The sequence below is a fragment of the Mus caroli genome, unplaced genomic scaffold (assembly GCF_978045245.1).
Source record: "Mus caroli unplaced genomic scaffold, Mus_caroli_1 scaffold_1, whole genome shotgun sequence".
Taxonomy (NCBI): domain Eukaryota; kingdom Metazoa; phylum Chordata; class Mammalia; order Rodentia; family Muridae; genus Mus; species Mus caroli.
In genome coordinates, this window is record NW_028227256.1 from 57,982,856 (window position 1) to 58,271,213 (window position 288,358).

Consider the following 288,358-nt stretch of genomic DNA (forward strand, 5'->3'; position numbering starts at 1 on the left):
AATTGTGTACGTTCTGAAATACAGACAAATCCCATGAGTAGTTTTCAGTATAGAGCTATTTATCTAGAAGAGAGATGCTACATGAGTGACTGTTTCTTAGGCTTTCCTTTAACTGTGACTGACATTCTATTTCCCGGGAACTGTGTTACCCTGGAATAGAAGGCAAAGCTGGCAGGAACCACTAGGTCCTTTCAGCCCAGAGCACACTCCTGTCACAGATGAGAAAACTGAGGCCAGATGTGACAGGACTGGCCAGCAATCTATTCAGACCCCCTAAACCATAGCCCTGAAATGCTGAGAACATATGGAGACTATCTCTTGATTAAAAGTTGGGCCTTGGAAAAATGTCTTGTTCTAATTCTTCCTCTGTCAATCCCTGCCGCAAGTGCTTTCTCCACGGCACTTCTGAGCATCATTACCACCTTCAGCTGCTGAAATTGTGGAGCTTTCAGAAGCTGCTGGCAATTTTGCTCTATTCCAAATGGGTAATTCATACAGAGATGGAAAAGCTCCATCGTGTTCTACTTTCTCTCTGACCCAATCATGTGGACTTGAGCATCCCCATTCCTGAGAATATTCAGATGGGCCTCTCTCCCAATACATTGATTCATTATGTCATAAGTATTTAGAAGCTCAACTCCATTTCAGTCCAGCAAGGGTTTATGTTCTGAGAGAGAGAGTGTCAGATCATTTCTTCCCTGTTACACTTAATGTTAAAAAAAAAAGTGCCAGTGGAAATAAAAGAGCTCATACATCTAAATGATTTAAATTAAGTAAAATAAAAATTTCCACTCTTTTGAATTAGGCCATTAAAACTATAGCTTGCTCTAAGTACAGTATTAATGAACAATATCTCAAGGAGAGTATTAATTTTGCATTTCCTGACATAAAAATTTAAAACATTCAATTTTAGCTTTGCTTTAGGTAATATTTTGTGTTCCCTTGACACTTATTTGGAGACCCTAGGAATTAGGGTAAAAGAAAAAGGAAGACGTTCACAAGTGGATGCGGTGCCTTCTCACATGGGTGTGTGCTACCCTCTCATCTGAGGGTTCGCCTGCAGACTTAGAGTAAATCACGTGACATTTTACATCATCAAAGCCTAAGGGGTAAAAGTTCGAGTGAAACCGATCTCTTAGCTCTATTGGTTTAGCATGTCAACACTGCTCAAGTTAAGACAAGATGGTGTGATAGTTACTTTTCTCGTTGTTGGGACCAAGTAACATGGAAGGGAAGAAGTGTCCGGGTTTGGGGGTTAGTTGGTTTGTGGGTTTTTTTTTTGTAGTTCTAGAGGGTCATTCCATCAGGGTTGAGAAGATCCAGCAGCAGGTGAGGAAGGCATGGTAACAGCTGAATGCTAGCTGCTCACCTCGTATCTACAGTCGGGAAGCAGGAAGACAGGGATGCTGGCGCTCACCTCATTGTCTCCTTATTGTTCAGTCCAGAGACCCCAGCCCATGGAACACGACACCCATATTTAGGGTAGGTCTTCCTACCTTAATTAGCCCAATTTAGATAGTCGCTTACAGGTATGTCCAGAGACTTGTCCCCTAGATGACTCTACAGTCCGTGATGTTGATAATCATTACTAACCAGCACAGATAGTATCATAAAGATAGGCAAATGTACATTACTGGTACCTGACTGAGTGATTGAGTCACTGAATGGAGAATCTATTAGAGTTCACTGCTATCAGAGCACTCCTGTTTGTACAGTAAGGTGTCCAGGCACCTGGAATGCAGATCCTAAACCAAAGGTAAGACTCAGGATATAGCCTCTGAAGAGTCATAGAGGACCCTGAAGCCTGTGGGAGCCTGTGGATTCCTTACCAGTACCCTGTTCTGAGAGGTCTTGTGACTTCCCTCTAGTGTGCACACCACTACTCTCATCAAGTTAGAGGTGTAGGGTTTCATACCAGAGGCCCTTTCAGCCACCAGAGCACCCCAGTCCAGCAACTGCTACCTTGAAATGCCGGCTATGTCCTTTAATCAGGCAATCCAATTAGCCACACACAAATTACAAAGTCTATATACCTAAAGCAATTTGTCTGAAAAAAAAAATCCAAAACCTCCCTGGTGAATTTGCAATCAAGAAAAAAAACCTCTTTCCCCTTCACTTTTTTTTTTTTTTTAATTTGGAAGTTGGACACAGGACAGAGTAAGGCAAACAATTTCAATGTTGAATGCTGCTTAAGAGATTCTAAAGTATCAGCCAACACTGTTTGAATAAGTTGTGAGTAGGGGAGAGGAAGACGGAGGTAAGATTGGTGGTTTAATTGTATCATGTTCCCTAACAAGAGATGGCAAACATTGTATTTGATAAAAAGTAGAAGATGTCTTATTTCCATTGTTATCTAGCCGAGCAATGAAAGATTTCTTGTCATAGCCCGCAGCACTGTCAATCACTAAGGAGTAAAGTTAACTCTATTTTCCCCAATCTTTGCAGTGTGTAATATCCCAGAGAGCTGAGAGGATGAATGAGAGAGGGGGAGAGAAAGAGGGAAGAGAACCCTCGGAGCCTGGATGGTGCTGTGCGCATGCTCATTTATTAACTATTTAGTTGTTGCATTGTTTCATTCTCTCCATAGGATGGCCCTTTATCCATAGCTCTTTAGCATAAGCAACTCACCTTGGGGTTAAATATGTCTGAGGACTCTCCCATTCCCCAACTCCTTGACACAGAGGAGATTCTACTGCCTGTCCTACATGGTTTGCTTGCTAGGTTCAAATGATTATAGAGATAGCAGAGTCCTTACAGTTAAATCTAAACCTTGTTTTTATAGTTGAAGAGTCTAAAACCAAGTTGCTAAAATGATGCATTTAAGACTGCTGACCTGGGACCAGGGTCTGGGGAGATGACCAATGCCTATTACACATGTATGCAGACCAGAGTTCAAATCTCCACTTCCCATGTAAAAGTTAGACGTAGCCATGCACATCTCTAGCCCCAGGCTGCATCCACTGACTAGCCAGTCTAGTGCAGATAGCAAGATCCATGTTCAGTCATAGATCCTGAGCCAACAGCTAATATTGGCATCTGGCTTCCACACATGCAAGCATGAATGAGCACACCTGCAAACACATGTGTGCCCACATGCATACAATGCTCACAAACAAACACACTCAGGTTCCATATTATTTATTAGAAGACTGGGGATTAATTTTCAAGGTACCTGGCTCTGTACTTTAGCACCACTAAGAACCAAATTGGACAGGAAAATAGGTGAGAGATGAGGGCACAACTTCCAGGACCCTGTATCTGTGGACATGTGTGCATTGAAATAAAAGCATTTCTATTTATGTCTTCCTTCTGCTGAGCATTTTCAGGCTCTCAGCAACAAAATTCTTTTGAGAATTTTTAGATTTATTTTACAGTCAGATAAAGAACATAAATACAAGATTTTTATGGGTCAAACACAGATTAATAAAGTCCAGCATTCTCTTCTCTCTCTCTCTCTTTGTAATATACTATAAATTATCAATGGTTTCTCTTAATCCATTTATGGACCTTTTATTCATGCGATGTTTTTAAAAAGACTCTGCTCTTGTTATACACAGTGCAATACTCTTGTTATTCCTAAATGTGCCCCCTTGAAAAATTCTGTCACATAGTGCCCTGGGATTTAGTGAACAAACTGGTGTTCAATATATCTATATCATATTTACAGACTGATGATACTAATATTTAATATCTTGAACCACTACCTTCTCATTGCTGAATCACTGTGGCTGCTCTATTCTGAGCCATTTGTAGTTCTTCTTCACAAAGAAGCAAGAAAAAAGTCAAAACCAATGAAATGAAAGCTTTCTTAAGTTTGGCTGGAAGTCTCTGGATGTGTGTGTGTGTGTGTGTGTGTGTTTTAATGTATTGGGCAATTTGCTGTTAGAGGAATCCTCTAATCCTCTAATGTATTGGGCAATTTGCTGTTAGAGGAATCCAAATTTGCAAAGTCCAAATATAAAATGTCTTAGTGTTTAAATGGTAGAGCAGCGCATTCAAGAATGTTTGGAAATTCACTATGGGATATTTTGGTAGGAAGCATGGTGAGGCAGGGATGATGTCTACTGGTGATGAATGCATGTGGTTAAATCCAAAGAAAATTGTCAACCTTACATAGTTATTTTCCTGTTGTTCTGGGTGATATTTATATGGACAGTAATGAGAGGCCTCAATTTTATGTGAAGACACATTTTGAATTTTTCTCAGTGTGTTGACACAGACTCCTTTGGTGACTAAGAAAGTTGAATATTCTACAAATGATGTTGAGATAAAAAAAAAAACAACAATATCATTGTTGATAAGGACATTTAAACATTAATCCAACTTCATGTGTGTTTAATGAGTGACTATTATGTACAAGTTACTAAATTAGGCTCTATGGAAAGAAATGGGAGAGAGAGGGCTTGAGAAAGAGTAAGGGGGGAGTAAATTCATTATGTTCATCTATGAAAATGTCAAAGAATAAATGTGAGTAAATAGAACATAGGCTTTGCCCATATTAGATAGACTCAGTCACAAGTAGTCTAGCATCCACTGCAGATTGGCATAAGCAAAAAATGTAATTTAGTAGTTCATATAACGTAAAGTTTAGGGCATTGCTTTTCTAGATTCAGATGATGTCACCAGGTCCTGGCTTCTCTCTTCCCTTCTACATCTTAGTTTTGCCTTCTATTATGTTGACTGTTTTAAAAGGAGAGGGGCTGATGTCTATGATGGTTTATATTAACTGTCCACTTGACAAGGTCTAGAATCATCTAGAAAACAACTCTCTGGACATAGCTAAGAGGGATTCTTTAGGTTTGGTTAATTAAGATGGGAAGACCCACCCTAATTGTGGATAGTGTCATTCCATAGGCTTAGGCTCCTGGGCTGGGTAAAAAAGGAGAACATTAGCTGAGTTCAGCACCAGCATTCATCTCTCTGTTACCTGACTGCAGGTAAACTAAGACCAGTTGCTTCAAATATCTGCTACAAAGATTTGTCATGATAGATTGCACCTTCAAACTGTGAGCCAAAATGTAGGGATTTAGCTCAGGGGTAGAGTGCTTGCCTGACAAGTATAGGGTCCCAAGTTCTATTCCCAGCACTGGAAAAAATAGAGAAAGAAAAAAAATATGAATGAATGCATGTGTGGTACAAGTTGCTTACCAAAGATGCAGCACAGACTACTGGCAAAGTACAGAATTTCATGCAATCTCATTAGCTGAGATTGCATGAAATTCTGTATTAGCTACTTTTCTTGTTGCTATGACCAAATACCTGAAAAGAAACAATGTAAAGGACGAAGGGTTTATTTCAGCTCATAGTTTGGGGGTACAGTTCATCATGAAGGAGGTAAGGTGACAAGAGACTACAGGGTGGTGGCATTGTGCAACTGATGTCTCACCTTACATCCTGGTGAGACAGGAAGCAGAGACCAGGAGGTAGGGCCGGGTGACAAGCCTCACTGCTACCCCTTGTGTCCTACTCCCCACTTACCTTCTAAAGGTATCACAACTGGATAAAACACTGCCACCAGCTGGGGACTAAATGCTCAAACATCTGAGCCTATGTGACACCATTGACAATCAAACCATGGTAGTTACCATTGGGTCACATGCTTACTGTGGATTCTGCAATGCTTTGGTTAGCTGCTTTCCCATCCCACCTAACCAATGTGGACTGTACAGGAGAGGGTAGTTCTTTAAAAAAGAAATTGGTGTAATCTTTGGGTGGTGAGTGTATACTGACTATCAGCATTCTCTTCTCCTTGGGGAGCATATTTGCCAGGAAACATTAGATAGCTGTTCTTGTAGGAACCTAGAGTCATGGGGCTTAATGACATTTAGATTCATCAATGGATTGCCACTTTCTGTCTAGATACTCTTCACAGTGGACATACAACAAGGGTCACAGTAATTTCTAAGTGTCTTAATTGTTCCATGAAAATCAGCATTGCAACTAAGCACTGTCTAGACCCTACATCTTTTTTTGTTTTTAATCTGCTATTGCCACCTTCCTTTTCTTTAAGAAAATATTTTCATCTTATTTATCCTTTCTCTTCCGTCCCCTCTTGTCCCATGCTGCATCCCTAAGTTTTACAAAGTAGAATTGTCAACAAGTTAGAGGACATTGTTTGCTCTCCTGTTTTGATTCTTGAGAACATTCTCGGAGACAGGTTGCACAAAAGATCTGATATGCCTGAAAGCTATAATATATTATCGGGTTTGAGATGCTAATAAGAGTTTATGGAATGAATAGTTAGTTAAAAAGGTATCATGAGCTTAAGTGGAGAAAAAAGATCAGAAGTTTTGAAGAGCTGTGAAAAGTGTTCTCAAAGAAAAACATAAGTTACTGTTTAATAATCCTGGGCTAGTTCATCCATGGGTGCACAGTGGAAAGAGAAGCAGTTAAGATTCAGTAGGAGAAGCTAGAACCAACATTATTACCTGCAATCAAAACCCTCACAGGGCTGTTAAACTAACCTCATAGAGAGGCGGCAGTGGCTTGAATTATAAAATCAAGCAGAAATATGAATTCACTGCCCACTTCAGTGGGGCAGTCATGACAGCTGTGAATCCAGTGACCACCTCAGTGGGGCAGTCATGGTGCTGGAGGGCACTGAGAACATTAGGAAGCATGCCAGGGTCTAGAGTGTGATTCATTTTGGGGGTTACCATAAACTGTTTTCTTTAATCACCTTGTCCTCATGGGTGCTTTATGGCAGACAGTTTCACATGTGGCTCATTAGGACAAATGGAATGTCAGGATCTATTGGATAATTCTTGAGTTGAAATCTCTCCTAGGAAAACGTTGTGATTTTCCCAGAAAGATGGGACTTCTATAAGAAAAAGAGTATTGCCTTGTTCCAGCATCTTCCTCCCTGACAATACTATTTCCTTGACTTAAGTTACTCCTTTTTCTTCCTAGGAGCTCAAATTAAGTTTTCTGTGGGCTGCTATTTCTTTTTATCATCATGAAATCCCAAGGGCAAATAAAGAGATTAATATAATGATTTCTGTAGTAACATGGGGGGAGCAGAAGCTTGGGGAATTACCAATTGATTTAACATGTAGCTTTAACATGCAGCTACATACAAGTTTAAATATTCATGATCAATCTGAAAAAGCTAAACCAGCCCTCAGAAGCCATCTGATGGCAAAGAAGTTGATCTAAGTTATAGGAGACTCACAACTCTTCCTTGTTTTAGACCGTGAATAACAAATGTGTGCTATTGTCTTTCACTGCTGGAGTCAAAGACTTCACATTCATGTTCAGTTTCTTTCTTGTTCGTCTGTGATTCACTCCAGTACTCTCAAGTCTGTGATCTCCCATCTCTCCTTCAGACACAAGAGCACCTTTAGGAAGTACTTAAGGAGCCAAGTGTTCCCTTCAATTTGCTTCCATCCGCATCTCTCAACTCTTAGGAGCCTTGCTACCTTGCTTTCTGATATGTCACTGAGCACTTACCAGCCTAGAGTGAGGATCAAGGTAAAATAATTGTACAGTACTCCACCCAGAACTGTACGGCCACACAGTCTTAGCAGAGTTTGCCTGTGAACCAGCCCAGTAGTTGGCAGTCTGACAGCAGCTGGTTATTATTAGTTCTTAAGCCACAAGCAGCAAAGTTCATGAATCACCTGTTCTTGGTCTTGATTGCCCTTGACAGTCACCTGCAGAGCTTTAAAAATGTATATCAAAGTTTAGGTCCCTCTCTCTGGTAATTCCAATTTAACTGGTTTGGAGCAGAGTGCAGCTCCTAGCACATTTTTAAACACCCACCTAGGTTTAAGGGATGCTAGCCTGGCTCCTGAACATGCGTCTGTGCCTTCATCTTCTTTAATAGCCCTCAAGCTCTGTGAAAGGGAAATCACAAAATACAAAACAGCTTGGGGATGGTTCTGTGCAGTTTCTCCATGCAAATTCTTTTCCTGAATCTCACAAGAGACCCGGTAGTTACACCAATCATTATTATCTTACAGGTGACAATATAGGGTTGCAAACCTCTCAAAGATTACTCCTCCAAAAATGAACTGGCTTTAAGGTTGCTATACAATGACCTCTGCACTACAAACTGTTGCCACGCAAGTTCTGTATCTATAAATTCAAATATGTGCTTTGAATATGCTTGTTTTAGTCGTAGAGTATCCTTTAAGTCTAAGAAAGAACACCAAGAAGATACTAATATGCCATTTAGATACCAAAGGATTTTATATATATATATATATATATATATATATATATATAAAATCATAAAAGAGAAACTACAAATGTTGTCAAACATTTTCAAATAGGGGCAGAAAGATCCAAGCTTATGTGGGAAATTCCTTTTCCATGGTAGTAGTGCACAATGCACCTCCAGTTCCAAATCCCTTCAATTTTATTGGATACAAGGACATTAATGGGTACAAATTCAATCTCTAATTTATTAATGATTAAAAAATTAATCATTAATAAATTCAAGTTTTATTAGTTTTCTGAGTACATTTGTTCTGGTGGCTATAGCATCTACCCAGAGCCTTGAAGAGTTTTCAGCTGAATCCTGACTTCCACTGTGTGACCTAAGACACCTTTACTGTCCTGCTCGCTAGACATGGAACTGTGAGGTGGCAGTGGGCTGAGTCATTGCCCACTTAAGCATACCAAGTGTAAGGGAATCTTAACCTGAGAGCTTTGATCCCATCTTTCTACCTACCTGTTCCCTGTTCATTATCAACGATTGTATGCCATGATCTGTGCAGGACAAAGCCCCAGGGTCACTATAAGGTACCACTGCCACTATCTAGATGTGGAAATTAAAATGGGTAATGAAATTGGGCTTATGGAAGGAAAGTGTCACTGATACCAAAAGAAAGGGTAGAGGGACTGCTACTTTGCCTGGGATAAGGAGAGACAAGAAGGTATAGGTTACTAGGACAATTTGAGGTGAGAGTATTTAAATATGATTATTTACATACCTGAGTGGTACCTTTTTATCCTCCTAAAATATTTCTTCTGGCCAGTTTCCTTACTTTACCAGGGAAATTTTTTGACTAATTCTTTGCCAGAAACACAAAATCAAAGATCTTGGACTATCCTTATTTTCAACAGAAGATTGGGTTTGTGTTTAAGTAACGATAACTCAGTGATGCCCCGAATACTTACAATTGGAAGTAGACAATTCTTGTCAAATGTCTAATGGACAGTTGTCCTGGTTCCCTGGAGACCATTAGTTTTCCTGACATTTCCTGCTTCTAGGACCACCTCAGTCCCAGGCAGACTAAGAGAGGCTGCAGCTGGCCTGATGTTCACCTCCCGCATTGTATCATGGGACTCTACAACACAGGAGGAAACCTGCAATCACATATTTTGAAATGTCCTTTCTAAGTCATTATAAAAATGCTCATTGGAGCTTTCTCTAGTCCCAGAGAGACTGGAAGGGCCAGGCCCCTCTGGGACTGGCTGTGGTTTAAGGGAGGAGTGGGCTTCTTAGCTAGTTTCAAGTTGTGGCTACTTTTCAAGAACATGTGCCGTCTCATCTCCTGAGACATATGTGGCCATCTCAAGGGTACATTTGTGTGAGTTAGGTCCTATGATCATTTTCAGTTCCTGGAGAGCAGGAATTTTCCTAGGCGATCGTGAAAATCCTTAGCTGCACTGGGACTGCAGGGGACTGTGTTGGTGCTTCATCTCTTCCGGACGGAATATGGAAGTTTCTATTGAGGTTTAATGGTAAGACACTTACGGGGAAGAATGGATAATCAGAAATTCAGTTTTCCTCCCCTCTGCCCTGCTTCTCCTTTCCTTTCAGAATATGTCATCCACAAAGTTACCAGCCAGTCTCTCTCTCTCTCTCTCTCTCTCTCTCTCTCTCTCTTTCTCTCTCTCTCAGTCTGTGTGTGTGTGTGTGCTCTGAAACAAAGAGCATGATTTCATCTCAGAGTCAGAACATAAACCATAGAAATCCAATATTTTCTCCTCAGAGGGGGAAAAAAAAACCCTATGGATTGGCCTAGAACTTAAAATTGCATTTTAATGAAAATGTGTGTCAAAGAAAAATCAATACCATTAAAGGTAATTACTGGGCATATTTTAATTTAATGTGAATTATTTTATTCATAGCTAATTTCCTTTTCTGTGTTTTGGGTGTAAGGTGCAATCAGTATTTATTACTTACTCTTTTTGCTATGGGTCTAGACCAAGCAACACTTTCAAGAAAGGCCACTCAAGTGTCAACCACCTGATCCTTGGTGCTCAAATTTCTCATTATGAGTGTATCTGAATGTTAAAAACAGATATAATAGCACTAAGAATGTGTGATGCAGAGGACTGATACAATCGAGCCATTCATTTTAATAGGTTGCTGAGAATTTACATGGTTTGGTATACCGTTCAGGAGAGTAGAGTGTAGACCATTGTGTTCTTCCATGTTCCTATAGTGTGGGCATAGAAATAATGCAGCACCTTGGCTAGGAAACAAAAGGCAACTTGTTTTGTGAGGTAAGGTGTGTGTGTGTGTGTGCCCGCCCTTACACACACATATATGTGTTTGCACATATGGAGGTCAGATGTCTTTTTTTTTTTATGTTTCTCTCCACTTTAGTTTTTGAAATAGCATCTTTTCCTGGATGTGGAGCCCACCAGTTCACTAGACTGGCAGGCTAGTAACCTTCTACTAAGGTAGTGGTTCTCAACTTTCCTAGTGCTGCAACCCTTTAACACAGTTCCTCAGGTTGTGGTGCTGTCAACCATATGACTGTTCCATTGCTACTACACAACTGTAATTTTGTTTCTGTTAGGAATCATACTGCTAATATCTGATATGCAAGAAATCTGGTATGTGACACCCCAGCCCCAAAGGAGCTTCGACCGGCAGGTTGAGAACCTCTGCTTTAGGCTCTTCCTGTGATAGGATTACAGGTGTGTACCACCACACCCCGCTTCCGGTTTGCATGCAGGGACTGGGAACTCAGGTCTGCATGTTTATATGGCAAGCACTTTATGCACTGAGCCATGTTCAAAGCCCAGAAAGGCAAGCTCTTATGCATTTTTTAATGTTTATATTCTTTAATTTTACTACTGGAGACTTTCAAATTTTAAGTCATGTTTTAATTAAAAGTAAATAAAAATCAAATGTCTTACAAGGACCCTCCGCTGTGTGGACAGGCTTGGGTGGGGTTGCTGGGATGAGGAATGAGGGAGGGATCCAGGGTCTAGGGGGATGCTGGTATATCACCTCACTCTAACTTCCATCCTATTAGCTATCTGTTCCACATTATCTGAGGATCCAATTTACTTTTACATTTTAAAGTTGTAAATTGCAGAATTATTTTTTTCACTTCCTAATTATGAGTGATAAAATTTAAAAGAATATAAAGTTTAACTTGTCTGTTAATGGAGGGGAAAGAGCTGTGCTAAATCAGTCAAAAACTGAATGGTCATCTAAGAAACACAGAAGAAACTGCCTGAGAGGATTCCATTTGCTATTTTAATTAGCATCTGTCAATTAGGATGACAGGAGAGAAGGACTCCTGATTAATGAAATCATCATCCCAAATTGAAAGGGAGGGTCACCAAGAACATGATGTCTCATTTGACATTGTTGTGAGGGCGTTCTATACCTAAATTTCTGGAATCTTCTCTGAGACCTCCTGAGACCAGACTGTTAATCTGACCACTCAATTAACTCTGGGTATAATTAACTGCCTGCACAGCCCTGCCTAGGACCAAAGCTCTGTCAGCAAGATTAGTGCCTCTGGCTCACATGAGGACTTGATGACAAGGTTTCCTCTCCTGCAGAATGATGGAGAGGATCAGGAAGGTGACATTTCTAGTCACTCACTGCCTCTTCTGTCTGTTGAACATGGCTGTTTTCCCACCATTTGTCCAGAGCATGCAGGAACCCTGGGCGTATGTTACCTCTTAGTTGAACAAATCTCATACTGTGCGGGGCCAGTCTCAGCTGCTAGTGCTGTTCGGTTGCTGACAACTAACCTGAAACTCCTGGAAAGTGAGTAAGCTGGGGCATCCTAACAAGTATGGCCCAGAGGCCAGTCAGCAGTGCTCCTTCCATGGCCGGGCAGCCACTACTGCTAGGGTCCTGCCTTCCAAGCTCAGCACAGAATACAATCTGAATTTTCTGGCAAAACTTAAATTCTATTCATCCAAATGTCTGCTATGGAAACCGGGCTCTAGTTGGGGAAGTAAATGATGCCCCCCACACAGCGTTTTAGGGTTGCTATTTTTCTCTACCCTTAAGTACCCCAACTTCAGCACAAGGAGAGACTCGGCAGCACTAAAGAAGCACTAGAAGGCTGTATGCAGATAAGTGATGAACATGTGAGGGACAGAGGTTTAAAAAAAAGAAGGGTGCGTCCTACCTCCTGAGTAAGAGGGGGAGGGGAGGAGGGAGGAAGGAAGGGGTGGGGGTGGGGGAGAAAGCACTGGCAATTAAACAGTGGAGAAGTCTACCTCGAAATGAGGAGAGTAGACCCAGCTCATTAGAGTAGCAACTGATATGGGAAATGTACATCATCTGCGAAAATATCACATACCCCACAGAATGCCAGAGAGATGGAGGGCTGAGGGGATACTGTTAATCCCAAAGATGCAAAGAGAAGACCATCAACCCAAATCATCGTGGCCAAATTAATTAAAACAGATAATTAATTAAAGCAAGTTTTTTTTTATTCATGTACACAGGCAGACTTCCCCTCAGGCGGGGTTCAAGAGGTCAGCATTGGACACGAAGAAGACAAGGTTTTAATAGCTCCTGGGGAGGGGGTTTCCGAATGGGAGATTTGGCTGGTAAAATAAGCTGGGTTCCAGGAGCAGAGCATACGCACAACAAGGCAGTCTTAACAACCTCCTGAAACAAAGGCATGCAAGTTGGAAGCAAGATAGCCATAACAAGGTAGTCATAGCAACTTCCTGAAACACAGGTACAGTTGCAAGGTGGTTACAACAACTTTTGAAACGAAGACTTGACTGTTGTTTCCTGGAATAGGCAGTAGAGAACCATTTGTAGTTAAGGTTACAGGTGTGTGTGTGTGTGTGTGTGTGTGTGTGTGTGTGGTGGGGAACAGGGGGATAGCCCAGTTCTTCAGGAACAGATTTAATCATAGACAGGAGTGAACCTAGTTTGTCTTTACCGTAAGACAGTTTTCAAGCCTAAGATGGAGGCAGACTCACTCATCAATACATCTGCGAGTGAGGAGGTAAAAACCTAGGAACGCACATCAAGTCTCTGAGGCTAAGCACATCCTCAGCCCCTGAAGCCAGACAAGGCAGCCCAGTGACAAGAACAAATCTCAGGTACAGGCAATAGCTTTTGGGAGAGCCTCCACTCCAGTTGTTTGGGACCCATATGAAGACCAAGCTGCACATCTGCTATGTATGTGTGGAGGCCTGTGTATGGAGAGGGGGAGTGGGGGGAAGGATTGTAGGAGGGGGTAACTAGGAGGTGGACAGTGAGTGGGATAGAAAGTGAATAAGTAAAATAATAATATTAATAATAATAATAAATTATTTTAAAAAGACTAGAAATGCTACTCTTTATTGGAAGTGTCCTTGGTGTCACAGAAAAGTTCAGTTGACTAATACATATAAAATGTGGCAGAATTCAAGTGACCCGAGAAATGCAATGAGGAGACCAAAGGTTGAAAGCAAGGTAGCTAGAGCCCAGGCCTTGTTCCTGGAGTGTCAGCTATAAGTTTATGTTTTGTTGTTCTGTTTGCCTACTTGGGGAAGGCAGGTAAGCATCCATCTGTAGGGTTTCCATGATTCTACAGAAACAGCCGTGCTACACACTCCATAAATGGATTTTGTTATTTTATAGGTGGATTTTGTTATTACTTCAGTCATGGATGGATAAACCACTGTGTGTCCTGAAATTTAAAACAATTATGTGCGTGAATACAAGCACACACACACACACACACACACACACACACACACACGGGTACATATACATGCCACAACAGTTATATAGAGGTCAGAAGACAACTTGTGGGAATCAGTTCCCTCCTTCTGTGATACACACACACACACACAGATATATATACATATATACATACATATATATACAATATATATACATATATATATTATTCATTCCGATATTATGGGCAGAAAAGAGGCAGGGTGACAACGAGCTTTACCTGTTTCTGTTGGGTTTTCCTCATTGTTTAATATGAACAAAGTACAATATTGCAGTTCTGTTCCTTTGTAAAACAGATGTAATTTTTTCTAAATCTGGTGTTCATTATTTCCTTCAGCTGTGAGAGTTGACCAAGATTCAAGTATTTTAAACCACCAGCATTTTCATTTGTAAAGATAAACAAACAAACGAATAAATAACCAAGAGAGTGAAATGGCTTCATGATTAAAGACACTTTCCATCAAGCCTGACATCACAGAAAGAGGGAACTGATGCCCACAAAAATGTCCTCTGATGTCTATATACCTGTTATGGCATGTATATGCACCCATGCATACATGTGCATACACATATATACAGAGAATAAATTAAATATAAAATAAATACATAATTAAATAAACTGTAGAAGTAAGGGAGATAGGGGGAGAGAGAGAGGGAGGGAAACACTCAGAGCAAACACTTATCTAGAGCTCATAACAAGGGAATTAGACACCATCAGCTATGTGTTGGCAGAGTCTCAAAAGCTGTCTGGGGACTAAGACCTCACAGAAAGCTTTAGATATTGATTAGCTTCGGGATAAGCTACCTCTATATATGGCATCTAAGATTTTGAGAAAAATGTAGAAGAGGTCACTCACTTCCCTGTCCTTCACCCCTGAAGCAGGTAAAAGCACACTCATTCTAAAGCTAGACTTCCTGTGCCTATTGGACAGGTCCATCTTTTGACTGAAGACTGAGGCATACCAAGAAGAACCTGAATAGCCACACCTTGCCAAGCCCTCCCTGTCTAGTTCACTGCCATTGGGTCCTAGCTACTTGGTTCAGTCTTACTTTCCTAGACTCCTCCTTCTTCATGAGACTCAAACATTAAAAGTATACATTTCCCTGTGCCTTTGACTTTGAGTCTTCATGTCATTATGAAAGTTCCCATGCCAAAAAGAAAGGTACACTTTTATCTTGTTCATTTATTTCTATTGTGTGCCTTGACAACATACTTAACTAATAGGGAAATATAAAAGATATTTCTCTGCTCCTACAGTCTGGTCTAGAGGAGCTCTTTGGCACGGGGAAGCTTAATTCAAAGTGTGTATTAATTTACTTAGTTTAGGCAGAACTCTTGGCTTTCTCTGTTGATCTTGAGTTGAAGGATGGGAAAATAGAGTAGCTGGCAACTATTGGCCAGCCCTGCTTCTGTGGGGCCAGTCGCTGGTGGAGGCTGGGGTTTGGCATCTTGCTCTATGTCTGCAGAAGTTATGGTTGAGAGTTCTGACATGTGTGTTCAAATGACTGTTTACATATCCACTGTCCCTTAATAGGTCACAAGGATGAGGATTCTTCCTAAGGAAGATGGGATCTCTTACCTGAGTTCTTCTGTCTGTGATAATAAGAGTTATGAAAGGTACTGATAGAATAAAATAAGTAGGGGCCATAAACACATACATAGTTTTAAAAAATTGTCTGAGTTGTAATAGAAGATTTTAAAAGCAGGTACAAGAATATTATTGTAAAACAAAAAGCTTGAGCATTAGACACTCTTTAAAACCAACTTCAAATTGCTCCAGGTGGCCCTAACTCTACCATCTTCCCACACTGATTTTGGACTTTCAGGCTGATATCCAAAGAAGCCTTCAAATGGATTTGATGGTCTTTGAGGATGTGGTTTTGAAATTGACTTCGAAGGAATAGGATTTGCTGGCTTCTTCTCAAAGGAGCGCTGTAGTAAGCGGATGTAATGAGGGGGAGAAAATGCTGTAGGAATCTGGTTACAGTAGATTGTGGGGCTCACTTTAAAACCTACTGAGTTGATTGCTCAGCAGAATATACATAGAGAAAAAAATATCAATGAACAGAAAATAGAGCATTAAGTAATGACACTTGGTTGGTCCTCCCGTTTAGGAGAAAATTGGGAATAACATATCATTAAAGTTCAGCACAAAACAAAGAGACAATTAGAAAGTCTTGAATTGTAGCATCTCTGTAAAAGTAATGAGTGTAACTAGCTATTTCCCAAATGTTACTGTGCTAAGAACCCCCGCTGCTGTAGGGTTCCATTGCAGCAATGTGAAGAAAAAAGCCTTTATGGGTCTTTCATCTCTTAAGAATCGTGTCAGATCTTACCTAAACGCACATTTCTGACTGTAAGGAATGTGGTGGGCCTGCTATTGTTCCTTGTATTTAAAAGTAGAAGTAGACACAATAGAGAGAAATGTTGTAAATGCAAGGAATGTGGGAAAGTCCCTTCTTGTTCCACATCCTCAGGGCACATGTCAGAGGTCACATGGGAAATTTTTAACATGTATATGAAGAAAGAAAGTGGGGAGGTCTTTAGTAATTCTTATGTGACAGATCAGAGGGACCCGTTGCTCACTACATTGTATTTGCCTAGGGGCTAAACATTGTTAACCTTTGTTAAGAATGTTAATTTCCCAAGTCTTTATTGTACTCTTTGATTTTTTCCCCCTTCTTCTGTGACTGAGTAAAGCTGTCTAGAGTGGGTGTTGGGCCCTTTGAATGACAGCTGACAGACTTTTTTATTTTGTATTTTTTTTTTTTAACTCCTGACTGCCTTGAGTGGCAGCTGTCAGCCAAGTAGCCCCTGCCTTGGCAACCAGCTGCTCTGTCATCATGGCAGCCCAGCTGCTTGGAATACTGCCTCATCACTGCAAAGAGATTCCCCTCTAGCTTAAAGAATGTCAAAACTATGATTGCTGCTGAAGCTACATTCTCTTCTGGGGCCGTTGCTCTTGCTCACCATTCAGGACAAACTGTGTGTGCTCCAGGAGACGTTATGTGGGCTACAAGATAATTCTGTGTGTATTAACTGACTACACTCATCCTATAGAAGCAGGGGGAGGGAGGATGCGATAGGGGGTTTTCGGGAGGGAGGGAGGGAAACTGGGAAAGGGGATAACATTTGAAATGTAAATAAAGAAAATATCCAATAAAAAAAAAGAAAAAGAAAAGATAAAAAAAAATGTAGGTGAACCACGTGAAGGAAGAGAAATTGAGTCTGTCTACGTGCCCTTTTAAAACATTAGGTAATGTGTAAGAACTCAGGCTATGGAAAGACCCTATGCAACTGAAAAGTGTAGAAATTGTGTTTCTCATTATCAGTCACTAGCATAAAAATCCCTTAGAAACTGTTAGCCAAGAAGCATTGACTCCTCGATAAGGATTGCAAAGCAACTCAACTCATGATAAAAATCTAGCTTCTCTACTTACATTCTCCATCCTGTACCCCGGAGCCCTGCTTCCCCATCACTAATCACTCAAGGATCATCTCTAGAAACCAGTGGTACCTGGCTCGTTGCTCTTAAAGACTAAAGGTACAAAGGAAAGAGTAACATGGACGGCTTCCTGTCAGCAGTTTTTTTACAGCAATCTGTTCCAGACTCCCCCAAAGTGTTAAAAGGTCTCTGTTAGTTCTCTTAAACCTGCAGAATCAAGAGAACACAGGACAAATGAAGGCCCACGGGAAGTTAGCTCCAGAGGAGCAGGTGATCCTGTCAAGCGGTAAGGACTTCCTCAGACTACAGTGAGGATCCCGGAGGAGGCAGTGATGGGCCAGACCACACCTTCACCAGGGCTGCTTAGTTATGGATACCTCTTGCTCCCCAAATCTTCCCTCCATTTCTCTCTTTCCTTAAATACTAAGCTGTCAGTGCTGGAAAGAAGGATGTAGGGGAGCTGGAGAGATGGCTCAGAGGTTAAGAGCACTGACTGCTCTTCCAGAGGTCCTGAGTTCAATTCCCAGCAACCACAAGGTGGCTCACAACCATCTGTAATGGGATGCCCTCTTCTGGTGTGTCTGAAGAGAGCAACAGTGTACTCATATACATAAAATAAATAAATCTTAAAAAAAAAAGGTGAACTTAAGATCACTGGGTCCCGTTATCTGTTCATCCTTCCAGCATACATTCATTACATTTCCTTTCTCTGCTCTCTGCCATTGTCTGTCTCTTGAGATGTGTATTGCCATGGCTGGCTAAGCTACGGCCACTGGAGCTGCTCAAATGCAAGTTACAGTAGGACATGCAAGGGAACTCCACCACAGGGAAACCTTTGTGGCCACCATTTTACCTGTTGTGCACAGGAAATGCCAGGAGAAGTATCTCTCTAAAACATATCTTTAAATATGTTTCATCAATAACTCATCTTTAAAAGAAAAGATTGCTAAGTTAATCACTTTCATTTTTTGTATTCTGGTATGATGATTAAGGTAAGAAATATCCCTTCAAGAACCATTTCAGCTTTATCATGTAAATTTTGCTATGTGGTGTTCTGACTCTATTTGAGATTTTTATTTCTGGGAGAAAGTCATTTAAATCCATGGAGAGTATATTTTTAAAAGTATGTTTTTAAAAAGTATATTTTAAAAAATATATCTGCTTTTCATATTATGAATGAGCTGCACATTTATGGCAGAAAATTTATATTTCACAGGGAAGCATAAAAATGAAGTTCACTTTTGGTGTTGCCCACTGTTAGAAATTTGGATTTTTTTTCAGCTTTCTTCCTGCACAGAAAGAAAAAAAATGAAGGAGAAAATAGTAGGTACAGAGAGAGGTGAGGGAATGGGGGACGCTGTCTCTTCTCAGTGGACGACTTCTTGTAGATGGTAGAAAATGGGAGTAGAGGGCACAGGTGGGTATGTACCACGAGGCACACAGATGACACTTTCAGAGTCCAAAAACAAACTGGCACCCCACAGTTCTTAGTCACTTTCCACGCTGTGACAGCAGCATTGCATTGTATTTTACAACTTATTTTCAGGCCTACTTGGAACCTCTGTATTGTTTTTCTTTCCCATTGCTGCAGTTTCAGGATCAGGACAAACAATTTACTCTTGCTTAGCTCTTCAGAAGCCATCATCTTTAGGTCTAGGAGGATAAAGTCAGAACCACAGGTGGGACAAATATCTGTTGTATTTCCTTGGCCAGGTTAGGGCCCCACTTTCCGTTCACAGTTCCCTCCATGCTTTATAACTTAAAAATAGATTCTTTGCTTTTCCAATTACAGTAATAACAGAAAAATGCCAGTCTGTTGGCAGTTACCATAGTAACCAGGAACAACTCCTTTTAACTGGGAGATGGACACTTAACTCTAAGTTTTGCTTTATTTTTGGAAGTCAGGATACAGTCGTATGCTTTGTGAAGACTACCTGTGAATTGCATACCATAAACTGTGTGTCTGTTTGTGAGTGTGGATAATTTGTGCATGCGTATGAACACATGAATATTAATACAAATCCATGAGAGACACCAGTCATAGCTCAATTTTGAACTAAATTGCTTTCTGACAAAGACATGTGAAATTAATTGAATTGCAATCAATATCCAAAAGATAGATTTAGCACATGGCTACTTTTTACTATGTTTTTTATAAGAAAAAGAATAAAGCCTTTTCCTTCCCTAAAGGACTAAAGAATGCTTGAGGCCTCTGACTCCTGCAAATGTGTTTCTTTCAGAGGAGAAGAATGGGTTGTCATTAGTGAAACCACTGCTAATATTAACATTATTTTGGGTAGCCTGAATGGGAGGGTGGGGGTGAGAGAAGTCACCTATGGTTAACCAGGAACGAATAAACATAGAGAGCCAGTCTGAAATGTAGCTGAATCTGATAGCCCCATGTGTCTACCCTGGACCTGCAGATGCAAAGGTTGAGTTTGGTGAAGTAATTTGGTGCTTGCAAAATGCACTTTGAAATTGACAGCTTTATAATGTAGAATGATTGAAAGATTTTGAAATTTCAAGCAAAGTCATAAAAAAAATATTCCTACTTTAAAATATTATATATATGTATATATATATATATATATATATATATATATATTCCTGCTCAAATCTATCATGGCATTTTAAGGAGTGCTGACTCCATAAATTCTGACTTTTATCAACAGCACTTCAATAATGTTCAGAAAATAAACTCACAGGAAAACCTCGGGTGTTCAATTAGTGTTAAACGTTTTAGGGCAGAAACGAAGATAATGAAATTATGAGGACAGCGGCAGCTTAACGTTTTGTGGCTCACAAGAGATTTATGTGTTCCAATATCACCTCCAGCTATGCAGATGGCATCATAAAAAAGAATGGATTCCTGACAGGGGAGCACAGGGCAGGGAATTGGACTGTACTTATCTTAATACTAGTTCTTTGTCTTAACTGAAATACTAAGAAAGAAAGGAAGAAAGAAAGAAAGAAAGAAAAAAAACAAAAGAAAGAAAGAAAGAAAGAAAGAAAGAAAGAAAGAAAGAAAGAAAGAAAGAAAGGGAAATGCAGGCTTCTTCCCAAACCCCACCATTATTAGTTGAACGTTTGAATGTTTGAATAGAATACAGCTTCTTTCACAAGAGTCATTTCTTCTGTATGGAGAATTGCATCAGGTTCATAGGGACTCCTGTGGGAACCGCTGTTCTGAAGAAGTCACCAGTGAAACACCTGGCCTCTGAACTAAATAAGACCCTGAGCCTCTATACAGGTTCTCCAGGATTTCAGCAGGAGGCAGGAGCTGAATCAATGGAGGCACCAGTCTCTCTGCCAGAGGCATCTGGCTGGCCTCTCATCCTGCTAGCAAGCCCTGGCATGCGCACAGTCTTTTGAGAGTGGGGGATGGAATGAAGATATCTTGTGGGTCTTTCAGGATTCCTGTAGGGCTCCTTGGCTTGGGGGCTTGCTAGGAAAACTGGAAAGACCTCCGATCCTTTCCCACATCTGTATTTCATGGCATGCTCCTGCCTCTGGCAGTCTGCAGAAATTAAAGGAGAGGGAGACTATAAGTCAGCTCATTGTTAGTGGGCACTTCAGACAATATATAGGTTCTAAATGAATGTTTGGAAATACTAAACAGCTTTTCTTTATAAGGCTGGGTTACTTACTTCTAAAAAGGGGGGTGGGGTGGGTTGAGGATGCTAAGCTAAGGCATTTCATGATTTTAGAAGCTTAATACTGGAGTGAAGTGATCTTTTTATTTTAGTAACCTTCTTGGATTTCTCATTTCTCCTCTGAATAACTGAAGCTACTTAGGCTGGGTACCTAATTGTACATTGATGCATGTATTTCTTCATCCCAGGATAAAAATCTTACTGTTAGTGGAGGAATCAAAATTCTCAGAAGACAGCCGGGTGTGGTGGTGCACGCCTTTAATCCCAGCACTTGGGAGGCAGAGGCAGGCAAATTTCTGAGTTCGAGGTCAACCTGGTCTACAGAGTGAGTTCCAGGACAGCCAGGGCTACACAGAGAGACCCTGTCTCGAAAAACAAAACAAAACAAAACAAAACAAAACAAAACAAAACAAAACAAAACATTCTCAGAAGACATAGTCTCTGCATGGAATGGAGTATGGTGGTAGTGGTGATGGTGGTGGTGGTGGTGATGGTGGTGGTGGTGGTGGTAGTGGTGGTGATGGTGGTGGTGGTGGTGGTGGTGCAATAGGTGCAAATGGTAGCAATTGGAGACATGGAGACTTGGGTCTAGATCCTGCCTCAGTTTCTTGATCTTAAAGCTGCTAACTTTTCTGAGACTTGGTGTCCCCTGCAGATTAGGATACTGGATACTTGAAGTAATTATTGTGAAGATTAAATATACCTGGGAATATAGGGTACTAAGCATAGTGTTTAACACATAAGAGAAGCTCAGTTAAATAACATGATTATGTGACATGTCACTGAGAGACTAATAGTCTCTAGAACCAGTACATGGTGACTGCGCGTAGTGATTACACATGTTCATCCTCCTAGGATTGGGTGGTGGTGCGTCCTGGCTTCCTCTCTGTGGTGTTTCCATGCTTGGTGCCGAGGCACCCAGAATCCTACTTCTAGTATCAGACCTTTGGTAGGAAGGGACCTACAGTTACAACCCTGAGAAGTACCTCAGGGTCCATTTGACTTATTAAGCAGTGAAAGTTGACGTTAGGGCCTACCATCTATGGAGCCCTGGCTCTTCTGCATCGGGGAAGTTAGATGTAGATCACGTTGGTGTCACAGCAGCCGAAGTTGCTTTCATTTCACTCAGGTTTTACAGAATAGGAAACGGAGGTAGAGAGGTTACTGGGCAAAACCTGAACAAACTCAGCTCTATGAGAAAACTAACATCATTATTTCAATTGTCGCTGATAATTAGACCATTTTGAAGCACCTGGGTAGCTGTCTATTTTTTTTCAAACATCTCTAAGAATTCAAAAGGCACTTTCAGTATTTAACCATCTTTATAATTTAGAAACATTTGTTATAGTTAGTTGTGGTTTTTACCCTGTGTGGCTCCTCTGTTTTAATTGGTAATCCATAGAGATCAAAATGAGAAAACTTAGTGTTTATGTTCATACAAAGATTTTCAAAGACATGAACTTTAGCCCACCTGTCTGTCCTTTTAACTAGTAATATTATGCCTAATAATTCACTTTTATATTCAGAGAGCATAGTAACTTTTAAATAACAAGGGGACAGTATCTAAGCATCGCACAGGATAATCTTTGCTCTGTCCAGCAGGTGGGGCTGTAGAGTCTAAGAGGGTCATACCGAGTGAGTCCTGAACAGAGAAAAGCAAGCTCATATTTATGCCTCCAGAGCTGTCAGTTATTGCCCCCAGGGGTCCATAAATTCCCAAGCACTCTGAGCTGTCCGTGTGCACAGAACAGGCTCCTGCAGCCTAAGGACAGCCCTCTGACAGAGAGATGCAGGTGTTGGCAATTTGTGAGCTGGTATGCTTAAAAATGGAAAGAGACCCAAGGGGCTTTGCTGGGGAGTGTGGACAGCACCTGGCATGCTGACTTATGCTGGTAGAGTGAAAGAATTTCTCGTTGGCATGGGCATTTCACATCCTTTTAGTACCTCACTGGGGTCCCACGCTTCTCTTAAACAAGGAGAAAGATGAGTCTCTCATTTGAGAAGCTGGGAAGGTTGAGAATCCATTAGTTTTATTGCATATCACAATCTGCCATACTCCCTGTCTGTGTGGTCTTGGGCAACTTGGTGCAAGATCTTACCCCCTTATGTTAATAATGGGTGTCACCCCCATCAAGGTTTGCTGTAAGGGTTGATGAGATAAAGCTTTGAGGTAGTAGTACCCAGTAGAGTGCCAATCAAGGAAACTGTTATCAGTTATAATACTCCTCTTTCTTTCTCCCCAAAGTACCACAAAGGAAAGCAGATAAGATGCTTGCTTCAAATAATCTCTTGCACCATCAGATTAGAGAACTCTGACATTCAGAGAAGGGCTAGGCGTATCCATATCAGAAACACATCAACACCCTAGATGCAAACAGGAAGTCATCAATTAGTACACCTTTTTTTTCTTGAGTTGTGTCAAAAATGATCATTGATCTAGGCTCAAAAACATTTCTGAAAGGTTATCAACATCCCTCAGTGCTTCACAATGCGTCTATTCTCGTGTGCACTAATTCTAGAACTCAGCTACAGACCGTAAAGAGTCTGTCATTAGTTAAGAAGCCTTTTGCTGCCACGTGCCAGAGCCTCTGGTAATAGCAGGCTGCACTTGTCAAAGCAAGAGCCGTATTCCCCTGTTCTTGACAGAGCATGAATGTCAAGACTGCTCATGATCTGTTTTCTAATTAGAAACTAGCAGCAAGACCTCCTAAGGATCAGTAGCCTTATCTGTTAGCATCATGTAGAGAAGACAAAAGTGAGAATGTTACTACATAGTGCTTGCCATGGTCAAATGCAAGAAGGGAGGGGCGCTGCAGACATGGCAATGGCTGGTACCCACTGGATCAAATTATGCCCAGAGGATCCATGGGCTCAGCTTCGATGGAATCTTAAGAGTATCCTGGGTCTTTCAGAAAGTACATTCTTTCTGAAATAGACAAGAGGGATTTTCAAGTATTGAAGTCTCAGTTTTGGTCAAGTCCAGGATATTTGAGGTTTGAGTATACTAATTTCTGTCTTTGCATTTTAGAAAGCAACATATAATTCTGGATTACATTACACACACACACACACACAAAGTCCTCATTTCCTTATTTTACATTCATTTTGTATTCTCTGTTTTCATTCATCTCTCCCTTGGCACTTGTTATGGAAGCAATGCACATACCTATACCTATACCTACACCTACACCTACATAGATATGTGTGTGTGCATCTCCTACAAAGTGATCTTCCTATCATTTCCTGTAAGCAGAGTCACCAAAGTTCTCCCATGCTCTCATCTCAGAAGCTGCCAAAAGTCTTGTCCTCTTATGCTTTACCGTTTCCCTGGAGTTTCCCTCTATGCACACATGTACCTCTCACTGAGGCTAATGGAAGTCATGCGTGCATGTTATGGGGAGAAAGAACGCTGTGAGTGCTCTCTTCCAAGCACAGATCGACAGGCTGGATCGAGAACCAAACTATCACTTTACTGTTTATTTTTATCACACCAGTTTTTATTAACCGGCCCACATATGATGACATGCAGGCATCTCACCAGCGTGATTATGTTGATGGAGAACATGTGTAGCTAATCTCCCACGCTCTACTCCATCAGCTGGGCTTGGGAAGCCGTTGCGCCGGCAAAACTTCTAAGCTCTCCACACCCATGGTGGATGTGGAATTGCACAAATCAGTTTTAGATTATTTGGCCCACACTAAGATTTACTCTATAAATGATGAAGATCGTAAGAGACGTTTGGCTAGAAGACTCTGGATGTCCTCAAAAACCCTTTTGCTAATGTCATTGTGAGAGGAGGAAACCATTAAACACATTCATTAACCTTCCCCTCTGGTTATGTTGTTAAAATTTTTTTTCTCACCCCTTCTCTATCCCTCCAGAAAAGCTCAAGTTAATAAGAATGGTCTTATGTAGCAAAAGAAAAAAAAATCTCAACATGCTTTCAAGGATATAGATTATTAGATAATTTACCTAGTTCAGGAAAGTCAATAACTCTAAACACTTACATCCCATAATTCCACTACTCTTCAAAAGTTGCCAAAGACACTTTGCATGCTGCTTTTTGAGAGGACTGTTAAAGGGCTACACGTAATATGGAAAGAGATCCCATTGTAGTCAGATGGGAGTTGTTTGTATTTCCATCTCAATGTATGATTAAATATGATTAAAGATACCATATTATAATAAGGAAACACTGGAAAGTCACCCTGGGGGAAACCATAGATGATGGATTCATTAGCTTGAACATGGGAAGTGCGTGCAGCTGCTAAGATGAAGTCAAGGAGGAGAAAATGAGAACACTAGCCACTTGGGCATTTTCTGAGGCAAGCTCCTAATTTGTAACCGAGCCTGCAGACAGGGCGATATGGAGCCACTTCAGTAGAGAAACCAGAGTGCATCAATGGCATATACCTAGAAATGGACCTGGGACCATTAGCAGAGCAGGGTGGGGGGAGGGTATAGGGGACTTTCAGAGAGGAAACTAGGAAATGGGATAGCATTTGAAATGTAAATGAAGAAAATCGCTAACAAACAAACAAAGAAACAAAAAAGAACAGCTTAAAATCAGTGCTCCAGGACTCAGAGAAGACAGAGACCATGCACTAGTGGATGTACACACTAGTTGTACAGCAACCATTTGTTTACATGAGGCATATTACCCAGGTGTTTTACACCAACCTATTTAATAACTCTCAGGTAGATACAGTTAGCTAAAAGCCCTTTGTTCTAGGTGAGAGAACTGAGGCTTGGAGAAGATACAAAACACTGGTCCAAAGTCGCAAAGTGAAGAATTGCCATGGCATAGCTGACTCAAGCACAGCTTAGTTGACTTTAGGACTCTTTATACGAAAGAATGAAAAATTGAGTCAAAATGGTGAAAGAGCAGGACTAACTTGGGCATACCAAAGAAATATATTATATTAAGAAATAAACTCTACAAAGAACTATAAACAGTAACAGAAAGGCAGCAATATCTGAATCTCTTAGAATCCTTTGGCACATCTGTGTGCAAGAGGCTGGTGCCTCGTAACTAAGAGTTAAGCCAGGTGCATTCAGCTGACCTGGCTCAGTGTCTGGCACGGCAGTAGCTTCACTGGACACTTTGCTATCTGCATGAAGGTTAGGAAGAGGCAGAGCCAGAATCCAAGAGCTCTCAGACTTTGACTAGGGGGCTTTGCATACAATTCCAAAGGGAATATCTTGGGATATGGAGCCAGCAGCCAGAGTAAACAGCAGAGTTGAGACCATATGAATGTTCTAGAAAGGAAATTACTCTTCTTTGTCTTCTTGCCAAGGGATCAAGGCACGGTTAGGAGGATCTTCCGACTCAGATGACAGGTGATTCCAAATGGCAAATCCTCCGAACAGTCTTTTTTGCTCAGGCCACCCTCACTTGCGTCCTGGCTCCCTCTTTTCCCAACGCTTTTATGCTATCTCTACAATGATGTCTCAAAGAGTTATCTCTTTAGATGTCTTGATTCTTTTTTTGCCTGTATAATGTCAACCTACATAAAGTATATAATATAAATCATCTAGCTAACATATCAAAATTTCCACATGCAAAACTGGACTCCCGATTCTGGCACCTTCCACCTCAAGCCCCTCCCCTGTCTAGAGCCTCCCAGTTCCAGTAAATTGGATTAATGTCCATGCAGTTTGCTCATATCATAAGTTCAGGCAGCATCATTACTTTCTTTCCTCTACCTCCCCATGCTCTGGACTCAGTAAGGCCTGTGAGACATCTTCTAAACACTTCACATCAATCCTTCCCAACCTTATTTCTCATTGAAATCAATCAACCAAGGAAAACATTTTCAAGGCTATGCTGTGTCCTATCCTCTGTGGTGATCTAATTGATCTGAATTTTAAGATGTCTCATCTCCAGTGCTTGTAGCTGCAGGCGAGTTTGAGGACCATTGACATATAGCTTGAGTCACATTGCCATACCTCTCCATCAACCCTACTTGGATGACTGCAGTTTCTCTTAAATGATTGCTGACATGTTTTTCTTTCCCTCCACCATCCATTTTCTACACAGTTGATAAAGTGATCTATTCCAAATGTAGGTCATGGCAAGCAGGCACCTCCCTCCTGTGTAGAATACTCCAGGCCTTGGTACATTCTATAGATGTAACTTTGTTGTTTCTTTTTTCACATTTCTCTTCAATCCTCTCTAATTCCTGCTGTGCTGCAGCCACACCAGCCTCCTATGTGGGCCAAGATGATTCCCATCTCAGAGCTTTGGTATCTGTTGTCCTTTTTGCAGGAAGCCTCTTCCTACTGCAGTCTCCTGATTCTTTAGGTATCAGCTTGAATGTCATTTCTTCAAGGCAGTCTTAGATAAAATAATGTATGGCTCTCCCTTACTCACTGTCAGATTTTCCAATTTGTTTTCACTATCTTACTGAGTTATGTATTTGTTTGGTATATAATTTCTCTTGCTAGATCAAAATATTGATAGAAGAACTCTTGTTTCTTTTGCTTATTTCTGTACTGTCAGGATATAGAATGGTTCCTGCCCTAAGTGGTTTCTTGTTAAATCCATGTTGACTATCTGACCATTTGAATGATCAAATGCATTATTCAGAAACATAGCTTTTTCAAGGAGTCTTTGGAATATTCAATATGTGTAATTCACACACTGGTAATAGGATGTGTGTCCTATACATAGGAGAAGGCCAAGGCAAAAACCTAAAGTTCACATCTGGTTGCTATGTTTTCTTTGTATTGAGGAAAATATAGGATCATGAGTTGATTTAGTAGGTAGCACAATAACCAAAATGTAGGGTGCATTAATCAGAATACCCTAATCCCTGTTGGGATAGCAAACCACATCAGAACCTACAGTGCCTTACAACAAGCAAGAGCTTACTTATTCATACAATGAAGGTTGGGGGTCTGGGAAACTCCAATGTTGTCTTTCTTTATATAAGAGTTCAGCATTCTCTTCTGTCCATGTGGCCACAAAGGAGAAGGCAGACAGAAGATCGGCAATTCTTATATATTTTTGTATATAACTGGCCAAAAAAGTCACATGATTCCTAGAAGATAGAAAGGAATAATAAATCTTGAGCAAATATGAGTGTTGCTACAGAAGGTTCTGGTCAAAATGGGACAAGGAGAAAAGAATTCATAACATTTTTAGTTTACAAATGTGGTGAAGTGTTGTGGTCCCCACTTCTGGTCAATATTTGAGATATAGGTCTGAAACTATATTAGTGAAGTCAGATGTACATGACAGAAACAAGAATCTCCTGGAGAAATCAGATTTGACAGTAGTCATCCTGTACACTTTCTGTTTAGTTTTCATAGTCTTGTGTCAATAGCTATTAAGGCACCAAGCCTATAAATGCTCAATCCTTCTGAGACAGTCTCCAAGTCGGCCTTCCTGAGGGAAGACATTAGAACTCTCCAAATCTAGAGATCCATTTTGTATGTGTAGGTTAAATGCTAAAAGCTTTTAACATTTGTACATAAGGTACATTTGTATATCTAAAACAACAAAATCCAAATAGACCTTGTCTGTCTTCTCAAAAATAGTTCCAGACCTTAGAGCCTTGAAATAGAGTTAGTGTAGTGTCCTTTAATCAGGGTCTCCTTGGAGGCATCAGTTGGTAACACCAGGAACAGCTGAGCAGTCACCTAAGAGTGGTGTGCCACATATTGGGTTTTTAAATCTTTGTTTGAAGACTGAACTTTCTGTCATCCTGTACCCGGTACAATTCAGCTCAATAACTTTGATCTTTCACCCCATTCAAGCAATTTCATAGGTTGCTTTCTGCCTCAGTTGATAGTTAAATATTGAAATTAACAAAAAAAAATCTCTTGGCTCCAAATATTAACCCTGAAAACCTTGGGTTATGGTTTAATCCAAGTATATGGCTTGGAGTAACAAATCTTGAAAAGAAATTTATGTTTTCTGATGTTCAGAATGGCTGTGTGTGAAGTCTTTCTGTGTTGCTAAACCCACACAATGAAAATATCAGAGAGAAAAAAACTTTAGAGGTACTTTAAAGATAAATCAAATGGATTCTTGTCAGGCTTCTCCAAGAAAAAAAAAATCTGAGATCTTCATGGGTAAAAAAGAGAAGAAAATAATGGCTGCGATAGTTTCAGGCTTATCAACTGCTGTGTGAGGACCATGAGCACTTTTGGTCACCGGAATGTCACTGTGTGGGTTATTTCAGTTGCTCACTCGCTGCGGCCTGGAAAAGGAACAGTTTCAAGTGTCCAACCTTCATCCCAGGGACATGTCTCTCATCCAATAAGATGTGTTCTCCTGGGCCACTCAACCTTTATTTTGAACCTTTCAATAGTTAGGTTGAGCTGTGATGCTAAGACTATTCTGGGATTGCCTCTATATCTTTCCTAGTTAGGTTGAGCTGTGATGCTAAGACTATTCTGGGATGCCTCTGTATCTTTCCTAGGTCTTCCACAGATCATCAAACCCTGCAGGATGCTCCTTCTGGCATAGAGCCTATAAAGTTCCTATCTTTTATCACAGTGAGCTGTGACCCATTGCTCTCACGAGCTCTCCTCTAGTACATTGTTTAATTCAAGCTTACAGAACCAATGGATGAATGAATTCAGATTTTGATAATATTGGACTTCTCAATATGACATGTCTATTTATTTTGGGATTATCAACAGGACTGTTACTGTCACATTCAGGCTGGTAGATCATCTGAATTACTTTCCTTGTTCTCAGTAGCTCCGTTCTCAGTAGCATCTTAATGCTTATGTATTTTTACATGCAATTATTTGTGTGGCTTTGTAAATTATAGTATGCATGCATTCTTATGTCTCTTTTATGAGACTGTTATGAGGGGGGCTAACTGTATTTTATGTAAAATAGATTTTAAAAAAATATTGGTGCTGCATGGCTTCAAACACAACAAGCATGGGTTCGCACTGTGTCATATTTTTGTTAAAATGAAACAAGTATAATCTGAAAAGAATGAATGTGAGTACATGCTACCATATAGTTTCTGGGCACATATTTACTTTCTAATAGCTAATTCATTTCTAGAAAAACATAAGGCCTTTGTACATGTTCATTTGTTTTATGATACATAATTCAATTAAAAATGAATAGTTGAGAAAATAAGAGTAAGAGAAAATAGAGCCCATTTGGTCTGGAGTGGGAATAATACTATTATACAGGCTGGGACACAAAAACTGAATTCCTGGGGGCCTACTTATGTGCTTCAAGTTCTTTAATAGGCAATGCATAAAGCAGAATTCAGTGTTCTTACTCCTTATAAGATAAAACGGATGCTCAGGGGTGGCCCAGCCCTTTCTGTAATAGAAATTTATTATATAGGTTTTTATAGCCATGTCACATTGTAACGTAGTGGGTAAAACCTTGAACAACATCTTTACAGAAAGCAAAATGAGCTTTTCAGGACTGCTTCTGACAATGTCCCTTAGTGTATGCAGATGACATTGAACTCAATGTAAAAGCAATTCAACAGGACCAGGGTGTTGAGGTCAGAGGGACATAACTGCCATGTATCCTAATCTTAGGATAAGTTTTTAGAGAGTCAGAAGCATGGGTGGACATTGGGATACCTCTAGATCCCTTTCAATTAAGCTTTGGAGAACTATTGCCTGACACCAAGTTCAAAACCTTGCTGTCATTGATACAGAGCATGCCCTCAGGAGCCATCTTCAGCATCCCTGGAAGTGTAAAAAATACAGAAGTCTCAGACTGGGAGGTTCTAGGAAACTTACTGGCCATAGGATGTTCTCTGGTATCAAATATATCACATGACTCAATATGATTTCTGGCTGAATAAAGAAAATTCAATACACAAAACAAAATATAGTAGAGTATCCACTGGAAACCTTTAAAACTTTTTATTGTTCGAAGATATGTACTGAAAATTATAACTACAGTAGATTATTTTTTAAAAATATATAAATTGTGGGCCCTCAGAAGCCAATGAATGAAAGCATGATGGAGCAGGGGGAAAGATGGAAGAGTGGAGTAGTGAGTGTGTGGAGGAGAGCGGCAGAACTGGAGATGTGTTGGCAGAGACAAGTGTGAGAGAGGGCTGAGGTCAACAGTGGAACAGATGGTTGCCCAGTAGGGTCCACGGAGTGGTGTGCCTAGAGCTTACGTAGATGTAGACTCAACCCTCACTCCCACCCCCAACACATTGCTGGCTCTGGGCAATGAGATGGGAATCACTTCCTAGATTGGACCTTCTTGATGGGTCAACTGTGTGTTGGTCAGTGATCATAATGTGGCTGGGGGTAGGGGGACTAAATGGCCATGGGCCATGCTATTCCTGGGAGCCATAGTGATGTGATCTGAGTGGCCTGTGCAGCTATGCCATGAAGTCTGGGCAGGTGCTGCCGCCGAGGGCCATATCTGGATCCAAGGTCCTCCTGTTACCAGCATCTGGGTTGATATCTGTGGCCCATGTTACCACCGAAGGCCAAGCAGATGTCCATAATCAATGTTGGGTCTATGGTTCTACCGCAGTCAGGGACTGTGTTCATAGTCTGTGTTGTCGCCAGAAACCATGAGGAAGAGGAGGATCTGAGCTCCGGCTGATTGTAGAGAGCAAAGAACCTACTTTGACATAATATCTAAGGCAGCAGACACACAATTGAGGAAGATGGTCATGAAAGGCTTCTGTGACAACCCCTATCCCCACCCCCTACCCTGCAGAAAAGGTAACAAACTATAAAGGAAACAATCAAAGAGCACTCTTTAAATTATAAGGATGCTGAAGTGTAGCTCTCCACAATTGATGGCTTCTGGTCCGGATGCAGGTGAAGGACTAAGTTTTCTTTGGGGGCAGACCAATAGGAGTTTGACCAGGCTTCAGTAAGTATATGGACAACACAAATTGGACCTACTACTATTGCTGCTGCTGCTGCTGCTGCTGCTGCTGCTGCTGCTGCTACTTTTTTGTTGAGGAGGTATCACAAGGGCAGGTGGGTCTGACATTGAAGGACAGAGTATATGATGTGAAATTCCCAAAGAATCAATAAAAATATTATTTTGGAAAAAAATGCATATTGAAAAAAACCTGAAAAATGCTTGCAAGTAAATGACTAAAGTCTATAAACAAACGCTGACATCAGAATGACTTCACTGAAAGATGAGTTCAGAGTCAGTAGATTCACAATAGAAACCCGAAGATTCATAATTAATTACATGATCTAATCTCAGAAACAGTGACCTGGAAGGAAACAGTGTTCTATTATTCTCAGGGTTGGGGAGCACTTGGAGTGGACTTCACAATAGCAGTGCTCCTGCTAACATAAAAGAGAGACCTGGGATAAGTATGGGAGGTGTTTGGACGCTACATAAAGAATTTGGCCACTGGTAGCACACTGGTTTTGTAACCAACATGCCAGGAAGCAGACTGAGCCGGCCAGTAGGCTCCATGACAGTAGGAAGAACCCTGGTGTCATTTACACCAGGGTTTCCCCAATCTTTCCCCAATCTACAAATTCCTTCCATTGTACTTAGAGTTTGCATTTTTTTGTCTGATGGCACCACAGCGAGCTAATATGGTGGCATGTTCTGTAGGCGTTCATTTTTTTTCCTTCCTCTGCTCAAGAGTGGAGAAAGTGGATTTTTGTAATTAATAGGCACTTACCCTTCTTTCGTCATGTTGTCAGCTTCAGTTGGTTTCGCTCTTGCCATTAACATGTCTAATGCATATGTCAAGTGGAAGCCTGACACGCTAGTGGCAAACAGAATATTATGTGAAGGCGGCAATGTGTTAAAACAATTGAGCGAGCGAGCACTAAAGTTTGCTGCTCAGGCCATATGCTGCAGTGTTTAATTTCCCATAGTGGAGAAACATGGTTGTCAGAGAAAAAGATGACGAATACATTTACTTTGGGCAACTTATTACAATGAAGAATGACTTTCCAGAGGAAGGGAACATGAGAATTAGGCTTGCATGCAGAGCATATGGGAAGCACTCAGACACAGGCAGGAAGGCAGGACTGTGTGCTTTCGAATGAAAGACATTTAATCAACGCATGTGGCTCGTGTTGACATATGGAAGTGAGAAATGGGTTTTGATTTGGAAGACAGGAAGAAGGTTAACGCTAGTACAGGTGGTTACGGAATGATTGATACCTGCAGTAACTAACAGAGAAAGAAAATGTAACTCTTTCAGCTGAGCAACAGACTCCAGAGAACAATGTAATTTAGAAAAATACAGACCATAAAATGATCTAGGGGAGGTCATCTGCACAAGAAGAGATGACAGGCAGAACGAGCTGACGATCCAGTAGCATGATCTAATGATCTAATGATGGTGAATGCCAGGGGAGGAGCTGTGAGTGGAGACCATGTGGGCGAGCGCCCTGGGGGCAAGTCAGAAAGAGCTTTGGCTGGGGACATACAGGATACACATGACGGGGGCGGGGAGGAAGGCAGCTAATGATTTTCCCAGGCTGATGTTGATTCAACTTCTACTTGTTCCCTGGAAGCAAATGTTGAGCACCCAAATTCCGCATGGAACTAGACAAATATGTTGTCATTTGAGGATATCAAAGTTCTACAAGAGACAGGAAACACAAGCTAAATGTTTGTGAACTTTCTTCCCTGTAGCCATGATGGTCTAGGTAGGTCTGTATAACCATATAATCATTTTCTTTCTTTTTTTTTTCTTGATTCCCTAATCACATAGGATAGAGATCTATAAATTACCTTTGTCTGATGGCATTTAATCTTACCCTTTCAGGGGTAAAAGGTCACTGAACCCACTTGTGATTGAGTATTTCTTGCCTTTTCTACTTGTTTTCAATTAGCTGGTCAGGGAGATGTCATGAGAGGTGAGATTGATCATTACAAAGAAGAAGTGACAGCCAGGTCATACTCAAAATGCCAAAAAGGCCTACACTCAAGAAATCCTATGTTCATGAGGATGGCATGCTTAATGGGGGCCCTGGAACGGTTTGCTTGTACTATGATTAGGTTAATGGGTTTAACAGTTGAAGACAGAATATTGTTTTTTTCTGAACTAAAAGCACATGCTGGATACTTGAAGTGTTGACTTAGCTAAAAGATCTACTTTTAAAAACAGTGAACTTTCCATGGGTCAAAGAAGTTAAGAACTCTTTCTCCAAATGGGGCAAGTATGGTGCACTGGAGTAAATTCTGAACACAGGTGCTCACTTAATGCTATTATTAATTGGTGGAGGAAATGTGCAGAGGAGAGAGAGGACAGTGAGGGGCTACTGACAATGGAATGCAAGCACTTTGAAGTTCAGGTGTTGGCCTGAGCATGGTGGTGCACAATACCCAAGAGGCAAGAGGCAGGCAGATCTTTGAGTTCAAGGCCAGCCTGGTCTTCATAAGACCCAGAACACACAGGGCTACATAGAAAGACTGTATCTCGAGAAACAATAAATAAATAATAAAAGGTAAACAAATAAATTCAGGTATTTGTCTACAAGGCAGAGAGGCCTGTCTGCTTTTACATTTTACCTCTTTGTGTGCTTTAGCACTTGTATTTTTCTGAAGCTTAAGATTTCTCTGAGGGGAGTTGGGAGTTACAGGTGGTATTGATTCAATTCTGGGAGTGAGTTAAATTGATCTAACATAAATCACTTTGAAACCAAGAGGAAGAGTGAGCGAGGGAGGGAGAGGTCGAAAGGAGGATAATTAAATTTAATTACCAAGCCTCTTGTAGAGGGGGCCTCACTAGCATGAACAGATAGAGCCTCAGTTTACTCTGTCGGACAATGAGGAAAACCGCCGCCATTCTCATCAAAGGCTGTGAAACTCGATTGCTGTTTGATATCTACTTGACAATCTTCACACCAGAGGTACAATGGATGTGCCGTGAAGTGCTAACATCCAATATCTTGCAGGTGCCACAATCTCTCCTGTTTCAAGTGCCTATCTCTTCTGCCTTCAACAAGCAAGCCTCTTGACCTGCTGCCCTGATCTCCTTGATTAACCTAATATCTAAAAGATCACACTTGCAGACTTAGTGACAATGGACCTGAATCTGCTATCACACTCTTTTAACAGGATTTAAATCTTATTTATATCTGGACATGGGCTGTACTCTCAGGATTTGGGTGAACGGTAAAGGGGGGGGGGAAAAAGCAGGCCGAAATCATAACCATTAAAGTAATCAGAATCAGTATGTATTGAAGACGGGCAATACAAGCTTCATAAGTGCACAGGTAAATCATTGTCATTGTCCAGAGTGCACAGACTTTGCTCATATCTGATGTGTGTACAGAAAACTAACGTTAGCTCAGTGCTTACAGAGAACAAAGCAGGGATTGTGGAGAGCTGGCAAATCGCCTGAGAGAAATAACTGGCCAGTAGGTTGTATCTGATTTTGTGCTTTTCAAGAAAATCTGGAAACAGAAATCTTTATATGAACTTCCCTAAACTTAAGTATTAGTGTCATCTGAAAACGATATTGTATATGAGACAGAACATATATGCATATGGCACGTCACTGCTGAGAGAGTCCCCTTCTCCTGAATCATCACTGAAATTCTTCTGTTGGATACAGCAATCTTTCCTTTGTTTCAGTAGTGAAAGTTCTAGGAGACTGACTGTGTGCTCACACAGTCAGGGGTAGAGAATATGAACAGCACAGGTCCCATCCGTGAGCTTGTTACAAGCTGGGAGGCCAGTCCAGAGAAAGTCATTGATGCTACAAAATAAGAAAGAAGGTCATGTGACAAAACACACACGAACCAAGTTTCATAGGTCTCTGAGGAAGGGGGAACATGCATGGCTGTGGGTCTCAGGGAAGATGGCTTCAGAGGGCACATACCCCAAATCAGCCACAAGGTGTGTGTGTGTGTGTGCACATGAGTGCGTGCACACACACGTGAAAGGGTGTTGATTGAGAAGGAAGCTAAAGTGTAGCATTTTTGGTGATAGCCTGAGTACAGGAACAGCTGTGGGCATGCTCAGAAAGTATGCACGCTCAGGTAAGTTTGGCTGTGGTGTTAAGGCTGAGCAGAGCAGGGAGCTCTGGACGGTACAGTGGGGGGCTGTGCACCTGGTAGTTTAAGAAATGAGGACCTTAAGGAGGGTACACCAGTCAGACACGGAGCTTCCCTACTCTGTTCTATCTGAGCCTTTCTCCCCGTTGATAATGAAGATGTCATTCACAAGTGCAACTGTGTAGGCAGGTCACGAGCTAACCTGCATGGTCGTGGAGGTCTGCGCAGTAGGATTTCATTTCTACCCTTGAGTGAGGTCTAGAATTAGGATTGTCTTCTTAAGCCTTGCATCCCTGATGCCCTGAACTTGTGCTCCATCCATGAGATGCTACATTCTCCTTTGTTCTTGATACATACTCAATGATGGGAAGGAATTTAGCTTTGAACCCCAAAGAGACTGCTTAGAGCTCTAATGACTTTCTAATGCTCATTGACTTTCAGGATAGAGTGTGGGATGGAGTTCAGAAGCTAGCTGACAACTGTTCAGTCCTTATGCCCAGGGATGGAGCTTTCAGTACCTAGGGTACCCGAGGCTCTGAGATTTGAAGACTGCGATCTTCTCACTCTTACAGCCTGTGTGTCAGTGGCAAGCTATTCCCTTCGAAGTTATATACTTTAGCTCAACGTATTTTCCTCTTTCTGCTAGCTTTTAAAGTTTAAATTCATTGAAAAAATATGAAAATATAATTCTGTAGTTCCATGGGGTGTATTTGAAGTGTTTAGTAGCTACAGTGGTTAACAGGTGCCCTCAGGAGCCTTATTGGACAACACAGCTACAAACATTTCATTGTGGAAGGTTTTATAGGACAATCATGAAAGCATTGAGTGTTTGTATGTTAGTTTGTTTGTTTTTGAGTGGGTTAAGCCTTGAAATATTCTGTCTTTGCTGGCACACGCCTTTGATCCTAGCAATAAGGAGGCAGAGGCAGGCAGATCTCTGAGTTCAAGGCCAGCCTGGTCTACAGAGTGAGTTCCAGGTCAGCCAGGGCTACACTGAGAAATCCTGTCTCAAAAACCTATAAAAGAAAGAAAGAACAAGAAAAGAAAAAGAAAGAAATATACTGTTTTAGTTACAGATAGGCACATATCCATCACAAAATCACAAACACAGGTTGAGCTGATATGACTTCTCCATAGAGTTCCGCCTGCTTGGTACCAGGAAGGAGAGAAAAGGAGGAAGAGAATGCTAGTCAAGGTGTTAGGATGACCATGGAACAGACATTTGATTTGAATCTAGGGGGAAAACAGGAAAGAATAAAAAGTGGTGTGCCGCACAATCCTAGAGCATTGATGAAGGGCATCAGAAACAACCACAAGAAAGTACTGCACCCCTGGATAAGCACAAGCATATCTGGAGCATACCTGGAGGAGAGTTTCACATTACATTGAATTGTGCACAGTAAAAGATACTGTGGAATTTCACAAAACTGTGTCATTGAGAAAGACCAAAAATGCCTCCAGTCTCTCTGTATCTTGGCTCACAAAAAATCATGCCTATTTAATTCTTGAACTCTTTGCCAATGTAGCTTGAATGTTCTCACACTTAAAATGCTGATGAAATAAAATTAAGATGGTTAGTATGGGTCCTAAAGACCTTGCGTACGATGGGATACCTCACACCTCACATTAGAAAAGGCCTTGGACTAGAAATTAGATTCTCGGAGTGGAAAGCTAGTTGGCCTCTGTCCCCATGCAGCTCAAGAACTTAACAGAGCACATATTATACAGAAAATTTTAAATAAATTTATTGAAGGAGGGAAAGAAAAATAAAATGTGTCAAGACTCTGGCAAGTAGTATGTTAATTTAGACTCTTATCCTTCTTCCTTATATAAACTAGTTGACCTTTTCAGAGTTAAACAGAGAATTCATTATTTTTGAATTTAAAAATGTAATTTTAAGTTCATATATTTGTATATTTCTTTTTATGTAAATACTGCATTATGTATGTGTGCATGTCTGTAACATCGGTGTAAACAGTAAAATAATATATAAAATCTTGTTAATTGGGTACCACACATCCTGAATTCCCTTACTCTGTTCCTTTGTGTAGTGATGTGTGTGTGTGGTGTGTGCATTGGAACATGTAGGTACAGGTGGAAGACAGAGCAAGGTGCTGGGCGTTATCCTTTACCACTCCCCAGTTCATCCTCCCTGACCTGGAAGCACCTTTTCAGCCACAGGGGTCACAACCCTGGGGTCACAGACAGACACAGCTATGCCTGGTTTGGGGGCTTTTAATTAGAGTATTGGGGATCGGGATAGGAACTCAGGTCTTTCTGCTTGTTGAGCAAGAACTCTTTATCCAATGAACAATCGCCACCCTTAACGACTCTCACTAACAGTTATTTAGTTCCTTGTAAATTCTTCCAGTTTTTCAGTGTCTATTAGAAGAATATAAATCTGTATTATTATTATTCTCTTACAGTTTTCCCCATCCCTGAATGTAACACTTCTCTGGTTACACTATCTTTTCTTAGCCCCGCCCCCAATGCCTCTCTTTTCCGCCTGTAGAAACCCTTCTTCCCACCTAGTCTCTCTCCTACTCACGCACTCCCTCCCCTTACCTGACTCCTCCTCGGACTCATTGAGTTTAATTGGAATTGCAATCCTTTCAAAGCTAGTGGCAACGCCACGACGAAAATGATACCCTTCCCCAGCAAACATTAAGTCCCAATAGTTCCATAACGAGGGGTGGGGCCTCATAGACCCCCTCCCACCCGTGGTGAGCTGTGAAGGGCCTCCAGCTGCTGTGAGTTCACGAGTGCAACAGTCACGTGACTTTAAGAAGCATGACCTGTTTTCTTCTATGGCAGAGCAGGCAGCTTACTTTCATGCTGTTCTGCATTTTGCTTCATTTTTCTTTTTTCCTTCATTTTTCAAGATCTCTTGGACACTCTACCATATTACTACAGTCTGGTCACAGTTCTTATTTTTCAACTTGTATAGTATTGTGTTGTTTGAATGTATCCATTTTTTAATCTGTGTCTTTTAGCAACTTACTAAATTTAACAATTTAGGCTATTTCCAAAAAAATAAAATAAAAAATAAAAAAAATTTGTTGCTGTTGTTCTTACTACAACACTGTGATGAATACCTTCAGTGTCGTATGCCCATTCATTTATTTGCTAGTAAAACTGCCGGGGCAAAAGATAAATGCATTTGTAATTTTGATAGATTTTGTTAAATTGCTCTCCATATGGGGTTATGCTAACATAAACTCCCACAAGCGATGTGTAAGAGGGCTCCTATCCTACAGCCTTTCCAGTGGAGTGTATTATCAAAGCTTTTGGATCCTTGCCAACCTGATAGGCGAAAAATGGTATCTCAATATAGTTCTAATTTGCATTTCTTTTATTATGAGTGAGGCTGAGCATCTCTCCAAATGCTTGAGAGCCTTTTGTGTTTCATCTTGTATGAATTGTGTGTTTAAATCTTTTGTCCACTTTAAAATTTTTTTTTCTGTTAGCTTGTTGAATTCTTATTTCTCTACGTGTGGGAGCTTTACCTCATTTTTCATGTAAGTTGCAATGCTTTTTAACTTGTACAAATCCTATATTTGACTTCTGTTCTATGGCTTGTGCACGGGTGTGAACACACCTGTGTATGTGCATTTGTGTGTGATGTATGTATGTGTTTGCTACATAAAAGCTTTTATTGTCATGAACTCGTGATTCTTAACTCATGATTTCCTTTGATGGTTCCTAAATTTTGAATGAGGGTTAAAAAAAAATCTTCTCAAGGATTAAAGCTGTATCATGTTCTTTTCATGCTTTATCGTTTATATTTCTATTATCTAGATTTTCGATCCACTTAAAATCGATCATCACATGGGATGGGAAATATAGAGCCAATTTATTTTTTTCCCCAGATGTCTACCCTTTTGTCCCAACACCATTTGTCAAATAGCTCTGCTTTCCTTCTCTGGCTTGAAGGGCTCATTTTAGCATGTGTGGCTTTCAGGGATTCATACTACTGAATAGAGTCTGATGAGCATTTTATTTTGGTTGTTTACTTTATATTTTATTTATTTATTTTTTAACATATTGAGGCTGATTGTGAGCCAGAGAAGATCTGGGTCTTCTAGCTTGGCCAAAGATCCCAGACTAACGATCCTTCTATGGCTCCAAAAGGCTAGAGAAGAAAGGCAGTGTTCCTCCCACGTACAAACAGGAAGGTTTAAGGTCTCTGGAGTCAATGGTTCTCAGACTCCAGATTGTGGTAGGAGCAGAGGTTATGTGTGTCCATAAAGGCATACATTGCAGAAGAGAACGGTAATGGTTCAAACATGTGTCCCTGTCTCCAAATTCCTGTCTTGGAAACCTACCCCTCACTGCAACACTGCTGATAGACATTGCTTGAATGAAGGAACACTGGAGTGGGGTCCTTGCAAAAACATAAATTTAGCCTGCCTCCTCCATCTGCTACCTTCTGCCGTGGAGCAACTGAGCAAGAGGGTCCTTGACAGATGCAGCTCCTTCTATCTTGACTTCCTACCCACCCAGAACCATCAGGCAGATAGATTTCTGCTCCGTATTCATTGCCTAGTCTGAGGCATTGCGTTATGACAGCACAACAGGGATTGAGAAAAGCAAGGAAAAAACAAAGTTTTGTTATTTTTTTGTTGTTGTTTTTGTTATTGTTTAATGCATAACCCTCAGGTAAACTGGTTTCCTAGGTTCTCATTTTATCTGTGAAAGGAAGGGACTGAAGTAGGTTCCCTCCAAGGAAGCACTGATATCCTGTGAATGCTAAACAGGAGCCGTCTAAACAGAGCAGTTTAGACTCTAGTCACCAGGACTAGATTACATTTCATACTTGGTCCGTCTCCACTACATAAATCGCGTCCTTTGGTGAGGTCAGTGCCGGGGCTCTGTGTGTAAATCTGAATCTCAAGACTGACCACTTATGTAGTTATTAGAAGATAGGGCCCAGACACAAGAAGATTTATGACGTAGCAAGAAGATTTTCAAGAGAGAAGGCAGGCGTGTTCACTCTCTTTCTAAGCCTGTACTAATCCATCTATCTGCAAACTTTTGAACCTGTCCTATTGCCCTCCTAGAACTTAAATAGTCTGCCATTTCAAATGTAGATTAAAGTAGCCATACTCACTGCAAGGACAAATTTCAAGATGTCAGGATCAAAGATGGCGGAAGGACCAATGTTGGGAATGGTTATTTACAATCATCCTGGATAAAGAGCCCCCTGGGGTAGCATATCAAAGGCTTTGCTTGCGACATTCAAAAAAAAAAAAAATTCTAGCCAACTAGCAGCAGGAGGTGTTGGATCGATTGGCAAACCTTTGTTTTTTTTGTTTTCTTTTTTCTTATGTAGATTATTAAAGCATTGAAGATTCAAAGCATAGATCAGGACAACATATCTAAAAATGTCTGGAAGGTAAACATATTTGAGTTTAAACAATATGCATTAAAAATACCAATAACCATCTTCTTGTATTAATCACATCACATGATTTTGTTTTTTCTACAGTATGCAGATGTCTCTCTCTAAGCAAAATAACACATTTCTATTTCAGGGCTATTAACAGTGGAACAGCTGTACACTAACAGAATTTTTAGAAACCGTAATGAAATTAAACAACAGATAGAAAAAGGGAAGGAGAAAAAAAGATGCCTTCTTTTGAGCTATGTTGGTTGGTGGCATTGCCACATTAAACATATTTTAAGGACATGACATATTTCTGTGGAGTCACGCTAAATCTGTATATTGTAACTAATTGGAACAAAGCCTTCGGATTTTAAATGGAGTCACCACATTAAGAAAACAAAATGTTTTCTCCAAAGGCTCAAGACAACCTTTCATTCATGTGCTATTACTCCCGCTTAAATGTGTAAATGGTGCTGCTCACAGTACCCGGTGAGGGGTTAGAACCATCATCAGGTCACCAACCTTTGCTGAATAACTCTTGCTGACAATGTTCAGTCAGTTAACTCTGCCAATGAGCTCTTTACATTTCACCCTTTATTGCCAATAAAGGACTTTAGTTCTTCAAAGGGGGATTTAAAAACTGACATACTCACATACATATATACTATATATATATATATATATATATATATATAAATTTAAATGCATAAACACACACATAGAATACCAGGATACCTCAGAGATATTGCAAGTTTGGTTTCAGATAACCTAAAAAAAATACTATAATAAAGTGAATCAGGTGAACACTGGGACTTCCAGGTGCCTATAAAATGTACCACACCATTGTCTGTTAAATGTGTGGTAATATAATGTCTGAAGAATGTGCACTACCTCATAAAAAATATTAATGATCACTGAAAGCTTTAGCCAGTTCTAATCAATCCTCTTGCCAGTGGAGAGTCTTCTGTGGATATGGATGTCAATAATAACTGCTGGCTGGTCAGGTGGCAGCTGCTGCAAGTTAGGGTGGCCATGAAAATCTCTTAAAATAAGAAAACAATGAGGTTTACTGGACTGACTGACTTTTCCTTTCAGGGAAGATTTCTCTGCAGCTCGCATATTGATTGACGGTATTTTACCCTCCGTAGAAGTTCTTTCAAACCTGGAGTCAATCCTCTCAAGTCCTGCTGCTAAGTGCATACAGTAGTTTAAATCATCCGTTGCCATGCCAACAGTGTTTACAGCATCATCAGTAGGAGTAGATTACCTCTTTAAAAAAAATAACAAAACAAAACAAAAACCAAAATGCCATTCTCTTTGTTCACCCTTAAGAAACTAAATCATCATCTTCTCAACCTTTTAGTTTTATCAGGAGGTGGCAGTGCCCAGCCCTATCTCCAAGTTCCACATCTAATTCTAATTCTTTCTGGATTTCTGCTGCAGCTGACGTTCCCTCCCCCAGCACTCTCCAGTGCTATTACAGTCAGCTGCAAGGGTCGGAATCAACGTCTCCGAGACTCACATTAGCCTTGGTAGTTTGTTCTCCTTTTGTAAGCCGCGACTCTTCTTACCTCTGGCTAGAATAATAAATTCTTTTTGGACGTATGTTTTCATTTATTCTAACCAGATCCACCAGAGAAATCGCTATAGAAGTTACGGATTTATGAAGTGAACTCTTCAGAGAAGTCAGTCTCAGTAGTTAACTTTAGTCTTACCTTCTAATTTTTATACCTGTGCATTTGTGTGGAAGTGAGTGGGTGTAGAAACTAGAAAGGGGGTGGGGGCTGGTGAGATGGCTCAGCTGGTAAGAGCACTGATTACTCTTCCAAAGGTTCTGAGGTCAAATCCCAGCAACCACATGGTGGCTTACAACCATCCATAATGAGATCTGATGCCCTGTTTTGGTGCATCTGAAGTCAGCTAAAGTATACTTATGTATAAGAATAAATAAATCTTTGGGCCGGAGCAACCAGGGACTGAGCAAGCAGAGTTGACCGGAGCGAGCAGAGGTCCTAAAATTTAATTCCCAACAACCACACGAAGGCTCACAACCATGTGTACAGCTACAGTGTACTCACATACATAAAGTAAATAAATAAATCTTTTTAAAAAAAACTAGAAAGGGGCCCATGAGAAGGGGAAATAGCGGCTTAAAGTGAGAAGGGTGGGGCAGATCGTAGAGTACATGTGAAAATGGAAGAGGGGAAGGGACATGTAGGGATGGGAACAGGGAGATGGGGAGGGCAGTAGGGCAGGTCAACCAAGACTAAATATGTATTAAAATGCTGTTAAAAATGCTACTTTGTAAGCTAATATAAAACAAGATATAAAGGGAATCCAGTCAACCACACTGCAAATAGAAGTGCCGTTGCCCAGACTTGGTCCATTTATATGGACAGAGCAAATTACAGCCATCAGCAGTGTTAGCCCCTCAGAAGAGTTAGCTTGGCCTTCACAGTCAGGAGTTGGTGTCTCTCTAGCCATGTAAGTCCTGGATAGCATCTTCTTCTAATAGAAGGCTCTTTCAACTGTATTAACTATCTGTTTAACGTGTGGCCACTGTTAAGCCCAAAGATGTGAGGAGAGAGACCACTGACCCCAAACATCATGGCTAAATTAAAGTAAGCTTTTAAATTCATGTACATAGTGTGTCTTCCCCTAAGGCAGGGTTCAATGTACTTGGAATGTGAGGAAGACATGATTTTTATAGCTCAGGGGTGGGGGTGGGGGTTCCAAGTGAGGGATTGGGTGAGTAAAATAAGCTGGGTTATAAGAGTAGAACATAAGCAAAACAAGGTAGTTAGAATGACCTGAAACAAAAGCATGACTGCAAGGTGGGCATAAGATAGTCATAACAAGGTAGCCACAGCAACCTAGCAAGATGCTTTCAACAACTTTTTGAAACAAAGATATGTTGCCATTTTTTGAAATAGGCAGTACAGAACCATTTGTAGTTAAGGTTGCAGGTGGGGCAAGGCCCAATCCTTGAGAAATGATTTAACCATAAACTGGAGTCAACCTAGTTTGGCTTTACCAGGGAATGGCTTTCAAGCCTAGGACAGAGGCAGGCTGGTTCATCAGCCACCTTCCGCAATCCTGTCAGCTGGATCTTCTCGGACTCTGGCAGTTCTGCACCAGCTTTGGCTACTTCCCCTTGCCCCTCATGTTATAGAGACAGTGTCTTTCCTTAAATTTCACGAACCAAGCTCTGCCAACTCCTCTTCTGTGGCTTCATTTCTGTCCAGATTTTTGGAAAAGAGGAAACTGAGGGCCTTGACTTAAAAGAATGTAGCTGATCTGACCCAGTTAAGTTGCTAGGCCTTTCCTGTATCAACTCCTAGTTTGTTTAACTTTCTTACCCTTTGTTTGCTCCCTGGATTAGCATTTTAATTTTCTTCCAGAACTTACCTTTAAAAAAATAATTAGAACATTGTTTGGAACAAGAGGCTTATTTGAGCCGACTCTGGTTTTTGACTTGCCTCTTTACTAAGCAGAATCCTTTCTAGGCTTTTGATTTTAAAGAGGTGTTTGAATTCTCCTTTCACTTGAACACTTAGAGGCCATTAGAGGGTAATAAAGTGGCCTACTTCAATATCCCTGTATCTTAGAGGGGCCTGAAGAGAAGGGAAGAAACAGAAGGGGGCATTCAAAACATAGAAGATGATTTCCAAACACATTCTCTCTCCTTTGTGACTGTTAATCTGTGATAACACCAAACAAACATATTTCACCATATATTGGTGAAATATGGGAATAATGATCACACATTGCCATAAAGATATGGTAACAAAGAAATGATGTGAAAAGGTACTGGAAATACCAAGAGTACAAGGATGTGAAGGTGAACATGGTGTTGTGAAAACGGTGTGGATTCCATAGGACACATGCTTGGAACAAGCCTTCAGTGTGTAAAAACTCTGCAGTATCTGTAATAAAGTGAAGCAGAATGAAATGGGATCTGTCCAGGAGCACACCAGCCCCATAGCGCTGCCACGACTCCAGCTTTGCTGATGGATAATTGTCAAATTACATATATTTTAAGGTGTACAATGTAAAGATTTGATATGCATTTGATACGGTAGAGTGATTGACATAATTTAGTTAGCACATCAAATAACTCATGTAATTACTACTTTCTGGTGTTTAGGGAGAATGTTTCATGTGTATTTTCTTAAGTTTCATGTATAAACTATACTATTAGTTGTAAAGGCTATCAAGTGAGGTGAAGCTTCGTGTTACAGTGTTTGCCTCACACGTATGAGGCCCTGGGTTCCATCCCTAGTAACAAAAAAGAAAACGGGAAAATAGGAAAAAAAGAGAAAAAAAAGAAAAAGAAAAGACAATAGTAAAATTAAATTAAAATATAGTATTAAGTATAATCGTCACAGTGAGGAGTTCAGAACTTACTCTCTTTTTATAACTGAAACTTAGCCCCTTTGGCCAGCCTCTTCCTACTTCCCTTATTTCTAGCTCCTAAAAAACATATGTTTATTTATGGCTTTTTTTTTTTTTTACCTATGGGTGTTCAGAGTTATTTATTTAGTTAGTTTATTAGTTATTTAGTTTCCTTGACTTTGACAACTTTTCTAGTTTTCTTTGTACTACTGATTTCTAGGTTTGTTACACTGTGGTCGGATGTGGGACTTGCCATGATTTCAATCTCCTTGAATTTATTCAGGCCTGCGCTGTGCTCTAACACCTGATATATTCTGGAGAAGGTTCCAGATACTTTGGAGTAGGTATTCTTCTCTGTAGTGTAGACTATTTTGTGGCCTGTAGAGTTCAACTTTGCTATTCCTTATTTTTCTGTCTAAATTATCTTGGTAAGAGTGGGCACTAAAAGCCAGGTTGTGGTGCCTCACACAGCATGTAGGAGGCAGAAGCAGACAGATTTCTGAGTTCGAGACCAGGCTGGTCTACACAGTGAGTTCCAGGGCAGCCAGAGTAGCATAGAGAAACCCTGTCTCAAAAAATGAAGCGGGGAGGCACTGGGCATTGAAATCTCCTACTATTACTGTATAGTTTGCATTGTTCCTGTTAGTTCTGTTAATATTTGCTGTAAGTTTTTAGGTATGCAATGCTGGGTGTATGCATATTTGCAAGCGTCTTGATTAATTGACCCTTTTATCGTTATATAATGGCATTCTTCATCACTTATGCATTATTAAAACTATTTACTTAATTTTACTTGGTACAAAAACAAGGGCTGAGCATCTGGATCAGTTGGGAGAATGTTTGTCTCACAGGCATAAAGCACTGGGTCAATCCTTAGCACTCTGTAAGTAGTATGGCAGTTGTAACCCCAGGACTCAGGATGTATGTATATGGGGACCAAAAGTTCAAAGTCAACCTCAACTCTACAGAGAATTTAAGGCCACCTCAGAGTATATGAAACCCTACCTCAAAAAATAAAACCAAGTAAAGAGACCTACAAAACAATGCACACAAAAGAACGACTAAGGTTCACAATCTCGGTTTTGGAGATTGTTGATTGTATTTTGACATTTTGTGTAAACTAACATATCACTGCAGTTATAGTTGTTTAAAGTTCATTTGCATTTTTAACAAGTAGGCCAAGGGTGAAAGTGACTTGTGTAGCATCCTGTGGGAGAATTCTTAGTTCCACTGTGTATCCATTTTTTGAAGTGAATTTTGTTCTGGGAGATGGCTCAGTGGCTAAGAGCACTTATTGCTCTTGCAGAGGACCTGGGTTTGATTCCCAGCACCCACATGGTGGCTCATAACCATCCATAACTCTGGTCCCAGGAGATGTGAGGCTCTCTTTTGATCTTTGAGGGTCTGAATACATGTGGTGCACATACATATATAATAAATACATAAAATAAATAAATAAATACATCACATAAAATAAATCTAAAATAATAAAAGTTATTGTTGTATGTTAATAGCATGTTTCCATTTTAGCTTGAAGAAATTCCTTTAGTATTTTTTTCTGTGGCATGTCTATTATCAAAGAATTAGAGCTTTTCATTGTTGGGCAAAGTCTTTCCTCGTTTCTGGCGCTAGCTTTGCTGGATATTGCATTTTTGGTTGGGAGTATTTTTCTTTCAGTATTTGAAATGTCATCTCCTTCTCTCTTGAGCTGCCATGTGTCTGCTAGGAAATCCACTGATAGTTTTACCAGGTCCCCATGTCTTTGAAACTTACTTTTCTCTTGTTTCTTTCAAAGTCATTTATCTTTGGCTATTGATAATTTAATTATACCGTGTCTTGGTATAGACCTTTGTGGTTCAATCTGCTTGAGAACTTTGGGGCCTAATGAATATAGATGGTCATTTGAAGTTTTCTGCCATTATTGCTTTAAACAGAATATCTGTCATTTTTCTTCCTCTCCCCTTTCTGGGAATGTCTAAATGACGATATCCCATGAGTTCTGTAGGCTTCCTTTGTACTTTGTATTTCTTTCCTTTTTCTTTTCTGACTGGATAATTGCAAATGACCTTTCTGAAATTCCACTATTCCCACGGATGAAGTCAGTTGTTCAAGCTTTCTATACGATTTTCAGTTGGGCCTTTAATGCTAGAATTTTTTTTTATTGATGTTTTGTGGTTTCTAGTTGTCTTTTCTTATAGCTGTGTCTTCTTGTAGAGATGAATTATTTTAAGAAGACATCTTTGTCTGCCAGCTCATATGTCATTTTCTTGGGAATCCGTTACCCGAGCTTTGTGAGTATTCTTTGGTGGTAACATCCTTCTGTGATTTTTTTTTTTGTCATCTTCCGATTCTGACATTAGTGTGTGGACATTTGTAGAGGCATACATGCCTTTCCGCATTCACAGATGCTTTCGTTGGGAACTAGTACCTCCTCAAGATAGCAGGGATGGTAAATTGGCCATCTGGTGTGTTTATAGACAGGTAAGATGTCCTTCTAGGGTTTCTGGTTAGACAAAACTGCTATCCATGCAATGAAGTCAGGGCACAGCCAGGCAAGCTTGTCATCTGGGTGCCAGGTTGTTGTAAAGAGGATGGTTTAGATGAAATCTCAGACTATACTACCTGGACATGTAGCAACAATACCTGGAGTTCTTATTAAGCTAGGGTTTCGTGCCCTATGGTTAAGGAGTACTCGTGCACTGTCTTCTTGCTCAGGATTGCAGGAGCTGCATATAGGCAGGTATCATGTGACACTATCCTTAGGAATTAACATGAACACATGGCCACTTACACCAGATAGAAAACTGACAAAAATAATGCCAGAAAAGTCCAATTAGTTTTATTGGGGTTGCTTACAGGAATATGGGTGAGGAGTTACAGGAGCAGAAATGACTCAAAGACAACTGCATCATGAAAAGCCCACCCTAACAAAGCTCAAAACCTGGAGTGCACTGTACAACCTGCAGGCAACTCAACAGGCAGTCCAGTCAGGTGGAGCATCTTAGAGGTTTTTCAGCTACTCCCTATTTCTCCCAAGCTGCTTGGCTTGTCTGACAGTCTTCTCTTTTGATCTCTACTTTTTATAGGCATCTTTGCTGATCTGAGCCTCTTCTAGCTACACAACCTATCTAAGAGGCCTAGAGTCCTTACTGCCTATATAGGCTTGGGGAGGGGGAGGCTTAGTGAATCTGGTCAATTTCAGTGTCTTCCTGGAGTGGCTGAGTTGTTTACTCCCTACTAAACCAGCCTCCTTATAAGATGGAATGTTTCCCCTTCCCTTAGATAATCTGATTGTTTCACACCCCTTTTAACATCCTATGTCTTAATGAACATCCCTCCAAGAAGGAAGGTTTAATTCTCCATCTCCAGTGAAATTATTATACATCAGCAGGATTTTTGCCTTGGGCTGGGTCTTCAGCTGCAAAGCATACTCCTTATATGGGGTTTGGCATGTGCTGCGGACTTGTCCTACTTGTCAAATAAGGTTTCCAGCCTGAAGGTAGTGCCACCACTGAGGCTCACGCACTGGTCACTGTTGAGTCTAACCTTGCTCTGTTTCCAGATGATTCCAGAGAGCAATTCTCCCAGTGTTTCCTATAAGGAAAAATGGAAGACTGACAGAAAGTGCCTGAGAATGTCAGAGAGGTTTGATGCCTGCCTTGGACTCTCTTTTCACACTAGCCAAACTATATGTCAAAGGGAATCCTATCCCATGGAGTCATGCTTGCCCCAGAAAGGAGAAACATGGTCAGAGGGAGGCTACTTATTTTAGATCTTGATATGGTAATTTTGGTTGTCAACTTGACAGACCTGAGAAGAGGGAGTAACTTAAGAATTGCCTTCATCAAATTGGTCTGTGGGGCATTTTCTTGCTTGCTAATTGATGGAGAAGGGGAACATAGTGGAAAGTATTACCCCTAGGCAAGGAGGTCCAGGCTTTCTGAGAAAAGAGGCTGGAGGTGAGCCTAGGGTAAGCCAGTAAATAGCATTCTTCCCTGGTCTGCTTCAAGTTCCTACTTTGAGTTCCTGCCTTGGCTTCATTTAATGATAGACTGTAACCCATAAGATAAAAATAAACCCTTTCCTTTCAAGTTGCTTTTGGTCATGGTATTTAATCACAACAAAAAGCAGGCACCTTTAACTGTGCTTCCCACCCCCACCCCCCCACCCCGTCTCTGTTTTGTTGTCAAAAAACATGGGTGTTTCAGCCTCACCCCAGGTTCTGGAATAGTCATAAAGACATTTTTGTCTGTTAATAGTTGGCAATTGGCATTTCTATGAGAAGGACTAGAGCTGGGGACCCCCTACCCCCATCCCAGTCTGGCATCTTGCTCCCACTGTTTCTTAATCAAGGGCCTATGAGGACAATAAAGTTCACCTGAAAAATAGCAAATATTGATTCATTTCTCTTTGAAAAATTACTGTTTTGACGGACAATTTCTTATTATGCTAAAGTTAGCAACATTAGTTTCAGGCAAGACAATAAGTTAAACATTCTGATATTATGAATGGAATAAACCAGGCAAAATGCTAAGGAATGAATAAACACTAGCAGCTATAAGGCTGAAGACAATTTTTGCTAAACTGGAGAGATAATTTCAGCTGTTTCACTTTGATTACCTGCCACCATTTTGTTCTTACGAAGTTAGCTTGAAAGCCTCCCCAAAGCCTCATCTCACATCGTAGAATCATTTGTTCTCCTCGGGTTGCATTTGAAAGCTAAACATGGGCAGGGAAGCTCTATTTTACTTTACTTTTATTTCATGCACCTGAACTTCATCTTAAAACAAACCTTTTGATTTAATCTCTCTTTACCTTAGGATGCAATTTTAGTATTCACAGATATAGCATAAGGCACACATAATGGAGTTGTGTGGCAAATTAAGTCTTTGGAGAGTTCCTTAGCTCTTGTGAAGTCTTGGTCAGCAAAACCAATCCACACAGCACACACAAACCAAAGAAGCCACACACTGCTTTCTTTCGTGGCATAGGTAGAAAAAAACCACATCTGTAGTGTCCAAGTGAGTTTTTTTTTTTTTTGCCTCTTCCCATGTTCTCCAACTAAAAAGCTAAATATATAAATAATACTCAGAGAAGTCATGTTTAATTTCTTTACTTGGGAGATGTTGGTCTGGAGGACAAGGTCAGCAGGAAATAACAGAAAACTTCCATTTCAAACTGGGTCCTCCATGGAAATGAAGATAGAAAGATCTACTTTAATGGATTCTAGTCTTCCAAAAGTATTCTCAGACATGGCTTCTTTATTTAAATGAAAAGCTCTGGTTTCTATCTGCTCCCACCCTCCCACTCCCCAATTCTAAAAATCTTCTAGCAAAGCAAAGCAAAGCAAAGCAAGAGAGGGCTCCAATTATCCCCAGCCCACTTGGGAAGCCTTCAGGAGGGCCAGACACAATTTGTTTTACAGGACAGCGCCTCTAACACATGGTCTCTAAGAGAGCCTTGATCATGTGCCTTCGATCCTTTCTGACTTCCAGAGATAGTCTCTCTTCTTTTCTTCCCGCAGAGTCAACACATAATATTAACCAGCCTGTCTGCAGTATCTAATTAACAAGCTGACTGCAGAAGATCACTTACAACATAAAATATTAAATCATCCTAAAACTAATATTCTCCACACCTCATAAATTAAAATAAGCATAAGACTGAAATGAAATAAAACCCCGATGAATATCATTCTGGGCCTCTGCCCCCAAAAGAAGCATTTAACTATTTCAAAGAAAAATGTATGCATGTGCACGCACACATGCGCACGCACACACACACACACACACACACACACACACACACAGCAATTTCAAAATGCCTTCTACTCTAGTTTATGCTCCAGCACAGCAACTCTGGCTTGAGCCCTCAAACTGTGCTCCTCTGATCTTCTGCTTCACAGATCGTTTTATGTTCAGATATAGCGCTCATCAGTTATGTGTCTTCTCATTATAATTACACTGCCATCTTGGAGCTAAGTTCTGTTCCTATTGGCTCAATGGCATCGCCATTTATCTGCTTTGTATATTTAGGGCATTATTGAACAGAAGCAGCGATCTGTTTGAAGGATGCCAAGGCCATTTGATATTAACACAGAGAATGATTAATCAAAGAGAGCCTGGTCCTAGAGCATCAAGAGAGAATTGAGGTCATTAGCAGGGCAAAACTGGGAAGCAAGCTTTGACTAAGAAAATGAGATGGGGCAATTCTTTGAGCATTTTCAAAATAAACAAATACACGAAGCACATGGTTTTCTGTGCAGAGCTTTCACATTAAGGGACAGAGCATGAAGAGATTTGAAGAGATATTATGCTATTTCCAAAGCTAAAAATAATTTCCTAAATTATGACAGCATTTGCATTCAGGTAATAGCTGAGTTCACCCGTGTCTCACAATAATTATTTCTCAATACTAGAATCTTTAGATTATTTCACGTTTTAAACAAAAAATATCCACAGATGCAGAATCAGGCATTGGATATTAGACAGTGCTTGGCTAATTAAAATGGGTGCCCTGGTGAGACTCCTCTGGCACTCCAAGGTAAGGCCTCCTCTGCCAAAGAGAGAGAGATTTGATTTAATTAGTCAGACATCATTGCAAATTAGTTCAACTTTCTACGTTGTTTTGTTGAACCATACCGAGGAAGAATTTGTCCATCGTATATTTGGGAAAGTGTGACCAAACACACCAAGAACATAAGAAAAAAAATCAATTCTGTTGTTTAGGGTTTTTTTTTTTCAGTACATAAAAAATTAAGGCATCTTAGTTCCTACTAATACTATGACATATTATTGCAAACCAAGGGACTTGAAACAACAGAAGTGTGTTATATGACAGTTGTACTGATCAGAAGTACTATGCAGGTCTCACTGGGCTAACACCAAAGCTTTGCTGGGATGCATTCGTTTCTGAAAGCTTTAGGAAGAAATTATCTCCTTGGTTTTTGCTGTTGTTTGTTCTTCGGCTTCTAGAAGGTTCTCACACTCCAAGGTTCATGAGCCTCTTACTTCATCTTCTGAGCTAGCAAGATCTGATCAAGGCCTTTGCTTGGTCAGGCTGTCTCTTCCCGTCTCACCTTTCATGTTTGTGGACCCTGGTGATTCATCAGTCCTGACCAATGGTTTGGAATTCGTCCTTACATTTGAGGTCATCTGACTAACAATCTTGACTCACCTTTGCCATGTTCCAAAGATTTGGATACGGCTCTCTCTCCAGTCCTCAAGGGGAACTCATTATTTTCACAGTTCACAGAACCTTAACTGTATTTTATTTAAAGAACAACTGCAAGAAGCAACGTGAGGGACTGGGGAAGTGAGACGAGGAAGTGAGGAAGCAAATGAAGGATGTGCTCATGTGTCGAGTTATTGTCATGGACGACTGGGGCTCAATCTACAGGAGCCCATTAAGAGAGCTCATGGAACACTGTAAGGGGTGGATAATCAGTGTTTACTTCTTCAGGGCTGCTCCAGGGCTATTAACTACTTCATCATGCACATCTGTGTCCACAGACTTTGAAAACTGAGCTTCAGTTAGGTTTAAGCTCTTTGTTCTCTCAGGATTCCACTCCAAATGACAATATACAAATATTAAAATTCATTAGACATTCATATTATTTGAGTCATGTGACTACCCTTCAACCAAGCAGTGTGGGTAAGACTTCAAGGTAGTCTAGGCCCCAGCTGGTTTTATTAAGGCCATGATTGGCAGTTCCACTTTAGTCACATGGGATAGGGAAAAAACAGTTACTTGTCCAGTTCAAAAGAGAGGTGCCTAGTAGAAAAGAATATGGATGCTTTCTGGAAGGATGAAAATAACCTACAAGGACTTAGAGTAGCCATGTTAAAAACAAACAAACAAAAAAAGCCTTTGAAGATCAAAGTTGCAATTAGGTCTTACCCCAGACCCAGGAGTCGAAGCTCATGGCTGTGACTCTCCAGAGACAAGGGTCTTGGTTTCCAAGGAGAAAAACAAAACATCAGACATAGACATGATCTCAGAACCAGGGCTAGAGTCACTGGAGTTGGAGAGCCATGGTGTAGGTGGTCTGCTTTCAGCAGGCTCCAGAGGTGGTTGCCCTGAGGGCAAAGCTCGTGGAAAGGCAAATAAAACAATAAAAACGTGAAGAGGCATGAAAGAAAGAGAGGAGATGCAAGCAAGGAAAGATATATTAGAGCAGGAAGAGATAAAAAAGGGAAATGCGTGCACTACTGCACACACATACCAAGCCGTAGAACTGAAGGTAAGCTGAGATTGGAACTAGTTTTAAAGGATAGGAGTAGGGATTAGTGGGGTAATTTGTGGTGGGTTAATTGAACCACTTGGGAATAAGTGAGTTGTTTGATAAGTGGGTACTTAGTTGTTAAGTATTGTATTAGGTATAATCCACTCTTTATCTAATCATCTATCTATCTACTAATTATCTATCATCTATCTTAATCTGTTATCTATCATTAATCTATCATCTATCTTGTATGTAGATGATATGTATCAGTCAATCATATATCTATCTACTAATCATCTATCAATCTATCTATCCAGTTATCTATCTATCATCTCTATGCCATTTATCATCTACCAATCTATTTCTAACTTCTAATTTGGACTTCCTAGAATTAGAGTTGAATTCTAAATGGCAATTGCTTCTCAACTCTGTTTCTTATGTGATTTGAGAAATGTCTTTTCATCAGAAAAATCCTCTGAGGAAGTTGTAAGGAGGGAGTTTTAGCACAGTACACCTATATGAATAGGTTCCTAAAGGTTTTATTTATCCCTCTCCTTAAAGCTCCATGTTTGGTCTCAGGCTGTTTTCACCCATCTACCTCTTCTCCCTAATTCCCAGTATCCACTGGTCCACAGCTGTCGTCTTTCTCTTTACACGTTATCTTTCCATCCTCATGTAGCTTCCTGTGCTTAGTGCCCTGAGTAGAGCCAGGAACTGAGGGGAAGCATAAAGCATCCTATGGGAGGCAGAGGGAAGAGGCTCTTTCTGAGAACTTACAGTTTAATCTTCCCACCCTGTCTCTCTTGCAGCATCTTCTTCAATCCGAAGAACAGGTTAAGGGAGGAGGCAGGATCATCATTATTTGATAGACTGGGCAACTGAGGTTGAGTTCAGAGTCTGACTCCAAGGCTCTTCTCTGAAAACTACACCACAGTATATGTTAATGGCTTTTAGACTTTGGCATGAGTTAGAAGTCATTGGGGAATATTTGTTAAACAGAGAATTCCAAGGTCCTCACCCTGGAGGTTCCAATTTAATTGTTTTCCTGGGCCTCGGGAACCTGCATGTTTAACAAGTGCTCAGTGACTGTCATACGGGTGATTCTAATGCTGGTCAGGCCCACAGCAAACTTTGAGGAGCACTGCTAATAAATCCTGCACCAGGAGGATCATGTCAGACTGAAGGCAGCTCAGATGGTGTGTGCACACATGGCTTTACATTTTTATGATTTAATAAGATACTTTTTACCTATGTGTGAACTTGAGTGTTTGAATTCTCTACAGCTCTTGTGATCTCTACAAGTTTTGCATTTGGGGCACTAATAAACATAAATTTTTCATTACTTAAAGCCTTCACAATAGGAGGAAAGAATTCAGTTCTTTTTTTCTGTAATTTAAAAATAATATGATAAGATATATTGCTTTAGTGTTTTAGGTTTAGAAACTACTCTAAGAAGCCATTTGTGGTCTCTGGCAACGGCTTTATTTGAGAAGAGGACTTCCTTACTAGTAAAAAAATATATATATTAAAGTAAAAATAAAAACCAACAAATCCATTTAAATTACAACCTTCAGAGCTTAAGAACACTGAAAGATTGTTACTCAGCTGATATACGTTTGGGAATTTTTCTCATTTTGAAAGTCATGTGGGGTCACCTAGCCTCAAAATCATAGAACAGGGGATCCACAAAGTCCTCTGAATTGACTCAGGGCACCTGGCCATGGGACGGGCCCTGGTAACACCAGAGGTGGAGATTGCTCCAGCGATTCAGATCATTAAAAGAACACTGCCAGGGCTAAAGGAATTGCTTAGATGTTACAGAGCAATTCCTAGCACCCACATGGCAGCTCACAGCTGTCTATAGCTCCAGTTCCAGGGGATCCAACACCCTCACACAGACACACATTGAGGCAAAACACTAGTGCACATAGAAAAAATGATAAAGAAAAGAACACTCCCTGGTCCAAGAATTATCTCTTTTATCCCACCCTGAGCTTTCAGTGGGATACAAGCAAGATCTTGTTTTCTCGCACTGGTGAACAGACCCGATGAACAGTTTGGCCCTTGCATGGGTTTCTCCAGTCTTTACACACTGAGGACCGAGAGTGCTTGCTCCGTGTGGAAACTGAGGAGCCATATGAGAATAAACACTATTTGCCATCATTGGCTGGTTAAGGGAGAAGAAATCTGGAAAAGCTGTTGTTACCATGATAAAGATGAAGTGATAAATCATAGAATCTCTCGGGAAAACTGAGATAGGTCAGTGTTGAAAATGACATTTTTGGTCAACGGTGGACCGCATATGTGAAGAGACTCCCATACAATGGTAGTGAAATGGAAGAAATTCCCCATCTCCTATTGATGTCAGATCACGTGACTGAAGAGATGCTGGTGGAAACAAAGCTACCACCCACCACAGCGCCAATCATAAAATGCAGCAATGCAGCGTGATGAGCTAACCACCCTGTTAGCTTCTGCATCTACTATATGATGCTGTTACTCATTTAGACCCTCATTTTCAGGGTTCTTGTAAAGCAGTGAGTCCTATTATGCTGTGAGCAGCTGCATGCTCACATCTCATAGTTACTGCATCTCAAATTAAAGAAAAAAGTTTTGCTGTGTGTATTAACTGCATATGGTACTGTGTTATGTAAGGACATTTTCATACACGTATATAATGCTTGTTATGCAAATTCTCCCTCCTCCTCCCCTTCCCCTTGCTTCCTCCCCCTCCTGTCAGTCTCTTTTGTTCTTTGAGACAGTTTCATTTTTGCTTTCAGCGCAGATACATGTGCATGCTTTAATGTATCTATGTTATAATCTACAAGCCACAAGTGAGAGAAAACATGGTATTTGTCTTTCTGGAACCATCTTAATTTGCTTACTATTGTTATCTCTTGTTGCAAATGAGATAACTCCATTCTTGTTTATGGCTGGAAAAAAAATCCATGTGTCTGTGGACCACATTTTCTTTCCCACTCTTTTGTTGCTGGACCCCATGGTTGGTTCTGTGACTGCCCTAGTTTATCTAGTGCTAGTGCTAGCATGGCTGGGCTAATAAGTATCTCTGTGATGAGTGACGCAGAGACTTTGGGTAAACACTCAGAAGTGGTGTGGCTGAGTCATGTGCTTGATTTAGCTTTAGTTTTTTGAGGACCCCCTATTCTGATTTCCATAGCGACTGGATTAGTTTACATTCCTGCTAGCCGAGTATCTGAGTTCCCTTTAGTCCACAAAAGGACTAGGGGTGAAGGTTAGCTTACTGCAGCTCTCCTTCAAATCAATATGTCAACGTGAATGACTGACTCACACCTCCTAGGTTTGTGTAAATGCACTAAGTGCTGTTCACACAATGACAAAATTGCCTAGCAACCAATTTCTTAGACTACAGCCCTGTTCCTAAATAACGCATGACTATAACTGTGAGGTCTCTAGAAAAGTGTTCCATGAGCATTAACTCTAATAAGATTAGCTTATACATTAAATTAAAATTTACTCTCTCCTTTGAATGTCCCATGAAGCTCAATTTTCATTGAACATATGTGCATTTTCTTTTCTGACTGAATCCTGGTGCGTTATTTAGACAAGGCCCTGCTCTGGGGAACATAACAGGGCCAAACAGCAGACCCAGGAATCTGTTGTTTAAGCAGGAAATCTATAGAAAATGAAAATTAGTTACTTAAATGAAGTTGAGTGTTATTTTAATATCTGAAATTAATCAATTAATTATCATGGTTATTAACATATCTTCTTCATTTGATAAAGAAACAAACAGAAACTCAAAGACTATAGGGCTCCTGACAAACTCTCACGGATTGTTGGAGAATGGTGGAAGAATGTGCCTTTCTGTCCCATCTAGACCCTGTCCTCTATCTGGGGCTTTTCTACATGGGTTCTGGAGATCCGATTCAAGTCCTCAACCTTGCAAGCAAGCACCTGCTGACTGAGCCATCTTCCCACCTTGGCCTTGTCCCTTTTAAATGCCTTCCGCATCTCTACCACCACCAGACCTGATCCCACACTTCACACCCTGTGTAAATATTTCCTAACATAGTGGGAGTTTAGCTGGTGAGGATTTGTTGGCATGTTTATGTAGTGTAGTAGTGAAAAGAAACGTTTGAGGAATGTGGTGGCTTGTTTATTTGTTCAATGGCCAATACCCTCCCCTCAAAAACCAACAAAGGTAAAACAAACTCCAAAAATCAGAGCCTTGAAGTACACAGTAGGTCTTTTATAGTTCCATTTCAGGAAACATCACTAAAAAAAAATTATGTTATTTTTTTTTCACAGTCATTAGCTAAAGGAGGCCCTACTACGCATACCGAAACCATCAGTAGAGTGGTGTGTGTGTGTGTGGGGGGGGCTCATAGCAAAAGCTGATAGGGAAAAGTTTATTGAGGGAAAATTCTGTATGTGTTTATTTCATGCTTTCACCATGAAATAAAATATTCTTATTGTTCAATTTCTTAAGAAGATTTACAATGTTGAGTATCCAAACTTCTTAAAGAGGTTGAATGTTTTCCTCTGACTGTGCCTCCTTAGAGCTCAGAGATCAAGAGTAAGGCAGGAAAAAGGAGGAGGGAAGAGAAAGTGAGAAACAGAGAAACCAAACAGTGGGAGGCAGAGATACTAGACCTTAAGACTGGGGTGGAAGCCACTGGGACTCAGTCATAAGAAGCCATTTGTTTTGTTTAACTATTTGTAGATAAAACAAAGACCAACATTTGAAAGCCTCATGTCTCTGAGGCTAAGAGCACACACTGATCTTCCAGAGGACCTGAGCTAAGCTTCCACCATCCACACTAGGCAGGAGGCAGCGCACTGCTGCCTGTAACTTGTCAGAGAACCCGATACCTCTGCCCTCCAGGCACAGACAAATAATTTAAAATAATAAATATCAATACTGAAAACGATCTGATAATAAAAGAGAGACAGAGAGAGCAATAGCTATAGTAAGGCAGCAGTTCTCCTTGGGTAAGTCAATACGTGTTAGCCGGATCTGCTGGGTGTTGCATCCATTAGCCAGATCTACGATAGTTGCGGGGTAGGGGTGGGGTTGGGAAGGGTGTGTGTGTGGGGTGATCCACCGGGGATGATGGGTTGTTAGTTCAGGCTTCCAGGGTGGAGCGAGTGAGCAAGTGGAATTTCCACTAAGGTGCTACTCAGAGTTTGCGTGCCCACGCTCGGCGCTACTTACCAGGTGCATTAAAACCAACATTACTTAGGTAAAATAAACAATTGGAGCTTTCTTCAGGGCGTTCCACTTAAATACTAGATTCCTTTTACACGGTTGCTTCATGCTGCTTCTGACCTCTTTTCTGGTACAGTCAGGACTGTTTTGAGATAGGGCTAAGTAGCTCTGGCTCTCCTGGAACATTCGGAGATCCATACGCCTCTGCAACTCCCGCCCCCTTTACCCCAACCCACCCCTGGGCACCACCACGCCAGGCCAGGCCATACTTTTTGTTTTTTATGTTCTTGTATATTTCTGGTCACAGCAACTGTTCTTTCTATAAAGAAATTTCTTCAGATGTATAAACAGGCAATCACATTGTAAGTTTTATCTGATTATTTTTTCTCCATGGGAGAGTTCCCGGAAGGATTGAGGGATATCTGTCATCCTTGCTCCAAGCCATCTACCCATGGTTGTTCTGTGAATATCTACAGTCATGCGACCACCTACGTGTATTTTGTGGCTTTTAGAAAACTGTCACTAATTTCAAAAGATCACACAAAACTCCTGAGAACAAAATAAGGCTATATATAACATGGGTTTCACAGTCTTGAATTTGTATTTATCACAAACCCACTCACTCTCCAGTTCAGAACCCCTTCCCTTGGGAGCATCTTTGTTTTGTACAGTTAGTGCAGATTCTCCCCACCCTCTATTCTTCCCATCACAGATACTCAGAAAATAGAAAGTATATACTGGAGGATCTATAGAATTTGCAAGTGTTGGAAAGCTATAAAATGAGAATATTCTAGACCGGAGCTCATCTCATCTCATTCTGATTTTGAATTAAAAAAAAACAAAAAACAAAAACAAAAACTTAAAACAGCGGGATTGGGTTCAATTTACTCAAGTACTCAAATTACTGGGTTGAAAACCCCAGTTGAAGTCAATGGTTCTTTTCCTCAAAGCAATTTTTTCATATGTAAAGAATAAGAAGGCAGTGATGCCCTTCTTATTTTCCCTTGAAGCCCCGAGGGGTCTCCTTGAGGCTTGAGGTTCCTGAAAGAGCCTAAATCCCCAGACCCTGCGAGAGTGGGGGCGGGGAAGCGCCCCCCCCGGAAGAATTACCCTCATCTTCCTCCAGGTGTCACTACAGGCCTGCGCATTTCTTTCGCCTCCCCTCACCCTCCTTGTCCATTGATAAAGTGGAGGGTGATTTGTGATCCGCCTCGCTGTGATTGCGGAGGGAAACAGCCATCTTGGCTTGTCTCAGTAGTAGATTTGTTTTTCTAATTTCTTTATACTTGAAGGTTTACCAGATGCTTTATTGCCAGAGCGAGGCTTACTTGCGATCTCTTTTCTTTCTCCTATCCCCGGCCCCGCACCCCTCCTTTTTTGTTCCTAGAGACAATCAGTGTCTCTGGTCCCAGCTGCCACTGCTGATTTTTCATTACAGTTTAATTTAAAACTGGGATTGGAATGGAAATGTCTTTTTGCCATTTGGGGTTTGCAAGGCCTGTGGTTTTATTGCCAAAGGCACAAATGTTAGTTACCAGTGTTTTTCCAGAGTTTGCTGGGGAGGGGTGGAGGTAGAGATGTGGGGGGGGGTGAGAAAGACAGCTGGACTCTACAAAAGTGGGAGGGGAAATCGAGGGGGAAATCCCTCTCTGAAGGCAATGTTATTCTGAGAATTGTTTTGTCTGATGTCTTCAGCTAGTGATGTATCTCCTTAAACGTCCTTCCCTCTAGGTTAAATAGTTGTCAGCCCAGCCAGTGAGATACTAGATGGATCACTAGAGGGTGATCACCAGGTGGGATCTGTACTGCTGGGGGGGGGGGGGGGGCGAGAAGATGGGTTCCCGTTTAAGGATAGTACATCTGTGGATCCACTTGACTGCAGCTGGCAGTGGGAACACCCAAGGAGGGACTGCTCTGTGTACAACCTCGGAGGGAACAGACTGTTTATAATTGCCATCACATATCGTCTTTCACTAGCTTCTGCCTTCTTGCTCCTTTGCAATTCTCCAATTGCACTCTTAGAGTTTATTATCCTCCAGCCACGGAACCCAGTACAGTCACAGGCTGGTCTCTATAATCCCTCACAAGGTTCTTAGTGATGGGCTGAGGGCAGGGGAGAGGCTTCAGTGCCCTTAACCCCTGCACTGTGGAGGTAGAGACAGGAGGACCCTGGTACTGACTGACCAACCAGCCTAGTCTAATTGACAAGCTCCAGACCAATGAGAGCCTGTCTCACAAAACAAGATAGAGGGTTGCTGAGGAATGATACCCTGGGTTGACCTTTGGCCTCAAGATAGGCACGGGGTGGGGTGGGGGGCACGCATGAGCACACACACACACACACACACACACACACACACACACACACACGGTTACCAGTTTAATGGGCCGATTTAATTCTATTCAAATCCTCCTAAGATTGGCTGTTTGTACTACTTGAGTGTAAAACTGAGAGAGGACATTCTTACTTGAAAGTAGTCCTGCAGGAACGGCAGGCAGGGAGAAAGGAAGCCTTCCTTCGCAAGCCGACATTTAAATACTTAGTAACGACATTGAGAACAGTTGTTTCCCAGTTGTAAGGGATCTGCAGAAGCCAGAGTGTCTTATCTGTCATGCTAAAAAACAATTACTGTCTCCCATCCCAGCAAGAGCCCTGCTCTTCCCGGATACACCAGTTTGGGATGTCAAACTGAATGCTCCATTATCTCCAAGATCCTGCTGACTCCTCACAGGTTGAACATTTCAACTTCCCTCCAACTGGCCTCAGGCAGCTGGGAGACTGGTGAGCCTGCCTCGGGTAGACACATCTCACTGTGTGGAGCAACTCAAAGGCTCTGGGAACTTCCCAGGGCCCTTCCAGTTTCTGTTGTCAGCCTGTATGTTTTGTGTGCTCTTGGTTAATTGGGACATTTTGTCCAAAAGCAGCCACGTACCAGGCAGGGCCCTTTTATAAATTGCCCCTATTGGCTCTGGAGTTTTCCATTCTCCTGCTAGAAGGAGGAGAGGAAGTGGTTGGAGCAACCTTCCAGAGATCTCACAGACATATTTCCAAGACCCTTTTGGTCATCTTCAAAACCCACAAGAACATTCTAGTGGTTTCCTAACAGAAGCCATTCCACGTCCTATTAACAAAAGGAGAACTCCCCCCCCAACCCCCCCCCCCGCCCCTCTGCCCCCCCCCCCGCAGTCTCTGTAGGTCAGAGTTCAAGACACACACAAGGGGAAAGAAAACAATAACAAGGAGAGGCAGGCGTTTAACTCCCCCCACAAACATCCCACACCGACCCCAGCTGCCCTGCCTCCTCTCTGACAGCCACCCATGGAACAAACAACAACAGATCTCTCACATGTCCCCAGCCATGTGTGTTGCTCAGAAGAGTATTCGTGTTGCTAAACTGTTCAGCGTGATTCTGAAATATGGGTGAGGAAACTCACTCACTCCCCAGAAAAGGAGGGAACGGGTATTCGAAGAAAAGAGTTATTTTGGAATGCACACCATTTTTTCTGGGTGAAGAAAATTGCCCTGCTCCTACCTTTTGCCAGTCAAACCTCTTCTTTGGGATACATGGAATTCCAAGCAAGAGACTCCCAGGGCTGATGGGTCTATGCTATGAGGAAGGAGGTCGCATCTTTAAATACTTTCCCTGGGGGACCACATGTTGTGGTGAGCTCCCGACAAAGCAAATATTGCAATCAGAGTTTTCCCAGTGTTTACCGGGGAACCCATGGGCTGAGTATTAACTGTCCTGTGTGACAGGGAAATGGGTGTTTGATCTTCCTCTGGGCTACAAGACCCTCTTCAGAAATCTCTTGGAAGTTCTCGTAAACTTGCATCGGCGGCCACATATGGGACCCATTAACTACTTATTTCTGCTTGTTCATAGCAAATTTTTGTCTGGTGACTGCGTCTGAACTTTGGGGTGTTTTTGTTTGGCTTTACACCACAGAGAATCCTGTTGACTGCTTTGAGGTTTGAGAAAATATTTAGCAATAAGCGGGCTGTGGTTGGGGTGAGACAAGCAACTGTGATTGAAAGTTGGTGGACCGTTTGCTCCTCTAGGAAGCAGAGGGACAATTTTCTTCTTCAGAATTCAGGGGATTCTAGAAACTGCCAGCAGCTCTCTGGGAAGGCTTTTTTCCCTTTCCTGATGAAATTAATAGGCGAGGGCTTTCTGGCTATCTCTACCTGTTTCCGAGTAGAAATTTGGGAAGTTTGGTTTGCCAGGATCCTTTGCTTCATTTAGGAGAAAACAGTGATATTCTCTTTGGAAAGCCCACTAATAACCCCAAGTGAAGAGGTGTCAAATAGCTACATTGTAGCAATATTTGGAACTAAAGTTACTCGTGTATGACAGAAGCCAAAACAAAACAGATTTGAAGGCTATTAGCTCAGAGGAAGACAGGCTGAGAGATTTAGATGAAAATTAGCATTTCTTTTTGTTCTTTAAAGTAATTAATAAACTAAACACTACGGTTGGGTGCTTTCACCCAGAGCTAGCATGGTGGGGTGGGGGTGGGGACTTCAAACATTGCTTTTGAAGTGGCCCCCGGCAGGGAGGACCCCACAGTTTAGGCTACTTTATAGTGGTAATACACTGCCTGGAAAAAACAGATGCCACAAAATTGCACAGATTGTGTCTCTAAGCATCTGAAACCCTAAAACTTCAGGGGGCCAAAGAAGGTCTCAGCCTTTTGATTGAGAGAGAGAAAGGGAGAGGGAGAGTGAGAGGGAGGGAGACCTAAAGTATTAAATTGAAACAGGCATTTCATTTCTTTCCTTCCTTTCTCTCTTCACCTCAGGAGACCTAAGTTAAATTCCGCTTAGGTCACAGCCAGACGTGGGTTTGATGGTCTCAAGCCACCTTTTAACTGTACGTTCATCCCATAAATAGAAGATGAATAAAGATGTCAAACTTCATCCACATGATATTCTGACACACATGGCTCTCTCCCTGTGAAAGAAAGCTCTGATGAAGGTGGACCACAATGAGTTCTGCAGAGCAGGGAACTGCAGCACGCCACAGACAGTCCATGCTCATAAACAAGAACAACGTAGCTCATGAGCCGGCAGCCCGCAGAGATTCAGCTGTCAATGTTTGCAGAAAAGCAGCAACTGGGCTGGTGCCGGTCAGAGTAGACTATTCCTCCGACCACTTCTGTCAGATTTCACATGAAAATGGCTGTTTTCCTGGACAGGCAGAGACAGACCTGTGTGGAAAGGAAGGCATGAGAAAGCTAGATTCAGTCTAAACCAAACCTCCATGAGGACTGATTTGGGGATTATGCTATTAAAACAGCTTCATTTATCTTTGTCCCAGCTAGGCAAAGAACCAAATATAACAACTGGAAAGCAAAGAACACCCTGCCAAATATTGATATTTCCTTCCCTCGAATACTCACGGCTATTTTTAGTTTGTTAATGTAAAATGCCAGCGAGATGAAAGGTGAAGTGATCCGTTTCTAGAAGAAAAACCAGTCGAATCTTCATTAATAATTCCCGTAGAACGCTCCATGGGCCTTTATCTGACAGTCTGACAAGCTGAGCTAAACAACAGAGACTGTAGGAATGTAAAAGACATAATCTTAACACTGAACCTTCTGAAGACTTGCCTGTCATTTTACATTAAAGGCAAGGAATAAAAACCTCCACGGAAACACAAAGAGCTTGCAGCATGATGCTCGTGATAAAACTGAGTGGGGCCGAAAAGGCTGACATCAGAGTTAGCAAATGGTCCTATCGAAGGGTATTGAACAGCTAAGCCTTTTCATGACCAGCTTGGGATTTTTGAGATGGAAAGACACTGAAGGTTATGGTGGGATCCAATGGACTGATTCCGAGTCAGCTCTCAAATCTTCACTGTCGGGAAGGATAGTGGCTTGCCATGGCACAAATATTGGGCTATCCAGTGTATAAAATTAGTTCAAAGATCGAGGCTCTGCTTCTGTTTCTATAGCAATTTTCTCTTCTCAGCATCTTTTCATATTATAGGATCTCAGTGGATTTTTTTTTTTTTTTTTTTTTTTGGCAAAGCAGGAGGCAGTCAGAGGAAGCCACCATTCAGAAATACAGAGGGACTCATTCAAGGTTAACAAGTTGGTTAAGTGTCTGATTGGAGACCAGGTCCAGTGTTTCTTTCTTTGTGGCTGTGATCACGGTAGATTTCAAAATAAAAACCAGTGCAAGCAGCAAAACTTGAACAGCCTGATGTCCATCTGAAGCTACAGCTCTGACTGGCAGCAGAGAGATGACGTTAGTAAGAGAAGAACAAATTCAAGGAGCAAGAGGCCAGGAGAAGACACTTCCCATTGGCAGTTAGTTTTAGAAAAACTTGACTGTTAGTTTTAGAAAAATCCAGGAGAGAAGTGATCTGTTATTGTACTGTAGATCATGTTACAATACTAATATACTGTATTAGTGATATACATATGTATATATACACTATATATGGTAATACAATTGTATATTTATAAATATACAGCATGTAAAATACAACATAATAGTAATATACTAACAAGGCCTTGCACATGCATTTACCTTATGCCATCCTGTTTTCAAAGCCCTTTGCATTGATTAGTTTATCATTTAGTTTCGAGAGGAAAGTTTTAATAGTTTACCATTTTACTAGTAAAGAACTCATGACAGTATCTCAGTTTTCAACTTGGAGGAAAACTGAAGCTTACAGATGTGTTTGAGCCAGCCCCTCCCCCCCCCACATCTGTTGCAGGAGACCCCCTTGACACCTGAATGGACATATGGTGGAGAGAGGAGGGGGTGTTGTGTTGTCTGTGGTGGACCTCACAAGGCATCTCTCTCTCCTCATTCTCTCTCACTTTATCAATATTTCCTGAGCACACCCTGCCATATGCCCTTTTGTTAATAACTCTCCGGTGCTCTCAGAGCAAAGGTTGGCCTGCAGCTTTCCCCCCTTCCTGCTGCCTGTCAGGAGAGGAAATCGCAGCCTTCAGAGGGACCTGACACCAGGGAGCTGAATAGCACCAGGGGGTCAAGGGTAAGAATGCAGGGGACAGTGAAAAAGCCCAGATAGTGTCCAGCCGGAGCAAGGCAGGAAAGACCCCTCGTCATGTACTTCTCCTGGTTGCTGTTTTGGGCTCCTGCAGGAGAGAAAGCCACAGCAGATTTTTGCTGTGTTCCCGGTGTGCACACAGCCATCCAAACTGCTAGAAAACAACCCAGAGCTTCAGGGGATGCAATACTCAGCTACAAGGTTGCCCATCTCCTGTCTACAAATAGACCAAGAAATGTAACTAAACTGATTCCTATTGGTTAAATAACTGTTTCATGCATAATTCATTAGCAGTCCCATTTGATCTAACAACCTAGAGGGCAAATGTGCCCGTGTGTTGTAGAGATGGCATATGGTGACGACGCCTCCTGAGAAGGGCACCTTATGAAATCTTCTTGGCAGATTCCTCTCAGTGCATCTCATTGGAGAGTGGGCCTCTAAGCTTGACCCTGCCGAGGATGGGGTATGAGGTATCCATTTCTTCTCCATCTGTCTTGGCTGCTTTTGCTCTGCCATGGACTTGGCCTGAAATAGGAATTTACCCACCCCCACCCCACAAAGACTATCGAGTCCTGACATCAGCCTCTCCTCAGCTAGTTTTGCTCAGGGTTCATTAAGGTCTTCTGAGTTATGAAAGGTCACAGGTTAAAGGGGTGGGCATTGATTGTTTGGCTGGTGATGTTTCTAATTCTCGTTATCTTTCAGTAAGAGATATATGGGCAGCTTATGATGAGGGGGCACTTATTAACTGAGTCTCTCCTGCTGGCATCGAATACTGCCATTTTTCAGCGAAGCCCCAAGTTCCAAGAGCGTGTGGTTATAAGGATCACAGCTTTTTACACCAAGAATGGGGGCTAGAGATCCTTTAGGCGACTCTCTGACTTTACAGAAGAGGAACCAGGTCCTGTGAGGCTAATCACTTATTCCGGGAAGTTCATTTAGTTAGTGTCAGAGAGGGTGTAACCGATAGTTCCTTATTCCAACTGCCCCTCCTTATACCTCAGGAGCCAGAATGTGTGCCAAGTCCTGACTTGGACGTGTGTGGAATCTGAGGCACATTTAGTGGCCAGAAGCTATGGGCAGGCTATCTTTTAAAAATGCAAATTGCTATCTACTAAATAAAATGAGTGTGTGTTTTCAGAAGTTAGTTCAGCTGGAGCTAATAGGCAGTAGTGTTAATTAGTCTAAGGGCATAGGGCCAATTTCCACAAGGGCCAATTAGCTTTGCACAATGGGAAAAGAGGCTGTTTCCTAGACTTGGACTGTATCCTGAACTCAGGCAGCCCTGTCCCTGAGGACCCCAGGTAAAGGAGGGATGACACAGCACAAACCCTTTCCTTGCTGGAAAAACAACCTCAGGGGCATTTATTTCTCAGTGGAATCAGCTCAGGGTGTTCAGGTGCTCTGGGCAGATGCTCTGTGAAAAGTTTGAGTTGGTCTGAAAGATGGGGAGAGCTTTGTTCTAGCACACTTACACACCTGTTTTCTTCACTTCAACAGAGTGTATTTTACTCTAGCATTCCAGATTAGAACCGAAGACCTAGGGAGGTAGACTTGGACTCTTTGTCCAAGGTCAGTCATTATGAAAGAACTGTTTTAAGACCTGCATCTAGGGCTTTGGAACTTTCCACTAAACTAGTCAGCACAGTGTGCTAAAAGCAGGAGCGTCTGGTTTGTACTGACCTGGAGGAAAGCAAAGTGCTCTGAGATGCCTAGGTGTGCTGCCTGTTCTCTCAGCTAGAAAACCAGGCTCTTGTCCTATGAAAAAGAGGTGTAGCCACCAAGCTACTGCAGTTCTCTTTAGCAACTTGTTAAAAACACAGGAGAGGTCATAACAGTCCTGCCCTCAGAGGCCATACCCCTGTTTCTCTTGTCAGAACTGAGACATGTTGATGGGGGAAAGGAAACGTGGCCACGGAAGGGAAAAGAGCCTTGAGAATGGATGAACTGAGTCATCAAACACCCTTACCTGGATCACTCTTTCTAGCCAACGATTGTGTGTCACTGGGCAGCAGCAACCTGCTTGTGGTGATAAACCTTCGCAGACATAGCTGAGAAGTTGACAACATCAGGCATTAAGCAGCTAAAAAGAGGCAATGAGGAGCTGTAGCCATGAAGCGAAGCCAGAAACTAAGTGGTAACTTTAGCCTTCTAAAAGATGGGCAGCCAACAACACATGTCTCAGAAGCTCTGCATCCCCCAACAGCAGAGAAACATCAGAAAAATTGTGCTATATAAAACAAACAAAGAACCAAACAACAAAACAACAACGACAACAACAACCCAAAACCTGGGCCTGTCTATGCAGCCCTGGTTAGTCTGTAACTTGCTGTGTAAACCAGGCTGGCCTTGACCTTACAGAGGTGCTGGGATTAAAGGTGTGGGATTATATGCCACATTTTCCATTCTGTTGCCTTTTTAGAGAGTGGGATGAATTAACCACTGTTCAAAATATTTCAACACCTTACTGCTTCATTGAACTAGCCCTTATATTGAATTCTCCTGAAAGAATTCAAGGCTATAATGCAGTTAGGACAAAGCTTCCCTTTCCCTTTTCTACTCTTTCTTCTCCTTTTAAACGTTTAGTTAACATTTTATTAAATGCTTCTTCCTCCTCCTCCTTCCTCTCCTCTTCCTCCTCCTCCTTGTTCTCTGATATTTATGATAGACCAGACAGCAACAAGATAAGCAGGGATTACCTCTAACACACCCAACAACACTACCATGCCCAGCATCGCACATCTATCTGATTGGAAATGTCCATAGTAGACTAGCAGTTCTCTCCCAGTCGGTAACATGTGGCAGGCGTTGGGGTAGAAAGTACAACTAAGAATGTGCTGTCACTTAGGTGTGTGTGTGATCCAAGATGTAGTGGTCACAGCAACGTGGAAGCTGTTGGAGTCTCAGGTATGGCTGCCTGTATTCTCCACCCTCAGCCTTCCAGACTCTCTTCCCCATCTCGGTTTGTATGCAATGCACCTCCTCAGTGAGGAAGGTTGTTCCAATTTTTTGCTAGTTCTAATTCAATAGAGCTACCCCTTAAAATAAAAAAAAAAAAAAAGGAGACATCTGCTTCCATTACAGCTCTGGACCACTGATTCTGGTCTTGTCCTCTAGAGCCAAAAGCACAAATTCAGACCTTATAGCCTTTTATGTATTAACATCTAGCCATCTTTAGCTGATGGATTTATTCATTCATCCATTCAATTCACATTTTACGCTGAGTTATATTTAATGTTGAATACATATACATCTTCATGGAAAGGGCCTTCAGGACATTAGTGTCAATGTCTCTTTTCCAATCTAAAATCCCTCACTTCTTCCCACTTGACATAAAATATAGAAGGCTTCACAGCCTGGTTCTCTTTCTCCACACTCTGCAAAGTAACGCTGTTACTAATGGTAACTATTGAGGTTCTAATATGTGTTAGGCCCTGGGTTAGAACCAATAGTATTCTAAAGTATCCATAACCAATAAGATAGACATTGTCAGTCCTGTGTTATCTGTAAAGAACTGTGGCACAGAGAGACGACGTCACCTCATTTGGTCTGAATAACTAATACATGGAAAGCAAACGTTGCAAGTCTTAGTGCGATCCTTTTGAGAGGCAGTTCCTGGATAAGAAGACAGCACTCAGCGTCTGCCTTGTTCATAGCAGAGAGGTCTAGCCCCACAGGGCAGCAGTGGGTCTGTGTGGTCACCATTCCTTTCAAAATTCCACTATGTTATGTATCACACAAGAAAGCCGTTGTTAACTCATATGGGTTGCTTTCTGTCATAAAGTTTTTGAAAGGATTTTACAAGTCATGTACTTTTGAAAAAAAAATATGAGCAACTCATTTAATTTATGATTGGCAATGACTGCCTTGGCTCAGGCATCGTGCATAGTCAGGAATTCCTATAAAATGTGAATATCTAACATACAAATTATTTTCAAATGTAATGAAATTTTATGAACGCTGAACACCACAAATAATGTAGCTGACATCTTGTTACATTTTGTAGATGCTTAATTAAACATTTATTAATTTCAGTTTATCAGTTTTATATTTTGTAAACAGTAAATCTTTTGAAGCCTTAAAACATTTTTATTGACTTTTGGAAAGAACACAGGCCATAAATACTGCATTGTTAATGACTAAATAACTCTGGGTCTTTCATATTCTCTGCCTGTGAAAGAAAAAAAAACATGATGGCTATATATAGCTTGAAGTGACAGTAGCTTTTAAAAAAAAAGGCATCTTGTTGGTTTTTCTTTACTAATCTTCTCTGGCTCTGGTTGCACCACCTACCCATTATCTACACACTGGAAACCAGATAAAAAAGGTTGAACAAAAGCCATATGTCCTTTCAGTATCTCTGGACTACCTGCTGCTGCTGTTCTTGGAGGGCACCTCAACTGTGCTGGGGTGCTTCTCCTTGGGCACAATTGAAGAAGATGCCTTATTCTGAAATAAGATGAAGTCCCATCAGTGTTGGTCTCATGAGTGGCTAGCTAGTTTCATGAGAGGCCACAGTAGACAGAAAAGTGCACCCAGATAGTGTTGGCAATTCTGTTTGGATCCTGCCCAATGGAGAAGCAGCCAGATGAATTGCTATTCTTCCTCCATTCTGTATCTCTTCCAGAGAAGTCTTTAAACTAACTAGGTTGGGTCTACCTTACTTCTTAGCAACCTAGGTACAGGGCAGGCATAGGGAGGTACCACATCGTGTTGTTTGTATCTTTTATTACCTGCTATTTATTTAGAGAACTTGATTGTCTTGCTAGAGAGCCCAGTTAAGGGACAGCCAAGCACCAAGTTGCCATCTATGGATTTTGCATTGAGTGGCTCTTCTTGACAGCACTTTAAACTATGTCCCAACCACCAACGTCTACCTTCACTTTCCCATTGGTTTTCATCCATGGCTCATCCTTGGCTTTACTTGTTAGAAGAGAGATCTAGAAAACGTTGAATCTTCTATTGACTAAATGTCAAAGGCCACTAAGCTAGATTTCTCTTCTCTTGCTTATATACAATTAGGTTTTTAAGCCCAATTGCAATTTTATTTATCCCAGTTAAACCTGATAGTTGTAGTCAGCTCATTATTGCTCTTGCCTGTCAAGACCATTTAGAATTCTGACAGAGTCATTTTCCATATTCCTTTTATCTTCAAACCATCTTCAAATTTGATGAGTCTTTTAATTTTTCCTTTATTCACAGATGTTTTTACAGGCCATGGTGAACAAAGAAGCCAAAGGCAACTTGTGGGTTCCTTCTCAGCTCTAACTCCAGCCAAATTAGTCATATTTGTTTATTTTCTTTCTAATTCCATTGTTCATTGTGTTCGGACAGAAAACTACATTCTGTTGTAAGTGTGAACCATCATTAAGTGCTTAGGGGCAAATGACAGTGCTAAATATTAAATGTACCTTCTTCAGACATGAGATAGCGCAGAATGTTCACTGGCTAGGTGTCCTCTGCCCAGAGAGACGAGACACAACTGAAGATGCCCCATGAAACTAGACAAACTAGGGAAGAATCACTTTCTCCCCTTGAAAATTGAGTTTATAAAGAAGGTGTGAATTTAGAAACGAAAATAGCCTCCTTCTTAAGCACCTACTGGTGTCGATGAAAATTTCTTGCCAATTCACAAAGTCCTATCGCGGTTGCAAATTACTCTGTCACAATAATTGTTTCCTGTTAACTTTTAAGGCAAGAGCGAGAGAGGTTTATTGGTGGCAAGAAGAGCATCTGGCAGTTCTGGTTTAGAATATGGAATTTCAGTAAATGTCAAACACACATTTCTTAGAAGGAAAGGGAGGGAAAAAATCAATGGGAAAAGGAACCTAAAGGAGAGCAGAAGAACAGAGGAACAATAACACCAGCGTGTTCTCAGAAGTGCGCCTGAGTTATCTCGGAGTGGTTTACAAGCAAGCATTCATTGAGGCACAAGGCAAATACCACTTCCAAGCAATCGGTGCAACTGCCACAGGGAGAGGCGAGACAGCACAAGACAGAAAACTGAATATAAACTAAGAGTAAAAGCCATAGAGTCAATCACCTGGCTAATTTAGTAGCTACTTTGGTGCAATTCACTGAGAGCAAAACAAGCCAGAATAGACTTTGCTACAAGAGCGAATCACAGGCTATCTTGGTGAGAAAGCCAGACTGTCACTAACAGGTGAATCGACCCCCTAAGAAAGCCACTGACCATGTTCCCTGGATCAGGAGGGAGCAGGTTCACTGAATTCTGTTATCTAAAAAGCTCAAAACTCTCAAGACAAGTCCCCTGCCCCTTTTGACCTTTATTTCGATGGCTTTACACTTATAAAATATTGCTAACCAATTCTGATTCTTGATAAAAGTAGGCATCTGTAACTTCATAGGCACACACATTTAATACACACATACATGAGGAGAATATTTAGGTAATACTCGTGCTTTGAAAGTATGTGCTTCCTGGACTGATGTCTGGTCCATAGCAAAGTAGTGCTGGAGAGGCTCAATAGGACTTGGGGGAGGTGGAAAGGTCAGACATCTGGTCTCAGCAGCTGCCTGGTAGCTTCCTGGCAATGGTCTCATGGGTGGCAACAGCCGCAGATTCCACCATAGGGAACCGAAGAGAAGGAAAACAGGAAAAATTACACTGTTTGCAACTCAAATAAATCCCTGAGGATTTATGACTTAATCTTTGTGCAGTATCACTGAAAGACACACAATCCAGTTAACTGAAAGTAATTTAAAAAGCAATTTTAGTCTTGACTTGCTCTCGCAAGGAACATTAAAGGAGATCCAATTCATAATCTACAGCCATACATGGAAAAATCCCCTTTCTTCTCCGTTGCAGTTCAGGAGCTTCTCTCTCCCTGCACCCGACCCCCACACTCAACCCCTCAGCCCCTCAACTCTCGGGAAAAACACCTGCACAGGCTCTGTCTTCCTTCCCTGAGGCCACCTAGACACATCTGTGTGTGACATTCTGAGGATGTTGGAGACCCCACAGCTCCCCCCTGGAGGAAGCTCAGAGGTCCCACTAGTGAATCGCTTGTTGACTCCTCTACTTTTAAGTTCTTTTGTGACATTTCCAGATAGAATGTAGGGCATCTACTTAAACTTGACTTTCGCATACATGATGAATAATCTTTCAGCATAAATACATCCCACATATTATTGTATATATATATATATATATATATATATATATATATATATATATATATACGTTTTATTTGAGACAGGGTCTTACTGTATAACCCAGGCCAGCCTTGAGTTTGCAATCCTCCTGCCTCAGCTGCCTGAAATATAGATTTCTGTGTGTAACAGTATAACAGGCTGGGAAGGACCCAGGGAACTCACCAGATGAGACAGGAGCACTGGGTGTGGAACTTTGGCTAGGACTAGAGGTTGGATATGGTATAAGGAGGCTAGGATCAGGTGAGCCCATCAGAGTAGACACTCTCAAAATACATATGGATGATATTAGGTGCCTGTAAAATTTCTTGAGATTGTAAATTTTGTCTAGTGTAAATGCATCCACACACAGGCATGCAAATGAAGTTCCTTTGAAAGAGTCACCTTGGATGGTGATGTATGTATTTTGATGCTGCTGCTCCAGGTACACTGGGGTTCTCAGGAGTCACTTTTAGCACCCATTTTGGAGCCCATGAAGGAGTCACTCCTGTTTTATGATCTCCCTTCGTTTGGTCCTTAGACTCTATTACTCAGACGGATCTCCCGCTTGGCCCACCCTGCTTGGTGCTAAATGACTTTTGGCTGGTTCCAAAGGTCATCTCTGTTCCCCAAGGAGAAAGATTCACAACCACCAGGAATACGGTGACATCTCAATTAACAAATCCCTGGGAGCAAAGCTCTTCTATAATAAAGTACTCATATTAAAAGTGAGATTAACTCCTTATAAATCATAGAAAGCTGAACGGCTTGCATGCACTAACTGGACAGAGATGCCTTCTCAAATGCTTCTGTTTGTCCTTGTCTGGTTCAAAGCAGAGCCCTGGTCCTACACCAAATGATACCTTCGCACTCCCCTCACCCTGGGCTCAAAGGCAATCTTCTCCTTCCACCCTCTCTTCAACCTACCTCATTTAAGCTCTAATAACCCTTCCACTCTTTAAAACTTCGAGTAGTTTGCACTCTCTGATTCATGACCTGATTATATTTCTAGGAACACATTTATTTATTCATTTATTCAAAAACATTTAGAGAAAGTTGCAGTCAATGTATTGCTTTAGCCAGCACTTTGAATTATGGTTGGAGTTAAAATATTTCTCCATTGATATAGGAATGCTGAAAATTATTAAGTACACGCCATATTTGTATTTTAGCCAACGAGAAGGTATGAGAAATTACTCTCCTCCTAAGTGATTAGTGGTTTGTGAGAGAGTAGAGAAAGGGTCAAAGTGTCATCTCTTATGCTTCCATGGCTTCGGTATTCTAGAGGGAAAAGGATGGGACCATGTTGAGTTTTCTGGAAGCTTATTTTTTTCATAGCAACTGAGAGTTACCTGGGGGAGTCTTTACAATTGTGGTCTCTGCAGATTCCAGCTTCTATTCAGTAGCATCAAAGAGAGTAAATATCCCAGCAAGGGAGGAGGGGGAAATGAACACAACATGTGTATTTTAGTGGATGTGCCTTCCATTAGTAAAATGGACACACGAACATCTGGCTCAAGTCCAGTCAAGTTCCCCTCCTAATCTATAACCCTGGCAATACTGCGACCAATCATATGATCCTTTAGTCTCAGCACAATGTGCTTAGATTTATAATTTTTCTTATTACTTAACCAATTTTTGATAATTTAAAAGATTTGGTTTACAACTGCCTGCAATTTTCCCCGCAAAAGGGACAATTCTAGCTAGTACATTTCTGAGAACAGCTAGCATTTAGTAAGTCTGGAAAGTGACTTGTGGGGGTTAAGCAGATGAATAAACATAGCTTATTTTTCCATATTTAGGGAGAAGTGGAGGTGTTCCTGCCTCTTCATATCTCTCTTTAGGCATAAAGGCAAGGATTAGCAAATAATGACACATTTTGATGCTGGAGGTAACAAAGGCAGGCAGCTTGGCTGTCTGCAGTGAGGGTGGTAGATTCTTAGCCTCTTTGTATGCAATTGAAGAGGTAGATTTTTACAGTGATTTTCTTTCAGACCTAAGTTCTTCCTACGCATCTCCTCTATTCTCAGTTGTAGACTCACATTTAGGGGTGCGGAAAGTGACTTCAAAATTGGACTTTCAGAGATGGTACAGAATTGGCTTGGGGCTCCTAAAAAATACCCCTATGATTTTAATACTATATGTTTCTGTATTAATAATTGCTCATAATAAAAATTCATTGAGTAGTGAAAATGATCCACACTGAAACTAGAACATGGAACAAATGGTCATAAATGACTGTTTTCTGATGAGCAGAAACGAGAAAGCAAACACCCACAAAACAGAACAAATGATAGCTTTCTTTTTCTAAATGACAAAGGAGAAGTGATAGAGCCTGAACACTTTGGCTTATCCACCAGATTTCCTCACAGTAATAATTTTCATTCAGTCTCAAATCACATGTTAGTTAATGTCTCTTGAGACATGACCTTTCTGTCTTCTCCAAGTTCTAGCCTTCTCCCCTCTCTCTGTGGCACTATCACATGCTAGGCGAGCTCTCTACTACAGAGCTAGCTCACCAGCTTCTGTAAGGCCCTCACTAAGTTTTCTGCTTTAGCCAAGAACTCACTGTGCTGCCTGGGCAAGACTTGAACTTGTGATCAGTTCACAACTCAATCTCCCCAGTTGCTAGGACTGTAGACTTGAGTCAATCATTCATTCTTGGTGTATTTAAAGTATTTTGGGAGAGACACATGTGAGGAAAACACTTTAGATCTTTTTTCTTCTTCTTCTTGAGAATCTCTACAATCACTAAATTTTTGGCCTTAAAGAATTTGCACACAATGACAAACTATTTCTTTTGGGATTTTGTACTTAGTAAACATGATACCCCCAAAATGATTCCAGAAAATTTCAGCCTACATAAACCTTATCACTAAGAAGCTAGAATTTCTTGTTTTGAGTCTTTGAGAATGAGAGGAAACAATATGTATAACACACATGTCTGGGTTGAAATTTTCCTTTGGAGCTGTGATGAGGTTCTTTGGGTAGAGATGACCGGCATGAAGGTGACATCAAAAAAGAGGTTTCATAGATTAACAACTGGCTAGAATTTTTCATAGATCTCTAAAGAAAAAAATGGATAACAGGGTTACAACATGAGATTTTATATGCTAACATGTTTGCTAAATGGGGGGTGGGGTGGGGTGGGAGCAGTGAAATAAAACCATAGTCAAGAGTAGAAGGAACTGTCCCGCAAAGGTGTCCTGATGAAAAAAGATCAGTGCAAGGAGCCCGAACAACAGCAGAAAATTTTGGAAGAGTCCATGAGAAAAGTCTTCCCTGTAAAGACTATGGAAGAATAAATTGGGGAGATTATATTTTGAGACCTAACCAGAGCACTTTGGACACAGAAAAGGAAGGCTGAGAGAAGACTGTAGGAAAGAATGGAGTTACAATGCTGGAATTAGCAGAGCTACGCATATTCTATCCAGCTGTGCATGGTTAACTATCCCAATAGGAAGGTGCTTTTTCATGTTGGCTCATAGCCTGTCTCCTAATCGTGTCCAGAACAGGTGTCATGTAGCTGACCAGGAGAGGCTAAAAGGTGAAGAGGGTATAGCTCTGGTTCTGCGGTCTCCTGGGAGGGAGTTAGAAATCTACTGCAGGTGGATTTGGGAAATGGTCACATTGCGTGCTATCTCCCACCTCTCATACCATGAATGTCTGGATGGAAGGAAGGTTGCCTTCTGGTCATGGCATTGATATTCATTCACTTCGTGACTGTCCAACTTGCTTAAATCCTTTAGAGCCTTGGTCTCCTTGATAAAACTGGAAATATTTTCTAAACTGTAACCACAGCGATCTCCTGAGTAGGTATGTCTGGATAGCTGATGGGTAGAGTGAGTCCCCACTGACTTTCATGGAGACCAGCTTTGACCTATCTCCACTGACTTTCATGGAGACCAGCTTTGACCTATCTCCACTGACTTTCATGGAGACCAGCTTTGACCTATCTCCACTGACCTTTTCATGGACACATCCTAACCAGCTTTGATCCATTTTATGATCTAGATACAACTTCCTGTTGTAATATTTGCTGTAACATAAAATCCTTCCATTGTAATATTTGAAAACTACTACTGAGCAGAATCCCTAAAACATTTTCCTGCTGTAAATTTTTACTGTCACAGTCATTAATTTTTGCAGTGCCAAGGTGTAACCCAGGACCTTGTACATGCTAGGCATCTCTATTACAGAGCAGAGTACCAGTCCATGAGATTCTATCTATCCATCTATCTATCTATCTATCTATCTATCTATCTATCTATCTATATCTATCATTCACTCATTCATTCATTCAGTGTATAACCTGATTGCAGACCCTCCCATCTCCTTCCAGTCCCACCCTCACACCCTCCTTTCCTCATTTCCCTTCCCTTAGGGGAGCCTCCCCCAGGTACCAACCTGCTCTGGCATATGGACAAGGTCTCATTATGTAGCCTTCACCTAGTGATCTTTCTGTCTCTAGCTCCTGAATAATCCCCTCCACAACCAAAGCTCTCGATACCACTATGTTGCTGTCTTTTTTTTTTGGAGACAGTCTCGTGTCAGGCTGTCCTTGGATTCACTGTGTGGTCTAGGTTGTCCTTGAATTCTTGATCCTCCTGCTTCTGCCTCCCAAGGGCTATGATTACAGTTATAAGCCACAACACTCATCCCTGATAGAACTTTGTACCAAAACTCTGGTATGTGGTGAAGAATTTAGGAATCATTCACTGCCACAGAAATGACATGTAACTACCAAACACTCTAGTGGCACACACCAATCCACGTTTGTTGCTCATGTTGCTGAAGGTGGCAATTGAGGCTGGAGCTGAGGGGAATGGGGTACTCAGGTCTGAGATGGCTACCAGCTAAGGATGCGGTCGTATGAACCCAGCTGCAGATGTGCTGCCTTTGCTGGGCCAATCAGCTTCTCCTGAATCTCTCACATTCATCCAGCCAGCTTGCCTGGTTATGTAATCACAGTGATGACAGAGGCTAGAGGGAGCAACAGAGCACAAAAGCCTTGCCAAATCTCTATACTTGTGGAGGTTGTTATTGTTCCACTGGGCAAATTAAGTTGTATGACCTTGCCCAGTGTCAGTGTGGGAAGGGTCACTTCTCAAGGATGTGTGTTCCAGAGAGGCCATTCACACATGGATTCTTACCATGAAGATATCCTAAGTCTTATTTCTATAAAAATGACCGAGCAGATTGGGCTATGGCTTAGTATGGTCAGTGCTAAGCAAGCCCGGAATTCAGCCATAACCTGGTTTATTAATATTTAAAAATTATGCCAGGAGGTCTCTAAGCAGCAGAATTGTGTGAGTATAAAAGATGACCTAAAACTATTCTTCTAAGCCTTCCAAGGTTTTTCACACTTAGGAGATGAAGCAGAATGAAAGCATTCGTGCAGAGCCCAGAGAGAGTGGGAAAACTTTCAGTCGTGCAACAGTGTAGAACCCTTTCTGAGTGTGGGTGCCAGCTGAGAGTGTGTGAGATGTACGGAAACCCGTGTGTAAAAGTGAAACATGCAGACACCAACCCCACGGAGCTGAACCATATTTTACTGAAATAAGGAGGTGGTAAACTGAGGCGATGGAGGGCATTACCTATCTGAGTGGTAGCTTTGGTTGTGAGTACCTTTGCCATTCAGAGGACTGTAGAAGCATAAATTAAAATTTTTGCCTCCCTCCCTCCCTCCCTCCCTCCTTCCTTCTTTCTTTTCTTTTGTAAAGCACTGGGTACCACACATAGGGTCACGTCCATTTTAAGCAGGCACTCTTCAAGTGAACCATGTCTCCATCTCAACAGCAAAACGGTTAGTTGGAGTTAGGAAACACAGCAGACATTTTAGTTCTCAGTGAATCATTCCTCACCTCGGAAGTGAAAGCTAAGACCTTTCTGCACAGTGGAACCTTCAAGCTCCTGAAATGTGACTCAGTCTAAGTAGTGCGCCATTGGTTAACACTGCATGATCTTCCACAAGATTTAATAAGAAGACGACGAAGAAGAAAAAAAAAAACCTAAACAAATGGTTTACCTTGATGCTCTCCTTCAATTTAAGCGCTTCACCTAAATAACTTACCAGGTTAATTTGGGCTCACTGTCCACAGAGGGTAAATGGCAATATTGCAGACTGGAGAGAATGTGTGTACATTGGGTACTGAATACATGGAAGCAGTAATTTCTCCAGATAGGTGTCTGTCAGGATCTCTCCCCACGAAATGTCATTTGGGGTGTCACACTCAATTTCTGAGATGTCAGTTAGCAGTCTGTAAAACATTCCTGGGATAACCCCTCTCAATAAGAGAAGCATGTCCCAGCCACTGGGACGAGTGTGACCTTGTCATAGACATACACCAAGGCAGCCACTCAACAATAGCATCCATTTCTGCTTCTATTTAGAGTCTCTGAGTGACAACTATGGTCAGATGAAGGTGGAAAGGGAACAAAAACATGAACACAGTGATTTCCAATACATTTTTTCCCTTGTCTTGAGGCGAAAAATTACACCATTATGTCATTTTCGTGATGTGCTCATCAACAGGAGTGAAAACCTCATTTGTCATCTTTTGGTGTGATAGAAAATCGGAGTTTAGGGAATTCAGTGGGGCTGTCAGCATCCTTCGCTGTCAAGAAAAGGAGCTGAAGGCAAGTAGCAAGAGCATGGGGGGGGGGGGCAGATGAGAGCTGCTGGGCTGACACCCAACCCGACGATAGCTGTCCACGGTGTGGTGGTCCATTTCTTAGCATCCCAATCCAATTTGCAGTGGCTGTTAATCAGGCTCTTGGGAAGGCAGGGTATAAATATGCCACTTACATCTGCAAATACAATAATGAAAACTGATACTTGTAATTGTACCTGTATGGCCTCACAGACTCAAAACGAAATGGATTTCCAACCTAATATGGTTAAGTGAGTTCTACAACATGTGAGGCCCATTATGGCAGAAGAGTGGCATTACTCCTCACACCCTGACATGATGGGGACATCTCTGTCACAGCATGTGAGTAAATTATTTTTGTTGATGCCTGAAATTGCTTTTCCTTAGTTCTAGCCCCATCTTTCATGGTGGAAAGGTATATACCCCATTCTTTTCATTCACTGTAAGGCTATTGTGTCATCCCAAAGAGAAGGTTCCTGGGGTACTTCCAGCCAATCGCTTTCACAGCCACAAGCCAAGTATCTTCCCATGGGTAGCCTACACATCTTTTACTGTGAAGGGCTCAAGGTCTCATCCTATCATTTAATTGCCAAGTGATGAAAACTTTGGCAACCCCTACTACTTATGATTCTACTAGCTCAGTGACGGGCCAAAATCCAGAAACACTGGTCTAGCATTAAGTCATTGTGTGCACTCGCTTGAGTATGGAGATGGGAGGAAGCACTCTTGAAGACATGACAGCTCATTTCTCTCTCTCTCTCTCTCTCTCTCTCTCTCTCTCTCTCTCTCTCTCTCTCTCTCTCCCCTTCTGTTAGCATCTCTATCTTTAGACTGTTCCCCCTGCTCCCCCCTGAATGGAAGCTCCTTTGAACTCTTCCTCTGTCCCAGGCCACATAGACTCTCTAGACTTCTCTATTCTCCTATGGATTCAGTCGTGTATTTTTAGATTCACGTGGATTTATACACTTGTCTCCATACTGTGCAGCACAGAAGACCCCCAGCTGCCCAGAGAAGAAAAGGACCCTTTTCTTGATTTTTGGATTGAGCAGAAAGAGAGGAGAAGAAAACACAAAAGTATGAACATTAACTTCTTGATTTTTTATTTCTTTCCTCCCCCATCATTTCCTTCCTTCCTTCCTTCCTTCCTTCCTTCCTTCCTTCCTTCCTTCCTTCCTTCCTTCCTTCCTTCCTTCCTTCCTCCCTCCCTCCCTCCCTCCCTCCCTCTCTCTCTCTCTCTCTCTCTCTCTCTTTCTTTCTTTCTTCCCTTTGAAAGCAGCTCTTGCATCCCAGTCTGACCTTACACATAATTGAGTATGATCTTGAATTTTCTACTCTCCTGCCTCTACTTTCCTAGTCTGTCATGCCTAATTTATGCTGTATTAGAGATCAAACGTAGGGCTTCATGTTCCCTAGACGAGCACACTACTGACTGAGCTACATCACCACCCCTTGTAAGTTTCTTTTACTGAAACCCCTTTTCCACTGTAGAGCCTCAGCTTCTTCATCTGGTACAGGGTAATGGCACAGAGTGAGGCTGGAGCAGGGAAAGCACCTACCCCAAGCATGAATCTCATGCATAGCTGCTTCTTAAAGCTTCCCTCTGTCTCCTGCTTCTAGTGACATCTCAGAACTGTTCCTCTTTTATCATGGTAACTCTTCAGACAGTGAATGAAGGCGATTGGCTGCAGCACTTGCTTAGGATTATCTCTGATCTTGCCACTGTCTCTGACACATACTCTGTCTCTATTGCATGTCCTTCCTTAACAATTTGAATAAAGGAACAGTACTTTGCTTTTTCTGCTATTTAGTGTCGTGCCTTTCAAAATTTCTGAAATATATCCAGTGCTTAATAATTGTTGGAGCATGCTGCACCACTGGGTGATGATATGGAGTGGGAGGAAGCATCCCTAAGACTATGGCAACTCACTTCCCATTCATCCCCCCCCCACTCCTGTAAGCATTTCTATCTTTAGGTTGCTTCCTAGACATGTTCATCGTATTGGGGCAGGAGGGTGTTTGTGTCATGTTTAAGCTCCCAGAAATGATAGGATGTAGATGATGAGGGAATGGCTTGAAGTGGTAGTGCTTCCTATTGGTTGAGATTCAGCATCATTCTTTTGGGGGAAAAAGCTTCATTTGAGTTTATTTTCTAGCAGCTATTAATACTTACATTTCTAGGTATGGGGTGCCATCATGAAAACCCTGGCAAAGACCTTCTGGACAGCGTATGAAATATAAATTCTTCAAACATTAATTCCCTTCGGAGAGGTCTCTGCCAGGTCTCTTTTTTGGTGAAGTTCAACTTTGACAGTGTTTTTTGCCCCAACAGTTGCCCGTCCTTATGTTGAAATCCTACAATTCCCAGGCAAGCAAAGAATTCCGATTCTTGAGTCTTGTTTGAAAAAGCAGAGAATCTTTCTGAAGTTTGTGAAATGAATTCTGTTGGTGCTCAAATCTATCATAAGCTTGTTTTTCTTCTATATAAATGAGGAAGCACATAGACACTATTACTACTCCATTTTGTCACCATTCCATACTGGTGTTTTCTCCCTTGTAACCTACAAGCACGAAGGACATTCGAGTTGCTTGGAATTTATCCTGGACTCTTCACCTCCTAGCTTTTCAAGCAGTTATTTCTCATATTGTTACTGTTCTGTTGTCAGACAAACAAACAAGCAAACTGTATGAGTCCTTAAAACACAGCAGTGTTACATTTGGGGGATTCGTCTGGAACCATGAGGAAACATTTTAATCCCGTAGGGCTATATCTGCCTCTTTTGTTAGAAAGTACAACTTTGCCAGCAGACAGAGCAGAGAGAGGCATTGAGAGGGCAATGGGAGGCAACTATGCCTTAGTAGTCCAAGCCCCTGAATGTGAAGGAGGAAAAGTCTAAAGCCTAGAAAGTCTAAAGCCAACTGGCAGATAACTTCTAGGAATATAAATGAGAATTTGTTCTCATGGCCCTCTCTTCCAGCTAACTCAGCCACCCCACCCACTACAGAGAAGAAAAAAAAAATGACGTTCAGACTCTGATTTCCATGTTAATCTCCTTTTATCTAGAAAAGTGATCCCATACGGAAAACACTGCTTAATGGCACTTATGGATATTTTGTCTGTTTGTTTTAGTGATAAGTGTTTCAGATATAAATGAAGGGACATAGAAATGCCCTCTAACCATGGTATCTAGACTCACTCATCAACTGTGGCATTCCTCTAGTTTCTGAGTACACAGATGTATATACTTGCATCTACTTAGCATTAGCTTTAACTTGATTAAAAGTTCCCCTTAATATAAACCAACAAGGAAACTTCTTGAAATTACATCACCAACCCACCTTCTCCCTCTTCTTAACTTCACTAAAAGAAGTAATTTTCCAAACTGGTACAAAGTGAGCTATGAAGGCATGTTTTCAGAAGACTGGGTGATTTTAGAGTTTCTCAAAGACAGAGTCTTTAAGTAGTACAAAACAAACAAACAAACAAAACCAAACAAAGCCAGAACAGGTAGCAGCAAAGGGTAGAGAAAATGGTTGAATGTCAGCAGTGTTGCAGAGGCAAATGGAAGTGGGAACAGAGAGAGTGAGCCTATCACATTCAAGCCTTGTTCAAAAAATAGTGGTCTCTGCTAAATGGGCAGGATGCCAGGAACCAATAATAAAGGAGGAGTGTGTCGACAGCACGGTGCTCTAGAAACTCTTCTCCCAGATAGTCATAAGTGTTTGTGCATCAGGACATTGCACAGTGCGTGTGGTAACCGAATTGTACAGACAGCTGTAACTGGCCATTGAGAAGCTCCATCATAAATGTTGTGACACCTAGACTTGAAACTGTTCAAACTCTACATTAGCACTCAGTGATCCTCCCGTCCTGGAGGACAGATGGACAGACTGTCTTGGACTTCAGGTTTGTTCTATCTCTATTATTTAAGCATTTCTTGGGGCCATTTTCAGGGGTCGCTCCCTTTCCTAATAAAGCTGAAGAAGAAAAGTGGAAGTAGATTAAAAGCCATCCCTTCAGGAAGGTTGGCGGATATTTCCTTTAAGCCTGTAAGGAGTCTTGATAGGATGACCAACTTAAATGTATTTCTTTTCTGCTAACTCAGAAACAGAAGAGAGGAAATGAGTTGGTACTGTAAGTTCCCAGTCCTTCTGGGCTGGGCAAGAAGCTTGGTTCAACGTTCCCCAAATAGCTAGACTGGCTTGGAGTTTGAGATGCCCCTTTACCCCCAGTAAGAGCCCTTCACTGCTCTGCTGTTGCGCTATCTCTCAATTGCTTTCTAAGTCATTGATCTAGAATACGTTTCAAGCTAGTGAAGAGGGTCTGTGAATAAAGAGACTCCTACTAGATGATGTTTGACCTTTAAAAATAAAACAATGAGTCCTGTTAGTCTCTTAAATAAAATTATGCATGTACTCTTTTCAATGGTATGGAGCTGCAGATGATGACTTAGAGGTCTCCTCCTTCATTCTCTGAAGTTGTCAGGCATTGTGCAAGAACTTTGTGACAGTTAAATCAATTTCCTCCTGAGTCCCCAGACGTTGAGCTTGGACAGCTTCCTTGAGGAGCGCTCCTTAGACTAATAAGGGATCAGAAACTCCTCTGAGAGAGTCCTACAAAGCAGAAAAATGGAATTTCAGGTCAATGAAGAATTTTGTAGCAGAATTACCACTTCTCACAGGCTGAAAATCAAGCTTATAGAAAAGAGAATCTTGTTTATAATGAGAAGAGCAGAGCAGCCAAAATTAGGCTTTGAAAATAGCTGTCTGATGGCACCATTTGACTCTTGAAAAAGGAGCTGTCATTAAAAAGAAATTTACTCTGTTCCTACTTTTCATTTCCAGGGGCAAAAAAGAACCACCAATGGTACATAATGCTCACAGCGCATAAAGAGTTATAGAGAAAATAACTTGAACATTCCATTTACAACATGTAAGTGAAGGCTAAATCATCTCCCCATTGCCTTTGCTAGTGTTTAATCCAATTAATTAAAGTGGAATCGCCTTGGAGCCTCAGATCTACTTTCTGCTCCCCACCACTGATGCCCAGCCTGACTAAGGACCCCAGTATCTGATTGAACCACGAGGCTGTCTCATCTGCAGGTCAAGGCCAATCCAGAGCCTTTCCAGATTCATGGCTGCATGTCTTTTATGTGCTTAGCTTGTGTAACCAAGATCACTGCAGAGTGAAAGAGCCAAAGGATTAGTAGGTGAGGTATGTGGTGTGCCTTTGTACCTGGACAGCCTAGTCAAGAATGAGGAAGAACTAGAGCCACCTGCTCATATCTCCAGGCTGGCCAGTTTCCATAGAGGCATCAGGGAGTCTGTGATGGGCAAGACACAGTAGAGAGATAGATGGCTGAGAGCATGCAGCCATCCCTGGCAATGCAAGCACTGAGCAGACCTGAAAGCCCTGTGAGCAATGTCGGACTGTAGAGTGTACTTGGGATTTAGAAAGCCAGGGGAGGTTCTTGGGGTGAGAATTTCAGATATTCTCCCTACATGCTAATTAGTATGTTCCTACATAAAAACCAATTAGGGTGTTCTAACATGAAAAGTAGGAATGGAGTAAGCAAACTATGGTGCACTGACTGGGTCAGGAGTCCTCTCGGTTATTAACCCATCAGAGCTGTGAGTGCAGCCCAGTCACTTGCAAAGTATGTGTGCCTAAAAACATGGACCCTGTATGTGTTGGGGTACAAGCCATTTGAAGCCCCTGAGCAGGGCTGGTTTATATAAGCATGTGACCTGTACACAGAGTGTTCAGAAAGTCCCCACCCTAGGTTTAATGCTCTGCTGGTGACATTTTGAAATTCTTAATCAACTTTGCAAAGGGCACCCACACTTTTGTTTTTGCATCGAGCCTACTAATCTTATAGCCAGACTTTAATACAAGACCGTAGAACAGGAAAATACTTAGTTCGTTCCCATCAATTCCTGTTCCTGATGGGGAAAAACTTCTGGATTTAAATAAAGCCAGAAACTTACCTCCAAATATGCAGAGAAGCCATGGAAAGCTAGCGTGGGGTATTTTGAAACTTGATCAAGCATCTTCCACAGAATGGGACAGAACAGATAAAGTTGGTCACTGTGATAACTGGGCTCTATTGATTTGAAGGTCAAGCCAGGTGCTTTACTAATTAATTGGTAAATGGTTCTTCTTTTTTTTTTAATTAGATATTTTCTTCATTTACATTTCAAATGTTATCCCCTTTCCTAGTTTCCCCTCCGAAAATCCCCTATCCTCTCCCACTTCCCCCTACTCCCCAACCCTATCATTCTACTATACTGGGGCATAAAACCTTCACAGGACCTAGGGCCTTTCCTCCCATTGATGACTGACTAGGCCATTCTCTGCTACATATACAGCTAGAGCCACAAATTCCACCATGTGTTTTCTTTGATTGGTGGTTTAGTTCCAAGCAGCTCTAGGGGGTACTGGTTAGTTCATATTGATGGTCCTCCTATGGGGCTGCAGACCCCTTCAGCTCCTTGGATACTTTCTCTAACCTCTTCACTGGGGACACTGTGCTCTGTCTAATGGATGATTGTGAGCATCCACTTCTGTATTTGCCAGGCACTGGCAGAGCCCCTCAGGAGACAGCTATTATCAGGCTGCTGTCAGTAGGCTCTTGTTGGCATCTGCCATAGTGTCTGGGTTTGGTGGTTGTTTATGGGATGGATCCCCAAGTGGGGCAGTCTCTGGATGGTCCTTCCTTCAGTTTCTGCTCCAAATTTTGTCTCTGTAACTCCTTCCATGGGTATTTTGCTCCCCCTTCTAAGAAGGATTCTGAGCTTCTGGGCTAATATCAGTGAGTGCATATCAAGTGACTTCTTTTGTGATTGGGTTACCTCACTCAGGATGATATCCTCCAGATCCATCCATTTGCCCAAGAATTTCATAAATTCATTGTTTTTAATAGGTGAGTAGTACTCCATTGTGTAAATGTACCACATTTTCTGTATCCATTCCTCTGTTGAGGGACATCTGTGTTCTTTCCAGCTTCTGGCTATTATAAATAAGGCTGCTATGAACATAGTGGAGCATGTGTCCTTGTTCCCAGTTACAACATCTTCTGGGTAAATGCCCAGGAGAGGTATTGCTGGATCCTCCGGTAGTACTATGTCCAATTTTCTGAGGAACCGCCAAACTGATTTCCAGAGTGGTTGTATAAGCTTGCAATCCCACCAGCAATGGAGGAGTGTTCCTCTTTCTCCACATCCTCTCCAGCATCTGCTGTCACCTGAATTTTTCATCTTAGCCATTCTGACTGGTGTGAGATGGAATCTTGGGGTTGTTTTGCTTTGCATTTCCCTGATGATCAAGGATGTTGAACATTTTTTCAGGTGCTTCTCAGCCATTCAGTATTCTTCAGTTGAGAATTCTTTGTTTAGCTCTGTACCCCATTTTTAAATAGGGTTGTTTGGTTTTCTGGAGACCAAATTCTTGAGTTCCTTATATTATATTGGATATTAGCTCTCTATCAGATGTAGGATTGGTAAAGATCTTTTCCCAATCTGTTGTTTGCCTTTTTGTCTTATTGACAGTGTCCTTTGCCTTAAAGAAGTTCTGCAATTTTATGAGGTCCCATTTGTTGATTCTTGATCTTACAGCACAAGCCATTGTTGTTCTGTTTAGGAATTTTTCCCCCGTGCCCATATCTTTGAGGCTTTTCCCCACTTTCTCCTCTATAAGCTTCAGTGCCTCTGGTTTTAGGTGGAGTTCTTTGATCCACTTAGAGCTTTGTACAAGGATATAAGAATGGATCAATTCTCATCCTTCTACATGCTGACTGCCAGTTGAGCTAATACCATTTGTTGAAGATGCTGTCTTCTCTCCACTGGATGGTTTTAGCTCCTTTGTCGAAGAACAAGTGACCATAGGTGTGTGGGTTCATTTCTGGGTCTTCAGTTATGTTCCATTGATCTACCTGTCTGTCACTGTACCAGTACCATGCAGTTTTTTATCACAATTGCTCTGTAGTACAGCTTGAGGTAGGGGATGGTGATTCCACCAGAGGTTCTTTTATTGTTGAGACTAGTTTTTGCTATCCTAGGTTTTTTGTTATTCCAGATGAATTTGAAAATTGCCCTTTCTAGCTCAGTGAAGAATTGAGTTGGAATTTTGATGGGGATTGCATTGAATCTGTAGATTGCTTTCAACAAGATAGCCATTTTTACTATATTAATCCTGCCAATCCATGAGCATCGGAGATCTTTCCATCTTCTGAGATCTTCTTGATTTCTTTCTTCAGAGACTTGAAGTTCTTATCATACAGATTTTTCACTTCCTTTGTTAGAGTCACACCAAGGTATTTTATATTATTTGTAACTATTGTGAAGGGTGTTGTTTCCCTAATTTCTTCCTCAGCCTGTTTATCCTTTGTGTACAGAAAGGCCATGAAGGCCTTGGATGTGCTACCAGCAGCTCCAGGAAACAGAGGTAAATTCCAAAGGGGACTTAGACCAGGCACAGTAAAAGCAAATCTCTGGGAGACCCTGGATATTAACAGAGATGCTGATGCCTATGAACTGTGGTGGTTACAAAAAGAATAGCCCCATATCTCCATACGTTTGAAGGCTTTGTCTTGAGTTGATGAAACCATTTGGGAAGGATTAGAAGATACAGCTTTCTTGGAGGGCATGCGTCTTTGGGAGGAGGGCTTTGGGTTTCATAAGACTTGTGCTATTCCCAACATGCCCTCTGTATCCTTCTTGCTGAGGTGGTAGCTGTTCCTGCTGCTTGAACTCCATGCCTCTGCATGGACTCTAACACTCTGCAAAACTGTAAGCCCAACTTGGAGTGTTCTTTATAAGTTGCCTTGGTCACACTGTTTTATCACAGCAATATAAAAGTAACTAACTCAAGTGTTCTCTGTCAAAGACCAGCACTGATACCACAGGGTAAATGTAACCCAAAGCAATAATTCTTTTGTCGTTGATTGACAAAGTTTAAGCAAGCCAGTCTATAGTACCAGGTTTTTTCCCTATGCTTTGCTGATAACAATTTGTATTTACTAAAAAAAAAAAAAAAAAAAAAAAAAAAAGATGCTTATTTATCATACATCTTATTTTTGAAGTCTTATTCAGCTAAACTGGCTAATCATATGTTCTGTGTTCTTATACTTGTAATAGAATTATTTACTCTTTATTTATAACCCTGCCTTTTCAGGGTGCACACCAAAACCTGTGCCTGTGGCCACGTTGCTAGATCACAAGATTCAGGAACTCAGACCCAACCTGGAATGATTGTTTTCTATGGTCACTAACCTCTCCCAAGCTCTCAAACAATTACAAGCTTATAACACATGAAAGTTCACTGTACTTCGTTTCTAACCTATGCACCCTTTAGTTACTATTCTATAAGGAAGGAAGACATTCCATTCTTGATCTAACTTTGTTACATCTTTCTGGCAAAATAACTTAAACCATCTCCTTATACATTCTATCAACTACTCTAACTTCCTAAAACCATTTAAATAAAGTTAGGACTTCCATAAAATCATTAAATAGCATTATCTCATGAAAGTTCACCTTCATGTTGATCCGCAGAACACTTGCCCAACAGAGTGGGTTATCACCCAGGAAGTAGCCACAGCAGGCTACAGGCAGGGAGAGCGTCCTCATGCTGAATCACAACAGGCCAGAGATATGAGGAGTGTAGCAATGACAAACATGAGAAGACACAATAGTAGCAAGAAGCAATCCTGGGGCAAAGTCTCTTGAACTCTGCCTCTAAAACATATACCCCATGCATCTGAGCAAAGATGGGAGGCCATCTCTAAGAAGCTCACTTATCCTCCGCAGCTCCTTCTGCATGGTGTCCACCAGGTCCCCAAATGGAGAAGAGGAAATGATGACCTCCTAGGTCATCTGACATAGTCGGTTATGTTTCTCATTGTTGGGACCAAATACCAGACAAGATATCACTTAAGGAGAAAAAAGGTCTTTTTATTTAAGGAAAAAATTGCTGTATGACCACATATAGTCCATTACTGCAGAGCAGGCTGGAAAAGTAACATGAGGTAGTCATATTTTATCTTCAGTCAGAATACAAAAAAACCAGACAGAAAGTAGTCAGTCCCAGAGATTCACCTCTTCCAACTAGGCTTCAACTGCTAAAGATCCGGCAAATTCCTATAGTGATGCTACATGAGCCTGTAAGAAACATTGCACATTCAAACCACAAATATATGTAATAATATATATTATTCACATATAGAAATTATATTTTATCTTATATTAATTACATATAAAATCAATGCTATATTTCACATATTCTATATTACATAGCCCCTAAAGCTATATAATATTATTGTTATATTATTAATATATAAATATCTATTTAAGGCTTTATTTCTGATTATTATATGTGTATAACTGTTTTGCCTGTATTGTGTACACGATAATCATGCCTAGTGCCCAGGGAAAGCAGAAGAAGGCATCAGATCTCCTGGGACTGGAGTTATAGATGGTTGTGAGCCACCATGTGGGTGCTGGGTGACTGAGCCCTGCTTTTCTGAAAGAGCAACAAGGACTATTAACTATGGTCTCCATTATTTTCCTATTGCTGTGAAGAGACACCATGATCAAGGTAACGTATAGAAGAAATAGTTTATTTGGAACTTACAGTTTCATAGGGTGAGTCTGTGACCATCATGGTAGGGAGCACGGCAGCTGACACCCAGGCATGGCACTGGAAGAGAGAAGAGAGAGAGAGAGAGAGAGAGAGAGAGAGAGAGAGAGAGAGAGAGAGAGAGAAAGAGAGAGAGAGAGAGAGAACTGGGGATGGCCCGAGTCTTTTGAAATTTCAAAGCCTGCCCCCAATAACACACTTCATCCAAGAAGGCTACGTATCCCAATCCTTCCCAAGCAGTTTCACCAACTGGGACCAAGTCTTCAATCGTATGAGTCTATGGGGGCTTTTCTCATATACTATATTTATAATTCTATATTATTTACAATATATTTAATTTTTCTAATTTAATTTTATTAATTATTAATAATTAATTTTATAATTTGTACAAACCTTTAGTGTATATGAAATGCCACATGTTATATACTATAAGTATATTAAATATAGTTGCTTAGTAGGAGCAATAGATACAATAACTGTAGATATCGGTCATATATGTTGAAACAATTTAGTGACTTAGCAAAACAGGGTTTTAAAATTTGTAACTATTATTGTAATATGTGTTGATTTGGCAAGTGGTTCATATGTGATGATTAAATTAGCTTACCAGTGGTTCTCAACCTTCCAATGCTGCTAATTTTTCATACTGTTCCTTTATTTAAAACTTATTTAAAATGTTTGCTATTTATTTACTTAATTTGCTATTTATTTACTTACTTATTTAAAAAACTGCTACTGTTAGGAATTGTAATATAAAAATCTGATATGGAAGATATCTGATATGTGACCCCTATGAAATGGTTATTCAACCCCCAAAGATGTCGCAAACCACAGGTTGAGAACCACTGTCTTAGACCAAAATCAAGGATTTTTTGTTTTTGTTTTTAAAATTTCACTTGGCCATTTGTTAATATTTCAATGATGATTGCAGGATTTTGTTTGTTTGTTTGTTTGTTTTTGTTGCTGTTGTTAACTCTGGATTTGCCTATCATTGTGACTCTAAAGTCACCACTTTGTGTTCTATGCTGGGGTTAACTTGCAGCCTGAGTTCCGGTCAGATGCCATCATTAAGGGGGACCCCAGACAGCACTGGGGGAGTCAGGAAGAGAAAGGTTGAGATTGTCTCTCCTGGTTACTTCTACCCTCCTTTCTCCTTAATTCTGTCTTGGCCAGATCTCTCAGAAACACAGGCTAACCACTGGGTCCTCCTCTTACAAAGCTCCTTCTCTCTGTGGGCTCCTTACTTGCATCCTTTTGAAGTAACTCTCCGTGGTTGCCCCCCTCCAGGGCTTCACTGGCCTTAACTCATTTCCTTCACTTGGCCTGCTTCCTGCAATAGCCCTTACTTAAGGTCTTCCCCCCCCCCCCGCCAACCCCCACCCCGAGAGCCCACTAGGCCTTGGTTGTTATTCCAGGACACTAGATTGTTGCATACAGATAACATCCCACCCCCTTCGTGGCATACTTGGTGCTCATTACACAGGTTTGCCCCTTCATGCGCGTACTGCCTACGTAGACTTTCCACCTTCAAATTTTCCCCCTTACATCTCACCACAGTGGAAGTACTCTCCACTCTTCAAGATGTTTTTGAGAAATGCACTGCCAGAGCCAATTGCACCACACCAGGCTGAGGAATGGTGTGAGAAAGTCTTTGTGATCTCGGGCCAGGGCTGAAAGAGAAAAGCGATGTTTTACTCTGGGCTTTTGTAAAAGCATAACCCTTGGGAATAGACTTCTATCTGGAACAACCTCTGTGCTCTCCTCTGAGAGGGGCATTTGAAGGTGGGAAAGGAAAGAGGAGGGGCCATGGCTCGCCCCTTCCCAGGCGCTCTGCAAGGACTTCAAGCTCGGCCCTTGGGTTTGTCACAGTTCATGCTTGACCTCCGTTTCTCTCTTCCAGGGATGTTTCTTTGGCAGAGGAAACTTGCAGTCTGCCGCAGTGCTTAGCCAGCTAACTATTAAAATGGGGTTTCCTGCAAAACTTTTAACAATTAGTTTGAAGGAAGAGAGTTTACCAATATTCCGTCTGTGGACAGAGGTGGTTAACGCTTCATATGAAAAAGATGAGGAGGGAAACGGGAGGATTCTAAGATTATCAAACACAGCCTGTTTCATCATTGAGTCTGGGTATCTTTAACTCATCAAAACAAAGATGGGTAGGGAATTACTGACTGCTCTGAACAGTGCTACATCTTCGTGGTGTAGAGAGAATACTGCAAACAACATGCTTCGGCCTTTAAAGAAGCTTGAAGGCCATGGCCATGGGCCTGACAAGCCATCAGGGGAGAGCATTTCATCCAATCAGAGAGCCTGGCTTTTGCTCCAAGCCCTGACACCCAGCAGCCATCTGTTTTGAAACAATGTCATTTACTTTTCTATATTCTGATTGCAACTGAAGTGACGGAGGTGACGTTTTGCCCTTTGTAACATTCAAGGACTATGGAGAGAGACATGGGAGATCAGGCAGCTGCTAGTACAGCACAGGGCACTGAAGAAGCTCCCGGTATCAGGATGTTTAGGACTCCACTATCAGATTCCAGGGCAGGCAGGCTAGGAGGTGCACTTTTCTCAGGAGGAGGCTGTGTACTCTGAGGAGCCAGGTGTGCTGATCTCAATCCAGGAGCTAATTGTGTGTGCTCTGAGAACCTTGATGTGTTCCAGCTCCAGTTTGGGGGAAAGGGGAGCTATCCTAGAGACTCCACGTTCCCGCCTGCCAGCGTTCCTCCCTCTTGTTTCCGGAGCCGTCCCATCTTAGCTTTGCTTCAGCATGATTATTCACTAATCTGGTTCCTCTCTTCTCTCCTCTTTTAACCAGAGACTCTAGGATGACTGGTGGATGCAGACTTGGACTAGAAACAAACTGGGCAGAAAGCCGCCCAAGGTTCACCAGGAGTCAGAGATCAGGTCATTTTTATATTTGCAGCTGTGTGTGTGTGTGTGTGTGTGTGTGTGTGTGTGTGTGTGTGTGTGTTAGGTGTATCTAGTGAAAAGAAGGCTCATGGACCAGAAACCCATCTGGGTTTGTTTGGATGAGTAGGGAATGATGGGAATTCTGAGTGCTCAGATTATAAATATTACAGAGCTTATTCAAAACCTCATTTACTTCTAGTTTGACGGGCTCTTTACTCTCCATATTTAAATTCCATTTGCAGGCACCGACCCTGATACTGTTAAAGAAAATAACAACAAACAAGCCATAGCTAAGGGAAATGCAAATGGCTTTGCTTGCTTCTTTACACTTCTGGGTAGTGAAAATACAAACAATTGTTATTCTGAGGGTCTCACTGAATATACAAAATCTTTGGGTTTTTTTAGGAGTCGCTTGAAAGGTTAACCTCTTTCTATAGAGTTCTTTGTGTCTAGAAACTAATTTTTGGTACTTTTTTTTTTTTTTGCCTTGCTGCAAAGTTCTTATAAACTCACTGAAGTTTCCTGTACCAATATAGCCATACACCGAAAATGAGGGAATCATTTTGCTTTGGGAAACTTTGTTCTTTGACATTTACAAAGTCTTCTTACTATGCATCTTCCAGAAGCAGACTATGCTATGTAGGCATTTGTGTTCCAGGGTACAAGGAATTAGAATTCTGCCATGACCTGCCCTGGGCTGGAGTTAGCTCACACATCACAGCGATGACGGCAGCAACAATCTGTGCTCAAGATGTGGGATCCTCCCAGAAAATTCCCTGGCCCCAAGGTCTTTCCTTCCTGGATAATATTTTCCAGCAGCTTTCTCTGTGCACCCACACATAAGTATTCATTTTCGTGCAAATCTTACATGCTCATTGTTCACTTTTTACTGTAAATTCACTGTGGACAAGCCAAGATGGTGCACTCTGGGTAAATCCTCTAATAGGGCCACCAAAGAGACATGATCTAGCATCCAATGACTCAACTTAAGTGGAGACCATCAGTGAGCTGTATCTAAGCAATACAGATAGATGTCTTCTGTCTTCCTGCAGAATGGGGAAAAAAAAGTACCCATAGAATTCAAAACCTAAATTTAAAAAAAAGGTAGGATTTTTATACACATAGTGAGAGACTTGGACTCTCTTATGCAGACAGGACCTTTGCTAGCTAATAAAGGCAGTGAATTCTCAAGATGGCCAGCTTCTTCCTCACACTCCCCACTTGAGACCAAAGCCTGACAGCTTAAAACAAAGGCTCTGCTGTCTTTTGTCCCAACAGTGGGCCCTCTGCTGATGGATTGGCTCAATAAGTTCAAGGCCAGATCAGGATGTGTTGCGCAACAGTTCTGGTCCAATCAACCATCCTAGCTTTCTTTAAACTGACCAATCTTAAGTTAGGGAAGGAAATGTCTTTAGAAGCTTTAAAAACCCCCAAATATTGAGAAGAGACTGGATTTTTGGCTTTCTGAGTCACCCCTGTGCCTTGCAGAGGGCCTATGTACCTGATGTACATGTGAATTTTCTCAACCTCCCCCCAATAAACGCCTTTCTTCAACTGCTGATCCTGTGGGGGATACTTTAGGTTTCTCTGCTGCTACCTATTGTACTGCAAACATTTGCTGCCTTTTAGTTCTCTAACCAAAAGAGGAAGGAAAAAAAAACCTAACAAAACAAAACAACAAAAACTCTTAGACTGTATCAAGAGGATACCCCCAGTTTAAAAAGAAAAAAAAAAAAAGACTTAAATAGGTATGAATGCCGCCATGTGTATTTCAAAGGAGACTTGATTTATGGAAAGTACATTCACGCATGTGCCAAGAGGAAGTATAACTGTGGTGTGCTTGGTTCTTGCATTTCAGTGGCTCTGGAACTCTTCGGCTGAATAGTTATCAGGCCTTTGGCAAGCACCAGCTGTGGTTCATCGCTCAGATTTGGATCAGCCTTTCTTAAATACTTCTACTGGAATTCCGCCCTCACCTCATGCTCTGTCTACTGAGTCACAATATTGGAATTTTCTTTGGCTCTAATGATTTATCAAGCAGCTCTTTAAAGATCAAGATGAGTATACTTGGGCATATGGTCTGTTTTGTAATGAGCTGCACTTGTTCCCATGTGTCAATGCTCAGAGATACAAACAGTTGTAATTGTAGGCCACATAGGCTGTGATTATTCCACAAAGGATGTTTCAGGGAGGCCAGCCCAGAATTTGAAAGTTATTACAGAAAACCAGCTTGGGCTTGGGGTGCAGCGATAACTCATTGCCCTGTTAGTGGAAAGCACAGGTGTGGGGATGGAGGAAGTGGTTTTGGCACAGGTAAAGGGGAAGCTGCCATAATTAGTAACCACTCAGGAAGAATACATGGCACTGGTGCTAGAGAACCCATGGACCAAGAAGAAGCTGGATTCAGAGGGCGTCACAAACCCACAAAGTGGGTTAGACCTTGTCCCAGGACAATAGCAAATCACTGAAGGATATTTAGTTTACTAGTTTGTGTGTTAACAAGCTCCCTTCCCCCATATAATCCAAAATGGATTCCAAGAAGTAGATAACAGATAGGAGAGATCTAAGGAACGCTGGGTGGAAGATAAGAGAAGATGGAGAATTCAGAAGATTCAGGAAGGGAGGTGGGAGGAAGACGATGTATGGTTATGGGGGAGCAGGGGTTGGTCAACAGCACTTCTTTCCTTTCCCTTGTCACTCTCATCCTTAACAGTGACCTATTGTTCAAAACCTAGATCCTCCAAGCTATTGAGAAAGACATAGGCTGGAGGGCAGAAATAAGAACCAAGGCCATCAGAAAGGCTGACAAAGGAGCGTAAGAGTCAGAGGGATTCATATCAGCGTCTTCAAGAAAGCCGTTCATACGTAGTCCTTATAAATTCCAAGCCACTTTGAGAGGCAAACTGAAGCTAATTTGTGCTCAGCAATTTGGCATTTTTTGTCATCAAAATGAGAGTTGGTCCTTTATAATTTAATCAAAGGAATTCATAGGCCTTATGGAGGGTCCCTTTAATCATCTTACATACCAACTGTGAGACCAGGAGGTGGTAAATGACACTACTCTCCTTTGATAGAAGCACATACTAGAGTCTGTATCCATTAGGAACTGCCCAAGGACAGGACAAAGTGAGCCATTTGACAAAGCAACAAGGAGTAGAATCTCTCCAATGTAGCATTTTCTACTGGGTTGTATTGCTTCAAACTGGCAGAGGAGGCAATGTGTTAGACAGGTTGGGATTTCTTTGGTATTCTTGTTATGGTAGATAAAATTTAGAAACCTGTTTGCAGTCAAATAAGGTTAATGGTGTTTATCAAGAAAGTAGTGTTGCTTCTCTATTTGGTAGCATGAACTTGGGAGAATGGGGCCTAAAAACGAGGTGGACTAAAGTCTCATGCAATAGCCAACTTTATTCAGAGCATCGGACAATTTATAGTCTGAGGCTTAGGCAAGGTCATGTGAGCAAAGTTCACTTGATTTCAAGTCACAAGGGGAGGGTCATGTGAGCCATGACTTACTTATATAGTCACAAGGACAAGGTCACCTGAATAAATTTGTGAATAACATTCTTCTGAATAGCAATGGGTAAGATGATAGGCAATTTAAAGTGAAATCCACTCCTATCATTACACATAGGGAGGGGCAGGAAAGCTCATTCCAGTCTCACAAGGACTCAGAAATCTCCTCACACGGCTTTGTTCATGGACTGTGCTCCAACATGTTGCAGCTCCAACATGTTGCATCTCCATCTTCTCTGCTTCCACCTAAGATGGATGTGATTGTTCTGAATCGACTATATAAGTCTGCCCTCTCTTCAGTGATTGGATTAAGTATGGTCATGGGATACTGCTCCAGTCAAGGTGATGGGGGAAAGAGTTTCAGGTTTTATACCCTGTTTCTTCTGGCCGTAGAATGTCACTGCAGGTTGCATACAACCTTGGAGAATTTAGGAAGTCAAATACATCCTGCTATAGTGAAGGCATGTAGTCAGACGTGATAGTTTCATTGAGTTACATGGCTAAAAGCTTATCTTCAGTACCAGTCTTCGGAGAATTGTGTGTGGACCTTCCTTTATAAGGGAACAAATGCTTATGAGATGGAGCAAGAACATGTCCAACATGCATAGAAAACAATGCTGGGCTCTTACCAAAGGGAAAGGCTTAATTGCACATTCTACAAGGGGGTCAGGATCTGAAAAGATCTCTCTGACTGCTTTGGTTGCTTGGTTAGTTGTTTGATTGTTTGGTTGAGAACATGGGGCTGGTTGGCTGGATAGTGGGGAGGGAAAGGTACTGGGGGCTCTTTTGTAGAGATATAGGTGGCTGCATACTAGGAAAGCAGATGCCAAAGAGTCTCTGAGTCCACGCTATGGGCTTTTCTTGAAAGGCAACTGAATTGTTATTTAAGGACTTTATGCCCGAGTGAGCACATGTCTAGCCAGCTACTTCTTCACGTTACTAAGAATGAGAACTTTGGTTGACGTTCACACTTATATTTTGCTTAGTTTGTCTCAAATCCAGACAAGATGAGGCATCATGACCATGCATGGGCAGGAACTGACATGAGCTTTTCTCCTGGCTCATGCACGACCGTATCAGCCCCATCTGTGGTCTTCTCACCCCAGTGAGCTCTCCTATTGAGAGAAGTGGGTAGACGTCTGATAGAGACTTGTCCTGTGGTTCTTTTGGCTTAGAATATCCCTTATTCCTGGTCCTGTGCTACTCTTGAGCCCTGCCTGAATACGTCCTTTGGAGAAGAATCCTTGATCCCCCTCAGCCTCAAAAGCCCATGAGAAGGATTTTTTTTCCCTTTGACCTTCTTTAATCCCTTACAGTAGCATGAGTTTATTTTTATTTCACTGATTCACTTGGCCTCTGCTTCTAGAGGGAAATCTCTCTCTCTCTCTCTCTCTCTCTCTCTCTCTCTCTCTCTCTCAAGTCCTCAAGGTGCCTTATAGAAGTTGTTTTGAAAAATTGTGAAAGGAATTCTGATGTCATAACTAAGTTGGTAGGTGCTTGGCTTACCACTCTCAAGCTCTGACTTTGATCTCTTAGAGTCCATGTATAAATTCAGGACTTAGCGACATTCGTGCAATCCTAGCACTGAGGAAACAAAAGCAGGTGGATCCATGGAGCTCACTGGACAGCCCACCTTGTCTACTCAGTCAGTGTCAGGCCAGGGAGAGGCCGTGACTCAAAACAAGAGGTGATGACAGCCAAGGTGCAATACCTGAGGCTTCCATACTTCATACCTGTACACATATGAACACATACACAGACACATGTATACCTGTACACATATGGACACACACCCAGAGACACATGTATACCTGTACACATATGGACACACACCCAGAGACACATGTATACCTGTACACATATGGACACACACCCAGAGACACATGTATACCTGTACACATATGAACACACACCCAGAGACTCATGTATACCTGTAGACATATGAAAACACAGAGACACATGTATACCTATACACATATGAACACATACACAGAGACACACAGCTACATGTATACCTGTATACATGTGAACACACAGAAACACATATGTACTTGTACACATATAAGCAAACAGATAGAAACACACAGACACATGTATACCTGTACACATATGAACACACACACACACACACAGGAAAAAGGCAAAATATAATAAGTCAGGCAGTGGTGGACCCAAGGATTTAATCCCAGCTACTTGGTAGGTTGAAGCAGGAGCCAGTGAATTCAAAGTTATCACGGGCAACATGGTGTGATGCTCCCCCCAAAATGTAATGAAATGAAAATATAAGCTAATATGTATATCTTTCTATCTCTCAAGGACTTTGTATGGATTAAAGAATATAAAATAAGAAAGCAATAGAAACCTCATGTTTACTCAATAAGTGATAATTTTTGTTCGTGTTATCGTCGCTATAGCTGCTATTATTACTGTTCATACCACTATATCACTTGGCGCTGGCTTTAGGTAGGATTCTGTCCTCTGATTAGAGAAACCCGCAGGGAAATGTCTCAAGGGCTTTTTAACATGTTTAACTCTGTAACTGTGATGAAAACTGCAGTTTGGTTGGGTCTTGCGAATAACATATCCCTACCCCCACCTCATTTATTTGTTAGTTCGAGTACCTCTTGCAACCTTTTACAAATAAGTGGGTTGATTCACTCTAACGCGCACTTTCACCAGTTGGCTCTTTTCTATGTAACCCCTCTCGTCCCTATTCAACAGAGGCTAGTAATTACCATAGCAACCGCAGCATGCGGTGCCTTGTGCACTCTCAGAAACAAAGCACTAGCTTTGAGAAAAAAAAAATCACACACACATTAATTTGTTACATGAAATTCTATTTCATGCTATTTACGAAGGGAATCGTGCCTCCAACTAAACCCACTTACCTTCCTCACTGGACTCTGGGCTCACGGCTGCTCTACTCTCTCCCCACCCCCATGGCACTCTAATCTGGACACACATTGACTCATTTTAAATATGATTTTTTTTTTTGTGCAACTGGGAGAGAGGATGGGGAGGATTTGGTTTCGGCTGGGAGGCTCAAAGGTCAACGAAAGGGTGCGCGGACCTATATAACAGTTGTTCCTGTCTGAGTGATGACTGTGCTACCACGGGGATTCATTAAAATGGAGCCTATTGCTGTTACAATGAATGAGGCTCTCCATAAATTCTGCTGAGATCCTGTCAGTGGCTAAGCCCATAGGTAACACTTAAATGCTGCACCTTCATCTGCTTGCTGGTGTCTGGATTCCAACCCACAGGTGCCTCTCCCTTCTCCGGAGTTTATGCATACTGACTCCAGACCTATTAAGAACCCAGAGCCTGGAATGTATGCACTCCCAGCAAGCAAGCTTTCCTAGGTTCTCCCTGTGTGTGTGTGTGTGTGTGTGTGTGTGTGTGTGTGCGCGCGTGTGATAGGACATTAGGCTTTGAAATGTGACAAGACCATCTAGGAGGTAGTTAGTCACTTGTACTTGGTCCGAACTGAGCTGGGGCCAGAAAGGGGAAAGAAGAGTTAGCTTAGAGTAATTTGAAGTCACATGGTAATGTCACCTCCCAACCTTGTCCATTTAATAGATGAAAGGAGGCAATGTGTGTGTGTGTGTGTGTGCCAGGGAGTGCTCTGGGCATGAACAGCTCTCTGTGTCCATCGTTATAATCAAAGGGCAATCGACAGAAGGCACTCGTTCTGTCCTGCCTCCTAAGTCACCTTTCAGACTCAGGAAGGCTGGGGAGAAAGTACTTAAATGGGACTATTTTCTGTTGCTGTTTAAAACCAGCCAGTTGGAAGCCACTTTATGAGTTCTCTAGTTGAATCTCTGATGTAAGAAAAAAATGCTTTGGTTTGAGGGGAAAAAACATCCCAGTCAAAGGCTTTGCAGGTCCAGGGAACAATCAGGGTCGTTCCCTCTGCTCTGCAGGAATTCAGCTAGGTCTTTGGGAGGAAGGGTGGAGGAGGCAGGGCTGCCATACTAGGGTTGTTCCCCCTTCGAAAATGGAACTGAAAAAACATGGAGAGCTCAATCGGTGAGTGAACTGGTGGGAACAGGCAGGCATACCCACATTAGCTGCTTTTTCTTTTTCTTTCACCAAATATGTCATGATGTGCCCTGCATTTATTCACTCTTTAGATGAGAGAATTTCTGGTTGCGATCTGTGATTTCCCCAGATTTGGCTGTGTAGGTACTAACAAACTAACAAAGATATCTGTGAGAAATAATACTGTCCTTTATTGATACGCAAAACTGGAGATACCAGGCCAACGTGTATAAGGCAGATGCCTCTTTGTTCAGGAGGTTGCCTCCAGTCTGCCCGCCCCCTGCAGCCACCTTGCAGAAACCAGGCACTAGGGGGCACTGTTGGCCCAGAGATGGCTCTTTGCATTAACCAGCTTTGGAGGCAAACGCATTAGCAGAGAAGCAGGAAAGTCGGTGACGTGAGGAAATTATTATGCACAGTTCATTTCCTTGTAATTTAACTCTCAGAGTAACAAAAGCATAATGTATAGCCCAGTTTTCTGGTCTGATTTACAACAATTTGAACTAAAAGATGATTTCTGCCTCGCCCCACCCCCTTCTAATCATTTCCGCTGATATCAGCAGCTGAGAATTTTGTATATCACCGTAACCACTGCACCTCTTGAAGCCACAGATTCGAGAAGACGGAAATGTAAAACGTGGTCCGGCAAACCCAGCCGAGCACACGCCACACTCTGTTTCCTTACAGCTGTGGTGCAGGGAGTCGTAACTCTATGTCTATTATGGCTATTTGGCTCGTATCCTGTAAGGCCTTTAAATGCCCAGGAAGTCCAAACGGGGAAAAGCATGTTTGTCCCCCAAAATGTTTGTGGTGTTTCATAACCAGAGGCAAAAGGAGTTTGTTTCCTAGTAGCAGATGCCCCATCTAATCATCCTCCAATGGAGGTCTATCCTTGCTTTGGCCAGCCCTTCTCTGTAGATACTAGCTTAGCTGATCTCCACTTCGTAAGACTCTTAGAGCACACATTCACTGGCATACAGCAACTTAGCATTTCCTAGTGCTTGTCTTGCTTATTGATCTCTCTGTCTCTGTCTCTCCCCACCACACAGAGATATGGGGGGAAAAAGTGTGTGTGTGTCTACTTTGACTAGAGCTCCTTGCTAAGGTATGCCATTTTCTTTAATCAGTTCAAAACCTTGGCCTTAAGAAGTAATTGGTTCATTTTATAGGCAAGGACATGGAAGCTAAAGAACCTACCCAGGGGACTCTGGAATTAGAGGCAGGCTTCAAAACCAGCTAGTTCATTCTGTTACACCATTCTGATGCCCATGTGTTAACTGGGACCGTCGAATGAATAATGGGGGAGGGGGAGCTGTACAGAGATGACTTTCATAAGTATGAAGTACCTCCCAGGGCTCTCTGGACCCCTGCAAAATCATTCAAGGAATTTAACAAGATGAAGCCATTGAGAAAAGTCAGCGAGCAAGTGGTCTCTGAGGACCCAGAGAAACTTGCAAACCAGGATGCTAACATTCATCTCCGGTTGACTCTGAACTTTTGGAAGCCAGGGAAACGGGGTGACCAAGGAATGCTGATTCCCAACCCCTGGGACCACATTACTAAAACATATGGAACCGATAAGGAAATTAGGCACGGTCCCTAAAGGGTGGTTTGAAGAACTCAGAATTTCAGCACCTCTGGGGATTAAAGCCACAATAAAGGAAATATCTTGCATATCTTGATGATTTTTACCCTTATCATGCATGCTATTTGTATGCTTTCCCAGCCTTACTGAGGAATAACTGACAAACGTTGTAATATGTAAGATGTACACTAGATATAAATGTATGCACACAATGTAAGTTGTCCATACACTCAAGCCAGTTAACACAGCTATGCCCCCCCAACTAATGTTTAAGATCTATTAATTACAGCAATCACACTGTACAATGCATTTTCAGAACTTATTTCTGTTGCCTAACTTTTCCTCTGATCTTCGACACTACTTTTCTGCCCCTCATCTTTATCCTGGCACTACACTACCACTCTCCTCTTTGCTTCTGTGAGATTGTTCTTTTATGTTCCACACATAAACAAAACCACATACTAGTCGTCTCTCTGTGCTTCAGCTAACACAGTGCTTTCTGGTTTCACCTGTGTGGCTGAGAATAGCAGAATGTTCTCTCCCCTCCCCCACTCCCACCTGTGTGTGTGTGTGTGTGTGTGCACGCGCGCGCCACATTTTCTTTATCCTCTGTCAGTGTATGTATTGGTTGCTTCTAGATCTTGCTTATTGTGAACAGTTCTGCAGTGAACTAGAGACTGCAGAGGTCTCATTGACATACTGATTTCATTTCCATTTTTAGACCTGGAAATGGGATGTTTGGATCATATATGGTTGCAGTTTCTGTTTGTTTGTTTGTTTGTTTTGAGAAACTTCTCCACCATTTTCCATAATGGCTATGCTAACTTGTAATCCTACCAATGTTGCACAAGGGTTCCTTGGTCTCTCTCCCTATAACACTTGCTGTCTTTTGTTTTGATAGGTGGCCCCTCACTGAGGTTTGACTTTGCATCTTCCCGGTTCTTTGCAAGGTGAACACTGATTCATCCACCCGCTGACCACCTGTGGGTCTTCTTCCGGGAAAGGTCTAGTCAGGTATACGTTTTAAAGCAAGTCACCTGCTCCCTTGCTGATGCCCTGTCTGAGTCCTCTGTACATCTTGGCTTTCAACACTTCATCATATTGATGGCTTCCAAATATTTTCTCCTATTGCCCGGGCTGCTTCCTCAGTCTGTGGATTGGTTTCCTTGTCATTCAGAAGCTTTTTATTTAGATTAAATTTAAATTAACACCCAAATCCAGGGGTGTCTCTAAATGGTAGAGATGAAATAGCTGGGAAAGAATAGCATTCAACACATTGGCATCAGAAACTTCTAGGGATAGTTTTAAAGGAGATAAAACCTGTACTTATTGAATACGTATTATTGGACACTAAAGCTGAGAGAAATAGAGAAATACACAGGTGAGTGAAAACCACCTTATGTCCATAGATAGTACAATTAATAGTGTCAAAATGCTCATACCACCCAGAATAAGCTGTAGATTCAATGCTACCCCAATTCTTATGACATTTTTCACATAAGCAGACAAACAAAAACATAGCCAAAATTCATATTGAACTGTTGTGTTTTATAGAATGGCAATGTGAGAGGGGGGCCTTGGTAGGCCCTGCCAAGGTCTCCCTCTGAATAATCAAGCCATGTAGCAGGCCTAATGTAAAAGGAAGTTTATTTGAGACCTGGAGAAGCAGGAAGAGGCAGAGAGGGGAGGCCAGAGAAGAACAGAGAGAAAGAGAGGAGAGAGAAAGAAAGAGGGGTAGAGGCCAGCCAAAGACATGTGGGGAGAGAGAGGAGAGACAGCAAACAGTCCTTTTATAGGGAGCCAGGCTTGTACCTAGCTGTTGCTAGGTAACTGTTGGGCGGCGCCTAGAGGAAATGCTAAGAAGAACCACAAAAAGATGTCACTTCATCAAAGGAATCTTGAGGAAAAAGAATAAGGAAACATCATAATCTGTGATTTGAAAACACATTGCAAAGCTGTGGCCCAAGACCAACATAGGTCTTTTTCTCTCACGTGAAATTTAGATTTTCAAAAAGGAAAGACAAAAAAGTTGAAGGAGGATATTTGTGGGGAGGAGAAGTGCTAGCAGGAATTGGGGAAGATTACAGAAGAGGGTGAGCATGATTAAAGTATATTATATATGTGAATGGGGAAGATGAAGATATTAGATTATATTACACAAGTTATGAAATGTTATTAAAAGCAGAACAAAACCAGCATGGTAGCAGCATGTAGACAGAGATAGAGGAATGAGACAGAATGGAGAACCCAGAAAGGAGTTCACATATTCTTGGTCAGTTCTTCTTAGACAAGGCACCAAAACACTGAAGAATTGAAACTAGAATTATCCAAAGAAATGACATGGGAAAGTTTGTTGACATCGATTTGAGCCATGAGTCTTAGGCCATGATATCTGAAGGACAGGCAACACACGCTAGAGGAGACAGATGCTCATGGACGTGTGTGAGCGTCACACGCCTAGGTGGAAGGTATCTTCCCAACACAGTGAGCACAGCGCCCTGCCAGCTTCTGTGTGTGGTTCTGGCTCCTTGAGCCATCATTTCATGTGTGATGTTCAGGATGGAGAAAGAGAAGTACTGGGTTTTGAGGACATAAAATCAAACAGGGTTACTTGTTGCCCCTAACTCTTAGCCACTCTGTGAACTTGGGCCTTCCCCGTACTTGTCTGAATCAATCTTCTCAAATATAAAATAGGAATAATGAATAACTGCCTTATAGTCATGGTAAGGATTGAGTCAAATGAAGAATGAACCACATGGATCCAGAAACAAGCCATGCGTGACCTCTATCTCTGAGGGGGAAATCTTATCACATCTAACGGCTAAGAAATGTGAGATGATGAAATGCATCCCCCAAAATGGAAAAAAAAAAACCCAAACCACTTTCATATAAAAATTTACCTTCCATATCAGTGGAATGTAAAAAAAACCAAAAAAACAAAAACAAAAACAAAAACAAAAACAAAAACAAAACAAAACAAAACAAAAAACCCCACCCAGTACCAAAGAGACAAAAGTGAAGAAAACGAATGTTAAGAAATATTGATATTGAATGGATGTGGTGCATCACCTGTCTTATCTGAGTATTTAAGGAAAGTAGTTAGAGAGGTTTCACAGCAAATTGGGAGGAAGAGATAGGTTTGGGAAACTGAAGCAAGAGTGAGCAGGCTGGGGGCCCTTATATAAAACTTACTTAGACCTGAGGGTGGGAGAAAGGAGCCAGTTTCAGAACAGCATTGTTGTGGATGTTTCCTGGATTCTTTCTGTTCCACTCCTATAGCATCCTCAGGGGACGAGGGTACTGGTGCGGAAGAGGAGTAGGATCACCCACCCTATCTACCTTTGGGAGCAACCGACCACCCACCCTACCTTTGGGAGCAACCACCTTGCCAAGGTCTGACCAGAGAGGAAAGCACAGAGATCCTTCTCCTTTTGTGCTAGACTAGACTGTGTGGATTTGAAGCTGGACAGGTGATAATACTCAACTACCATCCTCCTCCGGTCTCCAGCAGTGGAGCGTAGAAGCAGCCCATTGACCAATGCCTGGCAGGGCCGAGGGCAATTCAGCAAGAGGCAACCAGTGAGGGAAAAGGCAACAACAGCTAGCTGCTGCAGAGAAGTTCTGACAGTTGAACCCTGTAGACAGTGTATAGGTGGCACCTTCTGAGGCCCTGCCTCCACCGACAGGATGCCAAGGAGGAGAGGTGGGAAGTGAGTTTGTAATTCTCTGTTAAGTTGGTGAGGGGAAAGAATCATAGAACTCAGAGAGCTCGGGTTAGTGGGATCTGATCTGTATTTGCAAATTGCTGAGGCCCAGGGGCCTGCGAGTAACCTTTTAAACACCCACTGCAGGATAAATACCAAGTTCTTAGCTTGCTTGCTTTCCCTGTCATGTTAGAAGGCTTCTATTCGGTGACCTCATCCTATCATCAATGAGATCTTAAGACCCAGTCTACCCAGTACCCTATTTTGTCTTCTCCTGGGCCAAGGTAGAGCTGTAGGTTAGAAGCAACCCCAAAGCTGTCAGTTATGCGGAGCTCTCCTCCCAGTGCTATTCTTCCCCTTCTGTGATAATCCACCCCTGATTCGAGTTCACAGAGTCCTAGACACATCTTGTCCCTCGGCATTGATACTTGTTTCATTGTCTTTGGGAAGGATGCTCCCTAGATTTGCTTGTCTTGGTTTTATTTGGGTGGGGGAGTGCCTTTGCTTGAAGGTCACTTTCTCAGTGCTATCTACCTGACTGCCTTAATTAACCTTCCTCTAGTCCCCTTCTGGTCCTTGGTCTGTCCTCTGCATCACTGCCCTATTGCATCCATCCCTGTAGACATATTTTTGCTCACATTCATTTACTGTTTGCCTCTTATGCAGGAACAGAGATGTTTTCCCATCCTGTGTATTCCCTAAGGAATGCCTGATACACAATAGGACCTCAAACACTGGCATAAAAGTTATTAAAATGTCACACCTTTCATTAGTATTTCTGCCATTTCACATTGCTTAGACAGAAGGCATTATTTTGTTTTCTTAACATTTTCCTTAACACATCTAAGAATTCTTTCTTATTCCATATAACTCTGGACACAAGGGGGAAAAGATGCATAAAGGAATAAGGAAATGCCTGGTGGAGAAACAAACAACACACACACAAAGGCCACATGGCATTAAAACCAAAGGGAGATAATTCAGTCCTTGAATGCTAAGGCTCCATACCATGTGATGCTATAACAATGGCAGTAATAACAGTAATAGTGGTAGCTGTTAAAGGATACCACCTGCAGGCGAGGGCGTCATTTTCCAGACCTGTAATTAGTATCATAGAATTGTCTTTTGGGGGGAGACTAGAATTCCTGTGACCTTATTGGGGTAGGGGGTGGGGAACCGTGGGGAAACTGATGTGGAGATGCATAATAACAGGAAGTAGGAGTAGCACTGGGAATCAGGAGGAGGAGAAAGAGGAAGAAAGACGAGGGGATCGAGCCAACACCCCTGGCTGAATGCCTCATGCTTCCCGCTCTGTTGCAACTCAACTCCCACAATTTTTTTGCCTCAGAACATCAAGTGTTTAAAATTACCCACCCCATCTTCCAGGAGAATTAGTTGTCTACATGAAGGCTTTCAAAACATCAAGAAAGAAAGTTTCCCTGGAAAACGGTGAGGATCTCAGATCACTTATAGTTAGCAAAGTTCAGAATACCACAGAGCTTCCAGAACCTTCTGTCCAAAATGTTTGAAAATTCAGCCTCCCGCTGTTGGCTGGGTTGTGTGTGGCAAACTCAGGGCAAACTGAATTTGGGAACTCAGCCTGGGCAGTTTGTGTTGCACACAAGCTCACAGCCACTCCAATTCCCTTCCTTCTGGTATATTGTGCAAAGCCAAAAACCACCCAGTTGGAGAACTAGATCCAGAATCTAGACACAGCAACAAAAAATGCCACCCTGTCCACGTTACATCCAAATGAAACTACAGTCTGGATTTGGAAACTACAGTCAGAAGCGCAGGATCCAGGGGAGGAAAGCAAAGCTCTCAACTCCTGTTTACGAAGAGTTCGTCCCCTTGGGGAACAGAGTGACATAGATTAGTGCCACCACTTCTTTCTGATGGAGAAATTGTGCCAAGAGAAAGAGTTACCACAATTTGCTTCATACAGCTCAGGTGGAACAGAGTTTTTGCTAATTACTGGCTGGCAGCAGTCGTGTTTTTAATACCATAGCAACGATCAACTCCTGGTTTATTCTGAGTTGATCAAATTATCCAGGTCACAAAGACATTTAAAAACAAAACTACCTATTCTGTGGCTGTAAGGAACTGTACTTTGGAACTGACAGGGTCTTCTGCTAACTGACGAGCTTCTTGCATTTCCTCTCTGGGGTTCCAAGACCAGACCTTGATGGTGTGGCTTAGAAATCTTTATCACCAAGCCTCTTATTTGATTTGGATGTAAGTATTCTATAGCACACTTTGAGATGCCACACTAGGTTATAGCTGTTGGTTAATGCCTCTCACATAGTGCCTACCACTCTGAGTTGGCTAATACTGTGGAGGCACCAGACACACATAGCCACTGAGCAAAAGAAATACAGATAGTCCAAACAGAGATGTGCCGTATGTGTAAAATCCACACATATCAATTAAACAGTATGTATATGGAAGTATTGTATACATTAAAACCAGTGTAGCATATCTCATATAAAAATCTCGTATTAGTATTGTATTAAAAGAATACTATTTTGTTATGTTATGCTCCATAAAATATCATTAACATTAATTTCACTGTTTTTTTTTCCATGTATTTTAATGTGGCAGCTTGGAGCTGTGAGTTGTTCTAGACACAGGCTTTTGGCTCACCGGAAATTTCCAGATAGAGTATCTCTGGTTTTACTCTCCTTCATTTTACTGATGCCTTAAAAAGAAATGAGGTAGTTAGGGCTAAGGCAGTTTATATGGCAGACACTGAACACAGGTGGCCTCTGGTTCAATCAAAGCCTTGGAGAGATGCTGGCGGCACCTATAAAATGTTGGTTCGTGCAGTCATTCCCAAAGTTTCACTAACAAAACAAAACAAAACAAAACAAAACAAAACAAAACAAAACAAAACAAAACAACTTTAGCATCTGTTGACAAATGCAGAGATTCAGGACACTCACAATCTCAGATGAAGGAATTCTAGCTTCAGGGTGAAGCAACTGCTGAACTCGATACACAGGCATGGGCAAATTATTTAAATTCTGTTATTTAGAATTCAGCAATCTGAAACCCACGGCTCCATCACTTCATTTTGTTAGCACTAATCGTTTTCACAAAGGTATTTGTTGAGATAGGATCCTAAGACATGTGTTGTTATGCAATTTTCATTAGCTTGGTTTATAACTTTAAGTCTTTGGACACCTGGTGTGAGGCTCACCATCTTAGTTCTTTACAGGCCTGGAACGAATTACTGGATAGGATTGCTTAGTGCTGAGTGCTTCCATCAAGTATGAGCTATAGAAGGGAATTCTACCTGAAAAACAAAGACCAAAATGATAACTTCAAACTCCCTTAGGCCCCTGGCTCTAGCCTCAACTACAAGATATTTGGGTGGGTTGTCCTGCCTTTGTCAGACAGGTGCAGCTGATACATGGCGAAGCACACAGGCCATGTCTACTACTCATTCGAACAAGGTGTCTCACTAAACCCTCCAAGTCAGTCCTCTCCAGTGAGGGTCTCACTGCCAAGCAGATGGATTCCGCTGCCACTCAAAGCAGACAGTTGCTCACTTGAGCAATACTCATTGTTTTACATTTCAGTCATGAGCCCAGGAGCTGTGACCTTGTTGCATATGTCATTTCTGCTGATAAACCATTAACCAAACCAAGACATAGGTCCAACTGAGCTCATGGAGAAAGGAAAGAAAAGGGAATATTTGTAAGACCAAACTTCAAAGTATCTCAGACTCCTGAGTGTCTTATTGATTTGGTGAGGTTGAAGGCCTGCCTACTCTCCTACTGCAAAAGATGACAGAGGTGAGACCCCTCCTTTGTCTGACCCCATCAACTGCGCAGTACAGATGGAGGAAGGGGTGGTAAAAAGGGGAAACAATGAGAGGAAGCCCCTGAGGGGGGCAGTGAAGAAGTCCTGAGAGCTGGGTGACAACGTTCTCAATCACTGTGTCACCTGGCTATTCCTGGGGACACTGGCTTTGTTCTCGTCACCCTAATAACCATCCCCATGTCTTCGTGTTTTTAAGTCTGGCTCTAGAACTTTCCAAATGGTCCTAGTACTGACTCAGTGAATTTTTTTCTCTTTACCATCCCAAAGTGACTTTGCTTGTTTACTGCCTTGTATGGGTGAAAACCATTTTTTTCTCTTTCAAGATATTTAATATTTTTAAATGTTGTAGAAGGTACAGCCCATGGAAGAAACCCATTCAAGTAATCAAGTGGATCCAATGACAGTAGAAATGACATAAAAACTCTTCATTTGGAAAGGAACTGAATTTATCAGCTAGAATGTTTATTTCTTTTTAGTATTTCTTTTTGTTATGCATCCACATGCCATACATTTAATCATTTTAAAGAATACAATATGCTACTTGTATAGCCCTCACCCCTAATGCCAGATCATTTTTTAAAACAATTTTCCTTTGAAACCTCGTTCCCATCCGCAGTTCCCCCTTCCTTCTGCACCTGCAGCCCCTTCCAACTACAAGCCTACTTCCTGTTTGCACGGAGTTTTCTTATGGTAGACACTCACATTATTGGCAATGATGAGTTAATAGTTTATCTATGTGGTATCACGTATCAATACTTTATTGCCTTTGTGTGGATGAATAATATTTCATTGTGTGGTTTTACCACGTTTCACTTTCTATCCATCAGTTGATAGCATTTGAGTTGTTCCTATTTTTTTAAAGCTATTATAACAGTGCTATGAACATTTGTAGACAAGATTTTGAATGAATGTCTGCTTGCAGTTCCCTTGGGTATATATGTAGGAGGGAAATTGCTGGGCCATCTGGTAACTCCATGTTTAACCATTTGAGGACTGTGTTCTATAACAGACAAACAGTTTACTTCCCACCAGTAGTGAGTAAAGGTTCCAGTCAGTACACGTTCTTGCTACCCTTTTAAGATTTAATAGTCATCTTAGCAGATATAAAGGGGTACTCAGTTGTGCTTTTAAGTCACCTGTCTTTAGTGACAATGATGGTGACCACCTGTTGATGTGGGTTTTGGCCACTTGTATGTCTTTTTCATATACATGCCTGTTGAGACGAATCACACACAACAGTGAGAGTTTTGCCTTAGGTTTAAAGCCATTTCCACAAGATGCCATATTGATAGCTGTTTGGGGTATAATTTACGCCATGTAAATCAGAAGCCTCTGATGTCTCCAAGGTTTTAAGGAAGCCTGGCGATGCTGGCTTCATTCTGTCTGGACTGCAAGTGTGTGATCAGGAAATTTAAACTGCACGGGGGAGCTATTACACTATTCCTCTTTTCTTCTCATTATTGTTCAAGATCGCTGGATGTAATTGATATTAACACCCTGGATTTAGTTTTTTAACCTTCTTTCATCTGCTTTCAAAGATAAACCAAATAGAATTCTCCAGAAAACTTAATTAATTTAACTTTATTTGAACCTATTCCCACATGGAACTTGGTATTTCCAAATTAGCAATATATAAGCAAACTTCATGCAATTTTTAAAACGTCTCTGTGAAATAAAGGGGTTGCAGTAGGTTGTCTCAAGTTCCCCCTTTCTGGGATGTATGCTGGGATTCTGACATAGCTAGCTGGAGCTGAACAGAGATGTGAACCCAGGAATGTTAGCTTGAACCCCCTTCCTAGTCAAGATGCCATGCTTCTCAGATGAAGTAACATTTGCAAAATGAGTCTTAAGGGGTTCCTTGGAGGCGGAAGACTCTGGAAACATCAGAAATCAGTCATGGAAGGAACGGTGCAGAAGCAAGAGCACACACTTAAGAGAGGGGTCACAGTAATTATTTTGTGGGTGAACTGTACTTATAGATAAAAGTCATGATTACAAAATACAAAACAGATGGTACTCGGGCAATAGAGGGAAATTAGTCCTTGGAAACCAATGGGATTTGGGCTGTTACATTTGGAGAACTCCAAAATGTTAACGGAAACTTCAACATTAGATTAAAGAGAAGTATGTGGAAAATATTATCCACTTGTAATCTGCTTTCATCTGGTTATTAGCAAAGAATTGGATAAAACCCTGAAAATAGAATCAGGAGGAAATAGAAGCCGGGAAAGCACTAAGTTGGAGATGAAATGGGTTTTAGAACCATGGAGAAGCATGTGAGTCGTAAAAGCTGAGTTTGCTCACTTGTTAACACTTTTCAGCCCGTCTGCTGGAATTACTTGAGAGAAGGGCTGAGTGAGTGTGAGTAACTTGAACTCCAGAGTCTATGGGTCTGTTTCATGCTTAGCACCTTCTTAGGATCCTTGGTCATTTGAACTCTGAACCGGAGGAACCTAAACTATTGCAATTTGTGGTTCAATCCTAGAGTACAGATCATGAGAATTTCATGTTACAAGAAGCCATATTTATACCCATCAGGCCAGGCCAGAAAAATCAAGCAAGGATATGCCATTCTGGACACGGATTTAAAGGATTCTTGGAATTCACTCCAGAGAAGCCAAGAGAGGAGGACAGTCCCTGAGAAGTCCCTGGGTGAGTGAAGACTTCATGTTGCAGAAGGGCTAGTGCGTTTGGAGAACCCAAGAAAGGTGAAGTAGTTAAGATTGTGTGTCAATGTCGCTGGACCTGAATCAAGGCATTGGGCACTTGTGAGGATTTTATTGATGAGTTTTACTGAAGCCAGAAGACCTGCCTACTGCGCTTGGCCCATTTCCTGGACTTGTATGATCATGGACTGTATAAGAATGGAGAAAGTGAGGTGTGCACTAGTCTATATGCACCAATGCACCACTCTCTGCTCTAGTGTGCACTAGTTGATATACACCAATACACTGCTTTCTGCTCTAGTGTGTACCAGGATGCACACACCAATGTATCGCTCTCTGCTCTAGTGTGCACTTGTATGCATGCACCAATGCATTGCTCTCTGCTCTAGCTCCATTAGAGTTTCTGTCATTTGACTCCCCTGCAACAATGGACTATAACCTGCAAGTGTGAACAAAAAGTGGCTTTTGTCAGAGTATTTTATCATAACCATGCAAACAAGACAAAGGAAACTGTGTTGTTTTGCCAGAGAAGACTATAGAGCATATTTGCTTCAAGTTGGGCAGAATCACTTTGGGCCTTGAATGTTAAATATGAAAGCTATCTCTTCCTTTTTTCCTTTAAGGCAGGGTCTTGGTCCATAAATCAGGCTGCCTCTCTCAGGTGGTCTCATTGCAGCCTCTGGAGTGTTGGAGTTACAGATGTACACATCTCACACAGCTGTTCTTGCCATTAAAGCCTGAAATAGCAATCACAGTAAACTGTTTGCTGGATGCTCTCTCTAAAAATAGGAACACAAGCTGTAGGAAAAGTGAAGGTGTAACCCGGAAAAAATCAAGCTTATCCATATTTTTAAAATATGCTTTCAAACCTGTCCTTTGTCTATTTCTTTGGTATATTTATGCTATTACAAATTAGGTTCCATTGAAAGAATTGTGGAAGAGAAAGTAATGAATAATAGAAGCAAACCTTAAAAGCATCCTATTCATTTTCACTATCAGCTATAACATAACAGATGGTTATGTCATAGGAAACGTCATAGGGGTTATATAAGCAAGTGCTAAGCTCTCACAGCTGAGAAGGGCTGGCGACCATTCCTGCAGGCGAGCTTCGCCTATAAAAGAAAATACGCTGTTTAAACTTCAATTCTTGTTTGTAGAGATCCTAATCTTATAATCTTTCAAACATTCAAACTAGTCCAGGATTTATTCTGTTTCCTTCTAGAATATTTGTTGGCAAATATTGTTACTTGTCAAGGGATCTAGGACCATGTAACTCAAAGCATGGTTCATAAATCATCTCTATCAAAATATTCCTGATCCCAGCTCAGAAATACTGTAATAGATGTTTCTGGAGTCAGGGCCAAAGAATCTGAATTTTAATAATGAATCTGGGTGATTCTATCTGCTGCAGTTTGAGACTTGCTGCTCTGAAGCAAAATAGATAGAATCATCCAGAATGTTTCCTTTTGTTTTTGAGTCTCTGGTAGATTACACAGCAAATGCAGTAAAAAAACCATTTAAATAACCATTAGCTCCTTATGTGGACCAAAAAACAAGGTAACCTGGATTTTTAGTGTTAAAATGTAGTATGCATGCATCCAGGCACTGGAATCCTATTGGGAAAACATACAAATGTGAATTATGTTTTACTTGAACAACTGCAAACTGATGAGGATATGTCTGAAAAGTTTGTGTATGTATATCAGTGTGTGTATGTGTATATGTGTGTGTGTGTTTCTATCTGTGCATGTGTGTATCAGTGTATGTGTGTATGAGTGTGTATGTGTGTATCTAACTGTGTTACTTGTGTATATCTGTGTATGTGTGTACATACATGTGTGTGTGTAGAACATAGTGAAGAGACTGCGTTGTTAATCCATGATTGTGTCTTGTGCCTTAAGACAGTGCCTCAGATGTTTTTATAGGTGAGAATTACTGAAGTTTCAAGAAATACGTGTTGTTTCTGGAAGCAAATAAACCATCTAAATAATTTTATAGATCTAAGGGAAGTGTCTGGATGTGAAAATTGGGTAAGAAAAGCACAATGACATAAAGAAACCAGGACCATTGCACAGATAAAATAGATACAGAACAGCAAAAATACGTAATTAAATCCCTGAGCTACATTATAATCAACAAGCATTTATTCCAGGAATCAAAGACTAGTTGACCAACAGAAGTTTATCTTGTTCTGCCAGATAGAGTGGTGCACACCTTTAATCCCAACAATAAAGAGGGAGAGCCAGGGTGAGGTCTGTGAGTTCAAGGCCAGCATGGTCTACACAGTGAGTTCCAGGACATCCATGGCTACTAAAAAGTTCCCATCTTAAAAAACAAAAAACAAAAAAACAATAACTAAAAAGGTCACCTCATTGATGGTCTAAGGAGGAAAAGCATTATCTGACTAGCATTGGAAAAACCAACTGTGTAGAGTTCAATAGAGTGATGAACAGCAGATCACAGCATCGATTCAGGGCAGAGAAATAAATCTGTATTCTTCACATATTCGTGTGTATAAAATGTATATATGTCAAAATGTATGGATGTAAAATATATGAGTCAAATTAACAATATAACTTCTCAGTGAACAAGAACTAAAAGGAAGCATCCTTAATTTTATAAAAAGAAAACCACTTGCCTAAAATTTTTAAAAAATATCATGCTAACAAAAAAATGTAGATTTTTTCCTAAATAGTATCATATATAAAATTAAAAAAATATTTATTATCATCAATACTGGTTTGCCCATTGCTGGATATCTTTGCCAATTATATAAAATAAGAAAAAAGAAAGTTTTAGAAAAAAAGATAAAATTCTGATGTTTTACTGATAGTATGATTGTCTCTATTAAAAATTCAATCAATTTTGAATTCAATCTAACTTAATCAAATCAGTAGGAACTTTCTGAGTTCAATAAAGCAGATAAACAAAATTACCATGCAATAGAATATTTTTTAAGCAGTAGTAACAAACTAGAAAATCCCACTAAACTCTAGTGTTCACAATACCATTCAAATTTTGAAAGTAAATTTTATCAGAATACAGTCATATGCAATGTAATTTAAAAACAAAGCAGAAGATACTAATTCACATAAACATAAAAATGATTAAACTACTGTAATAGTTAGAAAACTTTAAAATAATAAGAATGCTTTGCAACAACCAGAACTACAAGAGTTGAGCATGAGAAAGTCCACAAGTGCCAGCGAGGATACAGAGAGAAGGTACATATTCCAGGGCAGAAGCTGGTCCAGGTGCCCTCTCTGCACAGTAACCTGAAGGTGTCTGGTGCATCAAACTATGTCTATCCCACAGTCCAGTGACACAAACCTAGTCTTAGTCTTTTTTAAAGTATGCTTCATTTAATTCTGTTTTTTCTCTCTCTCTCATAAAACCCTATCTGAGGCATGGCTGGAGCCCTGGCCCATTGTCTGTAGACTCTGGTGTGGGTTTTAAGAAGATTGTTGGTGAATTCTTGATAAGGTGACTTGGGGAACACTATGTCTTTGCAGGCATCAGGGGTGCAGGTGGTGGCAGATCTTGGAGATGGCATCAAAAGTAGCCTTGGAAAAGTTGTCCAGACTGGCAGTGCAGCCCCCTGGCAGAAGCATGATTACCAACAGCACTGGCCAGAGGCACAACTGCTGAGACAATGCTGGTGTTTCTTGGCATGGTGATGAGGTAAATCAGCACAGAACCATGAAGCCTTGACGAGACGTGGTGGAGCTTTATCATCTGGTCCCCTAGTTGCCTCTCCTCACAGGTACAATCCATAGACCAAGGTGGTGGCTGCTCAGATGGCTGTCCTTTCCTTGTTACATTTCTGAACAGCTCTACCTGTGTGACCATTGTAGTTCCTGGTAGCAAAAATAAAACAAAACAAAAACAAAAAAAAATGTTCTAAGTCTGGTTCACTGGGCAGGCCACCATGAGACTGCTTCTCCATTGGCATGATCTTAAATACAGCATCCTTAAAGCATTGCCTCTCCACTCACTGAGAAGAGTTCATAACTTCAGGGTTCTGATGTAAAGGATGAAAAGAAAAATTGCCTCCAGGGTACTGATCTTCATGTTTTGACCAGTCATCCCATCTTAGAGACAGGCCTTGTTTCTATGAGCTACAATGGCCCAAGACTACATCCTGACCATGATATCCTTGGGAGCCACTCACTGTCAAGTCTCTATGGAAATGTGTGTGCCTGCCAATCCTGAGCCCCTGTGAACTCAAGGGCCTTAGGCCCCTCTTGCCACAAAAGCATCAGCTTCCATTTGATATTTTTCTAGGGAAGAAGAGGAAAATCTCCTCTCCTCTTAAACACTTCACAAAAATAAACAAAGGAAATACTCATAGACGCATTGTCTTCTCTGTGAAACACTGCTGATCACTTAGGAGTCCTCAATAGTAAAACAGATAAATCAAATGCTGATGTATGCTCTGGGCCCTTCCAAATGTGTGTGTGTGTGTGTATGTGTGTGTGTGTTTATATTAATATGTATTGATACTCAAACACAGTCTTGAGTAAGAAATCACTTGAAACAGAATTAAATTTCACTTTATAAATAATGCATATAGATAGGAGACAACATTATAATTTTATAAAAATAATTATATCCACAGGACATACACCAAATACATTTATGGATTGTCAGGGTGAAGGAAAATGCAGATGGCAGTAAAATAGTAGAATAGAAGCTGGCCCAGGGTCCTTGACCAACTATAATATTCTGAGGACAGAAGCATGGAATAAGTCTGTGGACCCAAGCTTTAAAAACAAAACAAAACAAAACAAAACAAAGTGAGAAACTTTTAGCTAAACTTTAAAACATTGAGATTATCAGTTTTCAGAAAATGCACACTTGCTCTTTACATCCCTCATCCAGTATGTTTGCATTTGCAGCATTGCTCTCCTTTTGTGGATGGTCCCTATCCCAGAAAGCTGTATTTATGGGCATTTGGAGGAATGGAAGGTTGAGAGGGTTTTGCTCTGCTATTGCTCAGAATGTAATATCCGACTAGGCTATCTGTGTGGCTATCAGCAACATTAGTCCTCCGGTGAATCAGAATTCTACAGGCTGTGGCTTAGCATTTAAATGTAATAGAATCGTATTGAATAGCACTGAGGGGATGCCAAAGCTATTTAGTTTTCAGGATCCAGCTCAGACTGCCATCATATCAACCAAGCATTTCTTTCTTATTGCCAGTGGCTTAAACACAATGCCAGGAACATAGTAAGGCATTTCTTTCTTGTTGCCAGTGGCTTAAACACAGCGTTAGGCACATAGTAAGGCATTTTTTTTAAAGTGAGGCTTACTTGTACTTGAGTGAGTGAAGAAGAATGGAAAACAAAACCTCAAACAAACAAGATTTATGAGTAAGTAATATATTGACAAAAGTTCCGACAACAAAACAAACAGTAATTATAAGTGAAAAAACTTGACAAAGTTGTATAATGAGGAAACTGTCTCTTGGATAAAGAAAGTGGATTTGGTAAATGGTTCCTTGTTTATCCCTTTATGGGGTCCATATGTCCTCTTGTCTAATGGCTGGAGACAAGCCAGATGATGGCTTAGGTTCAAAGATTGGAACTGTTAGGCTTACAGAGAGATCTAACTCAAGGAGAAGATGGCTGGAGACCAGGGGAAGAATGGTAAAGAAACTGGGACAAGAAGAGTCTCTGTGAAGCTGTTGAACAAAAGGGAAAGACACACAAAGTTTAGAGACCAGGCATGGGCAGTTGGCCTCTTCCGGGAATGGGTAAATTGCTCCTCACACTGGAAGACCGAATACAAGCCAGGCTAATGCAACTGGAGGGTTTTGAGCAAATCTGAGTTCAGTTTTTCTGATGTCATTTTCTTTAATCTTTACAACCTATGAGGTGCCTGAGGCAGCAGTTCCAGTCTTTATTTCACATGGGCTAACTTAAGTCTCAGAGACCTTGTGTCTTGGGAAGTTCAGGTCAATGGGAGAGGTAAGATATGAGCCCATATCTTTTATTGTAAAGCTCCAATCATGCCTATAATATCAGTGCCTTTTCTTTAGCCCGTGCTGGGGTGAGGCCAGCTAAAGGGTAAAATATGCATTTTTAATTGCCACAAGAAGAAGATCTGAATCCAAATGAGCTGGGCCTGCTACTAGAAGTGAATGATGTCATAAAAGTATTTCTTAAATGGCATAGACACTGAGTCTATTTCCTGTACCTAGAGCTAGCTATTGTCTATAACTAACTATTTAACATTTGCACGTAATCAAAAAAAAAAAAACTGTTTATAGCGCAGATAATACACAAGATTCTCTGGATTACCAGGGCAGAGGTGGGCAAGGATTCAGAAAAGGATGGCTCACTCCCCAAAAGTTAGAGAAGCAACTAGAAAAAAACAAGATAAATGTCAGTGGGCTACGTAAAAAATAGGGTAGGAACAGAAAAGCACCGAAGAGACTCAGAGGCAAGTGGGGTTAACTGCAGCACAGAAAGAATTGTCGGACTGGAGAGAGTAAGATTTAAGAAAGGAGGTAAAAATGACCCCTTTGGGGTTGACTGATCCTTTCACAGAGGTCACCTAAAACAATCTAAAAACACAGACATTGATATTACACCCCATAAAAGTAGCAAAATTACAGTTATGAAATGAAGTAGCAACAAAAATAATTTTGTGGTTGGGGTCACCACAACAGGTAGAACTGTATTAAAGGGTTGCAGTATTATGAAGGCTGAGAACCGCATGGCTTTAGATGGTTCTGAAAGTATGTCATTCATTTAACACATTTTGAATATGTGTGTAGAGTGTATTCTGTATATGTGCGTATGTTTGCATAATGTGTGTGTGTGTGTGTGTGTGTGTGTGCAGAGCCCAGAAATTAATGCTAGGTGTCTTCTGTCCTCATTCTATATGTTATTTTGTATCTTTTCATTCTGTAAACCATAAAAATATATTGTTTATGTTATTATACAATGAAACTTTACACTTGATCTTAGCCAAAAGGCCGAGAAGCGATACAATGAAACTTTAAAAATTGATGTTAAAGTGGTTATTTCTCTCTCTTTAAAATATAAAGCAATAAATGTTCATATAAATAGATGTCTTTAGGCTTTTAAACAATGTTTCAAACAAAAACTTTGAACACTACTGCTCTGTGTGTGTGTTGTTGTTGTTGTTGTTTTCCTTGTTTACAGTTTTGTTTAACTAGGAACCGTTCATTTACCCATAGTAGCTGAGTCTTGGATTGGTGCAGTCATATCTACATTCCAGTTACAGAACTGCTCCATCATCCCAAAATGTCCCTTTATCTTGTGCCCTTTATGCCTGGGTTTTCTCCTCATCCCAATCCCCTAGGAACAATTCAACTATTTTCTCTCCCCCGTGTCCCTATTTTCTTTTCAAGAATATCATGTAAAGGGAACAAAATTGTAGGTAACTTTTCAAGGCTGGTTTCTTTCACTTAACACAATACATTTGGAATCCATTCATATCATCATTCATAGGGTTTATGGGTTGCCCTTGTTACTATTGTAAGGTATTTCTTCCTTTGTTGGGTAGGGTTTTTCGTTGTTGTTGTTGTTATTTTTAGATAAGGTCTCAGTGTGTGGCCTAGACTGACCTTGAGCTTTTAATCTTGTCTAAGCCTCCAGATTGCTGGATTAGTCATCCCCACATTGTATGCCCTTCCACATTTCTTTGTGAGTCCACCAGTTCAGAGTCTGTAGGGTTGTTTCCAGCTTTGGGCAGTTAAGACTAAACATTCACAGACAAATTTTTGTGTGAAGATAACTGTTATGATGATGTGGGTGGGTATAACCAGGGAAATTCAAATAGAAGACAGTTTAGACATTTGAGGATGTTTAGACAGGGAAGCATTTTAGTTAGAGGGTGTATTAGTCAGGGTTCTCTAGAGTCACAGAAATTTTGGATAGTCTCTATATAGTAAAAGAATTTATCGATGATTTACAGTCGGCAGCCCAATTCCCAACAATGGTTCAGTCGCAGCTGTGAATGGAAATCCAAGGATCTAGCAGTTACTCAGTCTTATACAGCAAGCAGGCAAAGGAGCAAGAGCCAGACTCCCTTCTTCCAATATCCTCATATTGTCTCCAGCAGAAGGTGTAGCCAGATTAAAGGTGTGTTCCACCACACCCTTAATCCCAGATGAAAGGTGTAGCCCAGATTAAAGGTGTGTTCCACCACAAGGATGACCTTGAACTCCGAGATTTAATCTTCTGAAATCCATAGCCACTATGCTTTAAGTTCTCCATACCAAGATCCAGATCAGAAACTTCTATCTCCAAGCCTCCAAATAAGGGTCACTGGTGAGCCTTCCAATTCTGGATTGTAGTTCATTCTAAATATAGTCAAGTTGACAACCAGGAATAGCCACTACAGAGGGATAGTCCAGACAAGCTGTCTTTTTGCCTGTTTGTCTGCAAAGGTTATAGATATTATCGAAGGGCTAGAAATCAGTATGTAGAAGATCTATTGGGCATGTCTGGTGTCCTTTTCAGACTTCTCTGTGTGTCTGGCTTGAAGCACTCCTGTGGCTTGAACCACAGTACTTATCTCCAGCCAACGTTAACATTGGGTCTGAGTTGTTTTCTGACCCAAGTGTTAGTATACAGATGACACCACTGGCCTGCTCTCAGGGACCTGAGAGCTGCTTAAGTCATTATCTTTGGCTACTAGATGTGCCAGGTGTGTGCTACGGATAAAAGGGCCCCCAGCCACCTCAGATCTCTCTCTCTCTCTCTCTCTCTCTCTCTCTCTCTCTCTCTCCTCTTTCTATCTGCATGTCTGCCTCTATCTCTCCCCCATGCCCCCACTGTCCTCCCCTCCCCCAATAAGCTTCTTATACCAGATCTGCTGCATATCATAGTTTCTCGGGGGTACATTTTGACATTAGCCTGCCAAAAGTCCCCTACCCCTTGCCTGCATTTTTAATCTTGTCACTAAGGCTAACTATTCATGTGCCCACTTAGCCTGGTATCCAGGGTAAGCAGTAAGTTTGGATAAACTGAAACATTTGCTGTTTCTTATTTTTGTTTCTAAATAAAATTATCTTTAAAAACTATAAACAATTCATAGTTATGGTAATTTCAGAAATTTATAGCTAAGAAGATCCATTACCAAGTAAACTAAGACCAGTTCCATCTGATCTTTTGCTAGCTTTATTTTTACATAATTGCGATCATATTCTTTATGTTATTTTGTATCTCAATTTTCACTAATATTCTATCATAACCATTTTCTTTTATATAAAACTCCTCATAAAACTATTTATTAAAATAGAAAACATAGCCATTATGCTACATGATAGTCTATCACACAGCTCTAACATAATTTACTTAGGCATTTCTTGATTATTGAAACATTGTTTTGTTTCTGCTTTATCACCAATATAAGTAATACTGCGGGTGAACATCTTTCTTCATAAAGCATTTTTATTACATTTTTTCCTTTTTTTTCATGTTCTCAATAACAAAATCACATTGGAAACCTAAAAAAAAAAAAAAACAAAAAACAAAAAAAACAAAAAAATTACAAAACCACAAAGAGTAACATCTTGAATGACCCTAGGGGACAGTTTATTTAATTTTCTTGGAGTCCCCTCCCACTTGGATGCCTACCATCTGCTGATTTCTGGGGGAGGGATTGCATGAAATGTAGCTTGAAGTCTGGAGTCTGAGTATTGAATTCACTGTGATAAATGTCAGCTGGGGGTTCTACCTAGCACACTGCCTGTCTGGGGATAGAAAGCACAGCAGCTGGGACCTACGCACGAGCCAGGCTTCCTCGAGCTCTGAGGAAGGTGGTTTCTTACACCGAACCTTGATATTTCAACTCCACTTTGTAGAGACGGGAAATGTGGCACTGCTATGAACTGACTTGTTCAGATCCTCTAGCCTCTGCCAGGCTCAGGCAAGATTCTACCCAGCATGGGTTTACCGTGCTCTTCTCCCTGGGGAATTTACAGTATTCCCAGGGCTTATTCTTCTCTTGGACCTTAGCTTTACAAAGGCAGCCGAGAAGGAAGATTTGAGGACCGAAGGTCTAACATGTGGAGAAAGGTCAGCATAATTCCAATGAGGAAATTCTTCTCCAAAAAGCAAATTAAATGAGTTCTTTGCACCCGAATATTTGGAGGCCTACAACTATATGCAGCGTGTTGTTGTTTTTGTTGTTGATGATGATGATGTTTTGTTTTTAAACACACTCACATCTAGGAAAACAACAAGCTCTCACAGGCAAGGCACATCTGCAACCCCAAGGACAGAAGACTTCCATGGTGTTGACTGTCATTTATTTCCAAGTGGCATCTCATACAAAGAATTTTATAATTCAGAAACGTTTGCAATGGCCTACACATTTTTTGCTTTCCTTTTAGAAAATCATTAAGTAAATCAAGTAATTTAAAACCCCAAGAAGCCCCACAGTGAAGCAACCTGTTTAGATGTATCAGATCCAGAATTTTCCATACTTATTTAGACCCAGAGCATCTTTCTCACATGAGTCCTATTTACATCTCACATACTCGGGAAAATGTTGGACCAGGTTTAGGCTAACTTGGGCAGCAATTCTCAGGTCTCTCCTAAGAGCAGGAGCCAAAGCACCATTAGCTCATGGGTTCCCAGAAGTTGAGTGTGGAGGCGCTAGGCTCTGGTGGTCCTGCTCGCTCTCTGTCATGTCTCACTCGTGAGATAAAACAGTGCGGTGCAGTGAAACATGCCGATCACCACCAAACGGGCGAATTCTCACCTTCTGACTCATTTCCTTTACGCTTTTGAAAACTCTGGAGACCAAAGGGAGGCGTGCTTACAATGCAGAGGAAGGTTCCTTCTTCACTTTTTGGGCCATGCCTGGCTCTAGCGTGTCATGTTACAGGGAACACCTGCTGTCCATTCTGTAGCCCAGGCCCCTCAGCCAACTCAGCCAGCTGGTGTTCTCTCCCAGCACGAGCTGTTTCAGGAAAGGGGAATGAAGACTTTGATTTAGTTCTCCCTCCCAGCCCCTTGTCGTCCCCCCACCCCCAAGTCCCCAAACTACCTTCTCCTCTCCCAGCCTCTTCTGGTTATTGTGTTGGATAGAGGCGGTGATTGAATTAAGAAAGCTGCTGAAAGCAGAAACGGGAACGCACAGGAAAAGGAACAAGAGCCTCACACAGGAGCCTTCCCCTTTGCACTCCACTCTGGAACAAAGATGCTCTGAGCTGTGCTTAAGTGGTACCTGGTGATTATAGCATTAGCGGGGCATTGCTCTTCAGTGCCTGTCACTCAGGGCCACTGCAAAGCATTCTGAACCAGGGGAGCTACAGAGAGGCTGGGGACCATCTACAGCCCTGTAATTATGAGACTAATTCCAAAAAGGTCAGAACTCCTTAATCAAACGCTAATCAAAGCGTTTTGTAAATGATGTTGGTTTTCCTCAGTGTGAGAGGAAGGGCAGTCAGGGGGCCAAGGGTCCCAGAATGCATTTTGAAAGTATGGGTAGAGCCAATAGCTTCGCTCAGAAAATTTAGTCATTGGAGTGTTTATTTATATTTTTGAAGTGCAAGACGACATCACTTTCTATGATGTCTTTTTATGTTGTATAATCAGGTTAAGGGACCAGTTCAGGGAAGGCAGCCAAATCTAAAGATATTTAAGTCCCTTGGTTTGTTTGTTTGTTTGTTTGTTTTTGTTTTTTCTAGAAGTGTGCCTGGATAACAATGGTTAAGTTTGTAGAGCCTTTGTCTGCTGATGAAATGCCTTGGTCTGCATGATTTCTGTCTGTTCTTGTATTCATTTTGCAAGACAGGTTCAGTCCATTGCTGAGGTGAGGGAACTGAGATGGGAGCTCAGCTGCTTTCTTTTGGCTCCTTGATAGAGAAGACTCAATTTTGATTTTTTTTTTCCCTTAAAATGCAGTGCTCCTGGAAGTGCTATTATGAATGCAGTGCTATTATATAATAGTTCCTTTTGCTGTAAACCTAGGTCTCCAGCGCCACCCTGACCTCTCTGCCAATAATCCAGACTTTGCTATCCTGACAACCCACTCTGATTTTAAATTGTCATTATAAACCCTTTGGTTATAAATAAATGAAACAGGCAAACAGCAACAACAAAACTTCCCTGTGTCTTTTCAAATTTCAGTGACTTTAGATATTCATTGAAAACACATGTGTATGCACATGGACACAGATATACACATACATACACACATACACATATACAAACATGAGCATACACACACACACACACACACACACATATATATATATACATATATATATATACACATGAACATATACACCCATATATAAACATGAACACAAACAGAGAATTCTTTTCAAATAATCTTATTTGATCAACTAAATCTCATTATACTTTTAGTATGGATTATTAACATCTTTGGAGTGTGTTTGTGTGTGTGTGTGCACGTGCTTAAAGCCTTGGCCATTAGCTGGCCAGGCTGATGGTAAATCTCTAGAAGGTCTCATTGCACAACTGGTCAAGGTCACTGTCCTGGGTGAAGTGGATTTTATTTGTGGTTCTGTATTGTGTGCACCAGGCTGCGAACTCCAGGCAGAACACATTGACTGCAGCCTCCTCTTCCAAACCTCATTTTCTCTCCTTCCTGGGGTGCAAGCTCCCCAAAGTGTGATTAATCCACCTATTGATTGCCTCCTGCCATAGTGAGGGTGAGATATGGCTAGCAATCGGTGCCAGGCTGCTGATGTGACTGGACTGCTTAACCATGAGGTGAGAAGAGACAAGTATGAGCCTGCGCCTTCCAACCCTGTACACACAGAGGGGGCACAATAGCCTTGTTTCCCACATGCTTTGCAAAATGATCCTGCTCATCAAAATGCAGCTGATTCTTTTTCAAATGAATTACAATGTATACTCCCTGCTATCTCAATTGGCTTCACAAAGGTCTAATAAAAGTTTGTGGATGAAAGGAAAGAAGATGAAAAAAAAAAAAAAGAGAGAAAGTAACAGGATAGAAATCTCCTGGAAATGGAACTAAACTAGAGTGTGCTGCTTTGATTAAAGCAGCCTGGGCAGATGTAATGGATGACCAAACGCTTGCCAGCAGAAAGGATTAGAATAGTAAGAAGGCATTTACCTAATATTCAGAGGCAGTGTGGCAGGAGAAAGGTAAGGTGAAGATAAGCTGAGGGAGTCGGCAAAGACCCCAGAGAGAAATGGCGCTTCTGCTCATACATGAATTGGGTAAACCAGAAGTCTGGAGGCTCAGCTCAACACCAGCAAGTTTTGACCAGTAAAGAGAAAAATTAGCTAGCCAGGGATTGGTAAGGCTTTCTCTTCTCTTTCTGCTCCAGCTCAAGAGGAAGCCAAGTGTGTATGCCTAGCTAAGCAGGTGCCATGTTTTCTTTCATTCTGCCCCTTATATTTGGAAGAACCTTATGTCCAGGCACATTGTTCCTCTTGTCTCAGGAACTCCTATCATGAGGGAGCAGAAGGGTAACTTGGACTTCATAACACCTTCTGTTTCCCGTAAAGCTTTCAAGGCATCCAGATAGGAAAACAGAAAAAAAAAAAAACCAAAAAAAAAAAAAACAAAAAACCCCAGGAACTATTCATCAATAGATAGTCTAATGCCTAGTGATTTTTCTACAAGGAGGGTAAAAGTGCTGTTTTTGAGGCCGTTTTTCAAGACTCTCCACCTAGTAGCTCTCATGTATCTAACCATGGGAAGAGGAGGCAAAGAAGCAAGAAGAACAACTAGGAGAGGCTGGTCCCAATCCAGCTGGTGGCAATGGGAGGGAATGAAATAAAGGAAGGGCATGAAGATGTGAGTCACAGGAATAAGCCATGGCCCGAAGAAATTCTCCAGAGAACAGATAGCTTGTTCTAAATGAGTTGCAGGAAGAGCCGAACGTTTCACACACTCAACGAGCAGCAAAAAAAGAGAAAATATTAATTAAACCATTTGCTCTTTCTAGCAGGAGTTGAGAGTTCAGCAACCTTGTAAAACAAGAAAACAGAGAGCAGTTCCAGACTACAGAGGGAAAAGTCATGTAAAATCCAAGAGGAAAATGGAGCCAAGAGTCACATGGAAATAACTTATGACACCAGCCTGATGGAAACGAAACTACTTAAGTAGCTTTAAGTCATCATCCGACAAAGGCAATGCTATCTGTGTGTGGTGATGAGCAAATGATTGTCCACAGTGTGGGTTTTGCTATTTTGTTTGTCATCAAAATGAAATTGGGATAAAGAAGAATGTGATTTGAAAATGGCTAAGAATGAATAAATGAAGTATCCCTGAAGAAATGCCAGTGTTTCCACATCAAGAGCATAATCTCTGATAGAAATATTATTTCATATTGTCTTTATTAATAAATATAAAAGGTTTGCTTGATGGTGCAAATTGTAGAGGCTTTAAAATAGGGCTGAATTGTCAACACTCAGCTGATCACAATGTCCCCAAAGAAGTTAAACATGAGGGGCAGGAAATGATAAAACAAGCCTAAATTTGGCTACATGAAAAGTACATCTGGGAAAAAAATAATTCAAAAAGCAGATATCCATTGGGCCAAAAAAATCTGGACCACACTCTTGCCAAAGGAGACCCAGGTGCGAAGTCGGATGGTAAATTAGGTGCAAGTTTAAAAATACAAGAGGGCAGCCCAAAGCCATTCAATCCTGGCCTGCCTCATCTGATAAAGAAACCCCATCCAATCACAGGAAAAGATCAAGTCCGCCTCCACCTTCCCAATTTGCAGACTATTTACAAAGGAAATTCAATCTGTTTATTGCTTTGGTTTTAGTTAGTAGGGATAAAACAAAACACAGTCATTTACCAGAGTGTAAGCCTTGACTGTTCATGGCCTGTGCTTTTTAGAGAAAGAACTACGCCACAGTGATTCACATACAGTAGCTTCATTCATTCGTATTTTAAGATGTGTGGCTGCTATTTCCTTATTCTTTCATTGTAGTACTCTTCCAGGTAAGTGGCTAGCTAGTCAATACGGCCAATCTCTGCTTTACATGCTAAGCAGCTGGGGCATGGTTACCAAAGCCATCCAAGAAAGCCAGTCACTGGTCTCTTTCTCTCTGGCACTTTGTCCATTACAAGGACATCTTCTTTCCAAATGACTTAGGGTTTTGAGAGACATTAAAGGGAATTGGAGGATTGTCACTAATGCTACTACAGGATCAAGGGGGCATTCACAGATAACTCATGAGCCAGGTAAAGTATGCAGCTTAAGGTACCAATGTTTAAAAATTAATTAATATATAAACATCCTCAAATAATGTTAACGAAAAGGTTCAGGACCTTGCTGGTTACCCTTTGTGTTTCCTTCCTAATACTCTTATGAAGTAGTGAGGATCATCATGGACATTTCAATGAAAGGTCTATTAAGGTTTATATCCAACCTGTCTAAAAACCTTGACAAAAAGAGAGGCAGGAAACGGAAACAAATGTTACAGCAACACAGAAATTAGTTTATCACTCCTTCAACTTGCTTTCATAACTCATCAGTCACACTCAGAAGACGGAAATGCTTCTAGAACATGATTTTACCCAACTGTCATTGCTCAACTTTAAACAGATCTGTGTTCTCTCTCTCTCTCTCTCTCTCTCTCTCTCTCTCTCTCTCTCTCTCTGTGTGTGTGTGTGTGTGTGTGTGTGTGTGCGCGTGTGCACATGTGCCTGCATGCGTGCATGTGGGCTCTTGGACACAGCTGAGGTCCTTGACTGATGTGAATGTTCAAAAGCTCTTCCCAAAACTATGATTGTCTTTTGACCTTGACTAGAGTATGTAGTTAGTGGGGTCTTTGTTTGTGACAAACTCATTTCAATCACATTGACTGAGTGACAACTCATTATTGCAAATTAAGTAAGGGATAGTTTGTGATTTGGATTTTAGTGAGGGGTGGTAAATTTTATAGTGTATATAATTTGGAACATGTCTGCATCGCAGCCCATATGTGGAAATCTGCCCGGGTGCTTATTATTATGCTTATCTGCAAATGACCAGATGGCCTTCCCCAAATGTAGAGAACCATTTAGTGCCATTTTAAACCATTAAGGCTATTAACTCTGACTTGAGATAATCCTGTGCCCAAAGGGAACTAGTTTTGCTGTCCCTCAAAGTCATCAAATGTAATTAAATGCCATATTGAGGAGTAGGCATTAATGGATTAAGGAACCAGCTTGTCAACCAGTTATGAGTCAACCAAGCAGAGGGAGAATATTGGAATACATTTTTAAAAGATGTATTAGGTCCAGTACTGGCTAAGCAGCTATAACAAAAGATACCAAGAATATGACTCAAAAATAATTCATTTTCCATCAAATTGAACATTTTCCATCAAAGTAAACAAACAAACAAACAAACAAACAAAAACAATGTCAGGTAAGACACCCAGTATAAACAGCTTTGCTCCTTAAGATTAACTAGGGACCCCTTTTCCTTCTGCCATGTTGCTCTGACATCTATTATGACATCCTTACTCACTTGGTTGAACCTTTCTTGGATGCATATCTACATTCTAGTTAGCCAAAAGGAAATGTCTATGAGAGAAAATGAAACACAGCAAATGATCTTGAGTGAACTCATTGGTAAAACAGTGAACATCACTTCTACTTACAATCTCCTGCCAAACTTAACCATTTGATTACTAATTGCAAGGGAAGCTAGAGAGTGGAGACTCCCAGTGTGTTTGTGTGCTCACCAGCTCACCAGGCTGATTTCCACCTCCAAAACAAGAACAACTAATGAATGGAAAAGTCTCTCCCACTGTTTTCTGTTTCCATAAGATACAAGAACCAGAATGATAACTGGACCGCTGTCATTATAAGGGGGGCAAGGAGCTCCAAAGAAAACCACAGAAAGTAATGACCAATTCTGTGTGAGTGGAACCAGAGCACTTACTCTGTCCTGAAAATCGCAAGCTTTCTTATATTCATGGAATTCTTTAATTTCTATGTTTGGGCATAATTCATGGGTCCCATACTGTGTGTGAACTGGAAAAATTACCCCTAAGGGTCAGATGCAAAACCTAGAGTGCTAGATTTGTGAGACGCATTACAGACTTGATTCACCTTCACGTTGATACTTCCTGGTTATTCAGAGCACAACTATACACTTATGACCTTGTGACCCACCGATTCTGCAAGTCTATAGAAACCCCTTGTCTTAACCTTAATAGGGTTTCTATCACCATGAAGAGATACCTTGACCATGGCAACTCTTACAAGAAAACATTTAATTGGGGCTGGCTTATAGTTCAGAGGATTAGTTCATTATTGTCATGCTGGGAAGCCTGGCAGCATGAAGGTAGACATGTGTTAGAGAGGTAGCTGAGAGTTTTACATCTGGATCAGATGACAGCAGGAAGAGAGTGAGACACTGGGTCTGGCTTAAGCATCTGAAACCTCAAAGCCCAGCCCCCAATGACACTCTTCCTCTAACAAAGCCACACAAAATCCAACATGGCCATACCTTCTAACAGTGCCACTTCCCAAAGGCCCTATGGGGGCCATTTTCATTCAAACCATCTACATCTCTGGACCCACTATGGGAACTGAGAAACATGCACATTTCCCCCAAAAATACTTTGGCAAAACCAAAGGACAAGTTCAGACAAGGATATATAGATAGATTAGGAGAGCAAGGCACAGACTAATGTACTACCCAGCAGTCACAGGTTCTCACGTAACAACTGGAACTAGTCTGCAAACCATTCTCAGTTTCTAGACAGACAGAAAGAAAAAGGGAAAGACGTTGCATGGTTTCTATAAAGAACAGACATGTGATATCTTAAAGGAAGCAATCTCTTCCTTCACACTTAGATTTGAACACAGTTGCTCCTGTAAGTCTAATACTCTCAGGCCTTTTGTTTTATTTTAAACTGATGTGGTGTGGAAATTCTTCAACATTCCTGCCAAGTGGGCAGAAGTGTGAATGCAGAGATATCTTCTTTAGTCCGTGCTCTTAATAAAGATGAACTGCAAAAATTAACCTTTTTTGATCTTGCCAATTTGTACCATTTATTTTCAGAAATAGGTGTTTTGTTGTATGATCATGTTCAAAGATTAATCAATTTCGAGATTTTTCTTTTGAAAAGAGAAAGTGGAAAACTCTCCGCCCCCGACCTTGCTTCTTAGGAACACTGTGGAAACTTCTCTCCACCTTTCCAATGCTAGCTTTCACTGCGTCCCTCCTTAGGGGAGTTAAGGCAAAACTCTGCTCTCTCATTACCCAGGATACCCCAGAAATTAAAGGTTACAAATTTTATTAAGAAGTTCTCCTGATACAAATTCTCCCATAAGATTTTGAAACAACTTCTTATCCTCTAACAGTTGGTTACAGCTATGATAATGAACACACTGCATTTCACTCTGCTGTCTCCGTCTATCTGGACAAAGTCAATTCGCTGTCAGTAAAAGGATTTCTAGATCTTAACTGTCAGAAATAGCAATAAAAACAGGCCCATACTTAACATTGTTGTGTTTTCCTCTCAGAATTTAGACTATCCATGCCCCCTCCCTCTCCTGGCTCAGAGAGTCCAGATCTCCCTCAAAGCTCCCTATCTTCCCAGCTTCCTCATTTTCTGAAAATGTTCTCAGTGGGAAGATCTCCTAGTCCTTCTGGATGGCCGTGACAATGGCACTTGATGATTTAATTATGCAGCCACTAGGCTGCCTAGATGGCAGCTGGCTAGGGCCAAGATGCAATCTGTGACTGTGGAGCAGAGCCAAGTTAACTGGGGTTGAACCATGACCTTGGCCTCCTGGGTGGGATGAACTCTCAGTTGCTTGTGCTAACTAGCCACCTTTATGACAAGGCTATTAGTCCTATTAATAGTGGGGATTTGTATTTATAGAGCACTGGTTGTGCCAGGCTACCATTGGGTGTCTTTATAGAAAGCATTTCCTATGAGCCAACTTACAACATAGTCTTAGCTCTTTGTGAAGAATGCATATCCACTCTTCCATGGAGGGAGATGGTAGATAAATCAGTGGATACAGAGAAGCTGTTACTCTTTACTCTAGTTGGTCTGAATCTCCTGAGTTCTACCTCAAGACTCTAATTTACAAGTTATTCTTTCTTCCTAAATTTTTATTTTCACTTCTGGTACTTGAGCCCAGGGCCACATTCTAGTTAGGAGCTCCATCATTGAAATGTACTCTTAATTCTTTTTTATAATGTCTGAGAATACCACTGTGTGTGTGTGTGTGTGTGTGTGTGTGTGTGTGTGTGTGTGTGTGTGAGCAGAGACCCATACATAGGAGTGCTTTTGCATGTAGATGCCGAAGGACAATCCCAAATGTTTTTCCTTGGCAGCTCTACTCCTTAGTTTTCTAGACAGGGTCTCGCACTTGCCTAAAGATCACCAAGTAAACTTGGCTCTCTGGCTGGTAAGTGCCAGGGATCTGGCCCTGGGTTGACATGAGAAGTGACAACCATCACACCTAGCTTTGTAAGCGAATCATAGGAAATCAAACTTAGGTCTTTTTGTTTCCAAGGCTAGCATCTTGCAGACTAAGTCATCTCTATAACCCCTGAGAATCACATCTTGGTGATGGATAATGGCTAGGAGAAAGCCCTAGTTAGATTTTTATTGCTTTGATACAGACCATGACCAAAAGAACCCTGAGGAGAAAAGGGTACATCTCACAATATAACTTTGGATCACAGTTCATCATCAAGAGAAGTCAAGACTCCTCTGTCTCTGTTTTGTCTTTTGTCCTGTAACTTTCCTGATAAGTATACCCACAACCATATTTTTCCAAATATGGTCACATTCTTCTGGGTGTGCATATCTTTGGTGATGTCATGATGTATAAACATGAATTAATTAGACTTGTCATATTGTAAACTTTGGAGACAACCACTTTCCCTTTGGTTCTCATTCCATTCTTGACTATGAGCAAGTTTTAGTTTTCTCATAAGGAGATAATTCTTAACAACATCTTAAGTTGGTGGAACTATTTCTTAAGATTGTTTTAAAGATATGACATGAACAGTTTAGCATACTCTCTCACTCTCTGGACGTTCAATATAAGAAGTAGGTAAGCTATATTTAAAAGAATGCTGAAAGAACCAGTCAACATATCAATGTCAGTCATTCACTAGAGGGGCAAGTATCATAGGTTGCTTTTAAAGCTATTTCCACATCCGTGATCATACATATATTACCTTTTTAAATCTGAAAAAGAAATAATAAAACCATTCTTGTCTAGAAAGAAAAATAATCCTGTGTAGATTCTGCACACCCTGTTAGCTATGCATGCACATGAAAACCCACACGTTATAGATTAAATTAGCTATGCAATTAACTTTAAAAAAATTATCTATTAACTTTGGGAGTTCCTTTTCAACTATCTTACTTTTGATTTTTCCATAAGGTATCACTGATATTTTCAGTCTTAATATGCTGAGGACTATTTGAGAGTAACAGCGCTTGCTGAAGGTCCACAGAGTAGGAGATAATGCATAAGATGGGCTCTGACTGTGGGGAGATTGCTGTTTCTGAGAGAGTCCATGGAAAACAAGAAACCTCTGTCAGAAGCAAGGATCGAGAAAGGAAGGAGGTGGGGGCAGCAGTGTGTAAGCCAAGAGGTTGGGCCAAAGGTGGACTTGTCCAGTCTACTACTGTCATCTTTCAATGTGTATTTTTAGGGTTAGCCATCTCTCAAAGAAAGGAAATACCTTGCCTGAAAAGTGTTGCTTGACCATTTTTATATGAAGAATTGTATGTGGTGAATGAAGAAAACACAGAAAAGAGCAGTAAGCAAAGCTGAAAATTAAAAGTGAAGAATCTCACCATTCAGAGTTAAACACACACACACACATGCATACACACACAGATGATTGCATGCAAGTATGCTTAAACTTATACATGCATGTCTGTGCTAGAATACATAACACCTGTATGCAAAACTGAATAATGTATCTAAACTTGGGGACCATATTGAAAAATAGGTGACCTCTCTGGGCAGATACAGCCTCCATAGCTGCATGCTTTGGCAAGTAGAGAATCCTTTTATGCAAACAAGGAAGAGGGCACCAGTTCCTTTGACCTGGAACATTCATTTGCAAGGACCCTGATATTCCTGTCATAGGACAACTGGGACAACTGCGTGCAATGGCCCACAAATAGAGATATATCTTCTTCATAATTTCAGTGTTTTATTGTAGAATATTTGATACATACAAAACAATGTGTATGCTTTACAAACAAATAAATTTTAGTAAACTTATTTAACCAATTTCAGAGCAGAAGTATTCACAACACAACTGGTCTCTGCCATCTCAGAAATAGCCTTTCTTTCAAAAGGGGAACTACTATTTGAACTCTGTTTATTATCATTCTGACATAGATATTAAGCCTTTTATGACTTGTTTTAAAACTCATATTACTTTGTTGCCTAGTTTTTAACTAAGCAAACATCTTTTATGCCATAAAATGTTATTCTATAATGTTGTACAAACTACAAAGTATTCCAATCTTTATTTGTACTATAATTTAACGAAGTCTGTTATTATGTTAAATTAGTTAAATACTAATTATGTTAAATTAGCATAATCTAACAAATTAAAGGGGCAGGCTCTTATTTCCAATGTTCCAACAAAATCTTCATGATTGTCTTTAAGTTCCTTCTAAATGAAATCATAGACAACATCTTGATTATTTTCTTAAGAGAAATCCCCAGGCATAGAATTAGTGTGTCAATGGAGGGATGATTATAAGGCTGTGGTTTATGAACAGTAGTGTCGTATTGTTAGGATGATGAAGAAGCTGCCTAATGGGCATGTGATCACTGGTCCAAAGAAGTTCATTCATGGTCAAAAGAAAATAAAAATATTCTCCTGATCTGCTGCTGTAAGAGAAGCGGGCTGTACAGCATACCTCATGGGGTGTACTCTGTTCCAACTGAGGATGTTCATAGTAATGTGAAATTCATGAGCATGAAGCATCACAAGCCAGTCCATGGAAATGTCATACTTTCATGTGTGTGAACCATAGTCAAGGTATCTTCCTGCACTGTCTTTTAAATAAAGATGTCTCAAGAAAAGGTCTCTAAAGAGAAATGGAGTTAGAGTACACAAATTAGATGCTGTCTACCATTCTCTAAGTACAGAGATCAAAGCTACAAAGTAACAGGGAGGGCGGGGCGGGGGGAGGACTCCCTTTATAAGATCAGATGAGCATAGTGAGAAGAGGAGAGAAGGATCGTGGCTCCTGGGTAGAGCACAGTTAATTTAACTGAGCCTAGTCTGGCCTTGACAGGTATTTAACCAACAAAAATATTGTTTATATGTTAGTATACTTGCTGCTTTAATAGACAGTTTAAAAATATCTTTCAAGAAGCCTATTTCAACTGATTGAATTATTTGAATAGTATGCCTAAAATCTTTATGATAGAAATGTGGATGCCTTCCTTTCCATCATGTCTGGAACAAAGAAATTAAATTTGTGTGCTAAGTAGATTGTCAATAATGCATTTCAAAAGGTCATAGTGTCTGGACTTAAACAAAATTATGTTTTTATATAAGGAAATATTTTTCTCTTGTCTAAAAACATGCCAGCCATTTCTTTCTGCTTCGGTTTGCAGCATTGGCCCATTTTATCAAGTGATGAAACCATGTCTGCTCAGAGCCATACATGGTAACAGCACTTATCATTCATTACGTTTCTGGCTTTAGGGAAAACTTTGTCCTTTTAACAGGAAGCTTCCGATGTCTATCAGAGGGCTGGGCTGAGGGCAAGAGAGGTCATCTAATAAGAGGAAGCCACATACCAGGATCAGTGGCACATCTCCAACCATCTATCTGTAACTGTCACTCAGGGTTAAATTAAGGGGGCACAGTGGAGGAAAATCAGCCAGACCCTCACACAGAGGCATGGAGTGGCCCTTTTATATTTCCTGGGGGAAGGGAAGCCATGTTATATAAAGGCCCAGCCTTTAAATTTCGTTTCTAGATGTCTTTGAGGATTATTTTCCATTGATTCCACTAAAGTTTTTGTCTATTTGTTTTATTTAGCCATAGTTAAACACACCGTACTAGATTTTTAGGTTTTAAAAAGGTAGCAACCATCTTTAGAGAACGTAAGAGGTGATTCCTCACCTCACCGCTGATGTTCATTTAGAATCATGGCCCATGCTAGCAAGAAGAACCAAACACACTTATTCTTGAACTCTGGATTAGAACTTTATATTAAAAAAAAAATCTCAGTTACAGAATCCACCACAAAAGCAAGTTTATGAATTGTCTAAGCTATGTCAAGGTAGCTTTGTCTCATGCATATTTTACTTATTTGAATTCACAAAGAATGTGTGGACCCCTCCTGTGTCTCAGGCACTATGCGGGCTGTCAAAAGGACGAAGGCAGGTACTGTGAGAAATGAGGTCATTTACACACACACACACACACACACACACACAGAGACAGAGACAGAGACAGACAGAGACAGAGAGATTAACAGATATTGGGGATCTGAGCAATAGCTACCTATTACAATCATCTAGAGAACTCTACAACAGTACCATGACTAAATTCTACCATCTACCGCTAAAAGTTTTTTTAGCTCGTTATTTTAGCTGGCATCCAGCCAGTCTTACAAGGACTCCAAACGATTCTAAAAGGTGATCAGCAGTCACAGTCATGGAATCAAGTCACCTGAACATCTCATGAGTTCATCATTGAAAGTTTCTGTAGGAGCATTATCTGAGCTAGATTAGGAAGGGCTGCTGGGAGTGCCAGGCATTCCAGGGCAAAGCCACAGCAGGAATAGTAGAGAACCCAGAAGAGCATGAAAAGGTACCGATAGATGGGCATATGATCTTGAAGGGGACTTTTTGGAGTAGCCTTCACACCTAGTACATTGGAGACATGAGATTGAACAGGTGAAATGGACAGCTGTGGAATGGTGAGACCAGAACTTCATGTTCCATACTGAGGAGCTAAGACTCTGTTCTTCAGGTGACAAATTCTCATCAGCAGTTTCAAACAGATTCCAGTTCTGGGCCTCCCCCCCACTCGTGTGTGTGTATGTATGTGTGTGTGTGTGTGTGTGTGTGTGTGTGTGTGTGTGTGTAAGGTGATGCTTAGGAAGAAAAGTGAAGGCCAAAAGCTGTGTTCTTACAACCCTTCCAGCCAACTCTTATTCAAGAAGATAAAGACAGACAACACATAGACTTTCTCTTATTGGTGTGTTTCCTTATGATTGCTGGCCAGTAACTACAGCATCATCTGTTCAAACAAGAAGTAAGTTATGGGGAGCCTGCAGTTACTCCCTAAGGTGTTGGCGAGTACAAATGGGTAGGACAACGACTGTCCCTGGACTAATAATACTGGGGCTAGCGGGATGGGGTGGGGGGGAAGCTAGGATCAGCAGTGGAGGATTTCCCAAAGACTTTGTTCAGGAGGATTTGGGAAAGTGTAACCTGAGATCATTCTTATATTGTTGGGAAGTTAGAAATAATCAAGACCCGAGCCCTTCATAGGGACGCTACTGCCTGTTAGAAAGCAAGAGTCTTGGTTAAAAGGACTTTTAGAAACATTCTGGGACAGAAGGTTTTCTTTAGTCATTGAAAATGAACAATGGATAAATGTATCATGTGTAACACGTTGCTTTGATACACATGTATTGTAGGGTGGTTAAGTTGAGCTTCTAATGATGAACATTTCCTCATCGAATACAGTGCTTTGTTGTCAGCTATAGTAAGAGTGTTGGCTAATAGTGGCCTTGCCTTTACCCCCTCTGCTGAAGTAAAACTCTGCATCCACCGGCCAGCTGCTCCATCCACTCACGATCTCTGCTAACCACCCCGTTTTCCTCTGTAAGTCAAACCTCCTTATGTTTCAAGTGGAAGTAAGATAATATATTTTTCTTTTTTAATATGATGGACATTTTTTTACATTCAGATGATTTTACTTTGATAAATGTGACAAATCATATAATAAACACATGTTAACCAAAGTAATCACAAACAGACATGATTATAAGGTCTTTGTTAATTTAGATTAATGAACATTGCAAGTGTCCACTTAGCAGTACTTGGATCCTGTCTTAGCTATTTGTAACACTCTGTGGCATAACATGAATAATACTTCTCAAGTGAATTAAAACAGGCATGAGCCCTCTTAGCTTCAAGTATTATTGTAGAACTTATCTTGATTAATAGGGATGTACATGACAGATTTATCATGATTTACTAACAAATATAAATTTTAAAATACACTTTCAAAGATCCGTTTGTATGCAAAATCATTGTTCATTGTAAAATAATTTTGACATTAAATTAAATTAGTGGAAGATTAGGAGAAATATGGATTCAATCAGCAATTTCTTGCTTTGAAAAAAAAAACCCAAGTTCTAAAAGCAGATGAGGTGTTTTAATTATTTCATTTCACATGTGGAAAGAATAACTCTGAAGGAAATAACTTAGGATTCCTTCCAAGTCTGAATTACAAATTATCCCAGGACCCTGGAGAGAGACAACAGAAAATAAGATTTAAGGTGGTTCTTCTTCAGGCCAGCCTTTCCATCAATATTGAAAGCTACCTTGAGGACCTCATTTTTCCCTTGTGCTGGTTCCCAGAGAAGAGAGGAGTTTAATCTTCTTTCTCATAGACCCGTGATTTGTGGGATTTAGGTTACATGGCAGGTGTCTCAGGCTGAGAGGTTATATAAGCCACCCCGACTTTGGCTGAGTCTGTGGAATGAAATTGTGCCTGACTCTCGAGTCTAGTGCTAACCTTTTCCCACTGAACTTATAGCCTGCACCAGAGACAGCTGATACCGACTGACGTGTGCCAGGCCCAGTGGTCATCTCCACACACAGGAAGGATGAAGTGGCTGACACTGCAAAGGTCAGAGCCCAGCTGGACTTATATCAGAGATGTGATTCTCACTCTGTTGTCACCTCAAAGCTTTTCTAGTGACCTGGTCTGCCTCTCAAGGAGCTTAACGGAGAATTAGATGGTGTTGTGGAGTATAGGGGCCCTAGAACAGAAGGGTTTTAGGAGAGAGAAGAGAATGCCGTCCTGACCTACTAACTTGCCATTTATTTAATTCTCCCCCTGCCCCTAACTTCAGCTCCTTTCCACCCCCGACACTGGGCAATTTTATAGCCCTCAGGAATTTCTGAAGTGTAGATGCAGATATGAAGGGCAACCTTGACAATCACTTGGAAATTAAAAAAAAATACAACTAATGATTGCTGGAAGATGAATCTAAAAATCATACCCTTCATATTAGATGCTACTAAGAACAATAACACGAAAGCAAGCACAGTAACAAGATGTCTTCACACCATTCTCCTTCCTAGAAGACAGTGAAAGACACAGGGTACTTCACAGGCAGGTCTCCTCGCCCCATAAGAATTGTGCAGTACTGGGGATAACAAAAACCAAACTAGACTAAGACTTCGTGTTTGGCTGAAGCTCTGTCTAATTTCCATCCTTTACATTGGTTAACAGGAGACTTATTTTTTCGTTTGTTTGTTTATTTTGGTGGTGGTTTTTCTAAGTGTCTACCACTCAAGGGATGGTTCTTGCCATTTTTTACTTATTTCTCTTGCCTCTACCCTTCTGGCTTGGCACCTGAGCAGTCCCCTCAGGCATTTAAGCTGCTATGGGAGAGTCCCAGGCAGCTTGGAACATTATGCAGTCACAGAATGATGGGGCCCGGAGCTATGGTGCATCCCAGAACACCTATAAGACTGTTCCCCAACCCCCCTCACTCTGCTGGAAAACTACTTCCTTTGGCATCTGCAGAGACACCTTTTCCCTCTGGTGCAATGCAGCTTCCACAGCAGTGGAAGCGGGAATATTCTGTTAAACAGGAGGAGAAGAAGAACAAGTAGTCGAAAGGTATTTTAAAACACTAACTGACCTTGTCAAGATAATTACTGCAGATTGGGAGACCTTGACTGTCTCTTGCATGTTAGATGGAAAATGTAACCGATTTTGAAGAAAATGTACCAAGCAAAGACTTTTCTGTAGCAAATGAGAAGCCTCGGGCTAGCTTAAAGGCAAATAAAAAATTGTGTCTTACTCAGAAATCGTGAAGCTGAGGAACGTAAGCTTGTTTTAAATATTAAAGAAGAATATAAAGTTATGAGGTTTCATTTTGGGACTTCAAAATGTGACACGGTCCCCAAATCCCTCCTTTGAGTTGGGATTATTATTCTCTGTCTACATTAGCTTAGCAATTCAGTTATGAAACAACTACTTATTGAACATTTGTTATTTAGTATGAAATTAGATTTTGTATGCAGAAATGAGCCAACTATGATGATTGCCTTCAAGGAGCTTATCTTTTTCATACAGAGATGTCAAATTCATAGATAAGTATACTACAGAATGGGAAGCCAAATAGAGCCCATGAGTCAATTAGAAATTTTAGGCTACATTGGGGAGAGGTCATGCCAAGAAATGACTTTGAAATCACTGGATCAAAATCATTTTCCTAGAAATCTTGAGCAAACTTACCAATGTTTTTTAGAAGGCCTAATCTATAATTTTTAAACATAGCTTATGCTGTGTTTAACAATAACTTAACATCAACTGGCTTTTCACAATGAAGCATGGAGCAGACAAGTGGGTCTTTGATGGAGAGATCAATAGTATTGATGGAGTTTAATTCAAATGCTTACTTTGTCAGTGGTCAGTGTCCAGGATGGAGAAACATTCTATGCCGTTTTCAGTGATAGTTTGGTATCCCCATTTAAAAATCCTATCTAGAGCCCTTGTCTCCTGTGCAGTAAGCATAAGGTGGCCAAGGGTATACATGAGTGCCTGACAAAGTAAGAAATGACACCGGAAAAGACACCCATTTTGTTCAGTCATTAAAACATGCTGAAGCAGAGCCAACCATCTAAAATAACCTGGCCATTTTCACAGACTAAAACTTAAAAATGGAAGGAGAGAAGACTTTGGATTTGGGAAAACTTAACTCTATAAGTCTACAGATTCAGCTAAAAGATAGACCTGTGAAAATGACTAAGCTGACACCACTATTTCTGATGAGCTGGGTACAAGTCAACTGGGTGGGAGATAACAATAAAAACAAATCCTCATTCATTCTGTGTAAATAATGGGAGGGCATGAGGGAATCAATGTCCCTGTTATGGTCTATGATGCTCAGAAATTGCATTTCGGATGTTTTATGTCATATCTTCAAGAAGCCCATTGGTGAATCTTAAGGTCACCAAGGTAAAAGTTGAAAGACATCATTTATAAGGGAAGCTTAAGTGGATACAGCTTGCCGAGACTAGAGAAGAAAAGATGTTCAGAGGACCTAAGGAACGTAAGAATTATATTTGTACAAGGAAACAATTGCCATGTGGGAAACAATAAGATCCTGGGTAATCAAAGTTGGAAAAACAACTAAAAATAACCATAGAGGGATAACTTTTAGTTCGGTGTAGGAAGTGTAGGAAAGCATTCTAACAATGAGAGCCACAGCAGAGAAAAAAACTTGCTGGACTTAGATACTATAAACTCTTTGCATCTTCTCAGGGAGCAAGGATCTGAGAATATTTAATGGGAGGTGTTGGTGTGAAATCACAGGTCAGATATGAAGATAACATCAAACACTATTAATATCCTTCCTAAGTCTGTGGCCTACGAGCCTGTGTTAGGAGAATTTCCCTCTGCCCACATTCATCTACGCTCAAGGGCAGCATTGCTGTTACTAATAAAAACACAAAGAAAGAGACTGCTTTGTCAAAGAGTATATAATGTGAGCCCACCTTGGCTCACACAAAGACACTCAATAAGCACATGTCAAATGAGTGAACTTGCCTTGTAATATCTAACAAAAGGAAACAGAAACCAAAGCATTCTGAATAATGCCACCATGGAATATATGAGTTAAATGCCAGTAGCCTCAGCCTGTCCATTCCTCAGACAGGAGCAAAAAAATCAGAAAATCTAAGTCTTCTAGATACATCGTTTTCCATTGCTTTTTCTTACTTGCTATTACCTTTCATTCCTATTTTAGAAACCCAGTTCTAAATGGCAAATTCCAAATAATCCTTCCTTCTTCAAAACTAAATAGAATTCCAGGAATCCACTTATGCAGTTTGCCAGTGGGAACACTTTTCAGTCAGTGTGTTGCTTTGACTGCCTGTGCTTCTTCTATAACCAAGACACAAGACCTTTTCTAAAGTAGACCTGGCCCTCAGCAGTCAGCAGGATGAAGAAGAAGACCAGGAAGTCACTGGGGTCAGTATGTCCTAGTATGGCAGAAACTGTATAACTAGTAGAATCTAGAGCTGTTCTTAGGAAAGGTAAGTAAATCCAAGGGAAGACATAATGAGCCATAAGTACAATTTACTTTTACAATCAAACAAAAAGCATGTAATATTTTTGAGAGGGGGCGGGAGAAGGAGGAGGAGGTGGAGGAGAAGGAGGAGAAGGAGAGGAAGAAGAAGAAGAAGAAGAAGAAGAAGAAGAAGAAGAAGAAGAAGAAGAAGAAGAAGAAGAAGAAGAAGAAGAAGAAGAAGAAGAAGAAGAAGAAGAAGAAGAAGGTGGTGGTTGACAAAAACTGTCTTTAACAACCTAAGTTTAACAAAGACTTGCCACTGGGAGCAGGAGTTATCTGCAGTTGTGAGCCAAGGGGCACAGGAGTTGGAAACTGAACTTAGGTCCTTTGCAAACCCAGTAAGCAACATTTGACTGCTGAGTCACCTCTCTAGGCCCTAGGAAGGTTAACTCTTGAAGGTCAGGCAAATTCTGTCCTTTGAACAGGAATCAGAACGGATTTTTTTACAGGTCTTCCCACTTCTACATGTGAAGCAGGCCGTTGGGTGGTGCATGCTGGAAGCCTCTTTGTAGATGTTGGGGAATCAGATGTATATCTGGGTGATGCCCACAGCCACAATCTGCCTTCAGCCCTCCCTGTTCTGGTGTTTTTCCATTACTTCGGATGGAGCCTTTTGCTTGGCAAACCTTCCAGGTTCCCTCCTCTCCTGCTGTTCTCTTTTCCCTTTACAAATCAGGCTACTCTCTTCCTGAACTTAAACCTATCCCTTCCCTTCTCTACCTTTGACCCAGGAGATTTAGATGTATGTTTTCCATTTCCAGCTCATTTGTTGCTAGCTTAACTAATTTATTTTTGTAACTCTTTCTTTCTGACATCCTAAATGCCTCCATGTGTGTCTAGATTACCCCCACCCCTGCTCACCTAGTTTCTGGTATCAAAGAGGATATTGCACTCCATGCTCTGCAATTAGTTGAAGTTTTACTCTATTAGTAACAGCCCCATCCTTGAACCTTCCAGGGGTTTTCTGCAACCAGGAGAGAGAAATCAAGCTGCAGGGCATTTCACAAACAGACCTCGTAAATTCAAAGCATTAACGCAGCAGCACATAGGATCTTAACAGCCCCTGTCCCTGGCCACAGGGGAATAAGAACTGTAAAGCAGAGCTCCGTCTTTCAAGGCACACAGAAGCCCTGGGGTGGACAAGTCCGTGCCAGGTCTGGTGAGTGCGAAGATTTAGTTTTTGGTTTCGTGATAAGCCCCGCTTCATGTTCTCAGCTGCCTTATCCTAAATGGTGCTTAATGCCACTGCCATCGGAAGGAGGAAGATATGAGCTGAAATGAAAACATCAAGTGTAGAGGAGACTGTGACAGCCCTCCCAGCTGGGGGGCTGGGAGTGGGGGTGGGGCTTGCAAAGTATGCTGTTGACCCGGATGCTTAAATCTAATAACACAATCCAGTGCCTGGAGCTCGCAATAGAGAGCAGAGTAGAAAATGATGTGAAGCCCCGGACACTGCAAGTGGAGGAGGGGGAGGATACTGACTGAAGCATTCTCTAGGCAGGTGGCCCATAGTCTGTGCTAAAGGCTCTCTTTGATCATGATCTTTTGATGACTGGCTTTTAGGAGCCAAGGCCACCTGTGAAGTCTCTGACAGAGAACAAATAGCTGAAGAAGTAGGGAGGAAAATGTGTTTTAGCGAAAGTGGAATCATATCCACTGATTCCACCAGGCCCCACTCCCCTGGGGGCACAGTTCCTGCTGGGCCATATGGACCTCATGGAGACAGTGCCAGTACAAAACCCATGTCATTACTGAGGGCCAGGCTGAGGCAGCTGCCTTCTGAGGCTGTATTGAGTTTCAGAACTATGCCCTCCCAAAATGGGATGCCATCTTTAGAGCATTTAGAACCACATCCACACAGTCCCTCAAACTTGGCAGCCTACCCAAGTCCCTCAGTGTCAAGGAAGCAGCTGGGAGGGGTCAGGTGCTGGTATTTTTTTTAAATAGCCTTGAATTTCACTCTGTCTGTCTGTCTGTCTGTCTCTCTCTCTCTCTCTCTGTGCCCTTCCTTCTTTTCTTTCTTCTTTCTTTTCTTTCTCAAAGCTGGGGATTAAATCCAACTTGCTCCACCTTCTAGGAAAACACTCTCAACTGAGATATACCCTTAACTCCTATTTGAGTCTTTTATTCCCATCCAAATCCCCAATCGAGGGTTTAGTTTCAAGTTCTTAAAACAAGGACACCAAACAGGCCAAGAAGAGTTCTGGCTATTAGCTGGGCATGGTGTCTCATGGGGTAACCCCTGCAATTCAGTGCTAAAGCAGGAATATCACAAGTTTGAGGTCAGTCTGGCTTAGGTGGTGAGTATCTCTCTCTGCCCTCTCCCCTCCTTCCCTACCCCTCTCTCAGAAGGAAAAAGTAGTTTTGGCTGTGGGCCCTGCTCTCTTAGGAAGGAGCTAAGAGAGTAAGCAAAATAGATGATGATCAGGATCATTGCACTCATTGCTGTTTTATGGGGATGTTCCCTGAGTCCAGACATTCACCCAGAGGCATTCAACTGTGCTTGCCTGGGAAAGATCATCCCAAATGGGCTAGCTGACTGATGATGCCCCCTCATGGAGGGTCAGGAAGGGTCATGAGACCTTCACCTGAGTATCTAACCACTCCCAACCATCATTTTCAGCTCTGCCCCAACTGCATGATGCCAGAATATGTAGGCAAAGAAATTTAATAGAAGCAGGCTCCATCTATGTACATACAAGAAAAGACCTCATCCCTGCTGGGTAAAAACTTTCCTGAGTAGCTTTTGAAGAAGCAACTATAACCATGGAGTAAGTGAGTCAGCCTGATACACTCATTAGTTGGCTCTTGCCTCAGTTTGTCTTTAAGACCTTATAAGGACAGGTAGATGTGTGTGTGTGTGTGTGTGTGTGTGTGTGTGTGTGTGTGTGTGTGTGTGTGTTTATGTCTTCCCCTGGGAATTTAGCAACAATTTCTCACTGTTGTGAATTATTTTTTCTCTTGTCATGAGAAATGACTGATAAGAAGCAACCTAAGAGAGGACTAGATTCTCTTGGCTCACAGTTTGAGTGTGCAGTTTATCATGGGTAGGAAAGCACAGCAACCAATGTGAAACAGCTGGCCTTCTGAAGTCAGGAAGCACAGAGATGAACACTTTTGCCCTAGTGGTCTTTCCAGGACAGGTGCCACAGTGTACTGCTGTTAACACTCTGGGTGAATCTCTTCACTCCAGCTACGTTCTTTGGAAACTTCTTAATGAACGCACCTACAGTTATGTCTCTCAGATGATTATAAATCCTTCAAGTTGACCATGGAGATTAACCATGACAGACCCTGAGGTCCTATACTTTTTAAAATTGTTGTTGTTGTGAGGGGGAGGATGTGTGTGTGTGTGTGTGTGTGTGTGTGTGTGTGTGTGTGAAGTTTGGAAACTCTGTCACAAACAGTAATGGCATTCTGTTTATTCTGTTTTCTTTTTGTTTTTCTTATAGCTAAAATTATTTCAAAATATTGTATAGGTTTATTAAACATTATTACCAAAAAGACCAAAATTGCAGGACATAGATTTTACCAGGAGTTATAGTTATAATTCTAGTTCCAGCATCAAGAGATAGATGGAGAAATCTACCCCATTTCCAGTTGTGAGAAAGTGCCTGGAAATGACACCCTCCCAGTTTACACCCATGTAGTCCAAGGCATGACATACCCAGAGGGTTCGATGGGGAAGGAGCCAGACTCATAGAGCTTTGGCAATTAAGATCTCCTTTAATTTCTGATGTTCTTCTGAACTGTGTTTACATGGCTCTCCTGCCACTAAATTCAAAAAGAAAAATAAGGAAAAGAAATAGAAAAAGAAAAAAAAAATCTTTTTCCTATAGAAACTGGAGGTTTAAAATTCCAAACCCCAGGGACTGATTGGACCTTTCCTGTCAGCCTTTCTGGACACTAGCCAGAGGCTTCCTCCTTCTGAGAAAAGTACAGTCCCCAGAATATTGGCACTCTGGAAAGAATCCACAAATGGCTGTCACATTAGTTCGCTTTTCCCGGCAACCACAAACAGGAGCAGTGCCCTAGTACCAGAAGCTGTGGTGTTCAGAGCCAAAGCATTCATTCTCCACTCCCCATCATAGATCTGCCCACTGTACCTGAGTCCTTTAATTATAAAGCTTGGTCTCCACTAGCATTGAGATTAGTCAGCTATTTTCAAGAAACTCCCATGGCCAATTCAGCCAATATTCAAGATACTGCTATTGCAACTGACATTAATTCTGCTCTTGCTTTGTACCAGGCCCGGCTTTCATGCATTAATTCATATCATCCTATTTGTCTGAGGGAGGCAATACTCATCCATGAATCTACTAAGGATTTTTGTGTTTTCATGTTTGGGTAAGTACATACACAGTGATGTGTGTGTGTGTGTGTGTGTGAGAATGTGAGCCAGAGAACAACTTTGGGTATCATTCCTCTGGTGCCATCTATCTTGCTATTTTGATTTGATCTCAGATGTGATCTCTCATTGGCGTGGAACTCACCAACTAGTCTCAACTGCCTGACTGGTCATGAACCCTAGGGATCCACTTGTCTCCAGTATTGGGGTTACAAACATATACAAGTATGTGGTGGTGGTTTGAATGAGAATGACCCCACAATCTGATAGATTTGAATACCTGTTCAACAGGGCATGGCACTATTTGAAAAGATTAGGAGGTGTGGCCTTGTTGGAGGAAGTGTGGTCACTGGGGGTAGGGGTGGGCTTTCAGAATGCCCATTCCAGGCTCAGAATCTCTCTGTCCATACTGCCTGCAGCTCTGGATGTAGAACTTTCAGCCCATTCTTTAGCAACACGTCTGCCTGCCTGTTACCATGCTCCCACCATGGTCATATTGATTAAACCTCTGAAACTATAAGCAAGCTTCAACTAAATGTTTTCTTTTATAAGAGTTGCCATGGCCATGATGACCCTTCACAGGAATAGACCACTGACAAAGACATACACTAAATTTTACTAGCCCTGTGTAGTTAACTTCATTTCCAGTTCCAGGAATGATTTCCTTCTTATTGTGGAGGATGTAAGTTCAATTAGAGAGCTTTTGGTTACTGATGGGGTATATGTGTCACCACTACATCTTTAGGGCCACCATGCTATGCTGGTTGTTGTTGTGGTTCATAGATGTTGTAGCTGGGTAGGATCCATTGGTTGCTTTCCTCCATTGGAAGCTTCAGGGTCCTTTCTGTTACCATGAAAGCTAGCACTAAGAGAGGAGGCTTTCATGTCAGATCCAGCTCAGGGACCTCTGGGATTTTTGTCTGAAGTGCATGATCCCTTCAGCAATAGGAATTTACCTTCTACCTCTGTGGAGCAGTGCAGAGCAACAGCCAATAGTCCATAATGTTTTTTAGGATTCTGTTGGACAATTGTTTAGCTTTTTAACTATAGGTGCTGGAGGATCAAACTGTAGGTTCTGAATGCTTGCAATTCAAACACTCTATTGACTGAGCCCTCTCCCCAGTTTTATGGAGAGTTTTGCTATGCAAACTTTATAGGTTTGAATTGATATAATCCAAAGAACATTACATTTTCCTAAAAGCAAATTTGCTTATGAAATGCATCATATTTGATTAGCCTTATTTTTTATTTTGTTTCACGTAGGACTTGAAGAATGGTCAGAAATGCTAATTATTTGGGTTAATTACCAAAACTGCTTAATCCTTGGTGTTTCAAATTACTCTACATGTTTGAGAATGCAAGAATATTCAACTTATAATTTTAAATTTCTCTTTTTACCTTTTATTGTCTGTTATATGCAAGGCAATATCTATTATATCTTTTAAAAATGAAAACAAACATAAAAGCCAAAGACTAAATTCCTTCATAGATGTATAAACTTATTAAACTCTCCCAAATTAAAAGAAATCACTATACAACATCCTGTAGCATAAACATTGTATGCTTCTTATTTAAAAATAACAATATTTATTTAGAAAAATTACATACACACACACACACACACACACACGACTATTAAGTTGAAAAGAGAAGGGTATGATGCAGGTTATTGTTTTTAATGAGCCAGGCACCGGCTTCCCACTTCCATACACAGTAGCTTGTGGCATTATCACTACAACCCTACCAAACTGACACTCCTCTTATTAGACAGATAAGAAAGGCCTGGCTCTGCTAGAGATGACCTAGCTGTAGAGTCAGTATTTAAATTTACTTCTGTGCCTCATGCTTTTCTTCTCTGATCTCATGGTTCATTTCTGCAGCTGATCAGAGTCCAACCCTGCCAGACTATTTCTCTATTCCTTCTCAAATCCTCAAATGACAGAGAGAAATCATAGGAGAATTAAGATGGTAGTTACAAGGAGCCATTTAAATGTATTTCCTCTACCTTAGAGAAGGTATTATAGTCATTCTGTGGATTCAAGAAGGCTTAGAGGCAGGAAAGAAAATGGTAGGAATATCCATAACATACTTCCATGTCTGGAAACTGACCATGGCCCAGGATTGAAAATAAATCCTATACTTCTAAAAGGCATCTGTACTCCTTGCCACAAATTCCTTTCAATCACGTAACTCATGATAATGAGCAGTCCTTCATGTTTATACCATCCCCATATTGTATGAAGCATACATTTCACACAAAATATATTTTCAATAATTCTTGTCTATACTGAAAATCTCCCTTTAAATTTCATCCCTTCTCCTTTATTGATTATTTGGGAATCTCTCATCATGTACCCCAATCGCACTCACTGCATGGTCTTCCCATGTCTACCCCCTCCCATATGACCTCCTCCCCCCACCAAATAAAAAAGAGAAGAAAGAAAGAAGAAAAGAAAATTCATTTTATGTTGTCTTTACTCATTGGAGCATAGTCAAATTCCTAGTAGCCATTCCTTCATGGATGGATGAGTCTTTCTACATCTGCATCCATTCCAGAAGCCATCAACTTGCTGTGGCGAGAGAGAGGCAGGGATAACTATCCTGTGCACGTACAGACATCAACATGGCTCCAGGTGGCAGCCCAGAGAGGGACATCACCATGAGCTTGGGTGGTAGCATGGGCTACAGACATCAACATGGCCTCTGCATGTTAGAATCACTGACCCACTCATGGCCTTCAGAGGCTCCATGGACCATGGGCCTCAACATGGCCTTAGGTGGCTATTCCTGCTACTAACATCTTTTTTAACATCAGCATCAACATCCCCTACCACCCCTCCCCCAGGCGGCAAAACCAGAGGGCATCACCAAGGCATTAAGCAGAGGCATAGACTGCATTCATTCATATGCATCTCAGGCTTTATGATGGCCTTGGACAGCAGCATGGACTACAGGCACCAACATGACTTCTGGTGGCATCTCATAATATGGTGGTCCTTCAAGGAGGTTCTTCCCTCATCTTGGGCCTCTGAGCCAGGGATGCTGCCACCACGCATCAGTTAAGGGGTCAAATCTGCCGCTCTATGAGCTCCAGGCTTCTGCACATCATCCTGCCTTCCATACTGGGAAATGACAGCATGTTGACCTCAGCCCTTTCTCTCACCTGTCACTGCCATCTCATCTGAAGTTCTCCCTCTCTCCACAGCACACTCACTGCTCCATCACTCTACCCTTCCCACCTCAGCACCACATACTTGTTCTACATAGTGGTGCCTCCCTTGAGGCAGGGGTAGGGCTAGGTGTCTTCTTTTTCCTTCTTTAGCTATCCTTATAAATAAGAGTAGATTTTGTCTGTGCTCATTTTGGCTCCAGAGTAGGGCCTGCTTGCTATTCTAGGGAATCTGGGGCAGCGTCATTTGGGAAATTCATAATAGGAACTACCTATTTTTTCCAGTCACATTTATTTGTAGTTGGTCCACTTTACACATGCAACTTGTCACTTGTGTTTTCTGAGATGTTATCATAAAAATTAATCCTATTAAATTTTTGCTAGCGTCTATGACTTTCTAAGTTGATGTGTAGTTTGAGCCTACGGACCACTGTTTTAGTCAGTTTTTAAGCGCTTGCTGGTAAAAGTTTAAGGAACACTTAGAGAGCAGGCAGAGTGCCTCAGCTTGGTTTTGTATGTGCTCCTTGGCCTGTTAACAAAGGAGATCACGTGTGTCCTATATCTTCTCAATGTCATAGAATGCAGGTAGGATGACAAGTCATTATAGTACCCATTGTAGAATTGTTAGACACAGATGCCAGTGTTGCAAAGGGCAATTTTACTAACTACATAAGGAAATCATGCTGGCTTTTCATGTGACTTGGCTTGAAGTATATCCTAAACACATGGAATCCACCATCTCCAATGTAGCTCTTGGGAAGAATTGAGAACAATTTAGAAGCTGTACTCCTTGATCACATCCTGACCAATATCGTATCTCCCAACCATCTGTTTTTATCTATTAGATACATGCATAGTTTTCTGGGAATGGATGCTTTGAGATTTCACAAATAACTAGAGGGTTTTACAAGAAGAACCCTATGACTGAATGTTTTTACTTCTGCAAAGCTCCAAATCACACCATTTATAAAATTATCTGAGACTGTTTTCTAAAGCCAAAGTAATTACTATTACCTCAATATCTGAATGAACTTTTTGTAGTTTCCAGAACAATTCTATTGACTGCAGTAGATTATATTACTCATGTTCAGAATTGATTCTTTCTCTGCACTCATGCACATCTTTCCAATGGTCTAAAGATGTTTGCTAGCCCCACTGACATCAGGCTTGGCTATGTAACCAGTGGAATGTATATTTCAGGGAGTAATGTGTCACATTAAAGCTCAGTCTTTTATAGTCACAGGAAGCTTCCAGTTGTTCTTTTACATTGTAGTTGACAGTCATGAGGATGTAAAGAGCCATTGTACCTGCAACCTGGCTCATACTGAAGCAGACTTGAACCCAAGTACAGTCATGATCAAATGAGCCACCAGTGGCCCAAAAATGTATGAAGGAGAAATGCTTGTTGTTGAGAACATTCAGGGATTATTTATTGTATACTAATATTATAACAAAACCAAGGATAGATACTAACATCTATATTACCTCTTAGTTTTCTCTAAATAGCTATGTAAATTTGTATAGGTAAAAATCGTTGTTCCTATTCTATAGAACAAGCCATCAAAGATTTAGGAGGGTTTGAGTTTCATATATCATCATGAAATCAATGATTTTGGAAGCTGTCATCTAACCTGGACATCTTGGTGCCAAGTGTCATTCTCTATCTGTTTCATTACAGCCTCCATAGAGTCCTCTCTCTGTAGAAAGACTCTAACCCATCAGTAGGCGTTTACTCCCAGTCATCCAGCTAACTAAGCACATATCTAATAGCCCCACAGTGATGAGGTAGGAAGAGTCTCTGATATAAAAATGAAGATTCAATTTGTGTAAAAGTTTGTAGGAAAGCAATGCTTTAGAAATGTTATAAATTATTGAGCATTTCCCATCTCAACTGATTCTCACGGTGCACTGCGTTTTCTCTTCATTTTCTTTTGTGGTGGTTGTTAAAAATGGAAGGATTAGTTTTTAAAATGCTTCCCAGGAGACTCCATTTCTAGTCCATTTCTTAAATCTGTTTGCTGGACAATTGCATCTCCCTGCTGGGTGCTAGACAGAACTACAAGGGGTTCTTGGACAATAACAGCTGCAGTAACCTCTTAGCAAAGTCCAGACTGGGTACCAACTGGCCTGAGTCCAAATATCCAACTGACCGTATTGAATAGTGACCCATGCAGGGAGGATGCAAACACAGTACCATTTCCTCAAGTTGTGTCGTATTATTATAGCTACTGACATGAATTGAGCACTTAGTGTGCCCAAATGCTTAATGCACATTAATAACAGACTACCCTCCAACACACATGTGACTTAATTTAGCACGAACCCTGCTTCACTTCTCTTTCTCTTTCCTCTCTGTGTCTACTGACTCTGACTTTAGCTTGGAAGGTGGAGATGGGGAATGATGTGTTAGGCAAATTCTGGAAGAAAATTAAAGGGAAAAGCCAACATTTACACCTGTAGATGCTGGTGAACTGGAGGAAAGAATCACAAGCTATTTGGAAAACAGGATTAGAAGTCTGAGTGAACAGAAGGGATTGGATCCAGATGAAATGGAAGGCAGTTAGGGATGTGTCTCAAATATGAGCAGCAGGCAAAAGGACCAGAAAAATAATGGAAAGGCTATGACAAAATGCATGAAGTAGGCATGGTGGATAACACAGAGGTTCAAGTCCTTTTTTCCTCCACTATGACTCTAACCAAAACACTATGGTGACAAAACGTTTTTAAAATGTTTTATTAAATTAAAACATGTTTAATTTGACTAATGTTTACTGAACTCTTGATCTATACCAAGCTTAGTGCTAAGATACATTTGCACAAAATGGCCAATGTTATAAGATGCTGATTTGGATATAACAGTATGGTGGGGAATATTTTTACTGAGGCTATGTAATGGGACAGTAAAAATAGCTTTGGGGGAATAACATGAACTATCTGGTTTTTGAAGGGATAAAGCCTACACTTACAAAGGACTGATTCTGAACAGAAGAAAATTAGCTTCAAGTGATTTTTAGATGCTAGAAAACATTACTATAAGAATCCTTATAACCTGTTTTGGATGCTGTCCAAGGACAGCATTCTAGAGTTTAAAGTAGGTCATAATTGCCTGGAAGCCCAAGCGACTGGGTTTCAGCTTCAGATTTAACTAAAACTCAAGTCAGATACATCTATCATGAGGGCTAAGAATCTCCATTTCTCACAAGTTCCTATGTTATGTTGCTAACCTGGGATCACATTTTAAGAGACACTAACTTAGTATGGTGTTTTCTGTGTTGATGAGACCCACCCAGTCCAGGGACACACAGTTGGGGCTCTCATCCTTTATGTCTTCTCTGTGGTTGAGTCTCTCAAGCTCCCTGTACTTTCCTCTCCTCTTTGGGAGTTGAAACCTGGTTTAGCAGCACTACCTAAGTTACGTGATCATGGTGATACAGAGGAAAAGGGTTTCTAGACCCTTCCTCTAGTTATTGACATGCAGCACAATTAGAGTGGCATCTAGAAACACATATTGCTCTAAAATGTTCCCACTGATGCTAGTGATTAGGCAAATTGGAAAACTTTATAGCTTTGTTCATGAATTGATGAAGACTGGCTACCAGCTGTGCATAGTGACGAAAAAAGGGAGTTTGGTTTATTTTGACACTTACAATAGTGAAAAGAATGAGACTCAAAGTCAGCCATTTCCAACTTTCCCATGCCTTGACTGAAGTCAAAAAACAAAAACAAAAACACAACAAAAAAAAACCCCTCTCAAAACAACAGGGTTATCTGTAAAATAGAGTATTATATACAAGTTGAAGTTGATGAAGCTCTTACCATGTGCTGTGTGGTACTGAATGTAAACTCAGACAGATGTAGTCCCTGCCCACTTGAGGAATGTCCAGTCTAGACAGGCAGGACTTGGAATATAATGATGTTATTGAATGTGATGGGACATTCCACCCAGTATACAGGGCTCTTCTGAGATGGGAAGAAATGATGTGCAAATGCTGAAACGCCCTCAGCAGGCTCATGGGAATTTACCTGATCCTTATCCTCATGATTAGGAAAAAGAGGAGTCTGCAGAGAGTCATGAAGAGACAAAAATGTGGCAACAGAAAATAAGCAGCCTGGAATGAAGACGTGCAGACAGGATAGGCGAGCAGCTAAGAAGGGGGCAGTTGGTATCCTAGAACTCTGCAAACCAAAGTTTCAACTAGTTTGAAATGCTTATGGCCAGCAGATCCAAACGCTTCAGAGAGCTCAGAGACAGCGAGCTGAGGGAAAGCGCTTAGCGGCCTGAGGTAGGCAACCTGTGCTTGAGGGGATACACATCAACATAGAAAAGGAGAGATTGTTTCCTGTCAGTGTTACTGAGCAGGAAACAGAGGGATATACGGTCCAGGTAAGTCATTTGTACAAGTCACATTAATTTGTTCCTGTCTTCCAAAAGGTCTGAATTATATTATTGCCAATAAGAGAGTCTCCTACACTTGTCTTCAGACTCACAACTGGTCAAATACCAGCAGGGCTGTCCTGGTGGCCCAAAGGAGCAAAATGACATTGTTCCAGAGATGGTCAGGGTGACACCCTTTAGTGCTCATTAGGTGGCCCAACATTCTTCATTATGGAACTCTGAGGCCTAGAAAGGATATATGCTATAAACTGTTACGTTATTAATAGTAAATAATTTTCTGCAGGAAACCTGTACAACAGACCTGAAGCTGCAGCACACTGGAGCTTGGAGGGGAATACCATAGAGGTGTAGGGGGGAGTGCACCTGCAGGGGCAGGGCAAGAGAAACACAGAGCACATGCTGTCTCAGAACACATCTTTTAAAATGCTGGGAAAACATTTGTCTCTAGCCTGACTCTTATGGTTCTACTGAGCTGCTCCACAAACCTGTGGGATGAATACTGAGAAATGCAGACTAACTGCCTGAATGAAACAGGGACAGGGTGGGGCCCTGCTGTAGAAAATGCCATTCCCATAATGAATTTTGTGGGAAGCAACTCACTTCAGAATCCTTCCTTTTGATCTGTTAAGAAGGTGTTTACTGTAATCAGGGAAAGCTTTACTTGGTAGGGAAGACAGAAAGGGGAAGGGAGATGGCTTCCAATTCATTTAAACCATCCACCAGACCTCCTCTACTGTCTACACCCTCCTTCTAGGTCCTTTCCTTTTCTGATGTGCTCCATCCTCTCAGAAAATGAAACTTAATTTTAACTAAAGCATTCGAGGTTTCAGTGTGGGTGTGGGAGGACCAGGCAGGAAAGCGATAAAGTCAGAGATGCCTTGCTATAAAAGTGAATTATGCTTTCAAACCAAATGGAAGTGCACAGGTCATAGTCACTGGTACAGTTGAAAAAATACATTGAACCTGTTAAGAAAAAGGCAAAGCTCCACTCTCTTAAGGCCTCCTTGCTTGCAGGGAGTTCTGGGCATTGCTAGGCACAGTTCTGTGAAGGAACTGAGTTTCCATTTTCTTTCCTCTGTCAATAGTTACTCTTCTTATATCATCCCAGAGAAAGGCAGAATGTTCATCCTACTAGAGGGGAAGGGCAAGTTTTCACTTGTGTGTGTGTGTGGTGTGTGCATTGATTATGCGTGTGTGTGTGTGCATGTGCATATATGCATGTGTGTCTGTGCATGTGTATAAGTAACTATAAATAACTGCAGTTAAATACAATGAGTCAAGCTTGCTTTTCCCTTTTTCCTCCCCTCCCCTCTCTTCCCCTCCTCTCCCCTCCCCTCCCCTCCTCTCCTTCTCTGTCTTCAGTAACCTTAAGGGATATAGTTTTAGCAAGAACCGATTTGTCGCGAAACTCTGCATAGTACAGTGCATCTTTAGCCGTTTTTCCTAAATCTTTGCAAGGTTTGTGCCTGAGACCCTGTAACACAGGATGACACAAGAGAAATCCCCATTAATTTATTTGATGTAAGTGTTACATGATGCAGGCACCTTTAGAAATGAAAAGCCCAGGAGGACAGCTTTACACTTGCATGCCTGGGTTTGGGGGAGAATGGATGGACAATCATAGAGAAGTGTAATTGGAAAATAGAGTCTGATGCACTACAAGGCACAGAGGGAGAGGTGAGCAAGGGCTGTGTTCAAACACCTCTGTCTTTGTGTCTTGTTGCCCTCAGATGCAGGGAAGGAATACTTCCCCCTCAGATGTCTTCATGGAGGAATAGCAACGTGCTTTGGTTGTTTCCCCAAATGCCAAGATACTATACTTTGGGACAGAGTCTTTAGACTGTCACCACTTATGTTTCCTTGTCTAGTCTCACTCACAGAGTCAAGGATGAATGCAAGGAGTTGATAGAAAATAGAAAAGGTGGCACTTGCAGGTGGCATCCTTCACTCTAACTTGCAGGGGGTGAGAGCCTGGGGTCCTGTGATGTGGGTGGGAAGTCCCCAGTCCCTGTGAGCTCAGAACCAGCTGCTAACATGATCAGACAGGCCTCACCCATCACCTTCCCCTAAGGAAACCTCTCCAGAGAAGTGTTGTGGATACTAAAAAGTTGCTTTAACTAGATAGATTTTTCTGTATCTTCAAAGGATTTTGATAAAGAACACAGGGATCTGTAGAGGCCTAAAAACAAATAAACAACAACAACAACAACAACAAAAAGAACCAAAAGAACACATTCTCTTCTTGGAGTGTGCAGGGAGCAGGTGACAGAGAGCCATGCAGCACAAAGACAAGGACAGCAACAGATTGAGCCAGGCATATCCAGCACAACATACACTGTGTGAGCCCTCATTTCAGATGAAACTCCCAGAACACAGACACAATTAATCCAACACTTCAATGTCTCCACAAGAAAAGGTGTTCAACTCCACTTTCCCAGGGACACCCACACCTTTAAGGATTTTACTCAGAGCTGTGCAAGAACTGATCTGGACAGCAGAAACACATATATTTGTTGATGGAATGTTGATAATAAATCCATAAAGCAAATGTTAACTTGGAGAATGTTTTCCTCTAGGGAACTAGAAAATAAATAAAATAAAATATTCATAGAAAGTTCTATATTAAGGCCAATGGCCTGATTTGAATGTCCCTGCCCTGCTATTGGATTTTTAGGCTTTTAAACATTTTAAAAACAACATTACTGAAAATTTCAAACATATCGAAACTAAATGGAATAGAATATTGAACCACTCTGTACTCACCATTCGTCTCTAACAGTGAACACTCTGTGGTTTCTACTCTTCTGTATTTCCACTTGGTTCTTATGTACTATCTCAGGTGCATGCATGCTGAGATGCACGAGTCTTGCTTGTACGCATACAGTGATGTCTGTATTATAACTAGAAACACCTTTGACCTCTCCAAAAAGTTCCCTTAGGCACTAATCAGTCACTGGAGACATTACTACTACTACTACTACTACTACTACTACTACTACTACTACTATTATTATTATTATACTCTTTTAAGAACCTCTTACATGTACAACCATACAATCTTTTATATTTTTCATCTGGCCTGATGTCTGTGGTGTTTTTCATGTTTTTGTGCACATAAGCAATGCTTTACACCCCCTACCCACTTTTGGCTGGTAGTGTTTTATTGTATGAAAACACCACAGTTTGCTTATTGATTCTTTTGTTGACAGACGTTTGGGCTGTTTCCAGTCATCAACTATTGTGATGGAAAAAAAAATCAGTAAACACTCCTGACCCAATCCTTTGGCTGACATTTGTTTTCCCCTATGTTGCATAAATAATGAAGGATGCAACAGAATGACTGAGCCAATGAGAAGTCACTTGAACAGAGCTGGATCTGGGGTTTCCTTCCCTGTGTAGTTGATGCCCATCTCCTTAATGCACCCTTGCCAACGGCGTTCTTTTTCCTCACATGGTTGCTTTGGCATGTTTGCGGGGGAAAAAAATCAATCGACAACATAAGTGTGGACTTACTTCTGGTCTGTGCATTCTGCCCTATTGATCTGTTGTTTATCCTATGCTGATACCTCTCTGCATTGATTACGACAGCTTTGTAGGGAGTCTTGAAGGCACATTCTCTACATGGAAACTGATAAGATAGCCTACTTATTTCCTTTTCCACACAAATTTTGTAATCAGCTTTTAATTTATTTTTAAAACCCTGGATTCTGAGTTTGTAGTCATATTAAATTGTGGATTAATTAGAGAAGAACAAGTATTTTAAAAATACTAAATTTTCTAATCTATTAACCAGCACAACTGTTTATTTAACTTTCCTTTCGTTTCTGTCCACCATATTTCCAGTACATAGATGTTGTTCACCTTTTACTATGTATATTATATTTATATTATCTTATTGTGTATAGAATTCATTTTTCTCTTTTTGAACATTTCATGCATGTATATAGTGTATTTTGATCATATTTATCTCCCATTCCTTCCTTCCAGCTCTCCCAATACCTAAACGTTTATAAATGGCAACCTTTTTATTTTAGCATAGCATATAGAAAAATGTTTTATTCTTATATATTAATCTTATACCATAAAAACTTACTTACTCCAGATACTGGTCATTTGTGTTATCCTGCCCAACATTAGCTCTTTTCTTCATTTTTTCCAGTTTTATTGATATGTGGTGTTTATTAGTTCTACCTTTTAACAATTCTTTTTAGTTGTCTTTCTTGATGTCTGAAGACCACTGAAAGCAGATCTTGTGTCCTAACATAGACACTTAAGATCTCCCTCCAAGCATGGCATTAACTATGTAACACAATTTTCATGCCCTATTTTCACTGTCCTTTACATGAAAAATTATTCATAACTCTCTTGTAATTCTTTCTTTGATCCACAGGTTATATGGGAATGTCTCATCCGATTTCTGAATGTTGTAGCTTTTCCCGACAGTTTACTGAGTTCCAGTTAACCTTTATGTAATGAGACAATGTTCTCACAAAACTTCAGTGTTTTGAACCATATCAAGACCTTTCTATTTAACCATCTGTGGTCTATCACAGCAAATGCCCCATGTATATAGAAACCTTCCTGTGGTCTACTACAGTGAACATTCCATGTGTACATAAACCTACCTGTGTTTGTTTATTACAGTAGATGCTGTTTGTGTATATAAACCTACCTGTGGTCTATTATAGCAGATGTTCCAGGAGTTCTGGAAATCAACTTCTATCCTGAAGTTGTTGGGGTTCTGCTCTACAAAGGAAATGCAGGTTAATCAGCATTCAGCCTTAATACACTTACTGACTTTCTTCCTATCAATCACTGAGGAAAGATTATTAGAAACCTTTAATTATGAATTTATAATGTCTCTTTCTGTCTTCAGTCTGTATACTCTGTTACATATGTTTTGAAATAAAATTTATCCCATAGAAATTTAAATTACTGTAACTTCCTTATAAATAGATACTTTCATTATTAAGAAACATGCTTTTTCCCAATAATGCTCCTTTTCCTAGTGGTTATGTTGTGTATTTTATAATAAAGCTACTTCATTTGTCTTGGTATTTGCATGATTTAACTATTTTTGTTATTTTACAAACAATATTTTAGTAGCTTATAATAAAGAGCATCTTCTGTGGGTAGTGTGAGTGGTGCTGAGGTAGGGCTTCTTGAATACCGTTCTGTTCATATGTAGCTTTTATTATAGTTTTGATCCAGTCATACTTAGTGTAAGTGCTAATATGGTAAGGATTACTTCTGCCATGATATTTTAGTTTTTTATTTTACACATTTTAATATTTTTTCTTATCATTTTGCAGAAGATAGGGGAGGCTACTAAACTTTTTGTTTTGTATTTTGTTTTCTTCATTGACTTTAGCTATTTCTCTTTGAGGGTTGCTCTATGGATTATGATATTTGATGTTTTATAATTTATGCAGAACTAGGACCAATTACTTAACACAACATTAAATTACCTTGAAACACTATGACTCTATTACTTCTTTAATTTTTGTATTGGTTTCTTACTTCTCATAAAACTACACACTTCATAATTTAACAAGTCATATATTTTTATCAAGAAGAAAGTATCAATTCATACTAAGTTCTTACTATTCATGGTTTCTGGATTTGAAAACTCACTTTCTCACTAAAATTTATTTTAAACTAAAAAATCAATGTTAGTCTCTCCTCTCTCTCTCTCTCTCTCTCGGTCATCTACAGAGAATTAAAGATTTAAAAAAAGATCAAAAGAATTATCTGATTTGTATATTCCAAGCTGAGGTCAAACAAGGTTTGATATCTTACAAACTTCTTGCTTGATATCTTACATTGTGCATTAATGTTCTTTGCATTATTCTTAGTAATTCTATACTAATGTTTGCATCAGTCTACTTAGAATGTATATTTCCTTTTTTTGTTGCTGATTTTACACCCCTAACACTGTGTATAAGGTATAATACTAAAGCAACATGCTTCTAGTGTTGCTCAAGTGCAAGACGGTGGAAAGAAAACCATGTCTAATAAATTTCCTTCAGGCATGAGTTACAAAGTGCTATTGACTATAATGAAACATCACATATATTAATTAATTTATCTTTACATAGCAGCTCACATAAAACAGTGTTGTCTATTGATTGTTTGATGAAAATGTAACTAGAGACTTCCAAGAGATTCGTGCTACCTTCCTCTTAGGAGTGATAATTCAGCATTCACTAATTCAGCTTACAGAGATACTTTATAGGATGTAGCTGCCATGAACAACAAGGATGGACTATATTATACATATGCATTATAAAAATAAGTTTGTTAGATATAGTCACATATATTCTATTTCTGGACATCTTCACTGTCCCACAAAGAGGTGAGAATCATTTCACCTCAGTCATGAGATCATTCATTAGGGCATCTTTATGCACACTTCTGCTGATTGGCAAATACACTTAGCTATACTTTGTTTTTGTGTTTGTTTTCCATTTTAAAAAGATACCTTCACTAGGTATTGAATTCTAGGGTATTACTACTACTACTACTACTACTACTACTACTACTACATTGAGGAGAAGGGTGATCCTGTAGGAGGACCAGCAGTCTCAATTAATCTGGACTCCCCAAGATCTCTCAAACATTGGACCTCCAAACAGACAGCATACACCAGCTGATATGAGGCCCCCCAACACACATACAGTAGAGGACTTCTGGATCTGTGTTCATTCAAAGATGATGCACCTAATCCTTAAGAGACTGGAGGCCCCAGGGAGTTTAGAGGTCAGGTGGGGTGGGGGGTGGGGGCATCCATGTGGAGACAGGTGGGTGGGGGAGGAGGTATGGGATGTGGAACAGTCCGAGGGTGGTTGGGGGGAAGAATAAAATATGGAGTGTAAAAAAATAAATTAATAAAAATGAAGAAGAAGAAGAAGAAGAAGAAGAAGAAGAAGAAGAAGAAGAAGAAGAAGAAGAAGAAGAAGAAGAAGAAGAAGAAGAAGTTGTATCATTGTTCCTTGCCCTCCATTGCTTCTCCAGGATAGTTAGAAGTTGGTCTAGCAATGTTTTCCTATATGTCAGGTGTCATTTTTCTTTGCCTGATTGCAGACTTGTCTCTTGATCTATACTTGCTTGGTTGCTTTGCCATTTTTCCTGCCAGCTGTGGCTTTCTGCCACTTAAGCTTCTTAGCTTCTTATGATGCAGGCAGAGCTTTCAGGCAGAACACTAAAACTCTGCATATTTCATCTTTCCTAGCTCCCTTCTGAGGCAAATACCCCCTCTTATTCCTGCCTACTTTCAGTCAGGCTCCTGACTCTTCAAACAATTGTCTCAGTGAACACATAAGTGTGCACATATAAGTATTGTTTCCAAGATTTTATTACTGCTTTCTGTGGGCTCGCTTGATAAAGCTATTTTATTGATACTCGTTTTACTCATTTATGATTGAAAAATGGCATGTGTTATTGAAATTAAAGCAGTACCACAAACACATGAATGCTTACGGTACATCTCATAATCTCCATGCTCCAAATTAATTAACTGGTAGTTAGAACCCCAACAGCCTGACCAGTTTTGGTTTACCAAAAGAAACTTCTACCTTAAAGAAGAGATTCTTTGCCAACTCAGAACTAAGATATAATGATCCCTTTCCATTTTTTTCCTTTTCTTTTATTATTTCAGACAGGATCTTGCTATATAGACCACACTACGTAGTAACTTTCTGTGTTACTTCATTTGACTACAGCGCTTAAATCCGTTAGAGGACTGGCATGCAATATTGCCTATGGCCTTGTTCAGGAGTGATCATGGCTCTTCACACATATATTGTACAAAACTGTTGAGTTCTAGCAATGGCCGCCATTTTTTTTATTATTATTATCTATTAATTTAACCTTTATCTACCTGGTAACTCTAGTCTAGTCATACTCTCACTTTCACTTTAAATACACCAATTATGCTTAAACCTCAGGACTCTATTTTGCTTTTCCCTGCTTACAATGACCTAACCCTCGGTTGCCTCATAGTAAATTTTCTCATTTTTCAGGTGTCTGCTCAAAAGTGACATTGTTAAAGCAGCATTTCATTCCTCTTCTATGTGAGATTATACCATTTTACAGAACCTGCCTTCTCTTATTACCCATCTTTCTCTAACATTGTACAGATGTTCCCACCTTGCAGATGACTCACATCCCAATGGAGCCAAGTCTAAGTTGAAAATACAGGAAGTAGAAAGTGTATCCAATACACCTAACCTCCAGAATATCATAGTTCAGCCCAGGCTGCCTCAGCTGTGAGCACTTACATTAGTCTATGGCTGAGCAAAACCATCAAGCCTAAAGCCCAGTCTATTATAAGGCTTGAACACCGTGTAACATCTTGAATGCTGTGCTGAAGAAGAGCCAGAGTGTCTGCGTATGTATGCTTTGGTTTCATCCTAAGCTGAAAATTTGTGAATTGAACTATCATCCAGTCAAGGACCATCTGCTTCTCATCTCTCACTTGCTTGTTCATTCTCCAGATTTACTTACTAGTGTTTTATTAGAGTGTAATCTCCAGGAAGCCAAAACTTGGTGAGTCAACTATGTATCCCATATGGTAGAAATAGTCCATGCATTCAGCAAGTGCCCTGTCAGCTAGGGAATGATAACCAAGTGCAGCTCCCTTGCAAGTCTTTAAGATACTGCTGCCCTTGCCCTCTAGAGTGAACTCTTCAGTTGACTGCCAGAAACACCAGCAGCCTTGCACATAAGAGACATTTCAGATTTGTGTTTTCAGTTCTCATTTGTGTTGTCAATTTGCCTTTTATTCCATTAAACGGTATTTGTAAATTATTATGACAAGACAAACACACTTATGAATATCATTGAAACTCAAAACTCAGTCACTATGCTCTGACCAAAGGCATAAAAATTGGTTGGTTTCATGAGTGAAATTTCCCTTAAGTTTTATGTGTATACACAAAATGCACACACACACACACACACACACACACACACACTTATACATATACCAGTAAAACCAGTGGTCTTCACCAGTTCTGTTGACCTATTATAATGAAAATATCTGAAACCTGATGTAATATAAACAGGAAAGAAATACAACACAGTGGCACCAGCTAGTATAGAACAAATATAGAGGAAAAGATGAAGGTTTTAAAGAAATAGCAAGGAAGTAGAACTGCCAGACTCTCCAGGAGAAAATACCCTAAAGAGAAGTGAAAAGGGAGAGATTATTGGCTTCTGCAAGAATAGGTTCCTGCCTTGGTCTGCATGCTTGGTCGGCTTTAATGAGTCACCTCGTCTTGGAGGGGAGTTGCTTTGTTTTATGTTTGGTCCTTGACCCCAGAAAAGTGACCTAGACATACTAGCAATGAGATTTTGAGCAATGTTGATTACAGCAAGCCCCAGCCAGTGAATGCTCTTTTACCTTCTTTTAAGTTTATCGTGATAGGATTTAGCCCATGGTATTTTTACAGATACCCATAATTGAGCATCAAGGGGATCTGTGACTTGCACAGCGGGACTCGCTTTCTCTGGGCATCTAATTCTTCACAGTTGAAATTACTTACGTTTTCTAATATCTCAAAGACCCCCAGGCTAGTCAAGTTACCCCCAGCTACCCTCCCCATTAAGGTTTCCTGGGCCCCAGAATTCCCTGGACACTCCATTTGTTCCACAGTTCCTGAGCTGAGAAAACATTTCTAACATGAGGTGTCTTGCTTGGATTAGAAATAAATATCACTGGGTCTTTCCATGTATCAACACCTGAGCATATTGCAACAATCCTCACAGCTATAATATTCCCCTTGTTTTCTTTTTCATGGATTCACGTAGCATTTGTGATTTTGCTAAAGAGATTTTAATCAACTAACACCTCTTAAGCTTCCTAACAGCAAGAGTAAGAAATAAGTTTTAACTTGCAACTTCTTTGCAACTTCAGTTCCCACCCCGAATGCTCAGCAAACCAGAATCTGCCTCCCTCTGATTCAGCTTTACACATCACTGCCCCAAACCTTGTCCTTTCCATACTTGCTCCCTTCTATCTAGAGGGACTAACTTCCTTCATGCTATTCCTAGCTCTGTTGTTTTTTTTCCAGTTACATAAGTATTCCAGTTCAACATAAGCAAAACTGTCACAAAGCTTTCAAATGAAAATGTGAATTTATTATGGAAGATATATCTATATCTATGTCTATGTCTGTCTATGTCTATAGCTATACCTATATCTATATCTATAATTAGCCAAGATAGAGAAAAGGGAAAGAATATTATTATTTCTAACTTTTAGAGGTGACTACAAATGTAGATTATGAGTGCAATATTAAAGGACTATTTTTTTAAAGATTTATTTGTTTTATGTGAGTACACTGTCATTATCTTCAGACACACTAGAAGAGGGCATCGGATCCCATTACAGATGGTTGTGAGCCACCATGTGGGTGCTAGGATTTGAACTGGGTTCTTCTGGAAAAGCAGTCAGTGCTCTTAAGCACTGAGCTTTTTCTTCAGTCCTTAAAGCACAATTAGACTTCATGTCTGGAAGGAAAACACTTGCTTATGAATGGTACCATCTTGTGTCTTCATATGGAGAAGAACAAGGGTTCTTTCTCAGGCTTCTCTTAACAAGGATACTAATTCCATTCATGACAGCTCCACTCTCATGACCTAATCACTTCCTACATGTCCCAAATCGTAGTGACTATCACCCTGGGGGCTAGAACTTCAGCATATAAATTTGGGGCTTGTGGTCATAAACACTTAGGGCATATTTTTTAACTTAAGGTTTGCTATGTCACTACGGTGCCTTTGGTTCTTATATCTTTTTAGTCTTTCTGAGGGTAGCAGGTCCATCATGGGATGTCTGACATCACAAGAATATGCAGCTACTTAATGGTGTTGGTATATGATATTGGATTCGCTTATTTTATTAACTTGTGCAAAATGGAAATAGTTTTATTTTCAGAACTACTTTTGCACTTATTATTGGACAATTCTAAAAGAGGAACCCTCCCTAATTAACTAATTAGCTAAAAACATCTAAACATAGGCTGTCTTCATGTTCTTTTATTAATAATTTCATATTAAAGCATTGTCATGAGAGTCACTTTGGGTTATGGGAAATTCAGATTTATAATTTTAATGTTATTTTCTTCCTTTTATGTGCACACTCTCTCTCTCATTGCCACCAGTGGGAGCTCTTTTAAACCATCTTCTGTGTCCTTTTGATTTCTTTTCCTTTAAATTATTTCCTTGCTTTCCCACACAAAAGGCTCTAGGTATATCTGTGTCATGGAAGCTTGGTTTGATTATCAGGTATCCCATCAATATTTTCATATCTCTCTATATCATCTATCTATATCATCTATATCCATCTATCTCTCTGTTCCAAGAAAAACGAGCAAGAGGAGCTAATATGGGGAAAAAGTAACTAACCTGTAATGTTCATTCTGGCTTGAGTTTCCCCAAGGGTCCTAGACAGTGGCTTGGATACAGGCAGATTACTTCACAAATGGTCCCAGGAAGCCAAAGTAAGGACATGGAGGAAACAGAGTAGGAAGTAAATAAAGTTGTTGTTGTTTTTTAATTGTGTTAGTGGGCTGCTACTATGGGTGATTCAGTCACAAACCTGTGGGTCCATGGGTTTGCTGTAGGATAGAGTAACCATGCACTCTGACCAGTTACACTGAGGGGAGGGGAGGCTGGGCTCTCTGGAATACTTTTTCCTCTGCTGGGGACTGTCCTTGAGTGCTGATGCTTCTGGATACAGATGGCAAAACTGCTAAAAAAAAAAAAAAAAAAAAAAAAACAGGTCCTGAGCTCTGGAACCTGGTGTTTAGATGGAATGTTGTCAGCATGCCATGGATGTGAGCTGCTTTGATGGGAGTAAAGCATCAAGAGTATCTAGCATGTTAGGAAAGGCAAGTTGGTGGCTCATCTCTTCCTTTGCTTCCTGCTTATTCCTTTGTTGCTTCCACTCAGAATGTAAACTCTTCAACCCAGACACAGTCAAGTGGGCACTTTCCTCCACTTGCTCTTTGCCAGCCCAAGGACTTGTATTACTCCTTTGATTCATATGAACAGGCACGTACACACACACACACACACACACACACACACACACACACACACTTTAAACCCAGCATTATCCATCCAACTGTGGATGGATTACTTATTAGCTATGTCCAGGTAGATATCCCATAGGATTCTTAAATCTATCAGATCCCAGATTGAAATTATCATCCTCTAGTATTTCTCCCTCCATCCCTGTAATGTGAACAGTGCTACCAGCTAGCTGCCCAGCTGCCCAAACCAGAAGGCAACTATTGCCTAATTCCTACCTCTCGCCACAGCCAATCAATTGTCTCTTACATTCAAAAAAAAAAAAAAAAAAAAGCTTAAAAGCTTTTCCACTCCAGCTGCATCTCCCAATCACTACTGCCTCTATTCTGTGTCATGACATCATCTTCTCCTGTCTTGATTACTGAGACAGTCTCCACACTGACACTACACTACGTCCTGGAACCAATCACTTCCCCACTCCTCAGCAAAGTGATCTCTCTAAAATGTCACAGCATCATCTAAGCTTGATAGTAATTTGCTTAGAACTGCTGTTGGTTTCTAATTGCCTTGGGCTTAGAGTTATGTCTTAAAGCTGCTGTAATTGTCCTTTCTGATCTGGCTATTGTTTTAATCTCCTACCTCATAACTGGTCACCAGCACCCAACTATGACACCATCGTACAGACACACAGATACAGAAACATATACATGCAGACACAGGCATACTCACACAGATACTCACAGAGAGACACAGACACAGGCACACTTACACAGATACACACACACACACACATGCACACACCCCTTGAACCCACCATTATCCATCTAAATGTAGACTTCTTTTAGGTCTTGCAACAAATCCCCTTTGCTTTTTACAATTACTGTGCTTAAATAAAGGAATCTCTTCTCTGTGCCTATCTTGGCTCACTCCGATTCTACTTTGAGGTCTCAGAAAAGACATTTTTGGACAGTTGATATATAGTTTTATGGTATATCATTCTTCTGATAACCCTAGTTTGAGCTGGCTAGTTTTTGTCAAGTTGACACAAATCAGGGACATCTAAATAGAGGGAACCTCAAGTAAGAAAATTCATCCATCAGATTGGCCTTTAGGCAAGGCTGTGGGATATTTTCTTGATTAATGATTAATATAGGAGGGCCCAGCATACTGTACGTGACTATCTTAGTTAGGGTTTTACTGCTGTGAAGAGACAGCATGACCAAGGCAACTCTTATGAAGTCCACATAATTTAATTGGGGTTGGCTTTCAGGTTCAGCGTTTCATTCCTTTATCATCAATGGCAGGAGATATAGCACTGTCCATGCAGGCAGGGCCCTGGAGGAGATGAGAGTTCTACATCTCCATCCAAAGGAAGCCAGGGGCAGACTGTCTTCAGGCAGCTAGGAGGAGGGTCTCAAAGCCCATCCCCACAGTGACACACTACCTCTAACAAGGCCATACCTACTCCAACAAATCCATACCTCCTAATAATGCCACTCCCTGGGCCAAGCATATTCAAACCACCACAATGACCATCCCTGGGCAGGTGATCTTGGGTTGAATAAGAAAGTAGGCTGAGCAAGCCGTGGCAGGCAAGCCAGTAACCACTATTTCTCCATGGCTTCTGCTTCAGTTCCTGAATGTAAATTTCTGCATGCCCTGATTTCTCACATTGACTGAGAATTGTTAGAGAAAATAAAACCTTTCCTCCCCAAGCTGCTTTTGGTTATGGTATTTCATTACAGCAATAAAAACCCTCAGACACTTCTTATGAAAATTGAACATATGATAATGTCCACCATGTATAACAGGTGCCAAAAGTGAGGTAATATGTACAAAATACATAATAAGCACACAATAAATATTAGATATTATTACAGGTATCATTATATTTTACATATCAAATTATAGCTATTATACATAGCTATCTGCATCTTCATCTAGACAGAGAGTCCCATGTGTAGCAATCCTCAACTGTCTTTCACAAGTATGTGTGTAATAACACTGTGATTATTACCACATAGCAGGGACTCAATAAATATTCACTATATAGATAGATGGGTAAGAAAAGGAGGCCATAGCCTCAAGTTCCCATGTGAAATACACACACACACACATACATATAACGTTAATATCCATTAACATGGGTGGGTAGTGGGTATATATCTATATATGTGTGCATGTACATATATATATATATATATATATATATATATATATATATATATATATGTTTATACTCCCATATATAGATGTCTACACATATACTCCCCCATGGGGGGAGTATATGTGTAGATATCTATATATGTGTGTGTATGTGTGCAGGATGTGTGTGTGTGTGTGTGTGTGTATGTGTGCATGTCTATGAGTGATTCCTATGTTGGAAGAGGTAGGGCACATACTTGGTTTTCTGGAAAAATGTACAGGAATGACTTAAGAAAAGGAACTTCACAGTGGTCTTGTGAAGACAACATTTTATTGAAGAGGAATGTGAGCAGCTGAGTGACACAGCTGCTAGGTAGAGGTCACCATGGCCGTGACAGAGAGAAGATACCTTGTCAGCCTTTTAGCTCATTCTTTCTGAGCTCCACTCTGTAAAACTCTGTTGCTATCTCTGAGAATAATTATTTTTTACACCTTTTGATTTTTTTTTAGAATTTCACAGGTACATATAATGTGTTTTGTTCAAATCTACCACCATTTTCTCATCTCCAGTCCCTCCCTGCTCCCTCCCCCTGCGCCTTTCCACTGTGTTCCAGTTTACTGTGCTCAATATGTTTTACACCCACTTAGTCAACTTCATACAGTTATTATATGCATCAGTATAGGACCATGTACCGGCTGGTTTTGTGTGTCAACTTGACACAAGTTAGAGTCATCAGAGGAAGGGGCTTCAGTTGAGAAAATGCCTCTATGAGATCCAGCAGTAAGGCATTTTCTCAGTTAGTGATCACCCATTATGGACGGTGCCTTCCATGGGCTGCTGGTCCTGGGCTCTACGAAAAAGCAGGCTGAGCAAGCCATGGAAAGCAAGCCAGTAAGCAGCACCCCCACCCCCACCCCATGACCTCTGCATCAGCTCCTGCCTTCAGGTTCCTAACCTGCTTGAGTTCCTGTCTGACTTCCTCCAATGTTGGATTGTGTTCTGGAAGTGTAAGTCAAATAAACCCTTTCCTCCCCAACTTGCTTTTGGGTTGCGATGTTTTGTCACAGGAATAAAAACCATAACTAAGATAGACCATTTCTTGGACCAGTGGGAAGCCTAGCATGGTCTACAGCGCTGAAGAAAACCAACTCTTCTTGCCCCAGCAGCCATCAGTTGCAAGTAGATTCTCAGCTATGGGTGGGTCTCCATGAGTTCCTACCTCAACCATGCTGGGATTTTGGCTACCTTGTGCAGATATTGAAAACTGATGGGAGTGCATGTGTGCAATAGCCCTAATAGCCCTGCCACGTCCAGAAAATACTATTTTTCAACAGAGGTCCTCTACCTTTGCCTCTTTCCATCTTGCTACCTTCTCTTCTTCCATGATGATTCCTCAGTGTCTCGGTGTCTCTGTGTGCATTTGTGTGAATACATGTGTGTGTGTGTGTGTGTGTGTGTGTGTATGTGTATGTGTGTGTGTGTGTGATACAGATGTCCCACTTATAGCTGAACTCCTGAGGATATTAAGATGGAAAATATTGGTGTAGTTCTGCTACTTTGCTGCATGGTACCCAGAGCCTTTCGTATGCTAATGTGAATTTTGGCAGAAAGAGAAAGTGTGTCAACTTTCCCATGGAACCCGTGTGACTACAGAATCTGTGTCCCCACAGGTCTTTCTCTCAGCATTTTACCTGTGTGGCCTCTCTCCTTTGTAAGCTTAACATCTTAGTAGCTTCTGACCCTTGAAACTCTAAAGATAATGAGGATTCAGTGGTAAATTCATAATTTGAGAGATGGAGAGGTAGCTCAGTAGGTAAAGCACTTGTCATACAAATATGAAGACCTGAGTTGGGAGCCCCAGAGCCCTCATACAACCAGACACAGTAGAATTTCTCTGAAATCTCAGTGTTTCTGTGGCAAGACAGGAGAATACCTGGAAGCTCACAGGCTAGCTAGCGAGGTGGACATAGTGGTGAACAAGAGACTCTATCTCAGACAAGGTAGAAGGTGGTGAAGACCAGCACCCAAAATTGTATCTAATACACACACAGACACAGACACAGACACACACACACACACTGCTCATTTGGCTCAAGAATTTCTAGTTAAAGCATGTGGTGTACTCAGAATTGTGCTGGATCTGTGAAGAGCCTTCAAACCATTGGAAGGGACACACAGAGAAGCACCACCAGTACCTGCCTTGGCACAGCCTCCCTGTCCAGTGGATTAGGATTTTTTTCTTGTTTGTTTGTGTGTAACGTGCGCTTATCATTTGTGTCTCCTTTGCAAGGGACACAATGATGCTGTGCTTGTTACTTATGTTGTATGACAGACGAGGGTGCCATATCTATGATCTCACGTGCCTTGCTCAATCACAAGAGAATTTCCTTATTCAAGATGTTTAATTTTTTGGTTTTCTTCAACTTGGGGGACTATTCTCCCTCACCAGTGCCTATTCTATGATTCCAGACAATTCTCATCTTCTTTCTAAGATGAGAAGCTCTCTGCGAAACAGTGAGAGCTTTAGTGTAGTTCTTTATAAAATGATCAAGCTGGAATGAGGTCTGGAGAATTTTAAAGTTCCTCATTTTATAATTGAGAAAAAAGAAGTTTAAGGATGTGCAATGACATGCTAAGGCTGCCCAACAAGGAGAGCCAGACCAAGACGACAGGCACCATTCAAATCATCTTCCATTTTGAATCCTATCCCTATTTTTGACACGTTTGCTTTATTGTTGTATATGCTGAGGACTCCTGCTACACGGGGGTCCCATTACTGGAATAGCTCCCAATATTTAAAATATTTAAAAAATTGTAAACATTCGTATAGGGGAGCTGGGGATGTTTACAATCTGCTTTTCATGCGACACTTCTGCTACTGAGCTGGTGGCCTAATGTCTAGGTACCTGACCTGTGACTGCAACCCTTCACACAGAAAATGAGCTCAGGGCAGGTGCTGTACCAGTACTTTCCTGGTATGTTGGGAGAGAAACCAGGCCTGCGTTCTTCCTAGTTCTTCAGATGGAGAACACAAATTCAGCACACTGTCACAGCAGAAATAAATTCCAAGATTTATCACTCACAGGTTCTGAGCAGGGAGGTTGGAATGAATCTAGACTGCAGTTTTTTGCCCCCAGAGCATGAGAAGGGGTCTTAAAGTATTAGACATAGGCAGGGCCAAACAGCTATGTGAAGCAAGTAGTATGTGAAGGGAAGGATGTGAGAATCACTTTAGCTTCATGGGCAAATGTCTGAATGGTCGCTTTAAAGACAGCTTCAGGCAAGGCAGGGAGCCTAGCCCACTGGGCAAGAGCAATGTCAACAAGTTCCTGTCTCTAGCCACTCTCTTGAGCCATTTGGTGTGATGTGTGCTTCCAAAGCTGAGGCTACAACCTGTGTAGCTGTACTTGTACTGCCTGTACGTGGACTCTGAAACCACTCAGCAGGGAGGTTTGTCCCTGTCATTACCTTTCTCTGGGGCTTCCATTTGTTTCTGTATTGTTGTGGGGTGTATTGGACAGCCATAGGAAGATTGCTAAGTCTTCACATTGGCAGCCATCTTTAAGACCTATGAAAGATTAATTACTGAGGGAGCCCATAACTTTGTCACGATCAAAGTAAAAATTCTATTTTTATGGCTGCCTGTGTTTTATCCTCTATAAATTTTATAATAATGATTGGGCTCAAAGTATGGGCATAATTTACATACATCAAAACGCCTCACACTGTCTTTCCAGGCAGCTAGACACCTGCAGCAAACACACGGAAGCACATTAGAAGGCAAACGGTTCCTGGGCTCTTTGAGGCATTAATCAATGGGTTGTCTCTTAAGGGAGAAGACAGCAAGAGAGAAAAGTGGCAGGGGTGGGGGAGGGGGGGACAGAATTGTGATGGTGGCTTTTCATAGCTGCAGTCCTGCATACTGAGTTCACACAGGACGTGAGTATGTCAGAAATATACTTACTTCAGCTTTTTCACACCCTCCCAAGGTGATCGGCCTGATTGCCGGGAAAAGCTTTTTCTCTTACAGTGACCAGAAACTCTTTAGAAATGTCAGCACGGGGAATGACTTTAGAATTTGTGGCTATTTAGCACGGCTGGGCTACGTCCAGAATGTGTTAAAGTCTGGAGAGAGATGTGGTGTGTGTGCTTGAGCCTCCATGTGTTGTTCCCTCTCCATCTCCTACCTAGTTCTGCCTTCGATTGATTTTGCCTCCTAGCAAAGAGTTAAAGGTTATCAGGCAGGGATTTAAGTCCAGGCACGCAGGCAGACATGTACCAAGGCAACAGCAGCTACAAAATGTGTGCTACAAGCTTTCGGGTAAACATCAATTTCTCCAATTTGCTCTAGCCTGAGACTCTTATAAGCCTAGCAAATGAATTGTGAGTGTAGGTTTTTGTGCTGGATGGACGGAGCAGGGCTATTTTTCTATAGCACTGCTAATACACACTGAGTTAAGTTTAAATATCATGAAGGACTAAAGAGTCACAGCTGTCTCATTTACCTTCCCTTCTTTATATGTGCCAATTTTAACCTTCCTGGACTGACTGAAAGACTGCCCTAGACTCAGCTGCAGACAATGGAAGAAGTTGCTGGAGCTTGTCCCTCACTGCCAGGGCAAGGAGTCTTATCTCTCTGCTATTGAGAGCTTGCCTCCAACTTCATATCCACACCTTGCTTTCAGCTCAGAGCATTCTGGCTATATACTATCTTGAGCTATGGATTCTGTTCTCAGGAGATTCTAACTGAGGTCTTTCCACACACAAGGTTAAGGGCATTATACTATCTTGTTTAATATTAGTGTTTAGGTAAGATAGTTTCAGTTGTTACCTCCATTAGAAAGAATGGAAAACTAAATCTGAGGTGAAATGGCAAGGGCAACGTCATAAAACAAGCATCCAAGGTACATAAGAACTTTGCCCAAAGTCATAGAACACTGCTCCAAGTCCAGGGAGCCTAAGCCATGAAGAAAATTGTACTCCTTTTCAGATCCCCTTTTGGGTTCTCATTGAACAAAACTCCCTAAGAACTGGGTGCTGTTTGTGTGCAATTACTTATCCCCCCTCCCCTATATGCCTAGAACACTCAAATATCTGTTCATCTCCAAGAGTCAAAGTGATCCTAAGAAAAACCGGAGTAACAACCAGAATCTACAAAACCAATAGGCATAGAAATATGATTCTCCCCAAAGGAGACCTAGCTTTTTCTTTCTGATCATGTTAACAGGCTAGAATATAATAATTTCATTTAAGGAAAACCTTAAATAAAAGTTTCATTAATCAGAATGGGTTTTCCTACTATAATGAGCCCTGAGTTGAATTTTAGAACCCTCTTTATGCTTGGTTAGTAACAAAGCTGTTATAAAAATAATTTGATAAGACAGTCCGTTGCAGTCGTGTGATTTAACTGTGTAAATGGGTACCCAAGCTCAGTGTCTGAGCATACCTAACTTATGTAATGCTAACATAATGGATTATGCATATTGTATTGGGTTAAAAATGAAACTCAGTGAAGTATTACAGCAATTTAAAAAATATATATCCAGACTTGTTCAGCACAGATATTTAAATTTTAAACCTGTTTAAATATTCAACTGAAACTAAAATAAAATTCTGAAAAATGGAATTCAATAGAAAAGCTCCATTAAGAGTAAAAATGCCTCCCCAAATCCATTTGGTTCTAATAGAAAACCATTGAGTGCGGTTTTCATTGTTGCAGTACCAGCCAAGGGAAAAATTATACATCCACTTGGGCGGGAGAAAATCAGCTGGACTTTTTGAGGCATGAGCCTGCTTCAAGACAGGGAGAGCAAAGAGAGACCTCAGACCAACCCTCACACCAAACCAAGGCTCTTTAAAGTGGGCAGGAACTCTTTCTTAAATAGCACTTTCCACTTTATTCTTTGCTTCCATGAAGTCTCATTCCACCCTCCGTATCAGATACATTTCTAGAGGAAAAAACCAAAAAACAACTGGCACCTTTCATTGTATTATCAGGATAGTGACCAATTTGCTCTCCGAGAGCCAAGAGGTGTTTCTCTGATAGACACCCTGAAGGATGTTTTTATTCAATTAATTGGAATGATTGCTTTCACAGAAACACACTGCTCTGTCGAGTCTGCTTGGATAGCATCAGGTTTGGGCCTGGTACCAGCATGTTCGTTACTCAGGTTCTCCAGACAGCTAATGCATGAGGATTCTGAAACCTAATTAAAACAATCAGAGAGAATTAAACCAGCTCGGTGACTATACTCAAACAGCAAACCCAGGGAACTGCATAGAGAACCGCTCAGGGGAGTGAGCTGCAGCATTCCCGGGCCAGAGAGATGGCTGCGAGGAGACACAAAATGGAGATCATTATGAAAAGAAATATAGGATAATATAAACAGAGTCTCTAATCCTGAGGACTGTAAATCCCTTCCCCTTAATTGGTTTAGAAACTGTGGTGTGTAATGTGAGATGGAAGGCTCTGGCTGCCTTTCTTCTTTGTGGCAGAATCACATTAAATGAAAAACAATAGCCAAGCTGACAGCTCCCTTTCTATGGGGGCACTTAGCACTAATCTGCTATTGAGACTAATACAATTACATGGGATTAGAGCTCTGCCAAGGGTGTGCAGATTGGGGAATTCTAGGCGAAAGGAGACCTGGGCTCTTTAAAGCAGAGTGTGAGGGCTAAAGGGGGCGAAGGGGGTGGGTGGATCAGATCCACAGTGCTTCCAATTATGGTAAAAGTAATGGAAATAATCATGATTTGATAACCAACTCTGGGTCTTGATTATAATTTCTAAGCTAAATGGAATTCTCGTTTGAGAGTTTTCTCCATGTTTCATGTTATGTTGCTTATTTTGAATGGCTTTTAGTTGAATTTAGAGATTTCCCTGCCACTTACCTTTCCAGGAGTCCTTACAACATGTGAGCTTTCTGAGTGTCAAGGCAGAGTGGGAGATCTGCTTTCAGAAGTTAGAAATCACAACTGGCCAGGGGGTCATTCTCTGGCATCCTCCAGTTGAGTTTTCTGTGCAATTTGAACTGACAGCTACTATAGCTACAACTGGGCTTTTCCCCTCCCCTCCAGAATGATTATAGAAATCCATCAACACGGGTGACATGACCACAAATGTCGAACTAATTCAGATTTTCCATGAGTATCTCAGCGAAACTGACTTAGTCTCTTGCTCATTATACCAGGGAGAGATTTGATTATCATCAAGGGAATATGGACGAACAAAAGGCATTGGGGGAAAGGAGGATTCCCCCACCCCACCCCACCCCAAAAACAAACAAACAAACAAACAAACAAACAAACAAACATTCTGCTGATTTCTTCCTATGAGCTTCCAGCAAATGTTTCCAGCAAAATCAGTTCAGCAGCCGATCAGTTACTGAGTTTCTCAATCATTTGGAAAATATTTCCAACTAGTCTCATTTTTACTTTTAAATAAAACAAGTCAATATGACATGCTTATTACATTCCCAGCATGATGCAACAATACTTTTCTAATTTAATTTCAAAGCTGTTGGACCTAAATAAATGCCCCTAGTGAATGCTGCAGTTGCTATACCTTCCACATGGTGTAGAAGTGATCACCGAATATTGAACATTTGCTTAACACACAGTGATGAGCACATACATATTAAAGTAAAATTAGTGCTGACACTAGAATGTCATTTTGGTAATCCAGCTATGACCAAGAACCTATGTCCTAGAAGTCTATTTGCCCATGTGGACAATTTGTGTTGTTAACCGAGTCTTAGGGTTTTCAGTGAACTTGAGGTCTAAAGACAATGAAATGATGGTGGTTTCAGCCCAGGTTTGTGAAATAAGGTAGGAAAGGATAGAAGTGAGCACACTTAAATGAGAACAAACATTAAGGTTTCACTAGACTCAATGTGACATTTATATTCCCCTCAAACATGGTAGCAGAAGCTGATCTAGGGTTTACCTTTTGCTTGCTCTCCTTATGGGCTCCCAGCTTGGTCTTTATTCAGAGTCATTAGAATATTCTATCCAGACCTGGAAATGAGTAATCCTCCAGTTCTGGAGTTGTGATAGAGGGGTTTCCCCAACTGTCCTCCAAAGCTTGTGCTCGTTATCAGAGGGCAGCCAGATTGGCACCAGGCTTTCTACTCCAACCATCCTTGGGATAACCCAGAGAGATTAGAAACAATGAAATCACATTTGATTCTTGAGGAGTTTAAGGTTAAGAAAGATGCTCCCTGCCCAAATATCAGGATATGAATTCAAGTGTTTCTTTCTTATCCTACATACAATTTTGAGATATTCCTATCCCAACCCCACCATCATGATTACCACCACTTTAGAGAGTCTACTTTGATAGGCACACATGTCGAATCGCTTAAGTATATTTTTTTAAATCTGAGTTTCACAAGAAAAGTTTTTTTGCATGCCTGCTATAAGGAAAGGGACTTGCAGAATGCCACTCTCCAGAAATGTCCAACTCAGAATTCCATGCCAAAACTTCATAAAACTAGACTTTGTTATTTCCATCATGGAGTCTGTTCAGGTATGTGAAACTAATATGAATTTGTTGTGCTATATCAGTGGTCTTGGAAAACCCATCAGCAATGCCTCCGATTTCTCCTTTGGGAGCATCCCTTCAACCTTAGAAACCAGGTCACAGTGATTGACAGATCTGCGTTCAGAAGCCTATAAGTTGGGCAAACTTCTCCGTACCCCTCAGAGGGTCCAATAACTGATTTAAAGAACTGTTGTTTCCATCTTGAAATTCTTACATTTCTTTTTAAACAAGACACCTTGAATTTTTATTTTGTACTGAGCAGCACAAATTGTGTATCTTGTCCTGGTGGTTGCTTTAGGATGCAGTAACCAGCAGCAATGAAAGCCAATTCCAGAACTTTCGGAGAAGATTGATCTCATTGGAGCGGTAAGTTTAGATTGCCACTGGCAACCACACACAGAATGGGTCTCAGAATAAAGCCCTATTGGGCAGAAGTAAGAGAAGAATAAAGATAATGCCTTGATTAAATCACCCAAATCTTTGAGCATAATATACTTTATTATTTTATATTTTTCCTAAGTTGCTTTTAGATGAGTGTTTCTGTATCTCAAAGTCGAGTCTAATGTAATCATGGACCAGATTCTCTCGAGCAGATACTAAGTCAAAATCTAGGGCACAAAAAGCTTAAGGATCCACGTCTGTGGAGGAAAGGAGAAGAAGCAAGAGTGGCCAGAGGAGAAAGGCAAACTTCTCTTTCCTGTAGTTCTGGCAAAACTTCAGCCAACCTGGCAGACTGGTTGTTTTGAAAATTGCCTCCAAGTTATCCTGAATTGAGTAGAATCCAGCCTACTTTTTACATATCCATTTGCCCGGTTTCTACATGGAGCTGTGCTAGGAAGGATGTTTGTTACCTTGTGTGAGACAGCTACATATCCTAGGCAGCCTAGAAAGGCTACTAGGAAGATATCATGGGAGCCATCTACCATCGTCACTCTTAGCAGCTGGGCAGAGATCTTCTGAAGAGACCATAATATAAGTGCACAAAAAGTATACACGTCACATCTATGATGGTCAATGGAGGCATGGGCTGAGGAAGAAAAAAGTATAAAGAAAGATGCAAAAGCACCAGAAAAAAGTGGGGTAGGCCTACTACGATATTGGCAGCCTTGTAGATACAAAGATAAAGATGGTATTAAGTTAAAGAACACAGCTTAAATTCCTTTCAGGAAAGGGTGTGTGTGTGTGTGTGTGTGTGTGTATGTGTGTGTGTGTGTGTATGTGTGTGTGTGTGTGTGTGTTTTACCAAGTGATCTGAACCCATGCTTCTATGTTGTTGATGGAAATTTGCAGTGTGAATTTTGTCAGCAGAGGTAACAATGATCTTGTTTTTCTTTTCCTGGAAATGGAATCTCTTCTTTACGTAATTAAAACTGTGTTTTGCTGGGAATTTGCCTACTTGATTTACCAAGGTTTAGAGAGAAAGAGCAAGTCTGTGTTCTTGCCAGCCACTGGAGAAGAAAAGAGACATTTGTCATCTCCTACTACGTTTCTTCATGTCGATTTGTTCCTAGTTCATGATTGTTAAGGTATAGCAATTATGTTGAATAAAACATAAAATAGATTGCTTGAGGGTGTTTCTCATTCAGGAAAGGTAGAGTTTAATCTATCCCAGATCTGGTCCTCTTGTCTCTGCATGTGGAGGTCTGAGGACAGTCTTGGTTTTTATTCCTCAGGTACCGTCTACCTTAGGCTTTGAGATAGCATCTCTAATTAGTCTAGAATCAGCCAAGTAGATAAGGGCATCCAGTTAGCCCTCTAGAGAGCTCTAGAGAGCCATCTATTTTTGCCCCCCTCCCACTGTGTCATCACTGGAATTAAAACTTGTGCCACCAGGCCCAGTTTTCATGTAAATTCCAAGTATCAAACTCAGGGCTTCACCTTCGCAAGGCAAGTCCTCTGCTGACTGAGCCGCTTTAAATTCTACATCTTTATTCCAGACATCCTACTAGCTTGGCATGTTTGTACACAGACCGCGGTGCCACTGACAGATGGTTTGGGGAAACTATGTATATAGGAACAATTTAACGACATAGACATACTGGTTGGGCAAACATAAGGTTACATTCAGGGGTCCTAGTCTACGCTTCAGCATTCAGGATGAGACCTGTTTTCTTTGTTGCAGAAGGACCAGGTGTCAGGACCCCTCTCTGCTATGTAGTGTCCACAGCTGCAGTTCTCAAAGCCATGCTGTGGCGGTATTCGCTGACATAACTAGCACCTGGGTATTTGTTTAAGAACTTTTTGTTGGCGTTAAAAACAAAACAAAACAAAACAAAACAGTGAACAAGTAAATAGCTTCTCAAGTGCCAGGAGTTAGGGAAAGCCACTCCCTTCCTATTTTTGCAAATCCCCAGTCTAACTCTCCAGTCTCGAATTTGAAGACAAGCCCCGCCCCAGTGTGCGATCAGAAGCTATGTCTGTGTTTTGTGCATCACCTTCTTGAGGCAGGGTCAGTGTTATAGGCCCCATTTTGCACATTTTGCACATTATATCATTTTTCAATTCCCAACAACTGAACTTCCTAAATTTTTATATGGCGAAATTTAACTCCAATCATATGGGTATAAAAAACACACATACCCACTAGAGCATTGTTAGATTTCAGAAAGAAATTTTATTTCACATTAAAATGTGGTCTTTAGTACCCTGATTGCGTAAAGAATGTGCTGTGTGGCCTCTTTTGCATATTTAGATATGAAAGAGTATGCACAGTTGCCAGATAACGTAATTTTCATCCAGCCAAATATCGAGTACAATTCAATGAAGAAAATGCAAGTTTTGCAGCGTGATTTACGCGCGCTTATATACCCTTCATTTCTAGTCTATATGAAATGCAGACGTTTATAGTTCTATAACCAGAGGAATAAAATTTGAATGTGTAGTAAAACGAGAAATGTATTTTAAATGGGCTTCGGAACAGAACTGAGGAAGTCGTCAGGAGGCCACGGTCAAAGATGTAATTGGTTATTTTGTTAGATGACCACTCACATAGAAGCTTGGCAGGCCAAGGATTGAATTCAGGCTGATGGGCATGGGAGATGGAGCGATGGGTCCCTGGAAGAGATTGAGACACAACGCAGTAATCCAAGCCAGCCACAAAGCACACCATAAAGCCAGCCTGAAAAATCCCTCCTGCCTGTATGATGCATCCCTATTTTTTTTTCTTTAAAAGAACGGTTTTATGATTTGGCATAGATCATTGGTCATAGTGCTTTTTTTTTTCTTCTTCTTCTTCTTCAAATATCTCCTAGCTGCATTCTGTGTCAAATCTACAAAAGACACGACCATTATTTCTATAAAATCGTCGAAGATTGAGGAGCCATTTGCCCATCTGCCCTGATCATTTCCAGCATAACTCCTTTGGGCAGGCATTAAAAGGGATGGAGAAGATTCCTTGCTCTGGCAGGTAGCTGGTGTGTGGAGGCCTGTAGCTCTGCGCTCACCTCCTAAAGAACTCAGCATTCTGGTTGAAAACCCTTCCTCCTAATGCTTAAGGAATGACAAATCTGTCACTCAGTCCCTCCCACAGCATGCCCTGGGACCTAAGCAGACCCTACTGGCATCATACATAGGACATTTCCATGATAAAAAGGCTAGTTTATTCCAATGATGTCACCAGGCAGATGTGAAGTATACATGATCTAAGGGCAGTTGGCAGTCATATTTGCTAGCCTCATGGAGAAAAATGTCTTGATGGCAGAAGCCTAGGCAAGAAGAGTGCACACAAAGATGGGAAGAAATCAAACTTACCCAGGCTGAGCCTCAGGGTCCTCTCATGCCTGGTTTGGAGCCCTTCGCGGTTCTGAGACCTGAAAACCTTTGTGTTTTAGTTGTTTGAGCTGGAGTTTGAGTGCTACTTGTCTCTGCTCTCCCCAAAGTCCAAATGCACTGGGATTCTAGGAGGAGATCTAAAGAAATGTCCACCCCAGTCCCTCTTACAGTCTAGTTTGAAGTCATATGACCAATTGCGGCCAACAAACTGTGAGAAAAAGTGATCAAAACACTACACATTGGAGAGATAGCATGCCTCCCAGTGCTCACTTGGAAAAATTTCCAGGTGAAAAACCACAGTTGTAAGATGGCTAATCTGAATGAGTATGCAGAATGGCATTCCCGTCATTCCGTGCTGTTGTCATCTGACAAAAGATATCAGAGGTAGCTTGTCACAGACACATTATGTATTTATATAAAGACATAATGTGGCTAGATAACGTGTGTGTGTGTGTGTGTATTCCATTGTCTGACATTCTTAGAACCAGAAGTATTTCAGATTTTCAGAGTTCTTCCAGAGTTTAGAACATCTGAATATGTATAAAGTGGTATGCAAGCCTAAACATTAAAATCATTTGTGTTTTATAAATACCTTGAATGCATAGCCTGAAAGTAAATTTATAAAATTTTTAGTGTACCCATATTTTGATTGTACAAGTCACATGACCTCAAGTATAAAATTTTCCTCTTGAATTTTCAGATTTAGGACTATTTTATATTTTGGAGTTTCAAAATTGGAATGTTAAGCCATCGAATGTGTGTGTGCACACAGGCATATATGGTGCTTACTGTCTTCCCTAAATTTGAAGTTAAAACCCATGCCTGCCAATCAGCCCTTTGTAATGCTCCATTATATAAATTAAATGTAGGAACTTTCAGAAAAGATGTGAAAGAACCAAGAAGCCAGAGACAATGAGAACACATGTACACCCCAGTCTTGTCCCTAGAAAGTGCCAAAGCTTTGAGCCCCAAAGGAAGCTCAAACACTTCCCCGAAACTGTTTTTGCTTCATTCTTACCAACAAATCATGAGGTGATATTATTCTCAATGAGACTGAATTCCAGCGAGATTAAGTTGACTCGGAGTGCTTATTAGAAAAAGTCAGCTTTGAACCCTGTCTGCCCAGCTGCACGATCCAGTCAAAATTACTTCCATTATTACTATTAATGGTAGCATAAATATTACTTAGAGTTAATACTTTCCAGATGCCCTCAACATAGCAGTTCCTGTTGCAACCCCCTCCCTCTTTAATAGAGAGAAGGAAAATTCAGTCCTATCTGTTCTGAGTTCTTGGGTGAAGTTCCACTCTAGGGCTTTAGAAGTGGAGCGCACACCTCTGGCCACCTAGCACCATAGTTTTCTTCTCTTTGGAATCTCCTGCCCCTTGTCTGGCCGTTACTGGCATGTTCTAGTCTTTCTCTTCAACATCTACTCTGGGATGTTGTCCAATCACTTTTCTCCTAGGCTCAGAGCAACTTCAAGTCACATGGTTTCTGGTTCACAGTTTTGCATGTTCCTGGGTTATTTCTCTTTGGCTGTACAAACTTCCCAAACGTTAGTCCATTTGGAACTAATTTGCCAGCCAGCAGACACCCTGCAGACTAATGGGGGGATTGTCCATTCTGGATTCAGCCTGCCTCATCATTCTTATCTCTTTGCAACATTAGCATCGTCAAAGTACTGGCAAGGGCTCTCCATCTGGGTTGCTGGTAAAATAAGATTAAGTGTCTAAATCTACTGTAACTTGGTGATGGAGATTTTTTTTTTTTTGGAACTTCTCACTTATCTTTGACTCAGTGAAGTGCCCATTACTCCAGATACCTGTCCAGTTTATACCATTTCATCCAAAAGGCAAAAGACAAATCAGGTATAGTGAGCTCTCTTAAACCAAGCAGCAAGCATAGCAGTGCAGGTAACCATGAAGGTTGGTGGGCTCCCAGCAATGGAGGCCTGGAGTAAGCAGGTAAAACTGCCAACTGCTTCATTGTCCTCATTGCAAGGCAAAGACGTGTACATGGATGTAAAACTTTTCCAGGGAGAAATCTGAGCAAGAGACTAGGAATGACTAGGATTAATTCTCTGAATTTTCATGAAGGTAGAGTAGTAATCACAAACAGTCAGGACATCCGTACAGCCCCATTTAAGTAACACCATTGTGCGATGGCACAATTAGAACTCCTTATGTCCTGCCTATCAGTTAAATCGGTATTTATAGAGTGCTCAGGCTGCTGATAATAAGTCAAATCTGGCCCTATTCCCACCAGTGACTGAAATAATGGATAAAAAGCCCATTTAGTACATCTCTGTGAACATCATATTGTCACAGGCTCCTCCCGGGGACAGTGAATTCTATAAGCATTAATGGGTTTTATTCAACAAACATCCACTTTCTAGTCAGACAGTTTTTTCCACTGACACCTGCCAATTCATATTCTACAAAGAAATTGCTGAGCTTATAGAGTTGTCATTTAAAAAATGAGTATGTCTCATTATCTTTATTTATATCCTTCTTCCTGTTCCAAACCATCAATCCAGAAGGCCTCTGAAGTTTTTTGGAAGGATATTTGTGTTTCTCAGTGAAAAATCAAACACTACACTTTGCCAGTTAACAATTGGTTGATTTCCACATTAAGTTTGCATTAATTTTATGGAAATTGGAAAGCAGGCAGAAATCCCAGCCATCTGGACCTAAGCATGTATCTAAGTGTTGGTGTGTTTCTCAAGGATTTCGATGAAGAAAAGGGTGGGGATCCTAGCTCTGTGTGACCTGCAACCTTCCACAGTTCCGCTGCCTTTTGATTAATGCAGATTAGCTCTTTGGGCTTCCTGTTTCCTCAACTGACAGGTGTGATCTCAAGTAGAGTTTCTACCTAGTCTTTTGTAACCTAAGACTTTGTAACTCCTGGTCCTTCCAAACAATCCCTCTTTTTCAAGCCTATCAGACAAAACACCATCCTGCCTTCAACCCCCCCACCAATGTTGCCTCTACCTTGATTCGCATTAGCTTTAGAATGTCTTCTCCTAAGTTCACATTGTATTTCGAAGTTTTGTGTCTCTTTGTACTATGATAAATACAATGGCAGACAAAATGGTCCTTCAGGGTTATCAGTATTAGAAACTCAGAACTTGTGGATGTGTTCATGGGGAAGGAGACTTTGTGAGTGTGCCTAAATTAAGGACTAGGAAACTATCCTAGATCGTTCATGGATAATCATTGTAATTCAAAGCCACCACCACAACTGGCCTGATAAACTTTGTCCACCAGTGCATTAGTGGCACAAATATAGTGGGGTAGCCACTTTCTGGTTAGATTTAAGTCCCGCTCCAGGACAGAACTAGGCATGGGTTCTTTGGATGGGTATGTCCTAGGGTAGAGCATATTATTTTATTAGCATTCTATTATTTTGCTAAGTGGACATAGACCACACTGTCTCCTAAATATTTATCTTTAAATAACCTAAAGATTAATAAAGCTCAACTCCCCTCAGAAGAAGCTTATTTTTATAATGAATAGTGGTTGCACTGCAGAGACACACAACTGATTACAGCGCAGAGAATACCTGACTGTGCTGTGGTCAGCTTCAATGGTACATCTATATCACACTTTCTCCTTTCAAGTCTCAGGGATCACCATGGACAAAGAAACAGAAAGACTGAGCACCAGGGCTGGGGAAGCAGTATCTTTGAGAAGGGACAGGAACATATATGACCTATGACCACACAGTGGCCATTGTTGCCTGCACAAAACCTACACAAATAAAGCTGGAAAGGGGTATTATAAGAAAAAGGCAAGAGAGGGAAAGTCTAGAAACAGGCTATAGTAAAAAGCCAGAGATTAAGGAGAACAATGTGAAGATGAAGAAAGAGGCTAAGTCAAGGCAGCCTTTGTAGGCTGGGCAAGACAAAGAATTGGATTTCTTTGCAAAGCCTCCCAAAGGAGCTGGTTCACTGACTTCCTGAACTTTGGAAGAGTGGATTTGCATTGTTTACAGCCAGGGTGTTTGTCACATGTTATTGCTGCAGTGACCGAAGGACAACACAGACTGGGGTACTTAACAGAACACACAATATAGTTGTTTATTTGTACTCATCCCTCTTGATAGCCAACACATTTTTGAGGGTAGAAATCCTATCATTCTTATTTTTGTATTCTGAGCTCTAAAGATTTGTTGGCACGTGATGGGTATAAGATGCAGACAAGTAGATGAGCATATTGCATTGTCCAAAGGAAATACAAGAGTTTAGTGGCCAAGTGACTTGCTAATGCTTCACAGTAATAGAAAAATCACCCAAATGTTAATGTTTCCCTGGGGTATGTATTCACCATGACAAATTTTTCACTGAGAATGCAAAACCAAAGTGATTTAAATGTTATTCCTGCTGTTTTATATGTAACCACAACACATAAATCTAAACTCCTAAGTAGAGGCTGTGTTTATTTATTTATTTTAAGCATGTTACTTGTGATTCCATAAGGAAAGAAAAATTTAAGCATTGGCAGTCTATGTTACATTATACAGTTTTCCTTGGAGCCCTTTCAATGATTCGATGTTAATGCAAAGTAGTCCAGATTCTTAGAAGTAAAAATATTGTATGTAGTTCATCTGTTTGTTTTAAATGGTCTCTCTAAACAAAACCTATGCTTTGCTGACTTATCATGTCAGAGGGCATGGATGTGTCAATTTATACATCACAAAAATGGGAAGTGGGCAGGAAGGGACAGACAAGACAGCTGCTTTATCCCTTCAGAGGGAAGGTACAACCAAAAGTCCACTGTCCCTCCCTGAGTATCCTTGCAGGCCCTGGGAAGGAACTAGAGCATGTTTTTGAGCTCATGTCCTTGGGGAAAGTGCAAACATAACTGTGACTGCCATTTAAGCCACAGATGGCCATGGTGTCTATCTCTGTGTGGCCAGCTGTTAACTGGTCTCTCTCTCTCTCTCTCTCTCTCTCTCTCTCTCTCTCTCTCTCTCTCTCTCTCTCTCTCTCTCTCTATCTCTCTTTTCCAGTCTAGAAGAGTTTGTTCTGCTATTCAACAAGTAAAGTGCCATCCTCCAAAAATTCTTCCTATTTTGAAAGAAGAGTTGGCATCACTCTGTAACAAGAGTGTTTGTAACACCTGCCCATGAGCTGCAAGTTTCACTGAAAGAGAAAGGCCCACAGTTGCCCTCTGGGTATGCGTTCGTATTCAGAGCCTCAGACTCATGTGACTCTAGGAAGAACTCAGTATTTTAAGCTTTAAAATTATACTTTTTTATCAGAAAGAAAATCCATATTTAAATCTCATTTATATTTGATGATACAAAATCTTAAGGAACAATCAATTCGCAGTAGTGAAGGGCAAAATGGAAGACAAATGAAAGGCTTGTTTCCACAACTGTTCCTTCAGTCCACAAAGGACATCAGACATGGCCCACACCTGGGACAGTGAGAAGCAGCAAACACAAGTAATAATTTTAGCAAATGTAATTGTTCAGACACATCTCCTATCCATGTAACTGGCTCATTCAGGTCTCAGCTTACAGATTGTCCCTGTCTCTTCTGGACAAGCACTCTCACACGACACCTCTACTGTCATGGTCATACAGCGTTAATGTTTTTCACAGTCCTTATTTCAATATTTTTTTTCACATTTGTTTGCTTGCTTGTATGCTGTCTTCTCACCCCCATCAGGAAGGAAATTACCTAAGAGCAGAAGGGCTTATCTGCTTCCCCAGACATATCCCAAGTGTCTAGAACAAAACTCAGTAGGACTTTCCCTGGCATTTGGGCCTGTATTCACGAAATGAAAAACTTCAGCCTTTTGTCTATAATTAATATAACACAGAAAAAAACACACACAAAACAAAATCGGCAAGGGGTGAAGCTTGTAAACAATAGAGTTTATGACAAATAAAAATAGCTGAAGGAGCCATCTCTTCTGTAACAATGAAAATTCAAAAGTGGATTTCAGATAAAATAGACTTGCTTGAAGCAACTGACAAGGACTAAAACTACCTATGGGATAATGTTTCCTTAACTAGAAAGTAACAGACGAGTGAAACATTTTTAACAAAAATTTTATGTGTAAAATTTGACCCTGGACAATTATACTCAGGAGAATGAGAGTCATAAGAGGAAACTCATAATAGCAGAAGGTATAATAGGCAACATTTGATATGTTTGTGGAAGAAACCTGATGGATAAATTGAATCATCATCATAAAATTCATGAGAAGGGATTGATTTTGAAAACAATTTTGGTTAAATGAAAATGGAAAAAAAGTGGAAATTGTTTAAGTGCTTTATATAGAGAAATTGATCAAATAATAAAATTCGCTTAACATGATTTGATTCAAAAATACTTTCTTGGCCACAGTGATATAATTATGATTAAAAAGATTGTGTTTATAAACAAAGATTTTATATTTTTTTGTGGCCAAAGATGTATGATAACAATTCTTACAATCTGGCCACATAGACAGCTATAGACCAAGATACACAATAATGCACTCACTTGGGGACCGTAAGCAATTATGTAACATGCTGAGACTAAAAGATTCCATTCTACATGCATCATGGGTAGCTTCCTTCGAAGCAGGATGCTACTATCCAGTTTTCAACCCTGGGCAACTCACCTCCTCCTCTTGGTCTTCTACATGTTCAAAGGGTGGTTTAATTACACATTCAGACCAAATTCTACCATACATACCTGAAAAAGAAAAAAAAATTGAGTTACTGAGGATGGTAGTGAAAGCCTTGAGGCATAGGAGCTCATGAGCTAACCTCTGAGATCCTGATATTTAAGGGCTAAGAAGGAGATAACCTTCTTGGAGGAAAGACAAAGAAATAACAGTCTAGGATAGTGCAATGTGAGAGACCGTGAAGACCTGAGCATATTTTAAAGGAACAAGAAAATTCCATTGGGAAATAATGTCAGGAGCAAAAAGAAAACTCTTGGGTCTGGCTAGAAGGCTAGTTTTGAAATGGAGACGATGACCATGGGACACACAGGAGAAGAGGGTCACCGACAAGAGAAGACTGGGAGGTTGAGAAGCAAGTCTCTTGGTCAATTTTTTCCTAGTTTCCTGGTAACTAATATTGCTGTGAGGACCCACAGACAGTAGAGAAAATTTATTGTTTATCCAACCCTTCAGTGGGGCATGGATATGACATCAGGGTGACCATAGCCTGTGACTACATTTCTGATGCGATTCTACTCTTTATTCTACCTTTGCTTCTCTTTAGTAATTGTCTTCTGTTCTAGCTTTTCACTTAGGCTTTTCTTATGATTGCACCCCGTGGCTTTGCACATCTGGGAAATGTCTAGAAGTAAATATCTACACTAGCTCAGGGGAATAAGGGACCATGCCTTAAAGAAAGCCAAGGAAAAGGTAAATGGGAGGGTCTGTGGAGGACAGTCTCAGTATCCTTAGAAAAGAAATCAATAGTATCCACTGCTAGAAAAGATGGCTGTGCAGGAACTTAGGAAATACATTCAGTGTGTGTGTGTGTGTGTGTGTGTGTGTGTGTGTGTGTGTGTGTGTGTGTGTGACTGCAACAAATGACTACAAGCTAAAAGTCCCTTTAAAGAACCATAATTTTAATCTTCCATTTTAATTGATATTTTATTTCTTTACATTTGAAATGTTATCCTCTTTCCCAGTTTCCCCTTTGCAAATCCCCTACCCCATACCCCCTCCCCCTGCTTCTATGAGGGTGCTCACCCACCCACCCACCTTTATGGCTTAGCATTCATCTACACTAGGGCATCAAGCCTTCACAGGACCAAGGGCCTCCCCTCCTACTGATGCCAGATAAGTCCCCTTCACCTCCTTCAGTCCTTCCCCTAACTCCTCCATTGGGGTTCCTGTGTTCAGTCAATGGTTGGCTGTGAGCATCTGCGTCTGTATTGGTCAGCATCAGGCAGAGCCTCTCAGGAGACAGCTAAATCAGGCTCTTGTCAACAACACTTCTTGGCATCAGCAATAGTGTTTGGGTTTGGTGTTTGCATGTGGGATAGATCTCCAGGTGGGCAGTCTCTGGATGGCCTTTCCTTCAGCCTCTGATCTCCTCTTTGTCCCTGTATTTTCTTTAGACAGGAGCAATTCTGGGTTAACATTTTTGAAATGAGTGAGTGGCCTCATCCCTTAACCTGGGGGCCATGCCTAACTTCTGGATATGGTCTCTACAGGTTCTCCCTCCCCTATGTAGGCTATTTCAGCTAATGTCATCCCTGTGGGGTCCTGGGAGGCTCTTGCTTTCCTGGTATTTGGGACTTTCTTGTTGCTACCCCCAGTTCCCCATCCCCCATTTCTACATACCTCTGTTCAATTTCCTGACCCTCTGTACATCTCCTCCATCTCTTCCTATACCTGATTCTTCCCCCCTCCCCACTTCCTCCCAAATCCCTCCCACCCTCTACTTCCCTTGATTATTTTGTTCCCCTTCTAAGAAGGACGGAAGCATCTACTTTTTGGTCTTCCTTCCTCTTGAGCATCATGTGGTCCATGAGTTGTATTGTGGGTATTCTACACTCTTTGCCTAATATCCACTTATCAGTGAGTACATACCATGTGTATTAATCTCTCATTTTTAAACAACAGAAACTTGCCATGTATTTTTAAAGGAATTTTTACTCCCAACAGCTAAGGAGAGGATCTCTTCCATCTCCTAGTGCTATGGACATCTCTTGCTTGTGTCCCCATGGTCCACACTCTGCCTTTGTCTTCACACTCTCCCCTGTGGGACGTGTGACTCTCAAATTTCCCCTTCTCTTACTTATTTGGAGTGCAACTGGAAAATCCAGGCTGATTGTATCTAGAAGATTCTATGGATTAGAGTAGGGACATATATCTTGTTCAGGTACTTATATTCAACTACATATAAAAGGCAAAGAAAAAAAGGCATAGATTTGATGTAGAAAGGCAGCGCTGGAGCATGGGATAGAAGGATAAATAGGATCATTGAAAAGAGACAAAGGCCAGATTGGAAGTGTTTCCTAGGCCCAAACTGCATGATTCTCCAAAAGATCTCAGTAGCCAGGATGCAAGAAAGGAGCAGCCAGACTGTGGGAATAACTCAGCAGAGGTTGCTTGTCGGTGGGCTTGACAGAGGCTTCTGGAGATGAATGATTCGCCCCTTTCCATTTCCAGCTATGGAGCTTAAGAAGTGTGTGTGTGTGTGTGTGTGTGTGTGTGTGTGTGTGTGTGTGTGTTAGTCTCTTATTCCAGCTGTATACTTACTATCCAACTCTATATTTCTTCCTATGATTTCCTAGGTGCCTCACAAATAAAACTTAGGCAAAATCTCCATTCTGGTAAATACATCTCCTCCTCCTCCTCCTCCTCCTTCTAATGACAGATGCAATATCCATAGGTCTAGAATAAAATGCTTACTGATAAACACTACAAATTTCCCTTGGCTCCAGAACACCTTGGTGGCAGAAGATATATAATAGTAAGAAAACAAAAACAAAAAACCACCACCACCACCACCACCAACAACAACAACAACCAAAACACTGTAGTGACCTGGGACAGCTCAAAAGTCAAATCTCACCATTGCATACACTAGCAAGATTTTGCTGAAAGGGCCCAGATATAGCTGTCTCTTGTGAGACTATGCTGGGGCCTAGCAAACACAGAAGTGGATGCTCATAGTCAGCTATTGGATTGAACACAGGGCCCCCAATGGAGGAGCTAGAGAAAATACCCAAGGAGCTAAAGGGATCTGCAACCCTATAGGTGGAACAATATGAACTAACCAGGACCCTGGAGCTCTTGACTCTAGCTGCATATGTATCAAAAGATGGCCTAGTCAGCCATCACTGGAGAGAGGCCCATTGGTCGTGCAAACTTTATATGCCCCAGTACAGGGGAATGCCAGGGCCAAAAAGTGGGAGTGGGTGGGTAGGGGAGTGACGGGGAGGGTATGGGGAACTTTTGGGATAGCATTGGAAATGTAAATGAGGAAAATATCTAATAAAAAATATTAAAAAAGAAAAAAAAAGTCAAGTCTCTAGGTCATATATCCGAGGCACTATTCACCAGCTGTCTTTTTCCAGAGGGCTTGCTGCAGAAATAAGACAGCAAAGGTTACTCAAGTCACCAGATACGTGGTTTTTAACATTCACAAACTCCCTGCCTTTTCTCATTTTTTTTGAAAGTGACAGAATTCTCTCATTAAACAAAAATGTATCTTAAAGAGATAAGTGTGAAGCTGCCATGGTTGAGGTCTGGGAGGGGCATGCCCGCAGCCACCTCTCTAGCCCCCACTGCTTTCCTCTCCTTTGCTGGTTCCTGGCCACCTCTAGATCAAATGAGAAGTAGCTGCTCTGGGCAAGCTTGGCTATAGCTCAGGAACATTGAAAACAGGGATAGTCCTGGCGAAGTTTAATGTCTCCTCCATGGGGAGTCTGACTCAGATGAGGCTCCATAAGTTAACTTTACTACTGAAATAAAAGAATCACTAAATATTTACATTAGGAATGACTTTAAATAATATCTAGGCCAAGACTATCCTTTTGGGGGAATTCTGGGAATATTCTGCAGTTACAAACGGAAGTACGATTGTTCCTTCCAACAGGAACATGTAAGTTCTCTCTGCTCTCTGTGAACCATGGCAAGAACAACATTTAAAAACGTATCTGATGTAGAAGTTTCCAGAATAAATTGTTCTGTTTTCATGAGTGTTGACATCTTACCATTTTTGAGAATGCTCACAGGCCCAATTAAGGCCTCAGAAGAAAGGGTAAGTGTCAGGCTGGTCTCCATGTTATACTAATGGCCTCATCTTGATCAAGCTACTTTGTAAAGAACATCTGCCTCCTGCCCCCTCCTTACCCCTTCAAGATTTTCCCTTTCATTGCCAAATGTCTTTGCTCTTAGCCAAAGATATGTTCTCCCTGCCCCTTAAGCCTATTTATTTCTTACCCACATGACATGCCCAAGATAGCACAACCCTACAAGATCAGTTTTCCTTCACTACAATTGACAATTTCCCCTGCTTGAATAAGCTTGCACACATTAAAGTTTTAAATAGTGGATTGAGGGTCACAAGTAGGTGTTAGTAGAGCAGACTTCTAGATTGCAGCAAGTACAAAGGTATATATTTGGCTGAAGTAGAAACAGTTCTCCACCTTGAAATTGTAGGTAAAGATTCAATGTAATTAGATGCAAGTGCTATTATTTGAAAGGGGGACTTCATGAAGTTTCTACTTAAAAATCAGCAAGTATTTAGTTCCTCCTATATATAATAAATTTATACCACACACACACAATTCTCTCTCTCTCTCTGTGTGTGTGTGTGTGTGTGTGTGTGTGTGTGTGTGTGTGTGTGTGAGAGAGAGAGAGAGAGAGAGAGAGAGAGAGAGAGAGAGAGAAGCTGAAAACTGAAGCTACTTAAGAAATGTCTATTCTTTCTAGCTCTTCTGGCTATTGTAAATAAGGCTGCTATGAACAGAGTGGAGCATGTGTCCGTGTTTTATGTTGGAACATCTTTTGGGTATATGCATAGGAGTGGTATAGCTGGGTTCTCAGGTAGTACTATGGCCAATTTTCTGAGGAACCGCCAGACTGATTTCCAGAGTGGTTTGTACCAGCTTCCAATCCCACCAACAATGAAGGAGTGTTCCTCTTTCTTCGAATCCTTGCCAGCATCTGCTGTCACCTGAGTATTTTTATCTTAGCCATTCTGACTGGTGTGAAGCAGAATCTCAGATGTCCTTCAACAGAGGAATGGATACAGAAAATGTGGTACATTTACACAATGGAGTACTACTCAGCTATTAAAAACAATGAATTTATTAAACTCTGAGACAAATGGACGGACCTAGAAAATATCATCCTGAGTGAGGTAACCCAATCACAAAAGAACACACATGGTATGCACTCACTGGTAAGTGGATATTAGCCCCAAAGCTTCGAATACTCAAGATACAGTTTACAGACCACATGAAGCTCAAGAAAAAAGAATTCCAAGACCAAAGTGTGGGTGCTTCAGTCCTTCTTAGAAAAGGGAACAAAATACTCACAGGAGCAAATATGGAGACAAAGTATAGAGCAGAGACTGAAGGAAAGGCCATCTAGAGACTGTCCCACCTGGGGATTTATCCCATATACAGCCATCAACACTATTGTGGATGTCAAGAAATGCTTGCTTAAAGGAGACTGATATAGCTGTCTCCTGAGAGGTGCTCCCAGAGCCTTACAAATACAGAGGTGGTTGCTCATAGCCAACCACTGGACTGCGTGCGGGGTCCTCAATGGAGGAGTTAGAGAAAGGACTGAAGGAGCTGAAGGGCCTTGCAACCTCATAGGAAGAACAATAATATCAACCAACCAGATCCCCCAGAGATCCCAGGGACTAAGCTACAAACCAAGGAGTACATATGGCTCAACCTGCATATGTAGCAGAAGATGGCCTTGTCAGGCATCAATGGAAGGAGAGGTTCTTGGTCCTATGAAGGCTCCATAGATGCACTAGTGTAGGGGAATTGAGGGCGGGAGGCGGGAGTGGGTGGGTGGGTAGAGAAACACCCTCATAGAAGCCGGGAAAGGGGGATAGGATAGGAGGTTTTCCAGGAGGGGGGGGACAGGAAAGAGGATAACAATTGAAATTTGAATAAAGAAAATATCATATATATATGTATATACATATATATAAGAAACATCTATTTTTAAGGAAATGGTCATGTGATTGGAAGGATTAGTCAATAAATTATAATGCCACACAAAGAAGTAACTTAGATGCATTTTCCCTTCAATTTTAATTTTAATATCACTTTTGTTATATAAATATTCAAACATAGAGAAAAACCAGAGAGATATTAACATGAAGTCTTTATAACCATCACCTAATTTTGAAACATTGACATTTTGTCACATATTTAAAATCCAAGTTTGTTTCTCTGTTGTCCTTTTTCAAAATTTAGTTTTTGTGTGATGGGCGTTTATTTTTTGAGATTCTAATTACAATAAAAGTGTTCCTCCCTTCCCTTTCAACTCCCCTCACATACTCATCTCCAGTATCCTTTAAATTGGTCTTTTTCATCAATTTGTTATTACATTCACTTAAGTTTTTGAATATATATATATATATATATATTTGAATATATATATATATATATATATATATATATATATATAACCTGTTGGGTCATATAATGTTACTTGTATGCATGTTTTCAGGGCTGAACATTTGGCACTGAATATCCAATTGGTGTGTTTTTCCCAGGGTTCTCTGGGAAAGCGGAGGCCTCACAATCTAGTCTTTATGCAGTAGAGCATGTTTGGTGTCCTCTTTGTTCAGCTCATATTTGGGTGGCCATGTTGGTGAGACTTTATGGGTATAGCCTCTGATGTTACTAGGAGACTCACTCTCACAGCTGCCTCTCTCCTCTGGCTCTTGCAATCTTAATGAGTCCAATTCTTCAATGTTCTCTGAGCCTTATGTGTGTGAGTGTTACATAGATGTATCAGGGCCCAGAGGCCCCTGAGCTAGAACTGACCTGAATGTTCCATCCCTGAACACTAGCCTTCATGGTACCAGAAGGCACCCTGCAAGCTTCCACAGGAAAGAGACAACCAACAGTCCCACTCAGCTTTGATGCCTATGAACCATATCACTGGTTAGCATGACACAATAGTCCTACAGATACAATAGTGGCACAAATATCTTGGTAGAAATCAACAGCTCTCTTATTGAACTTAAGACCCTGTCGACAATAACAATAGCATGACCGGTAATGGAAACTTCACTAACTAATCAGTGTTAGTGAAATCATGAAGGAGAATCTACAACACTAATTTACTAAACAAGCAAAACATCTAACAACAATCTATAAATATTTGTCCTTATATCAACAAATAAGTGTAGTCCTTATTCTTCGTCAAAGGAAACTTCTCTTTGAAACATAGGCCAATCCAGAAAAACAAAATCAATCAAAATTTAGAGTTGCGGAGCCCAGTTTCATCTACAAGGGACTCATCTACAAAGCATTCCCAGGAGCTGAGATAAAAGGATGGACCATCTAGAGACTGCCATATCCAGGGATTCATCCCATAATCAGTCTCCAAACGCTGACACCATTGCATACACTAGCAAGATTGTGCTGATAGAACCCTGATATAGCTGTCTCTAGTGAGACTATGCCGGGGCCTAGCAAACACAGAAGTGGATGCTCACAGTCAGCTATCGGATGGATCACAGGGCCCCCAATGGAGGAGCTAGAGAAAGTACCCAAGGAACTGAAGGGGTCTGCAGCCTATAGGAGGAACAACAATATGAACTAACCAGTACCCCGTAGCTCTTGACTCTAGCTGCATATGTATCAAAAGATGGCCTAGTCGGCCATCACTGGAAAGAGAGGCCCATTGGACTTGCAAACTTTATATGCCCCAGTACAGGGGAATGCCAGAGCCAAAAAGTGGGAGTGGGTGGGTAGGGGGGTGGGGGGGAGAGTATGGGGAACTTTAGGGATAGCATTGGAAATGTAAATGAGGAAAATACCTAAATAAATAAATAAATAAATAGCTGATATAGAAAAAAAAGATATATTATAAAGACTGAAAATATAACATATAAGAGGAGCAGCATGGCTATTAGTGAGAACAGAAAGAGGATAAGACAGCAGGGCAGCAGAGCAGAAGATAATCCAGATGTCATTGTCATGAGTTCAAGCCTGTGCTATTAGAATATGAATTTCATGATCAGAAAATCAAGGCGAGGGTGGCAATGAAAACGTCAGAGGGAAGGTGTGGATTCTGACAATCAAAAAGAAATGGAAGACTTGGATTTTCACTCATCCTAAGAATAAACCTTACATTATCTTCATATATTGACTTGTTTGGAAATGGAAAAGATCCTCAAACAAAAATAGCTGAAAAGAGGAGGGAGTAAAGGGTAAGGAGGGGAGCTGAGGATTAATGGAAGAGAGCTCCAAAAGAAAACACAAGACCACCCACTTTCTGCAAAGATGAGGATGAAAATCATAGATCTTATGGGAGGCCGGAATTAGCAGGCCACTGAGAATGAGGGTTCAATGGAGCCATTGCAACGTGTGGAGGTGGAAGGTATTCCTCATCATACTGTTTCTAGTCATTCTCTCCACTGTTCCAGAGTTTGAACCTCTAGGGGTCCCAATTTGACATTTTAGCTCGTCTCTAAGCATCATTACAGTTCCATCTGCTAAGGACTTTCTTATGTCCTTAGATATTTCTGATCCAAAAATCCCGAAGAAAAATTCAGTAGCTATACAAATGCTCAACTTGACTTGACACAAGCATCTCAAGTTGCTGGCCAACCCATGGATTAGTTAATGACTTGGAGTCAGCACCTCTTCTGAGCCGATCAGTAACCCAAGTCATGGCACTTATTATCTATGTAAGATTGTCTCTTTAGCAGAAGTTGGGATGAGGTCAGCACCAAAACAGACATACATAATACAGTATGTCTATGGGACAACCCTGGGCTGTCAAAGTGTAAGGATCTAAATTCTAAAGGGCTCCCAAAATTTTAAACAGTGCTTACCACAGGAGGAGAGATCCTTTTCCCCACTATTGAATTAGCTGACCCATCAGCATTAATAGCCTTGCATTTGCATAGCACTTTACACTCTTCAAAGTACCTTTGCAAAATGGTAGTCTCGGGACAGAAGGGTATATATAAACATACTCTACAGTTGGAAACCCTTATAAGCAGTGTTTTATACAAACCAACAAATGAAGTTAATTATATGATAACTGTCTCTAAACAGTATCCTTCAATAGAAGTTGTAGTCTTTGATGCTTAACAATGACAATACATATCAAACTTTCTGGTTCTGTATTAAATGATTCATCTGGTGCTTAAGTAGTGGGTCTATGGCTACTATTACTTTGGAGACCAAAGGATTTGCCACCCAAGTGCCATCATTACTACCAACATTGATATTAGGCTAACATTAGGAAGGTTAAGAACCACTGCTCTATGACTTCAACTACTTACAGAAGCTTCACATTTGGCCTCTATGATTCAATGGGTCCTATCTCTAGGGCATTATTAATAGACTGGTCAGAGTAATCATTTGAAACAAAAATATCTCAACTTATGACCTATACCAAGTTCTTCACTGGCCCCAAATTTTATTTAGGATAAAATCTAACACCATATCCAGCTGAACATGATTGTGGAAACTCTTCTCTCTGTTTCTCAGACTGTTGCCTCAGTCTGCCTGACAATTCCTGAGTGATAGTTGCCTTGAGACCAGCAGCATATTAGCTCTTCCATCTGCCTAGAATGTACTTACCAGCTCCCTGCCTGTCTAGTTCCTTCCCAACCTCCAAATCTCACCCTCATGGGATACAATCCAAGAGAAGACCACCCTATTATGTACCCAGTCTCTTTCTCCAATTTTCTCTGCTATGTTATCATTTCTTTTTTTTAAAGATACAAATAAAAAAAATCTGTATTTTAAAATGTGTGTCACTATTTTCTGTTTCCTTTTATTACAATATAACCCCAAAGAGAGAAAAACGTGAGAATCTCATTTGTATTATTTATCACTATAGCCTGAGGGCCAAGCTTGGAACCTGGCACAGAGTACATCTTGCCAGTTCTGCTGCCAGCATATCTCTTAAATGCATACTCTCTTTGCTGTTCCACTATTACTCTCTGAGCCTAAGCTGTTGCTATCTCTTCTTAAGACTAATGTAAAAGCCTTCCAGTTGGCTTTTACAGCCATTCAACTCAGCCCAGCACTTAATAAACATTCATCAATGGAATAAGGAAGCATAGCATTGTGGGACTAATCAGAGTAACCAAAGGATAGATCTCCAGTATGTAAACAAGCTAAGCCAGACAAAATCCCAGCATAGGGGTAGGTTGCATGAAATTCTCACATGGCTGTGAGGCTATTACCATTTGATAGCTGCTGGGGGAGAAGAAGTTAGTTCTCTTGAGTGATATGACCCCTGGTATGGTCACCACACTCCAGGTCAGGCCTCATTCCCAAGAGTAGTTGGACAACATAAGTGTGACTCAATGGCCAGGACAGAAGGAGAAAAGAAAACCCAAAGTTACTAGGTAGTTGAGGGTGAAGAAGGTAGGTTCAAGAAGTTCTGGGGGGGACGGGGGTAAGAAGTTCCAGGGGAGATACAATCAAAGCACATTTCATGAAATTCTCAAAGAATTAATAAAGTGATTAAAAGAAGAAAACCTAAAGAAAACAAAACAAAAAACCCAACAGCATCAAAACAACAACAACAACAAAAGATAGCAATCCAGACCTTGCAGGAAATTCATCTTGCTTTTTTAAAGTACTAAAAGGTCATCAAACAGTTCTCAGCAGAGCTGGCTACTCCTGGGGTGGAGTGTGAAGCTTCTTATTCAGGCTCATACACAATGTAAGTGAGGTGCAGCCTGGAAAGCAGACAGCATTCAACTTTTCCATCAGTGAGCGCCTACCTTAGTCTTATCCACAGAGCTGCTGGGCTCCAAATGAGGAGGCATATTAAAAAAAGCCCAGTGTCTTAACCATGAACATGTTTAAATGGTTTCAATTTTCAAAGCCTCCAAGATTCTGGTACTGTTTCTGACTGCCTCAGAATAAAACCGTCTGGATAACTTTTCTTTAATGTCAATGTCTGCTATGAGGTTAGGTGTATTGTGGAGTCCCAACAAAAAATTAGAGGGTTGTTAGAGACAACTCAACTACTCCTTTGAATTAAGAATGACGTTATGAGGGCTGGAGAGATAGCTCAGTGGTTAAGAGCACTGACTGTTCTTCCAGAGGTCCAGAGATCAATTCCTAGCAACCACTTGGTGACTTACAACATGGGATTCACTGCCCTTTTCTGCTGTGTCTGAAGACAGCTACAGTGTTCTCATATAAATAAAATAAATGTTAAAAAATTAAAACACTGTTTTAAAAGTTCAGGGGAGAGAGAGAGAGAGAGAGAGAGAGAGAGAGAGAGAGAGAGAATAAGGTTATGAGAGCCCCTCCTTCCATGTTTCATCATCAGCATCAGACCCCAAAATGGCGTCTCAGCTGAGAAGTATGAGAGAGGAACAGAGGGCATGTGTTCATCCGTGACAGGATGCCACTTTAATTATGCCAAGCCTAATCTACAGTCTTCACATGAATCCCGCTGATTGCAAGGCACCCTGGGCATTACCCATCTCATACTCTCACTCTGGGTGATAATGCATGTGCATATGGACCACGGCAGCTGGTTGTGCTGGGCAGCTGCGGGGCTTGAAGCTGGATGCATCAAAGGCAAGAGGCGCCTGCTTCTTTACTCATGTGAAGTGACTTGGAGGGAAAAATCATCCTGAGGTGACAGAAGTAATTATGAAAGTTTGTCTGGAACTGACAAAAAATGCATTCTACTGGCATGAACCAAATAAGACTGTTCTCCTCTGAGTTGGCACCAGGCAATTGCCCCGGGTTAAAAATCCAACAGATATGGTAGTAGATGTTAGCTTCTTCTAATAGCACAGTGCCTCCGCTCTGTGCCTCACCACCTCCCAAGTCAATTCAACACACTTCTGTGACACAACCTTGGGCAGAGCGGATAATCCAGAAGTCACCAGAGAATTTCACTGTGGGTCTCCCCTCACCCCAACTCAAATCTGTAGGCTGGTGTTGTCCTGAAATCCATCCCAGTACCAAAACCTCAGAGCTTAAGCCACTAAGTCAGTCTGGCTTTGAGCCCCAGAGAAAATGGGATTTCTATAAAATGTTCACTTTAGAGAGAGATTTGCTCCCTCCGTGGCTCCTTTTGTGCGTCACACGCCATTAACTCACAAAACCCTGCCTCTGGACGGGGTGGAGACTCCAGCTGGTTATGCATACAGGGCAAACTCCCGCACTTGCTATGGCTCTTAATGAGGTTCCATTGGATTCATTGGAGCAGTGGGTCTGTCTTGGTATTGCACCAACACCACAGAACACACCAGTTCACTCACTCTCCTGCCTCCTCTGAGCATCATAATTTGACACATGACAGAAATGTGGAGACCCATTAGAGCTCTGACTCCCTGACATTTCTCCGCGTCAGGAAAGAGGGTTTTGTCCAAAGCCCTATATAAATGTACACACCAAACTAGAAGCATTGCTTTTATCTCTAGGAATTTAACCACATGCACAAATCCCCAAAGAACTTCAAAAGCACTGATTTGTTGCTAGTCTTTCTTTCCTGACTTGGGGAATGTAACATGGCGGTTATTTTCATTCACAACCAACCTCATTCATTTCCCAATCTTCTTCATATTCCCTACCCAGTGCACTGACCCTCCTGTAGACTGTACCATCTGGGTCATCTTGCCGATGGAGTCTGCTGGGAGAAGTCCACACAGAAGTTCAGCGTTGAGAACAGAGGGGTCATGTACTCTTTTCTTCTCTTTCTCTGAGCTCTATATTTTTTCCCATGGAACAACTGTGCCATTCTGACTAAGAGCACAGACGGGGTAAATCCCTCCTCCCTGGTTCTTAGTCTATATTCCTTGCTCCTTTATCCCTAAGGCATGCCTCATTTTGAGCAAGTGGGCAACTCACTATCCTTAAGTGTCCCTTAGTTCTTTCTTTGCACATGTAAGTAGTTCTTCATTGACAGGTCTTCACCTAAACCATATGCATGCTTTGCTTTCTTCTCTTGCAAGGAAGACCACCTGTGGCTGCCAAGAAGCCTATCTTTGCCTCAGGAAGTCTAGTTTTCATGCTTAGGAAAAAAATCTGTCTCACATCACTTCTCCTTCTGGTATGGCTTATCTTTTACTTTGGCTCTAGTAAACTGGTTCTGTATTTTCATGATCATGTTGTGGCTTCATTAAGTAACATAAGAATCTAACCAAGTATTTATCTTATGATCTTAAGCATGGACCATCTGACCAGGATCCTAGCATCTAGAATTTGAACCCTACCTTTAAAAAAAATTCTCTTGACCAAAACCTTATCTTCAAAAACTGTTCAATAGTCTGCTGCTGGCTAAAAACTCTCCAATTTGTTCATCTAGTGAGATGTATAAATAGTACACACTTTTTTGCCTGCTATGTTCCATTAATATTGATTGTGCATCATAAAAATAGTAATTTTCTAGGCCAACTAGGACAACCCTGTTCTGATTTTATTATATCTTTTTGTTGTTGTTGCTGGTTTCAATGGATTTTTATAGCCTTTAACCCATGCCTAGCATCAGGCATTTCTCCATGTATGTCATCTTCTTACTATGTAGTATGGCAACTGTTTCCCATGATACCTACTTGTTTTGTTTTTTGTTTTCCAGAGACCACATCATACCTGCCTTTGGCCAGTCAATGGTAAATCACTACAATCTAATTGATCCATGGCCACTGACTTTATTGAAATATGCTGCATGTTAAGCAAGCAGTGATGGTCCATCCTTTTGAGGGTCAAGTAATCCATCATTGAGTCATCCCAGGGCCAGTTCCTATCTAGTCAACAAGACTCGACATCTCCCAAAACACACAGTTAAGTTTTATGCCAATCAATTACTGCCTTTGTAACCAGCTTAATCAAAAAGCATCAACCACTAACCCTAATTTCTACCTATGATCAGCAGAAGGCTTTGTGCAGACAGCCCATGACTAGTCAGTATACTTCTTCTTCCTCTAGCAATGGAGTCGAGTTTTTCTTTCAGTTATTGAGTGCTGATATCTTCCCTTGAGTATATAAAATAAAACCTTTTAGGCAATCTAAGAATAGAAGTAATAGGACTAATCTTCTTTAGAGCCATAACAAGTCTCCTATTTAGTAGTGACACCGCAGAAGCATCTCTGTGATCACTGTAGAATCAAGGTGACCTGCCAACACTGCTACTATTTCACAGGGTGAAGGGTCACATCAGCAAAATAAGACAGAGAAATAATAAATAAATACTTGAATTATAAGACTGTTTTCCAAGGAATCATTGCCTAGAAAGGTCAAAAGAGTCAACTTCCAAACCCTTACAATGAAAACAACATTTAGTAAGGTGGTTGGGTCTAAGCTGACCGAAATACGGATCAATTGTCAACATCAACCTTTATCAACTGCTTACCACCACAGCCACATTTCTGTGTGTGTTCTAGATTTTACGTCATTAATATTTACAATATCCTGACCTATTTAGAAGGTGAGCACACAGAGATGTAACAGGATCAAGTATGTTGCTGAAAACATCCAGTCCAAACATGATAAGGCTGAGCTTTGAGCAATTGCAAGCCAGTTGTGCTGGTTAGATTTCTGTCAGCTGAACACAAGCTAGAGTAAAATGGAAAGAGGAACAAAGGCTGGAAAAATGTCTCCATTAGTTTGTCTGTTGAGACATCTTTGGAGGGATTTTCTTGATTGATAACTGATAGAGGATGGTCTAGGCCACTGATGCCATCACAGGAAGGTTGCCCTGAGTGCTATAAGGAAGCAGGCTGAGCAAGCCCTGGGGAACAAGCCAGGAAGCAACATCCCTCCATGGCCTCTGCATCAGTTCCTGCCTTCAGGTTCCTGCATTGACTTTCTGCCCTGACGTTTCTTCATGTTGGACTGAAAGCTGAAATAAACCCTTTCCTTCCCAGAGTGGTACTGGTCACGGTTATTATCACAACAGAAAAGTAAACACAACCTCCATCAGGAACCAGCACACTTCGTCATTGCTCCAGTGACCTCCAAAAGCTCTCTGTCCAGTAACCCATGAGTGAAGTGATTGAGGATTCACTCCCATGGACATATTTTTCATTTCCAATTACATTCACATCATAAAACCAAAGAACGTTTTAAAGGATGTGATAAAGATGAGCTAGACAACATTTTCAATATATCAATAAATTTGTAATTGGATGAATACGTTTCATCTCCTGAAGCCAACCCAAACCCTAGAGTTTAACAAACATCCCTAAGTTGGCTTACCTTCCATGATACTGGAGGCAGCAATAGCTGACTATCAAATGACCTTGGCCATTGGCAGGTTTCTGTACTACCCTCAAGGTTAACTTCTTCCTGTCCCCAATATGAAAGGTGACTAGACAACAACCAACCCTATCAGGCTGGGTCTTGTGTGGGAAACAAGGCTCCAGTGAGGAATTCCATCACAAGCATGAGTGTCCTTGTATACACTCCATATTTGCTGTCTGAAGATGCTTTCTCCTGAAAACCAGAGCCCAACATAAGTACTTGAAGGAAGGCTGCCTGTCTGGAAGATGGTCACAGAGGCAGGGGATAGGAATGGAGGATAAGAAAGAAAACATGATAGTAACATCATAGCAAGCAGCTATGATGTGTTATCACAACCTGGCTACTTTGAAGAAAACTCGAGGAGGGGGTGCTCTCCTCCACACAGTAATCAGACTTTCAGAACTGAGAATGCAGACACTAGATGATGATACCCTTTGTCTGTGCTGATGATCACTGTGATGTGCAAATTGACAGCGTAAGCCTGCGATGCTAATGACCATGGCTGCCTCACCAAGATGAGTCGCTTTTAGTTTTCTCACGAGCCTCTTGACTCCTGTCTCCTCCTGGCTCACAAGAGTGACAAGTTACAAGTGTCCCAGTGAAGAAGGTCAAGAGCAATGGAGAGAGGTTATTTCCTGCCCCATCCTTCATGTATGATTGCATGCTGGGGTATGACAGCTAGAGCCCAAGTGGGTGCAGCTCAGAGTTGTGCTTTAAAAGTGGTCTTCACTGTGATGTGATGAAGCAGCCCAGAGCCCACAGCTGTGGCTTCTGTCCTCCTTCATCCCCCTTGATCTTTCTCTGGCTGATTGCAAAGGCAGAGTCCCTGGACTCTCCGCTGTGGAGATATACTGAAAACACTTCAGTCTCTCCTTTTCAATCTGTCCCTGGCCATCACAGCTCCTGCTCCCATCCCTCCTCCTAACCTCTGCCACCAGAAACTCTATAGAAAGCAGGCCTGACATCTGTGTGTTTGCAACACTTTCTAAAATCAAGCCGAATCTCTCTCCTTCTCTTCTCTCTATCTCTTGTTCATTCTCCCCTTCACTTGACAAGTATTAAGAAGCAGAAACCCCTGCTTTCCCCTCAGGTGATTAATGTATTTTGGTCCTCTGCAAGCACAAAGTACTGTTCCTTCAGGCAACAGGATTTGATAAAGAAATGAATCTTTGAGATTATTAATTCCCTGGGCTGAGATTTTGTTTAATAACTGTTCTGTCAGTGATAGATCTGAAGAAGTAGGTGTGCGTGTGTGTGTGTGTGTGTATGTGTGTGTGTGCGTGTGTCAGAGAGAGACAGAGAGGCAGAGAAAGGCAGAGAGAGACAGAGAGAGACACACACACAAACACACACATACACACAAACACACACACACACAGAGATTTGCTCCATCTGAGAGATGTGGCAGGCAGGCTGGCATTGCAAATCCCATCTTTATTCGCAGCTGAGAAAGTGACAAATCACCGCTGTCCCCACCCCATTTCCATCTTCCCACCTGACTATCTGTACTATCTGATTAGGCCCCCACCAGCCAATCACAGCACACAATTTGGGGAATATTTCCTTTCTAGCATTCTGGAGAACAATCCCTTGCTGACGGAAAAAAAAATACATTATGAAATAAATGGAAAAGCATCAATCAGCTGGGGAAATGTGTTCTCCTTGGTGGGGGCAAGTGAATGTTTTTATTTAAATGGGACTGAAGACAGAGTAGTTTGCTTTTTTTTCTTCCTAAGATACCTAAACAGAGCAGGGGAGGCTGTTACCTTTTCCCCTCAGATTGAGGTTTTATGAAGCCAGACATGCCACTGGGTAATTGCCAGTGAGGCAGGGTGGTTGGTAAATACCTCGTCCCATTTTGGTGTGATTTGGATCAAAGTACAAAAGTGATTTATTGTTTACCAATAATCTCTACCCTCCCTTCTTGTGTCCCTCCAACAAACAAATGGACAAATTTCAGGAAGGCAGTCTCCCCCCCCCACCCCCACCCATTGGCATGTATTTATACTTATGTCTGCAGGCCTCACCTAGGGTTTGCAATGGCTGGCAAGTGTTTATACCAGAGACAAAGCACACCTACTTTCTCAGTCCTCCTGTGTGGAAGAGAGCCCACTGAGAAGGAATTAGCTCTACCAATAATCAGATGTGCTCACTGAGGCCTTGAAATAGTGATCAGTCTACCCTCTCTTCATCCCTGTTTCACATGGCATAGCCTTCTGCATAAACACACACACACACACACACACACACACAGAGAGAGAGAGAAACACCCTTCACCGATCCTCAAAGATAAAGAAATAGACATGTTTGGGTGACTCATGGGTCCTCACACTCAATCCAAAAGTAACTAACTCTCTGGATGAATGAGATATGTCATTTCCAGGCTGTAAAAGTAATTCACAGCCTCACCTTTTCCTAATGGGGCCATGTGGCCTGGTGCTCTCCTGTCAGCCAGCCACAGCTGCAGCCTGACAACACATGTAAAACCCATCATACCCTGTCCTGGAGGGCCTCACTCCCACCCCCACCCACCTCTGTCTTTTGACTGAGGATAAAGAACCCTAGATGTTCTAGATGATATTGCCGCCCACTGGATTTGCTTCAACATGCCTCCATGGGATTTTTTTTTCTCATGAATTAAGAGCAAAAATGCAACTATGTTATAATTCTGTTTTTTCTTCCTTCATTAAGGATGAGAAATTCCATATAAATTATGTAGTACATATTAATCCTGATTGGCCTCAGACAAAGTGCTGAGGAAATCTAGATTCATCAGCCAATGCTTTCTTCTCTCAGGACCTATCACCTTCCAGTCTGCCTCATCCTATGCTCAACCTCAAGCTCCCAAATAAGCAGGCATGCACGCGTAGATACACACACACACACACACATACACACACACACAACAGGGAGTCATTCTCAGAAACACCCTGTTCACTTGTCAGTCCAAATCCCCCCTTCCATCAGATGCCCCCTGGAGTGACCCCTCTGACCACACTCACATCCAGACACTGCTTAATTCCATCTCAGCCATATTTCATCCTTACATTTTCCAAATGCCAGACCAGTAGGCTTTCCATCTTAGGTCACCTGAAATCCATCCAGACAGTCCAGTGTTCTAGTTTTGGTGATTCTCGTCTTTGAGAATCTCAGACTAAAAGAAATTTTTTCTACTATTATTATTATCATCACCATCGTCATCGTCATCATTTGTTATTTGTTGTTATTATTATTATTATTTGCACCTACTTCCTTTTCTTCTGGACACTCTCAGCATCACTAAAGGCAGACCTGAGTCTGCAGCTACATCTGTGCACACACTTCATCCAAAAATATTTTCTCAGATGAAGCTAGTGCTAGGAAATATTAGCCACATGGAGGAAGGATTTCTAGTGACTTCTATGAGAGACCCTAGAAGAATAGATTTGGAAGTAAAAAGGAATTTGAAATAAGCTTGCTGTCTCTCTCTCTCTCTCTCTCTCTCTCTCTCTCTCACACACACACACACACACACACACACACACACACACACACACACATCCTGGCCCTATTTCTGCCAAAAAGACATTAGCATTTGCAGTTCCATGTCTTATTTTGAAGTCAGCTATCATTGACATGAGATCTTATGTGGGTTAGCATGGAGTGGATAATTATGGAGGCACTCACAGAGAGGCATCCCTCTAGAAAATCCTGTTCAGAAGAGTCACACCACACTAGCTTCCCTGTACCCAGGTGTCTGCCCTGTGACCAACTCAGACTGTAGTTCAGGTCTACTGGGCTGTACTATCTCTGGGTTTCTGCCGCTGACCAAGTCTCTCCCTCTCTCTTCACACTCCATTTTCAGCCTATTCGGTCACATTCTCTGGTTCTCCTAATGCCTCTCCGTCTCTTTCTTTAATCTTGTCTTTGAAAGCAGTCACATAGCCCATCCCCTTCTTGCCAACACACACGGGAAAAATTAAATATTTGAAAAGCCTTCACTCGTGACATCCGTCCAGAGAGTACCAATAAGCTGTCCAGGGCCACCCCTCCATAAATGCAGCTGCTCTGGAGGCACCTATGCTTGGTAACCATCTCCCTGGCAACAGAGCTCCTGATGGCCAATGGGCATTGCCTTTGAAGCACTGAGGTTTTTGTTTCCAAAGCGTGTCTGCTGCTTCTACTTTGATTAATCAACATCACCTCTTTTGGTGTGTGTTTAAGTGAAATAATAGATGACTGCTTGGTTACAGCTGCATGGCAAAGGCTTTTCAGGAATCTTGAGAAGAAAAGGCAAAATAAAATAATAAAAATCGTAATGGATACTGTAGAAAGGTTTGAAAACCTCTTATTCATTGCTACTCACAGACCTGATTATTGGGTGAACTGTTCTTGCTCCCCACCCCACCTCTCTCTCTCTCTCTCTCTCTTTCTCGTTCTATTGATACACCCTATTCTCAGTCATCTCCCAGAGATTGAGAACCCAGCTTTTTTAGACCTTTGTACTCAGGAGACTATTTTGAACATGCCTTAGTTCTGCCTGTGAAGGTTAAAATGTTTGGGACAACGCCCTGCTCAGGTACAGGTTTCCCTTCCCCCACCTACTCTCCACCATCCTTCCATCTGCTTTAGAAATTTCTTAAGATTCTGTGACAGCAGGAAGCCATCCGTGTTCCCTTTACCTCATCTTGGGACTAGAATCCTTGGTGTTTATTTAATACCAGTCCAGGCCCTCTTCTACTCTTGGCGAAGATTCCTCAGACAGAGGGAAAACTAAATGCCTCATCCTCTAGTTTCAGAAAGATCATCAACTCCAAGTCCCTGGACACTCTTGGTAAAGTGCAATAACTGAATAGAACCCAGTTCTGTCTTGAATTCATTTATACACAGTTTAACAGTAAATTTTTTTATATCTAAACTAAATATATCTAGACTTTCATATCTAAACAGCCAGTCACTGAACAACCATTCATTGTCTGGTGGGAAAAAGTATGAACGACTCCTGTTATTGGCCTGATATGTTACTAACATGAAAGAAAGGTGCATTTTCTTATGCTTCATGCCTGTTCATTTTGACGAGCTTTGACAGAATGCCTGACACTGACTTTTCCATTTGGTGCAAGGAAGATTTTTAAACTAAGGAGCATCTACTAACAGGCAGGCCTTTCACAGAGTACGAAAAGTCACCATTAGGTGGCAGAGTAGCACAATATGAAAAAAGCTATCTCCCAGGGGGACAACTCCAGGCCTCTGTTAATAGCTTGATTTTCCACTTACAGGCAAGAAAATGCCATGGAAACTTTTGTTTTCCTCTTTGAGGGAACAAGGAGGGAAAGAGATGGGGGAGGCACCAAGTCCCCGTCCACTGTGTGCTGTCTGCTGCCCCTTAGCCACATCTGGACGTTATAAATCATGCATTATTGTAGTCTAGCATTTTCTGATCTCAACAACAGGCCCCTTCTAAGCAAAAGGGAGCCAGCATGTTCTGTTTAGCTTAAAAATGACTAAAATTGCAAGTGAAGGAAGGAGAGAAAATCACTCTAACAGCAGGGAAGACAGTGATGGGGTTTCCTTGCTGGTACTGGGTAAGTAACCTTGGAATGTATCAGTGGCTGGTTCCAGCCTCCAGTTATTCTTGCCCTGTGGCTGCTTCTGTTTGTGCCTATTTGTGCTCCACAGACACCAGAATGTATCAGAATCTCACCCCAAAAACTCTCCAGTAGCTAATACCTCCATTCCCAATATCATCCCTGTGCGTATTTATCACTTTTTAATCTGGATCATTGCTTGAAGTTCCCCGGACCTTGCTCAGAAATGGTGCATCACTGCTGACTTTCAATAGATTTCACCTGTGGGCTCTAGAGCTGCCCTGTCATAGATCAAGGGAGTCTGATGCCTCAATCTGCCCACGTTCCTGCATTCCCAAGCTCATGGACTGCCATACAAAGTACCGTCAGACCATTTGCACAAGGACCTGTCTAATCTCATTAGATTTCTCATTTTCGGCATAATACTGTCATGGTGCCGTGCACCAGTGCCTCAGATTAGTGGCTTGTCAGAATGGTGCTCCACTAATGAGCTAATCCAAATAACGCTCAAATCCCAGATCAGATTTAAGATGATCCAGTCTGGGTGGAATTGGGGAGGGAGAAATGCTGGCCCCAAAGAACAAGCTTTCATTTTCTTTGTGTTGCTTTAAAATAAAATTGAGGGAGTGCTGTCAAACTCTTGATTTTTTTTCTCCTTTGCACGACATTAACCTCCATTGCCCAATTGGGAATAATAAACAGAAAAGAGTGCATCTGTATGGATGGTATAAATTTACCTTAGAGGACTAGAAACACACACACACACACATGCTTAATTTATTCAGCAGATCTGTGTCCTTCACAGCTTCTAGTTTTTCTGATTTTCCCATGGGGTTGGCCCTAAGACCTTGCAGATTTTCAATCTGATGTGTTTCAGTAGTGACCTTGGGATGTAGGGTTAGGTCAGAAAACATATTTTTAAGCTTATTTGTTTCCTTGTTTTCCCTCTGGGTAAAGTTGGGCTCCAGAAATCCCAAAATGCATAATAGCAAAGTTAAGGTCAAGACTTTAAACAAAGGAAACAGGGGAAACGGAACAGCACAGACCGCATGCACAGTCTGTTTGGTTTCAGGTGTTCATGAAAATGAAGCTCTGGCTTCGAAACTGATGCTTAAAATGGTTTCTTCCTTCTTCCTTTCTTCCTTTCTTCCTTTCTTCCTTTCTTCCTTTCTTTTCTAATAATAAAAGAAAACAAAGTTTGAGTGATGACCTACATTGAGCCAGCCAGCACGGGATAACAGAGCAGCCACCTGGCTTCTCCAAGGTGCACATCCCCTCAGATTCCAAAAGTGCTGCTTCTGGGTTTTAGTCTTGTTCATACATGAAGCCCAAAGAACATGGCAGATCTGTTAAAGTCAGGTTCAGTCAAGCAGGGCAGCAACATGCCTTCATGTTTACGTGTACAAGTGCCCTTGTGTATGTTCATGTGTTTACATATGCATACGTGTGGGGTGCACATGGTAGAAATCAGAGAACAATGTCAAATGTTGCTCCTCAAGTGTTATCTACCCTTTTGGACAGAGGGAGGGGATGAGGGCTTTCGATGGTCTGCAATTTTCCAAGTAGGCTAGGCAGGCTGGCTGGCTAGTGAGCCCCAGAAATCCTCCTTTCGATGCCTCTCCTGCACTGGGGTTACAAGTGCAAGCTTGTAACGGTTACTAGCTGTGGCAGGCTTTATTTAAAAAAAAAATTTAAAAAGTGAGTTTTAAGGATTGAATGTGGGTCCTCAAAGGCACATATTTGTCAAAATCCATCGATTATACACTTCAGATGAGTGGATTTCATTGCGTATAGATTACTCTTCAGTTACTAAACATCTCCATTCTCTTTTGGTTGGGTAAGCTTTTGTATTTGACAGAACCGGCATGAAAGGGAAGCGCAACAGCCAGAGACAGCTGTTTTGTGTCTATTTTGCCTAAATCACTGCCGTTGAACTTGAAGAAAATCAGAATGTCATCCTGGAAAGCCAAAGATACTCGGGCTAGACAATAACACCCGTCTTGCAAGCGCTTTACTGACTGAGTCATCTTCCCAGTCTGCCATTACAGTTTGACATACGAGCTGAGCCAATTTGTTGTGTAACCCTTATTGACCTTATTGACTTTGTGAAAGACACTCTGGAAAGCCCAAGGTAGTTGTTCCAGAAAACAATGCTGCTATATCCTTTCACACCTCCACAGCCTTGCTCCGATCCCTCTCTGATCCCTTGCCCAATGCAAAGGCAACATGAAGCTGCCCCTATCCACCTAACAGACTGTCAGGTTGTCTGCTCATTTGCTTTTAGCTAAGCACATCCAGGGCAACCAACCACCTGTCTTCTTGGTGGTCTAACCAGATCTCAGTCACAATGAGTCTGTCTCCTCAGCTTCACTCAGAAATGAGGTGCAAATGGATGACCATTTTCCCTTAGGAATGATGACAGGCACCCCTGGCCTCACCCTAGAAAAAAAAGCACCCCCTAATCCACCAGTTCCCCCACCCCACCCCCACCCCTCACCCTAGCCAATCTTTTAAAACCACCAGGAGAGAAAAAAGAGGCCTGCCATTGCCTCCCTGCCTCCCCGCTGACTCTAATTACCCAGCCGGGAATTTTACAATCCCTCTTCCCTGCCCGCCCCCACCCCTGTTCTAACAACTACAGAACAGTCTGTAGACTTTTTGGCCGGCTCTTTCTTTTGTATGCCCACTGCTGCTGAGTGGATTGGTCTCCTAATGAGTTCTGACACTAATGGAACTGTGAGACAGCGTGATTATGGAGGTCCTCCCACATGCGGCTCAGACCTGGCAGGAAATGACCCGAGATTCTGCACCCTTCCACCCCGCAAAGAATTCTGTGGAAGCCATCTTCAGCGGCCAGCTGGATCGGCCCTGACCCCCACCCCTTGCTCCATTCAGTTTCTTCTTCCCTCCATCATCCCGCAGGTGGCTGAACATAAGATTTTATAGCCTGATGCGTGGTGGGTTGGTTGACAATGCTGGAGACCCTCTTTAATTCAGGAGGTCTATGGAGCATAGGGGTGAGATTGGAAATGGGAACTGGGGCCCATAAAGAAAACCCAGATTTTCCCAACTCGCTTTTAAAAGTGATCCAAGGAGGGAAGGAACTAGGGAAGGGACACTGTTTTCTATTAGATGCTTAACAACGTGTGTAAGTGGAGGTGATTGAAGAAAACAACAACAACATGTGCTTCTGCAATCTCCGTGTTGTGTGCGATACAGGTGTAAGAGACTGGAGCTAACTATTGAACTGTGAGCTAATTATAGCAAGAAACAGCTGTTGTCCTCTAATGAGGATGAGGCTGCCGCAAGACTCTACTCTGCCCGGAAGCCTGTTGGAGAGCTTGCTTTAAGACTGCTTATCCGGTACAGCAGAGTCCTCGCCACACACTCGGTCACTGGCCTGTTCGCACATCCAGTCCAGCAGGTGATAGGTAATTTTCACTTCACCCTGTCTGGAGAGAAGAGTATGTCCCCATTTTATTAACCTCTATGCTCCTTTTCTCTTCAGTCCTCAGCAGCATATAATTCCTGACCACCCCCCAGCTGTGAGTTACCAGGAGTACCCCCTTTGTATCACCCCTCTGATTTCTTTCAGATCACTCCCCTTTTTTCCATGTTTCCAGAACAATCGGATATTGCCAAAGCTGTCAACTATTTATCATGTGATGTAGAAGCTCACCAAACCACATTTTCTATTCCTTGGTGCTGTAGTGTTTTCTCCGGCTCTTCAGTGTCACGGAATGTAGAGTTTGGGAGGGGTTTGGGGGTGGGGGGGGTGTATCTGTGAATGAGTAGAAATTCAAAATTTAGACTCCAATACAAACAAACAGGGAGGTGTTTGTTTAAAATGTTGTTTTAATGTTAATAAATCTGATTTTCAGGGTGATCCATGGATTTACAACTCACTAAGCCTCAATAGCTCACCAGGTGGGAAAATGGTGGAAGTCTAAATAAGCTGAGGATGCAGGTGCTCTGCACTATTCCTCAAAGCACAAATGCCTCTTTTTGACCAAATGAAGGGTAGGCAATTTACAGTGACCATTTGTTTCCCACTGTGGATAAAGTATTATTTACTGTGCAATTGAATTAAAAACAAGGGCTTGCTATAGCAACCGCCCTAACAAGAGGCTCTATTCACAGGCCGCCTTGGAAGCTCGGGGTCCAGGGGCCCATTAAGCACCTTTTTGAAAGTACTTGTCGGCAAACCGGTGGCATATGCGTCTTTTATGGCGTGTACAAGGCGAGGCTTGTACAATGAAAGGTCTCTCTACAGACCATGTTGTTTTCAGAAGGGAGGGGGCGTGCCAGCAGCTATGTGTTGCTGTAGTTTGGGATTAGTAGAAATTTAATTGAAAATAAAACACAGAGCAACTGTATTGGCTACTGAGAGGAAGAACAAAGGGTTCTTCATGAAGCCAGGCCTACCACATGGCAGCCCCAGGAGGCTGCTGCTGCCTGCTCATCTGCTCACTCCCAGCCAGTATCAAGAGCCTGGGAATGAGCCCCTTGGCCATTCCCCATCCTCCATCACTGTTAGTGGTCCAAGCGTTGCTGGTAGTCAGGGAGATGAGAGTAAATAGTTTGGTGATGGAGATGCAAAGCCGAAGTATTCTTCCTTCTCACCCCACTAAACTCTTCTGGCGTTCTCTCTGTCCTTTCTGATTCTCCTCATGCCTGAGTCTGATGTTCTCGCCCTGAAAGCACTATTGCTCCTCCTTTTTCATATAAATATTATACTATTTTAATTGATTATTTGAGGACTTCATCCATACAGTGTATTTCCATCATAGCCACCTCCATGACCTCCCTCCTCCTCGAGCTCCTACTGCGCTGCCCCTTTCAAGAACTGCCTCTCTTGTCCTCCTCTCTACTTCATGGTCTTCTTTTTCTCTCTTTTTTTTTTTTATAACACATGGTGTCTAATTAGTGCAACCACTATGGACATGAGTGTGGGGCTCTCCACAGGATCATGGTCAACTTCTCAGGCGCCATACCCCAAAGAAAACTGATTTTTTTTCCCTCCCCTTTGCAGCCAATATTTCTTTCCTCCTCTTCCTCCTTTTCCAGCAGCATCTCTTCTTCTTTCCCCTCCAGTTCTGAAGACAGAGATTCCTATATACTAGAGGTGAAGATTGAGTGAGAGGAATCACTGAGATTTTATCCCCCTGAAGATGGCAAGCCCAGACTCCAACTAATGTGACTGATCCCCTAACGCTTCTGAGGTATCAGAGGTATCCCTAAGTAACAGCTTCTGGTATGTTTCTTCATGACCTCCTCCAGTGTTGAGTGGCCATGTGAAGGTGACATTTGATTAGTGTCCCCTTCCCTTCTGCTTTCTCTCTAGAATGGCAAAGGCATACATAGCTTCAGGAATAACATCGCTTCCTGTCTGAGACTGGAAGTCAAAGTGTCTTCTAATGTCTGGGGAGCTTGTGACACACAGGCCAGGTCCCTTGTGTCAGTTAGGATGGCTGTGTTGACTGAAAGTGGCTATGTCCTAAGTGTTGCATGTTTGTGAGTGTTCTGCTTGGATGTTTGTTCTGACTGTCATTTTACACCATTGAGACATTATGTAGGAGCTTATCACATTAGATATCAAGCTAAGTGTTTTATATGAGTGAATGAATGAATGAACTAGTGAATGAATGAATGAATGAGTAGAAGGGTACTCCGCTTTGGGAGGCAGCAGTTTGCTTTAATCCATTTGCACATGAAAGAAGGCGGCTTAAAACATTACTTACCAACATACCAACTAGATCCTTTGAGAGACTTAGATGTAGAAAAGTCTTTGATTCAAATTCTATTTTAAGATATTTCAGAAAGAAGAGGAAGTAAGCTAAAATAGCTCAGGGAAGCAATCTTAATTTTGATGGTCCCCTTTTCTGAGGGGAAGACATATTCTCTTACCTATAATTCTAAAATCCTCATTTCTGATGACAGACAGTTTTTTTTAACCCATTTGGCAGTGACAGCAGGCTATTTGGAACCTTTGTTTATATTTAGCCTCCCAAACACGGCATCACGGGCATGTCTGCAAACGTGACCGTTTGAAGACAGTGAGTTCCTGGTGTAAGTCGGGGGGTGGGGGGGAGCATAGACATCAGAGTCATTCCATTTTTTAAAGCCTAAAATGGACTCAGTTTCAACTCTTCAGGGGTTCAGACAGGGCTCAGAGATCTAAAATACAGAATGCAGTTTACCCCGTGTCTTGGTCAGACTGCCAATAGACAGAACAGCCAGGGGCCTTTCGTACTGTGAGTAAAAGGTCCTGATGCTGGGGATTTTACAGCATTATAGCTTTGAAGTATGGATTCTTGTCCAGCAAACACGCCATGAACACCTGCTAGGCAGGTGACATCTGTGCAAGGTAAGGACCAGAGGGCGATGGTGCCGGCATACCAATTCTCAAGGGATTCAGAACCATTTGATTTTTTTCAGTTGTCTGAAATTTCATAGGTGCATGCATGTAATGTGTTTTGATAAATCCACCATCCATCCCTGCCCCTTCATTCTTTCCCCATCTTCCCACTGCCTTTTCCTCCCTAACTGAGTTCACTTAGTGCTGCCCATACATACATAGGTGTAGAGCCATCCACAGGACATAGGGGCCTCTCAGTGCGCACATCCCTGCAGAGAACTGGCTGTCCCACTACAGCCATTGTTTGCAGACAGCTTCTCAGCGACAGGTGGGCTTTGTAAGTCTTTCCCCATCCATGCTTGGACTTTAGCTGGCTTTATTTTTTGCAGGTCTGGGGTACATAATCAACAATCCCAGTGGAAATGTGTAATGATATGGGCTCTCTGAATACTTTTCTAAGTTTCTGACACTATTTACTCAAGAACTTTAGTTATGAGTACATTTGAAGTCTTTTCTTTTGGTTTTTTACTATCAAAACTTGGGAAAATAAAATGTGATTTCCTAAGTGCAGCATTTAAACAGATACAAACCATCAGCTCGAGCAAGGAGCCTTTCAGTAGGGACCATCCTTGGGGCCTCTTCAGTTGCAGTGTCTTTAGGGCTAAGCAGCACCCTGATCTCTGGGGAAGGTTTAGGATTAAAGAAACTTTGAAGTCACAGCTCAAACCCAAATGCCAGTTCTAGCAGGATGCGTGAAGGATCTTAAAAGCCACAGAGACTCTTAGCTATTAAATGGCCTTGAAAAATCTAGTCACTCTAGCTCCTGGTCACTTTCTCCAGCTTGAAAGAAAAAAGAAAAATATAGGCTCAGGCCTGCCAGGGGTCAGCTATGGGAACTCAGATCACTCAACACCTCTGGGACATGAGCCTGGTTCCATTTGCTTAGATCCTCAGAGAACACCTTATTAAAGTCTCCACTAACATGAGAACTATAGATCTCACACCATCAATAAAAGCTAATGTTCAATAAATTATGTGTCTGGCAGACAAATACCAAAACTGTCACCCAGGTCCCATCGGTTAGGACGCATGAGGCACTACAGAGCTTATGTGGACATAGTTTTGCAAGAGGTAACTTCTGGGTCTAGGCTATACCTAAATCGGATGAGAATTTGCCATGTACTTTTCTGATTTGTCTCATGGTGACGTCATGATCTAAGAAAGTGCTCCTGTCAGTGTGCCTTGCTTTGCAGCAGTAAAACTCCTCCACAGATCACTAAGCAGTATGAAAAGAATCTAGGGCCTATCTCCGCCTTTGCTCAGGAGACCCATCAACTCTCACCATCATGTCCTACAGAGTCTTTGTTAATGGGAATTCTGTTCCAGTCATAGGACCCTTCCAGGCTGCTAACACTCCTATCTCCAGGGAGACAATTTTACTTCAAGAAAAATGGCACTCCTTCACTTCCAATGTGTCTGCTGGCATCGAAAGGACTGGGAAGGTGTAGCTCACAGCTCGGGCTGACAAGGTGGTTCACGGAGTCAGCCCTGCGGAGTGTTGTGGAGTGTGACCGGCCTGCAGGCGTTAGGGCGATATCTTTCCTGGGAAATGACCTGAGGAATCTCAGTAATGAAATTCCAAGCAGGAGTCCTGAGAGACCTGCTAGTACCAATCCATTTCTAGAAGCAACTCGAGCAGACTCCGCCAAGCGTGCAGTGGAGTGCTTTGGAGGCATGATCTGACATTCGTTAAACAAGGAAGAGCAAGCCTACAACTTTGACTCTTCTTCACCACCTTTCAGACAGGACAGCATGCTCATCTCCTCTGTGGATTCTGTCACCCATGGGATTTCTGACCCTGCAGAGGGCAACCAGCAACACTGCAGGTGGTGACCAGTGGAGAAAATTTTGTGTCGTTTTAGATGGAAAGAAAGCGTAAGATCTGTGCTGAGGTTGTTTTTGTTTTATTTTTCTAGGAAAATAAAAGTCTGGCAAGCCAGAATTCTGTTATAAAACGAACTTTATGGCCTAAACTGACCACAGTGAAATAGCAGCCTTTTTCTCTGGTCTTCTGTATCCTTCTCCTTAATTGTATGGGTAAGAGCCAGTTTCTACACAGAGCTGGTAAGTTGGCCCAGGCTGTCTAAATCTCGTATCACATCCTTGGCAGAGAGGCGCACTAACATTATGCCTTTGAAATGTCAGCTGAAGTAGACACCGGCTGCGGATTTGAGGTGCCAGACACCTGCTCTCTGGGCTCCAAGGTGTGCTTTTGTGGATCTGTGCCCCACCCACAGCCCTTTCTCAGCACATGCCAATCCTCCAGTGAACTCTGAGCACCTCCTTTCCTGCCCCATGGGGTTCCCTAACCAATTGTGGGGGTGGGGCAGGGTGCCATGCCTTCATTTGGCATTCGAGTCCTAAATTCTCTGTTGGTTTCCATGTCATCCTGTCCCTTCTTTGAAAACAGTGATTGTCAACCTTCCTAATGCTGTGACCCCTTTAGTACAGTTCCTCATGTTGTGCTGACCCCTAACCATGAAATTATTTTGTTGCTACTTCATAACTGTATTTTGCTACTGTTATAAATTGTAATTAAAGATCTCATATGCAGGATATCTGATATGCAACCCCTGTAGAGGCTAAGACCCACAGGTGGAGAACCACTGTTCTAGAAGCTCTGGCCTTTCAGAGATAGATGCCTTATTGAGGAAGCTATCACTTTGCACACCACCTCCCATACAGGAAAAGATTTTGAATCAAGAAGAAAAACTAGGGGGAGGGTATAGGGAACTTTTGGGATAGCATTTGAAATGTAAATGAAGAAAATATCTAATTAAAAAAAGAAAGAAAGAAAAACCAACCTGGAGGAGCTCTAAGTCAGCAGCAAGGCTGACTTCATTGACAGGTGATCATCTTGTAAGCTATTTCTGTCTCATCCACAAAGAATTTTTATAAATGTTTTCCTTTACTGTGTCTAAGAAAGTATTTGGGGGGACTGAGAGATGCAGCAGAGGTTTAGAACACTTGCAGATTGCCCAAGTGCAAGTCCCAGCACCCACAAAATGGTCTGGATCTATATATTAGTCAAGTACTAGGAGATCTGATGTCCTCTTCTGTCCTATATAGGCACCAGTCACACACATGTGCTACACATTCACGCATGCTGTCAAACGTTCATACACATAAAATAAATTGAACCTAAAAAGAAATAAAACAAAGAATTATTTATGAACAACTGCTTCTAAAATCAAACAGAGCTGAAAACTTCAACAGAGTGAGCACTGATTAGGTCGGCAACCAACATTTTCTTTTGGTAGGGGTGGAATAGTTTCTTTATGATTGCATAGGCTTCAGAGTATTTCAATTTAGAACCCAATACAGTAAGCTAACACTTACTGGGCATCTTCAATATGCTAGAAACTAATAGCTCAGTCATACTTAGAATAGCCTCTAAGGTATTGTCATTTTTCAAAGAGAAAAACTAAGAGATGAAGGTACAGAGAGGCCAACTTTCTCTTCTGCCATGGTCCCTGAGCTTTATTTAGGGCTGGGATGGGATGTAGTGCCTCATTTGTGGTCCAGCACAAAGCTGACCCTTCTCTGCATTCTGACAAGTTCCATGCTCTTAGTCAGATTCTCAGTCACCTCTTCCACGTGCCTGTTATAGTCACCTTTGTCTTTATCAAGAATGCTTTGTGCAGGGTGGTGGTGGTACATGCCTCTTGTCACAGTCAGGGCTACACAGAGAAACCTTGTCTCAAAACCAAACCAAACTAACAATAACAATAACAACAACAACAACAACATCACAGAGCTGCTTTGCAGTGTTGTTTACAAGATTTAGATGATATAATTTATCTGTATTATTTAGCATAGTGTCTACCATACACACAGTAAGCACAAATATCATTGTTAATTATCACAACATCCAGACTATATTGCTATCTTTTTTTCTATATTGCTATTATATTCTGTCTGAAGTACTTAGCACAGTATCTAGCATACAAAAAAATCACAATAAATATTCTATTATTATCATTAATAATTATGACAAAATTCAGACTATATGACTATTTTTCCCAGTGAAAACCAGAATAAGAATATATTTTTGATATTGCTTGAAGGAATTAAATAGGAATAGCCAACCGTAGATAATTAATAAAATTGTTCCTGATGATGGGCACCCAGATAAATTCTTTTAATGCCACTCATTCTATGATTTCAGAACACTGCAGCCATTTATTTCCTTTATGATGTTCATTCACTGCAAATCTTGGAACTATAAAGTCAGATGAAAAACAAGGAAGCCTTGTTAGATTTAAAGTAAGAAAGAAATACAACAACCTCATTTTTAAACCCTGGGAATAGTCTTACCTTGCCCAAGCCTCAAAAGGCCAGAGGGTCAAATGAGATAGCAAGCTTAAAGACCTTCTGATAGATGGGTACCCTAACTACAGTGGTGGTGTTTGGACAAGACAACAGCTGGGAGAAATACAAATTTACACAAGCCACAGACATTGTAGGCCTGGCATGCAATGCTGAGAACTTGGGACATGAACTGCTGTGGAATGGGAGCCAGTTTGGAGGGGTGAAGAAGAGTTCTGCCTTTTGGAGCTGAGAAGGGAAAGTCCACAGAGAAACAATAGAAGGAAGAGAGGCTGCGTGAGGAGCAGGTATGGAGTGTTCCATTCCTTCAGGCCATCACTTCCTTCTGCACAGCTGTGGATGGTCCTGCCCTTAGATGACCCTGCCTGAGGGTCAGCCTTCCTTCTAGAAGGGGGAGCACAATGCCATGGTGCTGGTTGCTATAGCAAGCCAATGACAAATCTCTTGGGGAACTTGGGTCAGCAGGCAACTTCTTCCAGCCAAGGGGATCCTGCCACCTCCAAGCAAACTGTGGAATGTGTGACTTCAAGGGAAGGATTAATGAGTTCAAAGTCCTAGTCAAGCCCTTTGCCAAAACATTCACAAAAGAGCCCAGAAACATAGGAGCCCCCAGCAATGGACCATTTTCTGTTCGCTTTTTACTAGTTACATGAACAATTATAGGCAAGAGGACACACAAATTGGATGCTTAGTGGAGTTTCAAAAAAAAAAAAAAAGGTAAAGAGCTATAGGGTTCATGTGACTCTCTTGCCAGCCAGTCAATTAAGAGGGAAGAAGGATCTTTTCAATAGGGTGATTCAAAATCTCAGTAGCATCGCCAACCAAAATACCATCCCAGGGCAAGCTCCCTAGCCAGTGCCTAGAGCCAAGTCATGTAGATTCCTTTCATTTGCCAAACCTATGTGTGTTAGAAGACTTGCAAATAGGCTCATTTGTTAGAATGGAAAATTGTGATTTAGTATCCTTGGACCGAGCCAGATTAGCAATGAGAGTGTTCTCTAATGATAAATTATGCTAATGTCTGTTTTGTTGGTCAAGTGAGATGTTACTTTGTATTTTACAACCAAGTCTGACCATAGGAGTTACTAAAGACCTTCCAATCAGATTTTTGGGGGAGTTTTTCTGCCAGAACTCCAAAACAATTCAGCAATAACAGTTGTCTCAAATTTCCCTTTAATAAACAAAGTTATCTTGGCAGGTTATGCCATGTTCCTTTGTGGATTTTTGCAAATCGGCTCTAGCTTATTCAGATACACTGCTTTGTAAGAGCTCTTGAATACCAGAACATGGTTGACATAGAAAATACAGTAGAGCACTGTTGACTGTGTGTCAGTTTTGAATGTTAATATTTTCATCTTTTAGGAGTAATGCATGCATACTGTAGAAGGTATAGAAAATCATGAAAGTGGCAAATTACTATTTGTTTGGTTACAAGCAATAAAACCTAATTCAAATCAGCTTAAATGGCTCATATAATGAGGAAATCCAGCTGGACTGGATTGAGCTTCAGGCGTGGCTAGTTCCAGGAACACAAGCAGTGAGTGTCTCCTGGGAACTACATTGTAGAGGTGGAGGAGCAGGAGGGGGCAGATAAAAACTACTGGACAGTTCATTATGAGTAGCTTGAAACTAAATGAATGCCTATATTCCCATCATTTGAAATAGTTGTGATGGGTTCTTTGTTGTTGTTTGTTATATTTTCTTGCTGTCTTTTTTTTTTCATGCAGATTTACTTTAATAATATGTGGTTTTGAGCTAGATAGCTGGAGTACAGTAAAGCCAGGAATGATTTTCACATTGGCATGATACTGGCCAGTGACTGTCAGCTCCTAAAGGTAGCATCTCAGAAGGACAAGTTACAAGGTGAGTGTCTATATTGCCAGTCTATGCTAAGAATACTATCCCAGAGGAGTTCCTCAAGTCGTGGCCATGTTCTGTGTCTGTGCTTCCAATGTGACCCACAATACAATAGCAGTCAGCCAAGGTGGCTAAAACCACTGGAGAGACTAATTTTTAATCTTCTCTGATTATACTGAAGCAACCATATGTGACTAATGCCCTCTTATATTGACCACAGGATCTGTCTATATAGCACACTGCTGGAGTTCAGAGACAATCCATGCTCACCATATCCCTTAAGCATAAGGGGAGCATGGAAGACTCAGGTCAGAAAAGTCCAATTAAAAACTTTTACTAAGTTCCAACAAAGACTCCTCATTCTCAAGTGAAGCCCTAGTTCTTGGTGCCCTGGTGCACCAAAGCAACGCCAGATGGAAGTGTTTGCATTGCTCTAAAACAAGGGGGAGGGGCGCTCAGAAAAGTTAGCAGACTGGGAACACTGTTTCAACTTGTAAATTGTTTCTTCTTTTATTCTGAGGTTAAATAGGATGAGAGCTACTAAAGACAATGTGGGGCTTGTTCCAACTGTAGAACCATGGATTCCTACAGCTATAATGACTGGCCAGTAATGGTGAAATCATAGTCATGTTTGTACTGTGGCAGAACTAGGAAGTCTGGGGTCACAAATGCTTTCTCCCATATGTGTTTGTGTGTCTGTTAGCAAAGATTTCCAACTTTTGGCAATTAAAATGCTGGCCCCTTTTGTTATTTCTGATAATTTTTATCAGGGTGAGGTTGGAAGTACCCAAAGTTAGACAGCAGCAGAGGACCTTAAAGGAGTGTCAAACACAAGACTTCAATAGCAAATATACGATCCAATATGTTCATCTTGAAGATGCAGTAGCAGAGCCACTTCAGAAAATCTGTGCTAATGTGAAATCTGTTGCACACCTTCTGTTCTAGATTTCAGGCTCTTGAGAGCTAGAGACCCATCTGTCCAATGCCCAAGACAGTACACTTGTTAGTAGGCAGAGCAGAGGCATTTGGCAGAGATGTCTGTCACTGAAGATTGTGACCAGTTGCTGAACACCAGTCCCCCATGTCTTCTCAGAGGAAAATGATCAGGAAGATATGCCTCTAAAGGATGCAGCTGAAGTCTCCATCAGGCTAAGTGCCTTCCCTCTGAATATCTCCAGTCCCAGTGTTCTCCCAAACTTAGAATCCACAAATCCTGCTAGTGGCTGTTCTAGTTCTTGCCTTGGAGATCTCCAGTTACTGTGTGAAGGCATCAGGTGCCTGCCGGTTACCTGTGCAGAGTGTTAGCTACTCTAGTTGCTGGACATTTTACACATCTCTTCCAGATGCATCTCATGCTTGCCCTTTATAGGTGTTCCTGCCAACAGGAACCAAAGTGTTCTTCCTCCACACAGCTGAGGCCCATTCTGCATGTCTGTGATGCAGACAATCATACCACCCACCTCCTAGAGCAGTGATTGGGCCAAACTGTGGCCCTTGGGCTACATCTGGTCTACTAGTCTACTATAAGCCAAAGCCAGCCATTCCAGCTCATTTTCATATTGTCTATGGCTGTTTTATGCTACAACAGCAAAGCCAAATGGCTGTGATAGAGACCATATGGCCTGCAAAGCTAACAGGTCCTTTATGCAGAGAAAGAAAATACAGCTTCTTGTGAGGACTGAACATAACACACGGTGAGCACTCAGTTGATATTAGCTGGTAATGTCATCCTTGTCAGGCTTCTCCTTCATTTGCTGTCTGTGCCCTTCGGTGGTCTCTCTGTTTTCATCCTCTTTGAGACAGGTAAAAACCAACATGTTCAGTCTTTATATACTCAGTACAATCCTAACGACTTTACCTCTGCCTGATCACATTATATACACATGTGTGTGTTGGGGAGGGATGAAGCATGACTTCTTACACACACATCAGACAGTTCTCTAGCGAACACCAACTCAGTGTCTTACAATCTAATGCTATTAGGGTACTACTTGTGATACATTTGAGCCTCACAGATTAGTGCTCAATCCCCCAGGGTTGCACCACATTGTAAGCCAGTCACAAGTCGTCAGTTGGCAGCTATACTTCTGGTTGGCCAACTACAAATCAGAGATTCCCATGGCCCCTGCCTTGGGTTTGATTAATTGGCTAGGATGGCTCACTGAATTCAAGGAAACACTGACTTATGATTACTGGCACACTATAATAAAAGATACAGTAAAGGCTAGAGGTGAACATCTACTTATAAGAGATAGATGTATAGATATCAGGCAGGTATGTGCACTTTCTATGTCCCCTCCAGGCACCTCAACTTGTTCATCAATCCAGAAGCCCTCTGAAGCCAGTGCTTTGGTGATGTTTCTAGAGGTTCTTTCATGCAAGCATGCTTGATTATCTCATTGGCCACGAGCAATCAACTTGACCTTCAGTTCCTTCTCCTCCCAGGGGCTCTGAGAGTAGGACTGAGAGTTTCGACCTTCTAATGATATGATTGGTTCCCCTGGCAACCAGTCCCTATCCTGAGGCTCTCAAGGAGCTCCCAGACATCAGTCATTTCAGCAGCACACAAAATGACACATCACTTAAGGAGTTTCAAGGGGCTAGGGAGCTGTATGCCAAGAACCAGGGGAGAGACCAAATAGCTATTCATTATATTCACATTCTCATATCCTTGGCCCCAAGCTGGTCTTTTTATCTTGTTCTTCTACAACTCAGCCCTACTAGAACTTATTCAACGTTCTTCTTGCTATATCTTTCAGACCTACCATTTCTCTATAGATCAAAACTACTATCTAATTTGAATTCTCTGACTAATGACATATGCTCACATCCTTCAAGCTCTTGGGTCCCTCACCTCTGCTAGAGGCATTTTCTTATCCAGCCATCTGTTACTTGGTATAATCTTATTGAGGGTCCAATTAGGGTCACCGTTACATAGGCTAGGTAGATGGTATTTTCAAATCTTACCTTCTTTTGCTCAAGAGACATCCTTCACCCAGCATAGAGGTGACAAGGAGAGATTGAGGAGATCAAAGCCATCTTCCCAGCCTATTCTACTTCTGTAAGGAACACTGGAAACAAATTTAAAACAAACAAACAAACAAACAAACTCTTCAAATGATCATACCCAATTGTGTTAAAATTTGCTGAGTCCTAACTCAAACTTTCCCAGACTCAATCAGACTTTCAGAGTTGTTAAAATGTAACTCAGTATTCAAAAAGTTTGCAAATGGACAGAAATCAGTGTCCATGGGAGAGCTGCTGGACTCATCTAGAAGATATAAACTTTAATCATGGGAGAAGACAAGTTATGCTTCTACCATAGTATGCATTAGATAGCTTGCTCACAGAAAGCACACAAATTGGCCTAGCGTTGAATGAATTTTCTCTAAAAGAACCCTTCTAAGTAACTTGGAACTTGAACCCCATGCAATGAAAATGTTGATCTATCTTGCTTTTATTGGTCCTGGCTAATCCAAATCCAAGTTAGGTCTATCCACATTGTGGCCAATGTTAGGAGGGAAACTCCTAAGTTCCTTAACAAGACAAAGCCTGAAATTTAATGAGTCTCCACCCTCTGGGGTTCTATAGTAGTTCCTACATATTGGCTACCTTTGCTTTTGCTCCAATTGCATTGTAGGTCCCTGAAATGAGGAGGTGCAATTTTGTATTCCACTATTTTCCCTCTGCCTGAATCTCTCTAAACCTCTGCATGTATTTCCAGGCAGCACTAACAAGTGTGAGTGTTAGCTCTCGGCTCAGGGCCTTGCAGAGTGGTTCACAGGTATTCCCAGGATGATTCCTTATCATCACCACCAAAAATATGGCAACAGGGGTGCAGAAAGATCAAACAAATGCTCCCACAGCTAAACAAATGGTAAAGTGCTGGAAGCTGGAAGATTTAAACATAGGCAGCCAAACCCCAGACCCCCAAACTCCCACAGGCTGACATACTGAGCTATACAATCTCCTGTAATCGCTCTTGCTCTCACAGAGCTGACAAAATGCTGCAGGCCAGGTATTCTCACTTAGATCAGGAAAACACTTCTCCACAGCAATGTTTGAGAGGCACAGGCATGAGCTTTCCTGGGGTGAAAATGAGTTTCTGTGGCCCCCTGTGCAACAAGCTGAATGCCCACCTATGTCTGTTTCACACACTGTAGTGGCAAAGGGCTCCATGGTATTTTTATAAGAGGTTTCTCCCTTCATAATCTCCATCAGAGGTGAACCATGTGCAATCTTTGATTTCTATATTAAAGAAGAGAAGAAAGAGCAGGTCACTCAAGTTTAGGAAGAAAGTCTGTGGGAAATGTTTGCATTTGCAGCTCCTGGATTCTGAGGAGACCCTTAATCCAACCTGTCTCCTACAAAAAAAGAGCTCTAAGCATGTAATGACAGACACATAGGTGTCCAACCTCTACCCCGTGAGAAGGAATAAGATTACATCATAGAAAACCATTATTTGTGATATTCATTCATTAGCATATCAACTTTTAAAAGGTTCAAGGCATTTGTCTATATATAGCAATCATGTTTAATGTTCTTGGAACTCTGACCCCATGACAGCTCTTTGCATTCATACTGTTCTAATATGTATTTGATAACACATAGTTATAAAAATCACTCTACTTTTCTTCAAAGAGACACTGTATGAATCAGCTTTCCAGCGACTCCTTGCATATATGAAGAGATTTCTTTTGATAGATACCCATTGTGCCCAGTTAGACATTTACATGGTCTTTGCAACATAGTTGTTTGCATCTCACCTAGGTTTATTTTAACTACATCCTGATTTAGAAGGCCCATGCTGGAGCACATAATATGGAAATAGGCCTAGAAAAGAAACGGTATATTTAGAATACTTGAAACTACACTAGGTATCAAACATAGTCCCTTGCTTCTGTTTGGGATAATTGATCTAGTCTGGGCAATGCTAGGCTGCTCAGAAATCATTCCAGTTACACTTCAGATTTTAATTTGAAAAATACTTTAAGGGGTACAAAACAAACAGAGGTGGGTCCAAGCTTTCTTGGACCAGCAGCAGGAGCATGGCTAATGCAGAGTCTAGGCACACAACGGGTTCAAGTATCATCTCCACTTCTTTGCCTTTTTTTTTTTACCGTCACTAGCAGTAAGAATCAGAAGACTGCTGAATTTCAAATGTCCTTCAGTAGCTGGAACACTGCATTCTAATGCATTTTGATGAGTCAGATTGGTTATTTGTCACCGTATGTTGGTAATGCAAAAAAATGTATTCAGTCCAGAAAATTAATCCAGGCAGCCAGCCATGAGCAGATGAATGAAAGTGACCAAAAGCATATTGGAACAGAAAGCCGAGAGGAATGCACTTTAGAGGCTATTTAGTAGTCAAATCCTTTTTAATACTGAGTAATAGCTATAAGGGGTTGAATACTCCATCTTTTTGTGAAGAAGGCAGAAATCCTTTCTTTGCCTGGGGGAATAAAGCAGACACTGGAATAAGAAGACTTCATATAATTTTCTCATTCCTTGTATGTCTACATCTTACTTCTAGGACACTAACCCATGGATGAGGAGGTACAGTTACCAGCCAGCTGTTTATTAGAGACTTGGAACGTATTTAGGTTTCCTGACATAGCTGGCTGGGGACCTCTTATCTTGGAAAATAACAGGAAAATAACAAGTCTGGGCTAAATTTTGCTCTGTCACTGGTCAAATTTCCCTCAGAGCTGAAAAAGACACTGCCCTTCCCAGGCCATTGAAATGAGACAATGTCATATCCCGAATGAGATCATCAGGTCATAATCTCATCCTCAATGTGGTTTTCTTGGCATGTGTGAGCATTGCTGGGTGAAGTGGGAAGAGGTACTGGGGAGGGGGCAGGAGAGGATGGACATGGGTTGAACAAAACTATTCCTTTAATTAAGCTTCTAGCCTCGTTACCTTCTGTTCTGATCCTGTCAGATCTCAATAGCTTCACCAGGTCAAGCTGGGGTCAGCAAATTACTCTCTGTATTAGGGTTTTACTGCTGTGACGAGACATCATGACCTAGGCAACTCTTATAGGGACAACATTTAATTGGGCTGGCTTATAGTTTCAGAGGTTCGGTCCATTATCATCAAGGTAGGGACATGCCAGCATCCAGACAGGCATGGTGTAGGCAAAGCTCAGAGTTCTACATTCTCATTTGAAGGCTGCTAGGAGAAGACTGGCTTTCAGGCAACTAGGACGAGTGTCTGAAAGCCCATGCCCACATGTGACACATCTATTTCAATAAGGCCACACTGACTCCAACAAGGCCACACTTCCAAATAGTGCCACTCCCTGGGCCAGGCATAGTCAAACCACCACCTTCTGTATCAGTGACATGGACTCTTGAGACCAAGGCCTTTAGTGAGAATTCTGAAAATTTAGTTTCTTTAAAAAAAAAAACAGAAATATTATAAGAATATGTTTTCATTTTAATCCCAGGTATAGGATATGGGGATTTCTGCAGATTGCCCACAGCATCTAACTATGATTTACCTTGTGCTCTGGCAGGGAAGTGACTTTGCCATTTGTGATTGTGTGATGTCTGGAATTCTGGGGACCTTTCAGAGGTATATAAATGCTAGGTCCCTGAGAAGGTGGGTTGTTGGCTGTTGTTGGCCACCGTTTGCTAAGTCATTATGTGCAAAGAAGAAACAAGAAGAAGAAATTACATATCCTGATGATGAAGGTAAACCTTGCCCCAAGGAACTCACGATGCCCCAAATCAGCAGGAAGTAGTCTAACTATAATGGTGCCCCCTTCCCTTTCTATCCTTTTGTTTCTCCTGTCTAGTGTTAGGGGTTGAAAGGGTGGAAAAGGGTAGAGAATGGGGGAAGAAAGAACAACCCATAAAGCAGCAAAGACAAGCTATGAAGATCCCTAGAATTAAGCAGGTGTGTGCTACTTTAAGGGCTTTTCACAAAGGAGCAAATGTCAGAATGTGCTTTGAGCTCTCTAAAGGATGATATGGCAAAATGAAGGTGGTATGGTTCAAGTTGATAAGCTATACGGCAACTAGAATATTCCTGAGGACAAAACACCTTTCACAGAGTCACACCGGGCCTGGAGTCAACAGAGAGAGAAATTCCAGCCTTCTCTGACATTAAAAAAAGGGAAACCATAATGGAGAGCCAACATTTAGAGTATTGTCTCTAGTAAACCAGTCTTCAGTCATGGCTGGGCATGTGGTTCCACTCTTAAGACTTTTATAGCTTGTTTTAACCGTGTAAACAGACCAGATCCTGGTAGGAACTGACTGTGAATGTCATATCAAATGGTTACATTGTCATGATAACACTTGGCTATACTGGGTCTCTAGGGACACTTCCTTAGAATGGAAGCCAATGCCACACCAGGCTACTGTAACTTGGTGCTAAACCTTGTCAGGGTACCCGAACATCTGAGAGACCCCAGGTGCTTATTGAGAGATCAGTAGCCTGTGAGTACCTTCTGTGCACCCTGATGTCCTTTAATCCTTCGCCCCTCCAACTTCTGGGAATAAATTCCCAAATAAGCATCCATCCTTCCATCCTCTTTTGTTCTTTCTCAGAGTGAACTGTATTTTGGTTCAGAAATTATCCTTGCCCATGACTGTCACTTATCTTTGGAAAAGCAGTAAGGAAGAAAGAGAATCCTTGGAGAAGGAAACAAAGGGTCAATTGTGACTTCAAATCCCACGCCCTTTGCCTTTATTTCAGAGTAGCTCCATAATGCACAGTGCACAGCCTGCGAGAACACATCTATTCTTTTATTGCCACTGATCCATTTTGATCATGCTTTCTCTGGTGTTGGGCCTGTAAGCCTGTGCATACAGTTACCAGATCTGAAATGGTGTCACATTAGAGAGAAGACTATTGGCTAACAGCTATACCTTCAGTATGGGAATTTAGAGCCTCCCAACTGACAGGCATCATGTCCTCTTGTTCTGGAAATTACTTCTAGAAACCTGGAGATGCAGAGGGGAAGATAAAAACAGACACACAGAACACTCTGCCTCTCCCTGCCCCAACACCCTCTGCTTTCTCTCTGAGTTCTGGCTACTTACTTCTAGCAGTCAGCTCCTCCCATGTGCTGGTCTTTTTAAATGATTAAAAGAAGCTATAGAAGTCTTACACGTGAAACCATGTTCCTTGTAGTAAGTAACTAACAACCAGCAACCTATGGTAAGGCTCCCATTGGTGCCATCCCACAGGTTAGCCTTGGTGGCTTGGGGTGGGGAGGTGAGACGCTTCAGGAGTAGAGAGTTATTAGAGTCTCTCTATCCACTGTCGACAGGCACACTAGTTTGATTTCTGGATCTGCTCAGAGATCCAAAGGGCTGTTTTAAAAATAAACACAACCAAGAACAGGAGGACATTTTTTTTTTATGTCACATAAGTGTATAGGTTTAACACACACTCCGTCAAAAGCCCAGTGGATTTGAGTCAGCCAGAGAGGGTTGTACTCAGTAAAGTTAGCCTTTGTTCTTCCAAAGTATTTCTTTTGAACACAAGTTTGCCTACAAAGCTACTTTTACATTCTAAAACGTCCCCAATGTATGACCACCAGCTCCAGATGTGTTAATAGCGCTAACACGGCTCACAACAGGCTACTTGAGTTATTGAATAAAATAACTCAACATGCAGCTAAGCCTTCCGACCACACACTTTCACCTTTGCGTGCTCTGAATCAGCTTTCAATGGGCATTAAATTCTCCCCTTGTTTTCTTTCTCTGCGGCAGTAGCTGGAGTGGGGACATTTGAATAGCTGAGCCACTAAGTACCCTTAAATATAGGTCTTTTAAGAAATCTCTGTGTGGATGTGAGTTCTGTATAGAAGTAATGTCCAAGGGAGAGACTGAAACATTGACATACTGAAATAAAAGGCAGGTGAATTGGTTTTAATTCTAGTCTATTATTTCTGACTAGCCCCACAGGATAACCTTGGACAAATGTCTTTACTTTTCAAAGACTCAGGTTTGGTCACTCCAAATCCCGCTCTTTGAGAAGAGATGTGGATAGGCACATCTGTAATCTCGGACTTTGATGGGCACTGGCAACCCTTTGGGGCTGAGGAGAGGCAAATTTGCCACCGAGTTTGCACCTAGACAGTTGCTTCGAGAGGACCCTCTGTTTTACAGTTTAAAAGATAACCAAGCCTGAAGAATAAAACAGATATGAGATGATGCCTATGTTTCTGCTGCCACAACAACCCAGTAACCCGGACCTCATGGCTCAGCATCTTAATGTTCACATCTGGACGTCTTTACATAGCTCCGTGTCATACCGAAGTTTACAGGCCTTCCCCGAGTGTTTCACGGTGAGTTATCTCCTTGATGTGACAGGAAAGGGATTAAAACTGTACCTCCTTGCAAAAACCCCAACCCTGTCTTCTGCAAGTCCACATGACATGCCAGAAGGTGCAAAAGAGCGATGGCTCTGGGACAGTATCCAAGAAGCAGTGAAATTGAATCTCCTTTACTCTTCTTCGAAGCCTCTGGCTGCTGAAGCCCATTTTCCATCCCTCTCAAGATGTGTCTGACTGATACATTAATAGATCCATGTTTTTCACAAGATGCTCACACACCACAAGCATTCAAGGAATTCCTAGATCATTCTACATTTTTCCTAATTTAACATCATCTTCAAGGAAAACCACATGGCTTTGCTTTAGGATCATTCGTGTGACATATTTTGTATTTATAGGTTTGGTTATAACTAAGATTATAGTGGGTTATAATTTATGACAGGATCCCACTCTACTAACTGCACTAAGGACACAGAGAGGATGGATAAAACGAGTTTATTCGTGTTAAACAAATATAGAAATACTTGCTCCAACAAAGGAAATATTAAATAAGTAGCTATTCAATAAAATTGCTCTTTCCAGTATAATACCTCCATTACAGACAAATAAGATCTTCAGAACACTCACCTCCTCAAGGGTGCTCTTGATATTCAGTTAACAATATTTACATTTTCTTCATTCAGATTTACATGGAGGAAGCCCCTGTGCTGACTACAGAAGCAACAAGTGAGCAGAAAAGCAGAAGCCTCTGAGGAGTTAAGGGTGTGTGTGTGTGTGTGTGTGTGAGAGAGAGAGAGAGAGAGAGAGAGAGAGAGAGAGAGAGAGAGAGAGAGAGAGAGAGAATGTTTGCAATTAAAGCAAGAAAAGGAAAAAAGTATGCATTGACCAAGTATTGAAGCTTTGGAAGAAAAATGTGCCCCCAAGTCATTTGTTTCTCTGACTTGGAAGCACAAGGGACTCCTTGCTTCTAGTTAGAGTTTCTAAGGTTCTAAGGACCACCGCTTCGGAGGAACGTGAATAGCGTATCTGTTTCTCAGCGGAAACCAGGTTTCCAGAACTTCAGCCATGTATTTAACACCTCTGTGAAATGTCAATCACAGGTAGTCATGAGAACATGATTCTTCCACATCTGCTTTCATTCATGGGAGATGCTCTTCAAATAGGCCCAGATTCCTTCGGTACCATGCTACAGTGGTGGTGTTTTTCTGAAAGTGCGGGTATTTTTAATGTGGTTAAGCTGACAGAGTCGCTGACTGTGAGTGTTGCTGAATGCTGAGGAGCTGGGAGAGTGGGAGGTTTGCTTGGTGTGCAGGAAGCAGGACTTGGGAGCTGGAAACGTGAAACCAAAAAGAAAGAAAACCAGCTAATGGATGAATGATTGGGATAACTACCTTGTGGCTGAACCTGAGGACTCTCAATGGCAACTCAAACAGACTCTAGAACTGACCCATGGTCTGAGATCTGGTCACATGATCCTCCTTCCTTCCCTCCCTGTCTCCACTCAGCATCATGCTTGCCTCCCCTACAGATGCCTCTCACAGCCTGGTGCCTTTCCATTTTCTCCTGCAGCCATAACTTCTAGCACATTTAATCCCACCTTTTCCTCTGCTTCGTCAATAGTTTGGATCAGTGCATACAGGAATACTACACTGCACATACAGGAATACTACACTGTATGTATATGCAGTTATATGTTTATCTACATTCTATGCATACACAATGTGTGCATTTAAAGTAAACTGTAGTATAATACTGGACACCTGGACTTTATCACTCAGCTGCTGCTGGTCCAGCCTCTTACTCTAGCCACTGATGTAGTATGCAGGGCAATGTAGGTCCTAACATCTTTGCCCAGTTCCAGCTTGTATTATTTCTCAGTAATGTATATGTGACCTGGGAGTCTCGCAGTGTGAAGTCATCATAGATGAGTGGAGAATGGGAGTTCATAGATGAAAACCTTTGTCCCATCATTCCCTAGGAAGCACTGAGGTGCACATCAAAGCAGCTTCAGAAGGTCCTGAGGATCCAGCGGTTGTGTGCGCCACTGACCAACTCATCACCTAGGTACTTATGTCCTCTCCTTGACTTTATTCCCTTCCTCCAGCTTGGTTTTGCTTCTACTTTTGGACACATCCTGCTCCAAGGTGGCTTTGAACTCTTAATTCTCCTACCCCAGTCTCCTCAGTGCTGGGATTACAGCACTCACCACCATACCTAGCTCTCCATCCCCACTTCAACATCCTGGCCCATCATCTCTGCTTTTCAGGATGCCAAGTAAACTTTCTTTGCTGTGATTTTTCAAGGAAACCAATAACTGAGATCTTCCTAAGCTAAATCCTTGGTGAAATTGCATACAAAAATGAGTATACAAATATTTAAACAAAAAAGTTTAACGTGATATTTAAAGTCAAGTCATATATTGCTTGAAACTTGGAACCTCATTTTAGGGAATGATTTTATGAAATATGCTGGGGTAATTTGGTTCAGACTCTAATCTCTGGACAAAATAAAATGAAATAAGCGTTATTATTCCATTGAGTGAAGATGTCTAATAAGATCAGACTTTTTGCTTTTGTGTGCTTTGTACCCACCCAGCAATGATGGGCCTCTCTGTAAGCAGTTTTGCTCTACTTAGCTTAATATAATTTTCGTAAGGATGTTTTAAAGCTTATGTTTACAATCATTCCATTTTCCGGGAACCATTTTCTCAGGTGATAAAAATCTCAAAGCATGATGGTAGTCAGAGTTCTAAAGATGTCCTCCAAACTTAATATTCCTTTATTGTAGTATCAAAAACTTAAGAATCATGAAGGAGATCTACAGATGCAATTAATATTACCAACCAGCTGACATGAAAACAGAGCAGCTGTTCCGAAATTATCAGAATGGGCCCAGTGTAATCCCATGGGCTCTTTAACAGAAGAAGAGACAGATAGGGGTGGCAGATGGAAGCGTGGAGGAGAGCAGGAGGATGCATCTGAGGAGATCTATGTGTGAGAAAGACTCAGCTCTCTCTTGACTTCAGAGATGGGGGTAAAGTGGGGTATGAGAACTTGGGGAACTTCCAGAAGCTGAGAATAAATTTCTGGCCACCTGACAATGAGGAAGGGGGCGGAGCTCAGATGAGCAATCCATGGAACTGAGTCCTGCTAGCAACATAAATGATCTCAGGAGATTACCTTCCAGAGCCACCAGATAAGATCTCAAATTGGCCAGTGTCTTAAGATATACTTCCAGTATATGATAGACAGGGCAAAGGAATTGTCCAGTGATACTGGGTGATAACATATGTGTGTATGTTACATCTGTGCAAACAAGTGAATGCAGGTATGTATGCATATGTGTACACATGTATTTGGAGGCTAGAGATGTCTCCTTGATTGCTCTCCACTTTAAAATTTTGAGATTCATTTATTTTATGTGTATAGGTATTTTGCCTACTTCTTTGAATATACACCACTTGTGTGCTTGGTACCAGCAGAAATCAGGGAAGGACATTAAAGACATTTAATCCTCTGGAACAGGAGTTATGGATAGTTGGGAGTCATCATGTGGGTTCTGGGAACCAAATTATGGTTCTCTGCAAGAGCAGCAATTGCTCTTAACCACTGAGCTATTTCCTCATCCCACATTTTATTTTTTGAGACATGGTCTCTTATTGAACGCAGAGTTTTCCAGTTGACTAAACTGTCATGTGGAGTACAGCCACCTGACACCACACTCAACTTTCCTGTGAACAGTGATGTTTCAAATTCAGGTCCTCATGAACCTGAAATTGTATATTTACAATAATTTCTTTAGCTACTGAACTATCACCTCAGCTCATTTGCATTGTTTTAAACTACTGTACTTGTAATATTTATTATGGAAATCACAGAATCAATCTTATTCATTATGGCCACACATTTTTGATCAAGTAATAATGTGTTGTAAAAACATGCATTGGAGTTTTCCATTGCAAATGGATGTGTTTACATACAACCAGGGTTTTTTAAAAGACATAGTACAGAATCAGAGCTCTATGGATTTCTTTAAGGACAAGTGGCATATACTGGATTTTTGTAGCCATAAAGAAAAACTAAGTTAAGACATTCGGAAGAAAATATAGATGGAAATAATCACATTAAGGGGTGGGAGAACAGTCTTGGAGAGGCAGATAATGCAGGTTTGTGTCATACACAGAACATACATATGTAGGTAAAAGTGTATATGTGTATATTTGTGTGCATGTGTATAATGAAACTATAAAGCGGATCATAAGAGAGGAATAAGCAATTTTAAGAGGATAGGGGATAGAGAGTAATGGAATATATGTGACATTAAATCAAAAAGCAGGGCATTATCTTGGAGAAAGAAGGGAAATAGCCAGCAGTGGTAGGGCAATGTAGTAGGAGGATGAGTTAGGATAAAACCTAATGGCCCATGTGTATAAAGATGTCATAATGAAACTCATTTTTATGTGATAACATTAAAAAGTGGAGTGTGCGCATGCTCGCTCTTCAGTCCTCAAGAACTGAAAGCTGTAGAAATTATCCTCATTATCTTGACAAACACATCTTAATACAGAACCTTTTGGAGGGATATTAGGAGGTTTGCATATGTGGTAGGAGTATAAAGTAGCATAGCAGTGGCAAGGATCAAGCTATCTGCAAGTACACAAGATTAGCCCTTCAGCAGGACTAAGCTGCTGGTCCAGCACCTTTGCATCTCTCCCCACCAGGGTCAGGCAGGCCCTAGTGGTCTTGTCTCACTAGCTGCATATTCCCAGTCTTAGGAGAGAAGGAGAAAACTTGTGGAGTCCTCACTCCCAACCACCTTCAAGAAACAGTATGGGTAAGTGTTCTTCTAATATGGCTACATATAGTGAAGCCTAAGGAAAGAAGTATTTAGGGGGGTGGAGGGGGTAAATAAAGGAAGTTCACATGACAACCAGCCAATGATTGGCACATGTCCACAGCAGAGGGGATGTTCACACTTTCACTAGGACCATTCCTAGGATGTTCAGGCATGGTAGCTGATGGTAAAAACCACATCTCTAGAGAATTTAGGGGTGTGAGACAAAAATTTTTTATATCTATCAAAGAAGCTACTAAAAGGCTTGGCACAACCAATCAAAGTAGATTTCCAACAAGGAATCACCTCCTTTTACAAGGGAATTCACCAAACTTCATTCATAATCAGATAGCAAAATATCCTAAGGCTACTGTAGTTTGGCCCCTTTCACACACTTACTTTGCACATATCTATGGAATATGTTTTACTTTCAGAGAAATGATAGATCGTTTCTGAGTTGCCAGCGACATTGTCTCCTGTCTCAGGAACCACTTTCTACCAAGGGCAGTACCATGGTAGCAGGAAAGGAACTATTTGAGGTCTAAAAATACATGGACTTACAGCCTATGGACATTCGTAGGAAGTTCTTTTCTCAACGAGAGAAACCGCTAAAATAAATACACCTGCTGCAACAGTAGGTGCCTGCCAGAAACCTGCCTAAAAACAAGTTTCCCCATGACAGAAGCTGAACCTGTGTATGAGAATTAGCCCCTGTGTAAATTCATTGGGATGCAGCCAACTTAATGTGGACCCAAAGGCTGAAATAATCGAAGCAAAAAGTCTTGAGATAGGGGAAATGCCTGGTGCTGACAGCAAACAAAGACAGCAAGTCCCTAGAACATGTTTCTGTTTGATAGGGGAAGGACTTCGCTGTCAAATTTGTGTCTGAGTGTTGAAATAGATAGAAATGTACACCTTCAACTTGTACTCTCAGTTTATTATGTCTGTCTCACCAAATTGAATACAGCCCTCACAAGTACCCTGTCTCTCATGTTTTTTCTATTTCAATTACCACTCTATGGTAGGTACTTAATAAATGTTTGTTTGGAAACCAGTACAGAAAACCTCAGCCAATCAAAATGCAGAGTTGTGAAGCCTAGTCTTAGTGGATACATCTACAAAACACTGTTGTACTCTGCTTGGGAACAGCGTGGGAGAGAGGGCAGGGAGATTATAAGAGACAGAAAGATGAGGGAGTTTGCTGTGAGATTGTGTCTTCTAGCAATACCAGAAGTTATTCCTGTTAATTCTCAACAACATGGTCACCCAGACATGAGCTGAAAGAGAAACACTAATGAACAGGGATACTGGGTGGGGAAATTGCATGAGGACTCAACCCTACACAAAGAACTACAAGCAAGTGTGTAAAACTGGGAGGAGAGGAGGTCCTTTCCATGGAAGAACATACCAGTCAGTTGTTCAGTGCCTAACAATCAGTCCTGAAAATGTACATACAAGCAACATTTTATGGACTCAACATATTATATTTAGGAATACATGTGTATAATATACATATCATGCATATATATATTGAATATATACACATGCAATATACATATTGCATGTATTTACAATATACATATATATGTTGCACAATATATTCCTAAATATAACATTTATATATGCAATAACAATACATACATGTATGTAATAGCAAGTACTGAAAAAAGAGGCCATGAATTTGAATGAGGGTGGGGAAGGGTATACAGAAGGTCTGAAGGAAGGAAAGGGAAGGAAGAAGCATTGAAATTAAATCAGTGTCAAAAATAGACCAAAAAAACCTGTATCTTGGCAAAATGAAGTGTCTGGTAAATGAAGAGCAAATGTATCCATACCATTGCAAACGAGCCTTAGCTAACCACTGCTCCCCTCTCCCATCTTCTAATCCAATAAAACTAGTAGCTGTCAAAAATGTATCAAACATCACACCAAGGTCTAAGGGAACAGAGGAAGAACATTGCTCATGGTTCTCACATTCTCTAGTGAAGGGAGTCACTGACCAAATAATTGCAAGGTCAATTCAAAGTGACAGTGTGGGTGTGCACTATTACAGGAGGTGTTTTGCCACGGCCTAACACCTATATAGGACAGATCTGTGAGCACATTCTTTGAAAATGTTCCTGAAGAAGCAGTGTTTGAGTTGATGTCCAAAGAAAGGAAAGGAATTCATTAGCTCTATGCAAAGAAGACAGGAATAACAGCGGTCCTCAAAGAAAGAATATCATTGTGAGGGATCCATAGCCACAAAAGTATGAGCCAGGTGCAGAAAGGAGGCATTCAGAAGAAAGAGCAGATTACAACGTGGAGACAGGAGCAGTTGCAGATCCACATGGGGGTCTTCAAACCAACTTCAGGATATGTGTCCTACTGAGAGGTTTTGAGTGGAAGAGGATAATACTTAAGGTCAGACTTGGGTTCATCTGGCAAATATATAGAGACTGTTCAGGGGAGGGTGGGATGGGAACGGATGGTAGGAAGAAATGAGACTCCTTATCAGAGTTGCATAGGGGGGAACCACAGCTGTGAAGATGGAGAAGATAATTATAGCAGATAATATACTGGATTTAGGAGAGAACAAATAACAGCAGGGCCTTTGCAGCTAGATGAATTTTGATCTGTAAGCAGTTAACCTTGAAAGAGGGCAAGGCTTGGAGATGTAACAGGTGAAGACCACGTGTTCACTTATAAAGATGCTCAATTTGAGTTTTCTTTGTGATCTTCTAGTTCAGTGGTTTTCAAATTTCCTAATGCTGTGACCCTTTAATATAGTTCCCATGTTGTGTTGACCCCCAACACACACACCATAAAATTACTTTTGTTGTTACTCCATAACTGTAATGTTGCTGTTATGAATTGTTATGTAAATAATTTTGGATAGAGGTTTGCCACAGAGGTTATGACCCACAGGTTGAGAACTGCTATCCTAGAGCTTTTCTGAAGTTGAGAGACGTAGTGTAGCCTGGAAATTTACAATTACAAATTCTGTGCTAATGATTGAGAAACAAAAGCTTATTGCCTGGATAAGGTCTCCAGGAAGACCAGGCAGGATGAGTTGAGAATTTAGGATTTAGCCTTGAACTTTAGCATTTTTTTCTTTTTTTTAATTAAATTATTTTATTTATTTACATTCCAAAAGTTGTCCCCCACTTCCTGATTCCCCCTACCAAAGTTCTTCACCCCATCTACGTCCTCCCCTGCCTCTGTAAAGGTGCTCCCCCACCCCCCACTCACCCCCACCTCACCCCTGCCAGCATCCTTCTTCCCTGGGGCATCAAGTTTTCTACAGGTTTAAGTGCATCTGCTCCCACTAAGGCTATACATGACAGTCCTCTGCTACACATGTGCCTGGAGCCATGAACCGGCCCATGTATGTTCCTTGGGTTTGGGCTTAGTCTCTGGGAGCTCTGAGGGATCCAGGTTATTGGACACTGTTTTTCTTCCTATGGGGTTGCCATCCCTTTCAGCTATTTCAGTCCTTCCCCTAACTCTTCCATACAGATCCCTGACTTCAGTCCAATGGTTGGCTGTAAGTGTCTTCATGTATTTTAGTCAGCTGCTGGTAGAGCCTCTCATAGGACAGCCATGCCAGCCTCCTGTTTGCATGCACAATATATCAGGATTTATATGTACATGGGATGGACCCCAATTTGGGCTGGTCACTGGGTAGCCTTTCTTTCAATCTCTGCTTATTTTTGTCCCTGCATTTCCTTTAGACAGGAACAATTCTGGGTTAAACAGTTTGAAGATGGGTGGGTGGTCCCCCGCCTCAACTGTGGACCATGTTATCTATCTACTGGAGGTGGTTTCTTTCAGTTCCATCTCCCCACTGTTGGGGGGTTTCGGCTAATGCCATCCCCATTGAGTCCTGGTAGCCTCTCACATCCCAGGTCTCTGGGACTTTAGAGGTTTCCCTCGTCCCCTACCCGCAACTGCTGCATACTCTATTCTCCTGGCCCTCTGGGCATCCCTCCTGTCTCTCCCCATATCTGATCCCGGCCCTCCTTTCTAGCTCTTGCTGACTGGGTCAAACATGATGAACATTCAAAGAAAATGGAATAATGCAAACAGATCTTATAAAGAAAATATGCCCCAAATAGAGGCCATCTCATGGCTAATATGAAGGGTAAGTATAGAGATGTTAGTTAAAGGGGTGTTTTTACAAACAGTTTAAAAAATAAAACCTGTGAATATATTTTGGACCCATTGATAAGACACTGTTAAGTAGTTAACCCCAAATGTAATCCTGTGCTTCCCTTGCCAAAGACTACTATCAAATCAAAATAAAACTGTCACTTCTTTCAGCTTCATTTGTTTAAAGTGGTACATGGCCTAGTGAGTTTGATGAAATGTAGGCATAAATCAGTGGGAGACTTTGAGAAAGCTGTACTAGGTAAAAAGGACAGCTATAACAATATAAAAATCCCCTTGCTCCTCATCTTCCATGTTTTCATGCAGACATGATGGGTGACAGTACAGCAGATGTCTTGTTATCAGGAATCCATAGACATTGGATCGAATGGCAATGAGCTGAAGAAGGGCAGACACTGTGGGGCAACAGTTCTCAAACTGTGGGGTCATGACCCCTTTGGCAAACGTCTATCTCCAAAAATATTTACATTATGATTCACAACCATAGCAAAATTACAGTTATTAAGTAGCAGCTTATCTTCATTAAGTTAATTGAGGTTAGAAGATCCAGCCTACTGTGGGCAGTATCATTCCCTAGGCTTGGGATCTTGAATTGTATAAGAATAGAGAAATCAAGATAAGTTCAAGCTCAAGTAAGCAAGTATTTATACACCCATTTTTCTCTGCTCTTGACTGAATGTGATATAACTAGCTATTTGAAATTCCTGCCTTGACTTTCCCAACCTGATTGGCTGTAGCCTGGAATTTTAAGCTGAAATGAATCCCTTTCTCCCCCAAACTGGTTTTGTCAGGGTATTTTATCATAAAAATAGTAATGAAACAAGAATATGCCTCAAACAGAATTCTTCCTACCCAAGAAAAGCAAACCCCTATTTAGTTCTGCAACTCTTTCTTAGTCAAGCTTTCTCCTACCTATACCAAACACATTTCTGTCTATCACAAATCTCTTGAAACAAAAGGTTCACTGATATTTAATAAGAATCTCTCTGATATCCTTACTGGTAAAATGCTTTAAGAATTGTTTTATTATATAAAGAATTGCTATGGGAATTTGAGATGGATAGGCCAATTTCCACTTGATCTGACTACCAATGCAAAGGATAATAGGCTCAGCATCCCTGGCTATGGGAACTCTGATGCCCAGACCAAAGTGCTTAAGAGAGTCCATCAAACTATTATGGCTTGACTGCTGGAACACTTCCCACCCACACTAAACCCTGTTTCTTACAGCTACACATATTTACAGGTATGTTAAGTTCATTAATAAGAGTGGAAAATGGCTGTCTGAAAATGCAGCAATGGATCACCTGTCAGATCTCTGAGAGCATTTGCTTGCCTGTATTCAGCTTGCTTGTTTCATCTTCTCAGGATAAAAATGCTTAATAATTTATGACTGCAAGGTTTTACTTCTTGCCCTTGTGCTGTCAGACCTGTGTTAGTTACCTCCTGGGGAAGTGTGCCCAGTTGGCACAGAGAACTATTAAGTCAGCGATGCCTTGCTATTGCTGTGGAACAAAAGTGCTTCCTGTTCGTGATAGAAATCACCCCATATCATTATTTGTCAGCCTGTTACCGAGCAGCTGACAGATCCCAAATTCCTGTTGTAAAAGACAACCCTCTCCTGCCTTGTCCAGCACTTCTAGTTTGCAGCCGAACTGCAAATGCCATCCCAACGGTATTAGGTGGCTCTTTTTCTTTCTCTATGTTCATGACAAGAAACAAGAAAATGAAAAGTTGTGTGAAGTTGAGAAAATTGCAGAAACCTGGCAGGGGATGACTTTCACCTGGGCAATTTGTCAGTTCCAGGGGGATGTCTGAAGTGAGTTTTTAAGAATAAGAGGCATCCGGTTCTCATTCCAACTGGTTTGCCTGGTAATAATTATTGCAATATGGAACAAGATCCCCAGCCTTGCATTGCACCTGTGCAGGCTCAATAACTACAGCTGGCCTTCAGTGTTAGTTAACACTGAAGACAAAAGTAAAACTGCTCTTTATTATCCCAATACATTATCTTCCTAACTGTAGACGTTGCCTTCTTCCACATGCAGCCTGCCAAGGTTACGCTTACACATGTATTCCTGTGGCCTCGTGGGAAGGAGGTTGGGTGCCTCTTGGACCTCCATTCTCAGGTTTGCTTTCTCCAGGGCAATGAGTGAGCTACATTGGTAGTGGCCTGAAGTGGCACAAACCACTCAGATGATAGGACTCGTCTGTCATTCAAATCACACGATAGGCACATGCTTTCAACTTCTGAAGTCTCACTTTAGTATCTGATCCCACTGCATCTGTGAGGATCTATAGATTAAGATAATACAAGCAAAAGATTAACTTTCTTTCAAGTGTGGATTTTGAAAGAATATAGGGTCAAGACCTCGAGATTTTAATCCTTTAGTCACCCATTTACAGACCTCTTTAAGCCTCTTAATTGTTGTGCACTGTGTATAGAAAAAAATAACTCAAGGCTGCCCTTCCTTATACCAATGCTCTGGGGATTAACACATGTTGAAAATCCCTCTGCACATGTGAAATGCTGTATGAATAATATCCACTGTCAAGAGCAAACATCACTCAAGATATCCTAAGTATCTTGAGCCTGCTGCCTCTTATGCAAACTCAGTCAAGCATGTACACACATACAATCACAAACCCACACATACAAATATGAACACACACACACAAAGATATACAAACACACACACATATATATACACTTACACACAAATACACACACATACTTACACATGCACACACATGTATACATGTGCACACATGTATATACACACAAATATACCATACAGACACACACACACACACTGGGTACTAAAGAATTTATTGATGTTGGTTCAAATGTACTCAGTATGTGCTTACCTGACAGTTGCAACAAACCTTGCTTGACCTCTTGGCCTTTCTAGACCTATTAACCTATAATTTTCTGTTGAATTCTAAAGCAATGAACACAGAGTGAGGACCATATGTAAATGCTCCCCTGGCAGTAAAGACAGGGTCTATCGGTGTCTCTGAGCTCTGGCTTTATTTACAATGTGTGCTAGCATCAACCATTTCACAAATACTATCTTCCAGAACTGCTGTGCTATGCAAAACCAACAAAGGAACTGTGAGAGAATCAGTGGCTGGTATAATACACAGCACAGTGCTGAGGGTAACAAAATAGTTGTGTAATTATTCCTGGCATGACATGTTGAGGCAAAGAAACTTTAGCTTCTTTTAAACAGTGTCTGTCAATTTCCCTGTATTGGTGCAGAAATCAGTGACATGCACCATTTTACCCATCAGTGTGATGCCCAATTATTTGAAAAGGGTGAAAACTTTTGCCTCTTCCAAACATGATGGGCATAACCTTTAAACATTGGCAATGGCTGAGATGTTTCATGTTATAAATTTCCCAAACATATTTGTGAGTTTTCACTTACCATCAACTTCACATTCTGTTCAAATTAGAAAGTAGTAACAACACTTTGCTTGCCTCTCTTAAGTTTCAAATTTATAGCCACAAAGATGCTTAGCTGGGCTAGAATGACCATGTAAATGCTAATAGAGATCTGGGCTCTGCTTTGGGCCGTGTTTTATTGTATCCTTGGTACTTTATGTGCAGAATAGTCTGAAGGCACACTAGGGTTGCACATAAACTCTTTTGACCCTGCCTATGTACATTATATAACATATTATTCTCATTTCAACCTCAGACCTAGTAACACAGGAAAGAACTAAATTATTTGGCTCCATGTTGACTACAAAGAGTTAATAATTGTCACCAAATAAACTACCATATTCTTAAAATATAAATTTGTATAACAAAAATTACAGCTGCCTATTAACATGTGACATGTAATTTGAATATGCATTTATACATTCTGAGCGCATATGCAAATGAAATGTATAAATGGCTTCCCAACAATAATGCCCACTGCTCACATGTTCTCTTGCTCTCTCCCTCCCTCCCTTTCTGTTTCCTCACCTCATAGAAACACTGAGTATTCTTTCTGAGAAATTGTCTTTACTCTTTTGACCTGTCACCAGTATATGGTGTCATCTGTAATACTACGATGAATGTTTGTTGAATTGATTTGATCACCTAATAAATTCCCTTTCTTATTTGGAGATACCTATAGTTGGTGTACAGAAGGCTGGATATATGTTCTAGAGAACTAGGGGCAGACATGTGGCCTACACTTGGTTAGTCTGATAGTTCACCTAGAAGTTCTCTTAGAGTTATGAAGAGATGAGGACAGCTTAATGACCACCATGTGGGGCAGTGCATAAGCAACACACACATTGTTCCAAAGCAGCAATGTCCACAGCATCATGAGGCAAGAGGGGCACCCCAGGAAGACTGTTGGGGGACTTGCAATCAGACAGTTTCTATAGTGTTACCAATTGTTCCTTCAAAGGAAGTTTTTTTGAACATGAGGTAAGTGAGTTGTTTACAAACAATGTACAGTACCAATGCTCCAAGTCACGAATTAAAATAGAGGCCCCCTCATCCTCACAGTTGAGGAAGCTTGTTCTATGTTATCCTGGATTTGACTTTTATCTGTGTCTTCCTCATTTCCTGTTCTGCAGTCATATAGACCAAGTCAGCACACTTCTTTCCCAAAGCAGGTCCTTCAATTCAAATCAATTTCCTTGCTTATAAAAGCTTGCCTATTGTTCTAATCCATGTTGATTAAAGAATTTATGTCGACTGTATTTCTAGACACCAGTGGGTAGAAATTCCTTCATATACCTACTTCCCCCAACCAAGACTTACCTGGTTATCCCAAACCCACGGAAAGAAATTTGTCCTTGATCTTTTGTTTCTCAATAGCATCATTCTTATGTCAAATACTAATATTTCCCAGTGGAAGAAAAGCAGTCATTTCTGTTGACATTCAGCCCCTCTTGGATTGTGTGCACCTGCAATGACAGACATTACATATCATTTGTTTAGTAATGGTAACATTTTCTAGTAGTGGTCAGGCATGCTGAGAAACAGAGTGAAGTACACAATGCATAGCTTACCAACATGGATACTGTAATTTTCAGATATACAAATTCTCTCACTGCTTGACTTAAAACACTGTATTATCTCAAATTATATTCTATGATATTCACCTTAACAAAGAAATAATGTATTAAAAAGTTGAAAATTTAACAACTATGTATTTAGGTGATAAGTAAATTCATTATATTATCTAGTTTTACCTAACTGAATATTCCAGCTGTTTTTCAGATAGACAGTATCTTTATGTAGAGTAAAATAGCCAGTCAATATAAATAAAAAAAAATATTGTTCTAATGGCAGATGTTTCCAGTATAAGTTTGTTTCTAGCCAGAAAGACTCACATATACTTTGGTGTTAAATAGAACAGTAATGGCTTGTGCTGTAAGATCGAGAATTGACAAGTGGGACCTCATGAAACTACAAAGCTTCTGCAAGGCTAAAGACACCATCAATAAGACAAAAAAACCACCAACAGATTGGGAAAGGATCTTCACCTATCCTAAATCAGATAAGGGACTAATATCCAATATATATAAAGAACTCAAGAAGGTGGACTCCAGAAAGTCAAATAACCCCATTAAAAAATGGGGCTCAGAACTGAACAAAGAATTCTCACCTGAGGAATACCGAATGGCAGAGAAGCACCTGAAAAAATGTTCAACATCCTTAATCATCAGGGAAATGCAAATCAAAACAACCCTGAGATTCCACCTCACACCAGTCAGAATGGCTAAGATCAAAAATTCAGGTGACAGCAGATGCTGGCGAGGATGTGGAGAAAGAGGAACACTCCTCCATTGTTGGTGGGATTGCAAGCTTGTACAACCACTCTGGAAATCAGTCTGGCGGTTCCTCAGAAAATTGGACATAGTACTACCGGAGGATCCAGCAATACCTCTCCTGGGCATATATCCAGAAGATGTCCCAACCGGTAAAAAGGACACATGCTCCACTATGTTCATAGCAGCCCTATTTATAATAGCCAGAAGCTGGAAAGAACCCAGATGTCCCTCAACAGAGGAATGGATACAGAAATTATGGTACATTTACACAATGGAGTACTACTCAGCTATTAAAAAGAATGAATTTATGAAATTCCTAGCCAAATGGATGGACCTGGAGGGCATCATCTTGAGTGAAGTAACACAATCACAAAAGAACTCACACAATATGTATTCATTGATAAGTGGATATTAGCCCAAAACTTAGGATACCCAAGATATAAGATACAATTTGATAAACGCATGAAACTCAAGAAGAATGAAGACCAAAGTGTGGACACTGTGCACCTTCTTAGAATTGGGAACAAAACACCCAGGGAAGGAGTTACAGAGACAAAGTTCGTAGCTGTGATGAAAGGATGGACCATTTAGAGACTGCTGTATCCAGGGATCCGTCCCATAATCAGCTTCTAAACGCTGACACCATTGCATACACTAGCAAGATCTTGCTGAAAGGACCCAAATATAGCTGTCTCTTGTGAGACGATGCCGGGGCCTAGCAAACACAGGAGTGGATGTTCACAGTCAGCTATTGGATGTATCACAGGGCTCCCAATGGAGAAGCTAGAGAAAGTACCCAAGGAGCTAAAGGGATCTGCAACCCTATTGTTGGAACAACATGATGTACTAAACAGAACCCTGGAGCTCTTGTCTCTAGCTGCATATGTATCGAAAGATGGCCTAGTCGGCCATCAATGGAAAGAGAGGCCCATTGGACTTGCAAACTTTATATGCCCCAATATAGGGGAATGCCAGGGCCAAAAGAATGGGAATGGGTGGGTAGGGAAGTGGGGGGCGCTATGGGGGACTTTTGGGATAGTATTGGAAATGTAATTGAGGAAAATATGTAATAAAAATATAAAAAAAAAAAAAAAAAAAAAGAAATAGTGAAGTGAGGCTGGAGAGAGGGTTAAGTGTACAAACTGTTCTTACAGAGGACCTGGATTCGGTTCCCAGCCCCCACAGGGCAATTCAAAAGTGTACATACAATTAATGGGGGTCCCATGCCTCTTCTGACTTCTGACCTCTGCAGGTTCCTGGATGAAGGTGGTATATATACGTATACTTGGGGCACACAGGCATGTATATAAGACTAACTAACTAACTAGTATAAAAAAGAAAACCTTGAAGATATGGGCACAGGGGAAAAATTCCTGAATAGAACAGTAATGGCTTGTGCTGTAAGATCGAGAATTGACAAATGGGACCTCATGAAACTACAAAGCTTCTGCAAGGCTAAAGACACCATCAATAAGACAAAAAAAACACCAACAGATTGGGAAAGGATCTTCACCTATCCTAAATCAGACAAGGGACTAATATCCAATATATATAAAGAACTCAAGAAGGTGGACTCCAGAAAGTCAAATAACCCCATTAAAAAATGGGGCTCAGAACTGAACAAAGAATTCTCACCTGAGGAATACCGAATGGCAGAGAAGCACCTGAAAAAATGTTCAACATCCTTAATCATCAGGGAAATGCAAATCAAAACAACCCTGAGATTCCACCTCACACCAGTCAGAATGGCTAAGATCAAAAATTCAGGTGACAGCAGATGCTGGCGAGGATGTGGAGAAAGAGGAACACTTCTCCATTGTTGGTGGGATTGCAAGCTTGTACAACCACTCTGGAAATCAGTCTGGCGGTTCCTCAGAAAATTGGACATAGTACTACCGGAGGATCCAGCAATACCTCTTCTGGACATATATCCAGAAGATGTCCCAACCGGTAAGAAGGACACATGCTCCACTATGTTCATAGCAGCCCTATTTATAATAGCCAGAAGCTGGAAAGAACCCAGATGTCCCTCAACAGAGGAATGGATACAGAAATTATGGTACATTTACACAATGGAGTACTACTCAGCTATTAAAAAGAATGAATTTATGAAATTCCTAGCCAAATGGATGGACCTGGAGGGCATCATCTTGAGTGAGGTAACACAATCACAAAGGAACTCACACAATATGTATTCACTGATAAGTGGATATTAGCCCAAAACTTAGGATACCCAAGATATAAGATACAATTTGCTAAACGCATGAAACTCAAGAAGAATGAAGACCAAAATGTGGACACTGTGCCCCTTTTTGAATTGGGAACAAAACACCCAGGGAAGGAGTTACAGAGATAAAGTTCGGAGATGTGATGAAAGGATGGACCATCTAGAGACTGCCGTATCCAGGGATCCATCCCATAATCAACTTCTAAACGCTGACACCATTGCATACACTAGCAAGATTTTGCTGAAAGGACCCAAAGATAGCTGTCTCTTGTGAGACTATGCAGGGGCCTAGCAAACACAGGAGTGGATGCTCACAGTCAGCTATTGGATGGATCACAGGGCTCCCAATGGAGAAGCTAGAGAAAGTACCCAAGGAGCTAAAGGGATCTGCAACCCTATAGTTGGAACAACATGATGAACTAACCAGTACCCCGGAGCTCTTGTCTCTAGCTGCATATGTATCGAAAGATGGCCTAGTCGGCCATCACTGGAAAGAGAGGCCCATTGGACTTGCAAACTTTACATGCCCCAATATAGGGGAATGCCAGGGCCAAAAGAATGGGAATGGGAGGGTAGGGAAGTGGGGGGCGGTATGGGGGACTTTTGGGATAGCATTGGAAATGTAATTGAGGAAAATATGTAATAAAAAAAAACAGTGGGAAAAAAAAAACAACTGGGATGTCAATCACTTTGATCACTTAAAATAAAAAAAAAAAAAAAAGAAAATGAGGAGTGGGGAAAATGAAAGAAATTGCAATGAGAGTGTCAATGATCCTTATTCACCTAGTTTAATTCTCAGAGGAAAAGGGTTTGAAGAGAGCACAGTTTTGTGACATTAATAACTGGCATACATAAGATAGCATTTCTAGACAGCAAAGAAGAGATAGAAGAAGAACCATATGTTTAGGAAGGCCTTTATGAGAGGCATCAGTATGGCCCGTTTGGGAAAATATTACCATATGCATAATGCATTTGCAGAAGGTTTTGAGGAAAACATTTTTCTCGTGGGTTTATTATTTTGTTCAATAAAAGGAAGCCAGGTCTTTTTTTTTCCTGCAAATTTTCCATCTTCCATGAATGCATTTGGAATGTGGTAATAAAATAATGCATTTGGGCCTCTTAGATGCAAGCAGTTGTGGATTTTTTTTACTTTTTTCTCTTTTATTGTTGAAATTATAATGTAATTAAATTGTTTCTTCCCTCTCCTCCCTCCAAAACCTCCCATTTACCCCTCCTTGCTCCTTTTTGCTTTTTCAAATTCATAGCCTCTTTTGTCATCACTTGTAGCATGTGTGCATGGATACACATGTGCACATAAATTCCTAAAATAAACTTTTCACTTGCTATAATGTACGTGTATGTCTGTTTTCAGGGATGTTCACTGGGTGACCAGTTGGTATGCTCTTCCCTGAGAAAAGTGATTTCTACTGCTCTCTGAATTCCATCATTGCCTGTACTTATTTGGAGGACAGAGGCCTCCTGAGCCTTCAGCAAGGCCTGTGGCCATCTTCCTCATTCTGTTTATGTGTAGGACTTCATACAATGAGGCTTGTGACATCAGTTCATGTATGAACATATGCCCCGAGAACACCCTAACTATAGGCTGTCCTTGTCTTTTACTTTCAAAGAATTTTTCCTTTGTTTTTATTTTATTTTTATATGTTTGGGTGTTTTGCTCACATGTATATCTGTGCACCACAGGCATACAGTGCCTAAGGAAGCCATAAATGGGCATCGGATTCCCTGGGATTGGAATTACAGATGGTGGGGAGTCACCATGTAGGAACGAGGAATGGGAGCAGCCTCCTCTGGAAGAGCAGCCACACTGATGGACCTCTCAAGCCTCTGCTCTTTCTTTAGCAGAGGTGCTTTTCACAGCCAGTCACGGACTTCAGCTCTTAGCATTCTCCATGACAAAGATCTCAAGGAAACAACTGTGCCAACACATGTCTGAAAACATATTTAAGCGGGTAAATATGCACCATCCTTGCAGGCCCCCTTCCCACCTTGACACACTGCAGAATGACACAGGGTATGACTGGCGAGAAGCATGTAAAGTCCAATATAAAACTAAGCTGTCTCTTATTTCACTTAAAACCCACCTTTATGTCCTGTCTTATGTCTACTTGTACAGAGCATCAGGAAACACCTCCTGTTTGTTTGCTCTGTTCTGAGGCCATCTGCTCAGAGCTGCTTCCCCCTGGCTCATAGATATGTCACTCTGGGGCACTACGTGTCCTCGAATGTCAAGAGAAGAGAAGAGGTAATTCCAGAAACTAATTTTCAAATAAAATGGCAACATGATTGAAACACATTCCTCTAAATTCAGTATCAATTAAGTTTAATGGTCACAAGTCTTCTATCGATTTATAGAGCTGTGTATATCATGATTTTTAGAGAGAACATTACTCCCGAGACAGCTCTCTAATTGAGAGAAGGATTCTACAGTCCAGAGGCCTTCGATTAATGTTCTATAGAAATGATTTGCAGCTTTTTGTTCTGTTGCTCGCTGGACCAGCCATACAGGAACTTCGGTTGGCAGGTTTGAGAAATTTAGCCGCACGTACTGCAAACAAAGGCTGACAACTGTATTCTCCATGACACCAGAAACCACGAGCAAGGGCAAATGACTGGCAGGGCTTTTGTTCCCCTGGTCATTTCCCTCATGGCAAAGCCCTACAGACAGAATGGAAATCATGAATGGAAGACACAGTTAACTGTCCCTCAATGACAAGGCAGAGAGGTAGGAAATGACGCTTCATTGTCTTCAGGAGTACAGTCCTAGAAAAAAGGCAGGCATGGGTGCTGGGTGGGCCTGGGGTCCAGCATTCCTCATGGCAGTACTGGAAGTGAACAACATAACATGGTACTCATTATTGGCTTTAGGGAAGCTATTCAACATCCCAGGTGTTCAGTTTTCACACCTATGAGATCTTAACAATGAACTTCTGTGAAACACCACACACCAATCTTGTACTTGGTGGGCACTTCTCAAAAGAGATTTAGCTCTTGCCTCCCCTCTGACATTGAGGATTTCCTTTTTGTGGGATGCAGAGACTTTGATATGATGGGGTGAGCTGTGGAGAGTGGGTGAGAAGGCTGGCAAGCTAGTTCATAGGGTAAAAAGCACTTGCCACCGAGCCTGATGGCCTGAATTATCCAAACTGTGGGAAGGATATGCTCAAAGGGGAGATCTGAGTCTTTGAATTGTTCTCTGGCACCCACAGACATGCTGTAGCATCTTGCCTAACCCCAATAAATGAATAAATGCAATGTTACGGAAAAGAGCAGAAGAGAGGAGCTAGGCAGGGTGATATACATATGCAAGATTGTAAGTTGGAGGTTAGGCCCAGCTACAGAGTGAGACTCTATCTCAAAACAAAAACCAGAACAACACAAAACCAAACACAATAACAACAAAACCAGCAGAAACTAATGAAGGGTAGATGGAATGGGGTTCATGGAGGGAGGATGGTGCAGACTGCAGGATGGGCAAGTAGTAAATGGCGGGTACAGGGATTTTTCCGCAGCACCTTCAGACCATTACATTCTACTTGCCTCCCGGCTTTTCTGGCACTATTGATCTTTGAGAGTGCGCTGTTGCTGGACTCAGCAATTGCTTACAAACTCGGCTTCCTCTAAGAACTAACAAGGCAATTTGAGCTTCCTAAGAAGGCAGGGCAGTGATTGAAATGCCAAAGTTGAGGTCCTGTTAAGCACTAAAGAAGTCCAAAGACAGGAAAGTGAGGAACTGAGAAAGATGTGGTAAAGTCCTGAGTGGCACCTTAGGACTTTACCCATTGCTATGGGCAAAATCACAAATTATCTAGATAAGGACAGGACAGTGGGTGTCATGAGCTATCAGCTCTGTGCTGAGAAAGGCTATGTGATATCTCGGTAGATCTGGGTTTGGGCCTGATTGCTCATCCTTGCTAACATATGAACTGGAAGAAGTGATCTCACCTCTCTGGGACTTAGTTTCCACCTGTAAAAGGAAATGTACTATGTTCATAAAATTATTAGGGAATTTAAAACAAAGGTCTTAGAAGTATGGAAGACGTTAAAGTTAAGTCATTGGCTTATTGAGTTAGAGAAAAGTTTCTCCACGGTTTTATGTCCTCTATAAAATGATCATAATAATAGTTCCCACTTTTAAAGGCTTTGGGGAAATTAAATTAATCACTTCATGAACCTCTAAGTAGTCCCTAGCACAAATTAAGTTTTGCAAAAGCATCATGTATCTATGCCCTCTTTATTATCCTGTCTCCTGGCCATCTGCCCTCTCCTCTGTATGCACAGCCCCTAGTTCTGAACATGGTCCCTATCTGTGTTCTAATATCCAGACTAAATTTTCCAAAAAGCCTTGGCAATCACATTTCAAATGGATATCACCACTTTCCAGTGGGGTAAGTCTTCTGTCCTTTTGCCCTAATGGTCACAAGTAGCGACCTTGAGGTTAACTTCAGCTTTCCCTAAGAACAAAACCATTAGCTTAGTGTGACATTTCCATCTCCTTCAGAAAAGGGAGGAGATGGCTGAAAACATGGCTGGTCATTTCACACCTAATTGGCTTCCTCTTGAAACTGTAGTGTGCCTCTGTCCTTGTGTGGAGTCTCATTTTCACTCCTGGTCACCTTGTTTCAAGAGAAGTGGAACTGAGATTGAAAAATGCGGGGGGAGGGCACGATCTTGCTTAAAGGTTGAGGAAGATTCATGTTCTGTGAGAAGCAGCAAAGAATAGGATTGGCAAAAGATTAGGATGAATTTGATAGTAGACCTCTGCAAGATGAGGGTTTAATAAAAACTCATTGGTCAACATAACAAGCAAAACCCAAGAACAAGTGGATGCCCAACATCACCAAAAGGCAGCAAAAGGAAAATCAATACTCACTAGCAGCTCCTCCAGTAAATCTTTTCTTGTACAAATCTCTGATGTCAACGATGTAACTGGGATTCTGTCCTTATATTTTAAAAGACTGAACAGTTTTATGCAATAAAAATATGTGATCACAAATGCATGTCTAACATGGGTAATTAAATTTCACACTTCAGGGGAGAAATAAGTTGTTGAGGGATATCTGGAAAACAATTTTGAATGTATGTCATTTCACAACTAGCTAGCCTCCCCATGGGCCTTTGCTTTCCTGCTGGGGAGAGAAAAGGAGTCCGCTAAAGGACCACTTAATAAGGCAAGCTTATCCTCTATTATACTTAGCATGTCTTACTCCCAGTAAAGTGTTGGTCAGTGCTTGGAATCTGTTCTTAGTGAACTCCAAACTAAAGAATCTGAAGAGATAAGATCAGTGTGTATATTTTATTTTCTAGAATGACCTAGAGATATCTCTGTAAATGTTCTGAACCCAAATCTTAAGATGACTCAATGCAAACATTGTTTTCTTTTGAAGTCTTTTAGACTTGAACCAATTGTGTAAGAACCATCACTGGGGAACTCTTGATTTTCAAAAACAGAGGCCCAGACAATGATCTATGACTTAGACTGTAAGCTTTCCAAGGGTACTAGTTTGCTGCCTCCAGAAAGAATGGTCATGCTTATTTTGTTAGTCTTTCATAGCAGAATACAATTCCTTATTAAAGGTAGGAGGCACCCTGGAAGGGAATTGGCAAAAAGATTTTTATCTCCCACAAAAGAAAAGTATCTGTTGAGAAAAGAATAATTTGAGAAGTCTCAAACAGAAAGGCTCTTAGTAGGGGGCTTATAATGAAGCCCAAAAATACATGTTTGGCCCAACAGACAACATTTTTGTATTAACTCATATAAATCAAATAGAAGTATTAGAAAGAAAATATTTAGATCATGACTTCATTTGGAAAAATTGTTTCTTTTTAAAACATTACTTGAAGGCTTATTTATTTCATATGTGTGAGTGTTTTGCCTATGTCTATGTATATATACCTCATGCATACCTGTTGGCTATGGAGGCCAGAAAAAAATCATTAGATCCCCAGAAACTGGATTTATGGGAAATCTGAGCCTCTTTGTTGATGTTGAGCACTGAACCTGGGTCTTCTGCAAGAACAAGTGCTCATAACTGCCAAGCCATCTTTCCAGCCCCACATTGTTTCTTTATGAATCTATATTTTCATAGTATTGTCAATTTGAGCTTATTTTTATAATAAACCTTTTATCAAACTAAACTTTTAGTACCTCAATGTGTGCCTTAGCCACTCACTAATCAAGTTAAAATCTGCTGGCTTCAATTAAAAGCTCCACAGACTGCAAAGGCATTGAGCTCTGCTGTTAGGGTCAGATGTCAGTTCCTGGCTCACTTGGTATGGCATTACATATGCCCTGATATCCAGAGAAAAGCTGTAGTCATAGCTCCACGGGTTGTAGAGAATGGGAATATTAAGTTCTACTGGTTGAGAACCTTACCAAAACCATTTCTCTTCATTTCCATAAGAACTGATTTTGGTAACATTCCCATCCTTGTTGGGGCCCCACACAGCTGAAACTCTAGTTCCTGGAGATCCCAGGCCATCTTCTGGCTTCCATGGACATCGGACATGTATGTGATACACAGATCGACATGCCAGCAAAACATCCAGACAGAGAAAGAAGGAGGGAGAGAGAAAAGAGAGGAAGAAAGAAACTAAGGTCCAGATGGAATAAAAGGCTTAGCTACAATTCCATAGCCAATTAATAGTAGAACATGACTATTAACTGTCATTTGAATGACTTCAACTGCCAGATTATGTTCCAAATCAGATCAAAGCAGGAAGGGGACAAGACAATGGCAGACTGTGTTTAATATAATAAACAGCCACTCTCTATTTGTAGTTCTACATACTCCTCTGCAACAATGTCTTTATTTACCAAAATGTACAGTTCTAGGGGAGAGAGAAGGCCTGAGGCAGACAGTAATGGGGTGAACAATGATACATGCAGGAAAAAAAACCATAACCTTCTTGGATTTTGTTAGTTTGTTTCTTTGGGGTTTTTCATTTTTTGTTTTTGTTTTTGTTTTGCTTTGTTTTGTTTTGCTTTTATCAATTTGACACAAGCTAGAGTTATTTGTGAAGAGGGAACTTAAATTGAGAAAATCCCACCACCAAGCCTTCTGACAAGCCAGTGAGGCACTGTAAATGCAACTTCTGTTCTCCTGTGACTGCCTCACTCTGCTAACCTAGGCCTAGTCCTGGAAGCTTCTAGCCTTTGTACAATCTAATCTAGGCCTAGAATGATTTCAGCCTCTGAGACTTACTGCTGAATAAGTTCATTGCTTCCTACAATTCAACGCAGCTGTTCTGGCTCAAACTCCTCTCCAAGCTGACTGATTTAAGCTGGCTTCTCCCTCCATCTCTGATTTTTGCTCTGCTTAGCCTCAAACTACCTCTGGCTACCTGTTCTAATCTTCTGGCTCTTTCTCATTCCCTGGCTTGTTCTATCTTCACCTGTGTCTAGCTTGTTCTCTCTCAACCTGTCTCTGTAAAACTGTTTTAGTAAAACTGCCGCCTACTCTCTCTTTCTGTGCTCTCTTTTTTTTTTTTTTTCCTTACATCTTTTTATTGCGCGGGGTGTGGGGGGGGTAGGTAATCCTGGAAACTATTAAGAAAGGCTTTGCTTTATTAAGCTCAGAAACACTATGGCCAGAGACCCTTACCAGTCTCTGTTCATCCTTTTCCTCGCAATACTGTTTCTTTTTTTTTTTAATTTTTAATATTTTTATTACATATTTTCCTCAATTACATTTCCAATGTTATCCCAAAAGTCCCCCATAGCGCCCCCCACTTCCCTACCCACCCATTCCCATTCTTTTGGCCCTGGCATTCCCCTATATTGGAGCATATAAAGTTTGCAAGTCCAATGGGCCTCTCTTTCCATTGATGGCCGACTAGACCATCTTTCGATACATATGCAGCTAGAGACAAGAGCTCCGGGGTTCTGGTTAGTACATCATGTTGTTCCAACAATAGGGTTGCAGATCCCTTTAGCTCCTTGAGTACTTTCTCTAGCTTCTCCATTGGGAGCCCTGTGATACATCCAATAGCTGACTGTGAACATCCACTCCTGTGTTTGCTAGGCCCCGGCATCGTCTCACAAGAGACAGCTATCTTTGGGTCCTTTCAGCAAAATCTTGCTAGTGTATGCAATGGTGTCAGCGTTTAGAAGCTGCTTATGGGATGAATCACGCGGGACCTGAGACTGCTCTGGTTGGGGAGGCAGAAATCCGGCCTACGTAGGGCCACAAGCCTCTTCCGGTCAGAAAAGCACCAGGGTAGCTAGGGCGCAGGGTCGGCTGACACTCGCCAGCTACCCACAACACCTGCCACAGGATCTTAAGACTTCTGGTGAGTGGAACACAGCTCCTGCTCCAATCCAATTGCGCGCGGGACCTGAGACTGCATTAGTTAGGGAAGCAGAAACCGGCCTGAGTAGGGCCACAGGCCTCATCCGGCCGGAACAGCACCGGTGTAGCTAGAGCGCAGGGTCGGCTGACACCCGCCAGCTACCCACGACCCCCGCCACAGGATTTTGAGACTGCTGGTGAGTGGAACACAGCTTCTGCTCCAATCTTTAAACAGTGACAACGACAACAACTAACCCCAGAGATTACCAGATGGCGAAAGGTAAACGTAATAATCTTACTAACAGAAACCAAGACCACTCACCATCATCAGAACCCAGCACTCCCACTTCGCCCAGTCCAGGGCACCCCAACACACCGGAAAAGCTAGACACGGATCTAAAAGCATATCTCCTGATGATGGTAGAGGACTTCAAGAAGGACTTTAATAACACACTTAAAGAAATACAAAGGAACACTGGTAAACAGGTAGAAGACAATAAAGAGGAAGCACAAAAATCCCTTAAAGAATTGCAGGAGAACACTGCTAAAGAGTTACAAATCCTTAAAGAAAAACAGGATAACCTAATCAAACAGGTAGAAGTCCTTAATGAAAAACAGGAAAACACATCTGTGCTCTCTTAAATAGCTTCCCTTTCCTCCCTCTTCTCGTGAGAATTGGGCATACCCTATTCTGTCAAATCTTTTTCTGTCTCATCACTTTGTCTGCCACTCACTTAGACATCACTTTCAAACATGGATGCTTTCTTCTACAAATTAAATTTGCCTCCACGGTTTGGTAGTAAAACTGTGTATTAAGGACAGGTCTGCATTCCAGCCAGAGGGATTAAAGGCCTATTCTAAGGGCTGACCCACACCATAACTAGCAACAGGTATTTTTGTTTTCTTTTTTCAGTAAATAACACAATCTCGGGGTTCACAATCTTGGGGTTCAAATATCCAGCAACAGAACATTTTCTTGGTTACTAATTATTGATATGGCCTTGAAGACCTATCTACTGTTGCTGCCAAGCCTGGGCAAGTGGTCCTGGGCTATATCTAAAAGGCAGGCTGAGCAAATCAAGATCAAGCCAAGAGGCACTGTTTCTCCATGGCTTCTGTTTCAGCCCTTTCTCCAGGTTCCTGCCTCTAGGTTCCTGCCTTGAGTTCCTGCCCTGACTCACCAGAGTATGACCTGAGACTTGTAAGATGAAATAAGTCCTTTTCTCCTCTAGTTGTTTTTGGTCATAGTCTTTATTACAGCAATAAAAACCCCAACTAAGAAAATAATGAAACTCACTATTTTGTATTGAGTAATAATTACTTTTAAAATTATGCAGAGACCAAATCTTCTCCTTAAACACATTTTGGCTTTTTCCTGACCATCTTGATGAACAGACTACAATAAAGATGATGTTATGAAAATTTCAAAGGGAGGTCATAAAAAGGTCTTTCTGTAATCTAAGCCATTTTATGTATGTTCAGAGACAGCCTTTAAGCTAACGCTTGTTGGAACAAAGGTAAGTTGTATCAGCCAGGCCCAAATTGTAGGTTCACAAATAAAATAAATGCTGTTGCTTTAAGTCATTAAATTTGAGAACGTTGCAATAGTTAACAGTGAAAACTAAAAAATATCAATTTTATACTTATAATTGCAAAGGGCAGGGTTATAGCCACATGAATATATGCATATGTATGCATCTCTTAGTCCACTTTGCACTGATAATGGAAATATAGGTAATAAATAAAGACAGGAGATTTTATAGCTCACAGACTTTGAGGTCTTAGATCCTGGTAGCACTATGATAGGCTTTGATGAGAATCTCCCTGATTCATCCTGTCATAGAAAATGGCTTCATGGTAGGAGTACTCTCATAAGGAAATATCAGGTAGAAGGGCCAATTGCTCTTTTGTAATAATATGCTCTTGAAGGAAGTAACTAGGATCTTGGAAGAACCATATTAACTCTTTATGAGGGTAGAGAGTCCAATGATCTAACCACCTCAATCTATTAGAAGATCCATCCACTCAGCCAAAATTCCAACATGGGAATAAATGCCATGCAAGACACCCGGTAATGAGTAAATGTAAATAAACAGGTGTGGAGATCCAGAACATGACAGTAGTGTTAAGGAGAAAGAATTTTATGCATGGGTCTCTTCTTTTCTTTGTGTCCCAATCCTTGCAAGGTCAAGGAATAAGGACTCTGCTGCATATGGCTGCTTCGACACCCTCTTTCTCCTAGTGACAAATAGTGTCAGCCATGATTCTTCAGTGCTATGCATGGTTTCTTATAGCTCTTCTCTATGTGCTTCTTCCTGCATGTCATGTGGTTCTCAGGTGCTATTATTTATAATACACTATGGTCCACTGTCAATCACTTCCGTAGAATGTGCTGGACCACTCGGGCTGGCCATTCAGACTTCTCAATTTGCATCCTTCACATTAGTTTTAAAATGAGCATGTTAGTAAAATAAGCCCATTTGTATTCACCTGAGATTTATGGCTAGCCTTAAAAAAAAGAGATGTCTTAAGTCATTGAAATATTAATCTCGGTTCCTCCTTTTTATATCTATGCCTTTTGCCATTTAGCTACAGGATTCCTCCAATAAGCATTTGGAATATGTTTCCTTGCCCTATAACTTTGGACTTGGCCATGTGGTTTAGTCAATGAGACAGTTGTTAAGCATGATACAAACAAAGAGTTAAAAACAAACTTGTAGCCAGGTATGGTGGCACATGCCTTTAATTCCAACACTCAGGAAGCAGAGGCAGGAAGATTTCTGAGTTCAAGGCCAGCCTGGTCTACAAAGTGTGTTCCAGGACAGCCAGGACTATACAGAGAAACCCTGTCTCGAAAAACCAAAAAATCAAAACAAAAACAAAAACCAAAAAACAAACAGACAAAAAACAAACTTGTACACTGGGACTTGTTCATTTGTATGTCTGCTTTTGACTTGAAAAGTATTTCCTTGGAGAAAAGTCTTTCCTACATCTATGTCCAGGAATGAAATATATATGAAACAGCTCTTCTGTCCCAACAGTCAGCCCCCCTACTATGTATAAGAAATAATTGTTTCTTACGAATTTTGTGATTGTTGTACTATTTTTTCTTTCAATAGGTTACTAACACACTGTCTTTCCATGGGATTGCTCAGACATAAGAGACAACATAATTTCAGATTACATGGGACTATCTCATTGAGATAGTTTAGCTGGGAATGAAGCCAGGTAAGGGGCCAGCAAAATCAAGAGACAGAGAGAGAAACAGATACACTGTGCTCACGGAGGCAGCCTCTGCCTACAGTGTTGGGATTGATCCTTAGAAGTCCCAGTTACAAGGCAACAAGTTTCTTTAATTCTTCTTTTATCATTAAGATAATTTGAATATGGATTCTGCCATTTGACACAATAAAAGTCCAGACTTTAGTGTATCATATGAGTCGAACAGTGGTGGCACACGCCTTCAATCCCAGCACTTGGGAGGCAGAGGCAGGTGGATTTCTGAGTTCAAGACCAGCCTGGTCTACAGAATGAGTTACAGGACAGCCAGGGCTACACAGAGAAACCCTGTCTCGGAAAAAGAAAAGAAAGTGCATCATAGGAGCCATCTTACAAGTGTCTCCTGCTTCCTGGTTGTACCCGTCATCGCTACTCACATTGCCATTTCTAACACCTGAAAATTGGCTTTCAGCCACATAGGTTTTTGGAAGGCACAGAAAGATTTTGCAGTTGAGATGTTCTCAAAAACACAAATCGTTACATCTGTCTTCCTCTCACAGAGGATGCAATGAACCTTGGCCTGCAGGAGACATGGCTTCTCTCCATCAGCTGTGACAAAGGGCCATTGTCCTTTGCAAAGAGTAGATTCTGACTCTGCTGGGGTTTTGGTGGGACAGAAAGCTGAAGGTAAGTGTGAAAGAATCAGCTTTCTCTTTTTGTTGTAGGGACAAGCAGTATCTAGCCAAAATTAGGAGATTGACAGCTTCATGACTGAATTACATGCTCTAATGCCAGAAGGCGTGTCTGTGACTTGATGGTAGACAGCTTAGGCTAGAAAAGAAGAGCTCTTCAAGATATATATATGTGCATATTTTTCTTCTTTTGCTGGGATATCTGGGTTCTTCAGAAATGCAAGCAACAAGATATTCTAAATAGGTTCTACCATGCATAAATACCATGGGAATGACTGTGGGAAGGGGTGCAGTCTTCTTCCTAACAAATGGGTGGCATTGTAGTACATTTCCCAGGTCATTCTTTTCTCATAAGTGTTGTTTACTGACACTCACCCTATCACAAGTCCCTCGACCCTCCAACCCCCCAGCAGAAGCTGGAAAATAGTAACACACAGAGAGAGAGAGAGAGAGAGAGAGAGAGAGAGAGAGAGAGAGAGAGAGAGAGAAGAGAGAGAGAGAGAAAGAAAGAGAGACTTAATTTGCCTGATAAGAAATTGGAAGAGGTTGAATTACTGCATGAAACAAAGACCCCAGGACCTTGCCAGCATATGGGTCTAGACCCAGAAATCAAACATGACGTTCCTTCCATGGCAGACAGGCTGTACTCTAGGTCCAGCACGCTTGTGTTCTTTCCATTTTAATTACGCAACAGGGTGTAAAGAGACTACATGGCAGAGAACTGCTATAGAGCTTGACAAGGTATTTTATCAACATATTATTATATTCAGATGTAGATAAACCCAGAGCATGACGTGGGGCTCTGAAGCCAGCTGTGGTCTTGGCAGACCTGTGTTTCTGCGCCCAAGAGAGCACACTCAGGGAAAGAAACTGAAGCACAGAGATGGAATTTTTCCTCAGGCTTAGGAATAGAGTTCAAGAGTGCTGAAGGAAGGGGGCAGACTGCCCTGTAGAACAACCCACATGTGCTTGATTTTCTTGCCCAGAGTTTATTCCCACATCCATACATCCATGTGGGATGAAGCACCATCATAGACATGTGATGATTGGGCCTATTCCCAAGCGCCTTCAACATCAGGCATTCAACATAAACATCTCCTTCACTCTCCATAGCGATTCCTGGAGATACACTGATATAAACACTGGCACAGCCTCCAGCCCTCACACTAGCCAATGCCTGCGTTTTTTTCAGCCTCACAATCAGCCAATCAAACAAACTCCTCTTCCTAGGACTCTATGGGAATCTTCCCATGGGATGTCACGTGACACACACAGCTTGGAGTATAAATCAAATGCATGGGGCCTTATGGGCCCAGCCACAATCGAAAGCATCTGCATCTACCATGGGGATCTCTACTTACAAGTCAACTGATTCCCTTCTTCCTTCCTTCCTTTCTGTTTACTCTTTCTTTCTTTCTTTCTTTCTTTCTTTCTTTCTTTCTTTCTTTCTTTCTTTCTTTTTCTTTTTTTCAGTTAAGATAGTTTGAATATGATGACTGTCTCTTAAAACAAGAGTAGCCTCCTTTGTTTTTTTTCATTTTTTATTAGATATTTTCTTCATTTACATTTCAAATGCTATCCCGAAAGTCCCCCATACCTTCCCCACCCCTCTGCTCCCCAACCTACCCACTCCTGTTTCCTGGCCCTGGCATTCCCCTGTACTGGGGCATATGATCTTTGCAAGACCATGGGCCTCACCTCCCATTGATGGCCGACTAGGCCATCCTCTGGAGTAGCCTCTTAAATATATGTCTCTCCAATCCGTTCTCTGCCCCTCTTTACATCCTTCTCAGCCACTTAATAAATATTTCTCCTCCCTCCTTCAATTTTTTGAGACAGAGTCTTACCTTGTAGCCCTCCCTGGCCTGAAATTCACTGTTGATTCAGGCTAGCCTCTAACTTAGAGAAATTCCCCTACCTCTGTCCTCCAAGTGCTGACTGAGATCAAAGGCATGTGCCATAGGTTTCTCAGGAAACCTATTGTCTTCTTGACAAAGGGAGGGAGAGGGAGAGGGAGAGGGAGAGGGAGAGGGAGAGGGAGAGGGAGAGGGAGAGGGAGAGGGAGAGGGAGAGGGAGAGGGAGAGGGAGAGGGAGAGGGAGAGGGAGAGGGAGAGGGAGAGGGAGAGGGAGAGGGAGAGGGGTATGTGTAAGAGGACAGGGTTGTGGGGTGGGAACCAGATATCTTAATCCTTCTGTAGGCTACCTACCTTCATTCTTTGCTCTTGAGTGGAAAGAGATCAATATGAATGGTGGCCAGCAGTTTCTCCATACACAGCAGAAGATGACAGAAGACAAGTGGTGTCTCCATCTAATTTCCATCTTACCAGAAAACCGACATTTAGGAGAAAGCTTCTGTATAAGGTCACAGCACACAGGCAACTCCACCCTGTTCTACGCTCACATTCCACGCTCATCCCATAAGTTCCAGGGAGGATGCAGACTTGAGATCAGAGACTTTAGAACACATTTCTGTGCCTTTATTCGAAACTATAATGTAAAGTTCAGAAAACACAGCCTGGCTTTTAAGTAAGGTCAAATTGTTTTAATAGGGGAAATTAATTCATGAGTGGGTAGTAGGAAATCAGGAAGTATGGAGGGCTCAGAAATGCTTTCCTAGCAAAACTAGGAACTGGGAACAGTGTATAAGTAAAAACTTCGACAAAGAAAGGAAGGGAGGATGTCACTGCTTTGATTTTTGAATGTTTCCTAAAGACTGTTTGTTGATGTCAGTTCCCAGTTTGAGGCTACTGGGAGGTGGTGAAAATTTTAAGAGGTCAGGCCTGGTAGGATGCTTTCTTGTCTTTGGGGCTATGCTCCTGGAAGGTATAAGGAACACTTGGGTCTCTGAGCCTGTCTCTCCTCAATCCTGTCTCCACCCCACCCTCTTCCCTATATCCTAATCATAGTGTGAGTTTTTGTGAGTGGTTTGTTCTTTCTTACCTCAGGCTCAAAAGCAACAGAGTCAACTGGATCATGACCAGAACACCCCCTTTTCTCTTTGCAGGATGACTATATCAGATATTTGTTACAATATTAGAAACAGAGTAACCCAGTGGCTAAGCCATGTCTATATGTGAATTTAAGGCCACCAGATGAGCTTCAGTGGGTGCTCCAGCAATAACGTACAGAATTTTCCTCCTCATTCTGACTACTCGTTTCATCATATTAAAATCTCTCAGGAGCTATATCCATAGAGTGTCACCAACATAACTACCCAAACACGAACTAACAAGGACAAAAGCAACAGACATGCAAAAGTGTGTGAGGGAAAGTCCGCAGGGCCTCAACCTTACACAAAGAACTTCAGGCATCTAAGGAACACTGAGAACAGGAGAGACAGTGTTCGCATGGAGGAGCAAGCAGGACACCAACTGGATCCCCAAAACTAAATGATCAGCCTTGAAAACACACAGAGAACTAAGATTATACAGACCGAGCAGATTGTATTTAGGAATATATATGCATGTACATATACATATATGCATGTAATAATGATTAATGGAAAAAAACAGGCCATGAATTTGAAAGAGAGCAAAGAGGGGTATAAGCTATGTAATTATAATATTTAAAGTGAGTTTTAAAGTCACTGCTAAACCTGGGACAGAAAAAGAAATTTCAATATGTTGGATATCTTTTTTTTCCCCCAATTTCAATGGTTTGTTTCCTAACCCTCTCACACCCAAAGGATGTATAGTTAAACTGAAAAGTCACTTCTTATTATTGGGAAAGCATTTTTTTTTAAGGGTGGTGGAGAGGATTCCACTCAGGGTCTTTTTTCTTTAATGAGCTTAAGTTTCCTGGTTGAGCCTGGATCTACTTTAAAAGGTTCTTTATTCACAAGCAGTTTAACTCAGGGAGAATTAGCAGGTCAAACCCAAACACATCTTTCACTTGTACCAAGACTAAATGATTTTCCCCTGGAAGTGCCTGGAGAAGAAAATTATGAAGAGATTTGATTCTAAACTCCAGCACCCCAGGAGCTCTGAACTCCAGGGATTTTCTTCTTGCTTTGATCTGAGATTTAAGAAAGAAAGAAAAAAAAAGAAAAAAGAATAAAGATCTGGTGTGTTCTTAGCTGCCTCTTGCCTTTAGATAGGAAAGACCACATTGAGTCTTTTCCAAGATCCAAGGAAAGATTTAAGGGTGAAGTGTACAGGGACAGAGAGGACTTAAAATCAATTGACTTAGTCTTTTTTCTTTCTCCATCACATAGTTTGGTAACGTTCTTTTTGAGCCATCAAAACTGTTCACTGGCATCCTGGGCATATCCAGGTGATATTCATTTATAGTTGTGCATAGTATAGTTGGGGGCAGGGAGAAAAAACTAATTTATATATATATATATATATATATATATATATATATATGTATATACATATATATATATATATGTATATACATATATATATATATATATATATATATATATATATATATATACATATGAAATGAAGGTTAACCTGAGACATGGGATCATCTGTCAGGCCTGCTGAGTAAGTCTGACTATGCAAGGTACACAAGGTAATGGTGACCCAGAACACAACAACCAAAGTTCTCTTTTCCACTCTACAGTATTGTTTATTCACGTGGATTTAGATAACAACCCAAATACTCATTTAGGTGATAAAATCACGGGCAATGGCAGTTAGCAGGCGTGGCTCATGGATAAAGAAACCATTTGAGGAAAGAACAACTTCCAAAAGATAAGGAACGGCCAAGAACAGGAAGGTATTGGCTCTTGGCAAACAACTCATTCCTGTTCACACCGCCTGAGATAAGATGATACTGTGACTCTGTGTGTGTGTGTGTGTGTGTGTGTGTGAGAGAGAGAGAGAGAGAGAGAGAGAGAGAGAGAGAGAGAGAATAGCAAGTCCTTACTGAGCCTTTGCCTCACATAGGCTGTAATAAGAACTTTATACATAGTACCTAGTTCTGTTTTGAAAAGTCTATGGAATTCTCATTAAGAGTAGAAGTAACTCAGGCAAGTTACCATGACAGTCAATGTTTAAAACCGAGTTTAAGTACAAGAGCAGATCCTAGGATGAGAGCTCCCTAAGTTTGTGGGGTCTATCTCTTGATATATTGTGACTTGGGTCCTGAGGTGTGAACAGTATTCACGTATTTCCTTCTGATTTATGGCCTTTTAGTATCACTGTTCAGTGTGTGGTATAAGCAGAGCCCCAGTAGCAAGAAGAACAGGGAGGCTCGGCTTTCAATCTGGTTCCCTACAGTTAGTCTTGACAGGGATGGAGAATTAGATTTCCCGTTGTTACTGGCAACGCCAGAGTTTTCCTTCTCATTGAGCCCCCTGGGGAGGAGCCCCAGAGGCTGGAGAAATGAGACAACATTATTTGAAGAGGGTCATTTGGTCCTAATGAAGAAAATAAACAAGTAAGTCACTGTTTCCTGCCTGGGGAAAGGTCATTTGGTGACCTTGTGAATAGGTCTGTCTTATGAATAGGTATTTCTTTAAAAAACAAAACAAAACAAACAAAAAAAACTTTCTATCTTCCTTATCAACCACCTTTCACAATAAAAATTGATGTTCATTATGGCATATGTTCAAAAGGCTTTCAGTAACAGTTTCTGGCTAAATAAATGAAGAAAGTGTGTGCCAGCTGCAGTGTGCTGCTATGAATTATCAAAAGCCACTGAGGCCAGAGGTGTCATTCTGACCAGTTATCTTGAGACCTTCTAGAATTCATTTGTTTTCCTTCAATCATCTTACTCCAAATACAGTGTCAGGTGCCAACTTTATGCCTTCTCTGGCACTGCACCACTGTTCCCATCCTCGGGTCAAAGGTCTCCAGACTGTGTGCCTAGCCAAACCTTGCTGCTGTAACAAGCATAACCTGCTATCCTTGATGGATCCCTCCCATTAGACTTTATCCTCAAGGTGGCATTCAGAGATGGTCCAATAATGCCTGTAGCCATTTCACAAGGAGTTCAGTAAGAACATAAAGGACTTTAAAGTTATCGCACAGTTTTTGTTCTTTTATTTACAGAGGTTTGACTTCTTGCTCTTGATCACAATGTGATTTTTATCATACTGAATCGATAGCTAGGTGTGAAATACAAGATGAAAGTCATGGAACTTGTCTTAGTCAGGGTTTCTATTCCTGCACAAACATCATGACCAAGAAGCAAGTTGGGGAGGAAAGGGTTTATTCGGCTTACACTTCCATGCTGCTGTTCATCACCAAAGGAAGTCAGGACTGGAACTCAGACAGGTCAGGGAGCAGGAGCTGATACAGAGGCCATGGAGGGATGTTCTTTACTGGCTTGCCTCCCCTGGCTTGCTCAGCCTACTCTCTTATAGAACCCAAGACTACCAGCCCAGGGATGGTCCCACCCACAAGGGGCCTTTCCCCCTTGATCACTAATTGAGAAAATGCCTTACAGTTGGATCTCATGGAGGCATTTCCTCAACTGAAGCTCCTTTCTCTGTGATAACTCCAGCTGTGTCAAGTTGACACAAAAATAGCCAGTACAGAACTGTATACAGCCTGTGTCTTTCTTAGGGTTTCTATTGCTGTGAAGAGACACTGTGACCACAGCAACTCTTAGATAAAGGAAGGCATTTAATTGAGGCTGGCTTACAGTTCAGAGGTTTAGTCCGTTAGTGTCATGGTGGGAAGCACAGCAGCAGGCAGGCAGACATGGTGCTAAGAGAGAGAGAGAGACACTGAGCCTGGCTTGAGCAGTTGAAACCCAAAAGTGACAAGCTTCCTCTAACAAGGCCACACCTACTTCAACAATAGCACCACTCCCTCTCAGCCCATAGGGACAATTTTCATTCAAATCACCACAGCCGTTGTGTCCTAGTGGATTGGCATTTTATATTAAAGCAAAAATATAAGAAACACGTGAACGGTTAAGTAGCTAATGATGGTCAGGTAATTTCTACCCCAGAAAAGTACCCCAGTTACTTATTTTCTGAGAATATAACTTCTAAGAAAGTTTTAGAGTCCTCAGTACAAAAAAGTGTGTACACTGGAAATAGATAGATACACTCTAGAACAACTTTGTCAAGTGCCCTGCTATAATTCTGGAGGAGTTTCAGTATTTCAGTCATTAATCATCCCATCCTGTTTCTGGAGAACATTCGGATATCATTGTACCATTTCAGGCCACTTTCAGTATCCAAGTGAGAAGAGGGAGCTAACCAGGCCTGAGGAGGAGCCATGCTCACTCTTGTTTTTAGATTTCCCTCAGCACAAGAACAAATGTCCTTCACCTGCTCCGACCCTCATCTCAACAGCAACCTGAGTTATGTGGGAGAAGGCAGAGGCAGGGTTAAAGGGCTGGAAACCGAGATCTATGAGAAGTAGTGAAAGGCATGGGATTACTGGGGCCGTGGAAGATGGGCTGCAGAGCAACTTAACAGCCTTCTCTTTGAAATGATCCCTTAGGTTGAGGCAGACAGCTGTTCAGCATCTCCACCGAAGACCAACCGGGAGGAAGCGGGCTCAAGTCACAGCATTGGGGATTTAGGACACAAGAAAGAATTTCCTGACTTTGAGAAATGTTAAACACCAGGAAAAGTTACCCATAGGGGTTGAGGAATCCTCTTCTCTTGGGAAGCTTAAAAATAGGAGATTGTCTTAGCTGTCTTGAATGATTTAAAGAGCCTGCCTCACACTTGGCGTGGGGGAAGGAAAAGATATAACCACATAATCTTTTTCTGAGTATATTTTGGATTTAGAAACTAAGAAGATGTTTTTAGAATTAAAAAAAAAAAAAAGAAGTCACTTAAATTAGATTTACATTTCCATGGACTTTCCTTTATCAATTTATCTAAAGTTTATGAGGCAGCATTAGAAAAGAAATGTCCGCACTTAAAGCATCAGGCCTTATGTAGGTTCATGTTTTTAGTTATTACTGAAAAGTAAAATAATTGCCAGGATCTTGATTTCCTCATCTGTAAACTGGAGCCCAGATTATCTGTACTGTTTACATAACATAACTATGAGGATCAAGAAAATCATAGGAATGCTTTTAGCAGTGAAAATAAAGATATGAACAGAAAACATTATTATGGGAAAGTATCCTAATATAAACACCTCGATGCTTCTCTTCCTTTCTGTAGAACAGGGGTCAGCGCTGAGAGAGAAACCCTAAGCCTTCAAAGTGTGGCTGCCTCTGACTCCCTTTGCAAGCACACTCTCAAGAAAGAGGTGCCTGTAATTTCACTTTGAAGCCGGGCTTTGGAATGTTTCCTGATAGTTTGAAAAAAAAAAAAAAAAAAAAACCCAAGGATTTCTAAGTTGAATCTCAAATCAGGGCAAGTCTCTGAGCTCCCTGTGAACCACGTGGCTCAGCCGGATCCAGGTGAACGGGCTGTCATCCTGTTCCAACCATTTCCAAATAATTCTCATCAGCGAAGACTTGAAGGAGATCACAGGGCTTCAAAGGCAGCCAGGGGGGGGGGCTTGGGGGGGGCTGCCTGGGAGCCGGAGAGCACATCTTCTGGAGTTTGGTTCAAGTTACAACAGGCTTGTGCCTTTCACTGGGTTTGGAGGCCAACGGGGAGCCTGCAGAAGGCTCCAGGGGGCTCAGCCTTCTCTCTCCTCTTAAGATGTCTCTTTAGTTCAGCGAGAGTCTCACTAATTGGGAAAATGTTGATTAAGAAACCATATCTCGGTTTAGTCCCTGGGAGCTCTGGGGGTACTGGTTAGTTCATAGTGTTGTTCCTCCTATGGGGCTGCAAACCTCTTCAGCTCCTAAACCACCAACCAAAGAGTACACAGGGAGGGACTCGTGGCTCCAGCTGCATATGTGGCAGAGGATGGCCTAGTTGGCCATCAATGGGAGGAGAGGCTCTTGGTCCTGTGAAGGTTCTATGCCCCAGTGTAGGGGAATGCCTGGGCCAGGAAGCGGGAGTAGGTGGGTTGGTGAACTGGAAGGTGGCGGGGAGATAGGGGCTTTTCAGAGGGGAAACCAGGAAAGGGGATAACATTTGAAATGAAAATAAAGAAAATACCTAATTTTTTTAAAAAAAGCATCAAACCAAGTCTTACAAAAATTAAAATAAAAAAAAAAAAGTAAACCATATGGCTCCCAATGGGCCTGGTTTAACATAAGGGGAAAGCCACTCTGCTCTTGCTTTGTGTGTTCCAACCACCTTTCATTTATGTCCCCCCCGACATTTTCCTCTTTCCAAGCTGCCTCCCCAGTGAGACACTTCCAGTGGTCCTGGAGTCAGCCCTCACCATAGAATCTGGGTTGTCTTACTAGAACAACTTCCTTGGGCTTCCCCTTTAGAAAAGCCCAACTGTGGCTCTCACCAGGCAACCCCTCCTCTTAAAGTACAATTTCTTTTATCCTCAAAACAGTAGGGTGAAAAAAAATGAGAAAAAGGAAACAGGCAAAAAACAAAAAAAAACCAAAAACAAAACAAAAAAAAACAAACAAACAAAAAAAACTAGGGTAAGAAAATAAGAGGGAAAATGGAAGTTTTACCCTTTGTTTCAAGGTAGGACCTTGTTATGCATCTGGCCTGGTTTCAAACTCTTAATCCTCCTGTCTTGACAGTGTCAAGAGGGTTGGTATAGGTACTTTGATGGAAGGTGTTGGCTAGCAGCTAAAGAAAATGAGAATGAACTATTCAAGCTTAGAAAAACTTGCTAGCTAAGGATAGAGGAAATGGATTATGCTGTGTAAACCACTGGGTTCAGCCCACCAGCAGTCAGGCAAGAGGCAGTGCTGGGCATGGAAGAGCAACTGGCCCAGTTACTACCCAGTCAAAGGCCTTATCCTCAGGATCTCTGCTTGCCTAAAACATTTGCAACTCAAAAGGGGACAATCATGCATCTCAGAGTAGTCACCTTTGTGATTAGGTGCTCTGATTAGGAAATGTCTCTTCTCTTTCTCTCAGCTGCTTTTCTAGTGACTTCTCAGATAGAAGAACTGAAACAGGGCCTTGGTGGACCAGACAGCTCAGTGGCTAAAGGCTACCAGCCTGCTGATGAATTAAAATCCCACGGAGGAAGGAGAGAGAGAGCTCCTAAAAGCTGCTCTCTGACCTCCGCATGCACCCACCCCCAACACACACGATAAAAAATAAATAAAATGTAGTTTTAAAAAAAATGTAAGAATATGGGGGAAAGGCCATATTCCACATAAACCTGTTTAGTTTGTGTTCTCTCTCTTTATTATTTATTGTTTATTTATTTTTACTTCATATACTATAAGAACTACACACAGGCAAGCTCTACCAGTATAGCGTGACTGTCATCCAGCTAGGACTTCTTCGGTCATTCAGTCTAAACCTTCATTTTAACACCTGTAGGAATTTGATGGGGACCCCCATAAAAGAGTTTCACCCCATCTCAGGTTGTGGGAAGGAAGTCATATCGATGGACCGGTTAGACAGTGATTAATATGCACAATAACTCATCGTGCTATCCCTGCCTCAGCATTCTGGTCCTCACACAGGGATGCTCAATTACTCACTATTGATCAGCAATCGCATTGCAGGGACTAGAATGGCAGCATCAATTCATTCCATCCTATTGAGTTTCGGCCAATAACAATTGATATCTGGCATGTGTTTCCCAGAGACATTTGTCTGCCATCAGGGAGTTGATTAACAGGTTGGCAGTTTGCATGTTTGTAGAAAGGGGAGGGAAAGTGTAAATTCCACTTAAGAATCTGTTCTCATACCTGATGTGGAAGAAAGGGCAGCTGCCACCCCTCTGATATGAGTCTCATAGCCACAATCAGCTGTTTGCCCCCACTAACCTGTTCACATCCAACACTGCTCTGCCCTTATTTTTTATTGATAGTCATGTGAATAATTAAAGTCCGACTACATGAAACACACATAAATCATCTTCAGTGGGCTCGTAATAGACCTGGGCTCAGCCATTGCTCACAGCATAAATTAAGGCCAAAATATTCACGATGTAAACTAGGCATGGCATTGCCTCCTGCAGAATTCATAGTGACCTCCTTGTCACTCAAAAACCTGCCACTTTCAAGGCAAGCAAGCAAAGAATGCTCCCCCGCCCCCACCCCAGCCTCCCCCACCCCCTGCCCCCGCCCCAGGCCCCAGGCTCCAGGCCCCAGGCCCCAGCCACGATAAGGATCACTATATCTGCCTTCACTTCACCTCTACCGTTGATGTTCCATAGGCAGATGACATGCTATTTGTTTTGAAAATCCCACTTGCTTCATTTGGCCATTCCTGCTGCGGCCTTAGCATTTGTTCTGTGCGTACTTTTCAGAAGCCCGGGCAGCACCGTCCAGAGCTATTAACCTCTCTTGCTAATGTCATCCATCATGCGCTTGGCACGTGGGCTTTCGCTAGACAAACCTAACAACATCTGCCACACACTCTGCAACTTCCCTTTGATGCCTCACACTTTATTTTCACCTTCATCTCCGTGTGCTGGTGAGGTGGATGGCTGATCTCATTCACGTGCCAGAGAACTGGGAACATGCCATTTTCCCACAGGGCAGTGTGCCTGGCGAGAAATCGGGGCAACCGCTAGTTGGGAGCTGGCGGGGATCCCTGTTGCCAGCATCCAATGGCCACTGAAGCGTTCTGCCAGCAAATCTCCTTGATTCAGTGGACACTGCACCTGAGAAACTACTCACTCGTGTACTCATGAGCAGCTGGCACATTAAAGGCATCTATCTGTGGGGGAAAAAATCATTTTATTTAGAAAATAAGCGACACATTTTGTGCTGGGATGCAGGGATTGTTATACAGCAGCTCAACAATACCTGAAGCTCTCTCTGCTCTTTGTTCAGCTAAACGTCCTTCTTCTACACTCCCCCAGGAAGCCCTACCTTATTTCTGCATCACTGTATTCCTGAATCCCAGCCCTGGCCTGGCTTCAGTGATGTTCAATAGTGACTTCCAGACACATGAGTCACATCACACAACCACTCTGATGACATGTTCAGGGGCTTTGGTCCTTCTGTGGGTGTTAGAGGCTGCATCTGTTTCCTTAAGGGCAAACCTTTCTTCCTGCCAATGCCGTTAGGGCTTTTAGAGCCACAGTCTAAGAGAAAAATTGAAGGTGCTGGAATAGCTGTCAGATCTGTTATTCTGTTAGTCACCTTGTAAAAACTTAAACTTGTCCTCAGGCTTTTGTTGTGGGAAGTGAAGACTACTCAGAAGAGATAGATGGGCCACTAAATAAAATATGTCCACTTTCATGAAAGTGTCCCAAGTAATGAAGAATGCATTTAAAAACTACAAGGCATCCAGAGCTACTTAAATGATCGAGGAAAATGAGCGTTTAGACCTCAAAGTAACTCCATTCTTATTTTTTCAATGAGCATCATAACCTGTGAGTTTTTCTTTTAAAGGAAAGCAATGTCTGTGTTGCTCATAAGCTCCTGTATCCATATTGTGATTTGCTTGGGACATACATATACTGCATATTTGGTTGGGACATATAGTAAAGTTTTCTTAGGGCACTCTCCATCTTAAAGAGTCCTTGGATTCCTGGTGGTGGTGTAAAAGGGGAATCCGAGGTAGCTGATTTAGTCAACATGAATATGATCCTAATTTGGAATAGCTTCCAAATATTTGTTAATAAAGAGAGACCCATAGTAGGCATACGAGACATAGGCAGCAAAACATACATGATGTGAGGCTGCGGTGAGGAGGTTTGGTTCGTAAGTGAGGTGGGGAGAAGATAGCACTGACCTCCAAGACGTCTGTACAGTCGTTTCTCTTCTGTTGTGATTCCTTCCTCACATACACTAATCCATGGATTTGAAGGGGAGCAATCCACTGACACCCAATCTTTTGGGAGAATCCACCACCACCACCACCACCCCCAATTCCTGAATGAGGCATTTCGTTTGTGAAGTAAGGTAAGTACCAGGTCTTTCTCAGCAAAACGGTTCTCACAAAAGGACAATTAATTGCGGCAATGTAGATTAAGGTCACTGATCACAAATCTAGTCAGGTGCCCTCAGTTTTTAGCCATGTCCCTTCCCATCCAGAAAAACAACAGGAGAGTGGGTCTAAGATTTCCAGGACAGCAGAAGCGTTCAGAACATCTCAGTACTGAACCCACTAAACTATTATGAATGAAGTAAAGTAGTGGTTTCACAGGGCTCTGCATCAAAGACATATAAACATAAGAACAGTATTCATTAATTTATTAATTTACTAACTCATGTATTTATTTATATAGTCTCATGTATCCCACTATCTAGTCAAGGATCAATACAAGGATTCTGACACTCCTGTCTCTATCTCTGTCTGTACTTCTAAGTTCTAGAAATACAATCAAGCACCTCTTTCCCCTGGTTTATGTGGTAGTGGGGATCAAGGCCAGGGTTCTGTACATGCTAGGCAAGTGAGCCATGGAGGTACATCACCCAACCATTCATTTTTTAAAATAAAGTTAACCATTCTACAAACAATTGTTGAGTGTATTCTATGGGGCTCTTGATGTCTCACTCCATTCTGGGAAAATGGAATCAGAACATGTGTTGTTCAGAGTGTGACAGAGTGACACGGACAAGCCAGTTATAGAAAGCCATGTGAACATGCTTAAAAGGTGCCTGTGCAGTACATGAGGGGATTTTCAGGCTCTACCTGGTGTACATCGCAGAAGATATTTTTATAGAGAGAGCAAGGTGATGTGCCCAGGGAAAGCAAGCCAGGAGAGAAACAGGCATGGTGCCACTAGCAGCCTGACAAAGTCACAGTGTGTTGTGACCTGCCATTAAAGCTCATTTATGATGGTAAAATGGTCCATGAGGTCTGTCTCTCATCTGTCAATGCAGACTGCTGGTCTTTCTGAATTCGTTCCCCATCCCCTGCGATCCATCCTGGCATAGGCCCATGAGAAAGGCATTGAGTTATCCTGTGAAGCTTGCTCTCCTCTCCACCCAAGCCCTCTCCAGCCTTGAGACCACTATGTCTGTGGACCTCACTGCTGGTTCTGCTATGTCCTGTACATCCATCTGCCCAACTAAGCACATCTCATTCTTCTGTGGCTTCCTACTGTATGATCCTCTCCCCGCACGTGCCATGTCTCCTCACTTCTACTCTAGTGTTCTCCAACTTTGGAGACACTTAAATGACATTCTTGTGCCATAGGTTATTAACTGGAAAGGACTTTTCAAAAAAAATCTAACACATAGTTTCCTTTATTAAAGAGCTCCAACACTAGGCACAACCCCAGACTAGAATTGCCTCCACCTCAGCAGGGGCAAACTTCTAAGCCTGCCTCTGTCACTCTTCAGGCAGACCTCTCTACAAAGACTTAACCTGGTCTTTCTGCAAATGTTTCTAGGGAAGGCTTCCCACACCTGCTCGCCAACGCTTCACGGTTTTCTCAGTTAGTCTGATGAAGGAAGATTGTGTTCAAGCTGAGACACCTCACCATGAATGATAATTGGGAAATTATATCACATTGGGAATTCTTTGAGAAGCACGATTAAATCATTACACCTAGAAAGAAAAGGCCTCGTATGTTAAGATTTTTAGTCGCAAGAGATAGGAAAGTCAATCTAAAATAGTTTATGGGTTTTTTTTTTTTCGCCCACTTTTTTGTTTTTGTGGTTGTTGAGACAGGTTCTTCCTATCTCACTACTAATTCAAGCATGCTTCTAACTCAGATTTCTCAGTGCTGGGATTAGTGGGACACACAACCACATCTGTCCTCAAAATAGATTGTTTTTAATAGGAAAATTCCTGGTTTGTTTAGTTAAATAGACAAAAGGTTCATGTCATACCAAGTTTGTTCCATCACTTAGACACTAAGTCCAGTTTTATCTGCTATCTCTCTCTTCCTCTCTCTCTCTCTCCTTTTTTAAATTTGATATTTTTATTAGTGCCTATTGATTATACAAAGTCATGGGTTTCTTTTGGCACTTCATATACTTTGATCAAATTTTTTTCTTTCGTTTCATTAGTGTATTTTCCTGGATTTAGTAACTTGTCGATTGATGCCAGGGTGACTGGTAGCATATCTTGGTAATAAAATAATGTTTGTTTAGAGCCACTTGGAAGGAGAAAGGGAAAATGAACAACTCTTCCCCAAAGCCCCTGCATCTCAGGTGGCCCTGGTCGCTGTACTTCACTGCGTCGTCCTGATGGATGGGGAAAGAAGATTTTAGGATGAACTTTTGATTCCACTCTTTAGATGAGGGCACAGAATCAACTAACTCTACCAGAATCCCAGAGCTGAAACTGGATAAAAGAGAGCTTTTCTGGGGTAAATTAGGACATTGATTTTAGGAAAAGGAGGAAAAGCTAGCAGGTAAGTGATCAAGTTTCACACACAAAAAAATATTCCAGAGTATAGGGTTATAACATGTGCTTAGCATTCTTGAGACTATGGTCCAATTCTGCACCCCAAACTAATACATAATATCATGCACCGTGCATGTTTCTAAAATATTACAGGTTTATCAGTGCAAAGGCAATCTAACAATGTAGAATAGAGTTATCTTCACTTTTGGGAGAGTTGGATAGGTCTTAGCCTTTAGATTCCATACTCAATGAAAGGTACATGTGCCTGTGAAAATAGGGGAGGCCAGATGTGCAGATCTGCCCGGGGTTTCTAGATATCTAGAAAGAGGCCCAACAATTACCTATCCTACAATGAATGTAGGAAGTCTAATGTCACTTAGTTCAATCAGATAACAGCTTAGATAAGAACCAGCTATAAATCAATCAAATTCTACCAGACAAAAGTTGGAAAAATGCATGCATATATATTGTATATTTTGCATTGTATATTGTGTATTTTATATTTATTATATATTCTATATTGCATTATATATTACACATTATTCATCATATATTATACAATACATCACAATTATGTAATATATATAATCACAGGAGATTGTTTATATGATCTGCAAGATAACCAAGGTGGGGAAATAAAGAATTGGATAAGAAAGGACAAGAATATTTTAATATATAAAAACAAAGACTATGCATAGCAAAAGAGCTAAGAAATAAAACTACAGGAAAACAGAAGAGATAGAGAAAATATTTGAAACATATTCAAAAGATATCCCTATAACATGTAAACAATTCTTAAAAATAGTTCAGATTAGTCAAAAATCCATCAGGGGGAAAAATGGATAAAGTTTAATTCCCAGCTCTGCAAAAGGGTAAAATTGAGTTATCTAAAGAATTTTTAAAAAGAAAACTCTAGATAAGAGATAACAAATAAAGAAATAATTTCAGAACAAATCTGGACTGGCAATTGTTTAAATGCTCAAAAAAAAAAAAGTGCCTTAGTTAGGGTTTCATTGCTGTGAAGAGACACCATGACCAAGGCAACTCTTATGAAGAAAACCATTTATTTGGGGCTGACTTACAGGTTCAAAGGTTCATTCCATTATTATCAAGGTGGGAAGCATGGCAGCATCCAGGCAGGTGTGGTGCTGGGGAAGTTGAGATTTCTACATCTTATTCCAAAGGCAGATAGGAGAAGACTGGCTCTCACATAATTAGGAAGAGGGTCTCATTTCCCACCCCCACAGTGACACATTTCCTCCTACCAGGTAACACCTACTCCAACAAGGCCATCCCTCCTAATAGTGTCACTCCCTGGGACAAGCATATTCAAACCACCACAGAATAATACCGATGGGCCGGTGAGGCAGCTGAGTGGGTGAAGTGCTTGTTACACAAGTATGAAGACCTGAGTGCCAACCCCATTATCCACCTCAAACAAGCCAAGCCCAGCAGATCTATCCAGTCTAGCTCCATATTTACTAAGAGACCTGGTCTCAAGAAAGACAAGGAACAACTGAAGAAGACGTCTGAAGTTGACCTCTGGCCTCTACATACACTCCCACACACGTGTACACCCCTCCATCCACACACACACACAGTAACATGAGATGCTGTTTTATTATCACTAGAAATGCAAATTGTAAGAGTGGATCACACTCAGTGGTGGTGACAGAGAGAAAAAGTACTCACACACTCCATGGGAGAAGTGCTTGTTTGTTTGTTTCAAAGGAAGGTTGGGGGAGGGGGAGAAGGAAAAAATTGGAAGAAAAGAAAAATTAAACAATTTCAATTTAGCCATTCTATTCTTGAAGTTTTGTCTCATAAAAATAAAGACATTATATATGAAGATATTTATGTATGCATCTGCCTCACTGGTCACAGTGATGACAATAACAGTGAACTTGGGAAACAAAGTAAGTGACATGGGCCAGACAGAGGTTTCAGAGGATAAAGGTGTTAGACACTGTCTTAGTCAGGGTTCCTATTCCTGTGCAACATCATGACCAAGAAGCAAGTTGGGGAGGAAAGGGTTTATTCACCTTCCACTTCCACACTGCTGTTCATCAACAAGGAAGTCAGGACTGTAACTCAAGCAGGTCACAGAGGCCATGGAGGGATGTTCTTTACTGGCTTGCCTCCCCTGGCTTGCTCAGCCTGCTCTCTTATAGAACCCAAGACTACCAGCCCAGGGATGGTCCCCCCCACAAGGGGCCTTTCCCCCTTGATCACTAATTGAGAAAATGCCTTACAGTTGGATCTCATGGAGGCATTTCCTCAACTGAAGCTCCTTTTTCTGTGATAACCTCAGCTGTGTCAAGTTGACACAAAACTAGCCAGTACAGACACCAAGTCTGATGGCCTGAGTTTGATCCCTAGAACCCAAGTAGTGGAAAGAGAGACCTAATCCTTGCACATTTTCTTCTTACCACCACATATATGTTATAGTGTTGCATACACACACACACACACACACACACACACACAAACACATACACTAAAATGAGTGTCTATCAATAAGAAATTAGCCAAAATCACATGGAATACTCATAACACACAGCTTTATCCAACCAATAAAAGGAATGTCTGAGAGCTCTATCTCCTGGAGTGACCGTTACCATTTATTCACTCAATCAATAATGCTCGTTATTATTGTCATATAATACACATCCCATCTGTGTATTAATTTACCTATTAGTAACACAGCACTCACTGTGAGGGTAAAAGTGTATAGGGTTCATGAATAAATTCATAACCAAATTATAACAATATAATTATGCAAATGATTGCAATATGTCATGGCATGTATGCTGCATAGTAATGCATGCTTTGTTGTCTGTTTGTTTTTGAGATGTGACTGAGTTGGCTTGGAGTGCATAACCCTTCATATTTGCCTCAGAGGGCTGGAATTATAGATAGGGCCGCCACACCTAACAGTACATGCTTAGTGGAGACAAGAGAAGGAATCTATGCAAACATCTGGACAGGGAAATAATTCTGTTCGTGAAACTGTAAAAACAGAACAGAAAGGGCTGTGAGGGTTTCAAACGATGAAGGAAAGTTTGCAAATGTAACACAAAGGAGGAGGAGGAGGAGGAAGAGGAGGAGGAGGAGGAAGAGAAAGCAAGAAGAGTCTGTGCAGAGTGAAGAGTCACAGGATATCAGGAGCATTTGGAAAAGAGGAAAACGCCCACAAAAGGCTGTTTGCAGGGAAAAGCATGGAGGGAGAAGTCAGACTGTTGAAAGATCCAGTCACTTGCTGGGAGTTTGGAAAGTACTTTGAAGGTATCAACGTGACAGAAAATCTCTCATTGGCAAAGAAATACAGTCAGATGTAGTTTTTAGGGAAAGAACATGGGCACCAAGATGCAGATTGACTTTATGTCAAATGTCAGTTCCAATTGATTGGTCATGAGAACTGACGGGCAGCGTGGAGGAAGACTGTGTGGTCACCTACTTGTAGGTTTGGCAGTTAAGGTGTCATGGTCAATTAACAGTGTCTACTATGAAAAAGGAAGAGAGAAAATAGTGCTAACTTGGCCCTGTGCCTCCTACGGCCGCAGCTACTTCAGATCTGTAGAGGACGGACCACACAGGTAAGCCCACAATCAGGCACACAGGCACAGAACAGGACGGTCTTCACTGGCATCACAGAGGGAGAGAGAGGTACCAGAGTCACAACACAATGCAGAGGAGATGAGTGAGATGGGCCCAGTGGATATGATCCAGGCACTAAGGACATCTCTGGCAGGCAAGTGGGTTTCAGATGAGGATTACAGTATTATGACACTGGAACCGACCTGACTTGGCTTCTGGAAGCACCTTGAAGAGGGAGAGATGACTCAGCTGTTCTGGAGGCTGCCAGGGCACAGTCAGCATTTCTTGCCACCAAAGCACTGTCTGGTGTCTGGAGCTACGCGTGCTTACTCGAGCATTTCTTATGATTTATTCTCCAGAGTTGGTCCCGGAAGTGGAAAGAGCCAAAAACAGGAAGCACAACCCCTCCAACCCCGGTCCAAAGGCCAGGAAGGAATGTGGACCCTGACACACGGCAGCAGTCTAGCCTGTGTTCCCATTATGTCAGCAGTGTTTACCCTCCTAGGCACTTCCTGCAACCTGGAGCGCCTCTAGATCTCTTTCCCAGCAGAGGAAATGACTATCTCTAGGAAGTCATCTCTTTCCCCTCCACACACCCAAAAATGGAAAAGCTGTTGAACTTTCACTAAAAATACCAGTACGATCTAAAAATAATATCCATCAGCTCTGTCTTTGCTCCAGGAAATCCTCACTAGAACACCTCTTACATCATCAGTGGCCCTTGTCAAAGGAGCCTCTTGGAGCCACTCCCCGCGGCTGTCATCCTAGTTAAAGTCCACTCTGAAATGAATCCCCATGTTCCTTCCCCACTAATGAGATTGAGAGTAACTGTTGATCAGGACTGAATCAAATAAGCCCTTTCCCAAGGGACAGATGGTCCCCCAAAGTCTTCCGTAAGCACCCACACCCAAGAGCTTGTTTCTTTCCTGTCTGTCTGGCTTCCTCTAAGCTCATTACCGTTTCGGTGTCATTTTCCAGAACAGGAAAGAGAGTGCATGAGGTGGCCTTTGGAACCTCGGGTGGACGGACACACAGCGGCTGACCTGTAAGAGAGAGAGTCTAAATGAAGCTATTTGTTAGAGAACCACTGACAGACACTTCAAGTGTTTGTTTCTGCCCCTGTCTCTACTGCTGGCTCCTGGGGGCACTCATTGGTCTGGCTGGCTAGGGTCAAAAAATTCAAAACTAAAAGTTGGCCTTTGGCTAGGTGGTAGAGGTAATGGGGGTAGGGGGGATCCTGTGGGCTAGCCTATGTAATACAGCCTCGGAGAGAAAATGTCTAAACTCCAGCCTTAATGAGAGCAATGGAGAAAATACAAACAATAATGAACCCAGTTTCTAACTTGTGTGTTAGAGAATGTTTCCCTAACCATTGGGATGAGTTATCAGTTTTACTCTCCAAATAAGGGTGCAGATGGGTCTCAAATAAGGACCCTTATCCAAGGAAAATTAGTATAGTGTAGGTTTAAATTCTGCTGTTGCTGTGTTGAGCTATCTAATGCTGAAGGACTTACATGACTCTCTAATAAGATTCCTGTCTCTCATCTGTGAAACCACTATCAGTATGGTTATTAAAGATTTTAAAATGCACATCGCCTGTAAACAGGCCATTTTCCCTATATGTCTCTGCCAATTATTTTTCAGTGCCAGTGATTGAACCAGGGCCTCATGAGATGAATAAGCACTCTACAGCTGAACTACATCCACAGTCCTTGTTTGTTTGTTTATTTAAAACAAGATCTTAGTTGTATAGACAAGGCTGGCCTACCATCATGATTCTTCTGCCTCCACAACTTGAATGCTGGGACTGTAAGCATGTACCACTATGACCAGCTCTGCCTCCTTTACCAAGAGCCTGTCCATGTCTCTAGCATTGCTCTAGTATCAGAAAGTCCACAGACAAGATGTCAACAAGGTGAAAAGAAGAGGAGCAGGGCTGGAGAGATGACTCAGCGGTTAAGAGCACTGACTGCTCTTCCAAAGGTCCTGAGTTCAATTCCCAGCAACCACATGGTGGCTCACATCAACCTGTAATGAGATCTGATGCCCTTTTCTGGTGTGTCTGAAGACAGCTGCAGTGTAGTCATAGACACGAAATAAATTTTTAAAAGAAAAAGAAAAGTATGGAGGGGCATAAATCGAATACCAAGAATGGATGTTTAGTGGTTTGAGGGACAGCCGTGGAAGGTTCATAGATGACACTGACTAAGAAATGTGTGGTCTAAAGTGACCTATCTGTGCTACCTTCAGTCTCATCTCTGGAGAGCCCTGAAAAAGAAGGAATCCTGTACACAGGATCACCTAGAATTCAGGCACATGAGCCATGCTGGGTTGGATAGTTTCTAGTCTCACCGTCTGCTCCATCACCATCTCAGCTAGGACCCCAGGAAGGGATCAAAGATTAGGAAGGTCACAAAGTGGTCATTGCAAGTTGACTTTATCAACAACTTCCCAGGCAAAGGAATTCTGACACCAAGAGACCAAGAACCGTGGGGTTTGGTGGTGTTCTTTCTAAAGGAGTGACAGAAGGAAATTAGAAGTAGCAGGAAGGATGCTTAGGAGACTAGCAGATGGAGTCAGAATGAGCATGGGGACAGAGACTTACAGGCATGGCTCTCTCTTAACTCCAGAGCCAAGACAAAGATCCCATGACAGACAGCAACACACCTACACACACACACACACACACACACACACACACACGCACACACGCACTCGCACACACGCACGCAGGCAGGCAGGCAGACAGACAGATAGATAGAGATATAATGACAAAACATTATATTTCCTGGCACATATGTATAGCAACATTGCAACCTGTATACTATTGAATGTTTATTTCTCACATGGAGCAGCTGAGGTTTTCATCTAAGTCAAAGAGATGGGGAAATTAGAACTGTACCTATGGGAGTGCTGACAGGAGCCCAAAGTGACACAGAGCAAAGCAAGGCTGAGGTCGGGCTGGGGTTAGTTTTCGGTATTGGCTTTGTGTACAATTGGTAATGCTCCAAGGAGGCTTAGAGTGAGGCCAGGAACACACAAAGTCAACAAAACCACTAAACTCTAAAATGATTCGATAAGAAGCAAAACAGAAAAGAAGAAAAAGTCAAAGCAGCCCATTGGATGACATGAAAGATAGGGCGGGAGGGGGGGCATTAGGGGTGGAGCATGAGGGAGTGGCATATGATAGGGTGAGGTTTGGGAGTCACCAAGACACAAATACCCTTAGTTTCTGCTCCAAGGCAAGTTCACACCTCCTGGGAGCCAAAGGAAACTCCCAGGAAGCCCTGAGGGACATCTGAGAGATGATGATAGATGGTCACAGATATTAATTGGAATGTCACTCCCTTAGGAGCAGGGGTTTGGGTGTGAAACTGTTCAGTACACAGTAGCCTCTCAAACTCCATCTGCTGAGCAAATCCCCTCAGCTGATAACGTCACCCAGTCATCCCTTAGCAGAGTAAGCTTTGGACATGCCGTGAGACGCGAATGTGTCCTGTTCAAATTAATCTTCATTCTAGACTCACTGTTAATAGCTTCATTTCTAACATTTGAGGAAATTAAACCCAAGTATTAGATATTAGATTCTGCCTCACAGATTCTAGTGAATTCCAACAATACTGCAAATTATTATTGCTTCATGCACACAGTGGCTTGGTGCTAGTTTTAAAGCTGGGCAGGCAGGCAGAGCTTTTATGTTGAGCCAGGGGCAAGCCGAGGGATTGCTCTTGGTTTTTTGTTTTGGTCTGTGTGGTTTTTTTTTTTTTTTTTTTTTTTTGGTTTGGTTTTCAGCGTGATGACAGAAGGGACCCGCTAGGGGGCAGTGTGTGCACAGGTTTCAATCAAGCAAGCCCAGCGGTTTATGGCCGCTCAGGTAATCCTGAAGGCAACAGGGAGAGCCAAGAGTCTTGAGAAACAAAATTCACTATATGAAGTTATTCTTTAGGTGGAGCAGAATAAAGCAGCCCGAAAAGACTGCACAGGAGAAGAAAAGCTAGTGACACAGCAAAAAAACTGGGGGATGGTTAGTTTAAAGGTTTCACCGCACCGGAGAGCTTACGGCTTGACACAGGAATTATTTGGAATTCTCCTTAATGATTGCTAAAGGGCTTCTAATATTTTTATTTATTACCTTTTACATTTCATGTTTCTGAAATCCATGCAGAGCTGTGATTCATTTTTCTTGTCTATTGTAGGTAGCAGTTAGAATTCAATTAAAGTGAACCGCTTTTAATTGGGCAATGATAGCTGATGTTATGTTCTGAGGGGTTTACTTACATTTTCTTTTCTTCGTTAATGCTCCTGGATAAGGAGACATTTATTAGTAGTATTTATTCCTACTAGAGACGTGGGGAGCCTGTGTTGATACTCACGCCAATATCCCAAGCTTCAAGGTCTAGACCAGAAGCCATTTCTCTTAATTATTTTGCTGTTTTCCCCTAGAATGCAAAGCTTCTCACACCTCTTGTTAAAATGTAGATGCTGATTCATTGATGTGGGTGGAGACTGAGAGTCTGCATGTAGGCCAGTTTGCAGGTGACAGCAGTCAGTGCTGCTGCATTTTCCATGGGCCTCATTTTTAAAAAGTGAGCACCTGTGTCGAGGTGGTGAAAGGTGCAGGCTTATACAGATGTGCATGATCTAATCCCTACACTCAGATACAGATGTGCATGATCTAATCCCTACAGTCAGACAGCCCCTGAGTAGGAGAGATGAAGAAGGCACATGTCCAGGACCACAGAGTAACAAACAGAACAATTCCATTGATATGAGAACAGGACTTGCTGACAGGGGGTGAAATGGACCCCAAAGCTTTGAAGGGTGCCTGCGGAATGAGCAAGACCTAACTCACAAAGCATTACCAGTAAGCCTAGTGCAGACACAGGTCTTGCAAGGGTTGTTCAAAAGGACAGGGAACTGAAGGAAGGAGGGGCGAGGAAGGGAGGTCGGAATGCAAGTCACTCGTGGAATTAAGAAACACTGTCTAGAGGACGCTCAGAATGGACAGCACCCAGCTGCTCACGAAACCTCAGTGGGGGGTGAGATGAACCAGGAAATAGATGGCCGTAGAGGCGGTGTCGACAGGGCACAGAGGAGGTAATCTGAATAAAAAGATCCTGTTTAACCCAAGTTCTGGGATAGGACAGTACCATGCACACTAGAGGAAGAGTGCCTGTTTTCCCATCTGTCCATAGAAAAGCTATGCTGCAGCCATGGTTCAGAGCAATGTGGCTCTCTGTCCATCTTAACATATCATGAGTGCCGCAGCAGAGGAGACTCCGACTCCAAATTCTGGTTTATTAGGGCTGGGCTGGAGCTAGGAATTTATGTCTAACTTCTCATTTTTATTTGGTTGATAGGTATGTGCAGCCAGCACTGAGATCTATTACTTGGGAGCCACGGTTCTCAAGTGAACAGCCTCGACCGGGAGGCAGCTTTAGCATCGGTGGGAACTGATGGGAAATGCAAATCTTGGACTGGTTCCCAGACTCATAGAGTCAGAAACTCAGGGTGAGGCTCAGAATCTCTGTTTTAACAGACCCTTTGGTGATTCTCAGGCAAGTCCAAGTTTGAGCACTGGTGTATTCTCAGGCCTTCCAACTCCAAGTGTGGTCTAGCTTGGGACTTATTACACGAGCAAAGTCTGGGACCCGGCACCTCGCAGCTACTGAATCAGAAGCGCGGGTCAAGAGACCCAGGTGATGAACGTGTGTGTTAAGGTAGGGAAGCACATAGAATCCCAGGGAGGACAATTTAAGGTTCTAGAGTGGGAACATAACATCATGGCAAGAAAACGTGGAAGACGGAATTTGAGCCGGAGAGAAGGACATGGACCCAAACGCATATAACTCAGCTGGTCCTGCAGGACTTACTAAAAGAAACCCCATGGAGGAAGTCTGCTTGTTAGCATCCCTCCCCAGACCTTCCTCCCGAATGCTTCCCTTCTAGACCCCAGCAGAGAGCCGCCGGGCCTGGGGTGGAAGTCTGCAGTGCAGCATGCAGGGCTCCCTTAGTGGTGGACTTCTGCCAGCCATCGATCCAAGATTAAGATCTCCCTCTGCAATACAACTGCACTCAGGCCCCGGCTCCAGCTTATAGAATATTTTTGATAATAAGAAAGCCTAAATGAAGCATCCCTTCAAAGGCCTTCACCATTAATTTGGCACAAGGAAAAAAGCCAGCACATTAGAGCAGGTTTTCCAGTCACCCTGCCTGTGTTGTAGAACCTCTGAATAGACATCCATAATGAAATTACTCAGAATGGAATTCATTACCTGACTTAAGATTTATTGCTTTTTAACTAGAAATATAAGGCTCCGCACACTCTGCTCCCGGAGTTGGCTGTGCGAACGGTCCATTCCTTCTCTCCAGTTTGAGTTCGGGGGGGGGGGGGGGGAACCCAGCAGAGGAAATGCTAATCGGGTGCAGGGGTTGTGGGCAGGAGAATGGGCTGAACAATGCGGCTTCATTAGGACTGGCACATTGGAACCCCAGGACTCTGGTGCTCAGTTCTGCTTCCACAATCTCACCACAGGGACCACGGGCCAGTCACCTCCCAACTAGCATAATTGGAAAGACTCTAAGAGGCCCCGAAGTGCTGAAGTGCTGTAAATTGGCAGCGTTCGGTTCTGATGAACATTAAAGGGAGTGCGTGGTTAATTCCTCCGCTCATGCTGATCCCAAAGTCTTCCCACTGGGGGCTTTTGGCTTGGAGCATCGTGGGGCCATTTGTTCTGCCTGGATTCTCCACCAGGCCTGAGACCTCAAGGTGAGTTAATAGGCTCGGCTTCTCCACACTTTATTTTAATCTGTATTTACCATCATCATATGTATTTTAACAAACCCCGGGTGCAAGGCATGCCATAGAGCACTGCACAATGCAGATAAGAGCAGCAGGGCCCAGGCCCCGTGGCGGAGGCCAGCAGCTATGGTTGAAAGGTGCTTGACAGCATTCTGTCTTGCAATCCAACTCAAGATGCTCCTGGTCCCCTAAGGCCTGATCTTCTGCTAGATGTCTTTTTGGGTCTTCACCTCTCTGCAGTTCCTGGGGCCATCTCCTCTGGATTGGCAGGACAGTGAGGTCAACGGCTGGAACCACTGCCAATGGTTCTCAATCCTGTCCCCCTTCCCTCCTCAGTGACTCTCCTTCTGGCACTCAGGCACACGGTGTAAAAATATGGCTGATGGTGGCTCTCTACAAGATAATAATCTTAAACAGATGATGCTTGCATGGATAATAGGATAAAGTAAAACAGGATGGGCAAATTGATAATTGCAGATTAGGAGGAAGTATAATTAGCAAACCATACAAAAGCCAAAATCAGGGGGTAATAAGCAAGATTCGTCAGGACTGTGAGGAATGAGTTGTAAGTCTTTAATCCCCCAAACCTAATCAGCTCCTTTACTTGTGACAGGCATGTATCTGAAGTGGCAGATGTATATATGAAATGGCATACTGTGTTTGCTTGTGTCCAAAGATTCTGCATTGTCAAGCCAAAGGAACTATTGTGACAGATATTTTTTGTTGTTGTTCCATAACTTTAGGAACTAATAGGGGGGAATGCCATCATGGCTATAATATCATCCTGGACAATTGTGGGACATGCCACCAGCCAGAATCTTGTGATTATTTTAATTTGTATGTAAAACTTGTCAGATAACCAGACATGTTTTCAAAAATGCAAACTAATGGCCATCATTGTCTGATGCTCCCAGGACAAGTATGACAATGACAGTGTGTTATGAAAGGCCACATTGGCACTATCAGAATAATGAGACAGTAGCTCGGGCTGCCTGGGAATTTCAGCTATAGCTTTGGAAATTTGGGTTGTCACTTGGATAACACTACAAGAGATCTGAAGTCAGCTGTTCATATGGCTAGAAAAGGCTTCCTTTCCCTCCCTTTGTCAGTACAAAATGGCGCAACTTTCTTTGTCCCACAGCTTTGGTGTTGCCTGCTCGCTTTGACAAATCTCTAGACAAAGGTAACATAAGGAAAGGGAGATCGGAGACTCCATCCTAGTGAGGACAGCAGTGCAGTGGGAGGATGAGGTGTCTGCTCCTTCCTATTGGATCCACCACAGCAAGGGAGCAGAGAGCAATAGATGTTGGCATTCAACTCATTTTCTACCCTATTTATCCAGTTCAAGATCCCAGCCTATGAAATAGTACCACCGATGGATAGGGTAGCTCTACCTGCCTCAATTATCCCAATCTTGAAACTTCCTGATAAATATACCCAGACGTTTGTCTCTTAGGTGATTGTAGATGCTGTCAAGTTGGCTTCTAACACAGATTGTACCTCTAACTCCGGCCCTGCCTACTTACTGGAGCGACGGGAACTAGCTAAATGAGGGTAAATCTTTCCTGGCCAGAAGACAAATCCAGAGTACAAATGTCTACCAGCAGATTGAGTGTCCATTAAGATGGATTCTAAACATTCAGGTGAGTATAGTCTAGTACATGTCATTTCTTCTGGAAAAATCAATCTACCTGTTCTTTCTTCTTAACTTTGAGAACAGAGAGATACCTTGGGAATTACCCGTGAACTCTGGATATTCTCTCTGGCTGATATCTCAGAGTATCTGTCATTGCACATCTTGCTTGCTCTTAGCTCACTAGAAGTATCATCAAGATGTCCCAAGTGACATGTTTACTTTGTGGAGACCTCAGATTGCTGACTTCTGTTGCTTGATGCTTCTCTTCCATTACAAAACATTTATCTGAAATCATTATCAATATAAACTACCTGGGGTTGAGATACACTCAAAGGATAGTCACTGGCTAACAGTTTCAGGGGAGGAGAAGGTTGAAAAGAGTCCAGCAAACTCCTAAAAAAAAGATAATTTGTATAATTAAATCTTAAAAATTTAATGAACATATAAGCACATTTTTGCCAGATGACTACAGTGGCCAAAAACTAAAATCTTCTGTCACATAAGAGCATAATGACTTCTTTCTATGAAGATTTTGAATATTTATAGGAATTTATTTTTTAATTATAGAGCAAAATTTCAGTCTCTCTCTCTCTCTCTCTCTCTCTCTCTCTCTCTCTCTCTCTCTCCCTCTCTCTCTTTTTTCTTCCCGAGAAAGGGTTTCTCTGTGTAGCCCTGGCTGCCCTGGAACACATTCTGTAGACCAGGCTGTCCTCAGAGATCTGCCTGCCTCTGCTTCCCCAATGAACCCACACACCTATGGTCACTTAATCTTTGACAAAGGAGCTAAAACATCCAGTGGAAAAAAGACAGCATTTTCAACAAATGGTGCTGGCTCAACTGGCAGTTAGCATGTAGAAGAATGCAAATTGATCCATTCTTATCTCTTTGTACAAAGCTCAAGTCCAAGTGGATCAAGGAACTCCACATAAAACCAGAGACACTGTCTCTTGCTGCATATATAGCAGAAGATGACCTAGTCAGCCATCAATGGGAAGAGAGGCCCCTTGGTCTTGCAAACTTTATATGCCCCAGTACAGGGGAACACCAGGGCCAAGAAGTGGGAGTGGGTGGGTAGGGGAACAGGGCAGGGGGAGGGGATAGGGGATAACATTTGAAATATAAATCAAGAAAATATCTGATAAAAAATTGGAAAAAAAAAAACAGAGACACTGCAACTTATAGAGGAGAAAGGAGGGAAGAGCCTCAAAGATATGAGAACAGAGGGAAAAATTCCTGAACCAACAGCTTGTGCTGTAAGATCAAGAATCAACAAATGAGACTTCATAAAATTGCAACGCTTCTGTAAGGCAAAGGACACTGTTAATAAGACAAAAAGGCAACAAGCAGATTGGGAAAAGATCTTTACCAACCCTAAATATGATAAGGGGCTAATATCCAATATATATAAAGAACTCAAGAAGTTGGACTCCAGGGAACCAAATAACCCTATTAAAAATGGGGTACAGAGCTAAACAAAGAGTTCTCAATTGAGAAATACCTAATGGCTTAGGAGCACCTAAAAAAAGTTCAACATCTTTAATCATCAGGGAAATACAAGTCAAAACAACCCTGAGATTCTACCTCAAACTAGTCAGAATGGCTAAGATCAAACACTCAGGTGACAGCAGATGCTGGCGAGGATGTGGTGAAAGAGGAACACTCCTCCATTGTTGGTGGGATTGCAAGCTGGTACAACCACTCTGGAAATCAGTTTGGTGGTTCCTCAGAAAATTGGATATAGTTATATAGGAAGATCCAGCAATATCACTCCTGGGCATATACCCAGAAGATGCTCCAACTTGTAATAAGGACACATGCTCCACTATGTTCATAGCAGCCTTATTTATAATAGCCAGAAGCTGGAAACAACCCAGATGTCCCTCAACAGAGGAATGGATACAGAAAATGTGGTACATTTACACAATAGAGTACTACTCAGCTATTAAAAACA

The 288,358-nt window shown here is 41.5% G+C and overlaps 1 long non-coding RNA gene across 1 annotated transcript; it reads left to right on the forward strand.

Annotated features, from left to right (window-relative positions):
* The first annotated feature begins 211,330 nt into the window (after positions 1–211,330).
* On the forward strand, positions 211,331–216,933 carry LOC147006049 (uncharacterized). The gene is made up of 3 exons (XR_015047338.1): positions 211,331–211,491; positions 213,122–213,281; positions 215,772–216,933. It is a non-coding gene; the product is annotated as an uncharacterized LOC147006049 (long non-coding RNA).
* Positions 216,934–288,358: the final 71,425 nt, after the last annotated feature.